Source organism: Octopus sinensis, linkage group LG4 (assembly GCF_006345805.1).
Source record: "Octopus sinensis linkage group LG4, ASM634580v1, whole genome shotgun sequence".
NCBI lineage: Eukaryota > Metazoa > Mollusca > Cephalopoda > Octopoda > Octopodidae > Octopus > Octopus sinensis.
Window position 1 is genome coordinate 22910664 of NC_043000.1, and position 273320 is coordinate 23183983.

At 38.3% G+C, this 273320-nt stretch overlaps 5 protein-coding genes across 7 annotated transcripts; 3 read left to right on the plus strand and 2 right to left on the minus strand.

Annotated features, from left to right (window-relative positions):
- Positions 1-8071: 8071 nt before the first annotated feature.
- Positions 8072-60887, minus strand: LOC115210893 (exportin-T). Its single transcript, XM_029779664.2, has 26 exons — positions 59917-60887; positions 51591-51676; positions 48028-48081; positions 46052-46121; positions 43378-43596; positions 40997-41080; positions 36738-37007; positions 35317-35396; positions 33529-33721; positions 32180-32242; positions 31548-31619; positions 29988-30116; positions 28872-28937; positions 27027-27146; positions 25957-26051; positions 24452-24620; positions 23233-23375; positions 20555-20840; positions 18537-18726; positions 17375-17442; positions 16253-16301; positions 14913-15028; positions 12677-12724; positions 11319-11390; positions 10675-10728; positions 8072-8409 (listed from the first exon to the last, which is right to left on the minus strand). Exons 1-26 carry the CDS (start codon positions 60010-60012, stop codon positions 8383-8385), a joined length of 2919 nt encoding a protein of 972 aa, XP_029635524.1. The 5' UTR covers positions 60013-60887; the 3' UTR covers positions 8072-8382.
- A 197-nt stretch (positions 60888-61084) lies between these two features.
- On the plus strand, positions 61085-67052 carry LOC115210687 (60S ribosomal protein L18a). Its single transcript, XM_029779368.2, has 5 exons — positions 61085-61132; positions 61717-61896; positions 64071-64200; positions 66619-66728; positions 66908-67052. Exons 1-5 carry the CDS (start codon positions 61115-61117, stop codon positions 66998-67000), a joined length of 531 nt encoding a protein of 176 aa, XP_029635228.1. The 5' UTR covers positions 61085-61114; the 3' UTR covers positions 67001-67052.
- Positions 67053-67789: 737 nt separating this feature from the next.
- LOC115210417 (complex I assembly factor ACAD9, mitochondrial) lies at positions 67790-108899 on the minus strand. Of its 2 annotated transcripts, XM_029779018.2 has the most exons (18): positions 108578-108899; positions 96150-96243; positions 94868-94969; positions 93383-93489; positions 90789-90889; positions 89649-89799; positions 87446-87548; positions 82383-82456; positions 81406-81481; positions 80129-80199; positions 77830-77949; positions 76312-76440; positions 74181-74260; positions 71812-71938; positions 70740-70817; positions 69405-69533; positions 68058-68130; positions 67790-67964 (listed from the first exon to the last, which is right to left on the minus strand). In XM_029779018.2, exons 1-18 carry the CDS (start codon positions 108833-108835, stop codon positions 67864-67866), a joined length of 1974 nt encoding a protein of 657 aa, XP_029634878.1. In that variant the 5' UTR covers positions 108836-108899; the 3' UTR covers positions 67790-67863. The 2 variants fall into 2 exon arrangements, with proteins under 2 accessions (XP_029634878.1, XP_036357799.1); XM_036501906.1 differs by lacking the exons at positions 67790-67964; positions 68058-68130 and having other exon boundaries at positions 69408-69533; positions 70736-70817.
- A 14970-nt stretch (positions 108900-123869) lies between these two features.
- LOC115210690 (N,N'-diacetylchitobiase) lies at positions 123870-147422 on the plus strand. Of its 2 annotated transcripts, none has more exons than XM_029779371.2 (8): positions 123870-124009; positions 131045-131777; positions 132439-132869; positions 134668-135408; positions 137182-137419; positions 139654-139906; positions 143183-143329; positions 147206-147422. In XM_029779371.2, exons 2-8 carry the CDS (start codon positions 131066-131068, stop codon positions 147264-147266), a joined length of 2583 nt encoding a protein of 860 aa, XP_029635231.1. In that variant the 5' UTR covers positions 123870-124009; positions 131045-131065; the 3' UTR covers positions 147267-147422. The 2 variants fall into 2 exon arrangements, with proteins under 2 accessions (XP_029635231.1, XP_036357798.1); XM_036501905.1 differs by having other exon boundaries at positions 123883-124002.
- A 5436-nt stretch (positions 147423-152858) lies between these two features.
- Positions 152859-243395, plus strand: LOC115210407 (inhibitor of nuclear factor kappa-B kinase subunit epsilon). Its single transcript, XM_036501907.1, has 22 exons — positions 152859-153004; positions 179024-179293; positions 182332-182472; positions 185156-185285; positions 189144-189231; positions 190688-190778; positions 192156-192310; positions 193810-193920; positions 195061-195240; positions 198042-198247; positions 201510-201654; positions 203869-204067; positions 206036-206157; positions 208065-208187; positions 211300-211401; positions 216444-216543; positions 220771-220803; positions 224550-224593; positions 232159-232221; positions 238401-238472; positions 242403-242553; positions 242595-243395. Exons 2-21 carry the CDS (start codon positions 179192-179194, stop codon positions 242473-242475), a joined length of 2280 nt encoding a protein of 759 aa, XP_036357800.1. The 5' UTR covers positions 152859-153004; positions 179024-179191; the 3' UTR covers positions 242476-242553; positions 242595-243395.
- The last annotated feature ends 29925 nt before the right edge of the window (positions 243396-273320 follow it).

The following is a 273320-nucleotide window of genomic DNA, read 5'->3' on the forward strand; positions in this document are numbered from 1 at the left end:
TTCAATGGGAAAAATTGATTTGTAAAACGAGTAAATCGTAAGACGAGATCGGTCATGGAATGAATTAAACTCATACTGCGAGATATCACTGTATATTACTGGAGTATATTTTACTGACACCCTCTACTTCCTATTCATTGAAAGATGAATTTTCTGACAGAATTTCAACTTACTTAGACTTAGCGGCTCACGCGTCTTGAGATGCATGAATCAGTCAAAGTATACCAGAGATTGCAGTTCCCCGCAATGCATTAGTCACTGTTTGGTCGATCAATATCATGTCCCTGTTGATCGTTTGGTACCAATTCTTCTGTGGTAGTTAACCCTGTCTCTTTCCATAGGTTTTCCAATGAATGGCTTGTTTGGCGAGTTTTTCATGTAGGAATCGTATTTCGTGACCAGGTCAACTCAGACGGCATTTTCACAGAAAGTTAGACAAAGTTTGTTGGTTGGCTCTTTTCGGCACTTCATGGTTGGTGACAAAGTCACTCCATTTGATACCAAGAATTTTACATATACATCTGTTGTTAAAGGTATCCGATCTCTTTTCTTAATTGATTTCCATCTGCCACATTTCGCACCCACAAAATAGAGTCGTCAGTACATTACTGTTGTAGAATCTCGTCTTTGTCCTTGGGGATAATTTTTGCTCCTCAAGATCTTTCCAAGCTGGTTGAATGCAGCTGATGTTTTGCCTATTCTGTAGTCCATTCCTGTTGATGGGGCTTCCAAGGTAGGTGAAATCATCGACCACTTCTACCACATTCAGCTTGATGCAGATGTTTGTTGACGTTGATTTGAAGCCCTGGTCTGGTTACTGATGAGCCAATCTTATCTATGAGGAACAGCAGTTTATGAGTGTTTTCAGCAAGGGTAGCAATGTCATCGGTAAAAATCAAGGTCTGTGGGTTTTTACTCTCTTGTCTTGAGTTGCACTTTTGAGCACCCAGTCCTTGACCAAGGCAAAAAATATCGGAGAGAGCAAGCAACCCTGGAGGACTCTTGTAGCAGACTAAAGCCAATCACTGAAATGATCCTCTGTTCTTATGCAGCACTTGGATCCACTTTATAGAATTTGAACTCTCGACGTAAACTGTTATTGCTAAATTTCACAAGGTATTTGCTAGGATTCTAGTGTAGTGGGAGGCGGGTAATACCTTTCAAAACTTAAGAGTGGATTTGGTAGACGGAAACTGAAAGAAGCCCGTCGTATATATATATATATATATATTATATATATATATATATATATATATATATATATATATATAGTGTGTGTGTGTGTGTGTGTGAGTATGTATGTGTGTGTGTGTTTGTCCCACCCACCCAACATCGTTTGACAACCGATGCTGGTGTGTTTACGTCCCCGTAAGTTAGCGGTTCGTCAAAAGAGACTGATAGAATAAGTACTAGGCTTACAAAGAATAAGTTCTGGGATCGATGTGCTCGACTAAAGGTGGTGCTCCAGCATGGCTACAGTCAAATGACTGAAACAAGTAAAAGAGGAGCACTGGTCTCCGACCACTATTCATCCCTCAATTATGGCTCCCAGAAGTCGATGGTACACACTGATGCCCACATCACGCTACCCAATTTCGGCTGGTGAACAAAAAAAACTAAGTTGAAGATATCCACAATCTCGGAAGGATGGTCGTACAGAGGATGTCACACCTTAAGTGTACGAAGACTGAAACAGCAGAACCTAAACCAGGTCAATAGCTTAGAGGGCATGACAGTAACATGTGTGGCGCATCCAGGGAACTTTCTTGACGGAATACAGACTTGTGGCCAGCCTCTGTGGAAGAGACTGGGACCCCACCATGTACATAAATTGACCCGTAGTAAACTATGGGGCTAAGATTACCTCATTAGAAACCCTTGATATTTAACTGCAGGGAAGAGAATCACCTAAAGATAGGTATAACCGTAACGTGAAAGCGAGTTTCTTGGTAGCTTGTAGCATGCTTCCGCTAATTGTTTAGGTGAGGATGTAGCCGCGAGAATACCCAGACTCTTGGCCATCCTGGTTATGATCCAATGGAACATTGTCAGTTCGGTAGACTGAAGCAACGGGAAACGATTCCCCCTGCCTAAAATATTACATGCCACCTGGTCCAGGAGGCGAACCCAAGACTTCATAATTATGAACCCAACACGCTAATCACTTGCCTACAGAGAGAGGTGACCACATATTTGCAAGGTAACAAGTATTCGGAGTATTACTGAAACAGGTGGAGCACTTGACTGGTACTCATTTATGGTGGTCATATTTGAACTCAGGATACGAAGTACTGTAGAGTACTAGCTTTGGTAGTGAAAGGTAAACCTTGGATTATATTATACTGTCTCAAGTCCTAGGACCCATGGAGCCATGTTAGGATAGCGAAGCAATTGAACGGACTTGCAAAGCGCACCTTCCACGATCGAAATAATCGGTCGAGCTAAATCCAGCAGAACTTACGGATCGTGCATGGCATGCTGTACAATTCCGTCCTAATACTGCAGTTTCTGAGTATAGAACTTGAATTTCTATATTCATTCAATCATATTTTTCACAAGATTCTTTTATGTGTTTCAGTCATTTGACTGCGGCCATGCTGGAGTAGCGCCTTTCGTCGAACAAATTGACCCCCAAGGGGTAGAGAAAAAGGAGGCGTTGAGAGGAAGGCAGTGGATTGGGGGACGCTAGGAATTTATTATATTGTTATAGCATTGTATACAAATTATAAAATATATTAAACTAGCAGTATCGCCCGGCGTTGCTCGGGTTTGTAAGGGAAATAACTATATAAGCATTTTTAGAGTTATAGCCAAAAAATAGCAAAAAATGCATTAAAATGGAAAAAAAAATGATGGTAATTTTTTTTTTAAATCGTTGACTCATCGTAGACATTTTTAGAGAGTTACTTCCCTTATATAATAGAGAAAAATGCATTAAAATGGAAAAAAATTATGGTAAATTTTTTTTTTTTAATCGTAGACTCATCGTAGACGCGCGCTAATACCTAGAAGGGCTCGATATGAATCACGACTATAAGATACCCGGTTTTGGTTAAACTGCACCGCAAAATGTGGGAGTAGTTAGGAATCTAAATCGTAGGAGACAGACACTCACACAACTTCACTTTTATATATATAGATTTCAAATGATTCGTAGTATATATGAATTAGTAAAATATCAATATTTATTTATACATAAAAATGGGAATGGGGGCGCTGAAGGCATTATGTGGCCCAAAACGTTTGAGAATCCCTGCACTAAAGTGAGTGTATTTGTGCATAAAAAATAAATGCGCCTTTTTAAAGCCTAGCCAGGCTCATGGGCCCGCTTTCCCGGTTTCTATGGCGTATGTGTTCCACAGTGTTTCCATGCGTGTGTGTGTGTGTGTGTGTGTGCGTGCGCGCTTTCCCCCACCACCATTTGACAACCTGTGTTGGTATGTTTATGTCCCTGTAACTCAGTGGTTTGGCAAAAAGACCAACTGAATAAATACAAGGCTTTAAAAAATAAGTCCTGAGGTCAATTCATTCAACTAAAACGTTCAAGGTGATGCCCCAGCATGGCCACAGTCCATCGCAGCGTTCCTCATTTTGCCAGCTGAGTGGACTGGAGCAACGTGAAATGAAGTGCTTTGCTCAGGAACACAACGCGTCGCTCGGTCCAGAAATCAAAACCACAATCTTACGATCATGATACTGACACCCTAACCACTAAGCCACGTGACTCCACTTATTTGTACATACCTTTAATTTCTTTAAAACTTTTCAGCTTACTCGAAGTTCTAGTAACCATCGTTATCTGACTTTATGTCAAAGGTTAATTGATAAAATAAATGTCAGATTGAAATACGTGATCAACACGAGGGAATAGAGTCCTTGCATGATCGCAGTCAAAAGGATATAACTGGTAAAATAAAAAGATAAAACTATACTTGCGCAAGTTATTCAGGGGGGACTATTATTCAGAGTTATTTCCCTTACATAAGACTCTAAACCGTCGAAGGAAGACAAATGATTTTTATGAACTTCGTTACATAAAAGCAAAAGAACAGCAAGATCTTGCATATAATTTTATATTTAGGTCTAGAGGATGGGATATAACCCATAGCCTTTGACGGTCCTCCGAGATCAGAGATGGACGTCGTTAATTTCTCCCCTTAAACCAGTCGGTTTCAAACGGTGCCCATATATTTTTTTGGCTCATACAGCGATCTCTTTATGCAATTGCTAACATTTAATTCTTTACAAAAATGAGATCTTTTTATAAGATTGGAATCAGAGATGTCCATACATTAAAAAATGATTGACAAACACTTGTCATAAATTGCTACAAGTTAATGATGGAATGAAAAGATGAGACAATTCAAAAAGAATACTAAGACCAACAGAAGTTGATCCAGAGAGGAGGAAAGATGAGGAGAAAGAAAACACATCGCTGGAAGTGATAGGACACCAGTCAGCCCCAAAGAAGAAAGATCTTTGAAAAGGCAGGGCCAAAAACAGCACGTCTGTCAAACAATAAACAGCATAGGCGCAGCTGTGTGGAAAAAACCTTGCTTCCCAACCACATGATTCTGGGTTCAGTCTCACTGCATGGCACCTTGGGCAAGTGTCCTCTATAGCTTCAGGATGAACAAGGCCTTGTGAGTGGATTTGGTAGACAGAAACTGAAAGAAGCCCATTCTGTGTGTGTGTGAGTATATATTTATATGTCTGTGTGTCCCCCCATCATCACCTGACAACTGATGTTGGTGTGTTTATATTCTCAAAACCTAACATTTCAGCAAAAAAAAAAAAAAAAGATAAAATATGTATTAGGCTTACAAAGAATAAGACCTGGGTTGACTTCTTCAAATAAAGGTGGTGCTCCAGCATGGCTGCAGTGAAATGACTGAAATGTGTAAAAGACTATAAAAACAATATCATCTGCAACCAATTGACTATGATAGAAGAAACAAGATCAGTTTTCAACTGCAGCTCCCAGGAACTGCCAAGACCTTCAAGCATCCTTGCAGTGGCCCTCAACAGTTTTCATCATCATCATCGTTTAATGTCCATTTTCCATGCGTGTGTGTGTGCGCGCGTGCTTTCCCCCACCACCATTTGACAGCCTGTGTTGGTATGTTTATGTCCCTGTAACTCAGTGGTTTGGCAAAAAGACCAACTGAATAAATACAAGGCTTTAAAAAATAAGTCCTGAGGTCAATTCATTCAACTAAAACGTTCAAGGTGATGCCCCAGCATGGCCACAGTCAAATTGCTGAAACAAGTAAAAGATGAAAGCTACCCAAAGATAACAAATCCTCACCACTCAGAGAATAACTCCCTGGCGTTAAAACAATAAACACACAAAAAGAATATGAATGTTTGAATTTTTAACTTTTTATTTTTGCTCAGAAAATTGCAAGACTTGGTAAATTCCATTTTAGTTTGTAGCTGTTGACAGACCATTCAATCATTGGTCCAAAAAACAATTTGACGTGCAACATTTAAAACTGTTGAATATCTTTAACAGCCAAACACCAAACCTTAAAATAGAATTAATTACTCAAAACTCTCTGTAAACAAAAAAAAAATTGTAAAGAATCACAAAGTCTCAAAAAATGTGCAACAACTGGACATCGTCCAGAAATCTCAGCACTGCTTTAACAGCAAGCTCTCATTCGGTCCAAGCCCTAATATAGAGGTCAGTAAAATTAACTAAAACATTAATTAATGAACATTAATTAATAAACATCCTTCTAGAATGAAGGTGAGAAGAATTGTCTCAATGACAAAAAGAATCCGCCAGAGCTGATGATGTTGGTGGGAAGGCTTAACCAACAGATGAAAGAATGCTTTGGTTCCATTTTTAACATTTATTGGTAGAACATGCAAGAATGCTTCCTGCTGCATTTCAATGTTTTGATAAACATTCACTCCACGGCAAGTAGTAGGCAACTGGGTGGAAATATTAACACATTAAAAACAGCAACAGACTTAAATCGGTTTATAACTTTAGATAGACATTCATCTTGCTTGGATAAAGAGGATAAACAGATAGAACTGAAGATCATTCATATAAAATTGATGAAGAAACAACTGGTATTAGAGTTAACACTAAATAAATGGCAACTGACTCAAACTTGAAGAAATTGTGAGATTTTATACTAATATATATCCTCATCATCATCAGCGTTTAACATCCGCTTTCCCTGCTAGTATGGGTTTGGACAATATATATATATATATATATATATATATATATATATATATATATATTTCTTTACTACCCGCAAGGGGCCAAAGACAGACAAACGGATTAAGTCTATCACATCGACCCCAGTGCATAACTGGTACTTAATTATCGACCCCGAAAGGATGAAAGGCAAAGTCGACCTCAGCGGAATTTGAACTCAGAACGTAACGGCAGACGAAATACAGCTAAGCACTTCGCCCGGCGTGCTAACGTTTCTACCAGCTTATCACCATATATATATATATATAATCATTTAACCCATGCTGGCTTGGGTTGAACAGTTCGACCAGGTCTGGTCAAACCGTCCAACCCATGCCAGCATGGACAACGGGCATTAAATGATGATATATGCATGTAACTGTATGTAAATGCATATATATGTATGCATGTATATACTATTTGCATGTATGTAAATGTGCGTATATATGTACACGTATGTATATATCTACACACACACATGTATGTATGTGTGTGTCTATGTGTATGTATATGTGTGTGTGCGTATGTATATGTGTGTGTGTGTGTATGTAAATGTGAATTCATACATATGTATATCACTCTAACCAAGTAATTATCAGACAAAGGAAAAAAAAACTTAACTTTCCCAGAAACATGATATAATGGCCCTTCCAGTCACAAAGGACTAAAAGCTTAACAAGAACTTAGAAGCCTAACCTATTTTATCAACTCACAAGAAAATCCAAGTTGATACTGGCAGAATGTAAACTCAAAAGTGAAAACCATAAACCTTAAGCCCCACCCACCCCACTTCTGATGAGATAAACTTTCACATATTGAAAGTCTGTATTCAAAATAATTATCACCAAAGAATCTTTTTCCAATAAAACCAAAAAGAAATCTAAATCTTTCTTTTATGTAAAAGACTTTTAGAATAGCCAAAATAAGTAGCATACCTAAAACAGTACAGTTAAGGGATTCTTTTATTTTATTACTTTTTGGAGGAATCTTTCCATTTCACATCTAAAAATTGTAATTTAAGAAAAAAATTTCTTTTATCTAATTACAAAATAAAAGAGAAGTCTGGGAAGTTAGCAGAAACACTTATTTTCACTTTTTAATGAAAGAAAAATGTCAGGTTTAGCTTTTTAAAACTTTCATCATTCTAAAAACTGTCTGGCTTTTAGAAGGAAAAAATGAATTTTTAAACTAAAAAAAAATTGTATGAATTAAAATAACATTGGTTTCAAATTTTGGCACAAAACCAGCAATTTTAGTGGGGGGAGAACAAGTGAATTACATCACCCCCCCCCCCAGTGGTTAACTGGTACTTATTTTATCAACCTAAAAAGGATGACAATTTGAACTTAGAACATAAAGATGGGCGAAATACTGCCAAATATTTTGCCAGCTCACCATCTTGGAATAACATTGATAATGAGAAAAAAAAACTATTTTTGATTTGCATTTACCATTCTGAAATAAAAGAGTGATTCTCTGCTAATTGTAGGTCCCTCATCATTTGAGGCCCTATATTCCTCTAAAACAGATTCCCACCCAACCTACCTAAAAAGAACAAAGTAAAAAGTACTGAAAGGTCTCTTCAGTTTGATTTCTTTTCATTAAAATTTACGTCTTATTAAATTGACGAGTTTGTTTCTTAAGTAACAAAGGACTAGTAATGTACTTCTATTTCCTATTAAAAAGGAAGTTTTTTTTTTAAAGTGGTTTAATGTTTTCTCAACCGACCCTTCTGGTTTTTAATAAATCTTTTCAAATCTCATAAAAGATTTCCTTAAAACTTAAAAATCTCTCACAATTTTGCAAGAAGCAAAAAAAAAAAAATATATAAATAAAAACAAATAAATAAAGCTAAAAAAAAATATTAAAAATACAATAAATAAAACAAATAAATAATATAAAAGAAGCAGTATGTAACAAGAGTAGTGATTGATGCTAGTCAACTTGTAGACGTCACTGTAGCTTGCACTAGCATGGAGGAGCAGGGCTCAGGAAGCCTGTTGGTTAACCAACCATCTAACAGCACAGGATACAGGGCACGCTACCAAGCATTGAGGACACCTCTACCAGGTTCGCAAACTTGCCTAGCCTGCAGCTGAAGTTTCAAACTGCCACATCAGCTTGTGCCGAACAGAATACCGCTGACTGTTACAGTGCCACTGTTGTCAAGACTTTAGAGATGAGAAGAAAGTCTGAAAGTGAAAAGAAAATAGAAAAAAAAATAAGAGAAACACTGCAATACATATGAGAGAAAGAATTTAAGCAAATCATTAATATAACAATAACTAAAGAATTTATAACCCATGCTAGAACTTTGTTATTAACTTGTAGTGTTGTTATAATTATTTCCAAAGTTATCCCTCATATGACTCCAGTTTTACTGTAATTGTAGAAAGATTATCACCATTTATCATTTAACATCCGTTTTCCATGAGTTATGGGTTGCATGGTTTGAAAGGAGCTGGCAAGTTGGAGAGTTACTCTAAGCTCAGTTTTCTGTTTTGGCATGGCTTCTGTGCACTCCTCCTAATGCCAACCACTTTACAGAGTGTATTGTGTGATTTTTACATGGCACCAACATTGGATGCCCTTCCTAAATCCAACCACTTTACAGTGTACTGAGCCACTAGTCTTGTAGGTTGTCAAGTACTTACAAGAGAAAACTCTACTTCCTTGATTTAGTAGGAATATATCTTAGAGAGGTGTAGGTGGTGTTATTACAGATGTTGAAAGATTAAAGTGTAAGGAATATTTAGAGGGGATAGATAGCCTACATTATATAAACACAAAACCAATGAGGAGTGGGGTAGGGGGGATTACTGAGGCATCATTCTCTTAGGGATTTCTAATCCTCCAAATATTGCAGTTCTGTACTTCTAAGATGAGGAATATATCCTGTATGGGTTGAACTGGTGTCCTCATCTTGATTGTTATTTTTCATTGCATTTCGGCTGTTGTATGCTCCAGCCTTCTTCAGGTGTCATGTGATTCACCTTAGTGTCTTGCCTGGAATTGAACTCAGAACTCTACAAATTTCTCAAAAATGGCCAGATTATAAATTGTTCATTTTGATTTAGCTGTGAGCATATTGCCAGTGTCAGGTCAATGGCACCCATGCCGGTGGCACATAAAAAGCAATCACCAACTCTCAGAATGGTTGGCATTAGGAAGAGCATCTAGCTGCAGAAACCTTGCCAAATCAGATCGGAACCTGGTGCAGTGCTCCGGCTTACTAGTTTTCAGTCAAACCGTCCAACCCATGCTAGAATGGAAAACGAATGTTAAATGATGATGATTGAATACCTTGAGAGTTCACTGTCATCTCATCATCACCACTTTACCTTCTTTAATTATTTCCACCCACCTTTATATAATGTAGGCTATCTATCCCCTCTAAATATTCCTTACACTTTAATCTTTCAACACCTGTAATAACACCACCTACACCTCTCTAAGATATATTCCTACTAAATCAAGGAAGTGGAGTTTTCTCTTGTAAGTACTTGACAACCTACAAGACCAGTGGCTCAGTACACTGTAAAGTGGTTGGATTTAGGAAGGGCATCCAATGTTGGTGCCATGTAAAAATCACACAATACACTCTGTAAAGTGGTTGGCATTAGGAGGGGTGCACAGAAGCCATGCCAAAACAGAAAACTGAGCTTAGAGTAACTCTCCAACTTGCCAGCTCCTTTCAAACCATGCAACCCATAACTCATGGAAAACGGATGATAAATGGTGATAATCTTTCTACAATTACAGTAAAACTGGAGTCATATGAGGGATAACTTTGGAAATAATTATAACACTACAAGTTAATAACAAAGTAACAGGAAGTCCATACATTAAATACATATTCATACTTGAACAGTTATGTAATTAACCCAGTTATTAGGTTTTTATAAAAGCTACCCCCCTAATAAGGCTATAAAAATACAGATGAGGAATTACGTACACAAATTACATTATTTACATTTGATAGATATTTGTCCTCATCTTGTTTGTTAACACAACGTTTTGGCTGATATATCCTCCAGCCTTCATCAGGTGTCTTGGGGAAATTTTGAACCTGGGTTCTCATTCCTAAGGTATTTTTCGATATTATTATTATTGTTCAGGTCACTACTTGGAATCGCACTCGGAATCTTGGGGTCAGTAGCCCACGTTCTTAACCACTACGCCATATGCCAACAGGGATATGGCTTCTAACCCCAAGACTCCAAGCAGTGACCTGAACAATAATAATAATAATAACATCAAAAAATACCTTAGGAATGAGAACCGAGGTTTGAAATTTCCCCAAGACACCTGATGAAGGCTGGAGGGTATATCAGCTGAAACGTTGTGTTAACAACAAACAAGATAAGGATAAATATCCATCAAATGTAAATAATGTAAGGCTATAAAGAGTTAACATAATGAACAGAATACTGTGGAGATCTGATGAGAGTACTGACCTTTAAAAAATGTTTAAAAGATTTTATGTCCATCACATAGGCCTGGCAGAATTGCTGAAAGAAGAAAATGAAGTCAGTCAATTTGCAACCTTCAGATCACAAACTTCAAAATCATGGAAACAAAATAAAAACTCATCGATTAGCAATGTATAAAACTGAAAGACTCTATTCCTTAGAGAGTAGGCAAGAAAGATATGCCATAATATACAGCTGGAAGATCCTGGAAGGACTTGTCCCAAACTTTGGCATCGAGAGTTACACAAATACCAGAACTGGGCGCCACTGCATAGTGCCAAGGACGCCAAATTTGCCATCAAGATGTAGGACAAGATACAGAAATAGCCTGGGTTTCAGAGGTCCACAGCTCTTCAATATCCTCCCGAAGGACCTGAGAGACCTGCATGGGGTGGATGTAGGCATCTTCAAAATAAAGCTGGACCTCTTCCTGTCAGGTGTCCCAGATGAACCAACTTTGCAGCAGGAGGTGCAGATGAGGGCAGCTGCATTAAATTCTCTCATGCACCAAATGCCAATTGCTAAAAAGCATTCGTGAAGTAAAAACATGTAGCAACACCAAATGGCATCACCCCAGCATGGCCACAGCTCATGAGCTGAAACTAGATGGAAAAAAAAAAAATACTTACTTGTGTCAGATCTGGGGAAAGTTGAAGTTTTGGAAAATATTCATTCTGTAAATAGTTAATGACTTCATCACCCTGAGGATGGTAAAAAAAAATTTAAATAGTAAAATAACAAAAATATCAGCTTTCATCATCATCATCATTTAACATTCATTATCCATGCTGGCTTGGGTCGGACAGTTTGACCTGGGCTGACAAGCTAAGACTCCAGTCTGATTTGACATGGTTTCTACAGCTGGAAGCCCTTCCTAACACTAACCACTCAGAGACTGTAATGGGTGCTTTACGTGCCAGTTGCATGACACCAGTATCCACCACGATTGTGATTTCACTTGGTTTGATGGACCTTCTTCTCAAGGACGACAGCATATTGCCAAAGGTCTCAGTCATATGTCATTGCCTCCATGAGGCCCAATGCTCAAAAGGTGCCTTTTACGTGGCACCAGCACAGATGCCAGTTATGTGACACTGGCATCAGACACATTGCTTCCATGAGGCTCGACACTCAACAGGTGCTTTTTATGTGCTACCAGCATGGGTGCCAGATACCTCTGCAAGGCCCAATGCTCAAACGGTGCTCTTTACATGACAGGTATGCAACACCAGTGTCAGCCACATTGCCTCCAATAAAAAATAACATTATAACTGAAATAACACGTTAATTTATATTTGAATAAAATATAACAATCCTCGTCTAATGTCAGAAAAAACCCCAGACCACATGGTTGCCAAGTGAACTTAACCACAAAGCTATGGCTGGATCTATGTAGCTTTGTTAATTTAATAACTATATTTCCACAAAGTTACAGGATGGATAAAAGACAACCAGGAGAATTGACAGTGAATAAAGTCAGTCTGTAATTATATCTCAGGGATTTATTATCATAATCAACATTTAACGTCCGTTTTCCATGCTGGTATGGGTTGGACGGCTTGACAGGAATTGGCATGGCCAAGGGCCCACACCAGGTTCTATAGTCTGTTTTCGCTTGGACTCTACAGATGGATGCCCTTCCTAACTCCAACCACTCCATAGAATGTACTAAGTGCTTTTTACATGGCACCAACCATTTTGTTACCATATTCCTCTTGATATACACTGCCTTTGTTGCAATCAATTTCATAAATAATGAAGAATTTAGTACATAGCTGTTATTAAGCTGGTGTTTGGAACATAATTGATATGAAATCTCAATGGAGGATTTTAATTTAGTTCATCTTAAAACAGGCAAGTTGGCATCATACAACAAGGGGTGACTCAAGCAGTTTGGTATCAAAAGGGTTAAGTCAATATTTTAACAGACATGTCTAAAAACAGGATCTCATTTTTCTTTGTAAACATTACTATTTGTAAAACTTACCCTTTTATCAAGAATACATTTCAAACACTGTGCACTCTCTCCCAAAGCCTGGAACAAAGAATATATCAAATATATACGTTCTGAAACCAAATGGGAAGTTAAATATATAAAATACAAAAAAACGTATTTATCAACAATAAAGAGATCGATAGATTCAACACTTTATATAAATTCATTTCTCAAATTACTAAAACAACCATGTCTTCATTAATAACCATTTTCTTCAGAAAGGATACCAGCTAGTTTTGAAAATTTAAAACCGATTTTAAAAAAATTTTTACCTGCTTTCTAATCCCTAAAAATCTTAAAGCAAGCCTATATAGAAATTTTTATTTTTATTTTTATATTAACTGGATTGATCCAGTTAATGCAGGGAACATTAAAATCTTCATTTAGAATAATTATGCAAGGAGGATAAAAAAAAAATTAGTCAACCAGTAATGTTTTAATTATTTCAACAAGTAGGGAAGACAACTCCAGAGAGGTTTCCATTGTATGCTAATATTAAGGAAGCAGACACTCAGGATTCTTGCCAAAATCCTGTTGAAATACCCTACTCAAAGGAGGGGAGGAACAGTAGAAAATTTTATATGGGTACTGCAGGACAAAGGAAGCAGGGGAGGGGGGCAATAGATTGCCCTAATTTACGAAAATGTTTTCAATCATTATTCTAGTGTTGGTGCTACATAAAAAGCACCCACTACACTTAAGTAGTTGGCATTAGGAATAGCATCCAGCTGCAGAAACCATGCCAAAGCAGACCTAGACCCTGGCAGAGCCTTCTGCCTCGTCTGTTCTTGTCAAACCATCCAACCCATGCCAGCATGGAAAAAGGGACGTTAAATGATGATTCTGTGTGGGAATCATATTAGTGGTCAAAATGTTTTGACATTCCATCTTGTATATTTCTTTACTGCCCACAAGGGGCTAAACATAGAGGGGACAAACAAGGACAGACAAACGGATTAAGTCAATTACATCAACCCCAGTGCGTAACTGGCACTTAATTTATCGACCCCAAAAGGATGAAAGGCAAAGTCGGCCTTGGTGGAATTTGAACTCAGAACGTAATGACAGATGAAATACCACTAAGCATTTCGCTCAGCATGCCAACGTTTCTGCCAGCTCGCTGCCTTTGACATTCCATCTTATATTGAAGAAATGGTTTAAGCATAAGTAGTCTTAAAAGTAATGAATTTGATGGCAATGTCTTTGAGGTGTATTTAGTTGAATCACCATAAAAAGGCGGCATTGAAAGTTATTAATTAGAAAAAGGAAAGGTGCAATAGTCGGAAAAAGTTTCACAAGCATTGATATACATGAATAAAACTATATTAGCTTATAAAACTAAAATTTTTTTTTTTTTTAAATATTACTCAAAGACACCATACACATGAGAAAAAAACAAAAGCTAAATCAGTGTTAACACATTTAATGCCAGAAGCATTAAATGGATAGTTTTAGGTAGATTTTTTTTCTTCAAATGAATACATTTTATTTTTCTCTAATAATCTGCATTTCATGCCCGCTTTCTGTGCTGGTACAGACTGGACAGGTCATTAGTCACCGCCCACCTAAACAAGTTCAAGAACCATGTCATGGTCATCGATTTCCTTTTTCGCTGGATTTCTACAGCTGGATGCCTTTCCTGTCACCAACTACTTTATAGAGGGAACTGGATGCATTGTATTGTGGCAGCCAGCACTAGAGATGTCTTTTGTTTGACAAAACTAAAAGGACTCCCATTGACCCCTCATTATTTCTGCCACTCATTTGTCAACCACCTTAATGATTAATGATCACTGTGGCACTAGTGAAGTTGCTTTGCATCTCATAAGACTAAAAAGTCCCTACTATTCTATAATGTCGTCCAGGAGAGAACCCAAAAAGACACAGAGAGAGCAACAACACAAGACCCAGGATGGGTGAGTGAAGGAAGATGAATAAAATACATTTAACCCTTTAGTGTTTGCATTATTCTGCCAAAATTAATCCTTTTTTTATCCACATTGTTTTGAACTAATCAGGCATTATCTTGTAGCTATGAGATTGTGATGAGGTAGCTGTTAATTTTTAAAATGATATTGTAGGGTTGGTGTGAGAGACCAGATCTGGCCAGTTTGAACATAAAACAGGCAGAATACTTTTGGCCGGATATGGCCAGTTTAAATGCTAAAGGGTTAAAAATATAAAAAAAAAAAAAAGATAAACAAAAATCAATCAAATTGCAACTTACAATAACAGTTTGAGCATCATTCAAATCAAAGGCTGGTTTCATAGGAGTTAAGATACAAGCAGGTACAACACTTTGATAAACAAATTCCTCAAATCCAACCAGTCCGTTCTCACCACCTGCAAAACAAAGAATAAAATCTATTAATGAAGTCCTCTTCAAAACAATTTTTTGAAAACTACTTTACAAATCCTTAAACACATTTTTATGATTTCCAAATTTCTTTTCTACAGCAACCCGTCAATTTTCAACATTTCACTGACTAACTTCTTTAGTACAAACTTGCAATCACCTGGATTATCTACCAAGCATTTTAAACGGACTCATGTAAAAAGCACCTGTGTTGGTGCCACATAAAAAGCACCCAGTACACAGAAAAGTGGTTGGTGTTAGGAAGAGCATCCAAGCTGTAGAAACCATACCAAAGCAGAAAACTGAAGCTGGTGGAACTCCTCAGCTTGCCTGGCTACTACCAAACCACCCAACCCATTGCCAGCTTGGAAGTCAGACATGATGATTTACATCATTTAACACCCTGTTTCTTTATTAGCCACAAGGGCCCAAACATAGAGGGGGACAATACAGCCTGATTGGGGTCAGGCACACAAGGATTATACGACTTAAAATTTTACAAAATATAATGAAATCGAATGAGATACAACAAGGACAAAATACAAACATGAAATGAAGCAGAGAGATGGGTTATGCTCCGACCCCACGAGCCCCATTCTCCTACTGGAACCTTTATATGCAGACTTATGACATGTTCACGAGGAATCTTTCATTCCCAGCACCCTCGCAACATGCAACCATCTTTCTTTGAACATTTTCTTTGACAGGCATCTCTCCAACCGTTGTCCATGCTGACATGGGTTGGACAGTTTGACCAGGGCTAGTAAGCTGGGAGGCTGCACCAGACTCCAGTCTGATTTGGCATGGTTTTCTACAGCTGGATGCCCTTCCTAACGCCAATAACCCTTTACGAAAAAAAGGCTTAAATTGTAATATTTTCGTGATCATATCCAGAGCAGCTAACTGGTTTCCATGCCGGTGGCATGTAAAAGCACACCATTCGAGTGTGATCGTTACCAGCATTGCCATACTGGCACCTCTGCCAGTGGCATGTGTAAAAAGATTCAAGCGAGATCATTGCTAGTACCGCCTTAACTTAGCAGTTCAGTAAAAGAGACTGATAGAATAAGTGCCAGGCTTAAATAAAAAATAAATACTGGGGTCAATTCATTTGACTAAAAATTCAAGGTAGTGCCCCAGCATGGCCACAATCTAATGAGTGAAACAAGTGAAAGATAACATATGTAACATTGAAAATGTCTAATACTTACACCATACTTCAATCAGCCGTTTTAAAATTCCAAAACAGATTTTTTGAATCTAGAAAATATAAATAACAAAAAAATGAATAACAGAAAGAAAAAAACGTTTTAAAAACATATAGGTGTTATTTAATATGATCACACACACACACACATACATACATACATATACATATATATATATATATATAATATATATATTATATATATATAGAGAGAGAGAGAGAGAGAGAGAGAGAGAGAGAGATCTCATCCTCATTTAACATCCGCTTTCCATGCTAGCATGGGTTGGACGGTTTGACTGAGGACTGGCAAGCCAGAAGGCTGCACCAGGCTCCAATCTGATCTGGTAAGGTTTCTACAGCTGGATGCCCTTCCTAACGCCAACCACTCCGAGAGTGTAGTGGGTGCTTTTTACGTGCCACCAACACAAGGGCCAGTCTGGCAGCACTGGCATCAACCATGCTCGAATGGTGCATTTTATATGCCACTGGCACGGATCCAGTAAGGCGACACTAGCAACAACCACACTCAAATGGTACTTTTTACATGCCAGTGGCACAGAAGCCAGTCAAGCCATACCTGTGCTTATTAATTTAATGCTAAGTAATTTTGTATTCAGTCCCACTGCTTGGTATCTTAAGCAAGTGCCTAATATTACAGCGTTGGACTGACCAATGCCTTGTGTGTAAATCTAAAAGACAAACTGTGGAAGCCTGTCCTATGTGTGAGTGTGTATCTTTCACAGTTGGCAACCAGTGTTGGTTTGTTTGCATCACCATCACTTTGCAGTTAAGCAAAGACAGTGTGAGAGAATAAGTATCAGACTCCTTTCATTACCGTATTTATTTTGAGAAGCACTGTGTTTCTTTCAATTGATTTTAAATATAAAAAAGAATTTAGTTAAGCTGGTGTTTGGAACATAAATTGTGACTAAGGTTTGGTAGAAGATTTTAATTCAGAACTTATGAAAACAAGACATTTGTACTACAGAGCCAGTTTCAGCCCAGTTGGTAATGAAAGGGTTAAAATAGTACTGGAGATGAAGGGAAAGACCCTTTCAAGGCATTGACATCCAATGACTGAAACAAGTGAAGGAAGTTACGTTTGAGATTAACAAACAGTACTTACCTGGGGATCAGGATTATTGCAAGCCCCTTCAACAATGGTCATTAAAACCTGATGGAAGTTTGCAGCTTCTGTATGAATAACCAAAGTTTCAGAATCAATTCAACAATCAAAGATTAACAACAGATTCAGCAATCTTTCGTTTGCACATAAATCATAATGAATAAAGTGGTTTGAGCAAAGAGTGGGGAATCGTAGTTTTTATATTCCTAGATGCATATATAAACACTATTATTATTATTATTATTAGGGTGGTGAGCAGGCATTGACCACATTCGGATGGTGCTTTCTATGTGCCACCAACACAGGAGCCAGCCACACAGCATTGGCATTGACCATGTTAGGATGGTGCTCTTTATGTGCCACCGGCATGGGAAGCCAGTCAGGAGGCAATGGCATCAACCACGTTCGGATGGTGCTTGCCAGTCAGGTGATACTGGCATCGGCCACAACTACAATTTCCATTATGATTTCGATCTTGTTTTGATTTTTCACATCATCATCGTTTAGCGTCCGTTTTCCGTGCTAGCACGGGTTGGACAGTTCAACCGGGGTCTGGTAAGACATGGAGGCTACACCAGGCTCCAGTCTGATCTGGAAATGTTTCTACAGCTGGATGCCCTTCCTAACGCCAACCACTCCGTGAGTGTAGAGGGGTGCTTTTTACATTCCACCGTCACAGGTGCCAGGGGAGGCTAGCAGCTTCCACGATCGGTTGGTGCTTTTTACATATATATATATATACACACACACACACACACACACACACACACACACATATGCGCATGCACAACAGATTTCTTTCAATTTGTCTACCAGGTACGCTCACAAGGAAGTGGTCCGCCTGTGGCTATTGTAGAAGATACTTGCCCAAGGTGCCACAGAGTAGGACTGAACCCAAGACCATGTGGTTGGGAAGTAAACTTCTTGTCACATCTGCACCTATGTAAGAAACTATTATGATCTATATTAAAATCCCACAAAATCAACCACTTGGTTGCTAGATCCACCAAAGGCCAAATTTCCTTCAAATCTTACCCATTTAAAACAGGAAGTGTGCATTGGAACCATCACATAGACGGGATGCTCATAATTAACTATAGATGTGTTTGACCAACACTGACCTGGGGCTAAATAACAACAACAACGATAACAAAATGGTTACCTTGATCTTGTATGACTTCATGAACATTGTTGCTGACAATACAGGCCAGAAACTGGAAATAACTCTTCTGAAGTAATCTCTTCTCATTAGCTGTCACCTGATCATACTCATCTTGGGGAATTGATAAAACTCTGTATATGGTTTGTACAAAAGGGCAGAACATCTCCCTGAGGAATGGACTAATTGTTTTCTGAAATAATCAAAAATACTAAGTAAATAACAATCATATTATTAATATTACTAGCAAGAAGAGAGGATTATTTAACACTTTTTCATACCAACCCACCTAAGAAAGCCACTGGGGCTGGGATATAAATTTAGTTTTGAAGTGATCTAAAAACTTTCCATTGTAATTTTATGTTAATTTATGCACCAAATACCAACATAATGATAACTGTTGTTTTACTAAACTCTTCGTTATTGTTCAAAATTAATTGAAATAAAGGCAATATATTTCAATAGAAATATGGCAGAAAAGTGTTAATCTGCATTAAACAAGTTCAAAATGCCGATACTTTTATTCCTCACCTACAAATTAACTAATCCCAACTTATTTTAGCATCCCTTCATATTAACTACACCAATCTTTATCTGATCCTTAACAGCAAGGTTAACCCTTTGGTATTATACTGGCTATATGCAGCCCAAATAGTGTTTTATGTCCAAACTATCCACATCCAGCCTCTCACACCTAGTCTATACTGTCGTTCTAAAAAATAGTCACATCAAAATCTCAAAGCAACATCATCATCATCGTTTAACGTCCGCTTTCCATGCTAGCATGGGTTGGACGATTTGACTGAGGTCTGGCGAACCAGATAGCTGCACCAGGCTACAATCTTAATCTGGCAGAGTTTCTACAGCTGGATGCCCTTCCTAATGCCAACCACTCCAAGAGTGTAGTGGGTGCTAAGATGATGAATGATTAATTGAATAAATAAGCATTACATTTGTTAGAGTAATCTCAAGTTAAAGGGTTAATCAAAAGGCAGAAGTAATCACCATCATTTAAATGTCCACTTTTCCATGGGTCATATTCACTACCAAATACCCTTCCTGTCATCAACCTCACTTGGTTCCAAACCAAGTGATATTTCCATGACCAGACAGGTTTTCATGAAAGATTGGAAACGAATAACACTGCTTATATGACAGTGGCACCTGTTTACAACAGTGACACAATCTCAAAACGAGGACGCACAAACACAACAGGTTTCCTTCCGTTTCCATCTACTCAACCCACTCACAAGGTTTCGGTCAACCTTGGACTACAGTACAAGACACCTGCCCAAGATGCCATGCAGTGGGACTAAAGCCAAAGATCACATGGTTGAGAAGAAAACTTCTTAAACACACAGACAGCACCCAGAAGTCATGAGAAAGATTAAATATCTAATTACCCGTTGCTGGGTCATAGTGCTAGTGCATGCATGCGCACATACACGCGAGTACTGTCCAAATCTCCGACCAATCACAAACAGCTAGCTGGCATTCAATTGGCGTATCAAGTTTCAGGCATTTTGATTGAGTTTTGGATAGAAAATTCACAAAAACGTCACTTCTATTGATTTTTTAATGGCTTTGCAGGGTGACTGGGGAAATGTAAAGATGTGCACGACCACCCTTGGACGGTTTTGAATGACCATAGAAAGTGCAAGCCCTCTAACTGAAAAATTGTGGATTTGTATAAAGGATACACACACACACACACATTTTGCCATTTATATATAGAGAGATTCTCAGGACAAATATGTAATTAACTAGTCATTAGGTTTTAATTAACCCTTTAGTATTTAAACCGGCCATATCCGGCCAAAATATTTAATCTGTTTTATGTTCAAACTGACCAGATCCAGGCTCTCACACTTACCCTACAATGTTATTCTACATTAGGTAATTACACCATCAAGATCTTGAAGATATGAGATAATGCATGATTAATTGAAATCAAAGTGAATCAATAAGTATTATGTTTGATAGAATAATCAGAACACTAAAGGGTTAAAGATGCCACTTACTTTGAACTTCATGATGAGTTGTGTCATTAGTGGAATGAAATCATGGAGTTCTTTGGCATCAGGCTGTTGCAGCAGATTTTCAAGAATAACAGGAATAAAAGGGAAAATTTCTTCCTCCAAACAAACCACCATTCGATGTAGGTATTGCCTTACACCAGACCGTATAAGTTGTCTCTGTACAGGACATTTGAAACCTTGTAGAAAGATTTTCAAAGCTTCAGTGAAAGAATCCACACAACCACACTGTTTCATAGTTTGCTGGTTAGAAAAGCCTTTGCTTATTCGACTGAAAAATAAAAATAAAACAAGGTGAAAGTGAAGCAGTGACAAAGTTTCTTCCCCCATACACCTATATCCCTGAACACATCTTCATTGTTTTAACGGCTACTTTTTTTTTTAATGCTTGTATAGCTCAGACAAGACTTTGTTGGATCAGTGTTTTCATGGACAGATGCCCTTCCTTTTGCCACCCTTTCTCGTTTCCAAATGAGGCAATAATCTCCCAACCTATCAAACAACCAGCCCAGACATGCTTTTATATTGGGCTGTAAAGTAAATGACAGTCAGGAAGTCATTGTTTTACAAACCAATGAAAACAAGAAAAATACAAATTCACACACATACAAGCTTCTTTCAGTTTCTACCAACCAAATCCATTCACAAGGCTATGGTTGGTCCAATGCTATAGTAGAAGACACTTGCCCATGGTTCCACAATTGAAACCAAAACCACATGGTTGTGAAATAAACTTTTTAACCACAAAACCAATAATTTTCAACAGTTTGACATGTATATGAAATGAACCCAATTATCATAAATTTAGTGTGTTGGAGTCTGTAAAATTTACAGGCACTGTCCGACTGAAGAATATGTGTGATGGAGGGGAATCCTGAAGTGGTGTAAACAGGCTTCTGGGCCTCATCAATAAAAACAGTCGATCTGTTAATAAATAAACCATTAAAGTCTCTAGTAATAAAAAGGTAATTATCAAGACGAACTTAAAACAAGCCAACCGCAATATAATATTAAAGGTGGCGAGCTGGCAGAAACGTTAGCACGCCGGACGAAATGCGTAGCCGTATTTCATCTGCCGCTACATTCTGAGTTCAAATTCCACCGAGGTCGACTTTGCCTTTCATCCTTTCGGGGTCGATTAAGTACCAGTTACACACTGGGGTCGATATAATCGACTTAATCTGTTTGTCTGTCCTCTCTTGTGTTTAGCCCCTTGTGGGTAGTAAAGAAACAGGTATTTCGTCTACCATTACATTCTGAGTTCAAATTCCGCCAAGATCGATTCTCCCTTTCATCATTTCGGAGTCAATTAAATAAGTACAAGTTACTGGGGATTGATGTCATCAACTTAATCCCTTTGTTTCTCCTCTCTATGTTTAGCCCCTTGTGAGCAATAAAGAAATAAATATAACTTTAACTACGTAACCTACTATTTTACGTTTCACAAATCTTATCTGATCTTGATTTAGACCCCTAAATGACTTAACTGTATGGTATTTTATTTTTGACTACCTTCAGGTTGGTCCTAGGCTAAATACAAACCCAACTCATATAGTGTTCTTATAAGTATCCATCACTTCCCTACTGTTTTCTAGCAAAATTGTTCAATAGTCAACACTGCAATGTACTTTATTTTTTGAAACGAGTAACAATAGTGGAAACACAGCATTCATTAACAATGACACAGCCTGGAGATAACTTCGTTTGCTTAATTCATTGGTTAACTTTGAGGCATTTAAATATGGCTTCTATGACGAACTTCAGACACAAATACAGATAACTTCCATTTCCATACTTATGTTCATTGTCGAATAGTTCATCATAGAACAGTTCTAATAGTCACCTAATTATAAGGTACTCTATGTCATTCCTGATTAATTATTTGGGCTACTTAACACACCATGTTACTAGCTTTTGTTCTTTCCCTGTACAAGTTCATTGTTGTGTTGAATTCTGATTGTAGCATTGTTCTGTTTCACTTCTTAGACGTAACATGCTGCCTATGGCTGTGTGGTTTCCCAACCAAACGGTTCCAGGTTCAGTCCCACTGCATGGCACCATGGGCAATTATTTTCCTCTATAGCCTCAGTTTGACCAACGTCTTGTGAATGGATTTGATAGATGGAAACTGAAAGAAGCCCATCGTATATGCATCCTTGTAACCTAGTGGTTCAGCAAAAGGGACCAACAGAATAAGCACCAGGGTCAATTCCTTAAACTAAAATTTCTTCAAGGCAGTGCCCCAGCATGGCCAGTCTGATGACTGAAACAAGATAACATCTGTGCTATCTTACTCCTGCTATTATTCATTCATCATGTTAACTTACTAGATGAGATGTTATTCTCAAAGACAAAGAAATATTCTTGCAGTTTTAAATCACTTAACCATAAGAACCCCAGCGGCTGCAATTCTGGCCACCAGCCACAGATACAAATACCCCAGCAGCTGCTATTCCGGCCACCAGCTGCAGATACAGATACAAATACAAATACTCCAGTGGCTGCTGTCCCGGCCAGTATTTTCTGCATTGGAAAACTAGACAGTAACTGCTGGTTCGACTGGCACCACAAGCGCCAGTATTCTCAAATATTCTAAACCAATAAAGTCAGAGATAGCTAATAAGTGACGTTTTGATTTTTTTTAATTATGTTCAATGCCTTACCTAGCAAAACTGATGGCATTATTAATGCAACAAGCATAATTTTCTTGGTTTTCTTCATTCATTTCTGTGCAAAGTTTGCCCAGCATCGTCTCAAACTTTGACACTATCGGAGCTAACAGCTTTTGTATTAGAATCCGCTTTCGCTAGAAAAAGAAAAATAATTTATTAGATAATAATTTTTTTGTTTTGTTTTTTTTAAATAAAATATAACCAGGTACAAAGGAAGGACAATGTATGATCTTTTTCTCATTAACCACTGTTTTGTTTCATTATTTAACATCTGTATCCCACAAGCTGGAAGAATCTGACAAACCAGAGGTCTGCAACCTGCTCTAATTGTCTGCTTTGACGGTTCCTATGCTCAGATGCCCTTCCAAACTCCAACCACTTTATCATCGCACCAGCATGAGTGATGTCACCATGTAATTCCCCAGATTAAAGATGCTTCTCAATTGAATGAAAGCATAGAGGGAGGCAGACAGTTTTATGTTAGGAGTTGAGAGGTTAATGCATGAAAGAAGGGACAGAAATAGCTTGCTGCAGAAGATATAAATGGCTATTTCCATAATACAAGAGTAGTAAGAGGGAGTAATCTAGATGGAGCTGGAAAGAAATAAAAAAATCTCATTCATCATAATTTAACATCCATTTTCCATGCTGGAATGGTTTAGACAGTTTAACAGGAGCTGGTAAGTAGGAGAGCTGCACCAGGCTCCAATTGTCTCTTTTGGCATGGTTTCTATGGCTAGATGCCCTTCCTAATGCCAACCACTTTATATGCATTATATGCGACACCAGCAGAGGCTTTATATATGGCACTGTTGGTGTTCTATATTTAATCATTTCTCTGTTCACTTATTACAAACTGAATAAAATGGAAAGGTTACGACAACATGATAATACAGGGTGTTCAAAAAGTCTCTCCGCAGTAAGTATTTTATTGCAAAATATATAGTTATAAGATGGTATAAGACTACAACAGAGTATATAAGACTTTAAAAAACGTCATAAGAGGTGTTGAAAGTGTTGTCCATTTTCAATACATAAGTTGACTCTTCTAAACATGTTTTGAAATATATCTTGAAGAAGAACATTCACAGCAGAGGAACTTTTTGAACACCCTGTAGTTGACAAAACTTCGTTCTCTCATACATTTATCTTTTAAGATGGGGGTTCGAGATAAAAGGCAAAGAAAACAAAAAAATATAGGTGAATCTACCTCTGGTGGGAAATTACTTGCAACAATGAGTATACCAACTGTTTCATAAATAAAGAGTTGGTCATCACAACTCAACAGTTGCTGAATGCAGCCATTCTCTGGGGAATGCAACACAAGCATGTCGGTAATTTGCTTTAAAATGTGTTCCAAATAATCCTGCAGATGAGCTCTAAAAAAGAAAAAAAAAAAAAAAAAAAGAAACAATAGATGTAAAAATATATTTGGGGAAAAAAAAAAAGAAAAAGAAATCACTTCTGAAATTTATCAGGATTTTGTTTTCACAGAAATTACTTTACTGAAACTATTTAACCCTTTCGTTACCAACCCGGCTGAAACCAGCTCTAATGTCTTGTTTTCATAAGTTTTGAATTAAAATCTTCCACCAAACCTAAGTCACAATTTATGTTACTAACACGAGCTGAATGATAACCAAGTTATTTTACTAAATTCTTTGTTATATTTAAAGTAATTCAAAGAAACACAGAGCATCTCAAAATAAATACGATAACAAAAGGCTTAACATAATAATTTAGAAACTTCAAGTGATGTAAAATAATTAGTTTTTGATGACAAGAACTCAAAGAAGATAAAGTTATAAATGATAGGGTGTAAATATAACTTTCGACAGACAAAGCCTTTCACTTTTTCTATCCAAAGAGGGCTTGTTTAACCCTTTTGTTACCATATTTATTTTGAGATGCTCTGTGTTTCTTTCCATTATTTTAAATATAACAAATAATTTAGTAAAATAACTTTGTTATCATTAAGCTAGTGTTAAGAACATAAATTGTAACTAAGGTTTGGTGGAAGATTTTAATTCAAAACTTATAGAAACAAAACATTTGTACTACAAAACCAGAGCCGGTTTCAGCCGGTTGGTAACGAAAGGGTTAACCCAGCCTAGCTTTATCTATTTCACATTCCAGTTCGATGAAGTTTGCAATGCTGCACACCACATCAACAAACAAGTGAGCTGAAAAAGTTACTGGTAACAGATAGGTCCAATGTTTACAGATCCATTGACTATCTGATTCCAAGTTTCTCTATGTCCCTCAACTTTCAACTTCCAGCACTCTTTTTTCACTCAGCATATCTTTACTCACTCATTTACAAAACCAATGCATCAAAAGACTGCATCTATTCATGATTTTGCTTTCTTTTAAAGTATCTGAAATCCAGCTAATACAAAATACCTTTTTTGCTACCTTATTTACATTTAACAGATATTTGTCCTCATCTTGTTTTTTGCTAACGCAACATTTCGGCCGATATACCTTTATCAAGTGTCTTGGGGAAATTTCGAACCTGGGTTCTCATTCCTATGGTATTTTTCGATATTATTATTATTATTATTCAGGTCACTGCCTCGAATCAAACTCGGAATCTTGGGGTTAGTAGCCCACGCTCTTAACCACTACGCCATATGCCTACGGGCATAAGGCGTAGTAATGAAATAACACATTCTTACTAAAATTAATACAAATTGTCTAAAATATGAAACTTACTTTAAAACTTTTACAAAACGAGAAAATAGATAGGCTGCTCTGCTGCGGACTTGTGGTGATTTATTTCGAAGTCCTCGCTCATCTAGAAAAGCCATCTGAATAAAGAGAGAAAAACAAATAAAGAACTAATCTTAAATCCAGTTAAAAAGTGACTGTTTTACAAATCCATTTCTAAATCAAGTAAAATCAGATCTAAAATACACTATAGACCTTATAACAAAGTTTACATTTCAATGTAAAAAAAAAAAATGCAGTCCCCCAAATATATTTAGAATTTTACTCTACCAGACCTCCATAGCTGTTTGATGGATATAAAAAAAAAAATCCTATTGTATTTTAAGATTAAATATTATTAAGAATTGTATCAAAATTGTTAAAATATTTTGTATAGGGTAGAAGTAGAACCAATTTATTACACAATTTTTAACAGGCATAGGAGTGGCTGCATGGTAAGTAGCTTGCTTACCAACCACATGGTTCCAGGTTCAGTCCCACTGCATGGCACCTTGGGCAAGTGTCTGCTACTATAGCCTCGCGCCAACCAAAGCCTTGTGAGTGGATTTGGTAGATGGAAACTGAAAGAAGCCCGTCGTCTCTCTCAACTTATGTGTGTGCATGTGTATATGTGTGTGTGTGTGTGTGTGTATGTATATGTTTGCTTGACAACCGATGCTGGTGTGTTTACTTAGTGGTTCGGCAAGAGAGACCGATAGAATAAGTACTAGGCTTACAAAGAATAAGTCCTGGGGTCGATTTGTTCGACTAAAGGCAGCGCTCCAGCATGGCCACAATCAAATGACAAACAAATAAAAGAGTATAAAACTGAAGTAAATCTTAGGTGGATCCCCAAGGGTCACATGGGACCCCAAGCTGAGAACCACTGATTTACAGTAAACGCTTTAAATGAATATAAAGTTATACATTTCAAATGTGACTTTAAATCATCATCATCATCATCGTTTAATGTCCGCTTTCCACGCTGGCATGGGTTGGACAGTTTGAATTTACAAATGAATTAGTTTTGCAAGATTACAAAAGATATTTTTTACATAATTTAAAACATTACAAACCAAAACATCTGGAATATATTCTGGTTCTGTATTAAAAAACTTTTCATAGCGCACCACTGTCTCCAGAACCTGAAGTTGAACACAGCTGTGTTTATGACAGCTAACACCTGAAGACACGAGCTGAAAATGGATAAGATAAAAAAAAGAAAAAACATTTTGAGCACAAATTTTAAACAAAACGGGAAAAAAAAACAATAAAAGAAAAGGCATTCGATTTTAAATTGCTGACTAGAGCTAAAACTGAGGAGAATAAAAGAAAGAAACACTGCTGCCTAAATATAAAACATCATTATGATGAAAAATAATTTATGGTCCAAACACTAGCTTAATGAAGGATAATTAATATGAAATTTTGATGGAAGGCTTGCTTTTTATGACTGACCATTTTGTTACCATATTTCTGTTGAAATAAATTGGATTTCTTTCAATTCCTTTTAAAAATAATGGAGAATTTGCTAATATAACAGTAATTATTGAGCTGGTATTTGGAATGCAAATTAACATTAAATTTTGACAATAAGTTTTAACGCTGAGGAATTTCAATCACAGATTTAGGAGTGGTCACATGTAGGTTGGCATCAAAAACGTTAATTGCAAGAAATAAGTTTAATACATTTATCCAGGTAATTAAACCATTTCAAAACTTCTATTTTTGTCTTTTTCCTCTGTATGTACCAAATCCATCAAGACTGCCCAGGACACAAACTACCAATCTGTAAAAATTCTCTTTAAGCTAACTATGAAATATCAGTTCATTCTAATCATCATCATCGCTGTCATCATTTAACATCCGCTTTCCATGCTGACATGGGTTGGATGGTTTGACTGAGGACTAGCAAGACAGGAGGCTGCACCAGGCTCCAATCTGATCTGGCAAGGTTTCTACAGTTGGATGCCCTTCCTAACACCAACCACTCCAAGTGTGTAGTAGGTGCCACCAGCATGAGGGCCAGTCAGGCAGCACTGGCATCAACCACACTTGGATGGTGCTTTTTACATGTAACCAGCACAGGAGCCAGTCAGGCGGTACTGACATCTGCCACAACTAGGATTTCACTTGACTCAACAGGTCTTCTCAAGCACAGCATATTGCCCAACAATTGAAGGGTACTTTTAAACAGGCCAGTTATGCAACACTGGCATCAGCTACGATCTTACTTGGTTGGCTGGGTTTTCTCAAGCACAGTAGATCTCCAAAGGTCTCGGGTCACTTGTCATTGCCTTTGTGAGGTCCAACGTTCAATGGTCGTGCTTCACCTCCTCATCCCAGGTCTTCCTGGGTCCTCTTCCACAGGTTCCCTCCGCTGTTAGGGTGTGACACTTCTTCACACAGCTGCCCTCATCCACATGCAACTCATGACTACACCAGCTTCTTACGTCCATCTTTTCTCTCAGGTCACTTACATTCTAATATCAAAAACTTTTGGATATTTTATATTGGATCCCATTATAATCTTGATTGATGTGAAAATTAGACGGAATCAGCAGACTATTGTTCTTCAAAATATAGTTTCTGGGATTCTAAATTGTCTTCCAAATATAAAGTTCATTTCTACCAACAAAGAAAAGAAAGTTTCAGGTATTTTACCAAATTCTACCATGATCTTGCTTGACTTTAAATGGATGTCATGAGCAGTCTACAATAACCAGAAATAATGGAAAATACAAATTATATCCTTACTGCAGAAATTCCAAAATAATTAAGCTGCAGGTTCTTGATGTGACTAATCAAGACAACATGGGGAAATTTCTTCACAGAGTGAAACTCCTTTAATCTACAGTGAAAAGGGGTTAGCAGTAAACAAATAGATTGTATAACGAGGATATTGAAAAATAAACACTTACCAATCGCATCATTTCTTGCAAAGGGGAAGGCTTCTCCTTGCAACTAGTAAAACTTTGATTGGAAGACTAAAATAGATAAAAAAAAAAAAGTTTTTTTTTTACAGATTCAAATTATCAAATAAAAGTACTTATATATCACTGACTGCTCCTATATGCACACATGAATGCAATACAAATGGACAGCTTTTGCACAAAACACTTCAAGAAATACAAAATGCAGGCTAGCAAACTACATTTAGGCCTAACGACTGTTTTATGTGATTGACATCTCAAGAGTTTCTGAACATTTCTCTCTTCTACATCAACCAGTGTACTTTCTTGAATATTTACTTCACAATTCTCTCATTAAATACAGGTAAATCTATTTTTCACAGATGAGGTCTAATAAGGAGGGAACCTATCCTCAATTGTCCCCTGTACTTGCTCAAATTAAAATATTGGTCAAGAATTAACTTAGCATTTTCTCTTTGACTTTCTGATGTTTGGCTTATGTTACAGCTACAAAAGTACTTAAGCTGGTGTGGCCCAACTCCTAATCACACAGACACATGTGGAATTGAACTCAAAATTACAAGGCCAATCAAGTCACTTGTCAGTTTTACATTGCTACAACTGCTTAAGGTAGTGAGCTTTATCTGTTTACAGTTAAATCAATTGGGCTGTTGAGAGCTAAGTCTCTTAGCCATGACAGCTCCTCAAAGCCCATACAAAATACAAACCACGATTGTAAGGTATCTTATTAACTCGTTTCCAGTGGTTCCAGCAACATTCATATACACTGGTCAAAAATCCAGCCTCTATGTGGTTGCTTGACTTTCAAGAAAAAGCAACTAAAATCTCCAAATCAAACTTTATCATCTTAGAAATATTGAACAATATAGTCAGTCCTAAGATATAAACTGGCTACAAAAAGCCATGCGCCTTCACTGAAGGGTTAAGAGTAAAATAATACAAAATTAAAACTTAAAATGAAAGGGCTGAACTATGTCATGCCATACAGGAAGTAGATTAATATAATTATATTTTTAAATATATGTTGCTAAACATTATCAAAAGTAATAAAACAGAAAAGAGATTAATTTTAGAATATCAAAACCAAAGAAATGGTTAACTTACAGGAAGGGCCTCTCCAAGCATATACATTAACATAATTGGCATCTCAACATCCCAAAACTCCAAAGTTTTCCACTGAGAGACCATATTTGACAAAACTGAATGCACAGTCATTAAAACCATATTTGAATCCTGAAATTAAAGAATATGCATAAATTATATATTCGTTTGTTTTTACATCTGTTTTTCCATGCTGGATTGGATTGGACGAAATATATTGAGGCATTGCTTTACAAGATACTTTATCTGTTTCTTGAAAGTGCAGAGCCACAAGATTGCAAATAGGCAGAGGAAATAAAAACATCACTGCTTACACAAGTGCAAGTTTTGTAGAAGTACAAATGTAAACACCTCTGGTGCCGATGGGACATAAAAAAGCACCATCCAAACATGGCCGATACCAGTACCCTCTGACTGACTCCCGTGCCGGTGGCACATAAAAAGCACTATCTGAACGTGATCAATGCCAGGTTGCCTGACTGGCCCTGCCAGTGGCACGCAAAAAGTATCCACTACACTCCTGGAGTGGTTACCAGATTAGATTGGAGCCTGGTGTAGCTGCTCCAGACCACAGTCAAACCATCCAGCCCATGCCAGCATGGAAAATGGATGTTAAGCAATGATGATGACATACAGACTATTGCCACATAAAAAGCATCCAATACTCTCTGTAAAGTGGTTGGCATTAAAAGAGCATCCAGCTAAAGAAACCATGCCCAAAATAAATAAATATAGCCTGGTATAGCTATCAGGCTGTCCAGAACCTGTCAAACCATCTAACCCTTGCCAGTATGGAAAATGGATATTAAATGATGATGAGGATGATTGACAGCAGTCTACTTTCAGTTTCCATCGACCAAATTCAGTCACAAGGGTTTGGTCAGCCTGGGGCTAAAGAAGACATTTGCCCAAGATTCCAAGTGGGACTGAACCCAAATCCATGGAGTTGGGAAGCAGACTTCTTAGCTACACCACAATGCTTGTGCCCATATACACAGGCTTTCCCTCGGATACACATCTGTGGCTTAGAGGGGAAACTTGCAAGCATGGGAAACTGTTAGTCTTACTAAAGAAAAGGATAAATTCTTGCCCAGGCTTGCATATATATATATATATATATATATGTGTGTGTGTGTGTGCAGATATGACAATAAAGGCCATATATCTTCAGGAAAAACAATTTATAAGTATGCATGCATTGTGTGTATATGTATGTGCATGCTTGTTTGCATGTGTGCATGCATTTACATCTGTCATCTTCAAATGAAACCATTTGAACAAATATAATATTAAGTTGACTGTCCACCTGACTGGCTCCTATGCTGGTGGCATGTAAAAAACATTGATTCCTTTTAGCAGATCATTCTGCAGCTCTACACTTTCCAATGATAAACAAAAATATAAATTCTTTGTTTGAAAATCATAAGGGTTAGCAAACAAGAATTGGCATTAGGTTGTAAATTAATGCTGCAACAAGAACTACTCATTGAACCCATGCTAGCATGGAAAAAGAGACATAAAAATGAATGAACAAATGAAGACTGTTAAAGGATAAACACTTACCAGCTGAGCAAGGTTATTGAATATGATCTTCACCTGCTTTCTGTAATCTTGGAACATAGCTTCTTCCTCTCCCTGAAAGAGTTAAAAATAACACCTTAAAACTGCATATTAGCATAAAGCAGGAGGTTTATGCTATGTAAAAGAAGCCCCATGTCACACCCCCCCCCAAGCCCATGTGCCAGGACCCCCACGCGGAAAGCCCACGTGCCGGGCCCCCCATGCGGAAAGCACACGTGCCAGACCCCATGTGAGAAGCACACATGCCAGCTACATGTTGAAAGTATCCATGCAGGTGCCACATTAAAATCACCTGTGCTGGTGCCACAATAAAGGCACTAGTGCTGGCATCGAGTCAAAAAGGCCCCCAAACACTTTGTAAAATGTTTGGCATTAGGAAGGGCATCAAGCCATAGAAACCATGTCAAAACAGATGACTCCACCTTGACAGCCCCTGCCAAACCTTCCAGCCTACACCAACAGTGATGATAATGTTACATAGTTTCTTTTTTTTAACCCTTTTGATACCAAACCCTTCTGGAGGGTCTCTAGTTCTGGATTTCCTGCACCAATGGACATTTTATGGAATAACATCATCAAATATCAATATTAATGTGTAAATAGCCAGGACTTACCTCAATGTCAAAGTTATATGTTTCATCATACTTCAGTTTGTTGATTATGATAATTAACATTTGCTGAAAATTAAAAAAAAAAAAAAATAGGAAGATATTCATAAATCATTAAAAGCTCCCAAATATTGAAACAAATTTTATAATATGAATCAGTGGTTTTCAACCTTCTTAATACCCAGGACAGGTCCAAAACATGGATTTTTTTAGGGGGACCACACCAAAAAATGTAAAACATAAGTCAAAGAAAAATTCATATTTATAAAGGGAACTCCATCCAGAGCTATCAGAAGGAAGCTTCAGGGCAGCTTGCAGTCCTGGGAGCCACAGTTGAGAACCACTGATATAAATTCAATCCATAAGTACTGGCTGAAATATTGGAAAAGAAAACATTTGGCTTCTATCACCTACACCAAATAAAATCACCCTTGTTTTCTTAATGCTTTAGTCAAAGGAGAAAAGGAAGGACTCCTGACCATTTGATGAGAAAAAGACAGTTTGTGTCCAACCTCAAAGAACCATGTGACACAATATCATGTGGCTTCACAGTTTTCCTAATTTAGCCCCCTGAACTGCTACATCTGGGCCTCACTGTAAATGCAGTGGTGGTGGGGAACATGCAATTACTTCTATGGTCACATAGCGAGTTAAGACTGATTTAATTGAATGGCTTGTTTCTTTGTTCTATCACTCTTTCTGGGAGTGAGTTATTTTGATGTGTTGTTTATTTTCTCGCTCGCTCGCATGCCGGTGGCATGTAAAAGGCACAATCTGAACATGATCGATGCCAGGGCCGCCTGACTGGCTCCTGTGCCAGTGACACGTAAAAAGCACCCACTACACTCTCAGAGTGGCTGGCAGTAGGAAGGGCATCCAGCTGTAGAAACATTGCCAGATCAGATTGGAGCCTGGCGCAGCCACAAGATTTCCACACTTCACACAAACCATCCAAATTCATGCCAGCATGGAAAACAGATGTTAAGCGATGACGATGATGGATTTCTTTTAGCAGATCATTCTGCAGCTCTGCACTTTCCAATAGAAAATGATGAAACTGTAGTCAATCTGAATCAAATATTGAATTCCAAGGCAGTGAACTGGCAGAATTGCTAGTGCGTCAAACAAAAATGTTCAGTGGCATTTCTTGTGGTTCTTTCCAGCTTGATCTCAACTCCCACCAAGATCAAATCTGCCTTTCATTCTTTCGGGGGTAGATAAAATTAAGTACCAGTTGAGCCCTGGGGTTGATGTAACGGACTTCACCCACCCCTTAATACTGCTAATCGTGTGCCAAAATTCTAAAAAAAAAATTACTGAATTCAATGGTGAAGAGATTCATTTATTTCACTTACCTGAATATGTTCTCTCTGTCTTGGAGTCAAGTTTGGAGACTGTTTCAGGAGTCCAATATAATCTTGTGCAAAACCAATCACAGCCTCTGAGATGTCGTCATCTTCATGACTAAGGAAACGGAGTACAAGAGGCAGCTTCCTCTCGATGGCTTGTAAACAGTTCAATGCTGAATTTATGTCAGTTTTTAACATTCTGAAGAAGAAAAATGAATTTTATAATTTTTTTCTTTTATTTATTTCAATGATTGGACTGCAGTGATGCTTGGATATATCATCATTATTGTTAACATCCGCTTTCTATGCTGGCACGGGCTGGATGGTTTGACTGAGGACTGACAAGCCAGTAGGTTGCACCAGGCTCCAGTCTGATCTGGCAAGGTTTCTACAGCTGGATGCCCTTCCTAATGCCAACCACGCCAAGAGTGTAGTGGATGCTTTTTACATGCTATTGGCACAAGAGCCAGTCAGGTGGCACTGGCATCAACCATACTTGAATGGTGCTTTTTACATGCCACCAGCACGGGTGCCAGTCAGGTAGCATTGGCATCAGCCAAAAAAGAAAATACTAAACTGAAGAATATGGGAATTAGTTAAAAAATAATTTCCCTTTAGCATTCAGATTATTCTGTTAAATCTAATGCTTATTAATTCGCATTGTTTTGAATTAATCACAGCTTATCTCATAGCTTTGAGATTTCAATGACGTGATTATTTAATTTTAGAATGTCATTGTGAGGTAAGTGTAAGAGGCTGGATCTGGCTGGTTTGAACATAAAACAATATTTTGGACTGATTCGACTGACTTAAATGCTGAAGAATTACACATTTAATGCCAGCGTGGACTAAATAATTTTATATATTCATATTTCAATATGGAAGTCCAATCCGTGCTAGCATGGAAAATGGACGTTAAATGATGATGATGAATGTTAAAACAGTTTTTACAGCTGCATGTACTTCCTAAACAGGAACCATTTAAGAAAAAAAATGACAGAATCAAAAGAATGACAGCACCAACAGCATCAAGTTACCAAAGTAGTCAAAACCATGAACCTTCCAGATATCAAACTACTTGAGATCATCTCTGATTCTCTGATACAAAAACCTAATTGTTTTCAAGTTTCCATCATCATTTAATGACCACTTTTTCCATGCTTGCATGGGTCTGACAGAATTTGTTGAAGCAGATTTCCTATGGCCAGATACCTTTTCCCCATCACCAACCCTCACAAGTTTCCAAATAAGGAAATACTACCCCCTGACTAGACATGTCTTCGTAGAAGATTGCAAAGGGCACCACTTGCTTGATGGCAACATTCACTTATAACTATCATGGGAACACAAAGTAAAGGGACAGTAACAGACACATATGCATACAAATACACACACACATACGCATGCAACAGACTTTTTCAGTTTCTGTCAATCAAATCCACTCACAAGGGATAGAGTAGAAGACACTTCAAGGTGCCATACAGTGGGACTGAACCCAAAACCATGTGGTTTGAAAGCAAACTTCTTACCAGACTGCCAGGCCTGCTGTTAACAATAGCCCCGTTATTTACATCCATGTTTTATTTTGCAGTAATTTTACAATTAGAAAATCAGTAAATAAACTTGGTAAAATTTATTTTATACGAAGAGTAAGCAGAGAAAAGAAAAAAAGATTTTTATACAGAGAGTATATTAAGAACATCCATGCTGCTCTTTGCAGGAAGCAGTGACTTCCATTTTAAAAGGTCACGGGACATTTTTGAAATTACTCAAACACAAAATTATCATACTTACTTTTGATAACAGGAAAACAGATTCTGACCCATTCCATTAACGAGCTTTGCTAATTTCGCCATGTAGTCACCCTCTTCATCCTACAAGGCAACATAAAAGATTAATTCAACTTTATTTTCCCTTCACAAACATGAAATTATTTAGGACAACAGAGTCTGACATTTAGACACATTATTTAACAATGAACAGTTTGGTTAGAGTAATAAAGTGAACAGTGAGTATTGGGGACATGGAGACGGTGACGGAATAGAAGAGTTAATGTTCTAATGTTGACAACAGTAGTGACAACGGAGACAGCAGAAATGGGTCGTGGGGTGGGAGAACAATGGCAGTGAAAATGATACCACTGCAACAATGACAACACCACCACCAATAAATATGATATAAAGTTTCTATATATATATATATATATAAATAAGGATAAGATCGATATTTAAATGTTGACCTTATCAAGTGGCCAGCATGGGAATAAAAACCTTTCAAAGGTAATAATTACTTAAACTTATAATTTAGGGTATCGGAGAGACTGCTATTTTCAGCATGGTCATATCTCTCAGATACCCTAAACTATAATTTTATTTTTATATATATATATATATATTGATAAAAATGGTAAGACAACAAAAAGAAAGAGACCTCGATATTATGTAAATCGAGGAATTTATCTGTAAATGTACATTTACAGATGTATATATATATATATATACACATACATATAGAGGCACAGGCATGGCTGTTTGGTAAGACGCTTTCTTTCCAACCACATTGTTCCAGGTTCAATCCCACTGTGGCACCTTAGGCCAACCAAAGCCTTGTGAGTGGATTTGGTAGGCAGAAACTGAAAGAAGCCTGTCGTATACACACACACACACACACACATATATATATAACCATCATTAAACGACGATGGGGAATGTGTGTATATATGCATGTGTGTCTTCTGTGTCTGTATTTGTACCCACCACCATTACTTGACAACCGATGTCTGTGAGTTTACATCCCCGTAAGCTAGCGGCTCGACAAAAGAGACCGATAGAATAAGTACTAGGCTTACAAAGAGCAAGTCCTCAGGTCAGTTTCATCATCATCATCGTTTAACATCCGTTTTCCATGCTAGCATGGGTTGGACGGTTCAACCGGGGTCTGGGAAGCCAGGAGGCTGCACCAAGCCCAGTCTGATCTGGCAGTGTTTCTACAGCTGGATGCCCTTCCTAACACCAACCACTCAGTGAGTGCAGCGGGTATTTTTTACGTGCCACCGGCACAGGTGCCAGGCGAGGCTGGCAACGGCCATGAGCGGTTGGTGCTTTTTACGTGCCACCAGCACCTTTGACTAAATAGTCCTTTAAGGCAGTGCTTCAGCATGGTCACAGTCAAATGATTGGAACAAGTAAAAGAATAACAGAACACATAAACAATACCTCATTGGGACACATCACTCCAGCACTGTTCAGTACAGTAGCAAATGATTCTATTAACTTGGTTTTCGCTACAGGCTCCATGCCCTTTGATATGATTTCATAGATGCAATCACAGGTACATTCTCTCAGTTGGGGGGAATTTAAAAAAGTCAGCAGTGCAGTAACAAACTGGTCATTGGCCACAAGGTTTATATCTATCCAAGATATAAACTTTCCAACAACCTCTAAACACAGACAGGCAATATCTGGTTGGCTCGACTGGTATGTCGTCTGGAAGGAAAGAAAAACAAAAATGAAAACAATGTTAAGTTGATCAAAAGACTAGAAAATAACTAACCATAAAAAAGTGACACTGCAGATGTGTCTGTGTGTGTGCATATGTATCTCAAACATAATACCGGTGGTCCAACCCACTCAGCATGAAAAACAGACAATGATGATGAACATACTCATATTAGAGACAAAATATGGGATATATTTATTACTATCTTTACAATAAATACTATTACAGAATTTTACAATCGGAATTCTGCATAAACAAATACAGATATACATTATTTACATTCGACAGATATTTGTCCTCATTTTGTTTGTTGTTAACACAAAGTTTCAGCTGATATACTCTCCAGCCTTCATCAAGTGTCTTGCAGAAATTTCAAACCTGGGTTCTCATTCCTAGGTACTTTTCATCATTATTATTATTGTTATTGTTCAGGTCACTGCTTGGAATCAAACTCGAAATCTTGGGGTTAGTAGCCCACACTCTTAACCATTACATCATATGCAGAGAAGCAGGCATAGTCAGCTGTAAACATTAACTTATCTGTGTTGGCTATCCTTCAACATAAAAATAACAATCATGGACCAACAAAGGAGCCACTTTGTGACTCCACTGATTTGTGATTGCTGTTTTTAAAAGAAAGGATAATCAACTGTAAACATTAAAAATCTCGGCCAAATCTCTCTCAAATAACATCCAACCATCTGGAAAAAAAGGCACATCTGGTGATGTCTAGGGACAAAGAATGCCTAAAGGGGAGACAGGATGATCACTGTTGAAGACTTTTCATCACAAATCTGCTGAATCAGGATTAGCTGTGGATCAAACAACCTCAATGGCCAACCTTACATTGATAGCTATCATGAAGTAACACGTGTGTGTGTGTGTGTGTGTGTTTAAGGCTGCTCCCTCTCATGAAGGGGACTAGCCTACAAGAGTCTTGTGTCAGTGCCACTTAAAAGCACCCAGCACACACTGTAAAGTATAGAAATGATGGCAAATCAGACTAGAGCCTCGTGCAGCTCCCCAACTTGCCAGTTCTGGTAAAACCATCCAGCCCTTGCCAGCATGGATAACGAACATTAAATGATGATACACACATGCTGGTTTGAGGACTCTGGTTTGCAGGGTTTTGAGGAGTATGAACTACCTCTTAGCCATGTCTACTCTGACCCAGAGTAGTAGTAGCAGCTGTCAGGACAATCCATCTGAGCATGGTGATGTGGAAATACCCTTGCTTGGTACCATGATACATAGTGAAACCACCAGGACAAAAGGATGCCAAGCTATTGTCACAGCATCCTCCTATGAGAGTGACACCCTGATGTAAAACCCATAGTTTCACATATTTATTGGTCAACTTGCTTCAGCCTGTCACTAAATACTAATCACAAAGAATACTATAATAATCCAATGGTAGACAGATGTCTCTTTATGGCGACCTCATATATCATTCCATCTACTGAAAGTCAGATGAGCATAGAAAACTAGTGAAGTGTGAAGCCCTAAGAAGGAAGCATGCAACAAGATACATCTTTTGTCCATTATCTACCAAGCAGATCTGCAATGGGACTAAATAGTCATGAGAGGTCATGCATGGAAAGATAGGAAGCACAGAGACAGCAATCATCTGTGAAGGATTAATCACCATATACACCTTTTATTATTTACTTGTTTCAGTCATTAGACTAAGGTTATGCTGGGGCACCACCTACAATGATTTCATTCATTACCTAAGGCCAATTGTGTGTAAGGGAATGGTACAGACAATTCCACAGATTCCCATTGTATTCATAAAACAGGAAAATAGAGGTCAGCCAATAGGATTTCAACTCAGAATATAAAATTTCAGTAATAACAATGATTTCTAACAAACAGAAAGAGAACAGCTGATTAAATCAATCCTAACATTTAGCTTATTTTATCAACACAAAAAGGAAGTAAAAATTCAAACATCAAAGCCATGTTTAGTGCAGTCAGCCCCTCACTTGTGAGCAAGTATGGCCTGGTATCAACCATACTGTCGCTGATAGTTTTAGGTGCCTAATGTAGTCACAAACAGACTCTCTTTGCTCCCTTCCTTTTGACCAGGAGTCAGAGTCAGAAACAATTAAGGGGTAGCTGGAGTCAGAGTCAGTAAAACTATACCAACTAATTCCAACTCACAATATCTTTATTCTTTAATATAAACCAGTTATAATATATAGGCCTACTCAGAGTACATGCGTATGCATATGCTTTATGACATATGTAGACCACAATCACTTAATTACATAAAGAGGAGTCAAAGTTGGAGTTGCAGTTTTTGTTTCAACTCCACAGCTCTGTTTTTGACCCAATGGGAAATCCAGTGACAGCTAGAGGGATAGAGGGCTGCACCTGCTCTTGGCTGGCACTTAATACAGCAGGAGACTAGTACAACAGGAAATGAAATGCCTTACTCAAAAGCACAACTCACAACACCCATTCAAGGAATTGAACCACAAACACTATGATCACAAATCAAACACCTTAACCACTAACCTATACATCTCCACATCCACATGTTTATTCTGATGACAATTTCTTTTGATAGAAAGCCTTTTTTAAGAGGTAAAGTAGTTTAGTGATTTGATTCAATATATCACAGATGGTAACCCCACCAAAACAATAAAGATTACTGACTGAGATATTTATTTTCATTGACACATTATGGTCCCAGACAGGAATCATATTGAAATACTGAACTCTTCTGTGAGTTTTAATCACAATTGTGGCAACAATGATACAGTCACACAAAATCTCGTTTTTGACATCAGAAATGTTTCAATCATCTCTCGCATAACTCGTCATCTTTCAACTCTGAGATGGCCAGCTCTTTTAGTATCAATCTGCCTGAGACCATTCCTAGTCCTATGACACAAAACCTCCTGTCTATTCTTCATCAGATTCTTATGTTATAGTTATCATCATCATCATCAGTATCATCAATGTCTGCTTCCCAAACTGGGATTGATTGGAAGAATTGTTGTTACCCAAATTAGTGTATTTATTTGAACTTACTGACCTTTGTAGATTGATGGGCAACCATATTTTAAATTTAGTATTTTTTAAATTAATTTAAGAACGTAGTGTATTCATAGGAAATGTGAAAATGTTTTTCTCAAACAATGTCATGTCATATCACACAGAATGTAAATATTCTGATGAAGCAAGACAAAACTTCAAAGTAACTTAACCTTTGACTTGTAAAACTTTTATAAACAAGCACTCCATAAAAAAGTATTGAGTAAGCCTAAACAAACAATATTACACAAACACAGAACTGGTTTCCATTCTCAAAGCATGTTAAACTCAATGTTATAAGTGACAACTGCCCATGGTGCCACACAATGAGACAAAGTTCCAAACATGTGATTGCAAAGTAAACACAAGTTATAAAAGGGTTAACCCTTTCATTACTGTATTTATTTTGAGATGCTCTGTGTTTCTTTCAATTAATTTTAGATATAACAAAGAATTTAGTAAATTAACTTAGTTATTATTAAGCTAGTGTTAGGAACATAAATTGTGACTCAGGTTTGGTGGAAGATTTTAATTCAAAATTTATGAAAGCAAGACATTTGTACTACAGAGCCAGAACTAGTTTCAGCCAGGTTGGTAACAAAAGGGTTAAATTAATGATTTGTTAACCCTTTTGTTATCATATTTATTTTGCGATGCTCTGTTTCTTTCAATCAATTTTAAATATGACAAAGAATTTAGTAAAATAACTTAGTTATAATTAAGCTTGTGTTAGGAACATAAATTATGACTGGTGGAAGATTTTAATTCAAAACTAATGAAAACAAGACATTTGTACTACAGAGCCAGTTTCAGTCAAGTTAGTATTGAAAGAGTTAAGAGCTCATCTAAAGAACTACAAATTTAGCCACTTACATTCAGGCACAAAACAAGGGTAGAAAAATAAGACAAAAAAAGTGTAGAAATGTCAATTTACCATGATCTGTAACCAGGAATCTACTAACTGGTGTATACAGTGCTCCCTCATAGCATCCTTTAAGTTTGAATTACGATCAGCTTCCTGGAAATAAAGATGGTGTGTCAATCATAACTGTCAGACAACAATGGAATGATTTAAAGCAAAGAGGAAATTGGAATGATTTGAAGTCTGGAAATATAGATAACTGTCATGCCAGATCCAACAACAGAAACATTAACTCAATCTAGGGTTTGTAACAAATCACTACTTCCTACCTTAAGGGGCCACCTGGATACCTCATCATCACTATATCTTTGTAGTTCCTATGATATTTCTCACCCTCTCTTCTAAATGTGATTAGCCATGCAACTCCTCTACAAGAACCTGCTCTGCCTCCTCTCTCTCTAATACCTTAACTCCCCACCTCGTACACAGCCTCCTCCTCCTTCTCCCTCGGGATTCATAGTTTCGCAACCTACACAGTGGTGTGATGATAATGTTTCTAGTATAGACACATGGCTTGAAGTGTGGGAGAAGGGGATGGTTGAATATATCGGCCCCCAGGACTTGACTGATTCTTTATTTTATTGATGCCGGAGAGCTGAAGGTAAAGCTGCAACGTTGACCTCAGCACGACTTAGAATCAGAACTAACCAAGTCAGAAGAAAACCCAAAAAGCACTTTTTCCAATGTTCTAAGGAGTCTGCTAATCTACTGCTGAATTTTGCATCCCATTCTAGGTAATGACCGGTGCTTTTGTTGTTGTTTTTCATACTTTCTGTTTACACTTAATCTAAGTCCATAATTCCATTCATCTTTCAACATTCGATCCCATGCTGGCATGGTTGGACAGTTTGACAGGATCCAAAGATTGAATCAGTATCATCATCACAAATTATATAATAAGCCAGCATTAAATGCAGCTCAGGTAATTTTTGCTCCTGGCATATTAGTGTAACAGTTGTTTAACCCAATAGTTCTCAAAGCCATCATCATCGTTTAACATCTTTCCATGCTGGCATGGGTTAGATGGCTTGACTGGAACTGGTAAGCCGGAGAGCTACACCAGGTTCCAGTATGAATTTGGTTTGGTTTCTACAGCTGGATGCCCTTCCTAACACCAACCATTCAGTGTAGTGGGTGCCTTTTACAGGTTACCACACCGTAAATTTTTGCTTACCCTTTTTTATGAAAGAGAGAACAAAGTTTATATCCACATCATTTTTCCTCCTCTGCCATAGTGTCAGACAAATTAAAAACCATCTTAATTAAACACTGCAATCTGTTTACCAACACAGCCCCTTCTTTCAGAGAAAGACTATTTAAACCTATCTTCAATTTGGACATGGTTAAAGGGCAATAACTGTAACTTAAATGACAAACATCACTGAGTTGATCACGAATCAGTCTCTGGGATGTTGACTGTATACGGACCAAGGTTTACTAATGCTCTCAAACGTTCAGGGGAAGGGGGGGCAAGTCGACTACATCGACGACAAACATCACTGAGTTGATCAATCAGTCTCTGGGATGTTGACTGTATACGGACCAAGGTTTACTAATGCTCTCAAACGTTCAGGGGAAGGGGGCAAGTTGACTACATCGACTTTACTGCTCAACCGGAACCTATTTTATCAACCTTCAAAGAATAAAAGCAGAGTCAGACTCAGAGGAATTTGTACTCAAAACGTAAAAACAGAGAAAATGCTGCTAAGCATTATGCCCAGTATGCTAACAATTCTTATTTCTTTACTGCCCAGAAGGGACAAACAAGGACAGACAAACGGATTAAGTCGATTACATCGACCCCAGTGCATAACTGGAACTTAATTTATTGACCCCGAAAGAATGAAAGGCAAAGTCGACCTCGGCGGAATTTGAACTCAGAACGTAACGGCAGACGAAATACCTGTTTCTCTACTACCCACAAGGGGGCTAAACACAGAGAGGACAAACAAGGACAGACAAACGGATTAAGTCGATTATATCGACCCCAGTGCGTAACTGGTACTTAATTTATCGACCCCGAAAGGATGAAAGGCAAAGTCGACCTCGGCGGAATTTGAACTCACAACGTAACGGCAGACGAAATACCACTAAGCATTTCGCCTGGCATGCTAACAATTCTGCTAGCTCCCTCACCACTTTAAACAAAGGTTTGACAATGCCTATCTTTCTGAGGTGAATTAAAAAAAAAAAAAGGAATGGAGGTTCTTAACAGTACAATTTAATACAATTGGCAACGTTTGAACCCTGAATTTTCAGTTATGTATATGGAGACAATTTATCTATTAAAGAACAAATCATTATTAATCAATCTGCAAACAGACCAATAATGACTAACAATATTTTTCAGAACATTTCACAAATTAAATGTAGAGGAAGAATACACAACTTACATGATCTGAATGAATTATTTCTCGATCAACAACATCGTAATCAATAGCAGTTAGAATTCGCAAATACATTTCAATAGCCACATGGCCATAGGAGGAAGCCTGGAGGAGGTCAGAAAAATATGTTGGCCAACGATGGGGAAAGTCATTGAGGAATGCCAAAGAGAAAAGCTGCGCAATTTTGTTTTTCAAAAAAGACTTGTCTTTTGTAACACTCGATGCCTGAAAAAGACAAAAACAGAAAAACACATTTCAGGGCCCCATTGAATACAAGAAAAGTGTAAAGTAAGACAAACTACATCTTTCTAATAAATGATTCTCCACCTTTTGCTAGCTTGAATAAAAGTGACTCATTTCTTGACCAATGTTCTTGTTTAATCCTTTCACCAACCATCCTCAGACCAACCTTGGTCCTATGATACAAACAGCATGGTGTAAAGTGATCTAAAAGACCTTCCATCAAAATGTCATGCTAATTAATGTACTGAACATCAGTTTAATAATTACAGCTATTTAATTACATTATTATTTTCAAAATTAATTGAAATGAAAGGCAGTGAATTTCAACAGAAATACAGTAAAAAAAAAAAAAAAAAAAGGATTAAGAACCACAATCTCTGACAATTTCTCAGATTCCACCCCAGCAATATAACCCACTGGAATTCCCTGACTTCCTACTAAAGTTCAGATTGAACATCTATTGTTTTAAAGACATATTGGAGAGAGCCACAAAGTCTATTGGTGCTGCCCCTGATCTGATTACCAAAATTAATTATCCATTGTGCTTAGTTTAGACACCTGTTCCTATTGCTCCATCACCCAGCATAAAGCTACCTCCCCTCAATACTTCACCCCACCCTCACTTGACAGGTCTTGTCTTGCAAAAGAAAACACAGTACATTCTAAAGTGGTTGGCATTAGGAAGGGCTTCCAGCCATAGAAACTATACCAAAGCAGACACTGGAGGTTCATGCAGTCCTTTGGTTCACCGGCTCCAGTTCAACTATCCAACCCATACCAGCATGGAAAACAAACATTAAATGATGAGGATATATTGGCTGGTGGAGATATAAAATCTTTAGACTACTGGATAAAATGCCTCGCAGTAGTTCTTGGGGCACTTTACATTCTAAGTTCAAATCCTACCTTTTTCTTCAGAGATCAATAAAATAAAAAAACTAGTAGAGGAATCAATGTAACCAACAAACCCCTTCCCTCAAAAACTATTGAACTTGAATCTAAATTAAAAACAATACTATTCCAATGTTAACACTATCTCCATAACTACAAAACTCTTGAGGAGGAGAGCAACTATCACTGCTTGGCCATTCCCTCCCGTTGTGAATCCCCGCTTCTTCAGGTTTCAACCTTATCCATTCAGCCCACATCTACATATTTGCTCTTTGGCACAAATAAGTTAAAGAAAGACCAAACACACCAAACTAAATAAAAATCTATTGGATTAGTGTCTGAATTACATTCTCAATACACAAGAATGAATGAAGAGTGTAGTTGAACAAACAACACTAAGAGCTAGGAGACATTTTCTGACAATTCATACTGAATTCCTAAAGCTGTCTGAGCCAAAAATAATACAACAGATGTTGGGACAATAAAATGGTTATGCAGTTATTGTCAATTTTCATAATGGCTACCACATTAATTATTGTTAACGAGAAAAATAGAATTAACCTTTCTGATACCAACCCACCTGAAACTGCCTCTGGTCCTATGATATAAACTTATTGTTTTAAACTGATCTAAATTAAAACTGTCCCTCAAAATTTCATATTAATTTATGTTCCAAGTACCAGGTTAATAATGACAAAATTATTTAACTAAGTTACTCGTTATTTTCAAAATTAAATGACACTAAAGTAATGTATTTTAACCCTTTCATTAACTGTATTTATTTTGAGATGCTCTGTTTCTTTTAATTACTTTAAATATAACAAAGAATTTAGTAAAATAACTTAGTTATCATTAAGCTGGTGTTAGGAACATAACCTGTGACTAAGATTTTAATTCAGTAGATTTTAATTCAGAACTTATGACAAGACATTTGTACTACAGAGCCAGTTTTAGTCGGGATGGTATCGAAAGGGTTAAATTAATCATTTGTTAACCCTTTTGTTACCATATTTCTGGTGAGATGCTCTGTGTTTCTTTCAATTACTTTAAATATAACAAAGAATTTAGTAAAATAACTTAGTTATCATTAAGCTAGTGTTAGGAACATAAATTATGACTAAGGTTTGGTGGAAGATTCTAATTCAAAACTTATGAAAACAAGACATTTGTACTACAGAGCCAGTTACAGCCAGGTTGATAACAAAAGGATTAACAAAAATATGGTAACAAAAGGATTAAGTTATAAAAAGAAACAAAAGAAATCAAGAAGAAAGCTGCTTTCAAATGATTTTGTTGTGTAACCAGGAAATTTAACTATTGCTAACTAACCCGAATATTAAATCATTCAGATATGATGAGTTTCTTCCAGTTTCCATCCACCAAATCCACTCCCAAGCTTTTGAGTCAATGCAAGCAAAACCTTGTGAGTGTACATTAACAAAACTAAGCTTGATCCATAAAATAAGTACAATGGGGGGGGGTGATCAATAAAAGTTAATGGTCATAGTCAAATGAGTGAAAGAAAAAAACGGTAAAGAATACTGACCTGCATTTGGAGACATGTCATCAAGAACTCTCTCACAATCTGCTGATCCTCAGACCCTGCAGTTTGGTACCTAAAAATCAAAGGAGAAATATTTATTTAGATGAGGTATAAATTTGATTTTTAAAAATATCCAAATTACATTACTTGAAAATTTGGTAATCAAAATAAAATTATTGTCAGTCATGTTTTATTTCCCCATTTTGTTGATTAAACTTTAAGCAGAAGCATATAGGACAGCTTCTATAAAGATAGATATTGTTTTATGAATCAACATTCCAACCAGACTATTTTCATTCAAGAACTAAAAAGAGTTTAAAGTAGGTCGCTAAAATGCACTTTAGACCTGGCACAGCAAAAATAAATTAAACTAAATTAACCACTTAATGTTTAATCCAGCCTAAATATTTTATCAGTTTTATGTCAAAACTGACTAGATCCAACCACCTTACACCTACTCTACAATGTCATTCTAAAAATATACAAACACATCATAGAAATCTTGAAACTACAAGGTAATGGGTGATTAATTCAAAACAATGTGAATAAATAAATGATACATTTGACAAAGAAATTTGAATGCTGAAGGCTTAAATACACAAAACAATGGCAAACAACTGTCAGTACCTAAGCTTGCTTCGCAACTGTATGGCCTCAGGTTCAATCCCACTGTATGGCAACACGGGCAAGTGCCTTCAACTAAAGTCCCAGATCAACCAAATTCTTTGTGAGTGGAATTTGCGTGTAGCCTTGTCTTGACATCACATGCTGGTTGTAAATAAGCATCACCATCAAACAAGCAATATTGTTCATTTCCAACCTTTTATAAAAGCATGTCTGGCCATGGAGAAATATTACCTTAATTGGGAACAGGTGAGTACTGGAGACTGGAAGGACATCCAGCAATGGAAAATCTGCCTCAACAATTTCCATCTAACCCATGCAAGCATTCACTGACCAACAGCCTTCAACCATTAACTCACAGACATTCAAGTTTCTTCTCTCTGCCTTTTCTCTCAATACCATGGCAATCTCTGCTGGTTGTGTGAACCTTCCACTCAGGCCTATATGTCTCTTCAAATCCTGCAACCCTTGCTATATATCCCACACTCTTACTGAACACATCACCTGGTCATTTATCCTGGGAGCTACAGTCCCCCAGAGTCCATCAACCTATTCATGCTCAATATGATCAAATGGCATCAAATCCAGTTTCATTAGGGATGGAAGTCATGGGCACGACATTTCCTTCTTGTATTTTCTTATCTTCCACTTATTTCTGCTACTTTGCTGGGGCACTGCCTTGAAGAGTTTACATGAACACATCAACACCAGCACTTAGATTTTTTTTTAAATTTAGTACTTATTCTGTCAGTCACTTTTGCCAAAACCCTGAAGTTATGGGGGATGTAAATAAATAACAGTTGTCAAGCAGGGAGGGGTACATACACAAACACGTGTGTGTGTGTGTGTGTGTGTGTGTGTGCGTATGAGGGAGGGAATAACTAGGATGTATAATGGTCAGTAATTAATATGAATAAAAACCGTGTTTCTTGGAAAGAATTAAAATAGAGAAAGAATAATCTATAATAATACTCTTGTATTTTTCTGTTACAACATATGAGAAAGGAAGGAGTGATAGATGAATAAGGAAGGAAAGGGTAATGGCAAACTGGTAGTGGGAGTGTTTCAACTGTGTGTATGTGTATGTAAAAAGGAAGTGAGTGTAATTGAAGTGGGATAGTGAACAATGCTGAAAAGAAAAATCAAAGAGCGTTTCAACTGTGTGTGTATACAAGGGTAGTATGTGAATGTGTGAACCAGTGTTCTTTCAATAATAAACGATGATTGATGTCACATCTCAAAAGAGAACCATGAGATAACACTGACAAGTGTATTAATTTGATTTACCATCCATAGTTATATATATAAAATACTACAATTAGCCATCATTTTTGAGAAAAAAATATATTAAATACCTTTGCTTAAGATATGACTCCAAAACTTGAAGGAAGAAAAATCTGGCATTATCACTGAAACAAATACATAATCGTTATCACAAATGATTATTGTTAAACAGACAATGTAATTACATGTCTGAAATGAAGCAATGCATGTAAACATTATGTACAAGCAGGAAGAAAAAAACAGCCAACAATAAATGACAGTTACCAGTGCACCATACTGCAAATGCTACAATGGCCTAGTCTATTCAGGTATGTGAAACAAGGTCATTGTATGTCTGAGATGGGGGTTTATTAGCTTGCAGTGTTGAACTGAACACTTCTTGTGAGACACTCATAATATTTATTATTATTATTATTGAGTGAGAGAGCAGTGCATGCCATCAAAGTGACACTGGGGTAAAATATGCGAAGCCCAGTATACCCATCATGACTACCCATCTGATAAGGGTACACTAGGCACAAGCATCACAACTATGTGCACGACATGGTGATCTCATATCAAGATAAACAGCACAGGGCCTTGCAGGTGGGGCCCAGTTAGAATTTTCTTCTGGTCAAGTAACCAATCCTGCTCAAAAGACCCCTGAATAAGAGTTGTTTAAGGATGTTGAACGAAATACCCATGTTTCCAGAAGTGAATTATTCAAACCCCAAAGAATCCCTCTCAACACATGGCTATGATGCTCCCCCACTACTTCTGCTCGTGATCAGAGATGCACATATCGTCAACCACTAAGGGACATAGTCAACTGACAAGCAAATCTGAATATTGAGCAGAATATTTGCTGTAGCCCAGCTTTCATAACCAAGACAAAACAATGTACATGATAACACTTCCAATCAGTTAAGATCAGAAGCCATGAGAGCCACTGCCTGGTACTGCATTATTATCATTATTATTATGGTGGCAAGCTGGCAGAATTGTTACCATGCCTGATAAAATGCTTAGCAGCATTTTGTCCGTCTCTATGGTCTCAGTTCAAATTCCGCCAACGTCAACTTTGCCTATTATCTTTTCAGGGTCAATGAAATAAGAGCCAGTTGAAAACTGGGGTCAATGTAATCAACTTATACCCTCCCCCAAACATACAGGCTTTGTACCAACATTTGAAATCATTACTATTATCATTATTATCCAAGAAACTAAAAAAAAAAAACAGAACTTTACTGATCAATTCCTTTTGGATACAAGATCGACCAATCAAAGATGTTCTACAACTGATACATAAATGGACAACCACTCTTCAGTGACATTAACATCTACTTCATTTCATACCAAAACACCTGTGCTTGTCCCTCTATCATACTTTAGCCTATCAACACCAGGCATAAAGCCACCCCTTTTCTCAGATACTCCCTCACTTAGTCAAAGAGCTTTTTCTGTCTTGTGAGTTACCTGAAAATCCCACTGGTGCTGGTATCATGAAAAATCCACCCAGTACACACAATAAAATGGTTGGTATTAGGAAGGATATCCAGCCTTAGAAATTATGCTCAATCCAGCCCTGCAGCTTGCCAGATCCTATCAAACTGCCCAACCCATACCAGCATGGAAAATGATGAGTAATGTGAAGTGACTGAAGACAAACCATTGTTCAAAGTGAATTTGGTTGCTCACTTGAGACTAATGTTCAAAGTTTATCATAACTCTACACCAAAATGCGTTCAGGATAAATTTATAAAGAATATTCACTAACATCCAACAAAGTATTCTAGGGTAACATTCTAATGTAATAGTTATGCAATAACAAAATTTAATAAATTCAGCTATCCTTATCGTGGAAGAATAGTCTGGAATCATTTTGTATGCAAAGATGCAAATCTCCCAGACTTAAAAGATATGAAAAAATGTTAAAAAGATGCTGTTGTGTAATCAACAAACCTGTTTGTGATAAAACCCTACCATTTTTAGTAACATTAAAAACATATTTTTAAATTTGCAAGAAAAATAAAAACATGACTTTGCATACAGGGCCAGCTCAAGGTACTGGCAACTCAAGCAGTCGTCCAGGGCGCCAAAGACAAGGAAACTTCCACAACCATCAGTTTGTACAAGCTTAAGGTCCCAGTAACCCTAGAGCCAGTCCTGTTTACAGACAGTGCTCCCCTCACAATGATAGCTTTTTTTTTTATTATAATCCTTTTCAATGACCTCACTAGCCTGACCAGTGAAATTCTCAATAATGAACTACTACATTCCATTCCTAAGAACATTTTATTCTCTTCTTTGTAAATAGTGTATCATGCTTTTTTATATCTTGATTTTATACACAGCTAGTGAAATGTAAAGAACAAAAGAAAATGAGTCACTGTCTTGAAATAGTTAAAAATACCAAGTAAACCAGCATAAGTTTGTACTGACAGTAAATAATCCAGTGTGGTAGTTCAAATAAATTACTGACAAAATGAAGAGATCCAATATTTGCAGACCCTTCATCAAGGAAGAGAGAAAAAGTTCAGCATTTTGTGGTTGAAATATATCTGGTGGCACATAAAAAGCACCAACTGATTGTGGCCGTTGCCAGCCTACCCTGGCACCTGTGCCGGTGGCACGTAAAAAGCACCAACCGATCGTGGCCGTTGCCAGCCTACCCTGGCACCTGTGCCAGTGGCACGTAAAAAGCACCAACCGATCGTGGCTTTTGCCAGCCTACCCTGGCACCTGTGCCAGTGGCACATAAAAAGTACCAACCGATCATGGCCGTTGCCAGCCTCCCCTGGCACCTGTGCTAGTGGCACGTAAAAAGCATCCACTACACTCACGGAGTGGTTGGCGTTAGGAAGGGCATCCAGCTGTAGAAACACTGCCAGATCAGACTGGAGCCTGGTGCAGCCTCCTGGCTTCCCAGACCCCAGTCAAACCGTCCAACCCATGCTAGCATGGAAAACGGACATTAAACGATGATAGTGATGATATAACTTATGGACACACAGAATTTTTGTTTCTCTTTTTTGATAAAGAAGACAAAGCCTAAAATGTCAGACCCAACCCTTCATTTTCTCATCAAGTAACGACAGATACTTAAATTCGCACACTATTCTGCTCAAACTTCTTTATTCTTGTCTCTAGAATTATAAATTTATTAACAAGCACAAGTTTAATTTCAAGTTTCATTGTCCTAATCTTTTAGGTTCCTTATCTGGCAGAATAATCCTCAAAAATATATATTTCTTTACTGCCCACAAGGGGCTAAACATAGAGGGGACAAACAAGGACAGACAAAGGGATTAAGTCGATTACATCGACCCCAGAGCGTAACTGGCACTTAATTTATCGACCCCAAAAGGATGAAAGGCAAAGTCGACCTCGAACTCAGAATGTAAAGACAGACGAAATACTGCTAAGAATTTCGCCCGGCGCACTAGCGTTTCTGCCAGCTCGCCGTCTTTCTCAAAAATATATTTAAAGACATTTTTTAAGACATTCACAAAATTCCAATCTCTAGAAGCAACAATCATTCTAACATAACACCCATCTTATAGTTATGTAAAGCTTTCATAAGCAAACTAATTTTGCACTGAAACACACACACAGGAATTCAAACAAGTCAATACAATGTTATTTACAGACTGACCTGTTGTATTTGCCACAAGTAAAGGCAGTAATACAGAGTTTCCAACCATCGTCTGATCTCTTCAGCAGTTCAAAATAAGTCAATATCTGAAATAGATAAGAAAACAGAAATAACAAAAAAGGAAGGCAAGGATTAGTTTTAGCAAGTAGTGAACTGGAAGTTAGGGTGTTGCCCTCATAATCACAAGGTCATTGTTTCAATTCCCAGACTGGGTGATGCATTGTGTTCTTGAGCAAAACACTTTATTTCCCCTTGCTCCAGTTAGTGTCTTGAGACAGCATTCACCTGGGGTGGGTTGAGCTGGCTTCATTCATCCTCAAAATGAGTAAACCTGTGATGGACTGATGTCCTGTTCAAGAGAAATGTTGTGATCTTGGTCACGTACATGCCATGGAAACCAGGTAACCAGCCCCCTGAGTCCTACAATTGAAGTCAGAATATCCAGGGGTTGATGATGAAAATAATCAGGGTCCCCTGCTGCTTCCCAGGGAATGCATAAAAAAAAAATAGAATAGGTTTAAATTCTATATGTATTCATTGTTAACTATGGATGCACAAAGAAAAAAATTAACTAAACACCCGCTATAAGAGGTGTACTGTTAATGTGTATGAATGGGGAAGGACAAATAAGCCGAAAGAAAAGCTGTGCGTGGGAAATTAGATGTAATAAACGAGAAGAAAAACAATGCTGGTTCAGCGATGTGATGTATATAGAGGATGACAGCTGTATTAAAAAGTGCCAAGAGCTCAAAGTAGTTAGAAGAAGGGCACTTTGGCAAGCATGGGATGAAGCTGTGAAAACTGATCTCAAACTGCTGCTGGAAATGACAAGGGAGTAATAATTAACAAACAGTGCTACAAAAAACTTGCTCAAGCATGACAGAATGAATGTTAAAATGGTGGTAGTAATGGAGAGACTAGGACGTATAATACATCGACACCAGCTCTCAAACTAGTTATGCTCCTGTAAAGCAATGTCTCTCAACCATGGTTCCACAAAAGGTTCCTAGGGGTTCCATGAGAAAGAGTGAGATAAGTTAATGCTAATTTCATGAGTGTAATATTACTATACCTGCACAACATATTATTGGTTATTGTAATATAGACATCATCCTATCTAACCTATTATGTTATCATAAAATTAAAACCATATAACGATATTTATCATGTGAACTACAGTGAAAAAAATATGAGAAAGAAAGATATAGTATATAATTGTTTGTGTGCAGGGGTTCCGTGAGACATGTAATATATTTTAAGGGTTACGCAAGGGTAAAAAGGTTAAGAAACACCTGTAAAGTTTCCATTTGCTGCAAAACCTCCCCACACCCCTTCTTTCCTATTCAATGTACAAAGCCACCAATTACAAGGTATGCTCCTGTCAATATGAAATCCTTATTGTTCCACATCTCTCTCCAGTCACAATACCTGGGTAGAGAGTGATTACATTAAATCTATCCTTCCCCAATACACCCTACCATTACCCTCCTCTATTGTTAACCAACCACGCCCTCTCCCTCAGCTCACTTCATCATCATTTAACATCCGTTTTCCATGCTGGCATGGGTTGAACGATTCAACAGGAGATGACCAGCTGAAGATCTGCCATAGCTCTATGTCAGTTTTGGCATGGTTTCTATGGCTGGATGTCTTTCCTAATACCAGCAACTTTACAGAGTGTACTGGGTGCTTTTTACATGCCACCATCACCCACAAAATTATTAACACTCAGCTGAAGAGGAGTGCAGGGCACATACCTATATGTAAAGACAACCACATGTGTAACACATGCCTCACTGCACAGTATTTTCAGCTATACAGTTACACATGCCTCACTACACAATGTGAGTGACCTAGATACCTTACTGGATAGCATTTCATCATATGGTCAGTATATATTGCACATTAGTTATATAGTCTCACTATACTTTGTTTAATCTTTTCGCATTCAGTACTATCAAATGTAATGCTTATATCTATATATATGAAAAAAACAGGATGTGTCTGTCTGTGCGTTTGTCATGTCATTAAAACTGGAGATCCACCAACCGATTTTAATGAAATTCCACACATGCATTATATAGAGTCGATGAAGTGTCTGTCACGGGCCAAAAAAATTTTCAACTTCTTGCCTTATGAAGGCCCAGGGGCAGATAAACTGCATTTTTAAGCATTTTCGCAGCATCCAGTTGCTTTCCTTCAAATCTGCAACAAACATTTACCAGGCTCCTCAAATAGCTGTTGACTAAAAAAAATTCCAGACGCCAACTATGCCCCCCCCCCAAAAAAAATGCAGATTAATCAGATTTGAGTATACTGCACTGGGCTTTATCTTTGTTTTAGGTCATTTTCTGGCAATAAAATATTGATACTACTTCTGGATTATAAGAAGCTTCATGTTACCATCCGGCCATGTGCAGGTGTGCGCAGCTGGGCAAAGGAACAACAAACTCATTCATCCATTCTTCAGAAGTGCCCTGTTGGTGTTTCACGTTTCCAATCCTATGCAACACACCATGGCCCAGCAACATGTCTGCTTTCTATGTCATCCATGTCTGAACTATATAATGCAAAATGCTTCATATAAAAAACAAGCTGCTAACTGTTGTGACTCACAGTTTGACCATGTGACCGTTTCTGGAAGCTACACTCGCCACTTGCAATTAGTCCCCCACCCCATTTTTAGTCAGACGAGTAAATACAGGATGTCCCAGAATTAATGATGATTCGAGTGAAATCAGATGCATTATTTTTAAAAATCTCTTTTATTTATGTTTATCTTGTTTAATGTATTAAAAGTGTATAAATTTTGAATTTTTGCTTATAATTGTACTTTCATTCCTGTTGGACTGCTCTTATTTGTCCATGACGGCTTTTTTTCAATTTGATAGCAATCATTTTCTTTATTTCCATCATCAAGATGGAGCAATCATTTAGCTGAGCTTAAAGAACACATTCAGTTAGCAGTGCAGGAGCTAACTACTGAAATGCTTCAAAATGTGTTTCACAACGCTAAGGAGAGATTTGAAGTATGTAGGGATACAGGACATGATGAAAATTTTCAATAAAAGTTTGACACAAGATTTAAAAATCTCAAATTTGATGACTGGCATCTGTGCTAGTGGAGCGCTAAGAGCACCAGCCAAGCATGATTGTTGCCAGAGCAGCTAACTGGCTTCCGTGCCAGTGGCATGTAAAAAGCACCATTCGAGTGTGATCGTTACCAACGTCGCCTTACCGGCACATGAAACAACATTTGAGCATGGCCGTTGCCAGTACCGGTGGCATGTAAAAGCACCCACTACACTGTCGGAGTGGTTGGCGTTAGGAAGGGCATCCATCTGTAGAAACTCTGCCAGATCAGACTGGAGCCTGGTGCAGCCATCTGGTTAGCCAGTCCTCAGTCAAATCGTCCAACCCACGCTAGCTTGGAAAGCGGACGTTAAACGCTGATGATGACTTCTGTTGGTAATAAACAAAATTGTCAGTTTTTTTTTTCTTTTAAATTTGCTCAGTTTCATTGAAACAGATAATTAATTCTGGAAAACCCTCTTGAGTAAATATGAAAATCAAAGGTCTTCTCTCCATAAACATCCCATCTTTTTGTTGAGCATATTGAATCAAGGAGTATATTATCCAAAATGTACCTCTCCTTTATAGGCGTGGTTGAGAAGCTTGCTTTCCAACCAGGTCACCTTGGGTTCCATCCCACTGTGCAGTACATGTTCTTTTAGTTCACATCTACCAAATTCCACTCACAAGGATTTGGGCGACTTGAGGCTACAGTAGAGAACACTTGACCAAGGTGCAACGCAGTGGGACTGAACCTGAAATCATGTGGTTGGGAAGTAAGCTTTTTACCACCAGCTATTTTGATATAGATCCCAGTAGTAGGTCTCTCCCAGTGTGTACAAATTGTTTTTATTCTTCATTCAAAGATCAACACAGAATAAACCTTCTGTTAATTGCTTGCATGTGCGTTTTTAATAATTTTACATGCAGCCCTAGAAAGACATTTTCATTCTCCACAAACATCAATGAAAATCCACAACATTGGAGGCGCAATGGCCCAGTGGTCAGGGCAGCGGACTTGCGGTCGGAGGATCGCGGTTTCGATTCCCAGACCGGGCGTTGTGTGTGTTTATTGAGCGAAAACACCGAAAAAGACTCCACGAGGCTCCGGCAGGGGATGGTGGTGATCCCTGCTGTACTCTTTCACCACTCTAAAGGCGGTGCTCCAGCATGGCCGCAGTCAAATGACTGAAACAAGTACAAAAAAAAAAAAAAAACAGAAAACATCTCACAGCATTCCCTTTCGAACAACCACCCATTAGTGTGGCTCTTGAGACCCTTAGTTCTGACTCAATACATTGTACAATCAGTAACCATGAAGGAAACTTCTCATTCAGTAGGCTCAATAATTACATCAACAAAAATTGGGAGCAAATGATGGAGCTTAGTTTCCAAGAGGGCTTGCTAGAGAGACTATATAATTGATGCAGTGCAGTGCCTTATATCCCTTTGGTCGACACAGTGTATAAGGTACCTAAATGATTACAAATTCTGGTGGAATCGCAATTAAAACCTATCAAAACACCTTAATTTCCCAAACAAATCTTCCTCTTCGACCAATTTTCATGTCACACGCCAATGGCCACAAACGTCGGTCAAAAGATTTGCACATAAAACCCGTCACTTACACCATTCCAAATGTAAGTATTGATTACACCCGCTAACAAACAACTTCAACCTCCCCTCCACACACGCGTGTCATCGTCACGTAACCTCGACACATTTGCGAACATGTTAAAACTTCTATAAATAGAAAATGCAAACATCATAATACACGTCTCATTCAATGTGTTTACTAAATGAGCAGAGACTGGGTCATTCGCTGCACATACTTCACACATTCACGACTATTCGACTTTCTTCATACTCATGAATTATTTGCAACTAAAACCTTCCAAAGTTTAACCCTGAACAATACTTCAGACCAACCACACACTTATAACCCTAACATTCTAAAAGCTTCCATTTCAGGGGGTCAGGAAAATATTTCTAAATAATAGGTGACTATGTGCAATCCACAAAACATCCTTGTGTCTGTACACAAACATTCTATATCGTTTCATGCAGTTCATATTTATCACAACTAAGATCTCCAACCTGCACCCAACCAATGCACCAGTTTAGCTTCTCCATTTCACACAAATCTTTACCTCCAGGACTGCAACCCCTAAAACTTACTACCCGCTCACATTTTCAATACTTTCTTCAATTTCACCTTTCCTTAAGACAGTGCAGTATACAGTACAGTGATTTTAGGGAAATTCGGTTGCTATTTCTAGCAGGTTAAACGACCACATAGGAACTTCCTTAGGTTGTTTAGTCCACGTCAACAGATTGTGCCAGACTGTGGCTCCAACGCATTCCAGTCATTACCACTTCATCTTATTCCCTAGAATCTGGATTACATGTAGTTAGAACGGTAGGGTGTAATATGAGATTTGGTTCTGTTTCTAAGAGGGAGAAGTGACGATTTAAGAGACTCCTCGAGCAGTGTGTGGCTGAGTGGGAGGGTGTGCTACATTTGCAAGTTTTTGACAGTGTCTACATACTTAAAGATATCAGGGAAAATAATCAAGTGGTGCCAAGTAGCATACAAGGAGGTGGGGAGAATCGGGTATTATTCTGTAATTTATCACTCGATTAACAACAGCCACACTCGACTGTATTTCTCGCCTTGGTGTTATAGGGACACCCCGTGACTTTAACGAACTCATCCCTCCCCTGACCGGACCATAACTGATTTCTAAGAAGAAAAAAAAAGAGAGGGTATAGAATTAATCTCGGTGCTTTATTCATTGACTCCAAATTAATGAATGGCAAAGTCAACCACGGCAGAATTTCAACGGTCAACATAGAATAATGTAAGCATAAGTACATGAAGTCCATGTATACAGGTTTGAAAAAGTGCCTCGAGGTCAGGAGTTCGTTGCAAAATGACATTGCAAAAGACAAAAAAAAAATTTCAGACGTTTTTCTTTCTTCTTTCTTAGTGTCTATTCTTTTATGGACGCCTGCAGGTTTCAGTTGGAAAACTGGTTTAATTCTCGAACATTACAGCTGATAGCGTTGGTGGATGTAATATTTCTTTGGTATAGAATTAGATTTTTTTTTTCTTCCTGAAATTCGATATACCGAAGAATATCGGATAGAAAAACGAAACGCAAGGTGTGGAGAGGTCCAAGGGTCATGTTGTCAAGTGTTTAATATCTCCCATAAAAAAAATTGCTTTATATTATTTCCAAAATGAATACTTAGTCAAAATAGAAACAATGGACTTGATTTTTTTTTTTATTAAGCACCCAACAGTGAGTCTGACTGTCCCCTTAGGTATTCTTAGCTGTCGCCGTTGTGGCTGTATATATCCAAGTTCCTTGACATTCAACAACAAATAAAAATGATACTAATTCGGCCCATGATTTAAGGAGGTACGTGCCAACAGAGACGTACACATAAACTCGTAAGACAGCTCTACACAGCTTATAATGGTCTTTTTTATTACAATAATACAAAGAGACCATGATTTAAAGTCCCACTCACGACTAATGATGACATCTGCTAATGAAATGGCGCAAATCAACCTGTTTAATGCGGAAATGCTACGTTTCCCTCTATTTTTCCAATGATGTCTTTTACAAAACACGACTTGAATGCTAATTCGTGCAACAATTTTTATTTTAGAAAAATCTGCCATGTAATAACATAGTATTTTGTAAAATACTAAATAATCCTTGTCTTGCAAAGTAAATAAACAAACGTTGATAAATGCCACACACACACACACATATATATATATATATATATAGGGCAAGACTTAAAAATCAATTACCATAAAGTCAGAATATACAAATATTAGAATTTAAAGTAAACTTGGGGCTCAGTTTGCTTATGAAGTCATCTTTTATAATTGCTTTTCCATTTCGGATGGTTTTATTAGGAATAAAACTAGATCGACTCGTAGGTGTTCACTAATTAGTGTTTAATCTCAATTAAAAACACATGAAAACAAATAATTACAAGTTCTAAAAATAGGACCGATTTACTCCATTCTGACCAAAGATCTTTGATTCATAGACTATTTCTGCAATCATGTGTAATCCAGTCGGCACCCCGCAAACACAGAATATTAATAAGTCAGGAATGGATTATAATACTTATTCAGTAGCATGTTTTTGTTATCTACTCATCGTACTGGTGGCATTGTTAGAGTAAATAGAATTTTTTCATAATAGCAGACAATTATTGCATCAGTTTTATGAGAATCGGTGCAATATTATGAAATAGTTCTGTTTTAACGGTCAGAAAAACTTACATGCAAACTTCTCCAGATAGATCTCGATAAAACAAACCGGTTATTTGTTAAATCTTCATTAAATATTAAGTGCGTGCGTGTTAGTATATGATCTATAATGAAAACTTTAGTATAACCAAAGCATGTAAATTTGATGGGCTTTTTTTAATGATGTGCGAATTAGTAAATACACATCGTAATTTACAAAATGTTGAATTCTACAAAGGAGCATAAAACAATATAGAAAAGCTTACAGCATGGTGTGGTTAAAATAGTGATGGTGTCAGAGGGCAAAATGCAACGGTATGTGATATGTATACGTGTTTGCGCACATATGCATCCACATGTGTGTGTACATATAAATATATAGAACACACACGCGTTATATATATATATATATATATAAATATAAGGATGGTATTATTAAAATACCATCACAAATGGTAAGCGAATTATCAGCCGTACAGACAAATTAATAAAATATATACATATATGTGTACATATATACACAAGGGTACTACATGAGTACCTATATACAGATATATATTTAAAAGGAGGGTGAGAAATTAGATATTAATTTAATTAACATCGATTTCACACCAGTGGTCTAGCATATAAAAAAACTGAAGGTTCAGTAAAATTGTATTATATACATATTAGAGAGAAACCACTATGTGGATAACCATATGCTAGAAATAGATCCGCTATGGTCTTACCATTAAGAAATGTTCTCAAGAAAAATTTAACAAAACAATACATATATATGTTGTTTTGCTAAATTTATATACTTTGCTCTATATATATATATATATATAATGTCAGTAAAGATGGGTGTGAATGCAAAAAGTTTCGCGAGAAATTTGGAATATTATGAGGAAAAACTGCATTGATCAGCATGAATAAGTTTTTAAAAGCAATTTCCTATTTGTTGTTGTTATTATTGTTACGGTTGAAATATGAACTTACCTTCTCTTGAGCTCTCCCGTCTCCCAAGTGGGGTCCATCAAGAAAACTAAGAGCTTGTTCATCCATGCCGAGCATTGGAACAGAAACCGTTCCCATCTGTTTTGAACTTCACCAACTCTGCCACACACACTCTTTGCCAAATTACTTGTCCTCCTTTTAAACTTTGTACAACGAGAACAAATGAAGTGTTTGAGGTTCTAAGTATATATCAAGAAAGAATTGTGTTTGCCGTTGTCGATATGGGAGGACAAGATGTTGGGTTGGCAGAGCATTTGGTAACTATTTTATTTAAAGGACTGGTTTTATTAACCAGCAAAAAAAATATAGAGATATATATATTTATATATATAACGGTTGATAGATGTTTCAACAAATTAACAATTAAAATTTAGTGCCCATATTTGTATTAACAATTACTTTTCTGAATGTTCCTGCGTAAACATAATTTGAATATTTTTCATATCACATTTAACAGTTAATTGTTAAAACGGTTTTTTTTCCTCTCTTCTCTGTGTAATAATAAATGGTAAAAATGTGAATAATTTTTCTTTTAAATCTATTTCAGAATTTAGAGCAGGTAGATAAAAATGCTATATAAATGATGTAATAATTGTGATTTTCTTTTATATTTGGGGCTGCTGTTGTTATATTTTCAAATCCAGTCGGTAAAAATCTGGGGAGTCTCTCTTCGTCTCTTTAGACACGTGGAACACAAACTTAATGGATTAAAAGCAAAAAAAAACTAATAACTACACAATTATGTGGCTACACAGGCTGTTACTGTGGCTTCATAATAATGGGTAATTGTTGATAGGGTAGCTAAAGTATTATAGAGCTTATTGTGTCATAGTTTGTAATCTGGTAAATTCAAATTGTTGTCTTTTTTTCCCATCTTCAATTGTTTGCATTGAGACATGAAGACAACCGTATCACAAAGTCTCGTTTCGGTCGCTCCACAAGCGTGCTTTAATATATCGAGTGTGCGAGATCTCGAGCAGAAAACATGGAGTTCATTTTTAAATAGTTCTTTTTTTAGTTTTATACCTTTTTAAATTATACATAATTCATCATCGATGTGTTAAGCATGTTTTGAATAAAATTCGACGTAAAATTAAATATCGATGTTAATCCAAGTAGTTCCGTCCCTGTAAAGTCTCGTTTTCGTCACGTGATCTACCTTTCTACATCACCCGTCAAGATGAGAGCCCGTGGTCAGGTAACCTCCTCGAAAAATATTTCTTTCCTTCATTATTTCCTACGTTTCCCACTTTAAATATACTTTTAATGGAACAATCGCAGATTAATTAACCGCTTCAGCCCATCTATTGTACAGTAAATATTGTGAAGATGACCTATTAGCGATAAATTCCTTGGTTTTCTCGCGGTTCCTTCATCAAAATGGCGCTGTAGCCACATGGCAGAATGGTTCCAAATATTCAGAAGCAAAAATGTATATTTGTGAGAAATGCTGTGGGGTATTCGTTCCCAAACCTATTCATTAGTCTTACGTGTTTTATTTTTTATTTAACTATAGCCTTGCTGTTGTTAATGTACAATTAACTATATTTTCTATCGGTCGTTTTCCCTACGCACATGTCCCTTTACTCAGCAGTTTAAAAATATTGTTGATGTCAGAAAAATTGTGCTACAATAAATTCAACCTGGTCGTTTCACTCTTAAGTTAACAAATTTACGGGATTGAATTAGGTTGATACACCCACGAAGAAAATTGGTTTTGTTTTATGCCCTATTTGTGAAGATTGTAATTTACGGTTCTTTATTTTTTTTTCCTTATTACAGTTGAACGAATATAAAATAATCGGGCGAGAATTACCGACAGAGAAATGTCCGATTCCACCCCTGTTTCAGATGAGAATATTTGCATCTGAACCATGCAGTGCTAAGTCAAGATTTTGGTATTTTGCCAGTCAACTTAGGAAATTAAAGAAGAGCAGAGGAGAAATTGTTTGTTGCCACAAGGTAAGTCTGCAAAAGAAGCAGAAATGTCAATCGCTTTAAATTCGTTGCACATGGGGAGATGAAGTAAAAGAAAATTTATTGGTGCTCTTCCGTTTGGAAAGTTTTGACAAAATCTGCTTAACGCTCGTCACTACCTCGAGGGGAAGGAAAGGGACAAGAAACTGAGTGGTTGTTTCTTTATATAGTCATTTCTGTCCCAAAACTTTTACATTGTTTTTTCCTCTACCTCTTCAATTCTATGCTTCCCACACACCTCACCCCAATAAATTTTGTTACTATTTACACCCGTCTCACTAGGCGGGTATAACAGAATAACATGCTAAATATTGAAAATGTTTCTTACTGATTAAACTTGTGTATACAAATTGTAAGTTTACGACATTTTAAGATGCACTATACTGTGTATAATGACTACTACACGCCTTCCAATTTTTTTTTTATCCTCTAATCTTTCGACCACTATTTATAGCTGTATTTTTTAATAGATTTAATATTGGTGCTGCTGAGATACGTTTTTGTCGTTTCCTTAATACCAGCAGTTCATAAAGCAAAGTTATTTTCTCGCGGGGGATTCTTCATGGACAAAGGCTTAACACAGTGTTAAGGTTTTTAGGGACCTCTGTATTTGAGTAATACCCAAAGAAAGATAGCGTGTTGATCATTTTAATTCAGTGATAAATGGAAGTGGTGTAATTTCGAAAAGATGGAGTGTGATAACATGAAATCCTGAGACAACGAAATGTACAATTGACTATATTTTCTATCGGTCGTTTTCCCTACGCACATGTCCCTTTACTCAACAGTTAAAATATATTGTTGATGTCAGAAAAATTGTGCTACAATAACTTCAACCTGGTCGTTTCATTCTTAAGTTAACGTATTTCGGGATTGAATTAAGTTGATACACCCACGAAGAAAAGTGGTTTTGTTTTATGCCCTGAACATTTGGGTGACTCAAGCTTTTTACACCATCATGAGTAAAAACGTGATGTATTAAATTATGGGCTCCCTTAGGTTTGCAGTTTCACTGTTTTTCATACTGACGGCTTTCCATTGTAGCATATGCACATACCCTTAAACTCGGCAATTTATTGTTTTTGAAGTGTTCCAGGATTATGGGGTTGAATACAATTGTCTAGTACTTTTCCCTTCCATCAGTCTTCGTAGTCACACACCCTGCTAGAAATAGCAGCGCAAATCACTTTTCCCCATATAATATCACATGAATTTGTAGAGATGTGATTGAGATAATTGTATTGAAACTGGATAAAGTTAAAACATTCAGGTAATAATGGTGTTTATGTGTTATGTACTTAAGAGACTTGTGAGATCCCTTACTTGAAAGACAGTGGTTAGTGTCAGGAAGGACATCTGACTGTAAAGCAAAGCCAGAATAACAATCATCTAATCCATGCTGGTGTAGTGAAGTGGATATAGGATGAGCAAAAACAGGCGATTCAGATGTTGGACTAAAGTTATCTCAATGTCAGTGTTCAATTAACACTTAACTAAGCTGGTTAATTCATTTGCTTAAATATATCTTTCTACATTTACACACATGAATAGTCATGCCTATTAGCCTTAATCAATGACCCTGTCCATTGCCTATTGGGTGGGAAACCAGCATTCTGAAAGTGTTCAAAAACTTTAGTTTTGTGGTCGTTGTCCAGTTTTGAATTTAATTTTCTCTGAATTCTAATTTGATATTGGTAAATACTCTGGTTCTGAACATGCTAGTCACTAATCTTATCAAAGTCCAGTGACATGATGCGTGTTCAATGTTATTGTAAGAAATGGTAGGTCTGATAGCAAGGGTGGGGAATTTGTAGTCATTTGAGCTTTAGAAGAACTGTCTGACAGTATTTGTTTTTGCTCTTTACATTCTGAAGTCGACTTTGCCTTTCATCTCTCTTGTTTAAGTACTAGTGGTGATATAGTTGACCGGCGCCCTCCCCTCAAAATTCCTGGCCTTGAGCCTGATTGAAACAAGTATTAGAAAGGGTATATGGACTTCCACTAACTTTTTGGTTCCATAGGAATATCTGACTCACTATACGTTTGTAGCTCTCAGTAGGTAAGATGATATTTTGGTGATTGATGTCTGTTAGATGACAATTTGATTATTAAATGTCTTAATATTTTGTATTAAAATTTATTTTCTAATTTATTGTTAGATTTTTGAAAGAAAACCTGGGACCATAAAGAATTATGGCATCTGGCTTCGTTATCAATCTCGAAGTGGAATCCACAACATGTACAAAGAATACCGTGATCTCACTGCTGCTGGAGCTGTGACTCAGTGCTGTAAGTATATATATATATAGATATTCCAGAAAGTTTAGAAGTAACTAATAAAAGAAGGCCTGAAGCCAACACCCACACCAGCTTGAATTCAATATCTTCGAAAAATAATTCACTATGTCACTGGATAAGCCAAATAAATTTTTTAAAAATGCTGTAACTAGAAAAATGAATTTCTCAGTGAGCAACAACTGCAAAATATTAAAGTCACCTTCAATCTTGTGGATGGGATTCATGCACTCTAACCGTTTACATGGGGATTTCTTTATATTTCCCTATGTCAGAAATGTGTGCAATAGTAATATAGCTGTTCTATTTTGGTCACTGGTGTAGACCAAGAGGGTTAATGGCTATGACATAGTTTTTCTATTATCTGTGAATGTTTCAATGGCAAGCTGGCAGAAACGTTGGCACGTCGGGCGAAATGTGTAGCTGTATTTCGTCTGTCGATACGTTCCGGGGTCAACTTTGCCTTTCATCCTTTCGGGGTCGATGTAGTAGACTTAGTCCCTTTGTTTGTCCCCTCTGTGTTTAGCTCCTTGTGGGCAATAAAGAAATATATATGTGTGTGTGTGTGTGTTTTTAGTTGGTTTGTGCTCTGGAGAAATATCAGTGACTTTGCAGTTTTGTGCACTATTCAATATTTGTTTTCGATAAATTTTGTACTTATCCATATCTTGATCAGAGTGTGAAGAGTGAAAAATGGCTATAAGTTTTGGCTTGTCTACCTAGGAGCAGGGTAGGATTGTACCATCCTGGTCTAAGGATCTAGTCAGTTAATTTACCCTTTGCCTAGCCTATTTCCTTTAATAACACATTGCTTTTCTTCATAGCTATTCTGAAGTTTGTCTTGAATGTAATGCAAATATTTTCTTTGCTAATTGTTTCTGTCCTGATGGTGTTCGAGAATTGTTTTCAATTGGTCAGTGAACACCAGTCCATTTTGTGTGTACCTTACATACAAGCTCTTTCTTCCTTGTGTTTGATACTGTTGTTATGGCTTAAATATTCCTCAACTCCGTCTTTTCCTGGTCATTTTAAGTAGTATTTCTTGATAGCAACTTGGTTGGTGCTCTCTCTTTCTGTAGTAAATATTTTCTATTTAAAGTTACCTGAATAACTTTGCATCAAAATTCAAACAAGGGCAGTGCAGTTCAACAGAAATATAGTTACAGCTTGATATTCAGTTAATTACCTCTTAGTTATATCTGTTAAGAAACAGCTGTAGTGAAGAGTAGTTGCTGTTGTAGTATTCTTTAGTATAATAAGCATGTTTTCTGTGCTGGTATGTTGAAAGTGGTTTGGTCTTTCTTGCTTTTCAAAGGTGACTTCAATATTTTGCAGTTGTTGCTCACTTAGGAATTCATTTTTCTAGTTACAGCAATTTTTAATTTATTTAGCTTATCCAATGACTAATGAGGTTGAAGATAGCGAATTATTTTTCGAAGATATTGAATTCAAGCTGGTGTGGGTGTTGGCTTCAGGCCTTCCTTTATTAGTTACTTCTAAACTTTCTGGAATGTGTATTCTACAATAAATTTAATATTGACTACCTTTGTACATATATTTACATACATATACACACACACACACGCCTGTTATGACCCCATTTTGAAGAATTGTTTTAGTGTTAGTTTTTGCAAATGTTTCAACAGGATAATTCTTGCTATTAGTGTTGTCTCTGTCCTGTCACTAAATTTGTGAATTACTGCATGAAAGTTTTTCTCCAGCATTGCAAGTACTTTGGTTGATGTTCTTTTTTTTTTAATTTAGGATCTTGTGGATGGGATTCATGCACTCTAACCGTTTACATGGGGATTTCTTTATATTTCCTTGTGTCAGAAATGTGTGCAATAGTAATATAGCTGTTCTATTTTGGTCACTGGTGTAGACCAAGAGGGTTAATGGCTATGACATTGTTTTTCTATTATCTGTGAATGTCTCAACTGGAGGTGCGGCACCTTCCAGTGACTGGTTACTTGTGTTTCATTCAGTTTATCACTATGCTTCTGTTCCTTACTCTGGGGTCTAGTCACCACCATTTTTGCTTCTATAACAAAACACCTGACATAAGACTACCTTTCTTCCTCTCAAACACTTTCCTGTTCAGTTGAGGAAATTTTTTGTCGTGCATGTTAGTGACCTTGCCAGTGTCACAAAACGAAAAAGAGCACAGCATGGTTGGCAATGTGAAAGACATCCAGCCATAAAATCCATCCTAGCTTGCAAAGTGGATATCAAAAAGCTGATTTTCTGAAACAGTTGTAGAATTCATGATACTTAGTCTGAAAAGTGTTAAATGCATTGATTTCCCAATGTTAGTCAAACAAAGAGGGATTTTGGTTGATCTGTTTTGAAGATTACAGCTCGTATATTTCTTCTATTTATTGAAATTAAATCATGATTTATTTCTGCCTTTAGACCGTGATATGGGAGCTAGGCATCGTGCCAGGCCTTCAGCTATCCAAATCATTAGAGTGGAAACTGTGCCAGCCAAGAAATGCAGAAGAGCTTACATTAAGCAGTTCCATGTAAGTGAAATTCGATTATTTATTTTGGTGGTGGGATGCATTCTAATCATTTGTTGGATGTGATATTTCTGTCTCAGAAGTGTGTGTGTGTAATCTACTTCAGCCTTTTGTGAGGATCTAGAGAATGAATAAATGGTTGTGGCAGCGCTTGACTTTTATGTTTGTCTTTTCTTTTGCAGAATGCCAAAATCCGCTTCCCATTGCCTCATCGCGTGGAAAGGAACTTACAAAATCCTAAATTCACTACTAGGAGACCATACACCAATTTCTAATCTGTTCAGAAATTGAGCCGATTGTGTACAATAAACAAAATTATAAGTGGTTTGCTTGTGTTTGTTTTTAATTATTTGAAGCCCTGCTAGAGGTGACCAAACAAGAGATCTTGTTGCATGCTTCCCACTGTACAGGTACACTAGACACTTTTTGCTTGGTAAATATTTCAGTCCCCAACCAACAAACTGGTGTAGTGTCTTTCTCACTGCTACCTAGACTCTTACCTTCACAACTAAGGCACTCCAGCTCAGTTGTATCTCTGATTTATTGCATGCATTCCCAAATAGTCTGTTCAGTGCTTTCTCCCTAGAACCCATATCTTCTGGGATTCTCATGCTTTCCTGCTGGTTTTCACCTGTTAACTGAGTAGTAATGGCATCAATCTAATTTGTCCTCAGGAGACCTGCAACAATTGCAGGCTCTGTTCCTCCCAATTCAGCAAGTATAACTAAAAACATGGTTATTTGTGTAAACTCAATTTGTAAGGGAGGCAATTTTTTACAGATTATTTTTTAATTTCTCTGATTACAAGTTAAGTTTCGTGGATGTACATTGTTATTCTGCTGATATTTAATAGTCTAGTAGCTTCCATCCATTTGTTGCTATCTGAGCATGGCCCTTGGTTTATTTCTAGGGGTTATTGTGTGATAGGTTAACCCAGCTGTATTTTTCTACCAAGAAAAAAGAAGCCAAATTATGTCTTAGCTTGCACTTCTTTTTTCTGGTTAAGTTGGAGAGCATTTGACCTACATTGCAAACCAATGGTGTATAGAATAACAAAAATTTTATAGAAGATAAGCCTTTATTATATATACACATACAGACAACTCTGATTAACGATGAATAGAACTTCATGCCATTGTTACCAGTTGCGAGTCAAGGGATGTTCAGCAGCATATCCATGTGCACTGATTATTCGGTCTGATATCTGTCTCAGGTTTTCGTCATAATTCAGAACGCTTCCTATACAAGATAAGAGAAGGTTAAAACCATCAAAATGAATTTATTTTGTTTTTTTCCTTATGGAATTTTTTTGGGGAAAAATAGTATACTCACCCACACTTAATTCTTGCACTTTGTTAGCGATTCTTTGGCTGGCATGAGCACAGAATGTTTTTGTTATTGTTATCTGCAATAAGGAAAATTTCAACAATGATTACCTAAAAAATTGTTGTTTAGCTAATGAAATAAATGTTTTAGGTTCTTCGTCAATATGTTTAGGCAATTTCTGTGTACCAACCTAAAATTTTGTTTTATTGTAAGTTATCTCCACAAGGCACAATCCTTATTCTCTAAGCTGGATTAACAGACCACTTGAGATATTTCCCCTGCCCAGGCAAATTACTAGCTTTTTTTTCCTGACCACTTTGATATCAAGGCAATTTTGGATAAACTACTATGCCAGTGGGTTCCACAGAAGGCAAAAATATTTAAACCTACCTCCTTTGCCTGCAGATTTTTCTCTTAAGCTTATAAATTAGTTTTGTGGGATTAATTTGTAATTTCATAGTTACTTACACCCTTCTACATGAGAACTGCTAAAAATTTCCACTGGGGGTTATGCTTCTCAGAAAGGAAATTTAAATTGGTTGAGAATTGATTTTTTTTTTTGACTACATCATTCAGTACATAACTTTAATCAATTACCCCAAATATATATTTAACGCCGACATTACCCCCTTGATTTGAAAGGAAGATAATCAGATTCTTTGAATTCAAAAGGCTTATTGAATCTATTTGCATGTCTATTACATTGGACAAATGCAGTATTGCCAGAAGAAAATTTCCTGTTGTAACAAGGAACACGTTTTTATGTAATTTTACTTATGTCTAATGAGTCCTCATTATCTCCTAAAATATCATTTTTAACCCTGGTTCACCAACACCTGCATTAGACCAACTGAGGAGACCAGAGAATGGTGAGTGACTTCATACCAATCAGTCAAAGAGCCTTTTTATAGCCTCAACCAATAAATTACTTGTAAGTTTACACAAGCATAAAGTTCACCCACAATTTCATTTAATATCTGAACAGACACTGGCTAGTTTTAACTGCATTTAGCTCAGAGCGTACTTTACAGTTCTGATTTCAGAACCCACCAAAACCAGCTTTCATCTTCTAGGAACACAAGGTAGCATTTCTGTGTTGATAGAGCGGGGATTCATTCAGTTAATTATACCCTTCCTCTATTGCTTAATCCAAGAAAAAGACCGATGTTTTTCATTCAATTTATATTGAACTCCTCATTGGATTTTAGAAACCATTTATTTATGCATTAATACCAAAAAAATTCTTTAACCAAGAACACATTAATAATGTGAAAAAAAATATTAGAAATTTTGTGGCATTAACTAAATTTTTGTCATCTTAAATATTGAAAAAAGAAAAATGTCCTACTATACCTCATGGTCAGCATTACGCAAGCCAATGGAATAAGAACGAGATGCACGGGCAATACATGATGTCATAGCATACAAATCTATAGCAATGTCTGCAATACGTTGGACATCCAACTGTTGATCAACAATTTTCTGCAAGAAAATAAAAAAATACAGAACATTTTACATCAGTGTAAAAAAGAAAAATAAACAGTGAGGTTGGTAAACATCCAGCAAGACAAGACACCTGGCATTATTACTTATGTTGGGTCTCACAGAGGCAATGACCGAGTCCTCTGGAGATGTGCTGTGACTGCGAAGACCCAACAAATGGAGTGAATTCATGGCTCGCAGGCTGGCCTGCTGTGCTTAAGGAGACCTATTGAGTCAAGTACATCAACATCAAACTAAAAATCAAATGGAAATTGTAGTTCTGATACCCATGCCGGTAGCACGTAAAGAGCACCATCCAAACGTGGCCAATACCAGCGCCGCCTTGACTGGCATGTGCTTGTGGCACGTAAAATGCACCAACTGAACATGGCTGTTGCCAGCCTCCTGTGGCACGTAAAAGGCACCTACTACACTCACAGTGGTTGGCGTTAGGAAGGGCATCCAGCTGTAGAAACACTGCCAGATCAGACTGGAGCAGCTTCCCAGACCCCGGTTGAACCGTCCAAACCATGCTAGCATGGAAAACGGACGTTAAACGATGATGATCTGTATAGCCCTCATCTAATCTTCTGTTGCTCACTTCACAACCTCGCAAATTGATCTGTTGTCTCTATACCCATCACCTGTCCCCATCTTCCTCACTTCCACCCTCTTGTTCCTTGGGAGTTCATCATGACACCCACACCACCATCTCTCCTTTTCCAGCTGTGGTAGCCACATATCTCCTCTACTGCAAGACACCTGTTCCTCTTCTATCATACCCTCCTCAATCAAGGCATTGAGTTTTGCAAGCTACTTCATGACCACAGGTGACATGAAATATACCCAATACACTCTGTGAAGCAGTTAGCATTAGGAAAGGTATCCGGCCACACACAGCCAACTCTGTAAAGTGGTTGGCATTAGGAAAAGCATCAAAATGTAAAGACCATGCCAAAACACTGAAGCTTGGGACAGTCCTCAGGCTTGCCAGCTCCTGTCAAACCGTCTCACCTATACCAGTATGGAAGACATATGTCACGTGATGGTGATTAAACCAAACAAAGATAGGTCTGCTGGATCTGAGCTGATTAGGGGCTTAAACAACAGTGAAAAGTAGAGCTCAATAAAATAAATTATTAAGTAATATTAATCATAGTAGCAACAACAAACGAATTAATAATGAAATTAATAGAAGAGACTTACTTTTCCATGTCTTGCTAAAATAATTTCTACAATTTTTTTGAACTGAGCAGTACATTTCTCCAACATGTCTGCTTCCCTCTGAAATAAACAATTACAGAATTATTTGAAAACAAAGATTCATGGTTTTCAAGATAATATATTCTTTTACTCGTTTCAGTCATTTGACTGCAGCCATACTGGAGCACCAACTTTAGTCAAACTAATCGACCCCAGAACTTATTCTTTGTAAGCCTAGTACTTATTCTATCAGTCTCTTTTTCCAAACTGCTAAGTTAAGGGGGCGTAAACACACCAACATCGGATGTCAAGTGATAGGGGGGGGGCAAACATGTACATATATATATATATATATATATATATATATATAGGGAGAATTCACAAAAAAATACAAAAGACGAAGACAGGTGGTGTAGACAACAAACAAATGTATTAGTATAATGCTCAAGAAGTAAAAAAGTCTTTAACATTTCGAGCCCACGCTTTTCCACAGAAAGGAACAAGGAGAGAAAATAAAGAATGTGTAGTGGCTAGCAATCTATCATGGTGAATATATATATATATATATCAAAATAAGCAACAAGTATATCCGAGGTAATGTGGTACAATCGTTTCATGCTACTTCATTTTATTAAACACTGTAAGTATTACATCAGTTTTAAAATGTCAAGCAATCTTCAGCCACTTATAGAAATTTTCCAATCAAACGAACAATGCACATTCTTATCTCTATTTCATTTGCCAACATTATAAAGAGGTTGAAATTTCAAAGTTGCTATCATGCTTTTTATACGAATATATGTGTGTGTTTCTTTTAGTTACCATCAACCAAATACACTCACAAGGCTTTGGTTGCCCCAAGGCTACAGCAGAAGACCTTTGGCTAAGGTCCCATACAGTGGGACAAAATCCAAGGCTACATGACTGAAGTAAAAATTACAGTTTTATCTTAATTAAAATTCATTTTAAAGAATAAAATGCATATGCTACTTGGAGAATTGTTAATAGAAAGTTTTAGGTCGGATGAGGTATATATGTATATAAAGCAGAGAACTGATAAATAAAAGATGATAACCTTCAAAGATGGATGTACAGCCTCAGCAAGTTCATGAGTTATTTTAGGCTCAGTCACTTGGTTCCTCATGTTGGAGTAAATGGTACGGAAAAGAAGACCGGGATTATTCAGAGGGTTTCTTAATTTCCTGCAATTTAAAACAATCAGTCATTAGAATTATATAATCCAAATAGCACACACATATATAATATTATTTATAGGAAGGGCATCCAGCCGTAGAAACACTGCCAGATCAGACTGGGCCTGATGCAGCCTTCTGGCTTCACAGACCCCAGTTGAACCGTCCAACCCATGCTAGCATGGAAAGCGGACGCTAAATGATGATATAATATATATCATTTTTAATACCAGATATACATCATCATCATTGTTTAACGGTCGCTTTCCTTGCTGGCACCCATATCCCACCCATGTCAGCATGGAAGGCAGATGTTAAACGACGATGATGTATGTCTGGTATTAAATGATATACAATATATATAAATATATATTTATTTATGTATATTATATATCATTTAACATCCGCCTTCCTTGCTAATTATGAATAACATGCCCGTTTCTTTAAACCAGATCTAATTAAGTTGCATCTTTCTCTCTCTCCCCCTCTACAATTATATGAACACAATTCTTTACTATGAAAAAAAGGCTATCCAGAATGTTGGATACTCCACTCTCCACAACAATTTTACTGTATTGTCATTTTTACCAGATAATGGGCATTAGACTTATCTGTTCCCATTAAAGCAATTAAATTAATTTCAAGGAGTGGTGTTTGCTCTAATTCTTAACTGAAACAGTTCATAATAGTGCTACAGTGTAGCTTTGCTCTAAAACCATTACAGCTGACAGCAGAGAAACAGTCATTGTTCACACCTCTATCAGCCAAATAACTCCATGTTATTTAACTTCAGTAAATGGTAAATCTAAAGTAAGAAACTTGGTTTAGATTTCCAACAGTAAATACAAAGATACTCTCTTTTACTTGTTTCAGTCATTTGACTGCGGCCATGCTGGAGCACCGCCTTTAGTCGAGCAAATCGACCACGGGACTTATTCTATCGATCTCTTTTGCCGAACTGCTAAGTGACGGGGACGTAAACACACCAGCATCGGTTGTCAAGCAATGCTAGGGGGACAAACACAAACACATACACATATATATATATATATATACATATATATGACAGGCTTCTTTCAGTTTCCGTCTACCAAATCCACTCACAAGGCATTGGTCGGCCCGGGGCTATAGCAGAAGACACTTGCCCAAGATGCCACGCAGTGGAACTGAACCCGGAACCATGTGGTTGGTTAGCAAGCTACTTACCACACAGCCACTCCTGTGCCTATAGTGTATATAATGTTTTACTTCACCAAGATATTTGATATTAGTTTCAGTATGTTTTCATGATTCTAAATAGTAATATAATTGGTGCAGGCTACACAGAATCACATTGCATACTTTATTACCTCTGACTTAGCAAAGGCAGAGGTATTGTTTTCAGTAGTGTTTGCTTGTCCATGAACAAGATATTTCAAGAACCGCAGCATGGATTCAGATGAAACTTTCAAGGATGTTTGGTCTCATGACTGGCACGGACTGATTAGATTTTGGGATTGATCCGGGACCGGACAAAGATTCCGGATTATTTGTTATATTTACTTTACATGAAGTTTTTCTCTGATTATCTCCCTTATATTACATAACACTTTACAGTATACTTCCATACATACATAATCTTATACATCGATCTAAACCAACAGGAATACGAAAGGAAGGCAAGAATTTAAGAGAAGAGAAAACCAAAAGGCCTCATGCTATTCATTTAAAAATTCTTGAGAAGACAGCAATCGAGTTTATTTCAGATATTCTCATTTTAAAAATCATCTCTTATTTCTTTATTGCCTACAAGGGGCTAAACACAGAGGGGACAAACAAAGTGATTAAGTTGATTATATCGACCCTAGTGCGTAACTGGTACTTGATTTATCGACCCCGAAAGGATGAAAGGCAAAGTCGACCTTGGCAGAATTTAACAGCAGATGAAATACTGCTAAGCACTTTGCCCAGCGTGCTAACGTTTCTGCCAGCTCGCTTTTAAAAATCATCTCTGGTTAATCATTGAAAGGATGTTGGTGCTGCCTTGTAATTAGTTCAACATCTCTCATTTGCTAACTCAGTAAATGAATTGAATAGTCTTCACTTTACATTACCACAGAGGGAATAATATGTATCGGTCCTAGTAATATACAACATCTTAAAAATAGAAAACATTTACTAATGAAGTTCTAGATAGAGTTTTTTCTAAAAATAAGATGAGATGGTTACAGATTCCACAAACTCATGGTAAATTAAAATAAATTCTACTCACTTGATAAGTTCCTTCAAAGATACACCAGCATGTTTTAAACCAGTGAGTCCAACAAACAGCCTCAAAATTTCATTGGTTCCCTAGAAAATAAAAAAAGATTAAATTAAATTAGAATTATCAAACTGCTCCAACAAAAATATAGTTAATTAAATCAAAAATCTGCATAACAATTTCAAAATCTATTGGTTATGACGCTATGACAACATATTTAGTATTAAGGCATACAATCAGATTTCTTGGGGAAAAAAGATATCTCCAACAAGTCTAGAACATCAACATCATCATTGTTTAATATCCATCTTCCATGCACTGGCATGGCTTGGACAGTTTGATAGGAACCAACAAGTTACATAAGTTCATAAGCAAAAAAAAAAATCAAAGTGAGCTAATTTACCTTGAGAAGTGAAAGAAAATCTACCATTTCAGATGCATGCTCTTCTTCAGAGCAGAAAAAATATTTTAGGCCAATGCACATTCTAAACATAAAAACATTTTCTCTTTAATTTGTCTTACACTAAAAGTTCTACAAGATATCCAAGTCATAAAAGGAATTGTTAATGAGGTCCTATAAAGTTGAAATATATTCACTATGAACATCAAGCTTACCACACCGTATTCTATTTTTCATCAATTTAAATTCAAAAGTTACCTCCCCTACCTTTTTTATCGGAATTGACCATTACATTTATGGTGATTTCTCCTCACTAAGCAGGTTATTTTTAATTCAAATTTTTTCGCTCACTATAATAAGCATGATAACATCCACTTTACTATTAGTTTTTCATACAGCACATGCCTCTGGGTATTTTCTTCCTAGCCATTCCATTTAATTCCATTGACCAAATTCCTATATTCTCTCAAGCCATTTTAAGATATGGGAGCAATAGTTGGATTAAACTTCATTGATGACATCGAAAAAGACTGAAACATGTCCGATGTTGTCATTGCACTGACAATGACGAGACCCATTCCTTACTACATTTTATTTTCAATTCATTTAAATTCCAGGGTTGTCTCCCTTACCTTACTTGAGTAGAATTAATTATGGGAAAGATTTTTTTTTTCTCTCCAGAGTACAGGCATAATTTTTAATAATTCAAATTTCACTATATTAAACATAGCATCCATTTTACTATTTGTTAACATTTTCATGATCATATTTCCATTGAAATACACTGCCCTTCTTTCAGTTTCTGTTTAAAATAACCAAAAAATTAGTAAAATCATTTTGTCCTTATTTATCTGCTGTTTGGAACTTTTTGATAGGTTTTTAAATCAGAGCCTTTAAAACAGTAAGTTTGTGTCATAGAATCAAGGACAGTCTTGGGCAGGTTGATATCAAAGGGGTTACTGCATTGTTATTGATGAGAATACATCAATCCCAATGGACATATCTAATGTGGATTGCAATCAATCCACGGTAGATGTAATTCTTTCTCCATAAGTCAGTGGTTCTTAACCAGAGTCCATATAAGATTTGGTTAGTGCACATTACCCTGTAAGGAGCATAGAGCTGGTTTCCTGGTATCTCTATTCTATATATTCTTTCCTGGATAGACGCCAATCCATTGCAGGACTACCTTAATGAGTGGACTAGGGCATTGTGAAATTAAGTGTTTTGCTCAAGAACACAACACACTGCCCAGTCCAAGAATGGAAACTACAATCTTACAACCATGAGTCCAACAGCCTAACCACTAAGCTATACACCTCAACCCATATAAAATTTAGTTGTTAAATATGAGTAACAAACTGGCCATACTTCTACATTGTACAAAATATTTTAACAATTTTCTTTTATACAATTCCTAATAATATTTGATTATAAAAATATAATGGGATTTTTTAAACTTCAAATGTCTATGGGAGTCCAGTAGGAAAAAAAGGGGGTCCATAAATTTAAAAAAAAAAACAGTTGAGAAACACTGCTGTAAGTCATCAAGAGTATGCATGGCAAAAACCAATGTTTGTCATGTTCAACAGAATCGCTACAATCTGTTACAGTTTTGAGACTCTTCTGAACATTCTCAGAGTAAAGAATGACAATAGATACCATTCAAATTATGGTTCAGTTTAAGAAAGTTATGGTTTCAGTTAGAATAATAGAAAACCCTTATAACTGAGGACTTACTTCAAATATCATACATATACGGCAATCACGTAGAGACCTTTGATATGGATATTCTTTCATGTAACCCAATCCTCCAAGAATCTGTAAACATTCACTTGTGGAATCCCATGCCTTTTCTGAACTGAATATCTGAAAACAAAAATAGTTATATATACATATGTATATATTAGGTAATGAGCAAAAAAAAAAAAAAAGACAAAATGAGAGGGAAATGTTTTTACAAATGTTGTATTAGTTTCATGCTGTAAAGTCTTGACATTTCAGACAATAATCCTTCATCAGAAAATAGGAAAGGAAAGAATGGGAAAACATGAAGAAGGAAAAGTAATGAGAAAGAAAGAAAGGGCTTAGGGGCTACTTGGGAATGCAGTGCTGGTGGGAGGAGATAGGAAGAGAGGTGGAGCTGGAGTGGTCACAGCCAAAGTTTTTATGATCTGAAATGGATCGACGATAATCATCATCATCTAACATTTGTCTTAGGATTAAATGGCATGGATTGAATGGTTTAACAGAATTTAAAGGGTCAGAGGACTTTGTTATGCTCCAATGGCTGGATACCCTTCCTAATAGAGTACTGGGTGCTTTTTTCATGGCGCCAATACTAGTGAGCTCACCATAGAGTCCACACAACTAAGATCCCTTTCAAATGAATTACAGTAGAGAGAGAGAAAGAGAGAATGATAATTTTTATAACTTAATTATTAAATTTAAACAAAAAGCTTAATATTTTAATAACTTTCACTCACTGTCTCTCTCTGAACATTCCCTAAAGTATCTCAATAACACAGGCAACAAATAATTATTCCTTGAACATGAATATGAGGAAACTGTGAGTTGGAATCACTAGCGTTGCTGGAGTGTATGCTGCCGAGGGTGACCTTTCCATCTGCTACTCCCAGACCCCACAAAAAACATACATATTTTCCCAGTGAAACACAAAGAATTCATCATCATCATTGTTTAACATCCGCTTTCCATGCTGGCATGGGTTGGACGATTTGACTGAGGACTGGCGAACCAGATGGCTGCACCAGGCTCCAATCTGATCTGGCAGAGTTTCTACAGCTGGATACCCTTCCTAACTCCAACCACTACAAGAGTGTAGTGGGTGCTTTTACATTCCACTGGCAGGAGGGCCATGCTCAAATGGTGTTTTTTACATGCCACCTGCACAGGAGCCAGTCCAGTGGCACTGGCAATGACCTTGCTCGAATGTTTTTTCATGTGCCAGTAAGGTGACGCTGGTAACGATCACACTTGAATGGTGCTTTTTACATGCCACTGGCACGGAGGTCAGTTAGCTGCTCTAGCAACGATCATGCTCGGGTGGTGCTCTTAGCGCTCCACTAGCATGGATGCCAGTCATCGAATTTGATTTCAATTTCACTTGCCTCAACAGGTCTTCGCAAGCAGAGTTTAGTGTCCAATGAAGGAAAGGTATGCATAAGTGGGCTGGTTACACCCAGCCCACTTATTAAGAAATCTATTTATTTATACACTACACATGTCTATCCTTACCTTGACAATAGCTGCCTCTAAAGAAACATCCACATCAGGATAGCTGTCTATAATCCCAGATGTCATGTAAGCCATACTTTCCATCACATAGATATTCACAGTAATATTTGCCAACTTCTCCTGAAAATAGAAAATACAAACATTAACAGCTTTTTCACATCAGTGTTTTTCTGAAGACACCAATGCTTTTAGACCAAAGATAGCATTATTCCAAAGGATATCATATCTATATATTATTCTTAAACAAGATTATTCTTGACAGTGATTTCAGAGTTTCAGCCAATAAGGGATTAACTGGCTGAAACTTTGCAGTCATTGTGAATAATATTCTTGTTTAAGAATAATAAATTTGTACTCTTTTAATACTCTTTTATTCGTTTCAGTCATTTGACTGTGGCCATGCTGGAGCACCACTTTTAGTTGAGCAAATCAACCCCAGGACTTATTCTTTGTAAGCCTAGTACTTATTCTATCAGTCTCTTTTTGCCTAACCGCTAAGTTACAGGGATGTAAATACACAAACATCAGTTGTCAAGCAATGTTGTGGGGACAAACACAAACACACATTTATACATACATATATACAACGGGCTTCTTTCAGTTTCCATCTACCAAATCCACTCACAAGGCTTTGGTCGACCCTTGGCTCCAGTAGAAGACACTTGCCCAAGGTGCCACGCAGTGGGACTGAACCCAGAATCATGTGGTTGGGAAGCAAGCTACTTACCACACAGCCACTCTTATGCCTAACGTAAAGACAGAAGAAATACAGTTAATCATTTAATCAGGCGCGCTAATGCTTCTGCCAGCTCGCTATAGATTGTCAAGTGGTAGTAGATTTTGTAACCCATCAGATTAATGTAAAATTGTTTTTATCATAACTGAACATAATAAAACAAACACACACACACATACATACATATCTTCTCCAAAAGGTTATTGGACTTGCTGGATAATGTTTTAATTTGTTACGAAAAGTGTTTCCAGAGAAGTCATACCTATCCTCTAAGTATTGATTCTTTCACAGAAAACAAAGAAGTCTGCAACATGTCTTTCTAGGAACTAAAAGTCCTTTACTCTTCTGTAAAGTTTGTTTTTTAGTTCAGGCATTGAAATTATGACTCCCATCACATCAACATTACAATTTAAGAGTATGATTGAAGAAGAAATCATCATCATCGTTTAATGTCTGTTTTCCATGCTGGCATGGGTTGAACGGTTTGACTGGGGAATGGCAAGCCAGTAGGCTGCACCAGGCTCCAATCTGATCTGGCAATGATTCTACAGCTGGATGCCTTTCCTAACGCCAACCATTCCAAGAGTGTAGAGGGTGATTTTTACGTGCCACTAGCACGGGAGCCAGTCAGGCAGCACTGGCATCAACCACATTCAGATGGTGCTTTTTATGTGCCACTGGCACAGGAGCCAGTCATCCCTGACAATTCAGACATGTTTTTCTTCTCCAAAGCACTCCCTATCACTTAAGTATTTCACCAATAAGTGTCAAGAGAGAAACATCTGGGATATTGAAATGGCTGAACACTTTGAACCCAATATTTTTAATATGAAATTCCAGTTTTCCTGTGCAAATCAACAGGAACATTCTTGAAAATTAAGATAATTTTCAATACTGTTCCTTTGGACCATTTCAAATTGATAAACACTTGTGCTATCCATGAGTACCAAATACAAATGTGAAGAAAAAGGCCTAGTGATGAAGATGTTGCACTCACAATATGATGATTATGGGTTTGATTCCCAGGCTTGGTGGCATGTGTTCCTGAGCAAAATCTTCATTTCATATTGTTATAGTGCTATGTGGGGACAAGTATGTCAAAGAGTAGACCTAACGTTTCCTCTGTATGTTGTAAAAGGCAACTAAAAGAGGTTGAAAGAGGATTTTCACTCCAACCTCGTGAAACCCTTCCCAGCATTTATTACCCAAAATAGACCCACAGCCTGGAGGGTTGTCATCTGTGTGATGCAAAGATGTCATCTAATAGCAGCGGGAAATCACCAACAAATGGTGGATGCAGCAACATGCTATTACAGTGCAAGCCCCAACATTACTACTATTGAATACAAAATCTCACAATTACAATAAACAGTACTCATAACAATGTTATAGGGAAGTTTAATAAATTAATTTGACATGCTCAAAAATTGAGTTAGCATAGTTAAATGTGGAAACTTCCATAAAATTTTTTTAAACCTAAACCACCAAAATTAAATAAAGTAAAACAAAGGAAAATTAAAACTGCAACAAATACAAGAACAACAAATGCAAAAAAGGAAATACCTTGATGATTCCAAACTCATAGAGTTTTTTCCCAAACTGAGATCGGGTGATTGTATGTTCAGTGGTGCTTGCTGCAATAAATATACAATTAATTTACATTAATAAAATATGCATTCTAATGAACTAAATATTCTTAACCCTTTCGTTACCATCCCGGCTGAAACCAGTTGTCCCTCTTTGGCTTTTAGTTCATGCAATTGAAAAACCACATTATTTATGAGATTACCCAATATATACACACATATATACAAACACACACATTATATACAAACACAGACACACAACAGGTTTTTTTTTTGTTTCCATCCACCAAATAGCTGCGTAAGTCATTGGTCAGCCTAGGGCAACAAAAAAGACATTTGCCAAGGTGTCACACAATAGGACTGAACCCAAAGCCACATAGTTTGGAAACAAAATTGTTAACCACCTGAACAGTTATGAAACATGGCTTTGTGGCCCTCAAGACAAATATTGCCACATGTATTATACTACATCCTTAAATAAATACATATGCATACACACACACACATGTAAGTTGTCTAAGAGTCCATAAGTCAGAAACAATGCATTCATATATCTATCAATATACTTCAATACGGGAATTCAGCAGCGCCATCTAGCCAAGCAGCTACTCTGTGCTGAGAAAGAGCAAATAACCCAGAAACCAGTCCACAAATGTTGCTTTATGCTGGATGGGGGTGCTAAGCTCCCCTGTTTGAAAATATAAGAACATAGATATTGTGTCATATACCCAGCTGGAAATGATGTCTCCTGGGGCTAAACAACAGTAACATTCGCCCCATCCAAGACTGCCACATTATGTTGGCAAATAGATTTTACTTTAAAGTACTGTTAGTGAATATCTCTCTTTGAGTGATTTAGTAATAATAATGTTTATATATATATGTATATATATGCAATAATAAAACAATATAAAGAAATAAACAAATACTATTTTCATCATCACTTCTGTAATTATTTTCTTTTTTTCTTTTTTTTTTCTACTCTAGGCACAAGGCCTGACATTTTGGGAGAGGGAGCCAGTCAATTAAATCGACACCAATATGCAGTTGGTACTTAATTTATTGACCCCGAAAGGATGAAATGCAACGTCAACCTCAGCGGAATTTGAACTCAGAACATTAAGGCAGACGAAATACGCCTAAGTATTTCGCCATGTGTACTAACATTTCTGTCAGCTCGCCACCTTATTACTTCTGTAATTATAACACAGTAATGAGAAATAACAGAGAAGAAAAATATATTTAAAGATTTACCCAGAAGCTTCTTGAGGGCGCCAGAGTTGGAACTCCCCATACTGAACCGACCACTGTTAAGAATATTGACTGCAATCTAAAAAGCAAAAGAGTTCTTAGTAATAGAGGGGAAAATAGTAGTATTAATCAAAATTAAGCTAATACTCAAATGCCAAGAGTTAGTTTTACTGCTCTGCCCTGAAAATTAATGAAAACATATGCATTATTAAATACATAGTCTACAGTAAGTCATTAATACAAAGTAAATCTATATAAACATATGTATATCATCAGCATCATCATTTAGCATCTATATATATACCAGGTTGAACCAAAAGTTTTTTGGTATATATATATATATATATATATATATATATATACACACACACATACATATATATTCTCATTTGGTGATACACACAGGAAAATAGAACTCAAAACATAAGTACATATATATTTTTATATCATTAATAATTGGTAAAAGTTATAGAGTGGTAAAGATGACTAAGACTATGGAACGTTGACCTTGTGACTATTTCATTACTTTACTACTCAGAGTTTAAATCTTACATGAATCAAAAATGGAAAAGTACAACTAATATACTATCAACCAGCTCTTCCATTAAAGATTAGCTTTGTACCTTATCTCATCATCATCATTTAATGTTCATTTTCCAAGCTGGCATGGGTTGGACAGTTCAATAAGAGCTGAAAAACCAGAAAGCTACACTAGGTTCCAGTCATTTGGTTTGGTATGGTTTCTACAGATGGCTACCCTTCCTAATGCCAACCAGTTGCTGGAGTGTACTGGGTGCTTTCTATGTGGGTGGCACCAGCAGGGTTGCCAAGTAGCTTGCAAGACAAAGAACTCTCAGCTGAGAGAGGGGTAGGAACAGAGGATTTTGGCTGTGAACCAGGTAAGATAAAAAAAAAATCAATATTTTTAAAGGATTATTTAAAAAATATAAGTTGCAAAAACTTATACCAAAAATACACACCTTAAATCCTTCACCCACTTGACCAATAACATTTTCTACAGGAACTGGAGTGTTTTCAAAATGGACTTCACAAGCTGGAAAAATTTAAATGGTTGTTTAAATTTGAATCAGAGTAACATTTTATATCAACCAACATATGATAAATATATTTATAAATTAAATTAAGCTGAAAGATTTTTTTAATACTTAAAACTGCAAATACTATTATAATATGTGTAATATTTTCAATAATGTTCAGACATTTAAAACCTTACTCAAAGTAGTTTCCAAGACTCTGGCTTGGATTTTTCGTTTTAAATACACACGAATAATTTATACATCGCTATTAAACAGAGTAAGGTTTGCCATTTAACAGATGGCATAAATCAACTCCATATTAGTACAAGTGAAAAATTATTACAAAAAAATCTAAATTTAAAAGGGATTGGCTGTTGATAAATGAGATCTCCCTGTCATCATTATCAACATTGTTTTACACCCATTTTTCCAAGTTTGTATGGAACAAAACAAAATTATTCCTTGAAAAGTTAGTTAAATGGTTAACCATTTGACAAATAAGTAGTGAAATGAAAGCAGTGCATGTGTCTATTATTGGCATAATGACCCTCCCAAGACATAACAAAGAATCACATCAAGAATCTTGCAAACCAAATACAAAAATGTATAAGGATTCCAAGTTTGGGAACCACTGAGCTAGAGTAATAAGCATTTTATACAAGATAATCTTGTAGCTGCAGGTTGCCAGGAAAGAGGGGGGTAAAAAATTGAAAACAATGTTTGCAAAGAAGAAAAAACCAACAAGGAAATTATAAAATATGATGAGAATTATGTAGGTGTTCATTAATAAAATATAATGGCTGTTTAAGAGTGAAATTTTATTGACAATCAAATAACTGATAAGGTTCATTTAAGGTTAGTATTAGACATGTAAATGTTTTCTAAACGTAAAAACAATGTTGAGAACAAACTGGAAAAGTATGACATGAAAATAGTTTATCAAAGACCACCCAATGAAACATCATCACCTTCCCATGAGTGACAGCCACTTGTTGAGATGTCATTCTAGATCAGCATTTCTCAACTGGGGTTCCCTGGAACCCTAGGGTTCTGCAAAAGATTTCTAGGGGTTCCATGAGAAAGAGTGAGATAAGCTAATGCTAATTTCATGATTGTAATATTACTATACATGCACAACATATTATTGGTTATTGTAATACAGACATCATCCTGTCTAACTTATTATGTTATCAAAAAAATACAACCATATATATATGTGTATATATTTACCATGTGAAATACGATGAAAAAATATGAGAAAGATATGGTATATGATTTTTTTTGTGCAGGGGTTCCTTGAGATATGTAGTTTATCTTAAGGGTTATGCAAGGGTAAAAAAGTTGACAAACACTGTTCTAGATACTCCAATAGTCAGCAACTGCCATTGATCCCTTCTCACTTGTCACATGTAGCAGGGTCACAGTAGTGAAACCTACCCAATCATTGATGTTATCAGATCAGGATTTACTTTACATTTTCTTTATCCTCCTGTTCCCCGAAGAATGGGTTTGGAAAGGGACTCATAGCACAATACGTGCATGTACCAAGTGAACTTTGGGTGTTTCACTGAAGCAAAGAGTGGTTTCTACCCATCAGCATATTTAGTCACTTGTCTGAGGAGACCATCTGTTCTATGCTCTGTATACATGATGCCCAATAACCTTCTGAAGCACCTGTGCACAAATGCTAGATATTTTTCAAATCAGTTATAAGTTACCAACTTTTACTTAACAATTCAAAAAAAATCAAATTCACCAGAGACTTGTACCGTTTGAGCTTCATGGGAAAAAAACTGATGCAACTACTTTTTCATAAGACAAGTTTTATTTCTTTCTTCTTTATTGAGCTTCCAACTTGGCTCAAAGGGAATCTACTTCTTTCAGTGTTTGCCCTTTCAGCATGATGTTGCTTACTGTACTCATGTTGTGGTTACTGGTTAGAGCCTTGCTCTTTCTTGCACTATACACAATTCTGTATACTCCTAATGACCATTCAAGAGTGGTGGTGAATTCCTGAGTTCTGCTTTGCTGCCGCTCATTAAGTCAACAACATCAGAAAAATACAGGCTTCAAAAGAACTTCCTTTAATGGAAATGTACATGTGGACGTAATGTAGCATCTTTGCATGATGTATTCCAGAAAGACACTAAAACGTACAGGGCAGATGAAACAGCATTGATGAACTCCAACTATTGTCCTGAGAAAGACACCAGGACTGTTGCTATTCGAACTGCCATAGAATGCCTGAACCACCTGGAAGAGGTGGTATTCAAAGTTGAAGTTCCTTATTGTTTACCACAAACCATCATAATAATAATGGCATGAGCATTCGTGACAATGGAATGCAAGGAGTGTTATAAACCAAAGAACCAAGACACAGAAAAGGAGGTGCAATATCATCATCAATAGCATAAAATTATATTCATTAGCCAAAACAACAAAAATATTACCATGAATTAGCAAAATATTTGCAAGTATTATTAGACAAAAAGTTTCCAATGTTTAAGGAAACCTTCTGTAAGTATTTAAAATATGAGTGTGGAAGAAATAATTCAAATAATGCTAGATGTTCTATTGTAACTAGTTTAGTTCTACATTGGTTAAAGTTCAAATGCCATCAAAATTAACTCCAAATTTCAGTTCCCTGTAGATCAATAAAATATTAATTAATAGAAATCAACCAGTTCTTCTTGTACAAAACTTGGTTTTATGCCTTGTCAAAAATATCCACGAATAAACCTTAAAGATGGACATGAATTTTTTTGTATTTCTCCAGTTACATCAATACCTGTTGTTTTAGCCTCAAATAAGTAATACTTTACCTAGGTGAAACATAAGTATATATGTTTAGAAAGAGTTCAGTAAAAGAAGGTAAAATAATATTGAAATGAAGGAAACATTTAATAGACCAAAATACATATTAGTTTTTAACATCACCTACTATCATTGCCATAATCTGATGTGTCGTGTCTCTAAAGAGTCAATTTAGTTACTGAAACAGCTGAGAAATATAAAACACATTGTAAGAAAATATTTATTCAGCTATTTTCTGAAACAACTGAATGAAGGAAACTGAGGAGGACAGTGCATATGAGTTGTCTAGGTTACTTGTGTATTGGATGAGAGCTCAAGTTAAAAACAGTGATAGATAGAAAGATAGGCCTTTTAAAAGAAGTAGCTTAAAACAACATTGAAAGTAAAAATATGAATCTATCTCTCTCTTTGTCTTTCTCTATATGACACACACTGATACATTCTTTAGAATATGACAACAGTATCATCTATCTCTCTCTCTCCCAGAATGCATGAATGTATGTACACAGATAAATATGTAAATTTCTAAACATGATCATTGAAAATATTAGTTAAGTTATAAAGCTAACAAGAAATTTCTTATTTTCAATAGTTGTATCATGTTAACTAATATTGAAATGATTCTTAATGATCCTGTTGACAGACAAACAAACAAGCAAGCATATATATATACAAATATGACAACAGTATTAACTGTCTGTTTGACTGATTGATGGATGGATGGATGGATGGATGGATATAAAATACAAAATGGGACAAGAACACAAAACATCCGGACAGCTAGGTGATACAAAAAGGGACAAAACATCCAGCGAGACAATACAAAAAAACACAAGGACAGGTCATTCGAAGCCCTCCAGCCTCAGTCATGCACCAGATTATCGTCGCAATTTATGCATGTATGCATATGTGTGTGTGTGTGTGTGCATACATGCATACATACATACATAAAATAAATAAATAAATCAAACAGATAATACTGTTATCATATTCATACATGTATGTCTATACAGATGTCATTTTACAGATAGAGAAATATGGACAGAATAGAGGTTCATGTTTTTGTTCTAATGTCTTTAATGATAGTGTCAAGAAATACATGTGTCTGTGTACATACATACACTCATACAGAGGGATGGAGAGAGGGTAAGTTGCAAAGCAAACTGGAAGCTAAGATAAAGATGGACAGATTTCACAAAAATTATAATAATGATTGGAATGAAAACCGAAGTACTTTCTGGTTACTTATAAACAAATTCAATATTGAAATTAATACAATCAAAAATTGTAATTTGGCAATAGTCTCCAATATTTTAACCCTTTTGTTACCATATTTATTTTGAGATGCTCAGTGTTTCTATCAATTAATTTTTAAATATAACGAAGAATTTAGTAAAATAACTTAGTTATCATTAAGCTAATGTTAAGAACATAAATTGTGACTAAGGTTTGGTGGAAGATCTTAATTCAAAACTTATGAAAATAAGACATTTGTACTATAGAGCCAGATGGTGGTTTCAGTTGGTATGGAAAGGGTTAAAAACACTTCTTTGCCATGTAATAGGCATATTGTCAGAAAAGAGAAAGTGAGCTTATACAAAACTTTTCTTTCACTATTAACAGATTCTCACCTTTAGATCATTCTGACCATCCTAAACCTTACCAAATCTAATCAACGAACCTGCTACTTCAATTCTTATTCCCCATACTGATTTTTCTGTTCCTAGATTCACAACAAACACTACATGTAGTGATTTAGCTTGACCTGTTTACTGTGGAAATCTGATATATCCACTCAAAATTTCATTACTCTGAACTGTGAAAAAGCAGTTTTATAAACCAATCTATATTTTGTTGAGGAATGTCATGTTTGGAACTATTCCTTGTTAAGATATGTAAAGGTTATTGAACCAACGTTGTAGAAAATACCAATTCTATCTTTTGGTAGATATTTAACATCAATACTGGAATAACCATGAAATTTAATTTCACAGTTAAAGGATTAATGACAATACAACAAACAAATTCCATATTAATGACATTGATCTCATTTAACTGTTCCATTCTACAAACTCAAACACTTCTCCAAAAGAAACAAGAAATTCTCTTCTCCATTGAATTCTTAGAATTTTGGGTTACACCATTATGGTCCTGGTCATGTTGATAAACATACAAACATTAAGAATACTTACTATTAGAGCCTCGAATACCAAGTTTGTCTTCAGGTTTACCATTTGTAATACCACCAAAATTCCTCTCTACAATGAATGCAGTAACTTTATCTACTTTTTCTCCCTGTAATTAAAAAGTAAGTAATAAAGCCATAATTGATACTTCAGATGTATTGCTGAAACAACAAAAAATAGGGAAAAAAATTAAAACAAAATTTTAATCTAAAAACTTTGAACTATGTTTCATCAGTAAACAAGATGAAATTCAACTTGTCCTATTACAAGAAGTATGTTATACTAAAAAACTACCAATATTAGTGTAGTAACCTAAACCGTGAAGTAATTTGAGTTAAAATATTTGAAACCTGTCAGCAAGTTGACAACCAAAGACCCTGATCTATATCCATATCGTCCTGCACATTCCACTTATACATAGTATTGTAATATAACACTTGTTCTGTTTTGTCTGGTTGACAAACTACATGTTATACTCTAATTTCATCCCTGAGTTGTTATCAATCATCTTAATCATCATTTCAGGTCTATTTTCCATGTTGGCATAGCTTTGATGGTTTGACAGGATCCAGAGAGCCACAGAGCTGCACCAAGCACCTACGTGATACGAAAGGCAATGACTACAAGCTATTTGGCTCAACATTCTTACAGTTCCATCGATTCCCCACCTTGCACCGCTACTTTTTTTTTTATCAACCTCAAAAGGACAAAATGCAAAGTTCATTGTGGAAAGAACTTTTCTACTAACAAGTTTCAATTCTATATTTTCATATTTAGTCACGTTAGATGATTTTTAATAGAACAATGGTTTTTAAGCTGGCAGAAACATTAGCACGCCACGCGAAATGCTTAGCGGTATTTCGTCTGCCGCTACATTCTGAGTTCAAATTCTGCCGAGGTTGACTTTGCCTTTCATCCTTTTGGGGTCAATTAAATAAGTACCAGTTACGCACTGGGGTCGATATAATTGACTTAATCCGTTTGTCTGTCCTTGTTTGTCCTCTCTGTGTTTAGCCCCTTGTGGGTAGTAAAGAAATAGGTTTTTACAGCTTTTTGCATTTCCTATTACCAACCAGTAGTATAATCTGTTTTTGTTGATTAGACAAACTAGAAAAAGAAGAAGAGGCTCACTCAGCAACACAATAATGACTGTGTGGCCAGCAGTCAGTAGTAACATAGTTCCTAACCTTGTAGCCATTATACCTCACAGGAATCCCCATCATCATTTTAACATCCACTTACATCCATACTTGCATGGGTCAGAGGAATTCACTGAAACAGATTCTCTACAGCTGGATGTCCTTCCTGTTGCCAACTCTCACCTGTTTCCAGATAAGGTAATATTTTACCTTGGCAGGGCATACTTTCATGGCAGACTGGAAATGGATGATACTGCTTGTATGACATCATCACTTGCTAACTACCACGAGATGTCAAGACAAGGAGATACATACACACAGAATTATATATATATATATATATATATATATATATAAATTAGAAAAAAAACACCTTTTATCAATTCAATAATGAAAAATTATATTATACCATTTAGAAAAATTACATATTATAGAAAGGATTAAATACAAGATAAAACATATAACAATGATTAAGTAATGAGCAAAATAATAAATAAAATGTATATATACCAAATATATACATTTTATTTATTATTTTGTACATTACTTAATCATTGTTATATGTTTTATCTTGTATTTAATCTTATATTTAATTTATATTTAATCTTTCTATAATATGTAATTTTTCTAAATGGTATAATTTAATTTTTCATTATTGAATTGATAAAAGGTGGGTTTTTTCTAATTTATAAATATATATATTTTTTTGTGAAATTTGATTTAGTATTTCTAAATTGAATTTTTCCGTGTAATTTTGGAATATTCCCTCAAATAATTATTATATATATATATATATGCATGGACACACGCACACACAGCAAGCGTCTTTCAGTTTCTGTCAACCAAATCTACTCAAAAGGCTTTGGCTGGCCAGTCTTTTATAATAGAAGACTCATGCCCAAGGTGCCAAGCAATGAGACTGAACTTGAAATCATGTCATTGAGAAGCAAATGTCATAACCATACAGCCATACCTTTCACATATACACTTGATTACTTTATTTTCCTTTTTAAACGAGATGGTATATAAATTTAAGGAAGTTTGAGCTTTAACTTCACAGAATATCATACCTTATCATTTATCAATTCTGTTCTAGCAAAAACTGTGAAGACATCAGCAATGCCTCCATTAGAGATCCATATTTTGCCACCATTAAGTAAATATGTTTTGCCATCTTCAGAGAGAGTTGCTCGAGTTTGGATAGATGCTGCGTCACTTCCACTAAAAGAAGCAATGAATCAGAAATTAGTAGAAAATACAAACAAAAGAATTCTGTAAACATTTCGATACCAGCCTACATGAGACCACCTCTAGTCTTGTGATATAAACTCTTCATTTTAATGTGTTCGTATTTAAACTGAAATCTTCCATCATATCTTCAATCTTTGCTGAGCTCCAAATAACTACTTAATGAAAAACTTGATTATTTCTGTAAAAGATTCGAGCAAGGTCATTGCCAGTACCGCCTGACTGGCCCCATGCCAGTGGCACATAAAAAGCACCCACTACACTCTTTGAGTGGTTGGCATTAGGAAGGGCATCCAGCTGTAGAAACTCTGCCAGATCAAGATTGAAGCCTGGTGCAGCCATCTGGTTCGCCAGCCCTCAGTCATTCGTCCAACCCATGCTAGCATGGAAAGCGGATGTTAAACGATGATGATGATGATGACAGTATTTCCTTTATCACTTATAAAATTATGGTTTTAGACAAGATTAATTGAAAAATATTTCGTGAATACAACAGATTTCAAGACCAACAATATTACAGTTGTCCTGGTCAGCCAAGTAAGTTCATTGTTTTGTTCTAAGATTTAAGTAGATCTTTAATATAACTGGCTCTCTGTCAGTTATGACAATGAGGGGTCCAGTTGATCTGCTCACGAGATTAATGTGTAAGAGGTTGAACACTCCACAGATACGCGTACCCTTAACATAGTTCTCAGAGAGATTCAACATGACACAGAATGTGACACGGCTGGCCCTTTAAAATACAGCTACTACTCATTTTTGCCAGCTAAGTGGACTGGAGCAAAGTGAAAATAAAGTGTGTTGGTCAAGGACACGATGCCTCACTGGGAATCAAACTCACAGCCTTACGATTGTGAGTCAAATACCCTAACCACTAAGCCACGCACCTCCATAGATCTTTAATTCACAATAACTTATGACATCTAGTTTGAACAACAGTATTTTTTAAAGTAATTTCTTACCTGGAAGGCTCTGTCAAACAAAAAGCAGCAATTTCTTCCCCAGCAGCAAGTTTGGGTAAATATTTCATCTTTTGTTCTTCATTTCCAAACAAAAGAATTCCCTATAAAATTGGAGAAATTCAATATTAAAAATAAAACTTTCATTTCACATTGCAAAATGTACATTATAATATAATAATAATGAAATTATTGTATACAGTGCTCAGGTGCACCACAACTTGTCAGGAAATGCGTATAAAGTATAGGCCAGTAATGTACAAATGTCTGGAAAGCGAACAATGTATGAGTCAGATACATGCTTGTGTGTGTATGGAGGGGAGAAAATCAGGTGTAGTGTTGGTGAATCTCAGAAAGCATGGAAGTTTAAATGGAATAACTGTATCTTTTATTATTAGTTCATTGCTTCTGATGAATTACGTTGATTTCATTTGTGAAGTAAATTAAGAATTAAAATAAGAAAAATAATAGAAGAGGATAAATAAATAATACAGGGTAAAAATAAAAGATTGATGATTATAAGTAATTAATAAAACAATTTCAATATCAAAAATTAGGAAGATTAATTGCTAACAGAAAAAAAAAATCACTTAGAAGATACGGATTGAGTATTTCAAGATGGATCAAATACATTTTCAAAAAGAGAATTTTTTTACGATTTTTGCAGGATCTAATTATTATTAGAGAACTAAAAATTAATGAAATTAAATAATATTTAAAAAAAAGTGGGGTGGAGTATGAATATGATTATAATATGGGATCATATCAGAATGCTTTGACTATAAACCTCCCCACAGCTATAGGCATATTGAGAAAGCTACTGAATCTGTCAAACATGATGTAATTGATTTCGGTATCCAAGGAAATTATCAGTCTACAAGCATTTGCTCACAACTCATCCAAAGACTTGACTGTATTCCTTCAATAATCATTCACGACTTTGACCAGCCAAGGTTCAAACTCAGACTAGTTACATTGAATTTTGAGCTCTACTGGCACACGTCCATGTTGATCAGTCTCTGATAAGGCTAGGCATTAAAATAGAAATTCCTTATCAAACTCATCCTGGTTTACTTTCTGATATATGCCCAAGACTACGCAGTGAAGCTCCCTTGAATCATAATTCAGTTTTAGCTTATGTGATGATGAACAGATATGGAAATTTGTCTTAGCTAATAACATGTAAAAAGGCAATGCAAGCTGGTCTGATGACAACACAAAGCAACAATGAGCTGTAATGAAACAGCCATGGAAAACTAACGAAGTCATCTATGAATCATAATAGTATTAAATTCAGGTACAAACTACTGTTTTAAAATGCCTGCAGTTTATGAAATAAGGCTCATCTTAGCATGTAAACCGGCAATATCCGGCCAAAATATTCTACCTGTTTTATGTTCAGAGTGGCCAGATCTGGTCTCTCACACCAACCCTACAATATCGTTTTAAAATTTAACAGCTACCTCATCAAATAATGCATGATTAGTTCAAGACAAAGTGGATAAAAAAGCATTCATTTTGGCAGAATAATGCGAACACTAAAGGGTTAAAAGTAGTGATCCCAATTTCATTACAGTCATAGAAATCTGGTCACATCTTTTACAATAGTGTTTTTAGCATGGCTGATAACAACTTGTTTCGCAACAGCAACTTTAACGCCATACTTTAGCCAGCCACATTATCAATGTTTGTAACAAAACCCTCTTCCAATTTGTTTTTACACTCATCAATATTTTTATTATTTTTGGCATTAACTGATTGGCTCTGAAAGTGGGAACGATTACATGAAATGCTGAAGCAAAAAATTTTAGCGAGTCGGGTTTTCTAAAATCAATCATTAAACAATAACTGATATCAAAAATACCAGAAAATTTCCAAATTTGAATTAATTTATAAACAATATCACAATTGGATTTTTTTTTTAAATAGTATTTTCCTACTTTGGACACGTAGGCATGATGATAGGTGCCGGCATGGTTGTGCAGTAAGAAGTTTGCTTCCCAACCATATGGTTCTGGGTTCAGTCCCACTGCTTGGAACATTGGGAAAGTGACTTCTATAACCTGAGGCTATAGTAGATCTGTGAGTAGATTTGGTACATGGAAACTGAAAGAAGCCCATCATGAATATGTGTATGTGTGTGTTGGTGTCTGTCCCCACCACCACACTGTTTGATAACTGATGTTAGTTTGTTTACATCATAACTTAGCAGTTCAGCAAAAGAGACTGATAGAATAAATACCAGGCTTAAAAAAAAAGTACCGGTGTTGATTCATTCAACAAAAAGTTCTTTAATCCTTTCGTTACTGTATTTATCTTGAGAAGCTCTCTGTTTCTTTCAGTTACTTTAAATATAACAAAGAATTTAGTAAAATAACTTTGTTATCATTAAGCTAGTGTTAGGAATATAAATTGTGACTAAGGTTTGGTGGAAGATTTTAATTCAGAACTTATGAAAACAAGACACTTGTACTACAGAGCCAGAGCCGGTTTCAGTCAGGTTGGTAATGAAAGGGTTAAGGTGGTGCCCCAGCATGACTGCAGGCCAATGGAACAAGGGAAAGATGAAAAAAAGATGAAATGAAATTTTTGTTTACCTTCAAACCTATAGATTGGTGTGCTGCTAACGTGACAGCAATTGATGAATCTAAAGCTGTTGCTTCTGCAAGTCTTGCATATTTGGTAGCATTTAATCCAAGTCCACCTGAAACGAATGAAAATAATTTATTAGTTCTTCTTGCTTAAGCTACCAAACTAGTATATTTACGGTCCTATACTGAACTGGAGAAATGACATTCTTGAGAATATAGTTCAGAATGGCGTAGGCATAGGAGTGGCTGTGTGGTAAGTAGCTTGCTTATCAACCACATGGTTCCGGGTTCAGTCCCACTGCGTGGCACCTTGGGCAAGTATCTTCTACTCTAGCCTCAAGGCAGCCGAGTGACTTTAAATACTAACAATAATAAACATATCCTTATCATTGTACATCCATTCTTCTCCATGCTTGTATGGGTTGGATAGATCTTTTTCAGTACTGTCTCACCACTTGTGGTTATTTGTCATCTTCCTCATGACATCAATCTTCACCATTTATTCCTGTCTTTCTTTTCCATGGATTCCTTCAGTTCGGTTGTCAAGCATTTCTTTACACAATTGTCATCCACCATACAAATCACAAGTCTGTACCAATTCAATTGTCTCTCGTGCACTGATGCAATTACATTATACACCCAGTGGAGCTAATTAGTATAATTTCTTTCCAACTTTCACACAACCTCTATGTTCAATGTTCATGTTTGCTGCTATGCAGCATCACACATTGAATACAAGTTTTATACACTCGGCCCTTCATTCAGAGAGATAACATCTTTGTTGTTGTCAGTAGAGATAATAGCTCTCTTAACCATCTCCACCCATTCATTCTCTGGCCGTAATGTCCATGGAGCACCAAACTTCACTGCTAATTAGGACATCTAGGAAATAGAAACTGTCAACAACTTCTATGGAACTTTCCAAGTTGGCAAAATTTATTTTATTCTCTTAGTTAATTTCTCCTGCACATCTACTTTAGATGAATTCCTGTTTGGGCATCCTTAGTTTATATTTAGTACAATGTATGGAGTTCTTATCGAACAATTTTCTGCATATCATGCCTGCACAATCACTACCCTAATGGTTGTAGAATTTCATCTACCTTACTTGCTCCCTAAAACCTTGTCTTTGCTAAGTTTACTATAAGATCGCTTGAGTCTAGATTTACCTTCTACATTTGGAAATACTTGACTAAATTTTCAACAGACCCAGGTAGGAAAACTGAGCCATCAGCACACACAGGAGATTCCAACAGTTAGTCTTAAATTTCTCTGTTATGACTTGGAGAATTGTAATAAACAAGAGGAGGCTAAAAACCAAGAATTTACCTGCATGCTAAATTCCTACCTGAACTCACAGCATCTCAATACATAACTTGCATGACTCTATCAGACCACAGAACATGGTACTCTGTCAAAGAGTTTCATCAAATGAAGAAAATATCAAACAAACTTTTCTAAATTTTAAAAAATTTCAGTAATCATATTTACCATATTTTGTAGGTACTTGTTGGCCAAAAAGTCCCATTTCTGCTATCATTTTCAATGTGTCTTCAGGAATGTGTGCATCACTGTCAATCTTCTGAGAATCAACTAAAATACATATTAAATTACCGTTAATAATTAACAACAAATAGTTTTGAAAAGTTATTTTTATAAAAATTGACTTGAAATCCTCCAAATAAACTTACAATAAAAAAAAAGCCAATGATTCTAAATTAGTAACAAACACAAAACCTGTCACCCATATGATAGTCTTATCTATTTGGTTATTTCGCCTTTACTTTTATAAGTCAATAGCATGTTCTACTGTGTTAGCAGTGCTTTTACATCACTCATTAAGGTTATCTCTGCAGATTTTCTATAGAAAATATAGCCAGCACTGACTTTTGTTATGACTTTTTGTATCCGAGATGCCAGATGTCAACAAACAATGAGATCATTCAAACTTCCAAGAATATGTTCAATTAGTATATCCAATAATGTTAAACTGCTATATTTAAACAATGAGTTTGTGTATGATTGAACTAAATAACATAAAATTGCTTTGCCCACCACTCCACTAAATTTTACTAATTTGATGCAAGAATACAGTATTTTCTTTATATTGAACATCATATTTTGTTGCTTTCATTGTGGTCGATGCCAATGCAGCGTGAATGGCGCCATGCCGGTAGCACATTAAAAACACCATTCAAGCGTGATCATTGCCAGTGGCACGTAAGAAGCACCATTCAAGTGTGGTCAATGCCAGTACTGCCTGACTGGCTCCATGCCGGTGGCACGTAAAAAGCACCATTTGAGTGTGGTCAATGCCAGTACTGCATAACTGGCTCCATGCCGGTGGCACATAAAAAGCACCATTCAAGTGTGGTTAATGCCAGTACCATGTGACTGCCCTCATGCCGGTGAGCACATAAAATGCACTCACTACACTCTCAGAGTAGTTGGTGTTAGGAAGGGCATCCAGCTGTAGAAACTTTGCCCAATCAGATTGGAACCTGGTGCAGCCTTCTGGCTTGCCAGCCCTCAGTCAAACCGTCCAACCCATGCCAGCATGAAAAGCAGACGTTAAACGATGATGATGATTGTGTTACTTTTACATTTCATTATTTCTGCTTTGTTGATTTCAAATTTAGTCATTCATCAAACTACATTTTCAAATGATAACAATGTTGCTCTCCCCACAAATACACACTAACACAGCTGCTGGCCACAGAATTTGTAAAATAATGTACATAATTTCTGAATATACTAATAAGGTGGAATTTACCTTCTTCCAAAAAGAAACGCTCCACTTGTTCATGCATTTGGTTAAGTTCATCAAGTTCTTCATTGTTTGATATTTCAGGGTAAATAAGATTTGACTAGAATAAAAAAAAAAGAAAAATATAAATATAATACAAGATTACATTGAAAAACAAAGTACATCATTAGTTGGGTTTTCTTATGCCATAAAAATAACACCAGACCACTAGAGAAGCTGCAAGCATCATTTAACGTCCGTTTTCCGTGCTAGCATAGGTTGGACGGTTCAAACGGGGTTTGGGAAGCCAGGAGGCTACACCAGGCTCCAGTCTGATCTGGTAGTGTTTCTACAGTTGGATGCTTCCTAACGCCAACCACTCCATGAGTGTAGTGGGTGTTTTTTACATGCCACCGATACAGGTGCCAAGGGAGGCTGGCAGCGATCATGATCGGTTGGTGCTTTTTACGTGCCACCGGCACAGGTATCACAACTACAATTTCCATTTGATATTTATTTTGATGTTGATGTACTTGACTTGTGCTGAGTAATTATGTAAATTTGTATAGAGGGTTTTTTTTTCAAATATAAAACTATATCAAGGTTTATCATCCCGCACTGAGGAAATAACAAAGGACCAGGAAATGTGGTGATTTGCTGTACTTAATAAGACACCTCAAAGTAAGTAAAATTGTTGTCTTCCACATGTACAGGGTTGTCCTTTCAGGTGTCAGTGCCACTTAAAAAGCACCCATGGTCAATACTAGCGTCACGTAACAGGCATCTATGCCAGTGGCACATAAAAAGCACCATTCGAGCACTTGGCCTGACAGAGGCAATGTGACCAATGCTGGTGTCATATAACTGGCACCTGTGCTGGTGGCACGTAAAAGTACCCATTACACTCTCAGAGTGGTGGGCATTAGGAAGGTCATCCAGCTGTAGAAACCATGTATTAATGTACCTATGACAATGCTGCATAAATGCATCCATGCTGGTTGCATATAAAAAATACTCAGCATGCTCTGTTAAGTGGTTGGCATTAGCAAGGGCATCCAACTATAGAAACCATGTCACAGCAGACAGTTGGAGTGTGGCCAGCTCCCTGCTAGCCAGCTCCATATCAAACCGTCCAACCCATGCCAGCATGGAAAGTGGACCGCAGGAGTGGCTGTGTGGTAAGTAGATTGCTTACCAATCACATGGTTCCGGGTTCAGTTCCACTGCGTGACACCTTGTGCAAGTGTCTTCTACTATAGCCTTGGTAGACAGAAACTGAAAGAAGACCGTCATATATATATATATATATATATATATATATATATGTATGTATGTGTGTGTATATGTTTGTGTGTCTGTGTTTGTCCCCCCAACATCGCTTGACAACCGACGCTGTTGTGTTTATGTCCCCATAATTTAGCGGTTTGGCAGAAATGACCGATAGAATAAGTACCAGGCTTACAAAGAATAAGTCCTGGGATCAATTTTCTCAACTAAAGGCAGTGCTCCAGTATGGCTGCAGTCAAATGACTGAAACAAGTAGAAAAAAAAAAATTAAATGATGATGATACCCAATCTTTCTGCTGTTCTTGCAGCTATACTGCATTCAAAATATTACTTTTTTGTCTGTAAAATACTAAAGAATATATAAAAATAAGAAAGAGTATTCATTGAGACCAATTTTCCAGGGTCTGTATGGTCCTTGAGGGTGCATATAAGATTTTGTTGTTAAAATTTGTGAGCAATAAATTGGTTATACTTCTACAATACACAAAATATTTTAATTATTTTTATATAATTCTAAATAATATTTAATGATAAAAATATTCTTTTTCTTTTTATTCTTTTAACTTGTTTCAGTCATTTGACTGTGGCCATGCTGGAGCACCGCCTTTAGTCATGCAAATTGACTCCAGGACTTATTCTTTGCAAGCCTAGTACTTATACTCCTTTGTTGAACTGCTAAGTTTCAGGGATGTAAACACACCAGCATCAGTTGTCAAGCAATGGTGGGGAGGGGACACAAACACAGACACACAAACAAATACACATACAAACATATTTATATTTGATGGGCTTCTTTCAGTTTCTGTCTACCAAATCCACTCACATGATTTTGTGTCGACCGAGGCTATAATAGAAAACACTTGCCCAAGGTGCCATGCAATGGGACTGAACCTGAAACCATGTGGTTGGTAAGCAAGCTACTTACCACACAACCACTCCTTGACCTATAAGATATCTTAAATATGGAATGGCCATGAGGAGCCATGTGAGTGAGTAAACTAGGAATCAAATGGGTTCATAGGCAAAGAATGGTTGGGAACCACTGCTCTAGACAAATGAACACAATTTCAAAACATTCTCTGAAAATCTGTGATGGATAATTATCTTGAAGGAATGCAGCAGCTTAATCTACAGAAGAAGATAAAAAAGCACACATTTTTTTTTCCGCGTCTTGGACCAAGACACAAGGTTGAAAATGAATGAAAAATACATTTTTAACATAGATATGAATAAAAATGGCACTCGTGCCGATGGCACATAAAAAGCACCATTTGATCGTTGGGCCTCACAAAGGCAATGTAGCTGATACTGGTTTCATGTAACAGGCATCAGTTCCAGTGGCACATAAAAAACACCATTCGAGTGCTGGGCCCCATGGAGGCAATGTGACCAATGCTGGTGTCATATAACTGGAACCCGTGCTGGTGGCACATAAAAGCACCCATTACACTCTTGGAGTGGTTGGCATTAGGAAGGGCAACCAGCCGTAGAAACCATGCCAAATAAGACTGAAGTCTGGTGCTGCTCCTCAGCTTACCAGCCCTAGTCAAACCATCCAACCCATGCCAGTATGGACAACAGACATTAAATGATGATGATTATGGAGTTGTAGCTGTGATTTGAAACCTCAACCACAAGCAAGCCACCATAGTTTCACCTGATTGAATCAACCAATCAGTGTGTTGGCATAGCACGGTTTTTGGCTTCTGGACCCCTCTAAAAAAATCATTTGGCACACAGCTTAGAGCACAGATGTCCAGGTGCAGACAGCCAAAGATCTCTGCTGCACAGTAGACTTCAAATATTTGGGAGTCAACTACATGTTGTCACATAGTTTTTAATAATTCAGAGCGGTCTGTCTCTCTCTCCAAGTCAGTGAACATTTATGCAGGTCATTGTAAATAGCTAACACCTGATATTTTTATGTCACACTGAACAAAATATGTTTTCATACACCATTTCCTCATTATAGCAACAAAAGCCACCATTGTGATAAAGTTGTGACTCAGCCTAAAATCAAGAAAACTATAAGAAACATTATCAATACTATAAGTGGGTGAAAGACAGACTTGTTTTCTGAACTCTTTATAACAAATGACTTAGTGCATTTTTTTCACTATGAGGAATTGAGTTATGTTAGAGTTTCCTTCAAGGCCAGCCATAACCAAACAGGCATGATTAAAAGGCATTCAAGCCATAAACATCCATCCTTCTCTTAAGAAGGTAAGGAACAAAATATCAGTACAACTACCACCACCTAGCAAACTCAGGCTTAATCTCACATTTTCCGCTAATAGACTTGGCAACAAAATAATCTATGTAGTGTTATACTTGGTTTTATCTATATAATCTATATCTCCATCTTAGTTTATTAATACAAATGCTTTGACATTTAAACATGGCTTGTCAAAACAGTTTACAAGTTTCTCTTATCAAATCAAAGAGCTTTTGCTCCTTTGAAGAATATGAATAATGTTGCTATTATTAACTTGACATCTCTAAGTCCTTTATCAAAGGTCTCTATTTTATCTCCCATTTCCCACAAAGTCCTACTATTAATGTTATCAATGTCCTACATTGAGTCACCTTTTTAATCACATTCATTGTGCCCATATTCATAAACAAGCCATTATCATCATTTTCGTTTTAACATCCATGTTCACAAGTGTCATATGAAATTCATTGAGTTGGATTTTCTAGTCAGATGCTCTTCCTGTTGACAATCCTCACCACTTTTCCAAGTAATGTTTCCCCTAGTATTTTGAACAAGAATAGCACAATGGCCAGACATGCTTACACTCAAGATTACAAATAAAGAACACCACTTGAATGATAGTGATGAGTTTAAAATTAGTCTGTGATGTCAAGGGGAGACACACACACACATAAGTATATAGCAAAACAGGAGATTGGGAACATTTTTTGGTATTATTTATTCACCATTACACATGCTTCATGTAGGTAGTGGGTAGCGATTTTCTTCACTGCTTCAGGGAGTGACGACCCTGCCTGACACGAGTCTCGGGCTCAGCTGACAGTACCCGGTATGAGCCCCTATCCAGGATTACAGAAAGGAGACAACCTTCAAAGAAATCCGGAGTGGAGCCCCGTAGGCGGTTTAGTGTTTGACTCAACACTCTTCCAGCAGCTCCTGCAACCAAGCTGGTGCTAAATGTAATGCTCTGCACTCCTTTGGATTATATCAACAAGGTCGAGAGAGGAATCCTGATGATTGGGCTACCCAGGATTTTCTTACATCCAGCCCAGGCCTGCACAAGACTGGAGAGGACATGAAATATAAAAAACCAGACTGGATTAGTTTAAGTGCAACTCCATTGTCTCCTGAGACAAAAGGATGCCAACAATAGGTTTCATTTGCTAATCGGAGTTACAAAATTGTACGTGCAGGAGAAACATAAGATATCTCCAATTAGAAATTCTTCAAAGAGAGAATCAAATAACACTTTGAAGTACTGGAATAAGCAGATGCATTTCAAGAGGTCACAGCTTGAATTATAGCCATATCTGCATTGTATATGTATATCATCACCATCATTTAAAGTCTGCTTTCCATGCTGGCATGGGTTGGACAGTTTGACATGAGCTGGCTAGGCAGAAGACTATCTATCTTGACATAGGGAGCGCACCCAGCTGTAAAAACTAACATCACCTAACCCAAAGAGTGGACTGAGTGCACAGGCAAGGTTAGTTTTGGTATGGTTTTTACAGCTGGATACCCTTCCAAATGCTGACCACTTTACAGTGTGGACTGGATGCTTTTTATGTGGCACCAGTATTGGCAGGGTCACCAAGTAATTAGCAAAACAAAGATCCTTTCAGAGAGGAGAGGACATTGGATGAGGTGATCTTGTGTCAGATGAAGAAAGGTTAGAGTGTGAAGAGAGACAGAAACAGGTGTCTTGCTGTAGAGGAGATACATGGTTATCTGGTCACAGAGAGAGAGTGCAAGAATACAAGAGAAAGCAGGAGAGGGATGGTGGCAAAGTGCCAAAGCATGGAACAGGGATCAGAATATAAATGGGATGGTAGAGTAGAGCAAGGGAGAGATGGATGGTGGCAAAGTGCCAGGGCATACCCTCAAGGTACAGGGGTCAAAATATAAATGATAGGGTATTGCATCAAAGCGACGAAAATATTTTGACAAATTAAATTTAAATGTTGAAGTGAATCTAATGGTTTTTGTGTGTTTCTAAATGGCTTATAAACACCTTCCACGCTGCAATTGATTTCATTCCAGCACTCGATCTCAGATCAGGTCACTTGCTATGCAAGTACATCTCCGTAAATGTAGAGAGAGTTTCTCATTTTTCAATGAAGATGGAGCAATGTAATTCTCTTCAACATCATAAAGACTGATTTGCTGAACATATCAAGCATCTTTCTATTTGAGAATACACAACTAAAGCACTCAATAACAAAAATTTAAATTGTTATGTGCAACAGAAACAGTATTAGTTTAAAATACCAATTTATATATAATATTTAATGCAGATACATCACAGAAAGTCAAATTAACTGTGGTATTCATCTTGAGATCATCATCATCATCGGTTAACGTCCGTTTTCCATGCTAGCATGGGTTGGACGGTTCGACCACGGTCTGGGAAGCCAGGAGGCTGCACCAGGCTCCAGTCTGATCTGGCAGTGTTTCTACAGCTGGATGCCCTTCCTAACGCCAACCACTCCATGGGTGTAGTAGGTGCTTTTTACGTGCCACTGGCATAGGTGCCAGGGGAGGCTGGCAACGGCCACGATCGATTGGTGCTTTTTATGTACCACCGGCACGGAAGCCAGTCAAGGTGGCACTGGCATCGACCATGTACGGATGGTGCTTTTTACGTGCCACCGGCGCAGGTGCCAGGGGAGGCTGTGCAGTTTTAAACAGCAACATTGTATATCTATAAGAGATATTATTTCTATACTACAGTTAGTTTGGCTTTCTGTGATGTTTCTGCATTAAGTATGATACACATATTGCTATATTAAAAATGAAATAAAAAATCTCTGCAAATGCTAAACTTGATAATCTCTAGTGATCTCTCACAGCAACCTTACAGCTGCATCTCAGAAACTAGGGTTGTTCCTCAGAGACAAGAAATACTTTACTCCAGATCAATATTCAGTTGTTGGCCTTCTTACAAAGTTAAACCATGATCCATTTTAGTGTATGGCTTACATAATTAGGACATAGCTGCTGTTATATAAAACATCCTAAAGACGGCTATTTGACAGATTAACAGAGATTTACTAAGCAACAAGATTCATTCACTTGTTCACAGACATTTTTTCTAATCCTCCCATAGTTACAAAAACTTGTATAGGCCTATTCCATTTGCCTACTTCTGCCCCACCCTCTATCTCTCTCTCTCTCTCACACACACACACATTATGTCTTGTAAAGGGCATGAGTGAATCAATGCAAGAAAATCTAAGTTTTAATTCTTTCGAATTCTCTCCATGTTCACATTTTTATTGCATATGCCAACCAACAAAAGTTCAAACTACCCATTAATTACAATTATTTTGGAGGGCATTACCCCCAACTATTCTCTTACTCCTTTTACTCTTTTACTTGTTTCAGTCATTTGACTGTGGCTATGCTGGAGCACCGCCTTTAGTCGAGCAAATCGACACCAGAACTTATTCTTTGTAAGCCTAGTACTTATTCTATCGCTCTCTATTGCCGAACCGCTAGGTTACATGAATGTAAACACACCAGCATCGGTTGTCAAGCGATGTTGGGGGGATAAACACAGACACACAAACATATACACACACATATATATATATATATATATATATATATATGTACATATATACGACGGGCTTCTTTTAGTTTCCGTCTGCCAAATCCACTCACAAGGCTTTGGTCGGCCCAAGGCTATATAGTAGAAGATACTTGCCTAAGGTGCCACGCAGTGGGACTGAACCTGGAACCATGTGGTTGGTAAGCAAGCTACTTACCACACAGCCACTCCTACGCCTATTCTGATAAATAATAAAAACAAAAACAAAATCATTTGCATCCAAATTCTGATTCTTAATTGTAATTGTTTCATTGACCAACTTCCTTAATAACTCTGAGGCATAATAATCAATCTCGATTAACGTCTATAAATTTGGAGATTTCTGCCTCTTTATCAATGACATGCTTGAAACAATAACTGAATGGATTTCTTTAAAAGTTATTTTACGTTCGCAAATCAGCCTGATTTAAAAAAATCTATGATCGAAGGCGGCAATCTTTCGTCTCTAGTAGACCTTTCCGTCAATTTCCGTAAAATTTTTTTTTTTTACATATGGGCTTGCGGGAACTTTTGAAGTAATGAGAGCGAAAGAGACTAAGAGTAAGCCATTTTATGACGAGGGAAGTTCTTTTGAAGTTACCGTGCATGGCAAGCATTGATGTACATGTGTGTGTGTGTGTTTGATGGGGTGTGGGAGACAGACAGTATGTTGTGTAAGTGAAGTGCTTCTCTTAGTGTGTGTGAAGAGACAGAGTAATGTGTGAAAGAAAGAGATAACTGAAATTTTTTACTCGGTGTATGTGTATATGTATGTATATTACTTCAAAAGTTCCCGCAAGCCCATATGTAAAAAACAAAAATTTTTTTACGGAAATCGACGGAAAGGTCTACTAGAGACGAAAGATCGCCTCGAAGGCGCGTCAACCGTAACCATCCGATCTTTTTTTTTTTGTATAGAACTTTATAATTAACGTGTCCTTTTAAAAAGAAATACATTACAATTTGAGGAATATTGTTATTTCTAGCAAGCTACATGACCGTATTGAAGTTCCTTTTATAGCAAAAAATTATTGTATGGCAATTAGTAAAAAAATAAAATAAAATAAAACGTGACATAAACAAGTGATGTAAAAATTCTTTAAATATTTTATTCAAGTCAAAGAATGATATCTATTATATCAAATAACTGTTTACATATATTGTGTATAGAAACTGATTTGACATTTGTATTTTAAGTATACTTTTCTGACATTTCTTACACAAATCGTATCTTTTCTACTTTTATTTATATATTTTTTTAGACTAAAAGTTACAACTGCATTCTTTTAAAGGAACTAATTGAAATAACATTTCAGTAATAAAGCCAAAATTTATACATACTAAGAATTTATTATCAATATTTCTTTTTTCTACTCTAGGCACAAGGCCCGAAATTTTGGGGGAGGGGGCCAGTCGAGTAGATCGACCCCTGTACACAACTGGTACTCAATTCATCGACCCCCAAAAGGATGAAAAACAAAGTCGATCTGGGCAGAATTCGAACTTAAAGTAAAGACAGACGAAATACCTATTTCTTTACTACCCACAAGGGGCTAAACACAGAGAGGACAAACAAGGACAGACAAACGGATTAAGTCGATTATGTCGACCTCAGTGCGTAACTGGTACTTATTTAATCGACCCCGAAAGGATGAAAGGCAAAGTCGACCTCAGCGGTATTTGAACTCAGAACGTAACGGCAGACGAAATACTGCTAAGCATTTCGCCGCCTTATCAATAACTTTTATTGAAATAAAACTTGCCCTGTGGTCCTCTGAATTAATATATTAAACTATCGTCCACCTGCTCTTGTAAGCCAATAAAATTACTCTAAATGTGATTTTACTGAATATTAAAGCAATGAGAAAAAGTTTGCGCTAAATTCCCAAATAAATAATAACAAAAGAACTTCGCTGCTATATTTCTTTTATCATAATTCCATTCGCATCCAGGATTTATTTTCTTTTTACAGAACACATTTTTTATTTACTAGTCACAGTCACCTTTCTAATTAGTGGTTGCCGAGGTGGAGAGAGAGTCGTACTTAGTAGTAAACCAAATGTAAATAGAGTGTTTTTAACTATATTGCGCCATTAGAGATTGAGAATGAAGTTGATTTGGCTGCTAGCATCATTATCAATTTTGAAATGCTCAAGGCCAAACCAACTAGATCCTCAAACTATCAACGTGTCCTTCCTTTAAGAAGAGTGCCATCTGCAAAAAATTTGGCTGCTATTCTTGTATTTTCCGTGGGCCGAGAGTACACGCCTATGTTGTTAAGCATGCGATTAAATCGGGTTTTTCGGTTTGCGTCATGTTTACCGTGGCTCTTAAATGACAGTGTTGTATGTAACTATACATATAACAGTCCTAGTTTTTGACCGACCTTTTAGTTGAGATTAGTTTTGTAAATTGCTTCCTATTCGAAGAGTCCTAAATATTTTGGTTTAGCTTTGAGTTATGCAATAAAAGGTCGTCGACTGCAGAAGTTCTACTTTCTGACCGAGTTCCATTTGAGATGAGTTGTTTTGTAAATATACGCAGTTTACAATTATGGTTAAATAGACAAAGGCAATAAAAATAAAAACCAAAAGAAAAAGAAATTAAATAGGGAAGGATGGAAAATGAAGTGCAAATATTTTCATCAATTTGAATTTACATAAAACAGAATTGTATCCTACATTTTGCAGATCCACCAGGCCTGTATTCAGAGGTCCCACGTATGTAGCCCAAAGTCGTAGTTTTCATATTAATAAATAAATACTGCAGACCCTGTTGCATTGCCTTGCCCCAGGACCTATAAAGGTGTTAAGACGACCCTGTTTATATCAGCTAATAACTTATCAGTCGCTTCACCTAGAAATTATATCCTTATATCTTAAGGACAAAACATTAAACTATGTGGTTCTGGACGCAAAATAGTTAGAAAAAAGAAACGAGAGCAATGACCTGAAAGTCATCGATCTCAGGTTTGATCAATCAGCAATGACCTAGGTCAACGCAACAAGGACACAGGTTGGTCGTAGAGAAAAATGGGGTTTTCTAAGAAGGGCCTAAGCGAAATAGCATTAACTAAAAACTATCAACCAAGAATTTACTACTATCCCGAGTACTGGAATTCCAAGAGACTACGAGGAAAATAGTATGTCGAAAGTTGATGTCTTTATACAACTGCGACTTTGAAAGACTTCTATGTTTTTTTAAGTTGTTTAGTCATTTTGAGAACTATATTGTATTTTATAACTAATATTAGAATATTCGTCTTTGTTCACTATTAATAGTATTGTTCGGTTTTTTATTAAGAATCGAAAAAGAGAAACAGAACTAAAAGTATGATAAAATTAAATTGAACTAAAAGCGTCTGGCAGTTTGTATTGATTTTGGAAATATAGAAAAGTAAAAATTAGCTTAATCTATTTATTTATAATTCCATTCCCATATCCAAGATGAATTATAGGAATATATATATATATATATATATATATATATATATTATATATATATATATATATTGACGTTCGGACTTGACTCGTATTATTGTTTTATCAACGTCGGGTAGATGAAAAATAAAGCTGACTTCGGCGGGATTTGAACTTAAAAGGTAACAAAATGCTAAAAAGCATGATTATACAAAGCTCTGTTAAGAAGCTAGTACCATATGGGAATTTTGGTAATATAAATACATTGTTACACAAGCAAAAAAAAACAGCGAAAAACAGATAGACAGATATAGAAGCAGAAAGACAGACAGATAGAAGAGCAGACAGAAAGAAAGAAAGACAGACAGATAGATAGATAGAAAGACAGGCAGACATGCGGATAGATGGGAAAATAGACAGACAGATAGATGGATAGACAGACAGAAAGATAGATGGATAGACAGACAGACAGATAGATGGATAGACAGACAGACAGATAGATGGATAGACAGACAGACACATAAATGGATAAATAGACAGACAGACAGATAGATAGTCAGTATTTTGACTACTGTACATAACAAAAGCGACACTATTTTGTGAATGAAATCTGGTAGTGACAAACTATGTAGAATCCAGACTTTTGATAATCATTAACTGCGTTTCATGGTTCTATGCAAAAAGCGAAAACAGTCCGATACATTTTGGTACCAAGAAATCAGTTTATTCGGCGGTCGAAGGAAGATTTCGTTGGTTTATTATTATTTTATTAAACACTTATTTTTTTTTTTCAGGAAATTTGGCAAGGTGGATTCACGATTTTCAATATTAGTTAATCTTTTACTGTGTCTGGGGAGAGTCATTTCCTTTTTGTGCCTTATTATGTAACACACTCACCGGTAAAATTTCCACGTTTTTCTTAATTTTATTGTCCTAAAATTTTCGTTGCGTCTTGCAACCTTTTCAATAGTTTACGTTTTACCTTTTAAAAGTAAAAGGGGCGTACTTCGACCCTAAAGATATCGCAAACAGCTTCAGATTTTTTTTTTTTTCGGAGTTTCAACCCATACAAGAAGGTATTTGTGTATTGTCATGACATGCCATTGCAACAATCTCAAAAGTATCTTGGAGTTATTTGGAGATGCTCAAAATTAAAGTAGTCTCTAAGATGCGTTTACGTTGCCCCTTAAACACAACTGTCTATAAAGGAATTGTGAATCCCCTAACCTTAGTTTAAGCTGCTGTGTTTGTAAACATTATTTCGACGATTATACATCCAGCTACGACAGAGCCAAATAGGTAACTGGCTGATCCCTAACTTCCACAAGTTGGATCCCATGCTTCCCTGGTTCCCTCGCTTAGAATGGACGTTTATCTAAACACCACTGTCTAGAAAAAAACGGTAAATCCCTTAATACTAATCAGTTTCTGACTAAAACGAAAATTCCCCATTTTATCTTGAATAATCTGTCTTGATTTTACTAAAGAAAATTAACCGAAAAATTTAAACACAGCTATGTTAAGAAGTTCAGTACATCTGGTTAGACTTTTGGTATCAGTAGAACATTTGGGTTTAAAGAACACAAAAGTTGGACTGAAACAGAAAGTCGATCACACATGTTCACACACACTGACGGCTTTAAACAAAACAGCGCCAAAACAAAACAAAAAACATTTTACTGGCCACCAAACAGACTATTTAGATATCTTGCATGGTTTTTGCATCTCACTAGAAACTGTTCCACTTCTAAATATTCTAATGAGTTCAATAAATTAAATTAATATAGTGATGCTAATTACCGGTAAAAATTGACCTTAAGTGTTTTAAGAAACACATGGATCCGAGACAAGACCTTTTGATTTCAAATTTCATAGCTGTTAGAAACAAACTACAGATAGATAGATAAATAAATACGTTAACAAGAAAAGGTATATTACTAACTTTGTCGAATTTGCCAAGGAAAAGGTTTTTCACGAAGGGTTCCGGAGAAGGGACCTGTTCTCCTGAGGTCGGAGAGACTTGGGAGTTTTCATAATTCTGCTTTAGAAGTGTTGACGACGAAGCTGAAGATGATGTTGCTGAAAGGAGTCGTTGTAAATTAGGAATTTGAAAGATCTTCTGAGTACTGCTTTTCTGTAAGAATTGAGTACCTATTCGATACGTAAGAGGTCGAACACCGCCGTAAGCAATTAAGGACATGGCTTTTGCAGAAGCGGACTCAGTCGTGTGTAGCAGACAACAAGCGAATGAACTGTTACAAAACATGGACACAGTTTCGTATATAATTAGTTCGCAACAAGCACAGTTTGTAACAAGCACAAATCACAAAAGAAAGAAGCTAAATATATTTTATTTATCGCATTATTTTAAATAAGATTTATTTTAAAGGCTATCTTTCACTATTATATTAATTTTCAAATGAAATATTCTTGAGTTTTTGCTTCTTTGTTCGTGGATCTATTTTCTTTAGTTCATTATAGATTACTGCGCAGAAACTTCGATTTATTCCAATAACTTTTAGTGATTTATGACGAGAAGGCTATGCTTGGTAGAATCAGTAGAATGCGAGACAACACATCTTGCTCTCTTTAGTTATATCCCTCTAAGGCTCTGCATACAAATTTCACTGGGGTCGATTTGTCTTTGACCCCCTCCACTGTAGGTGAAATAATTGCGGTTATATGCTAGATTGATTAGTCTCTCTCTCTCGCTCTCTCTCTCTCTCTCTCTCTCTCTCTCTCTTTCTATCTATCTATCGATCTTTCTTTCTTTCTTTCTTTCTCCTGTTTCTTTGAACTGAAGTTAAAAATTCCTTGGATGCAGTTATATAAAATAAATATATATATATCATTTTATAAAAACATTTAAAACTTTTCTTCAACTTTCTATCTCTTTGATTTCGTTTGATCACTCAAATTAGATGATGATGATAATAATAATAATAATAATAATAATAATAATTAATTCTTTTTATTGGCCACAAGGGCTGACACACATGATTAGTAAACATAAAGGGACAAAACAAGACGAAAGGTTACAAAGGGTTTTTATAATAATAATAATAGTAATTAATTCTTTTATTATAATAATAATAATAAGAAGAAGAAGAATAACGATGCTATACCAGACAGTGGGTCTCATGGCTTCTATGTACTACTTAAGAAGTACTCGCGCATCCGCGCTAGCTAGTCGTGACTAGTCGATCCTTACTTTGTGTTTTTGTGTTTTATTTACTTTGTTTTAAAAAATTATTTACTTTGTGTAAAAAAATTATTTTGTCTTTTCTTTACTTTGCTAGGTTGTCGTTTTAGGATTGACTAGTCACGACTAGCTAGCGCGGATGCGCGAGTACGCGAGTGCGTGCACCGGGACCACTCTTCTTAAGTAGTACCGGCTTCTGATCTTAACTGATTGGAAGTGTTATCATGTACATTGTTTTGTTTTGATATTGTGGTGTGTGCAAGAGATTCGATATAAAGGCGTGGTTGGAGACCTCAGATGGAGACCCTTCGACACAGCCCGACCCGAACGCTAGAGATAGCAGCTGCTTCACCCAACCTTAACAACGTGACTCACCCGTCTTAACCCCTCGACGACCTGACTTGAAAAAAAGGCAGAAATCCCCGCTCGCTGCGCGCGCGTCCCGGCTGCCCCTTCCGGTCAGCTCCCCAGCTGCTGACGTCATCCCACACGCCACCCTGATCTTAAAGATCACAATCTCTCTACTCCATGTCGTAGTCCACCATCCAACCGGGAGGGCGCCTTACGCGTCGAGATCTTCTCAAGCTGGGCACCTCGTTCTCCCCCTCTCCACAATCGTCGTCCGTCGAAGCGACAATCCTGCGAAGGTCCAAGACGTGTCGCGGCATTCCATCCACGGAGACATTGTTTCTGGAATTGACCGCCGTCACCGTTCCTCTGCGCCATTGAGACGTACAGCGCGCCTTTGGTGGCTTAACCCAGACTTCCTCCCCTATTTTCACGCAAACGGGTCCCTTCTCTTCCTCGTGGCCCTCCGGCGCTTTGCTCGGGTGCCTCCATTCATATTTAAATACAGCTCTCTGCGGCACAGATTCCTCAGCTTGTCCGGATCGGGGAGACAAGTTGTACCAAAAAACTGCTTCAAGCGGCGAAATGTGCCCTCTTTCCGCTATGGCCTTGACTGTCCGATGGTGCCTCTCGACGATCCCGTTACCGCTCGGCCTATACGCTGCTCTGAACAAGCGACGCACCTTCCACCGATCAAGCATAACCCTCAATGCTTCCGAACGAAACGCCGCCCCATTGTCCATCAGCAGTTCTTCCACGGGACCTCTCTCTAAAAAATCCCGTTCAAGATATGCGCGATCTCGTCAGCAGTGCCCGTTCTCAACTCCATCCAAATGGCCCGCAATCGACCATGGAGAGATACATTCCCTGATGGTAGTGCGTCACATCCACAGCTAGCCTTTTCCAGTTGTGCCCCACCGAAAGGCTTCCCTGTTCATGCCCACACGGAGCAGGGTCGATGGACTGACACCTGTTGCAGCTCCCGACCACTTTCCGGATGCTTCTCCTAGTGACGTCAGCATCAATTTTCTTCGCCAGATACAGGGTCCTGTCCACACCCAGGTGATGCATAGCATGCAGTCTCTTCAGTTCAGAGTCATCCAACCGACACGCCGCAGCTATCCCTTTCCGGGCCTCCTCCGGTTCTTCCAACCACGCTCTTTTCACCCTGGTCAGTGCGTCCGCCCTGTTTTTCTCCGAAGGCACGAAAACCACATTCAGCTTCAGTCCGAACTCGGCGATCAATTCACCTAGAACTCCTAGACGGCGCTTCACTAACATCTCCGAGGCACCTTTCGTCCGTACTCTCCTTTCACCGGTGATCGCCGATCCTACCCAGCCAAGCACAATGGCCGAATCCGTCCGGATTTCAATTGTGCGCAGCCCCCATTTCAGGGCCAAGTTCACCCCTTTCAGCACCGCGTCTAATTCGGCGACATTGATGTGGTTGAAGTCATCTGCTTTCCGAAGCCAGGCCGCGTCCTCCACCGCAGCGCCTTCGATTGCCAACACAACCCCTATCGCTATACTGTTAGCATCACACCAGACAGTCCCGTATTCCATCTTGGGCACGTACCAGTTCCCCCTGACCGGATCTTCCGCTCTCGTCCTCTCTAGGATTTCCTGCATCATCGCCACCGTCCCTTCTCCCACCTTGTCGCCCCAACTCTCCCCCCTCCGTTCGTCTCTTGGTGTAACTGCACGCTGTGCGTAGCCATCCAGCGATCGGGTAGTGACCGACTAACTTCCCACACACCGAGAACAGCTCTCCCTGCTGACGCTGGAACTCAGCTCTGGGATTTCATTCCCTCTCCGGAACACCAATTCACCCGATCTATCTCTTCGCAGCTTCAGCCCCAGCGCGGCTCCCCCTTCCATCGACTCCGGTGGCTTTGCAATCAGTCCGAACTTCTCCAGATGTCTAACTACCTCGTTGGCTGGCACTACAGTTTCGTCCACCAAAATGTCGTCAGTGTAGGAGCTGGTGGCCTTTCTAATCTTGCCGTCTTTCCCTAGGACGAACTTAAGCACTGCCGCCATGATCTTCGGAGCGGAATTCAGCCCGAAACCCAGCCTGGTTAAACAGTACGTCCAGCCTTTGTACCGCACCAGCTGATATCGCCACAGTTTGTCGCTCACATGGAGCTGCATGTATGCCGATTTCAAGTCGACAATTGTCGCTGCCTCGGTCGACTGTCTCCACGCACGTAACGTCTCGCCACAAACCTCTGTCGCCTCACCTCCCGTGTGACACGATATATGCTGGTTTGGCTCTCTGAAGTCCAGCACCGGTCTGACTTTTCCCTTCGTAGGCTGCACCACCGCCATCAGGGGCAGCACTCCGCCCGCTACCTCCTCCTTCTAAGGGACAAGGACCCCTTCCTCGACCCACCTTTCCACCTCGTCTTCAGACTCAACCCTGGCGTGGCCTTTCAGAGTATGCTGGTAACAGCTCACTCTGTTTTTCACAGCATCGGGGGATCGTCCTTCCATCGCCACTCTATCGTCCACCGCTGACCATCGAACGCCGCCTGGAAGTCTTTGTTCTCGATGGTGTAAGCGGCGCAGTCCCTCGCGGGGCTCTGCTCTCTCTGGCGATCCTGACTCGCAGTGCACGACGCCCCCACGCTTCCGAACGTGACCTCATTTCCCACAACACTGACGCCACCGAGACGGTTGATGGCGTCCATCCCCATCACCACATCAACCCCATCTATCACGCGTTCAGCCACAATTACCTGCAGCCTTAGCGCCGCGCACCACTATCTCTACCTTGCTGCTGCCTCTGCAACGGACTTCGCTGCCGTCGACCGCCCGGACGCTACTTGCCCCGTTCCATTTCTTCGTCACCCTTGAAGTCACAAGGGTGGTCGTACAGCCCGTATCCACGAGGGCCTTGAACGTCTTCCCCTCGGCCTCCACGTCAATTAATGGCAGCATCTCCAATAGCGCCTCTACTCGTTTGCGGGGAAAGTTCGAGAGGCAGCAACTTCCCCGCGGTCGTTTCCCTGGTCGCAAACGGGCCCCGGTTGCGTACAGTCCCGCGCCATGTGCGACCCCTGACATTTAAAACACCGACCTGAGAACGGCCGCTGTCGTTGCATGGTAGGCTTCTGTACGTCTTTCTCCGGTCGTCGTCCGTCTTTACGCACCTCCGTCACCGCCATCGCTATCGCCTTCCGCCCAAAGTATCGCGTCAACACGCGGGCTTGTGTCACAAGTTCGCTCAGCGCCATCTTTTTAATCCCGGGCAATCGTTGTAGGTGAATCCCTACATCGTCGGGGAACCCATTTACAAACGCCAGGCGCGCTGCTCTCTCCAGCCCTTCTCCTGTAAACCCAGCCAACGTCGCTAACCTTCTAACTTCTGCCGCGTACTCGTCCACCTGTCCTCCTGTCCATCTGATCGTACCCAGCTTAGCAAAAGCTGTGTATTCACACTCTGTGTAGGCATCCCGCAAACGTTGCTCAATCTTTTCCTCGCTCAGGCGTTCCTCCTCCTCCATCTCAAGATATAGCGTCAACGCACTCCCTTCTAAATACAGCGCCATAAGACTTGCCACATCGCTTATACCTTGCAGTCTTGCCACCAGCCTGATTTTACGAATCCAGGACATTACATCGCCTTCACCATTAAAGGGTCTGATGATGTCGCTGGCGATCCTGATTTTCGCTGCCATCGTGGCGACGACTTATACGGAGCGCCGAAATAGCTTGTGGTGTGTGCGAGAGATTCGAAATAAAGGCACCTACCTTCTCTTCGCTCTGATGGAGACCCTTCAACGGTAACGGAGCCTTCGACACAGCCCGACCCGAACGCTAGAGATAGCAGCTGCTTCACCCAACCTTAACAACGTGAATCACCCGTCTTAGCCCCTCGACGACCTGACTTGAAAAAAAGGCAGAAATCCCCGCTCGCTGCGCGCGCGTCCGGCTGCCTCTTCCGGTCAGCTCCCCAGCTGCTGACATCATCCCACAGATATAAAAGATGGGCTACAGTAAATATTCTGCTCAATACCACAGATTTGCTTATCAATTGTTTGACCATAACCAGTTGAGCATGTACCTTGGTGGTTGACGATATGCGCATCTCTGATCACGAGCAGAAATAGTGGAGGAGTATCGTAGTCATGTGTTGAGAGGAATTCTTTGGGGTTTGAATAATTCGAGTGTAGGACAAAGGCCCCCTTGGACAAAAGCCCCACAGACAAAAGTTCCTCGAACAAAAGCCCCACGGTTATATTTTTCGGTTATTTTTTGTTTTGTTTTGTTTTGTTTTGTTTTGTTTTTTCACCTTTTACTTGTTTCTGTCATTAGACTGTGGCCAAGCTGTGGCATCGCCTTGAAGAATTTTTAGTTGAACGTATCGACGCTAGATTTTTTTGTTTGTTTTAACTTGTTGCAGTTATTAGACTGCGGCCGTGCTGAGGCACCGCCTTGAAGAATTTTTAGTCGCAGAAAAATCAGCATTTTAAAATTTCAATTTAGTGCTTTTTGTTTTCTTCTCTCAACACTTGCAGATTAACGAGAATGAGCTGACCTTTTGAACTTCCTTCGGCCGCTGAAGGTCTAACAGAATTATAGCGCCGAAGGCTAGTCATTGAAACGAACTTCTTATCGTTTTTATGTTTCTACACACTCCTTAAAGTAAATGCTTTCCCTTTTGTTAGAATTCAGACAATATGTACATTGAATAGTAAGGAGTCTTGTGTTCTGTTATTCTATTCTACTTATCTATTTTCGATTGAATATATTTTGTTTACTTGAAAATTGGAATTTTGGAAAATAAAAATTTCTTTTTACAACCGCGATGTCCGTTTTTGTTTACGTGAAATTATAAAAACAAATTTTTAAGATTTTGTTGTTATTTCTAGTATGTGGAGAGACCTTCTAGGCTTAACTTCATGTGCTGGTTGAAAATCATGAAAAAAATTCTGGGGTCGATACATTCGACTAAAAATTCCCCAAGGTGGTGCCCCAGCATGGCCACAGTCTAATGACTGCAACAAATAAAAAGAAGGGAAAAAAACGAAAAAGTAACCGAAAAATATAACTGTGGGGCTTTTGTCCGGGGCGCTTTGGTCCACTTACACACTTTGATCATGGGGCTTTTGTCCTAGGAGGCTTTTGTCCGGATCCCGAATAATTCACCTCTGGAAATATGGGTGTTTCGTTCATCATCCTTAAACAAACTTTATTCAGGGACCTTTTGAGCGGGATGGGCTACTCAACATGAAGAAAATTCTAACTAGATACCACCTGCAAGGTCATGTACTGTTCATTTTGATATAAGATCACCATGTTGCGCACATGTGGTTGTAATGCATGTGCCTGGTGTATCCTTATCAGAAGGCTAGTCATGATGCGTATATTGGGCTTTGTATAATTGTACCCCAGTGTCACTTTGATGGCATGTACTGCTCTCTCACTCAATAATAATAATAATAATAATAATAATAATGATAGGTGGGTAAAGAAAAGAATACATAGACAATTTCATAGGGATGTTGAAGATAAGACAGACAGAGAAAAATGATGGCTATGGATGGCTAAAAGTGATTTAAAACCGGAAACGAAGGTTCTAATCTGTGCTGCGCAAGAGCAAGCATTAAGAACCAATTACATCAAATACAGAATAGACAACACATCAGAAAGTGGTAAGTGCAGAATTTGTGAACAAAATGATGAAACTGTATGGCATATTACCAGCCAATGTACGCCACTAGCCCAGAAAGAATATAAAGACACCACGACAATATAGCAAGGCTTGTCCATTGTACACTTTGCAACAAGCATGGACTTGACAGAGCAAAAAACTGGTACGACCACAAACCCGAAAGCATCATCGAAAATAATAATGCAAAGATCCTGTGGGATTTTATGATTCAGTGCGACCATGAGATAGAGAATAGGAAGCCAGACATAGTCTTAATTGAGAAAGAAAGCAAACTATGCTGGATCATAGATGTAGCATGCCGAGCTGACAACAAGGTATGCGATAAGGAAGAAAGAAAAGTCGAGAGATATAACAGATTAGCTTGGGAGGTTAAGCAGTTATGGTCGATGAAAAAGGTGATAGTAGTACCAATAATTGTCGGAGCCCTGGGAATAGTGAGTAAAAATCTTGAGAAGTACATGGAACAAACAGGGGCTGCAATAAGGGTGGAGCACTTGCAGAAAACAGCACTGCTTGGAACCGCTCGAATACTCCGGAAGGTGCTCGAAAAATAAGAGGAGTTACCTTAGTTCACTGGTAGTGAACAGCTGACACTGTAGTACATCTCCAGTGTTAGAAGCTGTACAAAGGCAATATTGTGGAGGCGCAATGGCCCAGTGGTTAGGGCAGCGGACTCGCGGTCATAGGATCGCGGTTTCGATTCCCAGACCGGGCGTTGTGAGTGTTTATTGAGCGAAAACACCTTAAAGCTCCACGAGGCTCCGGCAGGGGATGGTGGTGATCCCTGCTGTACTCTTTCACCACAACTTTCTCTCACTCTTACTTCCTGTTTCTGTTGTACCTGTATTTCAAGGGGCCGGCCTTGTCACTCTCTGTGTCACGCTGAATATCCCCGAGAACTACGTTAAGGGTGCACGTGTCTGTGGAGTGCTCAGCCACTTACACGTTAATTTCACGAGCAGGCTGTTCCGTTGATTCGGATCAACCGGAACCCTCATCGTCGTAACCGACGGAGTGCTTCCATCCATAAAGGCAATAATAATAATGATGATGATTTAATTTATTTGCCACCAGGGCGAAGGGTGAGGGGGACAATACAAATACATAAAGTGTGGGGGGTTACATATAATAGAATGATATGAAAAAAAGGAGGAAAAAGAAGTATACACAGTATACATTAAAAGAAGTGAAGTATACATAGTATACGGCAATAAGGAAAAAATTTTCTTTCTAAATTGTGAAGGGCGAGGACCTGTTTTATTCCTTAAATTGGCCATAAAGGCATTACAAAGAAAGGAAGCTGCGGGCTGGACAAGGATATAATGAGATGAAATGATAGACGATATGATAATAATGAGGGCAACAGCAACGCCCACCGATTGCTGTTTACCCGAGCACATTGTTTTTTATAAGTACCATATTTGAGGCAACAAACCTCTTACATAGTTCAAAGTAAAACATCAAGAAAACAATAAACCTCTTACATTTACAACACAAAAAGCCATTCTGAGGCGTTGTGAGGAGGAGGACCACTCGGGATGATCGAGGAACCCCACCATCCAAGATGACCCTGAATACCATGGATAAATACCTTTTCTAACTCCTTTCCACCGACTCACAGGTTTCCACTCTTGCCACCTTTTCATAAATTCGCTCGAGGACAACACCCCCATCTCCACCCTCACTTTCCTTTTCTTAGAGAAATTTGAAAAAGTCCATGAGGGGCTTACCAAAGAGGAATGTCTCTGTAGTGGATCTTGCAGGCATGAAGTAGATTTATCTACCATAGCCAAATTTAAATTAACACTTCAATAGAACTTTTCTCAAAGTGGAACAATGGGTTTTTTTTTCTGTGACAGCAGTTTTACATTTCCCAGGTGCCTTAGCTAGGCCGAAATAATGTCTTCACTACTTGACCCTTCTAACCTCTCCTAGACTACCAAAAGCTAGAATTAAGATAACAAGACCACCAACTAAATCCATTGTTCTCAACAATATGCCTATCCTTCTGGGTAGCTATAAAAGCAAAAAAAAAAAAAAAAGCAAAAATCAGTTTAATCACTTGGTGATAACTCAGTTAGTCGGTTCGTGACAACTCAATCAGTTAGTTAATGAATGATAACTCAAGTCAGAGACAGCTACCATCAGTTAGGGAGCGGAATGCTAGAATCATGATCACAAGCAAGGCAGCTACAAAAGACAATGGTCAAATGGAGAATTGAAATTTACTGTCAGCAGCTATGAGACCCAACTTCCCACTCTCGCTCACTTTCACTAACTTACTTTGTCTTCTCTGCACATTACCATATCTCTCTCTCTATGCTTTACTACTGCAATACGAACACACAGGCTGAAATTAACTTTTTTATTTCGCACGCTCTAGGATTTTATCATCTGCCCATCGAGGCAAGGTATATTCGATGTAACGGTAAATAAATATTTTCATCACAACTTCAATCACTGTTATTTCATCTTTACATAGTGGCAATCAACGAAGAACCAATCCTTACAAACTGATTACAACTCCGACATTCTATCCTACTGTGCATCAACTATCATTTACCACACAATCATTTACCATATTATTGTTTACAAATAATGTTAAACCGTTATAAAAGTAATCCTTATCCATTACATCTCTGTCTTCATTTCTTTCAGCCTCGTCCACCAGACAACCTATTTCGTCGCAGCAACCAGGCAAAGAAAAACTGCCATGCCTGCCCGATTAAAGGAGAGCGGCGGAGCAATCATCACTATGGACTCGGTCGACAGCAACTGTGCGACATAACTCCACAAGTCAGCAATTACCTAACACTAAACGAGTGCATGCAGAACGGTTTCATCGCTCTGCGTGCACCTCGGATAAGCCCGTCTGACAGCACATCCGTGCCTGTAGAGTTTATCTCGAACCGATAGCACCCCCCCCCCCGGTAGTACTGCCAAGCCAAAGACATCTGGAAATTATCCATAATAGTCCCCAACCGGAAAGTCCTCCGGAACAGACTAGTTACTTCATCTTCGTCAACGCCCAGGGTTTCCCCTAGAACGTCGTCGTACTTTCCCGCCACTAATCCTCTATAAATAGCTAAAGTGGAACATCCACCGATCTCATAGAGGACAGTGAGCGCCTGACGACATTCCATGTGCCAGGCGCCCAGTCTTGGTCTGTCCTTCACCCAGGACTGCAGATCCATCAAAGAGAAGAGTTGCGGAAATACGTGCCTCACAAACGGAGCCCACACACGTTCACCTTCTAGAAATCGTTGCAGGTGACTCAACCTGAGCGCATGTCTGCGCATCGAAAGCCACATCATACCTAAGCCGCCACTCAGAGGAGCTGACAGCAGACTGACCACCCGACCATTGGAACGCGCCCCTTCCACAAGAATATGAACAAGAGACGCTCCAGCTTGATCAAGCAATAAAACAGGGGCAAGGCACGATGGCCAGACGATAAATGATAATGGAGGCGATGTAGGTATTCGCCATCTCTGCCCGGCCTTTCAAGGACAGCTTCCTCTCAGCCCATTTCTAGGTAAGACTGGGCACCCTCTTCGTCACCTTGTCCCACTTCTTATCCACTTGGAGGTTGGGACCAAACCAGACCCCGAGTAGTTTAACTGGTCCGTCAGTCCAACGTCTGATGGCATTGATCTGCCTCTCCAGGTGCCCAGTCACAAACCCACCGACTTCTCGGCATTGATTTTAGCCCTTGCAACCGACTCATATTCTTCTTGAATGTAGCCGACCGTCTCCACTTCAGAGACGTCCGACACCATGACGGTGACGTCGTCCGCGTATGCACACACTGCTTTTCCGAATTCCAGTTCGAAAGACATGCCCCTCAACTGTTCCAACTTCTGCAGCAGTGACTCGAGGCCCAGCACATACAGAAGAAGTGACGGTAGGCAGCCCTGACGGACCGAACGTGCAATGCTAAACGGTTTCGATAGATGGCCATTTACTTTGATCACCGAGCAGGTACCGCTGTGCATTGCAACGATCCAGCCCCTGAAAGCGGGTCCGAAACCGGCCGCTTTAAGGACAGCTTCCAGGTAGCTTTAAGCCCTCTCTATGATATATCACATAAGGTGGAGATTGTTGTGGATAGACTTGTTCGGGATTACTCATGTTTGTGCTTCCCTTACTAGACTACCAACGACAAGCGCCAACCTTTTCGCTAACACCTTGGTAAAAATCTTAGTCTCTGTATTTAGCAGAGTTATGGGCTGAAAATTTCCTAGTATGCCCCCACTGTTGGCGTCCTTCTTCAGCAGTGTCACCACACCCCAACTAACAGCACTGGGAATTCTCTCGTTCTGTTGCCAGTTGCGGTAAACGTCTGCCAAGAGGTCGCCAAACAAATCTGGCATAAATACATAGAACTTATAGGGAAGACCATCTAAATCTGGTGCTTTGCGACTTGTGCAGTCGCTCATCGCCTATCATATTTCAGTGTCCGTTATCAGATTTCGCAGAACCTCGCGTCCGCTGCCGAGAGCCGTGGCAGGCCATCCAGGTACGAACTAAAGTCCGCTACCGTTGTTGACCCATCGCCCCCTCCGAACAGTTGCACGAAGTGCAGCTGAAAAGCCGCACACACCTGCTCAGAACCATGTAGCACGCACCCATCCCGATCCGTCAGAGACCCGATCGATCATGCTTTTGTTGCGACGTCGTATTTCCACCGTTCGAGCCCATCGGGCACCTTTAGTTCCCTCATATTTTAGCGCACGAGCCTTAGCTCTGATAACGCAACCTTCATTTTGCCTCAAAGAAATGGCCAAGAGCCATTCTCGCTGCTAACACGTCAGTTGCGATGCCTTTACCAGTCGCCCCTTCTAGTTTGCTAACTAGTTCTCCCTCTAATCTGTTTCTTTCTATTGCTAACTCTTTGCTAAGCTCTATTGATTCTGGTCTGTTTCGATGCGTAGGCAACAATATTTCATCGCTATAAAAACTGAGCTTTAGCATGCTGTGGATGATTCTAAGTTATGTTTAATTCAAAAGACATGTCATTTAAATTGTTTTAATTAAACGACAACTCGTATCTAATTTTTTTTTTTTTTCAAGCATCAGTCTTTTACTTTTCCTTACAGAACAAACTATGGCGCTACATGGAACTACTGTCACTCAATGCTACGATAGATGTTTGTCCCTTTTCTTCTTATTCTGCTTAGAATGACGACAGATGCTACTCGAAACTAATGTCAGTCAGTTTTTAAACATTTCTTCTATCTAATTTATTCTCAGTAATTATGAACTGAATTCATATTACTATTTAGCATATGCAGTGAAAACTTGTAATTATTCCTTTAGAAATCTCTTAAATGAGGTCTTACTTATTCAATTGTTGTATGTAACACCATCAAGTTCCCTTCAGAGATGCAACCAGTTGCTGGGGTGCCACTCTCGATACTTTTGCAGTCAACCGTTGCCAATGGTTTTTATTTTCTGTCATATGTAGCAATGGTATGGTGACCTGTCCAGTCCTTGATGTCATCAACCAATATTTTCTTTGTCTGCCTCTCTTTAACCCTCCCTTAACTATGCTCTAAAGGCCTGTTTTGGACAGGAGGTTGTGGCGGAATACGTGACCATACCAGGCAAGCTTTCGTCTTTTTACCAGTGAAAGAAGCGGTTCCTGTTTGTCAGCGTATATGTTGACTTGCTGCATGACGAAGCTGTTCGTTTTGTGTTTTGTGTACGAGATGCGTAGCACCCTTCTGAAGCAATTGTGCTCAAATGCCTGGATTCTTCGCTTCATGTCAGCTGTAAGAGTCCAGCTCTCACATCGATGCAAAAGGATCAAAGTCATCAGAGACTTGTACACTTTAAGTCCCATTGCAAAACTAATGGAGTTACTTTTCTATATGGTGTTGAATTTCATTATGGCAGCAGAGGTGAAACTGAGTCTTGCTATCACCATTTGAAATCTGCCGTTTTTAGTCAAAGTAGATCCTAGATTCTTGAAGGTGCCCACTTCGTCAAGTGTGCCTCCATTCAGTATGATATTGGTTGCTATGTTCTGGTTGTTACTATTAACCACCAAGACCTTATTCTTTTCTAGGATGATTTCCATCCTGTTTGCTCCAGATACCTTTTCCATTTTGTGGTGAGCTCCTGAAGTTCTGCTTCACTGATTCCTATCAGGTCAACATCATCAGCAAATCACAAGTAGAAAATGGACAAAACTCCAATGGAAACAAAAGGGTGGAAGTCCTGAAGTGTCTCCTGTATGATGTTTTCTAGGAAGATATTGAAAAGCACTGGAGAGAGGATACATTCTTGTCGAACACCCATTGTTGTCTTGAAAATTTCTCCAACATTGTTGTTCAGGAGAGCTGCACTGTTTGACTTTTCATACAGTGCTTAGATATTAATTCGATAAGGCTGTTGTCGAGGGTGTTATTCTTCATCACCTGTCACAACTCGTAGTGCTAAACACAGTCAAATACCGTTTTGAAGTCGATAAAGTTGTGATAGAGGTCAGATTGGTGTGGAATTTTTTCTCGCAACCTGATGTTAAATATCTGCTCCACAGCACTCCTGTATACACAGGTAAATGCAAATGTTTCAAGTTAATAAAAAATCGTGTGAGAACTAATATCAATATTAGTATGGTCATTGGCGGCGAGCTGGCAGAATCGTTAGCACGCCGGGCAAATTGCTTAGCAGCATTTCAGCCATCTATACGGCTGAGTTCAAATTCCACCGAGGTCAACTTTGCTTTTCATCCTTTCGGGGTAGATAAAATAAGTACTAGCTGAACACTGGGATCGATGTAATCGACTTACCCCTCTCCAGAAATTGCTGGCCTTGTGCCAAAACTTGAAACCAATATTAGTGTAGTCATTGTGAGCTGGTAGAATCGTTTATATACGTTCTGCGTTCAAATCCTGCCGAGATCAACTTTGCCTTTCATCCTCTCGGTGATAAAATAATGTACCAGTCAAATACTGGAGTCAATGTAATCGACTTGCACCCTTCCCTCAAAACTTGCTGGCCTTGGGCCAAAATTAGAAAGAATTTCAAATGTAACACACAGCTTACAAAATGTTGTCATTCATCCGTGACTATTTAACGACCCCAACACCACACTGAGGTATATTAGGAAAATGTTGCTGAGATAAAAACAGGGAAACGAACATATGCGAATTGGCAGACGAGCGATTCAGCAAATCGATATTGCATTGAAATGAGTATTGTACTGATACTAAGTAAACGAAAGTAGATCAACCGATTGCTCTCCGATTAAGTGCTGGAGGAAGAGAGAGAAACAACAGCTTGCCCACGGGTGAGTGCTGCGCCGAGAAAAGAGAGAAAGATAGAATTGAACATCCTGCTTTGGCTGTGCTCTAGAGAGAGCGAGAGAGGGCCGGATTTTAAAAAGTATTGCAAAATATTTCTCGTTCTATTTTATATTGATTTCTTAGATAAATCTCACACTTTTCAAGTGAATTTAATTCCTTGAATTGATTCTTTTATATCGATTACAAAAAGTTGAAACCAAAGTTTATCACAGCAAAATTTGAACTCGAATCCTGTCAGAATAAAAATATTATGATTCATTTAGTACGGCGCATTACTGCTTTAACATAGTTTTATAGAGAGATTTCTGATATAGGTACAAAGCTTCGAATTTGACCAGAAGTTTATATAAAAGAATCTATCAGGAAAGATGAAAGGTAAAGTTGACCGTAGTAATAGGATGTGAATTCAGAACGCAAAGAACCGGAACAACCACCGCAAAAACATTTCGTCCGACGCTCTAACGATTCCATCAATCTAGCGATCTTGCTGCCATACTCTATCCGCGTTAGTTCTTTCGTTCTTTCTGTTTTGTTGCGGGTAGCTTACGAGAAGAAACTAACCCGTTATCACAGACAACATAAAGAGAAACTACGCCTGATGGCGGTGGTGCCTGGTGTTACACCCAAATTAGAAGGGAGATAACTCTAATATCAGCACTAATTTCTAAACCTCCTGTCACCACTTAATATACATCTCAGTTCCTCGCTCTTTCTTTCTTTCTTTCTCTATCACTCACTCCCTCTCTCCCTCTGGTTTTCTCTGTCTTTCTCCCCTTCCTCCCTATTTCTCTGTATTAAACCAAATGCCGTCAACGTTTGTCTCGATTGTCTTTTGTAAGTCCCAACTGATCTTTGTTTTATTGCTCGTTCTTAACAATTAATTAGACTCCTTATAATTAACTGTTTGTGTATCAATACACATCTGTACGCATCGTATTCTTAATTAGAAACTGAAAACTTCATAAATATATCGATGCATCTTTATGTATATCTTCGCTTATATATATACATTTATGTTGTATTTGTTGTGTGTGAATATATATATATATATATGGCAAACGAAACATTGCCATATATATGTATGTATATGTGTGTGTATAGTGTTGAAAGTAAGGTTCGTTAAACTAATTTTATTCTTATTTGTATTTCATAATACACCCGCATGTCATTGTGTATTCCAAACAATTTCGGTCGTAGTTTTTAAAGATCATGCTTAATGTCAATGCTCTCATCTGTCAAATGTATTTTATCTCATAAGTAACTTGTGTTTTGTTGTAATTAAACTTAAAATTATAAATAGTTCAGCTTCTTTTATTTCATTGCTGCTCCCTTGGCATTAACAAAGTTTAAAAGACGACCGATGATTCTAAGTTATGTTTAATTCAAAAGACATGTCATTTAAATTGTTTTAATTAAACGACAACTCGTATCTAATTTTTTTTTTTTTTCAAGCATCAGTATTAACAACGTTCTCTACCAGTCTGCATCATTATTAAATATTAAAACTATACTTTATTATTTCTTCTATTCAAGTTTAGGCAATCTTAAGTTTAATATATGTTCTTTACATTAAATGCAAAACTAATTTTTTTTGTATCAAACGGACAATGTATGAAGTCGATTTTATTACCCCTTTATATAACTGGTACTTGATTTTATCAACTATTGAAGGATAAACGGCAAAGTCGACCTAGTTTGCCAAGAATTAGAAGGGCCGTAACAAAATACCGCAGGTATTTTATCCGACACTAACGGATATATCCTGCCGCCCAAGTTTCTTATTTCATATAAAATATATTTAGTATCTGAGATAGTACTGCATTAATCATAAACTACTTGCATTATATATTAATGTCTACATACATCAAAGACCTGGTTTATTTTGAGTGAAGATAGTATTTTTTTTTTAACAATCTAATATATATTTTTCTATTAGATGCTTAATCTTCGATAGTTCCTAACAGACATGTCATGTTACTTTTCTCCCAAAACTTACAAACAGTGCTAAAACACAGTGCTGACTAAGATGTCAATATCTCCATTTTATTCTTCTCTTCACGAATTAATCAATAATATTTTGTATGCTTCGAAACAATATAGGACGGTGTGAAATTATTCGATAGTTTTTTTTTTTTTGGTTATCCTTTTTTTTTCTTTGTGTGAGGGACGATAAGTAAATGAACAGTTTACGCAGTATGATGCAGGCTGATTCTTGCTTCATTAAAGATGAGAGATACTCTCATCTATAATGATGCTAGAGTCATCTTGCACACACACACACACACATACACATGTAGTCCTAATCTTTTACCATGCTGGAGCACCGCCTTGAAGGGATTTCGTCGAACAGATCGACCCCCAGTAATTAATGTAGTCTGATTCTTCTATCGGGCATTTTGCCAAACAGCTAAGTTATGGAATCATAAACCAATACCGGTTGTCAGTGGTGGTGAAGGCACAAAGACACGTGCATATGCTAGTGTATGTAATGTGTGTGTGTGTGTGTGTGGTGTTCTTTGTATGTTGTACTATCAGGCACAATCCGTAAGTGAACAAAAGATCTTATCATTTGGGGAAGATATATAGAAATATTTTGGCAACAAAAATATTTACTTGTACCTCCATGCATAGACTATTAATCCCTGGTCGGAATTCTTTTGTTAACTATGCTGTTTGTAACGAAAGAATACCGACTTTTCTTTCTTTTACTCGTTTCAATCATTTTGACTGCGGCCATGCTGGAGCACCGCCTTTCGTCAGTCGAACAAATCGACCCCCAGGACTTATTCTTTGCAAGCCTAGTACTTATTCTATCGGTTTCTTTTGCCGAACTGCTAAGTTACGAGAGCGTAAAAACACCAGCATCGGTTGTCAAGCGATGGTGGGACAAACACACTCACGCACAGATATATTCATATATATCTATATATACGACGGGCTTCTTTCAGTTTCCGTCTGCCAAATGCACTCACAAGGCTTTGGTCGGCCCGAAGCCATAGTAGAAGACACTTACCCAAAGTGCCACGCAGTGGGATTGAACCCAGAACCATGAGGTTGGGAAGCAAGCTTCTTACACACACAGCAACTTCTGTCGACTTTTGATATAATATATCACCTCTACCCAGCGGATTGAGATAATGTTTGCACTATATAAAAATATATTTTACAACTCTTACATAACTATAAAATTTATATGAACTTAAATATGTATCAGCCAAAAACTGGCTCATTCATGTAAGAAGTTGTTGACTGAGGTGTATCCAGAGGTAGGTGGCTTGTGTACTATTCCTTGAAGCAATTTGTCCAGCTATCATTTGAAGGTGATGGGATCTTCTTTGATTTGTTTTGGAATAATGTTAAATAGAGCAGGGCCTATTGAGGAATGGTAATTATGTGAAGGCGGCGAGCTGGTAGAAACGTTAGCATGCCGGGCGAAATGCTTAGCAGTATTTCGTCTGCCGTTACATTCTGAGTTCAGATTCCGCCGAGGTCGACTTTGCCTTTCGATTAAATAAGTACCAGTTACGCACTGGGGTTGATGTAATCGACTTAATCCGTTTGTCCTTGTTTGTCCTCTCTGTGTTTAGCTCCTTGTGAGTAGTAAAGAAATAGGTAATTATGTAATTTCAATGTGTTTGTGTGTAGGGGGCATATGGTAGAAGCTGCCAGACTTGGATGAATTCTGAATTTGGTGATAGGGTCATTTGGACAAATGTAGTGCTCACAGCAGTGTTGGCGAGAATAAAGTTTTAGTTTTAAGGCGGTCACAATAATCAAGATCAGACATACTTTTATTTTGTTTAATGATTACTTCAGTGGGTGGGGAATTCAATTCTCATAATGTTTTGTTTGATGGGTGCGGAGAGACACAGAGGGCAGCAGTATTCTGGGTTTGACCATACAAAGGAGGAGAAGAGGGTTATGACATCTGGTCCTCTGAGCCAGAAAGTTCTGATGATCCAGGAGCTCATTCTGTGAACCATATTGACTTTATAGTTAATGTGAGTGCTCCAGCCAAGGTTGTTGTCAACAATTCTATATCTCTGATATTATTTGTTGCCATGAGTAATTCTTGTAAAAACAGAGAATATGGTTGTTTGAGTGCAGTCTCTTTTCCTTATTTAACAGTATGTTGTTTTTGTTCAACAATTTGACTCTGAGTATGCAAATCAAACTGGAGTTTCATTAGCTCTTCCTCTCCATTGATATGTTTTTCAAGCTTGGAGTCATCTGTGAATATTTTTATTTTGTATGTTTAATGACCCTTTATATAGACTATAAAGAGATGTGAGTCCAAAACACAGACAGCTTTTGCTGGACTTCAGTGTCTCCATCAGTCACAACTTCCTGGGTTCTGTTCATCAGCAAATACCATAATCAGTGCAGCAGTTTACAATTTTAACAGGAGGATATTGTGATTGACTTTGTCAAAGGCTTTGCTAAATTCAAGATATATAACTATTTCTTTATTGCTCACAAGGGGCTAAACATAGAGGGGACAAACAAGTACAGACAAACGGATTAAGTCGATTACATCAACCCCAATGCATCACTGGTACTTAATTTATTGACCCCGAAAGGATCTAAGGCAAAGTCGACCTCGGTGGAATTTGAACTCAGAACGCAGCAGCGGACGAAATGCTACAGAGCATTTCGGCCGGCGTGCTAACGTTTCTGCCAGGGTTTGAACCCATCTTAAAACTTTAAGGGTGTCATCAATGCGATGTAAAAAACATGTTAGGTTGTCTCTGTTGCAACAAAAGCCATGCTGGCTGGAATTTAGGAGATTGTTTTATATATGTGTATGTGATGGACTCGACCTGCACAAAATGATTCTTTTATAGTGGTCAAATGTTCATGCAGTACTTTAGCTTACTCCCTCCATTTGATGTTGGATTTTCCACTGACCATGGCAAGTTCATTGCACTCCTTTTATCTAAGAGTAAAGAAACTTTCAACAGAAAAAGTTCTAATTGAAAATCAGTCTTCTGCTTTCAGTTGGTCGTCAGTTGTATGCTGTGTTCTCTCAGAGACAGCTTTCAAGACTATCGGTAGACTGAGAATGTAGACATTGTTCTCTGAGGTCAGTCACATCTCAATCAGATCGATTGAAGACTTTGTCATCAAGCTGATTTTTTTCAGAATTTATATTTACCACTTACCAGTCAAAAGAAGCAATATGGCTGGAACAGATGTTGTTCATAGTAGACTTGGCTCGTCCACCATGTATTATGTCATCCAGATAAAAGGGTAAAAAACCTTCGGTCATGACTGACCATGGGATTGCACCTAGAAAGTTCCCCTCTGAGGCACAAGTCTGGGCAAGGTTGTTTACAGAAGACCAGCAGTTGTACATGCAAACCAGCCTCAGCTCTTCATGCCACTGATGTTATCCGAGGGAAAGGCAAAGGCTGATACAGCTTGGTGCCAGTGACACCCCAATATCATTTCTACAGCTGAATGAACTGGAGCAACGTGAAGTAAAGTGTCTTTTTTGAACTCACTACCTCATGATTGTGAGCTCGACACTTTAACCATTGAGACATGTGTCATCCAGATACAAGACATCAAATGGTGATTTTTAAACAATAGAAAAGATCAAAGAAAATTTGCTGCATGAACTTCACTCTACCTCTGAAAATGCATTCCAGGACACATTCCAGAACTGAAAAAATGTTAGGAGTGGTTTATCAACAGAGAATAGAACTATTCTGAAAGAGACAAGCCTAATTAAATTGTAAATAAAGCAATAACTTTGCCTCTCAAAAGGTTTGGGGTTTTGTTTTTTTTCCTACAAACCTCATTTATATATCATCATCATCATCATACATTTGCTTTCTATTTTGGCAAGAGTTTAACAGGTCACAGTATTTAGAAGCACTGCTAACCTAGAGGGGTCTCTTGCTTATTTTATATTTTTTACTTGATTCTGTAGCTTAGATGCCCTTCCTAATGCCAACCACTTTACAAACTGCACTTATTGGGGTTTTTTTTCATGGTACTTGAGCACTAGAGTTGTCATGTCCTCAATAAAACTAAAGGGTTATCACAACATAACACTTTACAAAGTGTACTGGGTGTATTCTCAAGGCACCAGCACTAGAGAAGTAGCTGTGTCCTCAACACAACTAAAGGGGATCTTATGATCCATGACTCTGCTCTCTCACCAATCACTTTTACAGAGTGAAAGGTATGACAGATTCAGGTATGAAGGTTTATGATGTAAGGCACGTGTGATATGAGGGTAAATGATAGATGTACCCTGTATACTGAGTAAGGTACCTGTATGACCAAAAGGATAGAATAATGGCAGTAGGTAATATGACCCAGGATGTGTGTGTGTGTTCATTCATTCATTTTACATCTGTTTTTCTTACACACCTCAATATCAACTCCATTATGAAATGGAGAGGCAAAGTGATGTTCCTCCTATAGTCTGGATGCTATAATAATAATAATGAAATTATTGTATACAGTGCTCAGATGCACCACAACTTGTCAAAAGTGCGTATAAAGCATATGCAGTAATGTACAAATGTCTGGGAAGTGAACAGTGTATGAGTCAGATACATGCTTGCATGTGTATGGAGGGGAGAAAATCAGGTGTAGTGTTGGCGAATCTCAGGAAGCATGAAAGTTTTGAAAGATGCAGTGCTCCGACAACTGACAACTGATGCCTGCAGTCTGTTCCATGCTTCAGCAACTCTTAGCATGAAAAAATGTTTCTGAAAGTCATGGGAGCTGTGCTGTTTTCTGACTTTGTAAGCATGTCCACAGGTGTTAGACAGGTGGAATTTGAAAAGGTGCTCAGAGTTATTGTTAGTAAGATGGCTAATAATTTTATGGGTGTCTACCAAGTCAGCTGCCAGACATCGGAGTTTCAATGTATCCATACTCAGGGAAGTAAGGCATTCAGAATAGGGCAAATGCCTGATGGAGGGTATTCTCTTGGTTGCGAATGTCTTTGCTGTAAACTGTATAAACACTCGGCCCAGGGGCCACTTAAGAAGTTCTTACATTCTAAAATAAAGCAAAGAAAATATCCACTGCAGTTATTAATGTTGCATTTCTGTGCAGAATTGCAGTTGCATTAATTTATTTCAAGACTAATTACCAAAAGTAATAGGAAAGTTTATCTTAGATTGGTATCTGATTAATGGTAGGGTTTATCTCTCATCTCTTTAATGACACATGAACAAGAGTGAAGCAGTGGTATTATGTATTCAAAGACGGCGAGCTGGCAGAAACGTTAGCACACCGGGCGAAATGCGAATCCGTATTTCGTCTGCCGTTACGTTCTGAGTTCAAATCCCGCCGAGGTCGACTTTGCCTTTCATCCTTTCGGAGTCGATAAATTAAGTACCAGTTACGCACTGGGATCGATATAATCGACTTAATCCGCTTGTCTGTCCTTGTTTGTCCTCTCTGTGTTTAGCCCCTTGTGGGTAGTAAAGAAATAGGTATTATGTATTCACGAAGGCAGCGAGCTGGCAGAAAAGTTAGCATGCCGGGCAAAATGCTTAGCGGTATTTCATCTGCCGTTATGTTCTGAGTTCAAATTCTGCTGAGGTGGACTTTGCCATTCATCCTTTCGGGGGTCAATAAATTAAGTACCAGTTACGTACTGGGTTGATATAATCAACTTAATCCGTTTGTCTGTCCTTGTTTGTCCTCTCTGTGTTTAGCCCCTTGCGGGCAGTAAAAAAATAGGTATTATGTATTCACATGAAAGGATTAATGTTTTATTCCAAAACATCTAAATAAGATTTTGTTTTATATCTCAAATTTAAATCTCAAATTGCTCCTTTAAATCAACCCATAACATACCTATACATAATCTGTTTTTATTTTTTTCTATTATAATTCTAGTGATTGGTATTGTTGTTGAACATGGATCAGAAATCATTTGATCTACTAACAGACACTTTGGATATACATTATGAAGTTCTTGACAATATCCACCAAGGCCGAAAAATATTTAAAGCAGCAATAACTTTGACCAATCATTGCTCAGTTCCTCTTGAGCCAGGTCCATGGGCAATCTATTTATGCCACATCCGCTTGATTGAGCCAAAATACTTGTCAAAAAATTCTTTTGCCGAACTAACTGAATATGGTGTGAAGTTTTCACATGTTAATGGAAGCCTTTTCAAATTGGAACCCCTTGAGTCTTTCAAAACACTGACTAATAATGATTCTGTTAAAATAATATTCCTTGCTCAGTATTATTCCGTTGCTAAAACTGATGTTCTGCCTAATTGGTATATGACTTATCCTGATTTGATTCCTCGCATCATCAAGTGCACAGCTGATGAAGATCTTAATTTCGTGGGTCAATTTAACAAACCATCTCAATGGAAACGTTACGATTATGAATTAGCTGATGGCAAACGACGTTATGACATTTATGATCCTTTTACACCAAAGGTTCGCTTTGAAAGGAACTTGTCTGCTTACAGCTCTAATGAAGAAATTAAACCAGTTATACCTACGCCACTCCAAATGGTTTGCAGTAAAACCAAATGTATCTATTTGAGAGAAGGAAACTGGGTAATATATACTAAAGATCTAACTCTGTCCAAAGATGCTGAGTATCTCTCAGGTAAGCTGCTTTTAACCTAACAACCATTATGTATGTATACTCTTTACTCTTTTACTTGTTTCAGTCATTTGACTGTGGCCATGCTGGAGCACCCCTTTAGTCGAGCAAATCGACCCCAGGACTTATTCTTTGTCAGCCTAGTACTTATTCTATCGGTCTCTTTTTGCTGGACCGCTAAGTTACGGGGACGGAAACACACCAGCATCGGTTGTCAAGCGATGTTGGGGGGACAAACACAGATACAAAAACACACACACACATATATATATATACATATACATATATCCAACGGGCTTCTTTCAGTTTCCGTCTACCAAATCCACTCACAAGGCTTTGGTCGGCCCAAGGCTATAGTAGAAGACACTTGTCCAAGGTGCCACACAGTGGGACTGAACTCAGAACCATGTGGTTGGTAAGCTTCTTTTGTTAACTTCTTGAATGTTCTCTTCAGATGTTACTACATTGACAATATGATCATCAAGGGGACAAATCTAACCCCTTATTGTCAAATTTTATGTATCCAGTAAGTCCTACTCTTGAATTCATTCAGGTACACCAAGTCCTTTAATTTTATTACAATTTTAAAAATTACTTTGGAAACTGAAATTTATGTTACCATATATATATTTTTTTTTTTATTTTTTATTTTTTTTTTTTATAGGAAAGCTACAGCTAAAAATTGTTTCTCAGCTCCCTGAAACTAAGTACATTTATCTTAAATTAGTTCCATCTGTGCAACTTCCACCTCAAAAGCATTCACTTATTTCTAAGGAGGCTTATACACTTACTGTTGATTGCCTAGAAGATGTGATTGAAATAACTGCCAGCACTTCTCAAGGTCTATTCTGGGGGATCCAGTCTTTATTAAGTCTTTATAAGGATGAACGTATTCCAGAAGTGAAAATCGTTGATGCTCCAAGATACGAATATCGTGGTCTTCATGTCGATGTCGTAAGAAACTTCCATGGAAAACAAGAAATGTTCAAACTCATCGACAGCATGATTATGTACAAGATGAACAAATTACATTTGCATTTAACAGATGATGAAGGATGGCGGATTGAAATCCCTGGTCTTGAGGAGATGACATCTGTAAGGTCTATTTTTTTTCATTTTTGTCATTTTGATAAATTTCTGCTAAAATTTAAATACCTTTCTTTAGTTTACTCTTTTACTATTTTACTTGTTTCAGTCATTTGACTGTAGCCATGCTGGTGCACTGCCTTTAGTCAAGCAAATCGACCCCAGGACTTATTCTTTGTAAGCCTTGTACTTATTCTATCGGTCTCTTTTGCTGAACCGCTAAGTTACGGGGACATAAACACACCAGCATCAGTTGTCAAGCGATGTTGGGGCGACAAACACAGACACACAAACATATATACGACGGGCTTCTTTCAATTTCCATCTACCAAATCCACACACAAGGCTTTGGTCGGTCCGAGGCTATAGTAAAAGACACTTGTCCAAGGTGCCACGCAGTGGGACTGAACCCGGAACCTTATTAGTTGATTAAACTAACTTTTTTTATAGACTTACAATCCGTATAAGTGTTTATAAAATACTAAATATTGGCTGGTGGCTTAAAGCCTTTGATATCAAGTCATGAGAATGCACTTACATTGCATTTATTTGCATGATAACTTTTTTTTTAATGGCATAGTCAAAGAAAGAAGGGTTTTTAAGACTCAAGAAGGAAGACTTGTGACCTGTCCCAAACACTTGACACACAGCACACTCCACTAAAAGCACAAAAAGTCCAAGTAATGGTGTTAAACCAGATGACAAGTTAGGCCTACCACCCAAGAACAGGAAAAGTTCCTCTGATGGGATTCCTCACAGTTTCCATTTACTAAATTTCACCCACAAGGCTTTTGGTCAGTCTGAGGCTGTAATATAGAACACTCAAGGTGCTGTGCAATGAGATTGACATCAAAACCACTTCTAAATCACTCAGCTATACTTGCTCCAAGTTTAATCACAGTATTGACCAGGCTATCAGATGTCGTTTACATCACTAGTCACAATGCACTTTGCATTGTTTTGGTCTTCGAATGATACCACCCCACTGATTAGGTGAGCAGGCCAACATTCCCCATGGTAGGGTTACCTGTTTACAGCCAAGTGGACTGGAGCAATGTGAAATAAAGTGTTTTACTCAGGAACACAATGCACTGCCCAGTCCAGGAATTGATCCCACATGAGTAATCATGAGTGTAACACCCTAACCACTAGGTCACACACTTTCACTCCAGTTTAATAAAGCAATCAAAACAATGAAGGAAGGATTTTTTCTGTCCCCCTCTCTGAACTACTGGCTATAAAGTTATCCCTCCTCTTCTAGCACAACATAAAGCTGCTTTATGTGGCTCGTAAAAACACCATTCGAGCGTAATCGTTACCTGCGTCGCCTTACTGGCACTTGTGCTGGTGGCACATGAAAAAACATTCGAGCAATGTCGTCGCCAGTGCCACAGGACTGACTCCTGTGCAGGTGGCACATAAAAAGCACCATTTGAGCGTGGCCATTGTGAATACCGCCTGACTGTTTCCAGTCAGACTGACATTTGGTATTGTTCTGTGATAATATAATGCACCCAGTACACTCTCAGAGTGGTTGGCATTAGGAAGGGCATCCAGCTGTAGAAACTCTGCCAGATCAGATTGGAGTCGGGTGCAGCCACCTGGTTCACCAGTCCTCAGTCAAATTGTCCAACCCATGCTAGCATGGAAAGCGGACATTAAACAATGATGATGATGATGAAGTCATTATCTTTACTTTTTTTTTTCTTTTATTCTGTCCAAATTTTTTTTCAACTTTTGAATGTTTTGATTTTTAAAACCTGCATTTTAGTTATTTTTCAAAATATAAACCACTTCTTTTCTGCAGGTTGGCGGATATCGCGGTCATAACGCCTCTGGAGACTGTCACATTTTACCATTATTGGGTTCTGGCCCAAATTCTGATACATCAGGTTCTGGTTACTATTCAGTCAAAGACTATAGAGAAATTCTACTTTATGCTACTGAACGCCATGTTGAGATTATCCCCGAGGTGGACATGCCAGGACATTGCAATGCTGCTATTCAAGCTGTCAAATCCCATTACGAAAAACTCTGTTCTGCTGGTAAAATGGAAGAAGCTGCAAAATATATGTTGCATGAATCAAGCGAAGTCCAGAGTTCGGTAACAACTCAATCCTGCCAGTTATTTCATGAAAACCTACTGAATCCAGGCCTTGAATCAACTTTTAATTTTGTTGAAATGGTGGTGTTAGCTTTGAAGGAGATGCACGAAGACATAGCTCCCTTGAGGGTGTTCCACTTTGGTGGAGACGAAGTCCCGATTGATATGTGGGAAGAATCACCAGCTTGTCGAAAGCTCTTCAATTCTTCTGAAGACATAGTGACTTTGGATGATCTTTTAGAACATTTTGTGCGTAGAGTAGCTGCCATTGTTTATAAACATGGTTTAAGCCTGGGAGCTTGGCAAGATGGTATGGTGTCTATCGATGGACCGTTCGAACGTTCTAGTATACCCCAGGAAGATGTTCTTGTGTATGCTTGGCAGAATGTTTGGGAATCAGGAAAAGCTAATATTGCCTATATGCTGGCTAATGCTGGATATAAAGTAAGTTTAAAAATTGAATTTTTAAATTTATACAAATGTTCTTATGTGTTGTTTGTGTGTGTGTGTAGTTTTTTATTATATCATTTATCATTTACTTGATTTAGTATTAGACTGCGGCCATGCTGGAGCCCACCTTGAAGAATTTTTATTTGAACAAATCGACCCCTGTACTTTATTTTTATAAGCCTAGTACTGTTCTATCAGTCTCTTTTGCTGAACTGCTTTGTTGCAGGGACATAAACAAACCAATACCAGTTGTCAAGTGTTGATGGGGGACAAACATGGATACAAAAACACACATATCTGTTATCTTTTACTGGTTTCAAACCAGGGCTGAGGATATACATTATATATACAACAGACTCCTTTCAGTTTCCGCCTACCTAATCCACTCCCAAGGCTTTGGTCAGCCTGAGGCCATAGTAGAAAACACTTTCTTAACGTGCCACACCATGGGACTGAACCCAGAGCCATGTGGTTGAGAAGCAAACTTCTTAGTACACAGCTATGCTTGCACCTGTATTTTTTTTTTCTGGGTTTCAGTTAAGAAAATCACAACAAAAATTAATTGTTTTAAGATTTTCCTGTTTTACAGAATAAATTTTTTTTCAAATTTGGTGTGATTGAAGGATCTGTGATCATCGCCTTCACAGCCCCTTTGAGACTAATGAGACTGAAACCGTTCATGTTCTGCTTAACCCTTTTGTTACCAACCCGGCTGAAGCCGGTTCTTGAGTACAAATGTCTTGTTTTCATAAATCTCTACATATATAAAGCTGAAGTTGTTTGTGTATGGCAGGCTTGGTAGCCTTCAATTAACAATATCTCCTCCGAGTCCCTGTGGCGCAAGTTGACCAAAATTGAGAGTATGATAGAAGGCTTGCTCTTCCTTCCATAGAAGAAAAAATTCAAATCAGACCATGTTAACTAGGTAAAAAAATAAATAAATAAATAATCTTTTCTACTCTAGGCACAAGGCCTGAAATTTTTAGGGAGGGGGCCAGTCAATTAGATCTACCCCAGTACGCAATTGGTACTTAATTTATCAACCCCCAAAAGGATGAAAGGCAAAGTCAACCTCAGCGGAATTTAAACTCATAATGTAAAGACAGACGAAATACCACTAAGCATTTCACCCAGTGTGCTAACATTTCTGCCAGCTCACTGCTTTAAATAAATAAATAATACCACAAGTTGTTTGTGTATATCAACATGTATTTACTGTAATATTTGTTGACAGTAATTGGCATTAGGAAGGGCATCCAGCCATAGCCAAATAAGACTGGAGTCTGGTGCGGCCTTCCAGTTTACCAGCCCTGGTCAAACCATAATGATGATGATGATTTCAGAAAAAGTTATGAATGAAGTTTTCATGGCTGTGTGGTAAGATGCTTGCTTCTCAACCACATGGTTCCGGGCTCAGTCCCACTGTGTGACACCTTGGGCAAGTGTCTTCTACTATAGCTTTGGGCCGACCAAAGCCTTGTGAGTGGATTTGGTAGACGGAAACTGAAAGCCCGTCACGTGTGTGTGTTTGTTTGTCTGTATTTGTCCCTCCACCTTCACCTGACAACTGCTGTTGGTGTGTTTACGTCCCCATATCTTAGCGGTCCAGCAAAAGAGACCGATAGAATAAGTTCTAGGCTTACAAAAGAATAAGTCCTGGGGTTGATTTGCTTGACTAAAGGCAGTGCTCCAGCATGGCCACAGTCAAATGACTGAAACAAGTAAAAGAGTAAAAGAGAGAGTAACTGTTTTGAACTTTACTTCTAGGTTGTCATGTCTCAGGCTACACACCTTTATTTTGACCACCCTTATGAACCAGATCCTGAAGAGAGAGGTCTTTATTGGGCAGCCCGGTTTATAGACACTGAAAAAGTGTTTAAGTTCATTCCAGATGACCTCTATGCTAACGCTGATTATAAACTGACGGGTGAACCTCTTTCTATTGATGATATTAAAACTTATGAGAAGAAAATAGTGAACCTAAAAGTTCCTGAAAACATTATTGGTAAGTAAAACAGTATTTTCTTAATGACTTTCAGAAGCTGTTTCGTTTGGTCACAATAATTGTTCTAGAACATTTGTTATTTTGCAGAGCCGTACTTGTTTGGCAAATGACTTAGTTTACATTATTATCTTTATAATAATATTGGGTCATCCCATAAATAATGCAGTTTTTCTCAATGGCATGAACTAAAAGTCGGCGGGGTTAACTATTTAACCAACTAACTAATTGATTGTTTCAGTAATTTTTCAGTTAATCAATCAATCAGATTTGTCTAAGTCCTTTTGTTGTCATTCACAACCTCGTGAATGACATACCTTCTCTACTCAATCTTTTACTAACTGATAGATTAGCTGAAAAATTGATCAAATAATTGTTTAGCTAATTGGTTAAATACTTAACCAATTAACAAATAATTAATAAAGAAGTGAAATAGAACTAATGCATGTGTTTATTATTGTCATAATGGCCCTCCAAAGATAACATATCAGTTTCATGATCACATCTCAAATGAAAGGAATTTGAAGGTTGTGACCCTCAAATGATACAACAAAATATGTTTCAACACATGAGTTCACATCAAGAATCTTGCAAACCAAATACAAAACTTAAATATAAACCTAAAATGTTTTAGTTCTATATTTAAGAGATGAGGAAATATGTGCGTTATTTACATTTGACGGATATTTGTCCTCATCTTGTTTGGGCATATGGCGTAGTGGTTAAGAGCACAGGCTACTAACCCCAAGATTCCGAGTTCAATTCCAGACAGTGACCCAAATATAATAATAATAATAATAATAATAATAACATCAAAAAATACCTTAGGAATGAGAACTCGGGTTCGAAATTTCCCCAAGACACCTGATGAAGGCTGAAGGGTATATCAGCCAAAAGGTTGTGTTAGCAACAAACAAGATGAGAACAAATATCTATCAAATGTAAATCTCTATATATATAAACGGCAAAATGTCTGTCTTTGTGTGTGTCCTTTATGCAAATCCACAATTTTTCAGTTAGAGGGCTCGCACATTCTTTGGTCATTCAAAACCGTCCAAGGGTGGTCGTGCACATCTTTACATTTCCCCAGTCACCCCGCAAAGCCATTAAAAAATCAATAGAAGTGACTTTTTTGTGAATTTTCTATCCAAAACCCAATCAAAATGCCCGAAACTTGATACGCTAGCTGTATGTGATTGGTCGGAGATTTGGACAGTACTCGCGTGTATGTGTGCACGCACGCAGCTGTATATGCATGCACTAGCACTATGACCCAGCGTTGCTGGGTCATAGTGCTAGTAATGTATAAAATGTTTTAGTTGAAAATAAGATATTTCTTTCTGCTATAGGCACACAGTCTGAAGTTTGAAGTGAAAGGGGTAGATGATTATATTGACCTCTTTTATACCCCTTGTTGCGGATATATGACTTTAACAAAGCGGGGTGTAAAGCAATGTATTACCAACTTAACCTTCCAACTATCAACATGTGAGACATCAACTCCTTCTTCTACCATCTCAAATTACTCTTTATAAGAGTTTGATGATTCCACCTTTTAATCACGCAGGAGTGTTAATGTCTATCACCACAACAACCTCAGCACTCAACTGATAGTTATTTTATCAACCTCAAAAGGGTGACAGTCAACCATGACAGAATTTGAACTCAGAATGGAAAGACAGATAAAATACCACTAAGCATTTTGTCCGGTGTGCTAACAATTCTGCCAGCCTGCCATTTTAGTTGAAAATAAGATATTAATATGACCTTGGCTGCTAACCTGTTGAATATGCTAAAGAATTTTCTGAGTGGCTGTGTGGTAAGTAGCTTGCTTACCAACCACATGGTTCCAAGTTCAGTCCCACTGCGTGGCACCTTGGGCAAGTGTCTTCTACTATAGCCTCAGGCCGACCAAAGTCTTGTGAGTGGATTTGGTAAACAGAAACTGAAGGAAGCCCGTTGTATATATGTATACATATATATGTGTGTGTGTATGTTTGTGTGTCTGTGTTTGTCCCCCCAACATCGCTTGACAACCGATGCTGGTGTGTTTACGTCCCCGTAACTTAGCGGTTCGGCAAAAGAGCCCCATAGAATAAGTACTAGGCTAACAAAGAATAAGTCCTGGGGTCGATTTGCTCGACTAAAGGCGGTGCTCCAGCATGGCCACAGTCAAATGACTGAAACAAGTAAAAGAGTAAATGAGTAACCTTTTAAATTTCTGTTTCTCCTTGTAGGGATCCAAGGTCAACTGTGGTCAGAACTAGTCCGTACATCTGAACAACTGGAGTGTATGGTATTTCCTCGTCTTATAGCTATGGCTGAAAGGGCATGGCACAAAGCAAGCTGGGAAGATGAAACAGACAAATGCAAAAGAGATGCTGAATCAACAAAAGATTGGGCCAGCCTTGCTAAAACACTTGGTACAAAAGAATTATCTCGATTGGAACAGGCACATATAGCTTATCATTTAGTGCCACCTGGTGCCAGGTAAGAAACCACTTTTAAAATTATTACATGGTATCTAATTAGCACTGGAAGTCATTTCTGAAATAATATTTGCAGCACTGGAATTTTGTAGATAGAACTGTACAAAAGCCTGCCATATGTTTAACTGATAACCCTCACAGTTTTATACAAAAGAAATTGTTCTAACCCTTTGTTTGTCCTATGTATCACATGTAATACACAAGGCACATAACCCTGGCAGCCATCATCATCATCATATGTCTGCCTTCCATGCTAGCATGGGTGGGATGGTTTCACAAGAGCAATCCAGGCAGAAGCCTGCACCAGAATTCTGTGACTGTTTTTGGCAGGATTTTTATAGCTAGATACCCTTCCTAAAACCAACCACTCAGCAGGATGGACTTATTACTTTTTACATGGCACAAGCACAGGCATGGTCAGTTTTGGCAAGGTTTTTACAGCTGGATGCTCTTCCAAACACCAACCACTTTACAGTGTGGACCAGGTGGTTTTAGGTGGTACCTACTCTGACAGGGTCACCAAGTATTTTGCAAGACAAAAATTTTTTAAATACATCATATATGATACACATCCTCAATTCATAACAACATTTTACATTACTCAGAACACATGAAAAAAGGGTTGACTAAAATTCTGAAAATGAGCATGGACATTTGGGACAAACTTATGAAAATTTGGACAGGTAAAGGGTTAGAAATCTGAAACTAAGCAAGTCATTTGGCGTTATTCTGTGATAATATAATGGATAACTATATTTCTTTTGTCCTTTACTTGTTTCAGACATTGTTCTGTGGCCATGCTGGGGCACCACCTTAAAGCAAATTTATCCTAGTACTTATATTTTTCAAGCTTGGTACTTATTATATCAGTTTTTTTTTTCCTGAGCTACTAAGTTATGGGGGTGTAAACACACACACATGCAGACCCATACATACATACAACAGACTTCTTTCAGTGTCTGCCTACCGAATCTACTCACAAGGCTTTGGTTGGCTCACGGCTATAGCAAAAGACACTTCAGTGAGACTGAACCTGGAACCATGTGACTGGGAAACAAACTTCTTACCACATTTTCTTAATTTAGATGTTGAGGTCGCCCTGTGGAAAATCTGACACTTTTTCTAATGACTTGCTACAAGATTACAAGGGAATTAACTCACTGGTCTCTGATCTAAATGGAACAAAACAAGGCATTATTTCAGCCCAAAACAACTCTTTACTCTTTTACTTGTTTCAGTCATTTGACTGCGGCCATGCTGGAGCACCGCCTTTAGTCGAGCAACTCGACCCCGGGACTTATTCTTTTTGTAAGCCCAGTACTTATTCTATCGGTCTCTTTTGACGAACCGCTAAGTAACGGGGACATAAACACACCAGCATCGGTTGTCAAGCAATGCTAGGGGGACAAACACAGACACACAAACAAACACACATACATATACATATATACGACAGGCTTCTTTCAGTTTCCGTCTACCAAATCCACTCACAAGGCATTGGTCGGCCCGGGGCTATAGCAGGAGACACTTGCCCAAGATGCCACACAGTGGGACTGAACCCAGAACCATGTGGTTGGTTAGCAAGCTACTTACCACACAGCCACTCCTCACAAATGTTTGCAAGCAATTGAGAATGAACCCATCATACAAATACACCTTCTGCTCTGCCAACCAGCATTTGTTCACACTTCTTTATTCTATCACTATTAGAATGGTCTCTGCTGAGCTGACTTCTATAACAGCATACCATCCAAACTGTTGCTGTACCTGCCTCTCCACTTCCCGTAACCGATTCCAAATCTTGTCATGTCATCATCATCTTCATCATCATCGTTTGACTCCGTTTTCCATGCTGGCATGGGTTGGACTGAGGGCTGGCAAGCCAGGAGGCTGCACCAGGCTCCAGTCTGATCTGGCAATGTTTCCACGCCTGGATGCCCTTCCTAACGCCAGCCACTCCAAGAGTGTAGTGGGTGCTTTTTATGCTCCACTGACACGGGAGCCAGTCAGGCGGCACAGCTTGATATTAAACAGACCGCTTGTTACTTTTAAGAATGCAGCTTCTGGATTTTGCCTGACATCATGACAAGTATCCATATCATGCATACATACGCATGTGCATTACAACCACGCATATGTGTAAGTATACATGCTTGCATTGATCGTCATATCTGAATTCTTTGCTACCAGATGTACTTTGTAGAATTTTCCAAAATACAAAGTCCAAAGTTATATGTAGTCATCATCATCATAACCACTTTTTCATGATTACATGAGTCAGATGGAATTCATTGAGGCAGATTTTCGACATACCCTTCATGTTGCCAACTTTCACCAGTTATTCTGGTTGAAGTTGGCAACAATATTCTGTTCGTACAGAATACTGGAAATGAATGACATTGCTTGCTTGCCTGTGACAAACACTTACATCTATCAAACAATGTCAAAGACAACACAGACACACATCACATATTCACACATACCTCGACCCTGACTCCATCAGTCACAAGTGACCATGGATGCACCTAAAGGTTCCTCCAGGGTACAAGTCTGGGCAGAAAGTCGCCTCACCAGTGGACGCACAACCTAGGGTTGTTTTTATGGAAGACCAGCAGTCGCCCATACATACCAGCCTTCCCTCTCCATGCCACCAATGTTATCCAAGGGAAAGGCAAAAGCTGATACAGCTTGGCACCTGTGATGTTGCAACTCATTTCTACAGCTGAGTGAACTGGAGCAACGTGAAATAAAGTGTCTTGTTCAAGAACACAATACACAGCTCGGCCTGGGAATCGAACTCACAACCTCATGATCATAACCTCGATGCTCTAACCACTGAGCCATGTGTCTTCACACACACATACATATAAATGTGTGTATATATTGATATATAGATGTATACAACAGGCTTATAATCTGTTTCCGTTTACCAATCTGCTCACAATGCTTTGGTGAGCTTGAGGCTATAGTAGAAGAAACTTGCCTAAGGTGCCACACAGTGAGATTGAACCTGAAACCATCTAGTTGGGAAGCAAACTTCTTACCACACAACCACACCTGTGCCTTCTTTGATAATAGAAATATATATTTTTTTTTGTGTCATCAAGACAGCACTTTTCTTTAAATATATTTTTTTTTGTCATCAAGACAGCAATTTTCTTCTTTCCTTGATTGTCAACTGACACTATTCTACCACACTATACTTTATTCCACTTTAAACCTTGACCAAGCTTTGAAAAACCTAATATTTGATAATTGATCTCTTTTATTTGTTCAGGTTCCTTGAAGATGGAAGATTAGAGGTGAATTGTACTTATCCTGGCCTTCCAATTCAGTACAGTATTGATAATGGAGAAACTTGGACCACTCAGTCTAATGAGCCGATTCACATTCCCAGCAACACTAAAGTTTTATTGCAAACCAGGTAATCTATTGGGTTCTTTATTACCTCCACCTTCGTTAAGGTAGAGGTATTGTTTTCAGTCCTGTTTGTTTGTTTGTGAACAAGATATCTCAAGAACCACTGGATGGATTCGGATGAAAATTTCAGGGCTGTTTGACCTCATGACTGGCACGAACTGATTAGATTTTGGGATTGATCCAGTGTCAGACAAGGATTCTGGATTAATTTTCCAATTTTGTTTTACTTAATTTGTTAGAGCAATTGGGTTTATATTAGATATTCTCATTTTAAAAATCATCTCCAACTTATCATTGAGAAGACGTTGGTGTTGCTTTGGTAGAGGTTTGTGCTCTCTGAGTACTCCTCCTCCTCTTCTTCTTCTTCGTCCTCGTAGTAGTAGTAGTACTAGTAGTAGTAGTAGTAGCAGCAGCAGCAGCAAACTAGCTAGCTAGCTTGCAGAATCATTAGCATGTCAGACAAAATGGTTAGTGGCATTTCTTTAAACTCCTTACATTCTAGGTTCAAATACCACTGAGGTTAGCTTTGCCTTTCATCCTTCTGGGATCAATAAAATAAGTACCAGGTGAGCGCAAGTGCTAGTATAATAGCCTATCTCCTTCCCCTAAAGATGCCGGCTTTGTGCCAAAATTTGAAGCCATCATTATGATTTGGGATATGAAGATATGTAGCCATTTGGAATTGGTGACTTGTTCATGTGCTATGCCTACAGGCATCAGTGATCATGGATCAAAGTTTAAAGGTTTATAAATTTTCTTGGGATAGATACAGTAGTGGTATATTTACTGTTTACTCTGCTAGTTTCCTGCTTCTCCAAACTTATCCTTGAGGTACAGGGCCTGTTTAAGCCTTAAGCAGGGATAATGGTCCACATGACATCTGAGTATGGTCTGCACACAAGTGGGTCTGTGATATATCTAGGAGCCAGACATCCTTCAAATCCTTACTAAAACGTAATTCACATAGGCACAGGAATGGCTGTGTGGTAAGTAGCTTGCTTATCAACCACATGGTTCCAGGTTCATTCCCACAGTGTGGCACCTTGGGCAAGTGTCTTCTACTATAGCCTTGGGCTGACCAAAGCCTTGTGAGTGGATTTGGTAGACGGAAACTGAAAGAAGCCCATCGTATATATGTAATATATATATATATATATATATGTGTGTGTGTATATGTTTGTGTGTCTGTGTTTGTCCTCCCAACATCACTTGACAACCAATGCTGGTGTGTTTATGTCCCCGTAACTTAGCGGTTCGGCAAAAGAGACTGATAGAATAAGTACCAGGCTTCCAAAAAAATAAGTCCTGGGGTCGATTTGCTCGACTAAAGCTGGTGCTCCAGCATGGCCGCAGTCAAATGACTGCAACAAGTAAAAGAGAATATTCATATTATACATGAAAACACTTGCCCACATATGTTTGCTATCCATACCATACTCATAGTCCCCTCTCTCTCTCTCCATGGATACATCCTTGTATATAAACATAAAATGACACACACTCTTAAATAATTGATATAGTCACTGGGATTTGATGTAGCTAGTGTTGCGCTATATTGGTAAAAAATTTTTACTGTATGAGATGAACACTGAAATATCATAATGTCCTTTAAAAATGGGAGATACCTATGCTCCAAACTGAGCCCTTTATGAGGTATTCTTTGCCATGACACAGTAATTTTTTTCATTGAGTCAGACAGTTTCATAAAAGCTGAATGTTTCCTTGGTTTTGTTTCATTGTGCTGTGATTCGTTCTCCAGTCAGAAATATCTTCCCTTTGACTCCGTTTCATAATGTGCATTTTAAATGACGTTATTATGTTAACACTAGTAGTATTCTTTTGAAACTTGTAACATGTAAATTCAATTCTGTCATATTTATATATAACGACATGACAACATATAAGTGTTAATTAGTATTTTTGTTTCACGGTTGAGTGCTTTTCCTACTGCTAAATGTTCTGCTCTGTTTAATATAACACTACTTAAGCCAGGTTATCATAATGCAAAATGATTCATTAACAGTGTAAAGTTTGTGTAGAAGCATAATAGCTTGCTTCCTCTCTAGTTTAAGTAACCTCCTGTCTTTAGTGTTGGAAAATTGCTTTGAAATTTTGGATTTAAAGCACATAGCCCCATTTTAAGGACATGAGGCTATTTGTGGGAGAAGATTTGGTGACTGTGTTAAGTTGTAGGGTCTTCTTTAGCATAGTTATACACTGGGTTTTAGCAGTAGCTGTTTTGATGATGATGATAGCTATGTTGGTTGACAGTTTTTTTTTTTTGTTTTGTTTTCTCTGTGAGTACATGAGACAATCAGCATCTTTTTCCTCTCATGCAAATAGGGCAGTTAAATTTGCTTAACTTTTTATAATATCAGAATATCTCTTAATAATTATTGGTATTTGGTGAGAAAAGAGACAGGAGTTGCAACTTTTTTTTTTTTTTTTTTTGGTAGTATTAGTGACAGAATGAACTTATTGTATATAGTGCTCAGGTTAGAAAAAGTAACCAAAAATGTATGAACAGTGCTGAGAATAATGCACAGGAAATGAACAGTGAATGAGTTGATTAAAAAAAAAGTAGGTGGTGACATCAGGTGTACTGTTGGCAAATTTCAGGAACATAGAGGTTTTGAAGGCTGTAGCATCCTGACAGCTAACAACTGATGCAGGTAGTTTATTCCATGCTTCAGCAATTCCAAATGTGAAAAAATGTTTCCAAAATTTGTGGATGCTGTTTTGTTTTTGATTTTTGTAAGCATGTCCATGGGTGTTAGACATATAGAATTCAAAAAGGTACCTAAGGTTATTGTTTGTTTGTGTATTGAGTGAAGCGGTCTTCGTCCCAGATTTTTGTAGTGGGAGAAGTCCGAAACGAGGTCCTTTGCTATTCGTAAGACCCACAGAAGAGAAAGCAGGTCAACCCCTGACATCAAGAGCATCGACAGATGGATGAATGCGCATCCAGAATTAGCGGTTGCGTAGGAAGTCGAGGACAAGAAACACGAAGAAAGAATGAGAGAAAGTTGGAGCGAAAGAGTACAACAGGGGTCACCACCACCCCCTGCTGAAGCCTCGTGGAGCTTTAGGTGTTTTCGCTCAATAAACACACACAATGCCCGGTCTGGGAATCGAAACCGCGAGTCCGCTGCCCTAACCACTGGGCCATTGCGCCTCCACTAAGGTAGTTGTTGGAAAGATGGTGGATAATCTTGTGAATAACAAATCAAAACTGACTTGGAAACTCAACAGAAACTCACCTTCTGTTCTGTGGTACATGCTAAGAAAGGACCCACAGCTGTCTCAGAAGAGCATGAAATTGACTGGGAAGTTTGGTAACTGTTAAAATTTAATTTGAAAGCAATTTTTACACTCATTTACCAAACTGATACAAACTGCAGAAAACTAACTCCAAGATGAGGAAAGGAGAGCACCTTTTCAAACTCCACCTGTCTAACACCTGTGGACATATTTACAAAGTCAGAAAACAGCACAGCTCCCATGACTTTCAGAAACATCTTTTCACGCTAAGAGTTGCTGAAGCATGGAACTAACTGCCGGCATCAGTTGTTAGTTGTCGGAGCACTGCATCCTTCAAAACTTCCATGCTTCCTGAGATTCGCCAACACTACACCTGATTTTCTCCCCTCCATACACACGCAAGCATGTATCTGACTCATACTCTGTTCACTTCCCAGACATTTGTACATTACTGCATATGCTTTATATGCACTTTTGACAAGTTGTGGTGCACCTGAGCACTGTATACAATAATTTCATTATCATTATTATTATTATTTTTAAAATTAGGAAACGTTTATTATGATGACTCATATAACATCTTTTGTTGTTGATTTAAATATTCTAACTTCTTTTTCAGCTCTACTGACAGGCACCGGTCCAGCAGACAGATTGAATTGCTAAGTCCAAATATAAGTTAATAAGTCTTTAAACTTTTCTCTCAGCTTTCTCCTGCCACTCACTGCAATGACTGTATTTTTTATAGCTCAATTTCTGCCAATGCATTCTTGAAATATTCTTGTATTTGGATATCTTTATAAAAATAAAGAACTGACATTATCATGTCTTTAAACGTATTTAATTGTTTACTTTGTTATTTGAGAGCAAAAGGGTGATGGAATGATAGAAATAATAATGCATTACACAGTATTAGAATCTTGAAATTCTGAGACCCCCTTCGGTCACGACACTGACCATGGGATTGCACCTAGAAAGTTACCCTCCCAGGCACAAGTCTGGGCAAGGTTGTTTATGGAAGACCAGCAGTCGCCCATGCATACCAACCTCCCCTCTCCACACCACCAATATTATCCAAGGGAAAGGCAAAGGCGGATACAGCTTGGCACCTGTGACGTCGCAACTCATTTCTACAGTTTGAAAAAGTAGTTAAGTGAGAATTGCATACAAATGGGTGGCAAAAGGAGTGACAAGTTTGTTGGATGAGCTAGAGATCAACTAGGGCCATGAAATGGAGACCACTGTAATAGCAGAGGAAGAACTGGAGCAACGTGAAATAAAGTGTCTTGCTCAAGAACACAACACAGCCCGGTCCGGGATTCGAGCTCACAACCTCACGATCATCAGCTCAACACTCTAACCACTGAGCCATGCAAAGACTGGTAACTGCTCAAAGAGCCATGGAAAGGTCAATGCTTGGTATCTCGTTGAGAGAGCACATAAGTAGCAAGATCATCAGAAAGAAGTCCGGCGTGAGAGATGTCATTGCACAGTATACACGCAGCAAGTATAGATGGGCTGGACACGTCACCCGGCTCACCGATAATCGGTGGACGCACGCAGTTGTCGAGTGGTACCCGTGTGAGCGGAAAAGACCTCCACGGTGGAATTACGATTTCAGGAGGACGATTGGGATCACGTGGATGAGAAAGGCGCGATCCAGAGAGGAGTGGACAGCGGTGTCAAATGGACATCTGACGGACTGGTCGGTCAAAGTGATGAAAGTGATATATATCTCTATATATATATATATGGCATTAGGAAGGGCATCCAGCTGTAGAAACACTGCCAGATTAGACTGGGCCTTGTGCAGCCTCCTGGCTTCCCAGACCTCAGTCGAACCATCCAACCCATGCTAGCATGGAAAGCGGACGTTAAACGATGATGATGATGAATGATATATATATATATATACCAAGGGAAAAGGAATACAGACAAAGTAACTAAATATTTCAAGAACCTTGAAATATTTAGTTACGTTTAAGCAGAATATTTTAGTTTCAAATCTCAGGGTTCAACACTGTCTTTCATCTTTCTGATGAGGTGAGAAGAGAGGTAAATGGAATAAGTACCAATCATATATTGATCCAAAGACCCACCTGCTTCCTGCCTTTGCACATTTTTGGTCTTATCATCAGCATTATCATCATCATCACTTTAATGTCTATCTTTCCATGCTTGTATGGGCAAGATGGAATTCATTTAGGCATGTTTTTTCTATGGCCTGATGCCCTTCCTGTTGCCATCCCAGATATAGATACAAGACTGCTTTTTTTACAAAGAACATGCAACATATGAAGACATGTCAAGAAGTCTGGATTTGCTTTCATGGTTGACTGCAAGCATACAACAGCGCCTGTTTTCAATAGTGAGGCTGTTGTAGTTTTTGTTTACAGTCAACACATGTAAGACAAGGAGAAAATATGAATCACAAACATGCACACATACATACATACACACAGGAGTGGCTGTGTAGTAAGTAGCTTGTCTACCAACCACATGGTTCCGGGTTCAGTCCCACTGCGTGGCACCTTGGGCAAGTGTCTTCTACTATAGCCTCGGGTCGACCAAAGCCTTGTGAGTGGATTTGGTAGACGGAAACTGAAAGAAGCCCGTCGTATATATGTATATATATATATGCGTTTGTGTGTCTGTGTTTGTCCCCTAGCATTGCTTGACAACCGATGCTGGTGTGTTTATGTCCCCGTTACCTAGCGGTTCGGCAAAAGAGACCGATAGAATAAGTACTGGGCTTACAAAAGAATAAGTCCTGCGGTCGAGTTGCTTGATTAAAGGTGGTGCTCCAGCATGGCCGCAGTCTGAAACAAGTAAATGAGTATATATTCTTTGAATATTTTTTATATAATAGCATGGAAAACGGACGCTAAATGATGATGATGATGATGATCTATTTGCCTCTTTCTCTTTCTTCGCCTCTCTTTTGCCTTACTCCCACTCTCTTTCTCCCCACCCCCCACCCAATACTTCTTCCTTCGTGCTGTCTTTCTGTCTGTCCTTCTCTAGTCTCCACTCCTACAGGACATTTCCATTTTCCTTTGCATTGCCCCTTGTCTGTCTGCCTTGCAGCTGCATGGCTTTTTAGTTGTATATGTGTGTTTTATTTTGTCATGTTTCTTTTCATCATTGTCCTCTACATTCATTAGTTATTCCCAGTGGCTTTTCGCCACTGGCGCCACCAAAAGTGAAACAATATCAACGTTTGAGGCACGAAATTGTAATGATCTTTTGGACTGTGACTGATGAGAAATAAGCTACGAATTTTCCGTTTGTTGTATTTTTGTTAAATTTGTGATATATATCCACACACATTTATAGATGGATTGATTGATTGATTGGTTGGTTGGTTGGTTGGTTGGTTGGTTGGTTGGTTGGTTGGTTGGTTGGTTGGTTGGTTGGTTGGTTGGTTGGTTGGTTGGGTGGGTGGGTGGGTGGGTGTCAGCATCATTATCAACATCTGTTTTATTTTATATGTATGTGTGTGTATATATATATATATGTGTGTGTGTGTGTATATATACACAACAGGTTTCTCCAGTTTCTGTCTACCAATTTCATTCACAAGGTACTGATTGACTTGCAGCTGCTGTATAGAATGTTAGCCTACAATGTTCACACAGTGGGGAACTGAACCTTGAACCTCGTGGTTGGGAAGCAATGTCTGAAAAATCATTCTTCCAACAGAATCTTTTTGTTCATTTTAACTGGATGGCTATTCATTTATTGTTTAGCTCTAGATCAGCCCTGATCAATCAACTCCATGATTTAAAGACATTTCTCTGTCCAATATGTTTGTTTAACGTCCGTTTTCCATGCTGGCATGGGTTGGACGGTTTGACTTGGGACTGGCAAGCCAGGAGAGCACGCCAGGCTCCAATCTGATCTGGCAGTGTTTCTATAGCTTGATGCCCTTCCTAACACCAACCACTCCGAGAGTGTAGTGGGTGCTTTTTACGTGCCACCAACATGGGAGCCAGTCAAGTGGCACTGGCAACAACCACGCTCGAATGGTGCTTTTTACATGGTACTGGCACAAGAGCCAGCCAGTGCAGGGAGGCTGGCATCAACCATGTTCAGATGGTGCTTTTTATGTGCCACTGGCACGGGGAACCAGTCAGGTGGTACTGGCAATGATCCACCCATCCTTTCCTTTCTTAAAATGGCAAGATATGATTTGAGGGAAATTTAACTGTTGTTTTCTAGTAATTTGAGAGACCATGGTGTCTCCCTAATTGGCATATAAATTATGCAGTGAAATTGCTTAATATTTTATTAGCAAGATCGATGTGGCTGATGTACTTCTTGAACAAATGTAAGTTGATGACTGTAGAGAAAACAGAGGCAGGAAAGGATTTCCAGAGGGATGGTACTCTGTGGAGGATGGACTTGAAAAAGTGGTTAAGTGAGAATTGCATACAAATGGGTGGCAAAAGGAGTGACAAGTTTGTTGGATGAGCTAGAGATCAACTAGGGCCATGAAATGGAGACCACTGTAATAGCAGAGGAAGAATGAAGTGACAATCCAACTGTACTTATTCTATCGGTCTCTTTTGTCGAACTGCTAAGTTACGGGGACGTAAACACACCATCGGTTGTCAAGCGATGCTGGGGGGACAAACACAGACACACAGACATATATATACGACAGGCTTCTTTCAGCTTCCGTCTACCAAACCCACTCACAAGGCTTTGGTTGTCCTGAGGCTATAGTAGAAGACACTTGCCCAAGGTGTCACGCACTGGGACTGAACCCGGAACCATGTGGTTGGCAAGCAAGCTACTTACCACACAGCCACTCTTGTGCATATATATATATATATATATATATATATATATATATATACGGAGGATAGTCAAAAATTATACACACTCTTGTTCTTTCAATGTATTTACACAAAAGCACAGGATAAACAAGTACGTCATTGTTCTATATAGTCTCCTTCCTTTTCAATGCACTTGGTCCAGCAGTCCACAAGTTGGCATATTCCCTCTAAGAAGAAAGTTTTCAGCTGGTCATGCAACCATTTATGCACTGCTTCCTTCACATCTTCATTCATAGGAAATCGACGACCGCATTAGACATCTTTGAGCAGTTCAAAGATATGATAGTTGGAAGGAGTGAGATCTGGGCTATAGGCAGGGTATTCCAGCACCTCAAAACCCAATTGGTTAATGGTTCCAACGGTCTGGGCATGCATTGTCATGCAACATCAAAACTTTCTTTGATAACAGGCTTTGGTGTTTGGTGCAACACAGTAGCAGTCACAGGACATAAACAGACATGACCGAATGACTAACAAACACACATACACAAAACATGCCTGGTTCTACCTCATCACATCGACACAATATTTCCCCTGTTTATTTTCTTCTTCGTCAACTCAAATGTCATGTAATGAATTTTTTGGTGTATACAACAAGTAAATGTTGATTAAATAAATTATTTAAACCACAATCCGATGTGTTCCCATTGTTTTACTTTGATGTCGTCCACATGCCTATCTCATCTGCTACCTCAACGACATCTTTTGCTACACCTTTCCCACTATATATATATATATATATATATATATATATATATATATATGTATATATATGTATATATATTCAAATATGAGTTAAATTGTTATATTGTTCAAGGTGCAGGAGTGACTGTGTGGTTCGGCAAAAAGAGACTGATAGAATAAGTACTAGGCTTACAAAGAATAAGTCCTGGGGTCGATTGGCTCGACTAAAGGCGGTGCTCCAGCACGGCCACAGTCAAACGACTGAAACAAGTAAAAGAGAGTAAAGAGAGAGAGAGAGAGAGAGTATATATGTATTTTTCTATAATAATACTCTTGTATCTTTCTCCGTCACAACATATGAATGAGGAAGGAAGGGGTGATGGCAAACTTGGTAGTGGGATGATGGAATTTCTACGGTGAAAAAGAAATGAAACAACGTTTCAACTCTGCGTGAATTTATGTGTGTGTATGTAAAAAGAAATCATGTGAATGATTGTGTGTGTGTGGGCAATGGAAGTGAGGTGGTGAACATTCAACGCTGAAAAGAAAAATCAAACAGCATTTCAACTCTGTGTGAGTATATGTGTATACGTGTACAAAGGAAGTATGTGAATGTTTGTATCTGTGATTATAATGTACCTTATTCATATATATATATATAATACTACAATTAGCCGTCATTTTGACGGCACGGGGTCAGCTAATATATTTATCATCCTCTTTGTCATCCAAGTTAATGAACTTTTTTAACCTCTACAATCCGTACGCCGCCTGCATTACACGATCCTATTTTTACATACAACCTACTTAATGTCATCGAAAAATCTCTTTCGCTTTATGAATATTGGAAGTTTACTTTTACTATTCATGTCTTATAAAATGGGATCTCTCATATGGTGAGTTGAGTTACTTTTGTATATTATTTGTTGTCATGTGAGTGTTATTTGAAGTATTTATACATGTAATGCAACAATGTCTGTGGTTTGTTTATCAACGCCGGTGACACGAGTCGCCTAGGAAGCCACTACGTGGTCACCCCACTTTCTAGAAATAGCTTTCAAATCTCCCTCAAATTGTATCCCCTACCGTCTTCAGTCAGGAAATGATACATTAGATGATGCAGTTGTAAAACACCCCTAAAAGGACGAGTAATTAATGACTGGAACGTCTTTGATTATAGGCCTGCTGTAATTGACAATCACTGTTCCCTAGGTGTTAAATAACAACTTTTTTCCTTTTTGCGATAAACTATTTTAGTCTCGAGTAGTTTACAATTTTCTAATTGTGTATTTATTCACAATTCATTTTATAACCAAGATCACAATCTCAATTATGACCTCTATGGTGATTACAAGCTGTTAGAAACGGAACTCACCTTATTAGCAACAACCACAAACAACTCTTGAATAAACAACACCTTGATTTAAAGTTATCTTCTATTATCGTTCCATTCACATCTACGATGTTATAGGAGTATTCTAGTCTTTATTGTGCTCCTTTTTACTTGAAATTTTCTTCAAATATGCTTCAGATTATGTAGATTCTCAATTTATCGTAATTTATTGTCAAAAAAATGTTTCCGAGCGTGAGGTGAGGAGTTTCGGGAAATTCACACGAGACGGCTCTCTTTACACATAACTTTCAGGAAAATGGATAATTTTTTTACGAACTTTTGGTAAATTTCTACAAGTACCACCCTCACAGGCATCACTCAACAACTCGGAAATGACTAAAAATCCGCTGTCTCAAACGGCACAGGCCAGAAGTGGTTCGCTGACAAATTCCAACTTTTAAAGATTTTGTTCCGTTCGGCTACGGGAGCAATGACCCTCCCATTTACCGAAACATCCAGAATGTGGTTGGGAGCAAAGGAGTTACAGACTAACGTCCCAGATGAAGCACATACCTCTTACCTAGACACAAAGGGCAAGACCATCTTGTTTCTTCCTATTACTTCCTGATTATCCCACTGACTCCAGAACTGGGGAGATATTTACCAGGGCCTGCTTAATGATCAGGCTTAGCTCGGTGTAAAGAGCGAAACCACCAGCATTTAGGCAGCAAGACAAAACACTTATAAATCAAAACGGCAGTTTCACGGAAGGGGCTGTGGTGACGGGTCACTATGTCCGCCTTGCTGTCTCTTCACATTTATTGCTTTCTGTCTTCTCTTTTACCCTTTCCCAACAATTTGTAGTTCATCAGAGTACTGTATATGTCATAAAAGTCTTACGAGTGGTTCTTTTTCATAATTGCCCACATGCCATTCTATATTTCTTCCTTAACCTACAAAGAATCAGACTTAAATATAGCAACGGTAAATTTAACTTCCTTATTATTATAACCATCCTGTAAAACAAAATTATTAAATAAAAAGCTGTTAATATTCCCTAGTTTAAAACAACTAAAATGACCATGGGCACTGTCTTTCCATGTCTACTTAATCAATGAAAATACAATTTTTTATTTTACAAAAACAATAGAATCACAGTAAATTCCGTAATAATCATTTTGATTTTACTTTTCTAAGACTCACCAGCATGGAAATATGTAGCAGTTTCGTTTGTAAGAAGTTAATCTTTGCACCTCCGGTGGGTGAGGTCACATACTAAATACAAATACGGGAAAGATTGGCCGCGAGGACGAAGTATTCGTCATTGCGGATGTTCTGTCTCACAGAAATGTCATGATATATCTGACGGCGTATTGCTTGTTGTAATCACCCTAATATTAGGGTTTGGAGTGACCTCAAAACTTTTAGAAGAGAACCCCAGTATTTCCTGGTACATTGTATAACTGAGGGAGTTTGCGTGCCTTTTTCTTTTTCATTATTTTATTCCCTACCACCACCAGTTTTTTTCAACAAAAAAGTTAATAACAAAAAATTTGGGAGGTGGATTAGGGAATTAAAAGTATCTTTTTTTGTTTTTTTGAAAAACAAACGAATCTGAAGAAATATGAAAAAGGGTGAGTATTTATTCTCTACATCTGCCAAATAATGTAAATATTCCTGCTTTCATTTTTTAATCACAACCCGAAAAATAAGCTTAACTTGGAGTGACAGTGGGATATGAGACCCAGTGAAAAATAATCTTGTCTTATGTTTCTTAGAGTGTACCTGCGTGGTTGTGTAGTTACAAAGCTCGCTTTTCAACCACATGGTTTCTTCGAGTGTATCTGCGTGGTTGTGTAGTTACAAAGCTCGCTTTTCAACCACATGGTTTCGCATTCAATGCGTGGCACCTGGGGTAAGTGCCTTCCACTATAGTTCCGGGCTGACCAATGCCTTGTGAGTGAATATGGTAGATGCGGAAGGCTGTCATATATAACTGTGCGTGTGTATTGTTGTGCTTGCCCTACACACACCGATATTGGTTTGATTACGTTCCCATAAACCGGACTTTAAAAACAAGTATCAGGGTGAATTTCTTCAACTAAACCCTTCCAGGCTGTGCCTTAGTATGGTCGCAGTTGTATGATGTATATAACACCTCCAAACTTTTCCAGTTGAGCATGTCTGGCGATTTACCAAACACATCGGCTCACTGCACCACACTAATTTATTAATCTCAGAGATGGTAGAAACTTGTTACTTTCATTATCGAATATCACATTGCAAATAACACTCAGGAAGTACCGTATTTTAAAGTGTATAAGGCAGTGCTTTTCAACTTTTTTGCTGGGGCGGAACCCCAAGGAAACATTTCACTGGCTCGAGGAACCCCTGTGCAATAATTTAATAGTCTTATGCACACATATCTGCATAGGAGAATTAAAAATTACCACCGATTTTAGCAGTTTTGTAACTTCTTGCGGAACCCCTGAACTGTACTGGCGGAACCCTGGTTGAAAACCACTGGTATAAGGAATACTCGTGTATAAGGAACCCCCTAATTTTGGGGGCTTAAAATTTGGAAAAAGTGTTTTGTAAAGGATTATAATACTATCCATGTATATTTTTTAAACCTAATTTTTTGACAAACAAGTGTTCCTTATACATGTAATACGGTATACGGTAATTCTTTTCAGTTAGATCAACAGTGTTAATCACGTCCTCTTGTACGATTCTCACGAAGTATGCGATCCGAAAGGTCCAGCATTTCTTCAATACATAAACATTTTCGAAATAGGCTTTCAGTTTGAAAATTTCTTTCAGCCTCATTTTATTATCAAGTCGTTGTCAAATTCGATTCCTAACTTTCTCGATACTTTAAACAAAAGATTACCCGCAGTTTTTATTTTAAGAATTCTGTTACGCATTTCTTTTTGTAAGTTGTATTCCCTCGTACTTTACTCTCAAAAAAAATAATAAAGCATTAAAATCACCGGCAATCTTACTTGAAAAAATACAATAGGGGCTACCTTATGTAATTATAGTGAGTTGAAACACGTCAATCAACTGAGATTATCCCAGCAATTAAGTAATAAATTCGTATGGTCGTTAGAGTGTCGGAGAGAGAGAGCAACCTCAAGATATTTGTTACCATTCTCTGTACTCTGTGTTCAAATCCTTTGTGACCAACTTTCAGGGTCGATAGTAAAAGTACCAGTCTAAGGCAGTGGATTGGCAGAACAGTAAGATTGTTAGACTAGATAATATATTTTGAGTTCAGATCCTGCCATGGTCGACTTGGTTGAACATCAGTATCCAGGTCTCAGGAATGCCTTCAGTTCCATCAGTCGGGATCCTCCATGCAGTAAGAGAGAATGCCCCACAGCTCTACCACTTTACTTGGCAAGCTAATCAGGAGCCCTCTTACCTCTACTTTGGTGGCCACGTCTCATCTACCTCAGGGGTCCAATAAGACGACCCGCTCGTAAAATCATTTCCCTACGATAGTTCCGGACCCCAGTGATGAACTTATTTGCATACAGCCAATCAGAGCTCAACTATCAATAAGATAAGGTCACTTGGGTAAGGAATGGCCATGCTTCTTTTCTCTTTTAATAATGCTTGTTGTTCTCGTTCTTACCATGGCTACCCCTGCGTAGTTATTTGTGTTGTTGTTTACTTTGTAAAACAGTAAGGGGAGAGGGTTGCTAACACATCACCCTCTACCCACATCTTTACCATATGAAGCCCTAACAAAACCCGATAATAGGTATAAATGCAAATTTATCTTATTACTTGTCTCCTAAAGTCAGATATAACCTTGACGACAAGGTCAAGGTGAGCTCTGATTGGTTATATGCAAATGAGTTCTTTAACTGGGATCCGGAACTCTCGTGGGAAAAAAATTCGCGGCTTGCTCGGACCTACATTATTTGCACTGACATTTGTTGACGTTACGAAGATGGGAGCTGACCTGAACTTGAATATCTGATATCTTGATGCTTGCTTGGAGGGCCCTCCTAATGAGGTCCTTGCAACTGCGAGGACGATAAATGAGGAACTTAGTCGTAAGTACTCAGCGTCAACAGTTCCAAATGCGAGCTCTGGCTCCTCAACCAGCCAGCTTCACATCAGCAAACTGTAAACCTGTTTGCAGATTCCTTCCCCTCATCATTCTAACCGCGCTTTCGAGCCCATCTTTCAATTCAACATGGCTACCCTTGAGCAACTATTAAAAAATCTTGATGCAATTGATCCCCCCACCTAGGTTCTTTTTTATATTTAGGAATTACTTTTCAATCCTAAGTTATTGTATTTTCTCAGAGTTATTCCCTTATAAATTCTCGTCGTCTCTCCAATGCTTTGACGACCTAATCTTCAGGGAACCCTAATGCTTGGTCAGTGTCAGTTTCTCTCCAGAGTCCCGCAACCAGGCAGCTTTGTTCAAACGGTTTGGGGGCCTAGGTTTGCGTAAATGCCGGTCTCTATCTCTTTCCTGTTTTCTTTCTTCCATCCACGCTTGCTCCCCTTCGATAGGCAACATCTTCTCCTTTTCAACATGGACTACTTCCAACAGAGAGATGGACGAAGCTCTGCTACAGTAGAGAGAACTGGGTTTGTCAGTTCCTGAGACAGCTGAGGATAGACGGAAGCAGAGAGTATGGGACACTCTACGCTCAGGTGCCACCTTCAACTCTCTCTTTTATAAGTTTGATCAATTTTCAAGGTATCGCCTACTTTCTGTAAGTGAAATTCTTGGGAGACTGGGCTGATGCTCTACCTGTGGCCAATATTGGTGGTCTACCCAGTCTGGCTGAGCTCTGCAGCTCCATATTACTTAGTCCCCTACATCTGTGGGGCACTGAGATGTTGCTGTGGTAGACCCATCGATTCTACAAGTCTTCGTGGTTTGTCTTGCTGCTTAAATGCTGGTCGTTTCGCTCGTCATACCGAACTAAACTTAATCATTAAGCAGGCACTGGCTCGGGTAAATATCTCCTCAATTCTGGAGCCGGCGGGATTATCCAGAAGTGATGGGAAGAGACCAGATGATCTTACTCTTTGTCTCTGGGTAAGAGGTAGGTGCCTCATCTGGGGCACCATAGTCTGTGTCTTCTTTGCTTCCATCTCCATCCTGGATGCTGTGGTAAATGAGAAGGTCACTGCTTCCGTACCTGAACGGAACTAAATCTTTAAGCATCGGGGTTTATGAATGAACCATTTCTTCCAGCCTGCGGCGTTTGAGACGTTGGAAGGGCTGGGCTACTAACAGCTAATTTCTTGTCATCGTTGCTGGTCGCCTTACCGAGGTGTCAGGTGATACCCGGGAAGTGTTTGGCTGTGCCAAAGCCTTAGCCTCGCCATCGCACTTGGTAATACCGTGAGCGTGGTGGCTTGCTTTCGTAGGTTCCGTTGGTCCTTTGTGTTGTGCGACCCATTGAGGCACTTGGTGTTGAATTGATGTTTTTTCTCATTTTTTTTTTCTTCGCTCATATTTGTGTTTACTTTGGTTTGGGACCTCGATTTAATGCGGGTTTTGTATTATATATGTATTATAGGCGAAGGTAACGACGCATACCCGGTATTTAGGGTTAGAGTTACGCCGAAAACAGGTGGTGTGCGTATTCTTTACCTCCGCCTGTATTATACATACCTCATCCATCCATCCATCCATCCATCCATCCATCAATCAATCAAGATGAGAATGTTTGTCTGTCTGTGTGAATCCCTAAAACTCGAAAACTACACAACCGATTTCATTCAAATTTTACACATGCCTTACTTAGGGTCCATGCAGTGTCATGAACCCCCCAAAATTTTTAACTTCTTGCCTAATGCAAGCCCAGAACAGTCTCTTATCTCTTACACTATTTCAGTATTACGTCCCTATTGTAATGTGAGATAATACTTTCAGTTTGAAAGAAGTCTGTCCTCTCTCTCTCTCTCTCTCTCTCTCTATATATATATATAATATATATATATATATATATATATATATATATATATATATTATATATATATATATATATATGTAACTAACAGCCAAAAATCCCCCTGTAAATGTTTTTAAAATCTATCTAAAAAAAGGAAAGTAAGAGAGGTATTTCCAATGAGATAAGCTTATCGAATTTTGAGGGGGACAACATAGATAACACAGTAGATAATGGTTCGGGTGAAAAACGTGAAGTTAAATGAAAATAAAAGGGCAGCTGGAAATGACAACGATAATATAGAAAAGCAATGAAAGTAACAGAAAAACTAAAAGACTGAAACATAATATCTGCGTGTGGTATGAAAAATATATACCTAAAAATTAAAATATAATTTTTAGTTTAGTTATAGAATAAATTAGATTGACAAATATATAATCACAATTGCTGAGCCCAGTCTCCCAAATGTTCATGCAGTAGAAGATTACATCAGCCTGCATGTTATTTCTTTCAACACCCGCTTTGTTTCTAGCAAATACTTGAAAATGAAAGTAATTTCCTTGTACGTGTTGAAGAAAGCGTTTACGAATGCGAAAGTGAATTTTTAGCGTGGGTTTTTTTAACTTTCGTAAATGCTGTGAGTGTATGCCAAAGAATTAATAGTTTTTCATGGGAAAATATGCGCATCGACAATTTCTTGTGGCAAACTCTTCGGGTACACCTTAAGTATCTTTATATATGAAACTGGTCTTTATTCAGTTTTAAATCTTCACCATTAACAAGTTAACACCGATAAAAGGTCATAATTCTTCCAGGTATGTAATTGTATCTCGTGTATTTGCTGTTAACATTCGATACACGTGAGTAGTTAATTGCCATTTTTTACCTGTTTGCACATGTTAATTAAGAATCTAATCAAAACATTTGTTGGGCCTGCCTTCATATATGACAGCACCACACTGGGTGCTTTATGGTATCTACCGTCATTATTCACGCTGAGAGTTGCTGAAGCATGGAACAAACTGCCGGCATCGGTTGTTAGTTGTCGGAGCACTGCATCCTTCAAAACTTCCATGCTTCCAGAGATTCGCCAACACTACACTTGATTTTCTCCCCTCCATACACACACAAGCATGTATCTGACTCATACACTGTTCACTTTCCAGACATTTCTACATTACTGCATGTACTTTATATGCACTTTCTGACAAGTTGTGGTGCACCTGAGCACTGTATACAATAATTTCATTATTATTATTATTATTATTATTATTATTATTATTATCATTATTATTATTATTATTTACTTTTGTTCCTTAATGGTTTCTTTTCATTGGAAAACACTTCCAGTTTTTGCCTGCACATCAACTGCTTTTTCCATGGTAAATACTTTTTCACATGGAATCCTGGAAACGAAGACGCACGCAATAATTTTCAGTTGGCTAATCTGGCTTCTTTCAAAGAACGAACCAGTTCGTATATTGCAAGTAAAAAATATGCTGCAACAGCGTCCACTTCTTTCCATCAATGGCTTGTTCACACTTCATCAGCCTGGAAAGAATATAGAAATCACATGTAACTCTATTTGCAAGCATATATCAAGTTACAAGTCATGGAATAGCCGGCGTGACTACAGATGTGTACCCCTCTGATTTTGTTGCCTCATAACTTTAAAAAAATGGATATATTTTAACGAAATTTTTAGCAAATACCGTTTCGATGCTGTAGATTCAGGGAATATAGGAATTTATGGGAAAGAACTTTTCCGAGGGGAATGGGAGAAAAGTTTCGGAAAATTCACACGACCCGATTTTCCCCTCATAACTTTCAGGAAAATGGGTATCTTTTCATGAAAGTTTACACAACTACTTTTCAAACGGCATTGATTACGATTATAAATAAATTTGTGGTGAAATTTTTTCCGGGGGTGTGGGGAGAGGAATTTCGGATCAAGAAGACCATGTAAGTTGGAATTTCTCCGTTTTGAAGAATTGGAAAAATCTCCGTCGAAACTGAGAAATTCCAACATATGTGGTTTTCCTGATCCGAAACTCCTCTCCCAACACCTTCAGAAAAAATCCCCCCCCCCCAATTTTCTTTTAATCGTAATCTATGCCGTTTGAAAGGTATTTGTATAAATTTTCATTAAATGATACTCTTTTTCCTGAAAGTTATGAGGAAAGTCAGGCAACTAAGTCGGTGGGGCACGTATCTGTAGTTATGCCAAATAGCCTTCGCTGTGGTATTTATTTATTGCTGCAAATATTATTTTGAAGTGATGTACTTCTGCAACATTTAATATATCACTTGTGATTACAATAAGTGTGATTGCCTGTGGACACGGCATCATTTGGTGTGTGTTAAGGAAACTAGTATTTCCAACATAAATGTGATTTGTAAAACCATTTATAAGAAAGGTTTTCTTGTTAAATGATTTATCTGGATACAAATATTCCCTATGTTGACTCCTAGGAATGTTTAGAATATATTTTGATGAGTTCCAGCAGTCTGTGGATTTTGTCAGGATGATTCCTTATGGAGTAGAAAAAAGGGTAAGGACTCAGGTGGTTGTTTTCTTTTATGAAAGGATATTTTGTCCAAAAAAAAAGTCTATCCCCTCCCCACGAAGTCTTTGCCATTTTCTCATTAAATTTTTACAACTATGCTCACATCACGTGAGACAGGTAATAGTAAGAATTTACCAAATATTTTGAGTTTGGAGAAGACACAGCAAAACTAATGAGCGGATGAGAGACAAGTGGTATTTGGGGGAGATGAAATGTAATATGCAAGTTCAGATTACCGAAACCATTATAGTAATGGTAGAAGAGACAGACAGAAGAAACAGCTTGCCTGTGTTCTTATTATGGTTTGTTATGTGTTGTAGAGTGGATTTTTGTCTGCTGGAAGGCCATTTTTATATGTAGTCTAAGATGTTCCTATATGTAGCTGCAGCAGTATTATCCCAAATTTAGTAAAAAGTCAACAGTTGATGAAAATTGAGCTATTTTATGTTTCATGAAAGATATTAGAAAAAAAAATAGTGATTTAATTTGCTGTGATTTTTTGCATTTGATAACCTTATCATTGTAGCAAAAATGTTTTTCTCTCCCAAGTACAAGTGTTTGAAATGTTGGGTTCTTTTACTCCTCATGGTAAATTAAATCACTTTACCCAACCCTCTTTTCTTTTTGTTGTTTTTTTTATATTTACAAACCTTTATATATTTGGAAGAATGGTACTCAGTGCCTTGTGAGTGCATTTGGTAAATAGAGACTGAAAGAAGGCCACAATGTGCAGATATATACATATATATATATATATATATATATATATATATTAAATAAAATGAGACAACAAAACCAAGGCTGTGTGGAACTTATAGGATGTTTATAAAGAGAAAGGCAATCTTACAGCGGTTTCTAGGATATTAGGAATATCCCTTCAGAAGAGACGATATGAGAAAGTTAACTAGAGGGAAATAGTTGAGTTCAATATAAGGAGTTATTTTGGAAAAGGATGGATATAGAAAGTATAGATGGAAATAAGAAAATAAAATTAAAGATAAAAGTAAAAATGTGTAGGATGTTACTGTTGCAGTTCCATTATCCAAGGAAAGTGCTGTGTAGAATAGGTAGAAATGCTTCTTGTCCATGGTATGTAGATTCCAATAGGAGTTCATGTTTTATTATCACAAGTGGATAGTGTGGAGACATAAATTTCATGTGCTATTCATTCAAAGGGGTCTTATAAGTCACAGTGAGGATATTTAAACCTCTTATAGGGATATTTTCATCCAAGGTACACTGGTTTAATATATTGTATTTTGAAGAGATATTTCTTCAATGAATGTATTATATAAAATACCATAAAATATCAAATATTATTAACGAGTTAGAAAACAGAGATCTAATGGATACAAATTAATTTATAAATTATACATATATATATATATACTAGCAGTATCGCTCGGGTTTGTTTCGACCCGCTGGAATTGGAATTTTTGAAAAGTAAAAATTTTGCATTATGTAGCTTGTTATTCTCTTCAAGTGAACATTTTTCTGGTTGAAATACACCAAAAAGTGGCAACACAGCAGTGAAAAAATCGTAAAAAATAGGGATTTTCATAGAAAAAAGCACCTTTTTGATGTAAATAATTTTTGGTGTTAGCATGGTCCGATTTGAATTTTATCTTCTACGGAAGGAAGAGCAACCCTTCTATCATACTCTCAATTTTGGTCAACTTGCGCCGCAGGGTCTCGGAGGAGATAGTGTTAGTTGAAGGCTACCAAACCTGGCACACACAGACATCTTCAGCTTTATATAGAGAGAGATAACACACACACATTAATACACATACATACACACACACACACACATGTATGTATGGATGTATGTATATATGTACATCTGTCCACTTCTTGCCATATTTTTATCCTTCACTTCCTACATACACACACAGACACACACGCACACACACACACACCTTAGCTTACAATTTTCTTTCAACAATTGACACTGTCATATATGTATATGTTTGCGTGTCTATGTGTGTAAAGAAAAAGTGGGAGTAAGTGTGGTAATAGGCGGAGTAAAGCCTTTGAAGTAAGAGAGGGAAATCGTAAAATATTGAGTTTTCTCGAATTTTTGCTTAATTGGGGGTGAAATTGAAAGAAATTTATATGCCATGACCGAATGGAATGTACTTGGAAAAATCATAGGTAAACTCCAATTGAAGAAATTGTGTGAGGAGTAAATCGTTATGTATTTATTTGTTTCTGTTTGCTCTGTATTTTTTTTGAGTAGTGGTTTAAGGTACACTTGCAAAGAGAAAGTAGGAGAAATTATGGTAATAGCATGAGTGAAGCAGTTGAAATTAGAGAGGCAAATCGTAAAATATTTACTTTTCTCGAATTTTTGCTTAATTGGAGGTCAAATTGAAAAAACTTTATATGCCATGACCCAATCGAATCTACTTGTAAAATCGTAGGTAAATTCCAATTGAAGAAATTCTATATTGTAGAATTGTATTAAAAAGGAACAAGGGAACAGGCAGAGAAAATCTGCCTTTTATCAAAAGAGAGAAGAGATATATATAATTTATAAATTATATATATATATATATATATATGTGTGTGTGTGTGTGTATCTATACTAGACTATCCGTGCTCCCTTTGGGCCCCCGAGAAAGTCTGGGTTTCCCAGCAATGGAATTTTGTTTTGTGGGTTTTTTTTTCTTTTCCAGGTTATTTCACATGCTTTCAATGAATGTGACATCGAAATCATGCATAAACGGCTCCTTTCCCCGAAAAAAGGAAGATTTGGCTGCTACTTTTTGCATGCCCTACTAACATGTAGCAAGTATTTCTGGTCCTTTATTGCAAATAGCTGTTACGTGCTAGCAGGGCATGCTAGAAATAGCAGCCAAATCTTTGGAGCTGAGATATGTTGAATGCACTCGAAAAAATTTTTGCAATGGTATTCCCTTGGGGTTATCTTTCGCTCTGACTCTCAGAACTGTCATCCAGATCAGCTGGTTTTGTTCGTTAATTTCTGTAAAAAAAATTTATTTATTTACTTTATTTTTTAAAGTGAAAGAGAGGGGGAAGTGAAACATGTATGTACGTATATATATGAAATGGACGTGTGTGTGTGTGAGAGAGAGAGAGATTGCCACTTTCACACACATGAGAACACACGTTCACTCACTCTCTATCTCTTTCTCTCTCTCTTTCTTTCTCTTTCTCACACACACACACATGTACATACAAAAAAGATATACACATATATATTGTGTATGTACGTAAACATGACTACACACCCCTTGCTGTACAAACAACTTACATTTTAGAAATCGCATTCAGTTAAAAATATTTCTAAATTATTAAAATATTGTGTATGTCAAAAAGTCGACATTTTTTTCCTTAGAGTGTGCAAAGAATGTGTGTGTATATGTCACAGATAGTGGACATGTGTTTGTGTTGATTGGCACTATGACATTCATTGTGTATGTGTGTATTCCGTATGTGTGTATATGTATTGACGTTGCAGAAGCCATGTTTTTTTTTCATTGAGAAATAACAAACAAAAATTGTGCTTAATCGTTTTCATTAATAAATAGAGGTCCAAATATCACAAAAATTTGTACTGCACTTCCGAAAGTAAGTATGAAAACAAATATGCAAACAATTAGGATAAAATATACTATTTCTGAGATATTTCGAGTACATATAAACATCTCCAGAGTTTTAGTATTATTAAGATACACACACACACACACACACACACATGCAGTGGACTCTCCTGTTATAAACAACAAATGAGGATTCCACAACTTCTTGTTGGACAACCTGCACAGATGATTTGGATATAGTGATCGAATGTTTATGCTGTACATTAACAGACTCCATCCATCAAATTGACATTACCTGTACAGGTGCATAAGTGTGTTACACATTAGATGTCAGAGTGATCGCAGAGCAACATGAAATAAGGTGTTTTGTTCAAGAACACAATGCACTGCCTGATCCAGGAATTGAAACCGTGGTCTTGTGATCATGAATGGAACACCCTAACCACTAGGTCACAAATCTTGACATATACATATATATGTATGTATTTACATACATGTGTGTACGTGCGTGTGTGTGTTTACATTCATTTCCCATCAACAAATTGTTTACTGGTTTTGATGTGGAATAACAATTCCCTTACTTGATAAACTGGTAAGAGTTAATAACATGAAGGGCATCTGGCTGCAAAACGATGTCTCAATAATATATTTGTCTAATACATATATTAGCATGGAACAAACAAACAAAAACAGGTAGAAATAAATAAATACATAGGAAGATGTCTTTAATGAGCCAATTTAAATGATCCCTTGAGAAAATTGCATTTCCTATTCAAGAGAAAAAGTTTTCGTGTAAAATAAATTTTTATGATCATTGAGAGTGGCATTGATAATTATAAAAGATCTCTGCAGATAACATATCATTTCTTAGCCAAGATTTAGTAATTTCCTAGTAAATTCCTAGTTTGATATAGTTTGGGAAAAGACATCGTTGTGCACAGCTGTTTGATGCAGGCCATTTCTGTGATAAATTAATATATTCCATATCAAAATAAACAAATATTTCAGCACAACACCCACTTCAGTTTTCACTGGTTCAGAGCAGAATATTCAAGTAACGCTGAATCATAATTTCTGTAAATTTGTTTACGAATTTCACACAACTAACCGTGCACAAGTCTTGCACGGTTAGTTGAAAAACAAGTTGTTTGAACTTGTTGGAGCAGGTCACAATCTTATTAAAATTTAACTAAAGTTGTATACATTGTCTTTTCTCTCGTTTATTATGAATACGCCTCCAATTTCGATTAACTATAAGTCTCTCTTATTTGCTTTCCCCACCAAATAAATCTGGAAAATTTGACTGATGATGAATAAGAAAGTTTAGAAGAGTATTCGGAAAAAATTTCATTGACTGTATAGTGCAACCTTCGGTGGTTATGACATAAGTAGGTCATAGAAACCCAACCACATAAAAATTACGTTTCACTCTCATACAATAGAATCTTAGATACTTTTTGTTGTTGTTTTTTCCATATAACTAAAAATACATTTCCTATAAAACTGTGATTTTCTGTCTTTTTCTCTCTCTCTGTCTGTCTCGTTCTCTCTATGTATGTAAATTGCTACAGTTTCACCTGAACATTGTGAATGTATCAAACGATTGGAAAACTCTTATTTCAACTTCATGTTCAAGAGATCTACTGTTATTTCATCAGGTATATTTTTAAATATATTCATGAATTACATTATTTTTAGTTGCCAGACGATAATTTGTTTACAGTTTTTTGCTCTTGTTGTTGTTGGCTTTTTCCTAGATTTGTAAGTTAATAATCATATAAGTAGTGTACTTATCTGAAGAGTGCTTTATTTATTTATTTATTTGTTGTTTGTTTGTTTGTTTGTCTCTACATTAAACAGGATAGAAGTAATGTTTGGCTATTTCTGTAATGATTACAATATTGGTATCATTCTTTGATACTTATGTGTCAACATAATAAACAACCGTGGCCTTGACAGACACCAACGTGTTAATTGTGCTAATTACAACAGTACAGTTAATAATACTCATTATAGTAATTGGTTATTGAGACAGGATATCTCTAAGTTAAACACATGATTCCTTTCTTTCTATTTACAATTATATATCTCTATAAATTATGAAAATGATGATATATAATTTCAAGTGTTTTCTCCAGTTCAAAAAGTTCAACTCTATAATTAATATTCTTTTCTACTCAAGGCACAAGGCCCGAAATTTTTTTTTTTTGGGGGGGGGGCAATCGATTTGATCGACCCCAGTACGCAACTGGTACTTAATTTATCGACCCCGAAAGGATGAAAGGCAAAATCGACCTCGGCAGAATTTGAACTCAGAACGTAAAGACAGACACACGGATTAAGTCGATTGTATCGACCCCAGTGCGTAACTGGTACTTATTTAATCGACCCCGAAAGGATGAAAAGCAAAGTCGACCTCGGCAGAATTTGAACTCAGAGCGTAAAGACAGACGAAATACCACTAAGCATTTCGCCTGGCGTGACTCTATAATTAATGATTTTGACGACCAAGTGAACCCTAGTTGACCAGACTTATGATAAAGTTGTCTTTGTAGTTTTATCTTAAGTTCTTTTAGATGGCAGGTGTATTATTTGGTGCAAATTTTAGCAGGTCATTCAACCATGTACATGTTACCTCGTTAGTTCTGTAGATACGAGGCCAGATATCTTACAGAACCAATATATATATTTAATTGGCTAAATATCAATATGTTGCTGGTGTTTATTTTACCATCTGCAGAATAATAATAAATGGAAATAAACCTTGAGTTCGAAATAGGAAGATAAGGAGATGGTGGGACGTAAACACTGTCAGACATTGTTGTTAACCTGCCTCGTTATATATTGATAGTGATTTTTTTACAGTCACAAGCCATGAATTATAAAGAAGGGACTACAGTTCATTGCATCAACCCCTATGCATTACTGGTATTTAGAGGGATAAATGGTAGGTTTAGAATGTAGGATATGAAAAGGTGTGATTGAACACGACAAAACATTTTGTATGGAATTCCACCATCTTGATTTCATACTTTGGCTCAATACCACCAATCTGTGTGGGTGTGTTTTCATTTTCTGTTAAATGCTTTAGAATCACTCACTTGGTAGGAAGGCGAAAAGAAAAAAAAAGCGTCTTGATCTCTGCATAATCTTTTACACGATCATTCACCCTTTAGATTTATTTTTAAAAGCTCTTGTACATTTTTATTGTCCCAAATATCAGGATCTGCTATCTCTTTAGCATATGATTAATGAAGCTGTATTCTTTCTCCAAGAGTCCCTGTTTAACCATACTTTGTTCTAGATGGGTTGATACTTCTTACCCTGAGGTGAAAATGTTTTTGTGTGTGCATGTGCAACATACGTATGAATATAAACTAATTAAACTAACTCAGTATATTATAGCATAATATTGTTTATCGACCCTAGAAAAATTAAAGGAAGTTGAGCTTCGGTTGGATTTTAAACCATTATTTAATAGACCATAAATAAATGTGACCACCAACCTTAATTATTGATTAAATCATAGTAATATCAACTCATTTTAACATATATATTGTTTTATAGGCGATATTTATGTATATACACATGAACTATATTTGATTCAGTATTAAAACTTTTGTTATTTGTATCATTTCCTTTTTCTTTATAAACCTTCTCTAGACTTGTTACAAGAGATATTCCCCTTATGTGTGTGTGTATATATATATATATTATGTATCATCATAATCATCATCGTTTAACGTCCTCTTTCCCTGTTTTTACAGTAAACAGGATAGAAGTAATGTTTTGCTATTTGTGTACTGATTACAATATTGGTATCATTCTTTGATACTTATGTGTCAACATAATAAACAACTGTGGCCTTGACAGACACCAACGTGTTAATCTGATCTAGCAATGTTCCTACAGCTGGATGCCCTTCCTAATGCTAACCACTTTCCATGTTAGATGGTTTGACTGAGAACTGGCGAACTAGATGGCTGCACCAGGCTCCAGTCTGATCTGGCAGTGTTTCTACAGCTGGATGCCCTGCCTAAGGCCAACCACTCCGAGGGTGTAGTGAGTGCTTTTACGTGGACTGTGTGTGGTAAGTAGCTTGCTTCTCCCAACCACATGGTTCTGGGTTCAGTCCCACTGTGTGACACCTTGGGGAAGTGTCTTCTGCTATAACCTTGGGCCAACCAAAGCCTTGTGAGTGGATATGGTAGACGGAAACTGAAAGAAGTTTATTTTATATATGTGTGTATGTATGTATTTGTGTGTCTGTGTTTGTCCCCCCACCCCATCGCTTGAGAACTGATATTGGCATGTTTATGTCTCCATAACTTAGCGGTTCAGCAAAAAGAGACTGATAGAATAAGTACTAGGCTTACAAAGAGTAAGTCTTGGGGTCAGTTTGCTCGACTAAAGGCGATGCTCCAGCATGGCTGCAATCAGATGACTGAAACAGATAACAGAATAAAAGAAAAGAGTATATGTGTGTATGTACAATTCTTTTATTCTTTTACTTGTTTCAGTCATTTGACTGCGGCCATGCTGGAGCACCACCTTCAAACAAAAAAAAAAAACTCCACTGCCCCGGGTGAGGCAGTGATCTTTAAAATATGATAATTTATTACATCTAATTCAGTATAGTGATTGAGTGGTATTTTAAATGATAATCATTGAACCAAATGCAATTATAGCAAGTTTAAAACTCTTTTCATACAAATCCACCTGAGTCTACATTGTTTAATGTGTTCATCTTTAGATCATATCATTCAGAATTGTTGTAGCATCAGACAAATAGCTGCCCCTATATACCGTATTTTAACATGTATAAGGAACCCTATTTTATCAAAACTTAGGTTAAAAAAATATGGGAGTTTCTTATACATGGATAGTATTATAATCCCTTACAACACCATTTTTCCAAATTTTAAGCCCCCCAAAATTAGGGGTTTCCTTATATACAAGGGTTCCTTATACATGTTAAAATACAGTAATTCTGCCTCTTTACATTCAGTGTTCAAACCCTACCTAGGTCAACTTTGTTTTTTGTGTTTTCATGGTCAATGAAGTACCTATTGAGTACAGGAATCCATAGTGTTGACTAAGGCCATCATCATCATTGTTTAACGTCTGTTTTCCATGCTGACATGTGTTGGATGGTTTGACTGAGGTCTGGAGAGCCAGGAGGCTGCACCAGGTTCCAATCTGATATAGCAATGTTCCTACAGCTGGATGCCCTTCCTAATGCTAACCACTTCGAAAGTGTAGTGGGTGCTTTTTATGTGCCACCAGCGCAGGAGCCAGCCAGGCGGGCCTGGCATCGATCACATTTGGATGCTGCTTTTTAAGTGCCACTGGCACATGAGCCAGTTGGGGAGGGAGTACTGGCATCAGCCATGATTGGATGGTGCTACTTACGTACCACAAGCATGAGAGCCAGTCAGGCAGACCTGGCATTGACCACATTTGGATGATGATTTTTACATGCCACCGGCATGGGAGCCAGTCTGGGGCTACTGGTATTGACTACATTCGGTTGGTGCTTTTTACGTCCCACCAGCACAGGGGCCAGTTTGGTGGACCTGGCATCGACCACATTCCTCTCTTTAAATTGCTAGCCTTGTGCTGAAATCATAAAATATTAAATCACAACCTTTTGTTGTAAGAATCTTTGAATCTTTTGCACAGATATAGCTGTGTAGGTAAGAAGCTTGCTTTGCAACCACATGGTTTTGGGTTCAGGCCTACCACGTGGCACCTTGGGAAAGTTACCCCAAGTCAACCAATGCATTGAGTAAATTTGGTGGACAGAAACCATGTGGAAGCCCATGGCATATATGTATGTGTGTGTGTCCTCACTCCAAACACTTAACTGAGTGGGATGTTGGTTTATTGCAGGTTTCAAGTTAGTTTTGAGGGAAGGGGCAAGGTCATCACATCAACCACCAGTGCTAGACTGGTACTGTATTTTATTGACCTCAAAAGAGATGAAAAGCAAAGTTGACCATGGTCAGATTTGAACTCATAATGTAAAGAGCCAGTAGAAATACTGCTTAGCATTTTGTCCACCATACCATTCTGCCAGCTCACTGCCCTGCATATCTATTCTGTTCCTTTTTTTTTAATAGACAAAAGTTATTTGAAGGAGATTTGGCTGCTACTTCTAGTAAGCCAGGCAACTATGTGGAAGTGCTCTCATTGTCTTAACAGCCAGTGTGGTGTTGTTTTTGTTGCTTAACCCTTGATCAGCCCTGACTGAAGAGAACTAGAAGACATTCAAGTCATGACCAACTTGTTTACGCGTATAAAGAGGCAGAATTACCATATTTTAACGTGTATAAGGAACCTCCTAATTTGGGGGGGGGGGTTAAAATTTGGAAAAATGGTTTCATAAGGGATTATAATACTATCCATGTAGGAAATAGGTAGAAAATTCGAGCTGGATATGGCTGGTTTAAATGCTACAGGGTTCATATATGTGTGTGTGTGTATATATATCAATATGTAAGGGTAAGATCCAGGGATCCAAGTGTTGGAAGCTTGTCTAATGTATTTGTTTTTATTTGAGATGATATAGTGTGATTCGAGAGAGATTTGGCTGTTATTTATAACAGACATTGATAAAGCATTTTTTTTACTTGCCTGTATCTAGATTTATCTCTGGAAAATAACGTAGCACTCCTGTTTCATTGTTGCTTAATTAAATGCAGGAAGGATGACAAAGTTGTTAGTGATATGCTTCAACAAACCCCCATAACAATATCTAAATCTTTTCAAATATCTCCTGTATAATAGCATAGACTGTGAATAAAAACTGAAGCAAAATAAATATCTGAGGTTAAGGTGAGGCTAAAACCCAATGTTCTACATATGTGCTCGCTCACACACTCATTAACTTCTACAAGGAAAAGATTTTTCCTTATAAAATTTAATAGATTGTACTCCACTAAAAAGTATTGAGTAATTCTTCAGTCTAATGTTGAATTGTTTTTATATGTAACTTGACATAAAAGCACACTTTAGCCCTTTAGTGCTCAGATTGCTCTGTGAAATGTAAAGCTTATTTATTCATATCATTTGGAATTAACCATGTATGATCTTATAGTCTTGCGATTTGAATGGTCTGAATATTATTTATAAAATGTTATCGTGGGATGGGTGTGAGAGGCTGGACCTGGCCTGTTTGAACTTAAAATAGGTAGAAAATTCTGGCTGGATATGGCTGGTTTGAATGCTACAGGGTTCATATATGTGTGTTGTGTGCATGTGTAACTGGCATCCATGCTAGTGGAGCACTAAGAGCACTATCCAAGCATGATCATTGCCAGAGCAGCTAACTGGCTTCTGTGCCAGTGGCACATAAAAAGCACCATTCGAGCATGATTGTTACCAGCGTGGCATTACTGGCACTTATGTTGGTGGCACGTGAAAAAAAAAATTGAGCAAGGTCATTGCCAGTGCCGCTGGACTGGCTCCTGTGCAGCTGGCACATAAAAAACACCATTTGAGCATGGCCATTCCCAGTACCACCCGACTGGCCCTTGTACCAGTGACACATAAAAGCACCCACTACACTCTCGGAGTGGTTAGCATTAGGAAGGGCATGCAGCTGTAGAAATTCTGCCAGATCAAGATTGGAGCCTGGTGCAGCCATCTGGTTCGCTAGTCGTCAGTCAAATTGTCCAACCCATGCTAGCATGGAAAGCGGACGTTAAAAAATGATGATGTAAGGGTAAGATCCAGGGATCCAAGTGTAGGAAGCTTTTAAACTTCAAGCAGTCCATGACAGGTATATGATGAAGAACAATAACAATTCATTGGCATCAATTCCTTGCCCCACAAGGAAATTTGATAAGCTGAAAGTTTGTGTATAGCTCACAGTTAGCAACCACTGTTACTACAGATGCGAATAAAACACCAAATTGAGGGAGAGGAATGGGCATAATTCAGGCATATGTTTCTTAGCTAGATGATCCTCGGATGTAATAATTACTCGGTAAAGGGTACACAGCTTAGCTCATCATCAAGCTGAGAATACCTTAATTAGATATAGGTTACATTGTCACTTAGAAATTTTAAGTGCAACAATATAACCTTCATTTAATTAAGGTATTCTCAGCCTGATGATTAGCTCAGTTGTGTACCCCTTGCTGAGTAATTATCAGCTAAGGGACATATGCCTGAATTAAGCCCATTCCACTCCCTCAATTTGGATAATCCTTATAATCTTTCTATGTTTCTGACGAAGAGCTCTGCTCGAAACGTTAAATCCTCCTTTTTTCTTTCCTTTTCTGAGTGTCCAATAGCACTGTACTCCGTCTTCCCTTCCTTGGACCTTTCCTTTTTCTATGTTTCTGACAAAGAGCTCTGCTCGAAACGTTAAATCCTCCTTCTTTCTTTCCTTTCCTGAGCGTCCAATAACACAATACTTGTTCCACGTCCTCGCGTTGTTGACATTTTGTTAGGGAGAGTGTTGAGTAAAACAGCTTATGGTACTTGACCCAACTTCCTGTACTCTGAGTTCAAATCCAAATATCAATCAAAGCTGTGGATGTGTAGAACTGTTAAACCGCCAGACAGGATGTCTTGCAGTTTGTGTTCTGATGGCAATGATGCCAAGCTTTTACAGCCTTGCTTTATTCCTGTACATCACCAATGCCATGGACAGAAGAAACATGCATGTACAGACAACTGCTAGTCTTCCATACACACCACACACACACACAAAAATCTTATTTGGGCCAGCAGCTTAGAGAGGAATCTGTCAAGTGCAGAAACCCATGGTCAGCTATGACTGAAGGAGGCCTTTGTATATCTAACTGGAAAAAATATATAGAATAGAGATATTGTCCACATTATGTTACAACCGTTTCCATATAATGATTATTTATTTACATCATTATGTATTACATGATCTTGTTACATAAACAGACCATTTCATCAGGCATATTTCTACTATTGACAAATGTACTGATCTGTGAATAATCAAATAGCACATTGCAAGAAGAGTGTTTAGAAAACATTAGGTGTCCCTCTGCATACTAATTGAGGGGAGAGATTAATTTAAATTTAACCAATCAACTGGCATTATCAGTTGAGATCTAACAGTAAGAGGGCAGCCTTTCAAAAAGACTAAAGAAGGGCTAGTTTAAGTCTACTAATTAACCAATAAATGCTTTTTCTGATCAAGCAAAATCAATATTAATTTGAAACTAAGGGGACCTGTGAATATTTCACAGAATTAATGGTAAACCTATTAGTTTGTTAGAGACAGTATAAAGCTGGTGACAAGAGATGGGCATTCAGTCCAGTTGGCTGTCTCTCCATCTATTTTGGTATCATTGCTTTTCCTCTACATTTCAAGAATACTCATTTACAGCTAATGGGCTGGAGCAACATGAAATGAACGCATTGCATTACCTGATCTGGGAATTGAAACCATGATCTGGCTATTGTGAGTGCAACACCCTTACCACTAGGCCATGTGACTTTGTGTTGGTCCCCCAAATTCATATTCCATTTGATATATTCATCAAACCCATGCAAGCTGGAACAAAATGGGTATAAATATGAATGAATCTTTTAGAAACTTGTAAGGGCTTATATTTTCGGCATTTCTATTTCATTCAGAACCCTACAGATGCTACTCTTCAGATACCTTATTGAGATAAACTGACACTAGGTGGGAATGGTGAAAAATGAAATGAATCATCATCATTTGATGTCCATTTTCCATGCTGGCATGGGTTGGACAGTTCAACAGGAGCTGCACCAGGTTCCATTGTCTGTTTTGGAATGGTTTTCCTAACACTTTACAGTGTTCTAGGTGTTTTTTTCTGTGGCACCAGTACCAGTGCTTCTATGTTTTCACCACAGCCTCTGAAATGACGCGCTGTGGAGAGCATCTTTTTAGGAAGAAAAATTATGAAATTTCCTTTTTTTTTTTTTTCTTTCTTTTTATTATTATTTTTTTTTTTTTACACTTCACCACCTCGCTCCGGACCAATTTGCAATTTTGCTCAATTTTTTTGGCACTGCTCACTTAAAAACCATGGGAGAAGCCCTTTTGGTTAAAAAAAAGTAAATATTTTCAGATGAAAAGGTGTGTAATTTAAGGGAGATTTGGCTGTTGTTTCTAGCACATCCCACGACCACCTTCCTCGTTTCTTCGTTACTCTCACATATATTTATGCTTTTCAATATTTTCTCTCCAGAAGTAACACATGCGCGGTCCATTGCTAAAATATAAGCAACAAAAACAAGTTGTAATTTAGATTTTTAAGCCTCCGCCCGCACGCACACCGAACCAAGCGAGGCCGTGTGTATGTGTAAGAAAAGTGGAGGTGCAATGGCCCAGTGGTTAGGGCAGCGGACTCGCAGTCGTAGGATCGCGGTTTCGATTCCCAGACCGGGCGTTGTGAGTGTTTATTGAGCAAAAACACCTAAAGTTCCACGAGGCTTCGGCAGGGATGGTGGTGATCCCTGCTGTACTCTTTCACCACAACTTTCTCTCTCACTCTTACTTCCTGTTTCTGTTGTACCTGTATTTCAAAGGGCCGGCCTTGTCACTCTCTGTGTCACGCTGAATATCCCCGAGAACTACGTTAAGGGTACACGTGTCTGTGGAGTGCTCGGCCACTTACACGTTAATTTCACGAGCAGGCTGTTCCGTTGATCGGATCAACCGGAACCCTCGTCGTCATAACCGACGGAGTGCTTCCATGTGTAAGAAAAACAGCGTTATTTCTCACTTCCTAAGAGCCTATCAACGAGGTCATGCGGTGCTGTGCAAGGGAAATAACCCCCATCGATTTAAGTGCTAAGGGACATAACCTAACAACTATTTATACTGAACTGCTTTCAGACAGTTTTTCTAAATATTTATACTGAATTTGCATTAAAATTCGCGAGACGAAACGAAACACTGTGCGCCACCACCATCGCCATCATTCCGCCCCATTTGGCTCTGTTTTCAAATAAGAAATCAAGGATTTAAACTCGTTTCTGAGTTAAAATACAACTTGAGCCAATATTGTATTTAGGCGCAGTTGTGCCTATGCGTTAAGAAGTTTACCTCCCAACTACATGGTTCTGGGTTCCGTCCCACTCCGCAGCACATTGGGCAAGAATTTTCTTCTGTGTTCATATATATATATATATATAGGGGTGGTCGTTATGCCCCCGTAGCTTAGCGGTTCAGCAAAAGACACAGGTGGGGGTGGTGTTGTAATTTGTCTGACTAAAATTCCTCAAAGTGGTGCACCAGTATGACTACAGTCTAACGACTGAAACACATATAGATAGAGAATTCAATGGGAGTCAACAACATAATAATCAGCTATATAAATGCTTGGTTATATTCGACCTGGTGGTAGCCCAACTTGCAAGAAATAGCTGGCAAATCTCCTTTGAGTCACACCCTACAATTTTAAGGAAATGGAGAGAATATTCATTTATACCCTAGATTTGATTTTAAGTCTACAGGATGAAGGTTGATCTGGGCTAAATAACGACTAAGATAAAATAATCATAAATGCCCTGATGCAGCACCAGGCAGTAGCTCTCACAGCTCCTTATCTTAACTGATTGGAAGTGTTAACATGTGCATGTAAAATATTTTTTATTGCCCACAGGGAACTAAACATAGGGGGGACAGACAAAGGGATTAAGTCGATTATATCGACCCCAGTGCGTAACTGGTACTTATTTAATCGACCCTGAAAGGATGAAAAGTAAATTTGAACTCAGAACGTCACAGCAGACAAAATACTGCTAAGCATTTCACCCGGCGTGCTAACAATTCTGCCACCCTGTAAAATATTGCAGATTTGCTTGTCAGTTTCCTAACCTTAACCACTTATGCATGTCCCTTAGTGGCTGATAATATGTGCATCTCTGGTGGGGGAGCATCATAGCCATGTGTTGAGAGGGATTCTTGGGTGTTTGAATTATTCATCTTGGGAACATGGATATTTCATTCATCAAACTTAACCCTTATTCAAGGACCTTTTGAATGGGATGGGATACTTGACCTGAAGAAAATTCTAACTGGGCCCCACCTGCAAAGTCATGCACTGTTCATCTTGATATTAGGCCACCATTTCGTGCACATATGGTTGTGATACATATACCTGGTGTACCCTTATTAGATGCGTAGTCACGATGGGTACATTGGGATTTGTACTCCAGCACACTTTGATAGCATGCACTGCTCTCTAAATCAATAATAATAATCCTTTCTACTTAGACATAAGGCCTGAAATTCTGGGTGAAGAGAATAGCTGATTACATTGACCTCAATGTTTAACTGGTACTTACTTTATCAACTTTGAAATTATGAAAGGCAGAATTCAAACTCAAAACATAAAGCCAGAAGAAATGTTGCAAGGCATTTCACCCTGCATGCTAATGATTCTAGCACCTTATTGTATACAGTGCTCAGGTACTCATTAGAAAACATTATATTTATAAGATGGAGCAGAAAGCAGACAAAATGTCAAGTAAAGAAAGAACCTAGGGGAAAATAGAAGTACATGCACAGAATGAAACACAAGAACATCGAAAAGTGAGCATTACAAGAGTCATGAGAGCACAGATGCATCAGGAGTAGTGTTGGTGAATTTCAGGAAGCATGGAACTTTTGAAGATGCTATGTGGTCTGGTTGCTGGGGTCATGCACTCTCTGCAGAAGCCCCTTGGTGCCACTATTCTATCTCCCAGAAGGTGAAGTTCTGCATCTGCAGCACATTGGGCTGCTCCTTTCTTCTCTCTGGAGAATGTGGCCCATCATGAAAACTTTTGTAAAGAGGATCAATGACTTCAATAGCAAAGCCCTGTGAACCATCAAGAGCATTAGATGGTACTGTCACATTTCCAACAAAAAACTGTGCATGCATCAGCTCACAGCTTTCTGCCTCATAGCTATTTGTTGTATGTGCCGATATGGACATGTCCTCTACCTCCTTCAAATCTAATGATCCTCCCATGGCCTTAAATAAATATCTGTTCCACTACGTGCATAAAGAAACACCACTAAGAAATAACAGCTTAAAACAAATGTCTACACCACAAAGAATGCATCATAAAATGGCTTGTGAAGTTGTACGTTCTATGATGAAAAGAAAAAAGAACACATTCCATGAATTTCCTCCAGACTGTAATTATTTCCATTTTTAATGAAATGTCTCACTTCAGAAAATGTTTATACTATGCTGATGGTTTCTAAAAGGAATGAAATAGTGCTAGACATGATTACCAACATCTAGAAATTTTAAGTACTTTGTATTAAGTGAACAAAATTAAGTATGTGAATTTTATGCATCTTTTTCTTTATAATTCCTTAATTTCAAATTTATAATCCCGCTTCATTGTATGATGAAATGGTTATCTCCCTGGAACTGTTAGGGGGAACCACATGTACTTTTTGCTCATTTAAGGTAAAGATTATAACAAAACAACTGTCAAGACCACTGTCTTAAAAAGTTTAATTTCCATTTATTTTTTCTTCTCTTTTTTTTCATTCCAGGGGTCCCAAACCCAAGCATCCCCAGATCAAACCAGTACCAGGAGAACAGTAACATTACCAAGTGTTTGACTATGATACAGAAGTCTATATGTGAGCCCCATGCTGAGTAAAAAGATAATTAAGAAACTGTAGAATTTAGTACTGGCTTCATAGTATATTTTATATAAAATGGCTCAAAAGCAGATGCTGAAAACTACACATCATATTTACTTTAAGGAGGACTTGGTGGCACATGGTTCAACTTGTGAAGTTTACAAAGGTTATAATAAGGTAAGACATTAGGTCTTCTGTTTTTATGTCTGTGTACATGTGTGAAGATGTGTGGCTTAGTGGTAAGGGTGTGGTTTATTTTCTTTGCAGTAGCAGTTGGCACATTTCCTTCAACCTGATCAATCTGGTAGGTATCTAAGAGATCAGTAGCGAATTTTTTGCTCTCTTTCAGAATAGAGTGAAGTTTTTTTTTGGTCTTACATGTTTTTCAACAAGTTTTAGCATCCAATCATTGGTTGTTTCAAGGTATTTGGCCAGTCTGATTGTGGTAGTTTTGTACGTAAGTTCAAGCTGGATCAAGCCTCGACCTCCTTGAGCTCTGGGAAAGTAAAGACGATCCACATCTACCTTTGGATGGTGCATCTTATTACAAGTCAGTAGCTTGCGGATTTTTCTATCAATTTTCATTATTTTACTGGTATTCCAGTTAAGCACATTGAAGCTATAAAGAATAACTGGGACTGCTAAGGAATTTATGGCTAACACATTATTATATGTACTCAGCTCAGACTTCAAGACTGCTCAAACTCTTCTATAACATTCCTTCCTAACCTTCTCTTTCATGTTTGCATGCTGGATACCAGAGCCTTCATTTATTCCTGGTTGTTTATAGGTTTGTTCCTGCTCAAGTTTGTTTCAACATCTAGTTTGATTGAACTTGACTTTACCAATTTCCCTTTCTTAAAAGTGGCTTTGGCACACTTTTCAAGGCCAAACTCCATCCCGATATCATCACTCAATCCTTTCACAGTATGTAGTAGTCCTTCAAGCTGTTCATCATCTTTGCCATATAGTTTTAAATCATCCAGATAAAATAGATGGCTTATTTTCCTGTTGTCAATTTTGTAGCCATACCCTGTTCTATTCAGTTCACTTGAGAGTGGTATTAGTGCTATGCAGAAAATTAGTGGTGAAAGTAAGTCACCTTGGAAAATGCCACAGTTTATGCTAATATTATTTGAGTGCAATACTCCATTAGAATGATATAATTGGAGCTTCATGTTCCATAATGACATATTGTACTTTAAAAAATCTGAAATCACAGGAGAAATTTTGAAAATGTCCAGCGATTTCAGAATTCACGAATGTGGTATGCTGTCAAAGGCTTTTATTATTATCATCATCATCATCATTATTATTATTATTATTATTATTACTTTTTTTTTTCTTCTTTCAAATTTGCTTCCATTTCTTGCCGAGTGTCTTCCCGACTCCTAGGGCAAAGAAACTCATAGTATACATTGGTAGGCCATTAAACCAAACTCAATAGTTCGTTCATTTTTTTTTTTTTTTTAAGTTAAATTAAAATACATGAGCAGCAACAGTTCTCACATCGACAATGCTCTTCTCAATACGTGTGATGTACCAGTTAAGACAATCTTTTGCACTTCTTGCAGGGATGGTAAGCCAGGGATCATTCTCATATAATTTTCGGTTCCCTTCTTGATCATTCCTAGTGCTCCTACGATCACTGGTATTGTAACTGCCTTGAGATGCCACATTTTCTCAATTTCAATGAGTAGGTCTTTATATTTTCTGAGCTTGTCAAACTCTTTCGCTGAGATATTATGATCACAGGGGATGCTCATGTCGATCAATAAGCAAACTTTATTGTTTTGGTCTTTCACAACAATATCTGGTTTATTAGCCTTAATGGTTCGGTCTGTATGTACTGGAAAGTCCCACAGAATGGTTACATTTTCTCCTTCAGTTACAGCCTCAGGGTGGTGATTATACCACTTGTCGGCAGTTTTGATATTGTAATGCCGACTTATTAGCCAGTGTAGATATTGGCCAACTCTGTCATGTCTTAATTTATACTCCACTGGAGCTAAGACTTTACATCCAGAGATTAGGTGGTCCACTGTTTCAATCATGTCGTTGCAGAATCGGCATTTTGGGTCTGCTCCATTTTTCATCACATTGGCCTGGTAGTTCCAGGTTAATAGGCTTTGATCTTGAGCAGCCAGGATGAAACCTTCGCTCTCTGCTTTTAGCCCTGAGCTCCGTAGCCACTGATGGGTTTGCTTCTGGTCAACATCAGCTTGTTTGCTGCAGGTCACATATTTGCCGTGCAGAGGTTTCTCCTCCCACCTATCAGCCAATTGCTCGTGCGCTTTTTTCGTTGCCATTATTTTCACCTTCTTTGCAACAATAATTGCCGTACTTCCCTCAGGTTGTTCTGTTTGGGTATCCTGTACGAGATCAATAGCAAATTTTTTGCTTTCCTTTATGATAGAATGAAGCTTCTTTCGTCTCGTGATTTTCCACGAGCTTTAGCATCCAGTCATTCGATATTTCGAGATATTTGGCCAGTCAAATTGTGGTTGTTTTGTAAGCTAGTTCAAATTGGATCAGGCCTTGACCTCCTTGGGCTCTGGGAAGGTAAAGGCGATCTACGTCTGCCTTTGGGTGGTGCATCCTATTACAACTCAGCAGCTTGCGTATTTTCCTATCTATATTCTTTACTTCACTCATATTCCAGTTCAACACATTGTAGCTATAAGTAACAACTGGAACTGCTAAGGAATTTATAGCTAACACCTTGTTACGTGCATTTAGTTCAGATTTCAGGACTGCACGAACTCTCCTATAACATTCCTTCCTGATCTTCTCTTTCATGCTTGCATGCTAAATACCAGAGCCTTCATTTATCCCTAAATATTTGTTTGTTTGTTCTTGCTCAAGCTCTCTTATGACTGTGTCAACATCTAACACGACTGAATTTGTGGTCTTCACTTTCCCTTTCTGGAAAGTGGCCTTGGCACACTTCTCAAGTCCAAACTCCATCCCGATGTCATCGCTGAATGCTTTCACAGTGCGCAATAGGCCTTCAAGTTCATTATTGTCTTTACCATAAAGTTTTAAGTCATCCATATAAAATAGATGGCTTATTTTTTTATTGGCAATTTTTTTATTATTATTATTATTATTATTATTATTATTATTATTATTATTATTATTATTGTTGTTGTTATTACTATTAATTTTGATTTGATAACACCTATATTTCTTATTGTTTCTTCTCTTTTTTCCAGTTGACTGGAGAAGTACGTGCACTAAAAATACTCAACGTCCAATACCACAAAAATATGTCTGTTTCTTTCCAAAGAGAAACAGAAGCTCTTCTCCGACTTCAACATCCCAACATAGTCACATTTTACTCTGTGGAAAGTGAGGTAATGTATCTGTTGCATCACATAGCATTATTGTTATTATCATTATTTACCAGTTTCAACCATTGGACTACCCCCATGCTGGAGCACAGCCTTCAAAGGTTTTCAGTTAATCATATAGACTTCAGTGTATTTTTTCAATCTTCTATTGTAGCATCAGGCCAACCAAAGTCTTGTGAATAAATTTAGTAGACAGAAACTCAAAGATGCTTAATCTGTGTACATTTACTATAACTTCTGCTGTCCATCTTTTCTGCACAGCCACTTATCACCTCCTCCCTCTTTAACTGATATTTACTTCTGACCACACCCCCACCTTTGTTCATCATTCGCTACAATCATTCCTACCTCCATCTCTGACTGGAGTCACATAGCCTAGTGGTTAGAGCAGCGGACTCGTGGTCGAGGGATTGTGGGTTCGAATCTCAGACCGGGTGATGTGTGTGTTTATGAGCGAAACACCTAAGCTCCACGCAGCTTTGGCAGAAGGTAATGGCGAACTTCTGCTGACTCTTTCGTCACAGCTTCCTCTCACTCTTTCCTCCTGCATCTTGCAGCTCACCTGTGACGAACCGGAGTCCCGTCCAGTTGGGGAACCTATACGCCAAGGAAACCGGAAAACCAGCCCTTGTGAGCTAGGCATGGCTCGAAAAGGAACAAAAACAAACCTCTATCTCTAACCATCTGTCACTTTCCTCTCATTCTCTTATGAACTTACCCACCCCATTCTTCCCAATCCTCTCTCCTTATTCTCTCTAATACTCGCCTTTCTTTTGTCTCCCTTCCAGCAATTTCTACCAACCCTCATACAGTGTTCCTCTATAGCAGAACACCTGTGCCTGTCCCTCTATCATACATTAGTCTTTCAGCAGTTGGCATGAAGCTTCCTTCCTCAACACTACGACCTCACTGGTGCCAGTGCTGTGAAAAGGCACCTAGTGTACTCTGTAGAGTGGTTGGTATTAGGAAGGACATCCACCTGTAGAAACTATGTAAGCAGAGACTGGGACACAGTGCAGTCCTCCAGCTCATTAGATCCTACCAAACCATCCAACTCCTGCCAGCATGGCAGACAGCCGTTAAGTGATGATGGTGGTGGTAGTGGTGGTGTTGGTGGCAGTGGTGGTGACAGCGGCAGCAGTGGTGGTGGTGCTGTTGCTGATGATGACAATGTTGTTATCATTTCTACTCACCCTTACAAAGTTTTAAGAGCTTGTTCAGCCAGTGATGTGTTACTATTATTTCAGACCTACAAATGAGCTTGAAATAGCAACCAAATCTCCTACAAATAGTACCACAACAGTCTTAAATAAAGGGCAGATAACAGGGTGTGATGGGTAAATTGTTGCCATTTTTTTTTTATTTTGCACTTGCACATTGTTTCTTTTTGATTTTGTTGACTACACAGTATAGTAGGGTCAGTTGGACACTGTCTGTGAGAAAAACAGCACCATGACACTATTCACTCTGCCAGAAATTTTGGAAATGACATGCTATACTGGTTGGCATTTGTGCCAGAATCTCCAATACAAACATTTCAGAGTGTTTGGGTGTCAATCTGAGGACATGTACCAAGAGTGATAAAAATCAAACATCCAGTCAACATCATGGTGTTTGGAGTGATCACTGGTGATAGTGACCTTATGCTTCCATTCATCTTCCCACACAGTCTCAGACTCAACATGGAGACTTACATCAAGTGCCTGGAGGAGGTAGTACTGCCCTGAGTCAAGAGGGTGGCTACTGGAAGACCTTATGTCTATCAACAGGATTCTGCATCATGCCACACAAGCAGGAGAATCCAGTCATGGCTGTCAGATAATTTCTGCAATCACATCACCCCTAACATCTGGCCACCTAACTCCCCCTTGATTATTATGTGTAGAGAGCACTTGAGTGAGAGACCAACAAAACTCCTTATAACACCAAAGACCAACTGAAGGCAGGGATTATGGCAGCATTCACCAACTTAAACAAGGAAACTGTCCAGAAGAGTTGCAAGAGATTCTGAAGTCGTCTGGAGGCCGTGGTTGGAGCCAATGGCAATTTTATTGAATAAACTTTCTCTTTATTATTTCAAGATATTTTTATCCAATATTGGTAAATATATCTGTTAAAATGAGATGTCAGTGTTATTTTCATTTTTGCGTAATTTAGACAACAGTTTATTCACCACACCCTGTATATACTGTCGTTAGCAATGTTTACTCATTGTTGAGAATATTCCCAAGATTTTGGAGACTAGGTCCACAGTTTACTAGTGAATTTACACAATGTGGAATAGGAGTCACTAGTTCACTCCCTATAGTGATTGATTTTCAAAGCCCCTTGTTTCCTTAGCATGATTGTGCTGAGAGGATAAGTGGCTTGGTTGAGTAGTACAGAGAGATGGTAGCACCACAGTCAGTCAGGGGTTACTTTGGCACTAACGTTTAATATCTGAGGAATTAATGACATGATCTGTATAGAATTAGTTCTAGGTGCTTGCCACTCTCCAAAATATGGGATGGTCACAACTGGAGTGCCTTCAATCATAGATCTGTTTGCTCAGAGTTGACTCAGAAGCTTACTAACAACCATAACAGCAACTATAATTTCTCTAGCCATTTTTAACTGCTATAGTATATAAATATATATGTTTTAATAAATACATACTATAATAAACAAATATATATGTTTATTACAGAACCTTAGAGGAAATCAAGTTTTGGTCACAGAATTCTGTAGTGGTGGAACATTATCAAGCTTCTTAAGGGAACCAGAAAATTACAATGGTTTGAGTGATGAGGAATTTTTAATATTTTTTCATGATATTGGTAAGTACTTCTTTGTCAAAGCCTATTTGCTATGTAAGATTTTACCCTTTTGATACCAACCCATCTGGACTACAGCTGGTTCTATAATATAAAATTCATTATAAAATAAATGAAATTGAAATCTTCCTTCAAAATTTTGTATTAGGTGCAGGAGTGGCTGTGTGGTAAGTAGCTTGCTTACCAACCATATGGTTCCGGGTTCAGTCCCACTGCGTGGAACCTTGATCAAGTGTCTTCTACTATAGCCTCGGGCCGACCAAAGCCTTGTGAGTAGATTTGGTAGACAGAAACTGAAAGAAGCCCGTTGTATATATATGTGTGTGTGTGTGTATATATATATGTGTGTGTGTGTGTGTATGTTTGTGTGTCTGTGTTTGTCCTCCCAACATCGCTTGACAACCAATGGTGGTGTGTGTTTACGTCCCCGTAACTTAACGGTTCAGCATAAGAGACCGACAGAATAAGTACTAGGCTTACAAAGAATAAGTCCTGGGGTCGATTTGCTCAACTAAAGGTGGTGCTCAAGCATGGCTGCAGTCAAATGACTGAAACAAATAAAAGAGTAAAGAGTTTATGTTCCAAACACCAGCTTACCATGTTTCATCATCATCATCATTATTTATTGTCTGACAGAAGTTTGACAGGAGCTAACAAGCCAGAGAGCTACACCAGATTCTAATTGTCTGTTTTAGCATGGTTTCTATGGCTGGATGCCCTTCCTAACACCAACTACTTTACAGAGTGTACTGGGTGATTTTTACATGGCACCAGCATGGGTGCTTTATGTGTCACCAACACAGGTGCTTTTTACATGGCACCAGCATGGGTGCTTTATATGTAGCACCAGTACAGGCGCTTTTTACATGGCACCAGCATGGGTGCTTTATATGTGGCACCAGCACAGGTGCTTTTTACGTGGCATGAGCACAGGTGCTTTTTACATGGCACAAGCACAGGTGCTTGTTATGTGGCACCAGCATGGGTATTTGATAGCATAAAAGATACCTCAATTTCAGCTACACATACTCTTTTACTTGTTTCAGTTATTTGACTGTGGCCATGCTGGAGTACCACCTTTTAGTTGAGCAAATCAACGCCAGGACTTATTCTTTATAAGCCTAGTACTTATTCTATCAGCCTCTTTTGCCGAACCGCTAAATTATGGGGACATAAACACACACGCACACACACACACACACATATATATATATACATATATATGATGGGCTTCTTTCAGTTTCCGTCTACCAAACCCACTCAAGGCAAGTAGAAGATACTTGCCCAAGGGGCCACGCAGTGGGATTGAACCCAGAACCATGTGGTTCGTAAACAAGCTACCTACCACACAGCCACTCCTATGCCTATAACATATTCAGAAAAAAATGGTTTTAGTACATCGAAGCATGTAATATGGACTCAGCTTTATATACAGACCCAGGGGACAATTTTAAAAAAGTTTGTCTTATATACCATCAAAGACTGTAATTTTGACAAGGTTATTTTCCTAAATTTTTCACTATTCTCAAAATTGATTAAATCAAAGATGGTGTATTTCAACCAAAATGTGTTAATGAAAGGGTTACGAAACAGTTGTTTTTTTCTTTTTTATTTATGCGCCCTTTTCAAGCCTATCCTGGCTCATGGGCCTGGTTTCCCAGTTTCTGTGGCATATGTGTTCTCCCCAGCTGGACGGGATGCCAGTCCATCGCAGCATTACTCAAGAAACAGAAGAAAGACTGAGAGAAAGTTGAGGCGAAAGAGTACAACAGAGGTCGCCACCACCCCCTAGCAGAGCCTCATAGAGCTTTTAGATGTTTTCGCTCAATAAACACACACAACGCTCGGTCTGGGAATCGAAACCGCGATCCTCCAACCGCGAGTCCGCTGCCCTAACCACTGGGTCATTGCACCTCCACACGAAACAGATATAATAAAGATTATGTGCTAAAAGATATTGAACATAACTACTGGCAAGCTTTTGTGATATTTGTGTCGACTTATTGTTCATTATTTTAGTTCCTGATAAACGTAGTGTCTGTTTGTATATTTGCTCTTGTGAATATTAAATTACTGTACATGATAGCATAAAAAATGCATAGGCATGTTTGACACTCCCTGATTTTAGCAGTATGTATTCAAGGAAAAGTTTTTTAGTTCATTAAAGCATGTAATATCGGCCAAACTGCGCATGTAGGACATGGTGTGATTTTCAAGACATTTTTATAGAAAAAATGCATTTTATATGCTATCAAATACTGTGGTTTTGGTGTATGTTTACACATTTAAGCATGTTTTAGTTTTGTTGGGAAAGAAAGGGTGAAGAGTTAATGCTCAAAATTATGAGCAAATATGGATCATAGTTTGTCTATTTTTTCATTTTTATTACTGTCTCATCAGCTTGAACTTATAACAACTAGTTATAAATGCAGATTTTTAAAAATCCAGTTACCACAGCCATATAATATTTATAGTTCAAGGCAATTAAATGATGTTGGCTCATTTTGCTTAAGTAGAAATAGGGCAACAGGTAGGTACAGTTCACTGCAGCAAGTTGTATGAGACCACAACCTATCAAAATACTCAATGTTTTGATAGTGTGCATTAGATAGATTGATGTTTCTATGTGTGTTTGTGTTAGTGTCCCCCTGCCTTGACATCATGTAATAGTTGTAAATGAATGCAAAAAACAACTAGGCTTCTCTCTCTAACATTTTACGTAATTCAGCTTCCATAATTGAATGAGTGAAACACAAAATAAGAATTTTAAAAGAAGCATCTACAAGATTGACTGTCATCAGCCAGGTTTTTCGTTGTCCAGGCTGATCTGGAACCCAACCTAGGCCCCCATATCTACGGCGTTTGCCGCTGGAATAAGGAGTGGTTGGAGATCATGCGGTCGTTAGCCTCAAATCGCCCGGCCTGGTCGGCGTTTGTGAGAGATGCAGCATTGAGGATGAATGAAGCCAGCTCAACCCACCCCGGGTGAATGCTGTAAGAAGAAGATCTACAAGATTAGTTTTTAAACATCAAATGGCATTAGGGATCCACCAGATTAGAATAGTCAAAGGACCCCAAAAGTAAAAAAATGGTTGAGATCACTGGTTTCAAGGCTCATAACCTCCCATATTTTATACAGCCATTGGTGTGATACCAGTGAAGTTAAGTAGGTGATTGTGCTGCCTTCGTGTAGCTGATGTTTTACTGGTTTTTGGGAAAGTATTTTTCAGTTGCCATCATGGTTTGGACTGATACACATCATATGTTTGCTGTTGAAATGTTTGTCAACATATAAAATGTGGGTTTTTTTTTTTTTTATGGAACTGGGATGGATGCATATTTTTACTTGTATGGTTATGGAGTGCCAGTTCAGACTGACCATGTTGCTCAGTTTTCCAAGTTAGACCCTGCCATATCCTCTTCACTGAGGATCCAGCTGGGTTTACAGCTCATGTTGGTCCACCATATGCCACATGGTTATGACAGATGAGGAGATGACTCATGGAGAAGGGGACTGACTGGGATGCTGCTTGAAGGGTTGCCTAGGAGAACCTGAGAATATACCAACAAATGGTGACTGCATCAATGGACTGCAATGGCACATCATCCCCACACCTGATCTGACGTGTACATCTCAAGATTTGGCCTGGTTTCTAAGACTGGATGCCCTTCCTATCACCAATCACTTTGCGGAATGTACCGGTTACATTTAAGCTGAAGGCACACTGGCATAAATAATAGGGTGTAGACTGGGTGCATTCATTGTAGCAATCCATGTTTAACATATTGATTTTTTGTTGTTGTTGTTGTTGTTTGTTTTTAGTTTACTTTTTTTATTATTTGTTTCCGTTATATTACCAGTTTGTGGTATGAAGCATTTACGTAAAAATGGATTTGCACATAGAGATATCAAACCACCGAATATATTGCGATGCCAAAATGAAAGAAAGTAAGTTACATACATGCACACATATACATATATGTATGCATATATACATGCATACATACATACATATATACATATATCTATATATATATATATATATATATATATATATATATATATATATATATGTATATATGTATATATATATATTTATATATGTATATATATATATATTTATATATGTATATATATATGTATATATCATCATCATCATCGTTTAACGTCCGTTTTCCGCGCTAGCACGGGTTGGACAGTTCGACCAGGGTCTAGGAAGCCAGGGGCTGCTCCAGGCTCCAGTCTGATCTGGCAGAGTTTCTATGGCTGGATGCCCTTCCTAACGCCAACCACTCCGCGAGTGTAGTGGGTGCTTTTTACGTGCCACCTGCACAGGTGCCAGGGAGGGGGGTCCGGCATCGGCCACGATCGGTTGGAGCTTTTATATTGTCTCTATAGATTGTATTGTTTTATCTTTGTATGTTAATTTTTTTGTCCTACTTATGTTAATTTATTCAAATGTTAATATAATGTTTATTTACTTGTTTTAATTTAGCCAATATTATGTTACACATTCAGAATTCCCTTAAGCTTGTCTGTACCTATAGAAAGCAGCCTATTTAGCTGTAAAACAGATACCACCTCGTTCTTTAGTAAATTACACAGAGACAGTAACGAGCTTGTAATATATTTCTTCAACAGTTATTAAATACAAGTTTATGAATTTTTAAAACTTCTTAATATGGTCTGGGGACTGCATGACTATTCCAAGTTGCAGTAGTGGTAGTAATCCATTCAGCTATAGGTACACAGCCTAAAATTTGGGGTCAGGGGGTGAATCAATTACATTGACCCCTGTGCTCAATTGGTACTTATTTCAGCAGTCCCTAAAGGCTGAAAGGCAAAGTTGATCTCAGCAGAATTTGAACTCAGAACATAAAAATGGATGAAATGCTGCTAAGCATTTTGTCTGGGGTGCTAACAGTTCTGCCAGCTCACCGCCTTAATAATAATAATAATAATAATAATAATGATAATAATAATAATAATAATAATAATAATAATAATGATGATAATGACAAGAAGTGCATCCAGTCGTAAAATCCTGCCTCAAGATGCTTCCCTGTCTGAACATCTGCTCACACAGAAAGACAGACATTAGATGAATTAATGAATGCAAGACTACAAAGTCAGTGGACGAGCACAGTCAGTTAGATAAACCCAGGTACTTCACTGGTACTTACTTTACCAACCCTAGATCAATAAAAGGTAAAGTGGCTTTATTGAGATTTGAACTCAGAATCTGGAGACCCATGGCCAAATACTACAAAAGTTGAACTGTGATGTAAATTTTAGCTTGTAGAAGTACAAAGGTGTAAAGTTGAGGAGTAGTGGGAGGTAAGAGAATATGAATGAGGAAACCATTCTGATCACTATGCTCTCTAAATCCTGTTCTTCTTTCTAGAACTGTATATAAACTTACTGACTTTGGTTGTGCAAAACCACTTCAAGACGAAGAAGAATTCATGTCATTGGTTGGAACTGAAGAATATCTGGTTTGTTCTTTTTTATTTCTCATCTTTCCTATTTATTTATCTTAAAGATTTTTTTCCCACACGGTTTTAGTTTAGTTATTAGGCACAGATGTGGCTGTGTAGTTAAGAAACTTGCTTCACAACTGCATGGTTTTCGGTTCAGATTATTTTAAACAGGGAATTCGTGTCATTGAACCAGGGGTGCTTTCAGATGGGCTGGTGTAAAAAGAATTATATAGGTGCGGGAGTGGCTGTGTGGTAAGAAGCTTGCTTCCCAACCACATGGTTCTGGGTTCAGTCCCACTGCATAGTACCTTGGGCAAGTGTCTTCTACTATAGCACTATACACAATAATTTCATTTTGCTCAGCGTGCTAACGATTCTGCCAGCCCGCCACCTTAATCACTCAATATTCAGATGGTGCTTTTTGTGTGTGTTAGTATCTTCTTGTTTTCCATCATGGGACAGTTGTAAACAAGTGCCACTGTAATACAAGCAGTGTCCTTCATTTCCAGTTTTCCATAAAAATGTGTCCAACCATAAGGAAAATATTACCTTGGTGGGGGAAACAGTGAGGGTTTGCAACAGGAAGGGTGTCCATCCATAGAAATTCTGTTTCAGTGAATCCCATCTGTTCCATGCAAGTATGGAAAAGTGAAGACATTAAAATGGTGGTGGTGGTGATGGCGGCGGCGATGGCGAGGAGGAGGAAAAGAAAAATAGGAGATAAATAGCTTCATTTGGATGTGAAGTGGTGGGGGTCTAAATTTGTAGAACATCCAGGACTATGAAAAACATGGATACTTACTGAGAAATAAAACCACATCAGTTGTATTTACACAGCATAAATAATGGCTATAGCAGAACTTTCATTTATCAAATCTGAAACACACTATAATGTTATTTATTCTTGTAGTCTTGTATTTGTTCCAGTCATTTGACTGCGGCCATGCTGGAGCACCGCCTTTAGTCGAACAGATTGGCTCCAGGACTTCTTCTTTGTAAGCCTAGTATTATTCTATTGGTCTCTTTTGCCAAACCACTAAGTTACAGGGATGTAAACACACCAACATCGGTTGTCAAGCAATGGTGGCGGTGGTGACAATCACGGACACACAAACATATTCATACATGCATACATACATATATATATATATATATATACAGCTGGCTTCTTTCAGTTTCCGTCTACCAAATCCACTCACAAGGCTTTGGTTGGCCCGAGGCTATAGTAGAAGACACTTGTCCAAGGTGCCATGCAGTAGGACTGAACCCAGAACCATGTGGTTGGGAAGCACGCTACTTACCACACAGCCACTCCTGCAACATTTGTAAATTTTCTGGAGTTTTTTTCTTCTTTTCATTTACTTTCTTCTGATCTTTTCCATTCTTTTTTAGCATCCAGACATCTACCAGTCTGTATTTTTTGAAAGATCAAAGCAGCCATTTACTGTTTCTGCTGATCTTTGGAGTCTTGGTGCCACACTATACCATTCAGCAACTGGAATACCTCCCTTCATACCATATGGAGGTCGTGAAAATCGGGTTGATATGTAAGTATTCCTTTTTTTTTTTGAAAGCATCCTACTTCAAATTGTTCCTGGTTCTTTGATACAAAAAACCTTCCATCAAAATTTCATGTTGATTCAAGTTCCAAACACCAGATTAATAATGGTAGAGTTATTTTGATTAAATTCTTCATGAGGCAGCAGATGTGGTGTGCAAGAGAGACGACTGTGCTTGTATGGTCATGTGATGCCCTTCCTCACACTTTACAACATATAATGGGTGTTTTTTTTCATAGCCCTAGCACTAGTAAGGTCACCATGTAGCTAGCAAGACTACAAACCCTGAGGAAGGTGATTTTATGCTTCCAGATAAAGGGTTAAAGTATGAGAGATGGGATCACAGCAGTATGGGTTTTTTGTAGTAGAGGAGATACATGGCAACTCACATTTTAGAAGAGAGGCTGGAGGTGACTTAGGCAGAAAGATATAAAAATACTATCTTTGCTAATGAGACAGAAGTATTTTCTTTACTAATTAATAAACTCTTTCTCTTTTTGATTGTACTGCTTTTGCAGATTTCTGTGACTCTTTGTCGCCATCCAATTCCATTTTTATGAATTTGAACTGGGAGCTTGAGTCATAATGAATCTTTCAGTAGCTGTGGACACAACCATGGATGCCCCACCCTGCTGGTATTGCAGTTCTTCCCTTGATAGAGCTTGGTGATCCTGACCATTGATCTTCTAGGATTCCTCTGCTCAGCATTAAAGTAAAAACCAATGTTGACTCAGTCGAGCTCTTCTGCTACCTCTTCACAATCCACATGACTTCTTCACTGTAACCCTGGAAGGGTGGCTGAAAGGGTGCTATACCTTGCCAAAGAGCAATCCATAACTATGCAGGGTATGGTCATCACTTCAAAATACCCACATACCCTAATTAATAAAGTAGTTTTCATTTAATGGCTCTAATTTGGTAATTAGTAAACTGCCAGCTGTAAAAATATTTTAGTTTTTGTTACACAGATTCTGACACAACTATCATACTGTTGAGGTCCAAGCTGCCCCCTCACATGCAGATTTGGGCTAACAAGGATCTTCTATATTGTTGCTTGTCTTAAAAGAAATAACAGCCAAATCTCTTTCAAATAACCCCACCCTTTCCTCTTAGGAAATAAAGACGTATTTGATATGATGTTGTCATAAGTACCCTGTACCTGGGAAAATAAGATGGTCATGCAGCTGGAATGCCTTTGATTGTAGATTTCTTCAATCAGGACTAAACAACAACTCATAGAGGTTCAATTCTTGGTCATTTCTTTCATATGTCTTGCACCTTTCCTCGAAATTTTCAGCTGGAAACTACTTTAATGATTCTTCTTCCATGCTTTAACCTTTCCACACCTGACATAAAAACAGTTCTTTCTGCTATAATCACTCTCAGTTACTAAGACCCTTTGGTCTTGCAGATTACATGGCAGCCTCACCAATGCTGGTGCCATGAAAAATAGCACCCAGTACATCCTATGATTCTCTACCTTTCAGGTTTCAAATGTTAACAAATAAACAGTCTGGTGTAGTGTCAGGAATTCAGAAACATCCAGGAGGAGATATTGAATGGAGCAATGATTTACCAGAATCAGCGTCATTGTCTCTGTAAGTAGAATGATTGGAATTCTGGTTTTGCTGCCAATGCTTCTTTTATGATTGTTGTTGTTGTTGTTGTTGTTGCTGTTGCTGTTGCTGTTGTTGTTGTTGTTGTTGTTGTTTTATGTAAGGTGGCAAGTTGGCAGAATTGTTAACACACCAGGTGAAATGCTTAGCAGTATTTCACCTGTCTTTACGTTCTGAGTTCAAATTCCACTGAAGTTGACTTTGCCTTTTGTCCTTTCAGGATTGATAAATTAAGTACCAGTTGCGTACTGGGTCAGTGTAACCAACTAGTCGCCTACCCACAAAGGTCAGACCTTGTGGCTATAGTAGAAAGGATTTATTATTGTTTTATGTCATGATGGGAGTCCAACTCATGCAAGCATGGAAAGCAGACATTAAATGATGATTTTATATTTTGATGGGAATGGTCATTGTTTTGTCTCTTTTGAGTATTTTCAAGCAATGTAACATTTCTTTGTGGCTGGATGCATTTTCTGGAATCATCATCGTCGTCGTCATCATTTAACGTCCACTTAGCATGGGTTGGGCAATTTGACTGAGGACTGGCGAACCAGATAGCTGCACTAAGCTCCAATCTTGATCTGGCAGAGTTTCTACAGCTGGATGCCCTTCCTAATGCCAATCACTCCGTTGTGGACTGTGTGCTTTTAAGTGGCACCTGCACTGATGGGGTCACCAAGTACTTGCAAGACAAAAAAAACTCTTTTGAGAGGGGAGGAGGCATTGGAGGAGGTGATCTTGTGTTGAATAACGAAAGGTTATAGTGAGACAGAGAGACAGAAACAGGTGTCTTGCTGTAGAGGAGGTACAAGGTTACCTGGCCAGAGAGAGAGAGAAAGAAGGAATAAAGAGAGAAACAGGTGCGCTGCTGCAGAGGAAGTACATGGTTACCCAGCCTGAGGGAAGTACGGGAGAAGGGGAGAGAGAGAGTGGGAGACGGCAGGATAAAAATGGTGTATGAGATTGTTATTTTATCTGCCACTTTCTTCATTACTATTTTATTCTTGTAATGGTTTTCAATACTTGGTTTTGGCCATGCTGCAGCACAGCTGTAACAGCAATAATGATATATGAATACATCTGTAGGAGATTTCTTTATATACTTTTTCTTTTTGCTTTCAGTGAACTCAAATTTTTGATCCTTCCTGTAATAGCTGGATTACTAGAAAAAGCCTCTCAGAAAATATGGACATTTGAGAAATTCTTCAGACATGCTGATGAAATCAACAGCATGATTCTTATAAAAGTTGTGGACACCATCAAAGTAGAAATTTTGCATTTGTACTTGAAGCCAACTGATTGGTTTGTGGAAATCTTTAAACATTTTACTTTATTTGCTTAATTAACTCGTTTTTAATATCTTTACCTTTTGACCTACAGATTTCAAAAATAATTTTTTGTAACTAAAGACTTTCAAACTTTGGACACTGGTAGAATGTGTCATATAAAACATGTTTTACTCTTAGCATTTTTGAGAAAAACTTATATTTACGAAGTTATTTCACCTTAAAGTTCTCGTATTTCGGAAATTTCAACCAATCAATGACGTGTATTCAGCTGAATAAAATTACTGCCATTGATTGTCAACAACAAATATCAGTGGTGTATTTTTCGTTTGTCACTGTGATTTATGACATCATTTGTGCATTTGTACTGGTTTTAAGGTTTTAGGGTTAGGGTTAAGGTTTTAGGGTTAGGGTTTTAGGTTTATCGGGTTAGGGTTAAGGTTTTAGGGTTAGGGTTGTCTTTAGTTAAGTTGAAACTCAGAAGGAATAGTGTCAGTTGTTCAGCACCTTAAGTTTAAGAGGGGATTAAAATTATTTTCAAAAATTGCATCGTTGTTTAATGTCCACTTTCCATGCTGGCATAGGTTGGAAGGTTTGACATGGAGCTAGCTAGCAGGAAGCTGTCCTGACTCCAACTGTCAGTTGTAACATGATTTCTATGGCTTGATGCCCTTCCTAACACCAATCACTTAACAGAGAGTGCTAGGTGCTTTTTACTTGCCACTGGCATGGGTGCTTATGCACAACACCGGCATGAGTGCTTTCTAAGTGGCACCAGCACCTGAAAGGATAAACTTGTATGTATGGAAGGCAGTAATTTTATTTAGCTTGATGTGTCTTATCAAGTATAGCAAATCACCACATCTCCCAGTCCCTTATCATTTCTTCAGTGAGGCCCAGTGTCTTCCTGGGTCCACCCCTTCCACAAGTGCCCTCCACAATTAGAGCTCAGCATTTCTTTATGCAGCTGTCCTCATCCATCTCAGTAATTGCTGAAGAGCTGAGGGTATAAAAACCCCTTTTTATACCCCTCAAGGCAGCGAGCTGGCAGATACGTTAGCACACCGGGCGAAATGCTTAGTGGTATTTCGTCTGCCGTTACGATCTGAGTTCAAATTCCGCCGAGGTCGAATTTGCCTTTCATCCTTTCGGGGTCGATTAAATAAGTACCAAGGAGGACCTCTCCGTGTTCACGGGACCGCAGGTAGTCGGCCTGCGCCGATGGAACCGTGACTGGCTCGCTATCTCAAGTGAACTGGCACAGGACCGTCGTGCATGGGCTGCCATGGTTCGAGATGCCTCGAGGGTGGTAGAAGAAACCGACTCAACCCGCCCAGGGTGAATGTCGCCACAAGTACAAGTAAGTAGTAAATAAGTACCAGTTACGCACTGGGATCGATATAATCGACTTAATCCGTTTGTCTGTCCTTGTTTGTCCTCTCTGTGTTTAGCACCTTGTGGGTAGTAAAGAAATGGGTATAAAAACCCCTTTGGTAATTTGGTGGTATGTTCTTCCATAACCTACTTGAGTGTAGAATGATTTAACTAACCTCCAATCTCAGAAACAAAAGTGGCATTTCATTTTATATGTATTGATGCTTTATTTAATTTCACAATCTAGATGAGTTAGGATAATCTGAACAAATAAGAAACAACTTAATGGGTTTGATAATCTACTCAGTCCTCAAACCACATGAGATCATCCATACTAAGCTATTCAGATTTAAATTAAATGATATTATGAGATATGATGAATACATCATCGTCATTTTAACCTTCACTTCTTCATGCTTGCATGGGTTAGATGGAGTTCTTTGAGGCAAATTTTCTGTGGCTGGATACTCTCACTGTTGCCAACCCTCACCTATTTTCAGGCAGTGTAATATTTCCCTATAGTCAAACATGTTTTCGCAGAAGATTTGTCTAATAATGACACTCGTTAACAACTATCACATACTATCAAGACATACACACACACACAGATGCAGATACACACACACAGGCACATACACATACATACATATATGTGTGTGTGTTTCTGTGTACAGTATATATATATAGGTATATAGACAGACACAATGAGCTTCTTTCAGTTTCTCTCTTCCATATATATTAACAAAGCTTTGGTTAGCCCTTGACTATAATAGAAGACATTTGCCCAGAATGTCATGCAGTGGAACTGAACCCGAAACAGCATGGTTGGGGAGCACCTGTATATACCAACATATAAAGTTTTTCTTAGTAAACCCTGCCTCTGAAATTTTTATCATATTTAATATCAATTGAAGCACATAAGCAGTCTCCTCAATAGAAACACAATCAAGAAAGGCTTAAGTTGTATCAGCTGCAAATAACGAAATTTATTGTAGGCGTAGAGAGTGGCTGTGTGGTAAGTAGCTTGCTTACCAACCACATGGTTCCAGGTTCAGTCCCACTGCATGGCACCTTGGGAAAGTGTCTTCTACTATAGCCTCGAGCCGACCAAAGCTTTGTGAGTGGATTTGGTAGACGGAAACTCAAAGCCCGTCGTATATATGTGTATATATATATGTGTGTGTGTGTTTGTGTGTCTGCATTTGTCCCCCCAACATCGCTTGACAAACGATGCTGGTGTGTTTACATTCCTGTAACTTAGCGGTTCGGCAAAAGAGACCGATAGAATAAGTACTGGGCTTACAAAGAATAAGTCCTGGGGTCGATTTGTTCGACTAAAGGCGGTGCTCCAGCATAGCCACAGTCAAATGACTGAAACAAGTTAAAGAGAAACATTGGAAGTGAAGTTTACTGTTATTCTATTTCCTTACTTTTTGGTTTTAGCTTCAGTGAGGTACAGAAGAAACTGGAAACACATTCTGCTGTTGAGTTAAAAGATCAAAGATTATTATATGAAGGGCAATTATTATCAGAATCTCTAAAACCAAATGATCCAATTACAAAGTCTTCAACAGTTCCATTTCCTAAACCCATCATCCTTATTTCTAATCAACCTACCAACACAACCACTACACTTCACGAAGAAGCTGGTAAGTCAACATTTTCCAAAGAACCACTCTAGTCTTTCTGAGACTCTGTGTGTTAACTAATTTAGGTTACGGAAGCATAATTAGACTCATATTTGTTTTTACGTTTGTTTTTCTATGCTAGCATGGGTTAGACAAATACATATCATTGAAGTATTATTTCACAGTTGGATGCCCTTCCTGTCATTAATCCTAGGAATTTTTTTATTCCTTCGTCATCATCATCATCATCATTTAATGTCTGCCTTCCATGCTGGCAAGGGGTGAGTGGTTTGACTATCATCATCATGGTTCGACCATGGTCGAGACAATGGAACTTACTATGTTATGCCAGACTTCACGGTCCATCATAGCATTATGGAGGTCCTGTTGCTGGATGCCTATATCCCTGGAGATTACATCAGGCTAGGAGAGTGTGCGCCCTCTGGTATCGCAAGCAGATGGCTTCCAGAGGAGAAGAGTAGAAATTACCTCGTTTTCAGCTCTACAACAATGTCCAGCAGACTGGACTCTTCTACCTTTCACAAGAGATGATACAGGTGGTAACTTCCCATATATTTGTACTTTGGTCGGATGATGCTTCCACGAGATATTTTGAGCTCTCATAAGGAGGCGAGTGTAAGTTCTAGCCAACCGCCTCTCAAGCTTCTTTGATAGCGTTTGACTATAGCTGGCCAGGCAGAAGCCTACACCAGACTTCTGTGTCTGTTTTGGCAGGGTTGTTATGGCTGGATGCCCTTCCTAACACCAAACATCCAGCAGAGTGGACTGAGTGCTTTTTACGTGGCAGGTTTGGGGAAGGTTGTTACATCTGGATGCTCTTCCAAGCACCAACCACTTTCCAATGCAGACTGGATGCTTTTTATGTGACATCAGCACTGGCAGGATCACCAAGTAATCTGCAAGACAAACGTCCTTTTTAGAGTGGAGATGATCTTGTGTCAGATGATGGAAGGTTATAGTGAGACAGAGAGACAGAAACAGCTGTCTTATGTCTTTAAAAACACAGAGCTATCAGTCAATTTGGTCAGCAAATTTTTGTAGGGCAGCACTTTTGTTTCCATGCAAAAGCACAGAATGTTAATATTCTTAAAGATCATACATGTATGTGTGTGTGTGTGACATGTATATGAAGATTTGAATAACACAAGTTCTATTTTTTAAATAGGTTGCCAGAACAGCTAACTGGATTCCATGCCGGTGGCACGTAAAAAGCACCATTCGAGCGTGGCCATTACTAGCATCACCTTACTGGCACTTGTGCCAGTGGCATGTGAACAAAACACTCGAGCAAGGTCATTGCCAGTGCCGCTGGACTGGCTCCTGTGCAGGTGGCACGTAAAAGATACCATTTGAGCGTGGTTGTTGCCAGTACCGCCTGACTGGCCCTCATGCCAGTTGCACGTAAAAGCACCCACTACCCTCGGAGTGGTTGGCGTTAAGAAAGGCATCCAGCTGTAGAACTCTGCCAGATCAGATTGGAGCCTGGTACAGCCCTCTGGTTCACCAGACCTCAGTCAAATCGTCCAACCCATGCTAGCATGGAAAACGGACGTTAAACGATGATGATGATGATGTCAATATTTCTATTATGTATCTATCTATTTGTATATATCAAAGTAAAAATACACAATTATGATTTAACGTATCATGATTTCATATGGAATTTCACTATAAAACTGTCTGTTAGTGTAGGTTTTTACAAGGTGGGTTTTACATACACAACAAAAAAGAGAAAGAATTTCGCATTACTGAAATGTTTGTGCATAAAAAGAAAGTTTTTTTTTAAAGAACAACTTTGGATAAATTTTAGTGTATGTTGTAGCCAAAAGAGGTTTTGCAGTAGAAGAAAAATCACATTTTACCAACCAGTTTTTGCTGACATTCAGCTTATCAAAGTCTAAATTTTGATTTTTCAATGCATTTTCAGACAATATGGAATTAATTTTAGATATGTACTAGCAGTATAGCCCAGCGTTGCTTGGGCTTGTTTTCTTTTTGACCCTTTAGAACTGGAATTTTTGAAAAGTAAAAATTTTGCATTATGTAGCTTGTTATTCTCTTTAGGTGAACATTTTCCTGGGTTGAAATACACCAAATAATGGCGACACAGCAGTAAAAAAAATCATAAAAAATAGGGTTTTCATAGAAAAAAAAGCACCGTTTTGATGTAAATAATTTTTGGTGTTAACATGGTCCAATTTGAATTTTTTTTTTCTACGGAAGGAAGAGCAAGCCTTCTTCTATCATAGTCTCAATTTTGGTCAACTTGCACCACAGAGTCTCGGAGGAGATAGTGCTACCAAACCTGCCATACACAGACAACTTCAGCTTTATATATAGATTGGTACAATAGTTTTATAATAACAAGTCACTAAATCTGGAGTTCAATAAGCTATGCCTTAATATAATGCTAGAAAAATAGGACCTTACAGTCATCAACTTCAAATAAGCTAAAAGGCTTTAGTGCAGCCTTCAGGCCCAGCAGGACACCAGTGCCTTACCTGTGGCAGAGCCTTCCAAGCATGCTCTCACTGATCAGGCACAGCCAAACACACTGCGTCCTGTCTTCTCCCATCTGATGTCCTTGGTCATCATTGACAACAGGGGATCATCATCATCATCATCGTTTAACATCCACTTTCCATGCTAGCATGGGTTGGACGGTTCGACCAGGGTCTGGGAAGCCAGGAGACTGCACCGGGCTCCACTCTGATCTGGCAGTGTTTCTACAGCTGGATGCATTTCCTAATGCCAACCACTCCGTGAGTGTAGTGGGTGCTTTTTACGTGCCAGGTGAGGCTGGCAACGGCCACGATCAGTTGGTGCTTTTTACGTGCCACTGGCACAGGGATCACAACTACAACACATGGATCACAACTACAACACATGGATCACAACTACATGCACAGGGATCATAACTACATGCACAGGGATCACAACTTCAGCACAGGGATCGCAGCTACAGCACAGGGATCACAACTACATGTAGAGGGATCACAACTACAGCACAGGGATAACAACTATAGCACAGGGATCATAACTACATGCACAGGGATCACAACTTCAGCACAGGGATCACAGCTATAGCACAGGGATCACAACTACAGCACAGGGATCACAACTACATGTAGAGGGATCACAACTACAGCACAGGGATCACAACTACATGCACAGGGATCAGGGGTACTTCCTTTCTGTCTTCATTAAATTTTTTTTTAAAAATAAATACATAACTTGCTTTCCATTTTTGTTTCTCTTTCAGAGGATATTCCAGAGTTTGGGCCCTCAAGCAATGATGATTTGAAGATTGCTTCATCACTATGTGAACTTGCTTGTAATTATATAAGAGAAGCGAAAATAACGAATCAGATAATGAAGCATATATGTAAATCAACCAAACACTTAAGGTATGGGCATTTCTTTCTATCTTTTGTCTTGTACTTGTTTCAAGATTCAAGCGAGGTCATTGCCAGTACTGCCTGACTGGCCCCCGTGCCGTGGCACGTAAAAGGGCACCATTCGAGCGTGATCGTTACCAACATCGCCTTACTGGCACCTGTACCGGTGGCAAGTGTAAAAAAATTCGAACAAGGTCATTGCCAGTATCGCCTGACTGGCCCCCGTGCCAGTGGTACATAAAAAGCACCCACTACACTCTCGGAGTGGTTGGCATTAGGAAGATCATCCAGCTGTAGAAACTCTGCCAGATCAAGATTGGAGCCTGGTGCAGCCATCTGGTTCGCCAGCCCTCAGTCAAAATCGTCCAACCCATGCTAGCATGGAAAGCGGACGTTAAACGATGATGATGATGATGGACTTGGTCAAGCTAGGTGACCTTCTTGAAGGGTTTAATAAATGAACACCAGTTGTCAAGTGATGACAACACCAGTTGTCAAGGATAATCACAAAGACATACATACATATAATGGGCTTCCACACAGTTTTCATCTACCAAATTCACTCACAAGGTCAGCCTGGGGCTAGAATATAAGACATTTGCCCTACATGGTGCACAGTGGGACTGAGCCCAAAACCACATGATTGCAAAATGAGCAGGATCTCAAAGCACATGAAGCTATAACTAATAGCATGTAAATACAGGTTGATAAATGGCCATTGCCAGCTTCCCCTGGCACGTAAAAAGCACCCACTACACTCATGGAGTGGTTGGCATTATGAAGGGCCTGTAGAAACACTGCCTGATCAGACTGGAGCCTGGGGCAGCCTCCTGGCTTCCCAGACCCCGGTCGAACCGTCCAACCCGTGCTAGTATGGAAAACGGACATTAAACGATGTTTATGATGATGATTATGACTGGTTGATAAAATCCCTTTGGGATAAAAAAAGTCAAAGTCTACCTGTGAGACATGAACCTGCATCATCTATAGACATGACAAGCCAAGGGCAGCCTTCAGTTTTTTTCTATTCAAAAGGATTTCTCCACCTAGTATTTACTATTTTACTTGTTTCAGTCGTTTTGACTGCTGCCATGCTGGAGCACCACCTTTTTTTTTTTTAGTCGAGCAAATCGACCCCAGGACTTATTCTTTGTAAACCTAGTACTTATTCTATCGGTCTCTTTTGCCAAACCACTAAGTTACAGGGACGTAAACACACAAGCATCGGTTGTCAAGAGATGTTGGGGGGACAAGCACAGACACACAAACATATACACACACATACACATACACACATATATATATATATACATACATATATATGGCGGGCTTCTTTCAGTTTCCGTCTACTAAATCCACTCACAAGGCTTTGGTCGGCCCGAAGCTATAGTAGAAGAAACTTGCCCAAGGTGCCACACAGTGGGACTGAACCCGGAAGCATGTGGTTGGTAAGCAAGCTACTTACCACACAGCCACTCCTACACCTATTTAAACCCTGTTATTTATTTACTCGAAGATCTCCTGCTTCCCCAAAAGAATTTTTTCATGCTCTCTTGAAAGCCTTTATTCTTTTATTCTTTCACTAGTTTCAGTCATTTTGACTGCAGCCATGCTGGAGCACCACCCTAAAGGGTTTTAGTCGAGGAAATCAACTCCAGGACTTATTTTTTGTAAGCCTAGTATTTATTCTAGCAGTTTCTTTTGCTGAACTGCTAAGTTACAGGAATGTAAACACACTAACATTGGTTGTTAAATGATGGTGAGGGGACAAGCACAGACACAAACTCATACACACATAAATAATATACATATAGAGTTATATGATGGGCTTCTTTCAGTTTCCATCTACCAAATCCACTCACAGAGCTTTGGTCAATCTGAGACTATAGTAGAAGACACTTGCCCAAGATGCCACACAGCTTATAAATGCTTATGATGACATACAGCAGGATTCCATACAGTTTCTATCAGCCAGATTTATTCACAAGACATCGGTCAACCCGGGGCTGTGTACAGTAAAAGGCACTTGCCAAAGTGCTGAGCAGTGGAATTGAACCCAAAACCATATGCTTACAAGAACGAGCTTCTTTACTGCACAGCCACATCTACACCTCTCTTCATTTTTATATTATTTGTCATTGTCTTCTTTTATCTTTTAACTCCTCTCTCACTTTTTTTTACTCTGTTCCTCTGGCATCTTTACAAAAACTCTTGTTTTTCCAGGCTTCATCAAAACACAGTACTTGATCAACGCACAACTCTTTTAACGGGTAAGAAAGAATGGTTCTTCGGTATTTTAACAGCAACAGGTCTGGATGAACTCTCTGGACGTGTCATAGAAGAGGAAGAACTGGACTCCTTCATCAATATCAAAATTAAAACAGACCGAGATATGGAAAAAGCATCTCAATTAGTCCATAAGGTGAGAGTTTTGAATTTATTTATTATCTGTAAAACAATACGGTTATTTTAGATAATCTGAGAACAGAGTGGAGTGAATGATACATCATCATCATCGTTTAACGTTCACTTTCCATACTAGCATCGGTTGGACGATTTTGACTGAGGGCTGGCAAACCAGACGGCCGCACCAGGCTCCAATCTTGATCTGGCAGAGTTTCTTCAGCTGGATGCCCTTCCTAACGCCAACCACTCCGAGAGTGTAGTGTGTGCTTTTTGCATGTCACCAGCACGGGGCCAGTCAGGCAATACTGGCAATGACCTCGCTTGAATCTTTTTACACATGCCACCAGTACAGGTGCCAGTAAGGCGATGTTGGTAACGATCATGCTCGAATGGTGCCCTTTTACATGCCACCAGCACAGAGCCAGTTGGCTGCTCTGGCAACGATCATGCTCAGATGGTGCTCTTGGCACCCTACTAGCATAGGCACAAGTGCCAGTAAGGCAACGCTGGTAATGATCACACTCGAATGAATCCCTTTTATGTGCCAGGAATACCAAAAGCACAAGTTCCACTGGGCCAGACATATTGCAAGGTTCACAGACAACAGGCAGACCTGTGCAGTTACTGAGTGGTATCCAAGAGATTGGAAAAGACCCCTTGGAAGGCTTCCATGATGATGAGAAGACAGTCTAGTTAAGTAAATTGGGTCAAGATGGAAAAGAATGACGCAATCAGGACATTTGGAAGCGCATTGTGACCAGTGATGTATAACAGCATCTGATGGTCTGGCCGATACTGTAATATAGGTTTTATGTTTATTTTATAATTGTCTTTTCATGTGTCTGTTTTATGTCCATTTTTGCATGTTAGCATCGGTTCGAGGGATACTTATTTGAGGCAGTATTGTATGGCAACATCTTTCTGTCTCCAACCCTTTCTTGATTTTCAAATAAAAGTTTCTTCTTTTCCTTCTTTATATTGCCCTAAATTTCAAAACCACAGAGCTACATGTTATAATGTTCACTAGGAAGGTAAAATATGACAGAACTATTTTTAACTCTGGCAATTTTATACAAAGAAATGGAAATTTCCCCCCACCTTTTACTCTGCCGTACACTCTTGCAACCTCCATCCATCTTCATTCTTGACTCCTCTGTCCCCTCTCATTTCTACTCACCTCATACTTTGAGGGATCACCCAGATACCTCATCACTACTATTTTATCTCTTCCCAGCTCCTTTGAATCACTCTTACCCTCTTGTTTAAATGTGAAGAGCCATGTAGCTCCTCTACAGCAAAAAAAAAACCTACTCTACTCTTCCCCCTTCTCTCTATATATATACAGGCTGTTCAGAAAGTCTCTCCACAGTGAATTCTTTTCATCCTGCGCATGCAGTGAATGGATTATTTTAAAGGGTCGATAAGCTAAAAGACACAATTATAATCTTCATACGGTTCATACCGCGTCAGACTCTCCGAGATGTATTTTGAAACATGTTTAGAAGAGTCAATTCATGTATTGAAAATGAAGGACGACACTTTCAACATCTCTTATAAAGTTTTTTAAAGTCTTTTAAAGTCTAATATATTCTTTTGTATTCTTATACCATCTTATAAATATATATTTTGCCATAAAATACTTACTATGGAGTGACACCCTGTATGTATATATATAGTGACCGCGTATGTATCGTTGGCAATTTTTTTCCCTCCGTCTTCCCTTCCTTGGATCTTTCCTTTTCCTATGTTTCTGACGAAGAGCTCCATTCGAAACGTGAAATCCTCTTTCATTTCTTTCCTTTCCTGAGCGTCCAATAGCATAGTACTTGTTGCACATCCTCACATTGTTGTGTTTTCTCTTTGTGTTTTCATGCTTGGATTAACTTTCTTATCTATATATATGTATATATATATATATATATATATATATATACAGTTAAGAATATTTACAATAATGGTTCGTATTCAATTTGTTTATTGTCAGATAAAGAAGAAGATTGAAGTCTGTGATAACCATGCAAATGATCTCCAGAAAATGTGTATTGTCCCCACGGAATTCCAAGAATTTCTCTACTCTAGTGATCACTGTTTTTATGAAAATAGATGGTATGTTTCTTGAGAATTATCTTGAATAGTAGTTAAGTAGAAAATATTATCTAATGTACTTGAGTTTCAATTTCCACTGTTAACCCTTTTATTACTATCTTTCTATTGAAATACTACCTGTGCATTGTTGTTTTAATTAATTTTGAAAATAATCTGGAATTTTAATAATATAATGGGTAGAGATCTGGAATAGGTTGCTCACATAAGTTGGATTTTCCCTTTTTTGAAGGGGATTCCAAATGATGTTGGGGAAGCTTTTTATGCAAATAAATTCTTGAAAACTTATGAATTTAAGAATTCTATGTAATAGCTTTAGTTTCACTATATGATATCAGATCAAGTAACTTACTTGCCAGAGAGCTACATCTCTGAAACTTTATAAGTCTCACCTCATCATTGTTACCATCATCATCATTGGACATTCATCTTCTATGCTGGCATGGGCTGGATGGTTTGATAGGAGCTGGCAAGCCAGAGAGCTACACCAGGCTCCAACTGCCTGTTTTGGCATGGTTTTTACGACTGGATGCCCTTCCTCACACCAACCTTTTTAAAGTGTACTGGATGCTTTTTTGTGGCACCAACACCAGTGGGGGTCACCCAGTAACTTGTGAATCAAAGACCTCTCAGCTGGGAGTAGTGGAACTGAAGGAAGTGGCTTTGTGCGAGGTGAGAAGTAAAATATAGAGATAGAGACCAGTGTCTTACTATAGATGAGATACTTGGCTACCTCAGTAGGAAAAGAAAGGAGAGGAAGGAGAGATAAGGTTAGAGAGAGAGAATTAGATAATGCTGGAAATGCATCAGGGCCTATCCACAGGAATTGTGGAGGGGAGTATGAGTGGTACTGAGGTGATTGAGGGGTATGTTCCCTAAGAGTGTGAGGGGAGTTGTTTAGTGATGGGGAAAAGTTTACTGTAGTGAGTGAGAGTGAGAGAATTTGGAGTACGGACAGATATGGTAGACATGTGAGGGTATGGAGAGTGTGTAGATAGGCACGTTAGGAAGTGTGTAGGGGTCTGCAGTGGGTGGTGGAATGGTGAGGAGATCTGACAGAGGACAGAGGTTGGGTGGGCATGCCTGTATGTATGGATGGCCATGGTTTTACTTAGCTTGACACATTTTCTGAAACAGCAAATCACTAGTAGCCTCAGCCTATTGTTATCGCCTCTGGTGAATTTCAACATTTGAAGATCATTTCTCACCACTTTGTCCCATGTCTTCCACGTCTTAGAAACCAATGCATTGACATGTGTCGCATTAAATATTACAACTGAGATAAGGATCTCAGCATAGGGGGCATATGATATAAACAAAGATAATCGTAGTTTCCGCTGTTGTTAAATCGCCAGCTCAGCTTTGATTGTGTAGAAATATGAACAAAATACATTCTAGCCATGGCCATCCCATATTTTTAGGAATGTATAGGACTACATTATCTAATACTAGCAGTAGTATTCAACCATGCCTGAGTGTCAGAAAAAGTCATAAAGCTCAAAATTTTCTTTAAAAATGTGTCCTTATGTAAAATTTCAGTTACTTTGTTGAAAAACTGAAACCTTCAAATTGTTATATATACTGACTTTTTTTTGGAAGATTTTATATTAAGATTACTTAAAAAAACGGTTTGTATCAATGGACCAAGGGTACTCTCAATCCAGTTGGTAGCAAAATCGTTAAATAACAAAAATAGTAGCTTTTCTGGGTTATATGATAAGCCTAAATCATATCATTAATATTAATTAGTCTTATAATTAACACTGCAACAGTGAACTTTTTAAAGTTATATACCGTATTCTGTAATCTGTATTATATTTTGGAAAATTGTCTGCTAATTTTGTAATTACCTGAAACTGAAGTTTTTATCTATTTTTATTTAATAATTTTCTTCTATTTTCTTTTTACAGTTGTAATATTTTATCAGATTTGATGGATATTGCCAAAGAAGTGATGATTTCTTTAATCTCATCCAAACAGCGAGGTGGTTATACTTCTGTGTATTCCAAATCACAATTCAATGACATACAGAAGTGAGTCAGATTTCCTTTGTAACAGTGTGTTCTTTTGTGTGTATGCAAGCTCGTGTGTATGTTGTCTAGGGCGGCAAGCTGGCAGAATTGTTAGCACACTGGGCAAAATGCTTAGCAGTATTTTATCTGCCGTTACGTTCTGAGTTCAAATTCTGCCGAGGTCGACTTTGCCTTTGATCCTTTCGGGGTCGATTAAATAAGTACCAGTTACGCACTGGGGTCGATATAATTGACTTAATCCATTTGTCTGTCCTTGTTTGTCCTCTCTATGTTTAACCCCTTGTGGGTAGTAAAGAAATAGCAAGCTCATGTGTATGTGTGTATGTATGCTCATCATCATCATCATCATCGTTTAACATCCGTTTTTTATGCTGGCATAGGTTGAACAGTTAGCCTGGGGGCTAGCAAGTCAGTAGGCTGCTCCAGGCTCCAATCTGATCTAGCATATGTCAGTATTTTGAATCTAGTTGTTGAACAGGATCTATTTGACTGATATTGTATGACACTCAAAGGATGTTTAGATCAACCACTAACCTACTTGAGCTCTTTGTTTTTCATCATCATCATGACGGGGCTAGTCAGGCAGTACTGGCAATGACCTCACTCGAATCTTTTACACAGGCCTCCAGCACAGGTGCCAGTAAGGCAATGCTCAGAAATAAAGTCTGCCAATCATCGTAGTTATTGTCATCATGTTTAACATCCACTTTCCCATGCTGGCATGGATCAAACAATTCACTGAAGTAGATTTTCTAATGCCCAATGCCCTTCTTGTTTATTACCTCCACCTTAGCATAGGTGGAAGTATTGTTTTCAGTAGCATTTGTTTGTTTGTTTGTCTGTGGACAAGATATCTCAAGAACCACTGGATGGATTTGGATGAAACTTTCAGGGATGTTTGTCCTCATAACTGGCATGAACTGATTAGATTTTGGGATTGATCCAGAGTCTGCATTATTTTTCTGTTTTTTTTTAAATTTTTGTTTCACTTAATTTTTGAGAGCAGTTGGGTTCATTTTCTAGTATTCTCATTTGTGAAAGCAGTCAAGTTTATTTCAGATATTCTCCTTTTAAAAATCATCTCCAACTTATCATTCAGAGGAGGTTGGTGTGGCCTTGGCAGAGGTTTGCGCTCTCTGAGAGCTCCTGTAGTGCATAATTCTGAATATGTTACTCTTGTTACTTTCATTTCATTCCCTCCCTCTGCTGGATATATTCTTTTATATAATTATCGCAGAAAGATATTTGTGTTCTAGAAAGAAAAAAATAATTAACTTATTACATCATATGTAAATAAACAAGTTTGTTTTTGAAGCATTGACATGTATTGTAGAACAAGTAGAAAGATAAGTTTTTTTCAACACGTAAATACTGAACTGTATAATATGAACATCATCATCATCATCATCGTTTAACATCCGCTTTTCATGCTAGCATGGACTGGACGATTTGACTGAGGGCTGGCGAACCAGATGGCTGCACCAGGCTTCAATCTTGATCTGGCAGAGTTTCTACAGCTGGATGCCCTTCCTAACACCAACCACTCCGAGAGTGTAGTGGGTGCTTTTACGTGCCACTGGCACGGGGCCAGTCAGGTGGTACTAGCAACGACCTTGCTCAAATATTTTTACAGGTGCCAGTAAGATGACACTGGTAACGATCACGCTTGAATGGTGCCTTTTACGTGCTACCGACACAGAAGCCAGTTAACCACTCTGCCAATGATGATGCTCAGATGGTGCTCTTGGCACCCTACTAGCACGGGCACAAGTGCCAGTAAGGTAACGCTGGTAATGATCACACTCGAATGGTGCCTTTTATGTGCCACTGGAACGAAAGCCGGTTAGCTGCTCTGTCAACGATCACACTTGTATGGTGCTCTTTGCACCCCGCTAGTACGGATGCCAGTCATTGAATTTGATTTTGATTTCACTTATCTCAACAGGTCTTCGCAAGCAGAGTTTAGTGTCCAAAGAAGGAAAAGGTATGCATATGTGGGCTGGTTACACTCCTGGCATAGGCCACAAGGTTATGGTCTCATTTGGCTTGCTGGGTCTTCTCACGCACTATAAATACTGAACAGTATATATAAAGGATAAAAATCCTTTTAAGAGCAGAAAAATTTGCCAGCAACCAGGTTGAAAAAAATTTCTCTTTCTACTTGTTCTATAAATTAAATCAGATGCACTACAACTCATCAGAAAAGGTAGTCAAAAGTGCATAAACAGTGCAGAGAATAATGCACGGGAAATGAACAGTGAATGAGTCATTGAAACAAAAGTAGTGGGGGGTGTCAGGGGTACTGTTGGTTGAATTTCAGGAAGCACAGAAGTTTTGAAGGATGAAGCATCCTGACACCTAACAACTGATGTGGGTAGTTTATTCCATTCTTCAGTCATTCTGAGTATGAAACAATATTTCCGGAAGTCATGAGTGCTGTGTTGTTTTCTGATTTTGTGAGCATATCCATGAGTGTTTGACAGATGGAAATCAAAAAGATGCCCAAAGTTGTTGTAGGAAAGATGGTTGATAATTTTGTGGGTGGGGGTCTACCAAGTCACTTACCAGATGTCGGAGATCTAATGTATCCGTGCCCAGTGAAACAAGGCATTCAGAATATAGCAGATGCATTAACATTATTCTGCTGATCAACCATAACCTGCAAATCTCTCTCTATATAAAGCTGAAGTTGTCTGTGTATGGCAGGTTTGGTAGCCTTCAACTAACACTGTCTCCTCTGAAACCCTGCAGCGCAAGTTGACCAAAATTGAGAATATAATAGAAGGCTTGCTCTTCCTTCCGTAGAAGAAAAAATTCAAATTGGACCATGTTAACACCAAAAATTATTTACATCAAAAAGATGCTTTTTTTCTATGAAAATCCCTATTTTTTATGATTTTTTTACTGTTGTGTCGCCATTTTTCGGTGTATTTCAACCAGAAAAATGTTCACTTAAAGAGAATAACAAGCTACATAATGCAAATTTTTTACTTTTTAAAAATTCCAATTCTAAAGGGTCGAAAAAAACCTGAGCAACGCCGGTTTATACTGCTGGTTATATATAAAACACAATACAATTGTCACTACCTTTTTTTCCTTTCTCTCTATTTAGAAAACGGTTATCCAAATGTGTACAAGACATTATTAATCACACGACAAGGCACTGTTTCCCTATTAATGAGAAAATATTTAAATTATTCAATGAATATCACACGTAAGTACATTCTAAATTATCAAATTATGCTTTTTAAGACTTTATGTAATACTCTTTTACTCTTTTACTTGTTTCAGTCATTTGACTGCGACCATGCTGGAGCACCACCTTTAGTCGAGCAAATCAATCCCAGGACTTATTCTTTGTAAGCCTAGTACTTATTCTATATGTCTCTTTTGCCGAACCGGTAAGTTACAGGGACGTAAACACACCAGCATCAGTTGTCAAGCGATGTTGTGGGGGACAAACACAGACACACAAACAGACACACACATATACATATATACGACGGGCTTCTTTCAGTTTCCGTCTAGCAGATCCACTCACAAGGCTTTGGTCGGCCCAAGGCTATAGTAGAAGACACTTGCCCAAGGTTCCACGCAGTGGGACTGAACCCGGAACCATGTGGTTGGTAAGCCAGCTACTTACCACACAGCCACTCCTTCAACTTCTTACCCCTAATGGGTTTTTTTTTACCCCTTATTGCAAGGAACCAAGTATACTTAGTTCTATGCATGAACACTTGAGGCAAAGGAACCAAGTTCACTCATTTTTTATAATGTTGTACTTTCTGGAATTCTTCAGATTTCATGTTTCATAGTGCACATATTTTATTGTCTTGAAGCCAATAGAAAGCAGTTGTAAGAGCAGATCTGCGTATGATTAGTGAGTTAAATCACACAAATTTTTTTTTATTGCAGTGAGACTAAAACCACAATCACTGAGAATGAAGTTTTATGTGAATTGTAGTATAAAGCACGCACACGCATGTGCATGCAACATTGGTTTCAGTATTCTTATCTGTTCAATGCAGAAGTATTTTATTTTATTAGTTCCTTTAGGTTTTAGCTTCTAATCTACATATTGATGAAATGTCATCATTTTAAAATCCTGTCGGAGGCGCAGTGGCTCAGTGGTTTGGCCAGTAAACTCACGGTTGTAGGATCGCAGTTTCGATTCCCAGACCAGGCATTAAGAGAGTTTATTGAGCGGAAACACCTAAAGCTCCATGAAGTTGGCGGTGAACCCTGCTGTACTATTTCACCAAAACTTTCTCTCACTCTTTCTTCCTGTTTCTGTTGTACTTGAATTTCAAAGGGCCAGCCTTTTCACACTCTGTATCATGCTGAATCTCCCCGTGAACTATGTTAAGGGTACCCGTGTCTGTAGAGTGCTCAGCCACTTGCACGTTAATAAATGAGCTGCGACATCACTGGTGCCAAGCTGTATCAGCCTTTGCTTTTCCCTTGGATAACATCATTGGCATGGAGAGGGGAGGCTGGTATGCATGGGTGACTGCTGGTCTTCCATAAACAACCTTGCCCAGACTTTTGCCTCAGAGGGTAACTTTCTAGGTGCAATCCCATGGTCATTCATGACCGAAGTAGGGTTAAACAACGCAACAAAATCCTGTCAGAGATATTTTAGACGTCAAGGGACGTTACTCTGCATATTCCGTCAATTGAAAATAAGTACCACTCTTGTTTCATGGTTCTTCAGTTGCTCCATCCAACGTGTAAAAGTGTTATTCAGTAATTCAGGCAAATGTCACAAGTTGAAGAAACATTCAGCATATGGCTCAAGGTTCAGTCCCACTGTGTGGCACCTTGGGCAAGTGTCATCTACTATAGCCTCAGGCCAACCAAAACCTTGTGAGTGGATTTGGCAGAAAGAAACTGAAAGAAGCCTGTTGTGTGTGTATCTTTGTGTCTGTATTTGTCCCCGCCTCTACTTCACACCTGCTGTTGGTGTGTTTATGTCCCTGTAACTTAGCTGTTCAGCAAAAGAGATTGATAGAATAAGTACCAGGTTTTAAAAAATTAGGATTGAGGTTGATACATTCGACTAAAAATTCTTCAAGACAGGGCCCCAGCATGGCCATACTCTAATGACTGAAACAAGTAAAAAAAAAAAAAAAGGAGTTAACAAATTAACTTCTGAATCATTTACTTTAATTACTATAAAGCTGAAAGCATGCTTTCATGCAATGTTTCCCTCCCAATGAAAGTTAATTAATTTCTTATATATTAATTAGCCCCGATGTTATTTCTCTGTTTACTGTTTATGATTACAAGATGTCAAAACATTATTTTCCCAGTGAGTAGAAGTTTTACTAATGCTTTAAGACAATAAAAGTGGAGAGTTTTTTAAATGATGAGAATGTGAGTCAGGATTAATCACAGCAAGCCTGGTTCAAATGACATCAGTGGACTTGTCTCTGTGGTGAAGAAATAAAACAAAGAAATGTGGAGCCTTCATGAAAGATTGTTAAATGATCCTCTGTATTATGGGTGCAATGCTTGAAATTTGGGGGAGAGGATGGTTGATTATAGCAACCCCAGTACTTAACTGATATTTAATTTATCGACCCCAAAATTATGAAAAGTAAAGTCGACCTTAGCAGAATCTGAACTCAGAAAGTAGTGACAAGAAAAATACCTATTTCTTTACTGCCCACAGGGGGCTACACACAGAGGAGACAAACAAGGACAGACAAACGGATTAAGTCGATTACGTCGACCCCTGTGTGTAACTGGTACTTAATTTATCTACCCCGAAAGGATGAAAGGTAAATTCAACCTCGGCGGAATTTGAACTCAGAACATAACGGCAGACGAAATACCGCTAAGCATTTCACCCAGCGTGCTAATGTTTCTGCCAGCTCGCCACCCTCAGACTGCTAATAATAGCCGTGGATGTAATATGGATAATTTGTATTGACTAGACTATCGGATGTTGTTATACACCGCTGATCACAATGCACTTCCAAATAATTCATTTCACTAAATCCTCTTTCCATCACCATGGAGGTCTTCCAAATGACCTTTTCCAATCTCAGCAACTGCACAGGTCTACCTATTGTCTGTGAACCTTGCAACATGTCTGCCTAGCAGAACTTGTACTCTTGTATTTTGTGATCACATTGTTCACACCACTGTTCTCAAATGTCCTCATTTTGGATATGCTCTTGCAATGATATTGCTAGCATGAACCTTCCCTTTGGGTTGTAGCCAATTGATGTTCTTCCAATTTTGTAGATCACATCTCACTTGTGTGTAAAAGCACAGGTAGGACTGTGCGGCAAGCTGGCAGAAACGTTAGCATGCCGGGCGAAATGCATAGCCGTATTTCATCTGCTGATACATTCAGAGTTCAAATTCCGCCGAGTTCAACTTTGCCTTTCATCTTTTCGGGGTCGATAAATTAAGTACCAGTTATTCACTGGGGTTGATGTAATCAACTTAATCCATTTGTCTGTCCTTGTTTGTCCTCTCTATGTTTAGCCCCTTGTGGGTAGTAAAGATACATGTCGGACTGTGCTATTAACACAAGATTGAATAGACGTGGGAAACGATGAAATTGAGGAGACAAAGGAATATTATCTCCTTGGGACACTTTGTGAATATGTGCCAACCAAGATGCTGAAATCTGGAGGAGAATAAGGGGAAGATGGAAGATGTTTTCATCAGTAAAAGATGTACACAAAGGAAAAATGACCTACTCTTTATAAATTTTAAGCAAAAATCAGCTGTAGGAATTTTTAGTGATTTAGTATATTAAAACCACAAAGCTGAAGGAACTTCAGTGTGGTGAGATGTTGATAACATTTACATGAGTTAGTGTGCGGTAGATACTTAGTTAACCCTTATGTTATTGTATTTATTTTGAGATGCTCTGTGTTTATTTCAATTACTTTAAATATAACAAAGAATTTAGTAAAATGACTTCGTTATCATTAAACTAGTGTTAGGAATATAGATTGTGACTAAGGTTTGGTGGAAGATTTTTATTCAAAACTTATGAAAACAAAACATTTGTATTACAGAACCAAAGCTGGTTTCAGCCGGGTTAGTATTGAAAGGGTTAATATTGTTTTCTTACTTAGGCGCAGGACTTCAAATTTGGGATAAGGGAGCAATCACTGATATCAACCTCACTACATGACAGATATTTTATTTTATCAACCCTGACAGAATGTCAGGTGATGTTGACTTTTGTAGGATTTGAACTCAGAGCATAAATATAAAGTTTTAGATGCTTGACCTTATCTGTCACCCAGTTTAGCACCACCATCTGGCTCTGGTTCTCTGGTGGGAGTGCACTTATTTGCAAGCATTGAGACCAGGTCTGTAGTCTGAGGCTAACTGCCTCCCACTGTTTGTGGTGTTTTTAGATACTAGCTTTATTCCTCTGACTGAGTTCATAGCAAAAATAAAACTGCTAAAAATGTAATTATGAAATAAAGAGGGAATTTACCGGAATCTGAAGCAAGTGGACTAAGTACAAAAGTGAAAGAGGGAAAGAGAGCTATAGCAAAGTTTATTCAAGACAACAAAGTCAAATTCGATAGATACAGTTTCGATTTAAGAGGAATCAGATTAGTATACAAGAAGGAATACTGCACAGGTATGAACCTGTGATGCATATGAAGGATGAGAGGTTGGTAAGGAACTGCCAGGTGATCCATGTGGATGGAGAATGCAAAAGCGGAAGGTAAGAGATACCGAGCTCTGATACTAGAATATTGGACTTTACAAAGGAGATAATAAGGTACTGCAACATGTGGCAGAAAGGTGTGTTGTAGTTGGCCAACTCTGGCTTTTAAAGTCAATTGTTGAACAGTTCTTGTAGGCTATGGTGTTTTTATCATGTTTTTATTTAACTTTTATTTCTCATTTTCCCCTTCCCCTATTTTCTTCTAATCTCATATTTTTTTCTTTCTGATACTCACTCACTCACACACACAAAACACACACACCACACACACACACTCTCACTCATCACTCTCTCTCTCTCTCTCTCTCTCTCTCTCTCCTCTCTCTCCTCTCTCCTCTCTCTCTCTCTCTCTATTCTCTCTCTCTCTCTCTCTCTCTCTCTCTCTCTCTCTCTCTCTCTCTCTCTCTCCTCTCTCTCTCTCTCTCTCTCTCTCTTCTTCTCTCCTCTCTCTCTCTCTCTCTCTCTCTCTCATACCTTGATAAACCAATGTGTGGCATTATCTTTCTTTTATGACAAATTTCAAAAATATGTTGTTTTCTAATCAGAGATTATCTGGAAACCGACCGACAGCTAAGTGAGATGCATGAAGAAACCAAAAGCCTTACTGAAAATATCCAGGAATTAAATAGCTGCTTAACAAACCCTGTAAGTATATTTCTCAATTAATCCATACATTATACCTGAAAAATTAATCCACACTATAGGCACAGACATGGCTGTGTTGTTAAGAGGCTTGCTTCCTAACCATATGGTCTCAGGTTCAGTCCTACAGTGTGGCACCTTGTGAATGTGTCTTCCATTACAGCCCCAAGTTAATCAAACTCTTGTGACTGAATTTGGTTGACTGCGACTGGAACAAGCTTGTGTGAGTGTGTCTGTACCCTGTTCATTTGAGGGGTCTTAACTTGCAAGTACTTAGCGATCTCACTGGTGCTGGTACCATGTAAAAAGCACTCAGTACACTCTGATTGTGTCAGGAAGGACATCCAGCTGCAGGAACCATACTACAGCAGATATAGAATCTGGCATGGGTTGGACAGTTTGACAGGAGCTGGCCAGGTAGAAGACTACACCAAGCTACTGTGTCTGTTTTGGCATGGGTTTTACCATTGGATGCCCTTCCTAATACAAACCACCCCATAGCGTGGACTATATATACATATATATATATAGATAGATAGATACTCACACACACACATATATATGTGACCGCGTGTGTATCATTGGCAATTTTTTTTTCTCCGTCTTCCCTTCCTTGGATCTTTCCTTTTCCTATGTTTCTGACGTAGAGCTCCGCTCAAAACATTAAATCCTCCTTCTTTCTTTCCTTTCCTGAGCGTCCAATAACACTATACTTGTTCCACGTCCCCTGTGTTATATATATATATATATATACACATATATATATATATATAAAACACACATATATATATACATATAGATACACCCAGTTTCCATCTACCAAATTCAATCACAAGACATTGATTGATCCAGGGGTTTGACAGAAGACACTTGCCCAAGATGTTGCAGAGTAGGATTGAACCTGAAACCACATAGCTGCAAAGCAAGCTAAATCTACAATGTCAGCGATCATAGTGATGTATCTTCATGGATTTGTAATATTTCAGTTCATGTCTCTTAGGTTTGTTTTCCTTTTCTCTTACAGAAACCAGTTAAAAACTAAACGAGGTGATGTATCATCTGTTAAATTAGATTAGACTTGTCGCTTGTCTGTCTTAAATATTATTATTTATTATGTAAAGCATCCACAGCTGAATTTATTTGTCAAAGATATTTTGTCTGCTTCATTTTGTTGACACAGTTATTCACTTTCTAACAATGTGTAACAGCTTTCTATATAAAATATCAAAATTATAGAATTGCATCTGTGTGGTAAGTAGCTTGCTTACCAACCACATGGTTCCAGGTTCAGTCCCACTGCATGGCTCCTTGGGCAAGTGTCTTCTACTATAGCCTCAGGCTGACCAAAGCCTTGTGAGTGGATTTGGTAGATGGAAACTGAAAGAAACCCCTCATGTATATATGTATATATATGTGTGTGTGCGGGTGTGTGTGTGCGGATGTGTGTGTGCTTGTCCCCCCACTCACAAGGCTGTGGTCAGCCTGGGACTGCAGTAGAAGATACTTGCTCAAGGTGCCATGCAGTGGGACTGAACTCCAAATCATGTGGCTAGGAAGCTGACTGCTCTACCACACAGCTACGCCTGTGATTGCTAAAAATAGGCTTAGAATTAGAAGTGAATTAAGTGAGAAATAATAACAGTGAACTAATTGCATACAGTGCTCAGGTGCACTGGAACTCCTCAGAAAAAGTAGGCAAAAGTGCATGACCAGTACATAGAATAATACACTGGAAGTGGACAGTGAAAAAGAAAAGGTGGAGGGCATCAGGTACACTGTTGGTGAATTTCAGGAAACATGAAAGATTTGAAGGATGTAGTGTCTTGACAGCTAACAACTGATGCAGGTAGTTTATTCCATGCTTCAGCAGTTCTGAGCATGGAAAAATGTTTCAGAAAGTCATGGGTGCTGTGTTGTTTTCTGATTTTGTAAGCATGTCCACAGGTACATTATTTACATTTGACGGATATTTGTCCTCATCTTGTTTGTTGTTAACACAACATTTCGGCTGATATACTTTCCAGCCTTCATCAGGTGTCTTGGGGAAATTTTGAACCTGGGTTCTCATTCCTAAGATATTTTTTGATGATGATGATGTTGTTGTTGTTGTTGTTGTTGCTGCTGCTGCTGCTGTTGTTGTTGTTGTTGTTGTTGTTATTATTCCAGTCACTGCCTGGAATCGAACTTGGAACTTTGAGGTTAGTAGCCCATGCTCATAACCACTACTCCATATGCCCATGGGTAGTGGTTAAGAGCATGGGCTACTAACCGAATTCGATTCCAGGCAGTGACCTAAATAATAACAACAACAACGAAAAATACCTAAGAATGAGAACCCGGGTTCAAAATTTCCCCAAGGCACCTGATGACGGCTGGAGGGTATATCAGCTGAAATGTTGTGTTAACAACAATCAAGATGAAGGCAAATATTCGTCAAATGTAAATGATGTACATAATTCCTCATCTCTTAAATATAGAACTGTATGTCCACAGGTGTTAGACATATGGAATTAAAAAAGGTGCCCAAGGTTGTTGTTGGAAACATGGTGGATAATCTTGTGGGTATACACCAGAGTTCTGTTCAGCACCCGCTTCTCTTCGTAGTCATACTAGTTCAGCCACAAGAGAATTCAGAACTGTGTGTCCTTGGAAATGTTTGTATACTGATAAGCTAATAGCAGAAATAGTTGAAATTTCATAGATTAAAGTTTGCTTCTTGAAATAATTAGCTTTAGTCCAGAAACCTAAATGTTAGCTAAAAGTAGTGCTAGACATGAAGGTCTGGTTGTATCACTGAAGTAGTCTGTTGTATGTGTACGAATGGCTGTGCAGTGGGTAGTGGGAAAACTGACAAGAAACTGAAATTTTATATACATTAACCCTTTAGCATTCAGATTTCTCTCTCTAATGTAATGTTTATTTATTCACAAGTACATCAACATCAAAATAAATATCAAATGGAAATTGTAGTTGTGATACATGTGCCGGTGGCATGTAAAAAGCACCATCCGAACATGGCCGATGCCAGCGCCACCGTGACTGGCTTCTGTGCTGGTGGCACATGACCAGCACGGGTACCAGTCAGGGGGTACTGGCATCAGTCACATTCGAATGGTGCTTTTTACATGTCACTGGCATGGGTGCCAGTCGGGTGGCACTGGCATCGGCCATGACTACCATTTCACAACAGGTCTTTACAAGCACGGCATATTACCTGACGATTGACAGGTGCTTTTAAATGGGCCAGTTATACGACACTGGCATTGGCCGCAGCTACAATCTCACTTGACTTGCCAGGTCTTCTCAAGCACAGCATATCTCCGATGATGATGATATATATATATATATATATATATATATATATATATATAACGGGAAGCTTTATGAAAATAGACAAAAGACGAAGGCAGGTTTACGGAAATAAACAAAGACGAAGGCAGGTGGAATACAAACAAACAATTGTATTAGTATGGCGCTCAGGAAATATAAATAAAACAAGTCTTTAACGTTTCGAGCCTACGCTCTTCAACAGAAAGATACACAGAGAAAAAACACAGAAAGAAGGAGAGAAAAAAAATATGCGTGCAGAGGCTAGCGAATCAACATGGCGATCTGATTTCGGCCAGAAGTCAAAGATCAAACGTGAGATGCAAGAGCGAAATTAGGGGAGATAATAGGTTTAAATGACCTCACTCCAACATAAGAGTGTGTGTGTGTATGAGAAGAGTGTGTGTGTGTGTATGAGAGAGTATTAGTGCGTATGAGAGGTCTGGACGTGTGTATGTATATATGATGTGATGTGTAAAGTCGTTATGGTGTAGTGTAGAGAGAGGAGATGAGGGAAGAGGGGGGGTAAGGTGGGGGAGGAGGGAGAAGGAAAGGGGAGAAGAGGAGGGGAAGGGGAGAAGAAGGAGAGGAGAAGAGAAGGGAGAGAAGGAAGGAGGAGGGAGGATAGAGGGAGAGGGGGATATGTATATGTATATGAGTGGACAAACAAAAAGTGGCACTCAACACATTTGGTAGGTTCAAATAATGTCAAGATTGGCTTTGCCTGTCATCCTTTCAGGGTCAATAAAATAAGTACCAGTTGAGTACTGGGGTCAATGTAATAGACTTACACTCTCTACCAAAATTGCTGGCCTTGTGTCAGAATTTGAAACCAAGATTATAGTTCTCATAACATTTTAGATAACCATTGTAATATTCCTTTGTTGTTTTTCCTTCCAACAGTTCATGCGGGGCTACACAAATACGGAGTCCCAGGTAAGATATAAACTGATGTACTAGATTGTCTTTTATTAAAAATATTTCTCTCAGTTTCAATACTTACTGGAAATGTATGATTTTGAGGAATGCTAATTTATTATCTAACACCTCTTTTGGACAATGGTCACCACTACGTTCTGCAACTAATATATGTCAAAGTGCAATTAATGTGTAGAGTATAATCAGAACAAGTTCTTGGTTTTAGTCCCTGTTTGTATCTCTTAGAGTTTCATTGGTAAGGTGTGTGTTGTGATTATTGAAGACCTGTAACAACTACTGCAGATCATTCTACAGTGAACTGAGTTTTGGTTTATATTAATTATCATCTTCATTCTAATGTTCACTTGTCCATGCTCACATAGGTTGGATGGAATTCATTGAAGAGACTTTCTATGGCCTGATGCCCTTCGTGTCATCAACTCTCACTTCTTTCCAAGCAATGTAATATTTCCCCATGGCCGGACATATTTTTCACAGAAGACTGGAAACTAATAATATCGTTTGTATGATGATGATGCTTGTTTACAACCATCATATGATGTCAAGAGAAATGTACACACTCACACACACACACCATCATCATCATCATCAAACATTCACTTTCCATGCTGGCATAGGCTGGACGGTTTGACTGGGGACTGACAAGCCAGGCTCCAATCTTATCTGGCAATATTTCTTTGGTCAAACATATTTTTACAGAAGACTAGAAATGAGGACTACTGCTTGCGTAATGGTGATGCTCATTTGCAATTATCACATGATCTCAAGACAAGGAAACTGACACATATACACACGACTGGCTTCTTTCAGTTTCCATCTACCAAATCCACTCACATGGCTCTGGCCAGCCTAGGGCTATAGCAGAAGACACTTGCCCATGGTGCCCAATTGCTATGTAGCTATGTGCCAGTACAACAATACTAGTATAACTCTACAGCTACACTGCAAAAGTTGTTTGATTATTTGATTACTCAATTTTATCAGGGCAATAATTTTATCCCTTTTCTTTGCCCATTGTCCCTGAGAGAGTCATGGGAGGAGAGTGCCTGAGTGCCATCTCCATAGGATCCCATCAGAAGCAACCATCATTACACCTTCTGGTTGGCTTGCCAAGTGTGACCAATTGAGGCTATGGATGTTAACTTAACCATCTCGTTCTTGGTCTACCCCTACAGCTCCTACTCATAAGCTCAGCTTGAAAAATATGTCTTGTGATTCATTCCTGCAACATTCTAATCACATGTCCAGAATACCAGAGCTGTGACATCTCAATGCAGAGAAGCAGTAGCTCAACCTGGAGAGTGGAGAGACTCGTTGATCTCCAAGCTATGCATCCTGTCAAATAATGTTACTTCAGAAATTGCATTCATACTCTTTTAGTCATTCATGACCACCGGTGAGGATAGGCATAAAAGCCAAATTGGAAAATAGCGCTGTTTGGGTTTTTTACCAACCTTTTCTCTTCTAAGGATCAAATGCTTTACAACTTAATGGTTATAGAATTATATATGATAACATATGACTAGACTCCATCAGTCACAAATGATCATGGGTGCACCTAAGAGGTTCCCTTCCGGGTTACAAGTCTAGGCAAAAAGACACATCACTGGCGAACACACAACCTAGGGTTGTTTTTATGGAAGACCAGTTGTCGCCCATGCATACCAACCTCCCCTCTCTATGCTACAAATGTTATCCAAGGGAAAGGCAAAGGTCGATACAGCTTGGCACCTGTGACATCGCAACTCATTTCTACAGCTGAGTGAACTGGAGCAACGTGAAATAAAGTGTCTTACTTAAGAACACAACACTCAGCCCGGTCTGGGAATTGAATTCACAACCTTACAATCATAAGCCCGACGCTCTAACCACTGAGTCATGTGCCTTCACTTGTGATAGCATAACTATGTAACTATTATTAGATCATAACTGTTTGCTGACATAGATATTACAGTTACATAACATTTTGTGTCTAGGGAGAGTCATGACAATTATCTCTCTCTATATAAAGCTGAAGTTGTCTGTGTATGGCAGGCTTGCTAGCCTTCAACTAACACTATCTCCTCCGAGACCCTGCGGTGCAAGTTGACCAAAATTGAGAGTATGATAGAAGAATGCTTGCTCTTCCTTCCGTAGAAGAAAAAATTCTAATCGGACCATGTTAACACCAGAAATTATTTACATCAAAATGGTGCTTTTTTTCTATAAAAATCCCTATTTTTTACGATTTTTTGACTGCTGTGTTGCCATTTTTCAGTGTATTTCAACCAGAAAAATGTTCACTTAAAGAGAATAACAAGCTACATAATGCAAAATTTTTACTTTTAAAAAATTCCAATTCTAAAGGGTTGAAACAAACCCGAGCAATGCCGGGCGATACTGCTAGTTTGAGATAAATATATTACTTTTGTTGTTCTGCTTTATCTTTTTCTTATGTTAAGCTTGTTATTATAGTTTTTGATGTTATGCTTTTCTGAAATTGTTCTTTCCCAACTGAACTTCCTCTGTAGTAAGCTGGTATTTTGTCTACAAATGAGTACCAAGTCTGTTTTGGTTCCATTTTTGAAACAGGATCTTATGGCTCCAAATATGAAATCTTCCCTTTCCTTCTTTGGTTTGTCACTGATATTTCACAACTAATTAGTTATAGCAACCTTATTGAGTAACTATTAAACTAAAACAATATACATGAAAGGGTACTAACAATATGTAAATAATTTAATCAATAAATGATAAAATATAGGTGTAGGTGTGGCTGTGTGGTTGAGAAGTTTGCTTCCCCCTCTCTTTCTCTCTTTCTCTCTCTCTCTCTCTGTGAGTATATTTCTCTTTGTGGAGGTGCGTGGCTTAGTGGTTAGGGTGTCAGCACCATGATCGTAAGATTGTGGTTTCAAATCCTGGACCAGACAACACATGTTCTTGAGCAAAACACTTCATTTCACGTTGCTCCAGTCCACTCAGCTGGCAAAAATGAGTAACACTGCAATAGACTGGCATTCCGTCCAGCTGGAGAACACATCTGCCATAGAAACCGGGCCCATGAGCCTGGCTAGGCTTTAAAAGGTCACATTTATTTATTTATTTATTTATATTTCTCTTTATGTGTATGAAGAGAGGGGAAGTGTTTTTGTCAATCATTTTCAATTAATAAATTGTAATCTTTTTCTCTCCCTCTCTCTCCTTCCCTCTTTCTTTCTCTCCATTCCTCTTTCTCCCTCTCTCTCTTTTTATATGTGAACAGCTAGTTTGTGTACTTAATATCTATCTATCTATCTTTCTCAGTATCTGTGTGTGTGTGTGTGTTTGCCCACAGTGCCAAAAAATACTTCTATCAAAACAAGCTGAATGTCCGGTCAGTCAGACCAGATCAGCAGAATCCAAACAGCTCCCTCCAGTCATCACATTCTAACTAGTTGCAGTCACTGTATTGAATTCTTTACTTGTCCAGCAACAGGTTCCACACGGTCTTTAAAGTTGTACAGTAAATGGTAAAAAAACACATTTTTATTACTTCAAACATATGCAAATGTCCTCATTTTCAAAGACCATTCCATATATGTTAGCTTGGAGAAATGGTTTAGAAATAATGAAATCAAAAGTATAAAAAACACTAGACTAAGGCCTTGGTACAAATTAGTTGTAAAAATGAAAACTAAAAACAAAAAACTATATATCAATGTCTATAAACAGCCATTCTCTTTTTGCTTTATTTAATTTATTCTCTCTTCTTTTTTTCTCTTCAGAAACATGCGAAAAAGGAGGAAAAAAGAAAAAAAATCTTGAAAGCGTAATTAATCTTTATTTATTTCTTGCATGTTTCATTGATAGTAAATTACAACTGTGATGGTAGTGGTGGTATCAGTGGTGGCAGCGGTGACAGTAGTGATAGTAGTAGTAGTGGTGGTGGTAGTAGTAGTAGTAGTAGTAGTAGTGGTAGTGGTAGTGGTGGTGGTGGTGGTGGTAGTAGTAGTAGTAGTAGTAGTAGTAGCAGCAGCAGCAGTAGCAGTAGTAGTAGCAGCAGTAGTAGCAGCAGCAGTAGTAGTAGTATGGTGGGGATAATTGTCATATACAAATGAGCTCTGAACAAGGGTGTAGTTAAACCGACGTTGAATCACAATCGGTAAGCGCAATATATTCCACTTGGGCCCAGCGACCCATTAAATCAACCCTGGAAATCATGACAGAATTTTTCAACCACTATGCAAGCTGTGGTTGTGTATATAGTGACCCCATGGCATTGTTCTACCCAGGGGACTATGATAATGTTGTCAAAAAAACCCTGATAATTGTGTGTCATGAGTTTTTGTAGCAAATCAAAAGAATGTCAGAATATTTAGAAAACTTGAATGCATTTGATGCACTACAACAACAATGTACGTGTGTTCCTTCGTGACAAAGGATAATACATCTGCTCATCTCTGTTTTAGAAGAATAAAAATAGCCCGCGTAGACTTTAGTAAGACTGTAGAAGGATAAGGTAAAAAATAACGATGCTCTTACGTCAAGACAAACTCAAAGCAGAGTACATTACCCCAACCTCTAGCCAAAAACTATTTTCCCTCACAGATCCCTTCCACACGTTTATTCCCATTGATGTGCTGATGAAGAAAGAGGCTGTTCAAATGTCCAACTTTTTGACATGACAATTTCTCCACTTCCAGTCTTGAGAGCTCTCTTCACTTCTCCACAAAGATTTCAGTTTAGAATTCAGTAAGCTACCATATAAACCAAACCAAAAAGTGATTAGTTTACTCTATATATCTCTTCTACTTGTAATATTCCAAATATATAAGTTATGTAAAATTTGTTCGTGAAGAGCCATAGGCAAAACAAATTATAGTTTGTCAGGCTGACAATAATGGTTTAAAATGATATTATAAAGGGAGATAATTTCTTCGTCAGGTTCGATAATTTGTAATTTGGTGCATTAGAGCAGAGTTAACATAAACGGTTCTTTTGTTTATTTTTTCTTTAGTGAAACTGGTTGGTTTCTATATACAGGTGAGGGTATATATATATATATATATATATATATATATATATATATATGAGAAAGAAAGAGACAGAGAGAAATTTGATATGAAGTGACAAAAGGTTTTAAGGTGTTATAGTTGAGTGTTGTGGGAAATATTGTAGAATTTTTAATAAAGTTATAATGTAGTATTTCTGTGAAGTTACTAAGAGAAATGAAATGTAATACAGACGACAATGTATAGTGTTAGCATTTGCACATGTTATGCAGAAACAATCTTTTGGTGAAGTTTGCATCCTTACAAAGTAACCAAAAATTTAAAATGCTGAATTTTACCTCCTTCAAGCTTAATCTATTGGGAATAGCTTCTGACATTTTATATAACAAATATTGTTCGTGATAATATATTATTCTCACAGCTTAAATGACGTGACCACCATACTTCATAAGGGAGCCTCAATGAACTATCAAGGAAGCTGTTATATAGTCAGTCTACCAAAAATAGCAGCCAAATCTCCTTTATTTCACAATCAACAATTTTAAATAAAAAAAACACAGATTATGTAATTTTACATGCTCCTACAGAGATGAGGTAGCCATGCTTGGACTACCTTTGATCACAGGTCTGTTCAGTTAGGCTTGGCTTAGAGCTAAACATCAATAACTTATTAGATAGAGAGCCAGTGAGGCTGATAGACTTTATCACTGAAGTAGTCTTGTGGGGATTTGAATTAAGGATGCAAAATCTGAAACAGACATTGCAAGACATCCAGTCTGGTATTATTACAGTTTTAACCATACTCTGAGTTCAAATCCTACCAAAATTGATCTTGCTTTTCACCCTTTTGGAGTCAATACAAGAATAGGGAGATCATTATCATCATCATCACGGACGCTAAACGATGATGATGATGAAGATGATGATGATGATCTCCCTATTCTTGTATTGACTCCAAAAGGGTGAAAAGCAAGATCAATTTTGGTAGGATTTGAACTCAGAGTACAAAAAGTTAGAACAAATACCACAAGGCATTTTAGCTAACACTTTAATGTTTGCCAATTTGCTATCTCAAATCCCTCCCTAACATCTTAAAAAAGGAAAGACACATTAGATAATGTAGTTGCTGTGTGGTAAGTAGCTTGTTTACCAACCACATGGTTCCGGGTTCAATCCCATTGCGTGGCACTTTGGGCAAGTGTCTTCTACTATAGCCTCGGGTTGACCAAAGCTGTGAGTGGATTTGGTAGAAACTGAAAGAAGCCCATCATATATACATGTATGTATACATATATATATATATATATATATATATATATATATATATGCGTGTGTGTGTATGTTTGTGTGTCTGTGTTTGACCCTCCAACATCGCTTGACAACCGATGATGATGTGTTTACATCACCATAACTTAGCGGTTCAGTAAAAGAGACCGATAGAATAAGTACTAAGCTTACAAAGAATAAGTCCTAGGGTCGATTTGCTCAATTAAAGGTGGTGCTCCAGCATGGCCACAGTCAAATGACTGAAACAAGTAAAAGAGTAATGGTTGAAATGCTTTTGATCATAGGTTTCATGGATCAAGTTTGACCTGGGGTTAAACAATGACTAAAAAAATATTTTAGGAAGATGGACTTTTTTTTTACTTTTATTTCCAAGAATTAATAACTTCTGTGAGGAACGTATAACTGTAGATGAGTAGAGACAGATGGAGGTTTGTGGCTTGTTGGAAGATAATCAGATCAGATTAATTAGTGGCTTTGGTGATGTCAAGGGCAACAACTTTGATTTTGCTCTCGTAGTATAGATATAAGGGGTGAGGTTGTGGAAGTCAAAGTGAAGGAAGTAGTATGTAAGTGAAGTACCATAGAAGTCACTGCTGAATAGTTTCAGCTGTGCTTGAGCAAACAGATGGTTTTGTGAAGTCACACGGTGAATTTATAAGACTAATGCACAGATTTAACACATTGATTTTATTGTACTTTAGTTTCTTCTCCCAAGGCACATTACTCTTTTACTTGTTTCAGTCATTTGACTGTGGCCATGCTGGAGCACCACCTTTAGTCGAGCAAATCGACCCCAGGACTTATTCTTTGTAAGCTTAGTACTTATTCTATTGGTCTCTTTTGCCGAACAGCTAAGTTACGGTCACGTAAACACACTAGTATTGGTTGTCAAGTGATGTTGGGGGGGGACAAACATATAGGCACAAGGCTTAATGATAACTAAGTTATTTTACTAAATTCTTTGTTATGTTGAAAATTAATTGAAAGAAACACAGAGCATCTCAAAAAAAAAGATACAGTAATGAAAGGGTTAAACTGTTGCAAATAAACAACTGCAGTGTTGTATTATTGATGGAGGTAATAATGCTTTCTGTTATAGGCTCAAGGCCTGGAATTTGGGGAAAGGGACAGTCGATTACATCAACCCCAGCACTTATCTGGTACTTGATTTATTGATCCTGAAATGATGAAAAGCAAAGTTGACTTCAGTGGAATTTGAACTCAGAATGAAAAGACAGACAAAATACCACTAAGCATTTTGTTCGGCATGCTAACAATTCTGCCAGCTCACCGCCTTAATCATAATAATAGTAATAATGGTTTCAAATTTTGCCACAAGGGCAGCAGTTTTAGGGGAGGGGATGAGTCAATTACATCAACCCCTGCATTCACCTGGTACTTATTTTATCGACCCTGAAAAGATGAAAGGCAAATTCAACCTTGGCAGAATTTGAATTCAGAATGTAGTGGCACATGAAATACCACCAAGCATTTTGCCCAGTGTGCTAACAATTCTGCCAGTTTGCCACCTAATAATAATAATAATAATAATAATAATAATAATGATAATATGATAATAATAATAATAATGATAATATGATAATAATAATAATAATGATAATATGATAATAATAATAATAATAATAATATGATGATGATAATAATAATAATAATAATAATAATCATTTCTGCTACAGGTACAAGGCCTAAAGTTTGGGGGGAAGGGTTATATACATCAACCCCAGTACTATACATCATCATCATCATCATTATTTAACGTCTGCTTTCCATGCTGGCATGGGTTGGACGGTTAAATTGAAAACTGGTAAGCCGGGATCTGCACCAGGTTCCGATCTGATTTGGCAAGGTTTTTACAGCTGGATGCTTTTCCTAATGCCAACCACTCCAAGAGTGCAGTGGGTACTTTCTATGTGCCACCAGCACAGGTGCCAATAACCTGACACTGGCATCAGCCATGACTACAGTCTTATGTTATTTTATCAACCGCCAGGAGGATGAAAGGCAAAGTTTACCTCAACAGCATTTGAATTCAAAACATAAAGAAAGGCAAAATGCCACTGAGCATTTTGCCCGGCATGCTAATGATTCTGCCAGCTCAATGCCTCCACAGTTTCAACATAATAGAGTATCTCAGTACATTCTTAACCCTTTCGTTACCAACCTGGCTGCAACCACTTCTGGCTCTTTAGTATAAATGTCTTGTTTTCATAAGTTTTGAATTAAAATCTTCCACCAAACCTTAGTCACAATTTATATTCCTAACACTAGCTTAATGATAACTAACTTACTTTACTCTTTTACTTGTTTCAGTCATTTGACTGTGGCCATGCTGGAGCACCACCTTTAGTCATGCAAATCGACCCCAGGACTTATTCTTTGTAAGCCTAGTACTTATTCTATTGGTCTCTTTTGCAGAATCGCTGAGTTACGGAGACGTAAACACACCCCCATCAGTTGTCAAACGATGTTAGGGGGACAAACACAGGCACACAAACATATACACACACATACATACATATATATATATAATATATATATATATATATATATATATATATATATATATATATATATATATATACACACATATATACAATGAGCTTCTTTCACTTTCTGTATCTTAGCAATTCAGCAATACGCACCAATGAAATAAGTCCTGGGGTTGATTTATTCGACTAAAAATTCTTCAAGGTGGTGCCCCAGCATGGCTGCAGTTTAATGACTGAAACAAGAAACAGATAAAAGATAATGAAAAGCAAAATGCTGCCAGTCAAAATCATGTATGACCTAGCAGCTTGTATCATTCTTTCACTTGTCTGTTTAGATGCCTTTGTAGTTGTGAGTAGACATAGATAGACTCTTGGCATGCCACCCTTGATTCAGCTGAACATCAAGGATGTGATGCCTGGAAGAAGAGAGAGACAGCTGCAGTTGAGTTCTGGTGAATAATGTGGAAAGAAGTTCCTTGCTCAATGGTACAATGGTGATGGTGGCAAGCTGGCAGAAACATTAGCACGCCAGGCAAAATATGTAGTGGTATTTCATCTGTCTTTATGTTCTGAGTTCAAATTCCACCGAGGTCGACTTTGCCTTTCATCCTTTTGGGAGTCAATTAAATAAGTACCAGTTACGCACTGGGGTCAATGTAATCGACTTAATCCCTTTGTCCTTGTTTGTCCCCTCTTTGTTTAATCTCCTTTGGGCAATAAAGAAATAAATGTGAATGAATGAATAAATAAATAAATGGTACAATTTGCTGCTCAGGAATTGAACCAATAACCTTATAATCATGAGGCTAATATCCTAACCATTTGGTCATGTACCTAGTGGTTAGGTTAAGTATATTCTTACTCCTCTTACTAAGAGTATTCCCACCAATGCTATTTAGATCACCTTGGGTAACAGAAGTTGTGCACTCCTTTTTCAAAGTTATTTGGGCATTTAAGAGAATCTATTTCACATATAATTGGTCATACTGCTTACTGCATTGTGTATCTGCTACTTTAGAGACTATGTTTTCTGTCACCCTTTCTTTGATTCCACTACACCTTTGATGTGCCCACAGTTTACACTGGCCATGCCATATACAATTCCTAACTATATTTTTTCATCATCATCATCATTTTAAAATCTACTTTTCCATGCTTGCATGAGCCAGATAGAATTTGTTCAGGCAGATTTTCTACAGTTGGATGCCCTTCCTGTCATCAACACTCATCTGTTTCCAAGCAAGGTAATATTTCCCCATGGCCAGACATATTTTTCACAGAAGACTGGAAACTAATAATATCGTTTGCATGACGATGATGCTCGTTTACAACCATCACACGATGTCAAGAGAAATGTACACACTGACACACACACACACATATCATCATCATCATCATTTAACATCCACTTTCCATGCTGGCATGGATTGGATGGTTTGACTGGAGACTGGCAAGCCAGGAGACTGCACCAGGCTCCAATCTGATCAGGCCAAGTTTCTACAGCTGGAAGCCCTTCCTAATGCCAACCACTCCAAGAGTGTAGTGTGTGCTTTTTATATGTCACTGGCATGAGAGCCAGCCAGGGGGCACTGCCATCAATCACGTTCGGATGATACTTTTTACGTGCCACCAGCATGGGAGCCATTCAGGAGGCACTGGCATCGACAACATTCGGATGGTGCCTTTTATGTACCACCGGCATGGGAGCTAGTAAGGGGGCACCGGCATCAACCACTTTCAGATGATACTTTTTACATGCCACTGGCATGGGGGCTTCATTCAGTTTCCATTTACCAGATTCACTCATAAGGCTTTGGACAGTCTGGAGCTATAGTAGAAGTAACTTGCCCAAGGTGCCATGCAGTGGAACTGAACCTAAGAATACATGGTTGGAAAGCCAGCTTCATACCCACACATCTGTGCCAGCACCTCATTATTTAGCATGTTAAGCAGATGACAGGGCATAATAAAAGTTGCAAAGTCCTTTTTTCCTTCTTAATCAATCTCATGTCAATGTTCTGCACAATAATACTCCATAATATTGGATATGGATAATAATTTACTGCATATTGGCTGTGGCTGTGTGGTAAGAGGTTTGCATCCCAACCACATGGTTTTAGGTTCAATCCCACCTTGGGCAAATGTATTCTACTGCAGCCCTGGGTTGAACAAAGCCTTGTGAGTAGATTTGGTAGATGGATACTGAAAGAAGCCTATAGTGTGTGTGTGTTACTGTCTCATTATCCTGATATTATGTGGTAATTATAAATTAGTGTAATCAGCATACAAATGGTGTCCTTCATTTCTAGTGTTCTGAGAAAATACGTCTGGTCTCTGGTCATGGGGAAAATATTTCCTTACTTGGAAACAAGTTGGGGTTAGCAACAGGAATGATATCCACCCATAGAAAATCTGCCTTAACAAATTGTGTTTGAACCATGCGAATATGGGAAAATAAAAATATACATTAAACAACGATGATGATGGTGGTGGCGGTGGCGACAGCAGTGATGATGATGATGATGATGATATTATTATTATTATTACCCACAATTGACTAATTTGTGAAAGGAATTATTTTGTAGGTTACCAAAAGTCAAAAGCAAGAAAATCCATAAACATTTAAAAGCTAAATTCTATGAAGACAGGTTTGAATATTATCATACACGTTCATGCTCACTGACCTCTCTCTATTATATGGAGACATCTTTTAATTAATGCTGTTATGTATGGTCAATTATCGTCATTCAGTAATTCTTTGGTATGTCTAAAGAGTCATTGAATACAGATGATGCCATACATAGTCGTGGGCAATGCCTAATACAGCTCCAAACGGTTTTGTTAATACTGTCAATAACTAATATGCTGATCGGTTTGTTGCTAACACTGATGTGAATATCACAGTTGGTTATTAAAGTTACTATGTGTGTGTGTGTGTGTGTGGTCACTGTTAGTGTTATTGGTATAATGTAACCCAGAAGGGCGGCGAGCTGGCAGAATCGTTAGCACGTCAGGCGAAATGCTTACCAGTATTTCATCTGCCGCTACGTTCTGAGTTCAAATTACCTTTCAGCCTTTCGGGGTTGATTAAATAAGTACCAGTTACGCACTGGGGTCGATATAATCAGCTTAATCCGTTTGTCTGTCCTTGTTTTTCCTCTCTGTGTTTAGCCCCTTGTGGGTAATAAAGAAATAGGTATAATGTAACCCAGTACAAACTTTTGCATGATTGGGCTGTCAAAGACTAAACCAATCCTCCTTGATAAGGAGGAAGATTTTCATTGGATATGCTGCAGGATGAAAGGAAAAATCTGTCAAAGGACAGGTGAACTCAGTAAAGAATGCAGCTATCCAACAGCTGAGAGTGAGAGGCCCCTAGTCTTTGTTTAGACTTCTCTCTAGGAGAAAGGATTTCTGAGATAAACCTTCCTCCTGCCTCATTTTGAAACCAGAGATCTTGCTCTGGCTTGTTTCTGGATGATTTGGTTTTGAATGTGAGTCTTATCAATATTATGCAAGCTGTTATTGGTTTTGTGGAGGTGCATGGCTTAGTGGTTAGGGTGTCAGAGTCATGATCGTAAGATTGTGGTTTCGATTCCTGGACCGGGCGACGCATTGTGTGCTTGAGCAAAACACTTCATTTCACATTGCTCCAGTCCACTCAGCTGGCAAAAATGAGTAACACTGCGATGGACTGGCATCCCGTCCAGCTGGGGAACACATACGCCATTGAAACTGGGGAAACCAGGCCCATAAGCCTGGCTAGGCTTTAAAAGCGAGCATTTATTTTTTTTTTTGTTATTGGTTTTAAATTTCAGCATAAGCATTGCTGACAGCCATTGTCTTTAACATCTACGAAAAGATAATATGTCAGTGATGATCATACTTGTCTACAAGTTGACAACCAATATGTGTGTGTGTATGATTCATTGCTCAAGTTTCCTATATAAGATATAACTAACAGCCACTGGCATAAATGGTCAACGTCAACAGGCTTTCAATGTTACGCTTAAAGTTTCCAGATGTTTCAGAAACTATAAATGCAGCGTAATCAAATTTACATAATAACATTTGAGAATCTAATCTCAATATTATTCTACAGCAGAACTAAATGTGGCTCAATAATACATTATTTTTTTTTTTTTCAAGAAGCATTGGAGGCAACTCTGAACATATTTCTGCCTTATTAAGACCTTATCAGTAAAGGATAGTCTTTTCTGTATTTGTCAGACTAATGAGGAAGGAATCTGCCAGTGGCATGTAAAAAGCACCTACCAATCATGGCTGTTGCCAGCCTCCTCTGGCTCCTGTGCCAGTGGCACATAAAAAGCACCCACTACACTCATGAAGTGGTTGGCGTTAGGAAGTGCATCCAGATGTAGAAACACTGCCAGATCAGACTGGAGCCGGGTGCAGCCTCCTGGCTTCCCAGACACGGTTGAACCATCCAACCCATGCTAGCATGGAAAACAGAAGTTTAAACAATGATGATGATGACAAGGTGTGTGTGTGTGTATTCTATATATATATCATCATCATCATCATCATCGTTTAACGTCCGCTTTCCATGCTAGCATGGGTTGGACGGTTCAACTGGGGTCTGGGGAGCCCAAAGGCTGCACCAGGCCAGTCAGATCTGGCAGTGTTTCTACAGCTGGATGCACTTCCTAACGCCAACCACTTCATGAGTGTAGTGGGTGCTTTTTATGTGCCACTGGCACAGGAGCCAGAGGAGGCTGGCAACACTCCGAGAGTGTGTATATATATATATATATATATATACAAATAAGACCAATACCTTGTACATACACTTAGTGATTTTTTGATCATCAGCAAGTATGGTGAAATCTGTTCTTTGATGATGAGGCCATAATAAGATCAAAATATGTCTGTAGTTGTCTCTTTTATTGTGGCTAATATAAAAATATTTTTGTCATTTGCTAATATATTTTTACCCTCTCTTTATAAATAATTCTGTTTTGCTTTGCAATGCTTTCTACATTAAATAATGTAACACTAATTCAAATATAGGTTTAAACGTATCGATATATTTTAAATACGTACAGCCCTTCCCCTCTGTTGTTGCAAGGCACCTGCTTCTATCCTTCTGTCTCTTTGTCACACTCTAACCTTTCTTCCTCTGACACAAGTTCCCCCTCCTCAGATGCCCTGCCCCTCTCATAATTCCTTGTCTTGTGAATTACTTGGTTACCCTGCCAGTGCTGGTGCCACGTTAAAAGTATCCAATCCACACTGTAATGTGGCTGGTGTTTTGAAGGGCATCCAGCTGTAAAAATCATGTCAAAACTAACTTCACGTGTGCTGGTGCCACCTTAGAAGCACTGAGTTAATCATGCATTATCTCGTATCTTCAAGAGCTTGATGGTGTAATTTCTTAATGTAGAATAACATTGTAGGGTAGGTGTGAGAGCCTGGATCTGGTCAGTTTGAACATAAAACAGATTAACTATTTTGGCTGGATATGGCTGGTTTAAATACTAAAGGGTTAAAGCAAAAAGGGAGGATAAATTATATGAGTGATTTTTAGGTACGAAATGTGAAGATCCCAATGTACTGGACATTCATTGAATAAATACAATATTTATTTCTGGGGTGAGGGTCTTCATGATGTATCTCTGTTAAAAGTTGCCCTCAAACACTTGACTAAGACTACCACAAACCATATTATGCTTCATATCAGTGATTAGCACCTTAGGTATTTCACTTTTCTTGTTGCTTTTATTTTACTGTGGCCATGCTGGAGCACTGCTTTTAGTCGTGCAAGTCAACCCCAGGACTTATTCTTTGTAAGCCCAGTACTTATTCTATCGGTCTCTTTTGCTGAACCCCTAAGTTATGGGGATGTAAACACACCACCATCGGTTGTCAAGCGATGTTGGGGGGACAAACACAGACACACATACATATATATACGACGGCTTCTCTCAGTTTCTGTCTACCAAATCCAATCACAAGGCTTTGGTCAGCCCAAGGTGCCACGCAGTGGGACTGAACCCAGAACCATGTGGTTGGTAAGCAGGCTACTTACCACACAGCCACTCCTACTTTTCTTGTTGCTTTTATATTGTATTACTTTTTTAGTTCATGAAGGCACATGGCTCAGTGGGCTGACAATCATGAGGTTGTGAGTTCAATTCTTAGATCAGGCTGTGTGTTGTATTCTTGAACAAGACACTTTATTTCATGTTGCACCAGTTCACTCATCTGTAGAAATGAGTTGCGAAATCACTGGTGCCAAGCTGTATCGGCCTTTGAGTTTCCCTTCGTTAACATCAGAGGCATGGAGTGGGGAAGATGGTATGCATGGGCAACTTTGCCCAGACTTGTGCCTCAGAGGGGAACTTTCTAGGTGCAATCCCATGGTCATTCACAACCAAAGGGAGCCTTTACCCATTACTCATTTTTTTTTACCTATGGACTCCTTTGATTAGCATTTTATTCTAATGAACTCCCATAGCTCTTCAATGATTTAAAACTAGTTTGATAGATACTTCTTTCAAAATTCTTATTTCATTTTTCATCCATTCACTTGTAATGGTTTGCAATAGTATTCTCTGAGAAAACATGTTTCAGTTGCCAGAAACCTGTTAAACTATGACAAACATTAGAGAAAGAAACCTGACTGTTTCTTGCAATAAATACATCAAAAGCAAAATTCCCTTTTCATGGACCCTTAAAATACTCCTGTCAATCCTCAATTTACTATTTTGCTTGTGCAGACCCCCAAAAGTTTTATATAGACCCCAGTTGAGCACTACTAGTCTAACCTGTGCCATCATTGATGACATATGTTAACTGTTGGAGATAATCAGTGGCGGACTGGGTCTAAAAATATTGGTTGCCTGGAGACTAAGGGGGTTCGCCTGCAACTACAAAGGGGCCCACCCGCAATTACAAGAGGGCCCGCCTGTAACCACAAGGGGGCTCACCCGCAACTACAAGGGGGCCCACCCGCAACTACAAGGGGGCCCGCCCACAACTACAAGGGGGGCCCTCCCACAACTACGAGGGGACCTACCCGCAACTACAATGCTATCGTTTAATTTTTAATTTTTTTTTGTTAAAAGTATTTCCAACTATCTACAAGCACAGCTACACTGAAATAATGCATTCTTCCTGGAGTGAATAAAAAATTCCCAAACTTGAGGAGATGGGCCCCTTAGATACTAACACGGGCCCCTGTATATGGATTCTAATGGTGCAGGGGCCCACTTACCATCAGGCAAGCTGGCAACCTGGCCAGTCCACCACTGGTGATAATGATGATATTTTTGCTGTCTTTAAATATATTTTAACCTCCCAAAAAATAATAATAATACATTTATGCTGCTTTCATCTGCTTCGATGTTTTACTAAGTCTCTTTGTTGTTACTAATAAGGTATTGGGAAAAAAATGCTTTTAACATTGTGGCTCTGTATTTGCTGTTGTTGTATTTGATAATTTCAGAATGAGCTGATTGGACACAGCTGTTCAGATGCTGGTGGTTTGGCATGACTTACTGGACATTCAGTCTCTTTATGCACAGGAACCAAATACACACACACACATGCATATAAACAGAAAGAGAGTGTGAGATAGGGAGATAACAAGAGGAACATTAAAACCAAACACACACACACGAGAAGCAAAACAAGAGAAGCATTAAAACATTTGATGTCAAATGGGTCAGTGTCAAATCAGCGACTCCAGATAGGCAGCGCCAAAGAGGCAATGCCGAAATGTATTAAACCCTGAAATTTTACCCATAGGAGATGCAACATTGTGGATCAACATCATCATCCTTGTCATCATTTTAGCGTCCACTTTTCCATACTTTCAGAGGTTAAGCAGAATTTATTGAAGCAGATTTTCTATGGACAGATGCCCTTCCTGTCAACTTTCACCTGTTTCGAAGTAAAGTTAATATATTTCTGCTTGTATGAAGGTGATACTCACAACCATCACAAGATATCAAGACAAGAAGACACAAATACACACACATAGACATATACATATGTTTTGATGAATTAATTCTCATATGCAGTGAGAAAGATCACTTGCACTGTGCATAGAACTAAATCAATAATTGCTGACATGTTAATGAGCATGATGCAAGATTGGTTAAAATGTGATTTGGCGAAACAATTGTAAATAATGCATTAAAAGAATATTGCTAACTCCATTCTGTGGCTAATTTGTGGATTTTCTGTTTATTGAAGATGTAGCTTCATGAAACTTCCACCTTTCTAATAGTTGCTACCTATAGAAGTGTTTCATGCGGTAAATGCTTGGATTATATGTCCCAACTTACCTGCAACAGATATATTTAAACACACACACACACACATTCTTTCAGTTTCCACCTATCAGATCCGCTCACAAGGCTTTAGTTGGTCCTTGACTATAGTAGAAGACAGTTGTCCAGGGTCCCTTACAGTAGGATTGAACCTGAGACCATGACGTTCTGAAGCAAATGACACAGCCACTTCTGCACCTTTGTAATATGCAATAAATTCTGATTCCATTTCTAGTGGAGCTACTTTCATTTTTTCTTATTCCATGCACTTCTGACTATGTCCACTTTGGGTTAACAGCCTTGAAAGAATTGACTTTTTCTTGATATACTACAATGAGATGAAACCTTTAAAAATGACCCATTGACCCGCTAATGGTTAGGTGGACCATTTCCAATATACGGTTATATTTGTATGTGTAAATATAGATATTGCGTGTTTTTTTATAGATTTCCTGATGTGTGTTGTTGTCGTTGTTCTATACTTTTTCTGTTTTTTTCAAAAATTGTTTAATTTTTCATACATATTTCAGCTTAGAAGAAATTCAACATGATGAGGTTGATTCAGAACAGCTAAAAGAGGAAGCTGATGAAATTAGTGAAAGGTTTGTTGTAATTTTTTTGTCTTAAAAAATGGTTATAATTAACTGACACACACTTACAATGATGGGAATTCCAGTTGATCCGATCAATAAGAACAGCCTGCTCCTGAAATTAACATGCAAATAGCTAAGCATTCCACAGATATGTGTACCTTTAGCATAGTCCTCAGAGAGATTCAGCATGACATAGAATATAACAAGGCTGGCCCTTTGAATTATGGGCATAACCCATTTTTGCCAGCTGAGTAGGCTGGAGCAACATGAAATAAAGTGTCTTGCTCAAGCACACAATGTGTCAGGAGAATTCATCTACGAAGCGATTGCCCCAGCTCCCCTTTAGGGTTGGCGAAAGCGATGTGGTGGACAACGAAAGACCTGACTGATGACAGTCAAGGCTGATCTGGAACCCAACCTAGGCCCCCATATCTACGGCGTTCGCCGCTGGAATAAGAAGCGGTTGGAGATCACGTGGTCATTAGACTCAAATCACCAGGTCTGATCGGCGTTTGTGAGAGATGCAGCATTGAGGATGAATGAAACCAGCTCAACCCACCCCGGGTGAATGCTGTCTCAAGACAAGACAAAACACAATGTGTCACTGGATATCAAACTCACAACCTTATGATTATGGTCCAAATACCCCAACCCCTAAGCCATATGCTCTCACTGATGTTATTGACACCATAAATCTGATAGACGAGCCTTCAGCCACCAACACTTTACAACTCTTGGCTCACTGTATTTTCTCTTTACATCTTCTAACACTGTCACAACAGTCTCTATATTTCCTCCTGACATCACTCAGTTCATTAATTTCTCTCTTCCTCACCCTCAGATGAGTCCGGGTATGGCTGTCTGCTTAAGAAGCTCACTTCACAACAACATAAATTTCATTGGTCCAGTGCAATCCTTGAGTTTTTATCCAGTCTTTTTCTTCTAGAATCACACCTCCATGAAATTTCACTCTCTACCCATGTTTTTCCTAGTGACTGGAAACTGATTGGCTTGGCTTCTTTGTCATGTCCTGCCACTCCAGACCTGTCAACTTCATCATCGTATCCTGTTTTATCAAATTTACAGTCATCATGTCCTATCACTCTGGCTCCGTTAACTTTGTCATTGTGTCCTGTTTTGTCGAATTTACAGTCATCACACCAAGCTACACAAGGCTCCACCACCTCACCAGTTGTTTCTTCCAGTCTGGATGATGACTCAGAGAGTGAGTATTTTCCTAGTTCAGACTCAGCGATGATGATATTCCAGTTAATCAAAGGTACAGGCAGGCAGCAGTGAATGGTCCTGGACAACAGAATACCATGCGGTGACTGAGAGATAATTTTGTCGGATGGCATGGGTTTACTGGTATGCTTGGCATAAAGGCAAACCTTGAACATGGAAGCTCACCATTGGAAATCTTCCATGAGTTTTTAATGGATGAAATATTCCAGTATATAGCGGACGAAACAAATGACTATGTTGGAAACCATCCCCAGCATGTCATACCTGGGCATGGTGGTGATTAGTTTCCAACCACAAGGGACGAAATCAAAGTTGTGCTTGCCCTGCTGATTCTGATGGGCATTGTGAAGAAACTGACCCTGGTATCATATTGGAATTAGGATCCAGCCACATTGACACCTTTATTTCCAGAAACAATGCCACATGATCAATTTTTGGCACTTCTTTGAAATCTATATTTCAACTCAAGCAAACCAGGATGACACACTGCACAAAATAATCTTATCATTGACAAAGTGGCTGAAAATTTCAGAACAGTGTATGTCCCCACACAGGACATTTGCATGGATGAGAATTTGTGGAAATTCAAGGAAAAGCTCCGATTCAAACAATACAACATGACTAAGCATGCCCACTTTGAAGTCAAGATTTATAGAGTATGCCAATCAACTGGCAGAGCCTGTGGGTACACATGGAATTACAAATTCTACACTGGTCAGGACAGACTGGAGCTTCCAGCATCTACTCTAGCATCAACTGATGTATTGTCGCTGAATGAAAACTGGTTTGACAAAGGCTACAATATTTATACGGACAACTGGTTTTCCAGTCCAGACCTCTTCTTGCAACTGCAGGCGAGGAGGAATAATGCCTGTGGGACTGTGAGGACACAGGAAAAACATGCTACCCAATCATCTCAAAATAAAACTTTGAAAGGAGGAAACAGTATACTGATGCACGATAGTAGCATTCTCACTCTAGTGTGGCATGACAAGAAAAACATCTGCATATTATCCACAATGCATTGTCAGTCTCTCTCCTTACTGCATGTTGAAGGGATATGGACATTTCCCATAACTGTTTCCCACCACCACCAAGAAGACAAATGCTTCAAAGAGATGCACAGTATGTAAAGTAAAGGAAAATGTAAGAAACCAGATACCATTGTTCACGATGTGATATGCCACTGAGTGTTGTACCTTCTTTTGATCTCTACCACACTGAAGTCAATTTTTGAATTCACATGATTGTAAATGCATGAAGTTGATCTGACTTGTGCTGTCAAGTGATCTTATTCAGGAATGATATTGCATGAGTGTCCTGCATGGGGATACAGTTTAGGTAAATAAACAGTACTTGCACCAAAGCGGTTGACATAAATATGTGCCAAACATTATCTCACATTGAGTGCTGACCTTAATCAGCGCGATTGCCGTTGTCATGTGCAGGCAACTGAATGAATCACTGCCATAAACTGGTTAATAAAGCGTTCCATCAACAATCTGAATTCACAACTTCCTGTAGACCTAGATTTTGATAAAAACATCCATTGCCACACCCATCTTTATTTTGATTAATTCTATTATACCTAGAGAGCTTTATAGTGTTAACATATCAATACAATTATCTATTTTGCAATTATTATTTTATTTTTGCTTCTTGCTCCATAAACCACTCCTATTTCTCCTTACATTTTCCAAACCAAACCAAGTCTCACTATTTCTCCTTACATTCTCTGAACCAAACTAAGTCCCACCATTTCCCACACTTCTATCCTCAACTCTACTGTCTGCACTCTTTCACACTCCCATGAGCCTACATTACCCACCCTGCCACCCTTGGTTCTCTTGCTCTACCCCCACCCACATCATCATCATCATCATCATCATCATTCAACATCCATTTTCCATGCTGACACAAGTTGGACAGTTTGACAGGAGCTGGGAAGCCAGAGAGCTGCACCAGGCTTCAGTTGTTAGTTTTGGCATGTTTTCTACAGTTGGATGCCCTTCCTAGCACTAACCACTTTCCAGAGTATATTGGGTGCTTTTTACGTGGCACCAGCACAGGTGCTTTTTATATGACACCGACACAGGTGATTTTTACATAGCACTGGTACGCACTAAAACAACTGACAAATCCCAGATAATCCCTTTTTACTCATTATCATGTTATTTTGTTATATTAGATGTGCTATAACATATTTTATTATATTATGTTATTATATTGGAGGCACAATGGCCCAGTGGTTAGGGCAGCGGACTCGCGGTCGGAGGATCGCGGTTTCGATTCTGAGACCGGGCATTGTATGTGTTATTGTGCGAAAACACATAAAGCTCCACAAGGCTCCAGCAGGGGGTGGTGGCGACACCTGTTGTACTCTTTCACACCAACTTTTTCTCACTCTTTCTTCCTGTTTCTTGAGTAACGCTGCGATGGACTGGCGTTCTGTCCAGCTGGGGGGAACACATACGCCACAGAAACCAGGAAACTGGGCCCATGAGCCTGGCTAGAATTGAAAAGGGCACATAAAAAAATAATGTTATTATATTATTATTATTATATTATATCATGTTATTATATTATTATATCATGTTATTTTGTTATATTAGATGTGTTATACTATATACTCTCTTCCCCACTGAAGAAAGTGGTCTTTGAATTTTACATCAAGTATCCAATTTTATATTTCAGATTTGCTACACTGAAATTTCCAGCACCATACATTCCTGAAGCAGTTGTTTCCGATTCTGAAATAATTAATTAGCTGGGAAACCTTTATTCTGTCCAAATCTTAGTTTCAAAAAATATATCATTTAAGTGCAACTCTCATTTTGGAACTGATTGTCTGCCAAAATATTAAGATTGTGGTTATTCCTACTAAACTGTCATCTTCACAATGTTTCATTATTACTAATTCCATTATTATCTTGTGAAATAGACTGGCTGTTTATAATTATATGCTATGGTACCCTATACATTGGACCACAATAATTAACCATGATATTAGATCTGGTTCTTTCTCAAATTATGCCTTTGCAATGATATGGATTTTTCCACCATGACTGGGATTTCCGTTATGAGCAAATGTGCCTTAATGTAAATTTTGTCAACTGTATCACAATTATCAAAAATAACGGAATAGAAGTCTCTGAATTTAATCAGAGACTTTCTATTACTGCAGCGACAGAACCAAGCATCTGTTACACACCTGAAGAAATAGCTCTGAAGAGAAGGTAACTTAATGGATTATGATAAATTATTTAAAGCAGGAACCAGGTAATACCCTTCCAGTTTTAACATCACAATCATCTTAGAAAAGTGACTGATGATCTTGAAATTTCTTTGGGTACAAGTTATAAAACAGATAGCATGACCTTCATAAATTGCAAAATAAACATCCTCACTCTTACCCTTTCTCTGAAAATATTCTGTAATGCAAGATGTCAAAGTAGTATTTAGTATTTTATTGTCACACTTCATCTTAGGATCATTGCTGGTTTCGTTTGTATCCGAGAGATTTGGTGAGATGTTTCAAACTGGCTCATCTATGCAGTTAATGATAACAGGAACCCAAGTACAAGGTGCTTAGCTATCAAAGTATGGCTTAGGAATGGCCAGCCAGTAAAATTACTATGAATAAAACAGTATAAGCAAATAAAGTTGCTCCTATTTTGTAAAAAAAAAGTCTTCTTTCTCCTTTCAATTTTTTCTTATAATTTATGTGTCTCTGCAGACGTGGCTGTGTGGTTAAGAAGTTTTCTTTTGAATCACATGATTTGGGGTTCAGTCCTACTGTGTGTCTCTTTAGGTAAGCATCTTTCTCTAGCCCCAGAATGGACATGGCAAGCAGAAACTGAAAGAAGCCCATTGTATATGTGTATGTGTGTCCTTGTCTTGATATCATGACATTTGTAAATGAGTGTCACTGTCAAACAAGCAGTGTCATTCATTTCCAGTATTCTGTGGAAGCATGTCTGGCCATGGGAAAATATTGCCTTGCTTGAAAAAAGATGGACATTGAAACAGGAAGGGCATCCAGCCACAGACAATCTACCTCAGTAAATTCTATTCAACCCATACAAAAATAGAAGACATTAAAATGATGATGATGCTGGTGGTGATGGTGCTGATGATGATCATCATCATCCTCAGTACTTAACAGGTACTTTATTTTATCAACTGCCAAAGTGACACAGTTGACCGTGACAGTATTTGAACTCAGAACAGAAAGAGTTAAAAGAAATGCCAGTAAGCATTTTCTGCCTCATGCTAACAATTTTGCCAGCTTGACAGCTTATTATTAATAATAATAATAATAAAAAATAATAATTTCTTACTGAGGCACAGCAACAAATGTTAAGAGAGGAGAGCTGTTGATTTAATGAAACTCAGGACTTGACTGATATTTTGTTTTAATGGTATATATCATCATCATCATCATCATCGTTTAATGTCCGCTTTCCATGCTGGCATGAGTTGGACAATTTGACTGAGGACTGGTGAAACAGAAGGCTGCTCCAGGCTCCAATCTCATCTGGCAGAGTTTCTACAGCTGGATGCCCTTCCTAATGCCAACCACTCCCAAGAGTGTAGTGGGTGCTTTTATGTTCCACCAGCGGTACTGGCAATGGCCACACTCAAATGGTGTTTTTTACATGCCTCCTGCACAGGAGCCAGTCCAGCGGGCAACGACCTCACTCAAATGGTTTTTTCACATGCCACCGGCACAAGTGCCAGTAAGGCAACGCTGGTAATGATCACGCTCGAATGGTGCTTTTTATGTGCCACCGGCACAGAAGCCAGTTTGCTGCTCTGGCAATGCTCACGCTCGAATGGTGCTTTTTGCGTGCCACCAGCAGTTTGCTGCTCTGGCAATGATCATGCTTGGATGGTGCCCTTAGCACTCCACTAGCACGGATCCAGTCATCGAATTTGATTTTGATTTCACTTGCCTCAACAGGTCTTCACAAGCAGAGCTTAGTGTCCAATGAAGGAAAGATATGCATAAGTGGGCTGGTTACACCCCTGGCATAGGCCACGAGGATGTATAAGGGTTTGTGTCAGAGTGTCTGTATTTCCCCTCATGTTCATATGTGTTCACTGGATGTAAATAAAAACCCGTTCATGCAGATAGTGTCATATTCCTGTTTATGTGTCTGGACATATTTTTTGTGATCTTTGTAAACAAAAAGCTCATTCAGATACTGTAAGTTGTTTCCAGCTCTCTATGTAACCGTGTCTGAGTTGTTCATTGTTCAGTACATTAGGAGGTATTATTTGAAGGCGATGAGCTGGCAGAATCATTAGCATGCTGGGAAAAATGCTTAGTGGTATTTCGTCTTCCCTTACGTTCTGAGTTCAAATTCCGCCAAGGTCGACTTTGCCTTTCATCTTTCCGGGGTCAATTAAATGAGTACCAGTTACACACTGGGCTTGATATAATCGACTTAATCCGTTTATCTGTCCTTGTTTGTCCTCTCTGTGTTTAGCCCCTTGTGGGTAGTAAAGAAATAGGTATTATTTGAAAACAATTGAATGTTGGTGTCTGGAAGGGCATCCAGCTGTAGAAAACTCAGCCCCTTATGTAGTATTATCTGACTAAGGCAAACATGGAAGAATAGACATTGAAATGGTCATTTCAAAAGGGTGAAAGACAAAGTCGACTTAGCAGGATTTCAACTCAGAATATAAAGTGACCGGGTATCACAATTACAATTCCATTTGATTTTTATCAACTCACAACAGATGACTCACAACAGAGGACTAACAACAACAGGGGACTCACAACAGATGACTCACAACAGAAGACTTCCAACAGATGACTATTCACAAAAGATGACTACTCACAACAGTTGACTCACAACAGATGACTACTCACAACAGATGATTACTTACAACAGATGACTACTCACAACAGAACTACTCACAACAGATGACTCACAACAGATGACTACTCACAACAGATGACTCACAACAGATGACTCACAGCAGATGACTCACAACAAGTAAGCACTGCAGATCGTGGGATGACCTGCTGTGCTTGAGGAGACCTATTGAGTCAAGTACATCAACATCAAATAAATATCAAATGGAAATTGTAGTTGTGATACCTGTGCCAGTGGCACGTAAAAAGCACCATCTGAATGTGGCCGATGCCAGCGCTGCCTTGTCTGGCTTCTGTGCTGGTGGCACGTAAATAGCACCAACCAATCGTGACCGCTGCCAGCCTCTCCTGGCATGTAAAAAGCACCCACTACACTCACGGAGTGGTTGGCGTTGGGAAGTGCATCCAGCTGTAGAAACACTGCCATATCAGACTGGAGTCTGGTGCAGTCTCCTGGCTTCCCAGACCCCAGTTGAACCATCCAACCCGTGCCAGCATGGAAAACGTACGTTAAACGATAATGATGATGATGATTAAGATACTTATTTTGACTATTTGCCCTCCCTATTCCCCCATCCCATCCACCACCATCCAGCCAATCATAACATCAACAATGATTTCTAATATGACCAAGCTGTCACATATTTGGGTAGAGTATATAAACTCCAATACTTTACTGGTATTTCATTTTGAATGATCTCCAAAATGGATGCAAAGTAAAGGCTGGTGAGATTTGAACTCAGAACCCAAAATGACATTATGACATACCAGAAGGTATAATGCAGTATTCTGTGTTCTATCACAACCTCCACTTTAACCCTTTAGTGTTTAAACCGGCCATATCTGGCCCAGATATTCTGCGTGTTTTACATTCAAACGGGTGATATCTAGCCTCTCACACCTAACCTACATTGATATTCTAAAAACAAACAATCACATCATTGAAACCTCAAAGCTATAAGATAATGTATGATTAATTCAAAACAATTTGAGTGAAAAATTATTACATTTAACAGAGTAATCTGAACACTAAAGGGTTAAGTTGGCAATCAAGATTATCTTTTTGGCATTAATATTGCTTCTCTTGCTATTAATTATCTTTTAATATGCCCACTGGCTATTTGCAACACCAGTGCCTGAATAGAAACTGAGATTTTATAAATCACTGATAGAAGATTCAGCTGTTATGACGCTGCTGGACATCTGCCACTGAGGAACCCATAGCAGGTTGAAATCATATGATCGTCAGTTCTGGCAGCCATAGCAGATTATTATTATCTGTCAACTACATAAGATTGCCTTTATGTACCACAAGTCCTTAGAAGAGATTTTCTCAAGCTAAATGATGCAGTATTCTGTGTTTTAACACAACTTCAACATTCAGTTGGAGATCAAGGTTACGTTTTAGTATTAGGAGGAAGCACTCCGTCGGTTACGACGACGAGGGTTCCGGTTGATCCGAATCAACGGAACAGCCTGCTCGTGAAATTAACGTGTAAGTGGCTGAGCACTCCACAGACACGTGTACCCTTAACGTAGTTCTCGGGGATATTCAGCGTGACACAGAGAGTGACAAGGCCGGCCCTTTGAAATACAGGTACAACAGAAACAGGAAGTAAGAGTGAGAGAAAGTTGTGGTGAAAGAGTACAGCAGGGATCACCACCATCCCCTGCCGGAGCCTTGTAGAGCTTAGGTGTTTTCGCCCAATAAACACTCACAACGCCCAGTCTGGGAATCGAAACCGCGATCCTATGACCGCGAGTCCGCTGCCCTAACCACTAGGCCATTGCGCCTCCTACGTTTTGGTATTAATACTGCTTTTGTCTCTATTAGTTATACCAGGAGGTATTTTGTCTACCAGTCTCCCAATTCTCCACCATCAATGAACAATTGGTGCAGGAGTGGCTGTGTGGTAGGTAGCTTGCTTACCAACCACATGGTTCCAGGTTCAGTCCCACTACATGGCACCTTGGGCAAGTGTCTTCTACTATAGCCCCAGGCCGACCAAAGCCTTGTGAGTGGATTTGGTAGACGGAAACTGAAAGAAGTCCATCATATATATATATATATTTGTGTGTCTGTGTTTGTCCCCCCAACATCGCTTGACAACCGATGGTGGTGTGTTTACGTCCCCATAACTTAGCGGTTCGGCAAAAGAGACCAATAGAATAAGTACTAGGCTTACCAAGAATAAGTCCTGGGGTCGATTTGCTCGACTAAAGGCGGTGCTCCAGCATGGCCACAGTCAAATGACTGAAACAAGTAAAAGAGTATATATATGTCTGTGTGTCTGTGTTTACGTCCCTGTAACTTAGCGGTTCAGCAAAAGAGATCATTCATCATCATCATTTTCATTTAGCGTCCGCTTTCCATGCTAGCATGGGTTGATAGAATAAATACTAGGCTTACAAAGAATGAGTCCTGGGGTTGATTTGCTCGACTAAAGGTGATGCTCCAGTATGGCCGCAGTCAAATGACTGAAACAAGTAAAAGAGTAAAGAGATATGTGAGATTCCACCAGTTGTTGCAAGTTTTACATTGAGAGTTCAACATTAAACACAAAGTAACCACACAGCTTTCTAATATTTTTTTCTCATGCACAAGAATATTTTATTATTAGAAGGTCAAACAGCCTATTAATGGAAACAATATATTACTGTGACTAATACTAAATTATACTACTCTAGTTTCACTGATAAAAAATAAGGTTGATATCAGAAGAATTTAAACTCAAATCATAAAGGAATGAAACTTACTTAGAATAATGATGATTAGAACAAAGTCACAAATAATGAGAAAAATTTAATCAGGCTAATTAAATTTTATTGACTCCAGGTGGATGAAAGAGAAAAATCAACCTCAGTAGAATTTGAAATCATACTCTAAATATCTAGATATGGCAAGATTTTTGCCTAGTGCCCTACAGATTTTGCCTATCCCCTTAGCTTGTTTTCACTTTTTACACAGCACAAATACAATTTTAGAAAGTTAATTCTTCAAGCTTTTCTAAAGAATTTGCAATTTGATACATCTGTATATAATTAAATCTAACTTAATGTAGCCAGTGCAGAAAACTTTTTCAATTAATTGAAATTTCACTCGTGATGATGAGGAGAAAAGATATTACCGTTAATGACAATTCTTGATAATGAATGCAAGGGAGAGGACTTCATATTAAATAGAGTATGCAGTGTAAAGTGATTATGATCTTTGGTAGTTATGGAAACAACTCTAGCCACCGTAACTACCAAAGAATATTGGTCTTAGATCTTCTTAGTAAAACTGTCTAACGCATAACTGCTAGGCTGTAGATCGACTTTTAGCTTTTTCGTAAAAATGATTCACTGATGATGCAATTTAGCGTCTATAACCGGTTATCTCGAAACTAGAGTCACGAGAACAAAAATAGATTTTTAGATCAAATGAATTCTTTATATTCGATATCTAATTTGGGTCTGAGGGAAACGCTATAGGCAAGGGATATGTTTTAATATAAGCAGATGTTGTATTGCTGGATCGGCTCTTTGTTCTGAAGATACCTTCGAGAAGGGTATAGGCGCCATAGTTTCGCATTTTCTCAAACTAATTTTTTGTCTTTTCTCGATAAACATCAGTATATCTAAATTGAACTTGAGTATCAACCACAATTGACTAAAGTAAACAATGTTTAATACTTCAACAATACTGAAGTATTTGATAACAAAAAGTGGAGCTTCTCTTTTTATGTTATAAAAGGGGGTACAAGCGATATCTCAAACGCTGCTACATCCCCCACTCCTCGCCCCTATACTTTTAACTAGTTCTACTTTTTAACCTTGTTTTCATGTCAGATAGACGCATTCCTGCATAACAAAGTAGTGAGTCATAATGACAGTTAGTACAATGAATATAACATAGGGGATTTATATTCCTTTCATTTAATCAACTCGTTCCCTGCTCTACTTATACGTGTATTTAACTATAATCTTGTATATCCAAGAAAATGGATAAAAAGAAAGAAAATTATCGTTAGTATTTGTTTAACCTCACTCCACAACTCACTCGCAGGCATTATACGAGATTTGTTATTTACTGCTACTCAGATTTTGCTTTCGTTTTTGATATTCTTTATAATTTGATAGAGCTTATGAAATAAACATGGCTGCCAAGACATTGTTACAAAGTAATTCCATTTTTTGCCTTCTTTGACCTTGTTGGTCTTAATGTCACAACATCCCGTTTGATTTCCCATACAAATATGAAACATTGTACCTGAGTAAGAAATCAATATAACGACGAACACCATGAAGCAGAGGCAAGCTTCCAACAAACCAAATCTGTAATCTCGTTCTTATTGCCAATTGTAGCAATTTAACTTCTCTTTCATCTATAATATCTTTGAGAAAAGTATGAATGCCAAACCATCTCATTTACCTTTTCCTTGTAAAGCTTCATTCACATGTAATAAATCAATATTATAGAGTCAGCGCTTTACAAGCCCACGACCTACTTTCTACTCCGCGTACGGCCATTTCGTATCACTACATCGTTTATATCATGACATGCATAAATATCCAAATTGTTCTTTTCCTTCCCTATGAAATCGTCAGTTTCATACCGTTCCAGGAAACAAATATTAAAAACATCTCTTAGAAAAATATTTGCTATGTTCAAATATGCTGAGGTAGCCATTAAAAAAAAAGGGGGGGTAGCTAGGTTCAAGAATATGATTCCGAACTGAGTTCTTGTCTTTAAAAGAAAATAAGCTTCTAGCAAAATCAAACAATAGACACGAAATATTACTCTTTCTTTCCCTGTAACTAATGCAAAATTACATGTTTTGGGTTGTAATAAAACATTCAAATGGCAATCTATTTTGTTATTAAAAATTTATCTTCAACACTTCCTTTCATACATTTTCGTTTATTCTCTGTGTATTTCAGAAAATGCCAAAGACGATAACCATTTGGCATTTAAAATAATGGTGAATGTTACTAATGTAAATACAGAAAAAATAATTGATGGTATCTGACTATTGAAAAGAATCTGTAGATGGTGTGTTCCAAAGATGGAACGAAGAGATAAATAGAAAGATGGAATGAAAAAGAAATAGTATTTGATAACGATATAGTGCGGAAGAAGAGAAGAAGTGGGAGGGAATTGAAAACTATGGTAGGCATGCGCTCACTGCCATACTATTAGCATTGTTAACGTTGCCATGGTTACAGTAAATTAGATAGCAATAGCTTGCAAATATTATGGCGGCAATGGTAGTAGTGATAGAGTGAATAGAGAATCAATAGATTAGTACGTGTTTCTAGAAACGGTATATTGTTTCTGGCATAGACAAGCACTTAGAATCGGCTATGCTGAAGGGGGAGTAATAGGAGGCAAAACAGAGTATAAATAGAAACCAAGCAGTAAATAAATAAATATAATAGTACTGCTCTTAAGTGAAAACGACTGAGTGTAGCATGAGATGAAAGACGAGGAAGAGAAAGCAAAGACAATATAAAACAAGTGGTAAAAAAAGAAGGGAAATGATCTTTCGTACCGACTAAAGAGAGACGATTAGTATAGGAAGTTGAATGCGTTTAAGTGAAACAGTTCTGAAGTAGATAGTATAGAATAGTATATGAAATCGTTTCTATTGATTTCCTTTGAAACCACGAACAATATTTAAATATTTATTTACTTGCTCAGGGAATTAATTCAAAGACCAATATTTCAGATGAATGTCAGACAATTTAGAGCGTTGACATGACAACCTTAAAGACCGCGTATTTTCGTTTGATCGAGAGCATTTATAATTTAATGGAACCAAGTGTAAGAAAATTTTGAAGCATTGCTATTGTCTAACTCTTTATCATCATCCAGCAAGTTTAGATTCCAAAATCTTTTCACCATACGATATCAAGAGATGATCTATAAATCTTGTGTATGCAAATTAGATATATCGTCTGTTCCGCTTTAATGGCGCTGCACAAATTTTCTAGTTAATACTCAATATAAAGCTTCTCGTGTTTACTTGATTTATTATCTCGAATTAAATATAATCGAGATATTTATTGGTAATGTAATGCTTTCTTGGTTATAAGCCAAACGTAATGAATCTTTTCTGGACTAGATCTCATCCCTATTTAAGAAATATTCACTAGAGTATTAGCGCGTCTGTTATGAATGAATGAATAAATAAAAATACGGATTCATAGATACAAATTTACTGATAGGCAATCCTCCACTTCATCAGCACACCACAACTAATAGACAATCAACGTTATACCCTACTTCTATGTCTTTTAACACTAAGCTTTATTATAATGGTCTGTTCGCTTCTGAACTAGCCAACTGTGAACCACATTCGTCCATGACCGTTCGATACCAAAATCATTGCTTGTCCACAGTGCCCCTGCGATCGATCAGCAGCTGTTCAAACTGCTTATTAACCATATCGACCATGCGAACCGGAGTGCCTACAGGCGATTTCTCTCTTCCATTGATAAAAATAAGTCATTGACCCATTCTATACCAGACAAGTTTGGACTCAGAAAACATCAAAGTACTCCGATTATCTGATCAACCAAAATCGCAGCAAAAGGAAATGCAGTATTATTCGTATATTAAATTTAATCGATACTTTTACCCTTAAAAAAAAAAAAAGACGGTGGACTAATTCAATATTTCGTTCTAATTATTTTCGCAAATACAATTTACATGCTTGTAATAATTTATAATGATATAAAATAAATACCCGTCTAGTACTGAATCGATCGACTAAAATTCTTCCCACCAAAACTGCGACCTTGTGTTTTAGTTAGAAATATTACAGTAATATAGAACTACGACAGCAATGCAATGATTTAAAAGAAAGCAAAAACATAATAAAAGAACGTTGAGTTCGAATATTTAACATTCATAGTTCTTAGTTGCAAAATTCAAGTACTATCTCTGTTAAAACATGTATCTCTATGTTGTACCAATCTTTCGTTGAATTACATTAGTTAGACTAACCTTGAAAGGAAATAGAATAAAAATAAAATTAACTGAAACATTGACAAGAAAAGATGGAAAAAACATTTTTTTAAAAAGAACATTTTAAAAATAATTATTTCCTGCAAATGATTGCAGCAGGAACAAATGCAAAAATAACATGATTTGTTTAATTTTACATATTTTCGTTCCATAAATCTTGGGTTACAGCTCTCAGAAAAAAAAATTGATTAGATGAACAATTTATGCAACTCTTTTTAGAGCCATTTCCCTGTGAATGTTTATATTTTGTGGGTTTTGTGTGTGGATTTTTTTCTAGCCGGACAAATACATAAATTAATCTTCGCATTTTATTTTCAACGGCCATTGCTTGCTTTGGCGGTTAGAGAACAAATGAGGTCAATGCTATTTTATCGGAATCTCCTGCTGTCACAATCCTTCACAGTATCACAATTCCAATTTTACTCCCTGCAAACCTATTATAAATGTATTTCTGCAACATATTTAATACGGTTGGTAAGAATTATGTTAGCCAGATCAAGTAATATTATCACTAAGTCAAAACCATTTATTTGTCAGATCCATCACATTACCAAATTTAGTTATTAATAAATTCTCCATATTGTATTATACTCTACTTGATATTTCTTGTATAAAATGATTTGATTATTTGTTGTCAATCTCCAAATTGTTGAGAACATCTAAGAATAAATATTTTAACCATATTCTAAATTAAAATTTTTTTCTAGTGAGGTTCATGGTGATAGCTGGAATCGTATAATTGTCAGAGCGCCAGACATTGTTATCTGTACCCAACAGTATTTAGTTACGTCTTTTTGTGTACTCAGTTTAAAATCCTACCGAAATCAATGTTTTTTCATCTAGGTTTGATAAAGTAAAATTCTGGGGTTGATTTATATTTCTATTGTGCATCTATGTGCATTCTATGTGAATAGAAGAGCTTTCCATGACGTCTGCATTAAGCTAACTTAATTATCATATTTTGAATACGTAAGACAGACAATTTATGAATGAAAGGGAGGGGTAACTATAGCACAGTCCTAACTATGAATACTATATATGGAGATAGCGGTATAGATAACATTACATAACCAAATAGATTGATATACCTGGATGTTCGTACAGATAACAATGAAAACCGCTTATTATAATCACAATTTTATCAACCCGTTATTAGTGTGAAGTTTCTAATATATATTAGAAGCAAAACAATTGATGTGTCTCAAATTCAAACTCTTTATTTGATTAATGTTATCAGTTGGATATTGTTATTGAAAAAAGCTTAATCCCGACTGAACACAATAAGTGGCCGCCAATATGTGTAAGTGTGCCAACACACACAAATACACGCACCTCCCATACATACACATTAAATATATATATACAGAGAGACAGACAGATAGAGACCTAAATTTAATCGCACACTGTATTTCTATATTCTTTATGCAATCTTTAACCTAAAAATTAAGCCATTTGCTGCAATATCCCCTTTCCGGTAATGTCGTAATATTAGGAGCCTAAAATCAGGGGGAGGTAATAACAATACTCGAAATTAAGAAATTAGAACAGGTAATAATGAAACGTAATAATTAATTTCAAGTTAGTTACTTGCCAAACAAATACATGTCTGTGAATTACTTTCAGTACGATGAATTTGAATTTAGTTTTAAAATACGAATATTGTTAGTGATTGTATGAAGGTTATTGACCCATTCACGGATGTTCGCACCAATGTGATTTGAAAACGCTTGGAGAAACTGCGTGGCATTCAATTTTACAAAAATGATGCTTGGATCAATATTTATTCATGCAAAACCGTCACTCGCAAGCTAATCTGACTCGATTGCGTGTACTATGCTTTCGCTAATTGTAGTCAGATCAAATAGTTGTGAGAACTATACTGCACATCTGCTCTCTAAGATCCTACAGTCTTTTGGGGACTGTTAGTAACCACTTGAATACCTGTTTGATTTAATTTCACTGCACAAATTGTGTGTGTGTGACCATCACTTTTACACTTGCTTTCCATACTCGTCATGGTTGGACAAGTAAGTCGTTCTTGCTCTTATTCATGGGTAAAAGTTTGCATTTAGCGTGTGTTTCGAGGGAAAAAAATCAAATTTTACACAGCCATTGAAAAGTAGTTACTGCAAATAATAATGGTGGTGGTGATGTTCCCTGTGCTACTGAACTGAACGTACTACTCCGACATAAAATACTCTAAAAATATGACTTAATCGTCACACTTGTATACTATGAGTCAGACTGAATATTTGGTGGGAAAAAACACCTGACCAAACTGACTGTATCACAGTCTTCTTAAAATCATTGACATCATTAGAGAGTGATAGAGAGATGCATGTATTTTGCTGGATATTACTGGAAAATTGAACAAGAATTCATTACGAATACATTTCTATGGATTGGTCGTCCTGGGCATGAAATGTTGCCCCACACTTAATCTTTCAAATGTTACACAGTATCGTGATGGGGTTGGACAAATCTGTATAAACTTGACTGGATAAATCATTGCTTTTAAATGTGCATTATTAGATTTGAAAGCAAATTACAAATTATATCATGATACTGCAAGACTAGAATTGCTTGCTCATCCTCCTTTCCTAATTATCGTCCTTCATTCTTCTGCCTCAGATCATCACATACCCTCTCTTTTATTTCTCCACCCCACTTCTAGGGGCAACTTAAGATCCTTGGCTTTGCGATTTACGAGGTCATTATCAGAAGTGCTGCTGATACAGAAAAATCATAGAAAAATCATCCAATACACTGTAAAGTAATTGGCGTTAGGAAGGGCATCCAGACATTCAAACAATGTCACGGAAGACATTGGTATTATGACGCAGTTCTTTAAATCGTTAGACCCTGTCAAATCGTCCAACCCACGCCAGCACGGAAGCCCAACGTTAAATGATGATGATGATGATAGGGAGGAGGGGGGTTATTCGTCAAAGAGAATAAGTAGTGTCGTTTGGTGGCCATTTCTCAGTTTCCCTTATACTCAGAATGCCTAGATGAGTCAATAAAGGAACCTTTGCTAGAAATAAGAACCAAATCCCTCTCTCAAATCACATCCTACTCTCATAGAAACGAAAAAGACATGTTACTCCTATATAATCTTTAAAAAAAAATTGGTATGGAGCCTTGAAATCATTAATCTCTTGAGACAGGCATGCAATATTTTTTTTTCCCACCGCCTGTTTCCTATTATATTCTCAAGCAAATTCTGTCCATGACCCAGTCTTAGTTTCCACTAGAAACCAATTCACTTCAAGCATACAGCTAATGATCTTGAGAATAACCTTAAGCGTCACAATTTCCTACTTGCCCCTCTGATAAATTTGAGGTTTTCATCCTCTGTGAGAAATCACTACATTAGAAAGAAAAAGAAAAAAAAAACGAAAATAAAAAAGAATGAGCAAAAGAACTAAAAGACTGCATTAAATAAGTGATAATAAGAACATGTAAACTAAGTAGTGTTGGTGAGTTGCCAACAAGTTGAATAAGTGAATGGTTAGTAACAATGGCGAGAGAAAGAGAGGTGTGGGGGGACGGGGGTAAGATAGCAACAGGCAAGAAACAAGCAGACGAAAACCTGATAAATCAGCAATAAGCTAGTGACTGACTATTGATTGTGCTAGTCAGACACACAGCAAATAAGCGCTCCAACAAAACAGTTAACAACAGATTGTCAACGGACAAGAAAGAAAGGCAGTTAGCAATAGGCATTAATGGAAATAAGTGGAACAATACAAGCTTAATTACTTGTAAACAATTCCTGCAGTTAGTAATAATAATAATAATAATAATAATAATAATATAATAATAATAATAATAATGGTGATGTTTTCTTTATTTTATTTAAATATTTTTTAAAAGAATTTGAAGAACAGAAAACAATAAAATATGTTGCTAGCTTGTAAGTCACAAGTAAACAGCTTTTTTTTTTTAAAAAAAAGTAATAATTTAAAATTAAACAGTGTAAAACAAAGAATTGTCCTGGAAATATGGATTGGCATGAGTGTAAACAAAGAGAAGTATTAGGAGATAATGTCAATGACCTGAGAGAAAGCTGTTTGCCAGTCGGTTTATGAAATGTGATGGTGATAATACAAGATGACTTTTAACAGGATCGTCGGCATCATCATAACCAACATTATCACCACCATAATCATCATCGCTATCACCTTCATCATCATTTGTTATCAGTAACAGCAGCAATTAGTTTTTGATTGTTGTGTAATATTTGATATTCTCTTGTTTTTGTTTTGCTTTTTTTTCCTTCCGGCGGGAGCAAGGTTTACTGACGAGATTGAGAGAAGAGAATGGAAAGAAGGTAGATGCGAGAAGTAATGAGTAAAACAGGAATGTAGAAAGAAAATGGTGAAAAAGAGTGAATATTTGGATAATGAAATCAATGGCTATGAAACAGGATTTATCAGAGAAATTAGTGCAAAGAACTACGAAACTGTAAAAGTTATATCTGAGAAGGAAAACGTCTAATGGAGTGGCGTGTATGTGTATGTGAAAGATGAAAGGAAAAGTGAAGTAAGGAGAAAGCAAATATATTTTAGAGGACGTTTATTTTGTCTTTGGGAAACAAAAATGTCAATAAGTATTAAGTTTAAAGTTGATATTAGATTACAAGGGATGAAAAAAGAATATTGTATTGTTTTTCATTTGGGTATAAAATCTTTTGAAGGGAAACTGATAAGTGTGTCGCTGGTGCCATAATTTGATAGGGCACAGGGTGGATGGAAGGATAACAGGAAGACAACAGAAGTTAGAATTGATTCATAAGCAGCATTCTACTAACACACATCATGTGTGCAATTAATGAGATTCATTGAAAATTCATCAAGTGGAATTGATTTTCTTCATAATAAATCTGTTTTTGTCTGGTCTTGTCTATTCTCATTCTCAATCCTGAGAATCATGAACCATGGACACATGTATCATTTCTATTTCGATTCCTGGCTTTAGACATGATTGTGCATTAAGCCAGAAGTCTTTTGGTCCATTCTCTGATGTCGTCCAGCCAACATCTTCTCAGTCATCCTCTTCTTCATTTTTCCATTGAACTCTTCCCTCTAGGATGTGGGTGCTGAGTTTCTGGGCTCTGATGACACCTCCCAAAACTCCAACTTTCTCTTCCTGACAGTTGTCAAAAATTCTCTTTATGCTCCCATTTCCTCCAGTACTCTTGGATAGCATGCTATTTCAAAGGCTTTGAGTTTGGTAGCATCATTTGCTCTTTGGGTCCTGCTTTCACAATCCATATCGTACAATAGTGTCTTCAGGAGTTTTAATCTGATATTCTTGATTAGGATTCTGTCTTTCCAAATTATATTGCTGCTCAAACTCACACTCATATTTCATGGTCCCTACTTCTGATTGTTCTATGATAGCATCCATTCTGACCTTTTCTAAGATAACTCTTTACCATTAGATGTTGAGTTATTCATGTGCTGTTGCTACTGTTATAATGTTTGTCGTTTTTGCATTGATTTCCAGCTTGTATTCACTCAATGCTCTTTGTACCTTGTCCAGTAATCTCTGTAACACTTCTGGTGATGTTGCAGTTGGGACTATATCAGGTTGATAGTTTATATTTTTTCTACTGATGGTGATTCTTATCTAAGTTTGTCATAATTTGTTTTCAAATTAAAAAGCATAAATAGAGTGAACTAGTTTCAACTTGGAATATGTCTAGTCTCAGGATTAATGGAGCTGTTGGTGCTGGTGCCACATAAAAAAAAGCATCAATGCTGGTGCCATGTAAAAAGTACTGGTGCCAGTGCCACATAAAAAGTCCCCAGTACACTCTGTAAAGTAGCTGGTATTAGGAAGGGCATCCAAATGTAGAAACCATGCTAAAACAAATAATGGAACCTGATATGGTTCCTCCATGACAGCTATGTCAAACCATCCAACCTATGCCTGCATAGAAAATAGATGTTAAATGATGACGATGATGATGATGATGACAAGGATGACAGTGATATACTCTATGGTTCTTGCCCAAACTGACTTGATTAGCATCTACACCATATTGACGTTGTTCCATCTATTCTAGATAGGGCATGCAGTATGCTCATGAGATTATTAGCTGGGTTATGTAGAAGTAGTCTTGTAGCAGCCAGAAGATATTTAAAGATACACTTAAAAAAACACCCTTAAAATTTTTCGCCATAGTTCCAGTTGACATGGTTAAGTCAAACGATGCATTCAAAGTCTCCAAGCTTTGTAAGGCCAACAGGATTATTGTAGCAGAGCAAAGAAGTATTTAAATTCAGAAACCTATGGTACTGTTCAGAGTTGTTACAGTGATGCCTAAGATCAAATTAATTTCCCCTCATCCCAAGGGAGTGGGGAAATAAATAATGTTTTCAATTATTTGAGATTTGGAGTTGTTTTCCCTCTCTATCTTGGGCAGATTTAAGCCTTGCTTTAATGTTAACCATTCTTCAACTTAAGTTACTACAAGAGACCTAGGTTAGCTTAGGAGACTGATAAAGATAATCAAAGCTAACCTAACTAAGACCAAAGTTGTTTGTAAGAAAGAAGATAAAACTCTCTTTCCATCAGGTAAATGGCCCTCCTTAGTATGTAGGAAAGGAGTTGGAAGAAATTCCATTCACTGCAATCAGTGTAAACTATGGACACGTAAGAGGTGCAGTGGAATCACAGGTAGCTGAACAAATAAAGTAGTCTTTGTATGCGGCAGATGTGCAGGAACAAGAAGCACTAAGAGCACGTAGGATATAGATTCTCCCAAATGCCCAGGAGGCTCTCTTGAGGTTGTTGATAGTTTCTGTTAACTAGGCGACCAAATTAATAATGATGGAGGATGCTCTGAAAGTATTATTTCTAGAATAAGAATTGGGTGGAGGAAATTCAGAGAGCTATTACCTCTGTTGGCAGCAAAAGGACTCTCTCTCTCAGAGTGAAAGGTAGACTATATGATGCTTGTGTGCAAACAGCTATACTCCATGGTAGTGAGACATGGGCTCTGAATGCAGAAGACTTGTGTAGACTGGAGAGAAATGAAGGTAGTATGCTCCATTGGATGTGTAACATCAGTGTGCACTTACAATAAAGTGCAAATGTATTGAGAGAAAAGTTGGTTATAAGAGGAATCAAATGCAGCATGCAAGAGAGAAGACTATGTTTTGGACATGTGATGTGTATGAATGAGGACAGCTGCATAAAGAAGTACCGATCACTGAAAGTGGATGGTACCCACAGAAGAGGGAGACCCAGGAAAATGTGAACTAAGTGGTAAGGACTGATCTCCGGATGTTGCGCCTCACGGAGTAAATGACAATAGATCAAGATGTCTGGCAATACGAAGTTCTAGAGATGATCCACCCACATCAGCGAAACTGAGTTCTAGAAGTGCTGTGTGTCTCACCCACAAGAAAACTTCTCACACACTACCACAACAAACCAAACTACCCTTCTACATCTCTTCCTCACATTTCTGCTTCATGCATTATGCTTACCTCCCACTCCCCAATCTTGTCATCATTGCTCTCTGCTAACCCCCAATCTATGTGTTCCACCCACACACTCTGCCTCACTGTATTATTGCTACCTGCTAACCTCCAACCTGTGTGCTCTGCCCACACATGACAAGAAAACTTTGCACTCACCCTACCCCAACAGACCAATCTGCATCTCCACATCTCTTCTCTTCTTTACATTTCCTCTTTCATACACTATGCTTTGCTCTCACGGCCCTGTTCCTCTGTATCATTGCTATTCGGTAGCCCCCCACCCCGATTCTATATATACCCAGGTTTTTACCACTTGCTCCCCGCTCTACACTCTTCCATCTCACTTCCTTTGCAATATCTTGCCACTTTGGCATTTGACCCTTAGGGATATGCCCTGGCACTTGCCACCATCTATATCTCTCTCTTCTTTTGCTCAACCATCCCATTTATATCCTTATCCCTGTCCCTTGTGAGTATGCCCAGCACTTTGCTACCATCTCTATCCTGCTGTCTCCCACTCTCTCTCTCCCCTTCTCCTGCATTTCTCTCAGGTTGGATAACCATGTATTTCCTTTGTGGTAGCGCACCTGTTTCTGTCTTCATTCCTGATCTCTCTCTCTCTTCCTACCACACCCCGGTCGGGTAACCTTGTACTTCCTCTACAGCAAGACACCAGTTTCTGTCTCTTTGTCTCATCATCCGACACAAGATTGCTTCCTCCAATGCCCCCTCCCCCTCTTGAAAGTAGTTTTTTTTTGTTTGTTTTGCAAGTACTTGGTGACCCTGCCAGTGCAGGTGTCAGTTAAAAGCACCCAGTCCACATTGTAAAGTGGTTGGTGTTCGGAAGGACACCCAGCAGTAAAAACCTTGCGAAAACCGACTTCGCCCGTGCTTGTGCAACGTAATAAGCACTAAGTCCACTCTGTTGGGTGGTTGGTGTTAGGAAGGGCATCTAGCTGTAAAAATCCTGACAAAACAGTCGCAGAAGTCTGGTGCAGGCTTCTGCCTGGCTGGCTCTTGTGAAACTGTCCCACCCATGCTAGCATGGAAGGCGGACGTTAAACGACGACAATGATGATCATGAGAGGAATTGAAGAATTATAAAAAATGTGTTGAGACGAGGATAAAAAAAAAACCTCTATGTGATCGTTTAACCTGTTAGAAATAGCTTTAAATCTTCAAATTAAACTTTACCGTCCAACACTATACATTGTATAATGTACACCTTAGGACGTGTTGAAAAAAATAAGACGAGACGACCGTAGTTGGTTAGAACGTCTCTGATCATAAGTCTCCATAATCAGAGCTGGCCGGGGGTTAAACTACTATTATTGATCACTGACTATTGATCACATGTTCTATGAGGTTATGCAATTTTTCTTGTACGCTAATTGTCGAATCTACACCATTAGGTAATTATATTCTGGAGTAAAGGGGAGAGCTGGTACAATGGTTATAGTGTGTCTGACAAAATGTTTAGTGCTGAAGCCAACTTAGCGTTACATCCCTTCGAGATCGATAAAATAAGTACCAGTTCGAGTACAGGAATCGATGTAACCAAGTTCCTTCTCCCCTTATAAAAATTGTTGGTTTTGTGCCAAAACTAAAGAAACATTGTATTCTAGCATCAAGATATTGAGGCGCGGGTCTAACTATGCCGCAGTAAATGAAACCTTATTAGGTCAAAACCACGTTCTTTCCATTCTCGTATCTTCTTTCTCGGTGTTTTAGAGTCATGCAATAAATAATATTCTTATATAGAATTAATTGATCCGCATACTTTAATGTTACGTAATCTCACTGGCTATCAATGTACATGTGAAACATTATTCCCAAGCATGCACGTAAAGAAAAATGTCTTTATATGTGTACAAAATAACCATCAAAGATGCATATAAAAGTTAGCCTTATACACACGTGTGCATGCAAAATAAATACGTATCCAAAACAATTTTCATCTGTTCACATAAAAGACTTTTTAAAGATGTGTCTCAAATAGCTTTCAACATATATTAAGTCAACTGGAGAACCTTTAGGTAGTCATCCGGCCTGTTAGAAACAGCACCCATATCTTCCTCATATCACTCCCTACCGCCTTAAATAAGAAAGGAACATATTAGGTAATGAGCCGTGTGTATATATTATTAAAAAGACGAGATGGTCACGAGTGGAAGGTCTTTGAAATAAGGTCTGTTCGATCAGAGTTGACTCGTGGTTAAACAACAACAAATCAATGTTCATATCTGTGTATCCAATAACACAATCAGACCCAGATTGCTTTTGATCAATTTGCTTTCATAAGTGAAAGGTGAAACATCAGTCTGTAAAAGTGTTTCGATGGATTTATTTATCCCCCTATCCTTCGGTTATCTTACACACAGACACTATTGCACGCACACAGAGCTATTCTTACGCACAGTAGACAGATCAATTACATCGTACATTACACAAACATATACCATCATACGTGTTCACATATCAGACACATACATAAAACCTCATCGTTTTAAATTGATCAGCGAAAATCCCCAAAGAGACAGAGATAAAAGAAAAGCCAGCGATATTGAGGTTGTGGTTCATAGACAGGGAATTTACATAAAGGAGCGGAGAGAGGGAGAGGAAATAGGGAAAGGAAGAGAAGACAAGACTGATGAGAGTGGAAAGAGCAGTAAAATCAAAGGAAAACGTACGAAAAAAGGAAGGGATGGAGAGAATTAAAAGGGGAAAGTGAGAGGAGAATAGAAAGAGGGAGTGGGAGCATAGTAAAATATATTAAAAGCCAGAGCTGAGTAGGGAAAAAGAAAAGAAAAGATTATAAGAGAAGAGGGAAAGAGACAAAAGATGTGGGGGCTGCTGAGTGAGGGAAGACAATGTACAGGCAAAGAATGAGAAAAGGTAGCAGGAAAGTAAAAGAGAAGATGAATAAATATGGCAGGAATGAGAGACTGAAGAAGAACGAAAGACAAGAAAAGTGATGAATTAAGAAAAGAAAGGATGAAGGAGAAATAGGGGCAGAATCGGTGGGGTGGGGAGAGAGAAAAAATCAAATATAGGGAGAGTAAGAGAGGAATATATAAAAGAAAAAAAGACAGTTAAGTGGGAATGTTAGAGTGCGTGTGTAGAGAGGGTGGAGTGGCATAGAAAAGGCGGCGGGGGGGGGGGGGTAGAATGATTGACAAAAGATGAAAGAGAGGAAAGAGGAGTATTAAGAGAAAGAAAGGAAACAGGAGAATAAAAGGAGGAGAAGAAAGAGATGCGATGAGGTGGGGGGGGAGAAGAAAGGGTAAAGGAAGTTAAGCGATGGAGGAAGATGCTACAGAAGGGGGAAAGGTGGGAAATAAGAGAAGCAGTAATGAAATAGAGACAGATTAAAAATAAAAGAAAATAAATAAACAATAATTGGTAGAGAAAGCGAAGCCGAAATAATAGAGAGTCACCATCAATAGATCGATGATCTTTTTGTTGCAAGCCGGTTGGGTGGTTCGTTTCCTATGGCTACATTGCATGTTTACGACATGTCTGCTACATGTCTGCACTGAAAAGGAATTGATCAACCCTGTGCTCCCCGAGCCAGTGTGTTTTTCTCTCTCATTCATTGAACAGCTGGCAACGAATGAATGAATGAATGAACGAAGCATCAACACGAATGAAAATTGCTCTACAGCTGTGTGCGTGTGTGCGTCTTTCCCTGTGAAGGAGTCTCGCAGTGCGTGGAGACGTGCGTGTGTGCAAAGAAAGAAGAAAAAAAAAAGAAAAAGAGGCAAACGATTGTGTATGTTGGCTGTATGAATGAATGCAAATACTTTGAGCCTGACTCTCTCTCTCTTGATCTTTCTCTCCCCCTCTCTCGCTCATGTGTTCTCTTGCCTCTCGCTTTATATATATATTCTCTGTTTATATGTTTTCATTTATGTAAAATACTTTCTAGTTATCTTATTATTTTGTTTCTAACAGTAGTAATAACACACATGCATCGTATGTATGTGTATGTATATATAAATGGATCTATCTTTTTCTCTCTCTCTACACACACACGCACGCACATGTATGTAATGCTCATCTATACTTTGACAACTCGGAAGATGAAACTTCGTTGTTTTCCTTTTTCACGTGCGTTCTCGTTGTCTTTCTCATCACATGCACGCGCGCATAACTGCTTCGCGGTACTACTAGCGAACAGTGGACCCCGTGCGCGCACACGCGTAGTCGCGCATCCGCGCTAGCTAGTCTCAAGTAGTCGATCCTACAACGACTGACTAGCAAAGTAAATAAAACACAAAATAAATAATTTTTTTTACACAAAGTAAATAATTTTTGTTAAACAAAGTAAATAACACAAAAACACAAAGTAAGGATCGACTAGTCATGACTAGCTTGCGCGGATGCGCGAGTACGCGAGAGCGCGCACCGGGACCACTGTTCTCAAGTAGTGCCCTGTTTACATAGGAGGAAGGCGTTTACACTCATGAAATTCGCATGCCTTCTAAAAACTGGTGAGTTTGATGCTGTCGTTGTTTATCTTGAACAGCTGTCCGTCTAAGATCGCAGATGGGGAATTGGAGGTATATAGGCGAGGAGGAAGTTCCAGTGGGACAACGGTTGGGGAAGTAAGAATTAGGTTAATTGTAGGCCTGGGGGGTAAGGACACACAGCATGGATGGCCGGAAAAGGAGAGAGAAGTATGTCAGGTGGGCTTAAGTGTTGAGTGGTATGCACCAAACCTTGCTTTAAGGAGTGGAAGCCATTACAGTAACAGTAGAAAAGTGACAAGACAGCATGTCGATGGGTTTGATGTTGACATTTTTAAGTACGGTGCAGGTGTGGCTGTGTGGGGGAGAAGCTTGCTTCCCAACCATGTGGTCTTGGGTTCACTCCCACTTCACAGCACACTGGTCATGTGTCTTTTCTTATAGGCCTGGATTACAGTACAGGATGTTTAAAAAGTCTCTCCGCAGTAAGTATTTAATGGGTTTTGGGTGATTCTTGTACACTGATCCTTTAGTTGCTCCCCAGAAGAAGAAAAAAAGTCTGGCGGTGTTAAATCAGGTGATCTTGGTGGCCAAAGCCCCTTTGAAATAATCCGTTCACTGAAAAACTCTTGAAGTAGCACCATGGTGATGCGCAGGATGAAAAAATTCACTGGGGAGAAACTTTTTGAACACCCTGTAGAAGATGCTTGCCAGAACTTTGTAAGTGGATTTGACAGAAATGGAAACAAGCTTGAGGATTACATACATGTGTGTGTATAAGTGTGTGTGTGTGTGAGAAAGAGAGTTTGAGTGTATGTGTGTGTGCATGTGCATGTATATGTACCCTTGAGCCAGTGGCACGTAAAAAGCACCATCCGAACGTGGCCGATACCAGTGCCACCTTGATGGGCGTCCATGCCGGTGGCATGTAAAAAGCACCAACCAATCGTGGCTGTTGCTAGCCTCCTCTGGCCCCTGTGCAGGTGGAACGTAAAAAGTACCCACTACACTCACAGAGTGGTTGGCGTTAGGAAGGGCATCCAGCTGTAGAAACATTGCCAGATCAGACGGAGCCTGATGCAGCCTCCTGGCTTCCCAGACCCCGGTCGAACCGTCCAACCCATGCTAGCATGGAAGATGCTTGCCAGAACACAGGGAAATATTACATTACTCTTTACTCTTTTTTACTCTTTTTCTTGTTTCAGTCATTTGACTGCGGCCATGCTGGAGCACCACCTTTAGTCGAGCAAATCGACCCCGGGACTTATTCTTTGTAAGCCCAGTACTTATTCCATCGGTCTCTTTTGCCGAACCGCTAAGTAACGGGGACGTAAACACAAAAGCATCGGTTGTCAAGCAATGCTAGGGGGACAAACACACACACATACACACACATATATATATATATATACATATATACGACAGGCTTCTTTCAGTTTCCGTCTACCAAATCCACTCACAAGGCATTGGTCGGCCCGGGACTATAGCAGAAGACACTTGCCCAAGATACCACGCAGTGGGACTGAACCTGGAACCATGTGGTTGGTTAGCAAGCTACTTACCACACAGCCACTCCTTACTTGGAAACAAGTAAGGGTTGGTGACGTGAAGGCCATCAGGCCTTAGAAAAATTGCTTCAACAGATTCCGACTGATCCATGCAAACATGGAAAAACAGAGGTTAAAAGATGTTAAATAACTCCATGTCAGTCAGTCTTCTGTTGCTAGTTTCAATCATTGAGCAACTGCAGTCATTCAAGGGTTTTGGTTAATCTTATCAACCCTAGTGGTTTCCTTAGTATTGAATGGCTTGATATAAATGGACATAACATTGGTTTCAGATCTTTTCGGTTTTAATGGCAGTTTTTAACATAATTTCTAGGTAACTAAAAAATTTTAAACTTCGTATACTGGTTGAATGTGTTTATAAAACAACTTTTTCTCTTGGCTTTATTGAGAAAATTCTATAGTTTGTAAGATATTTGTTGTGTTTTTTTCTTCAATTTCTGCAATTTCAACCAATGAATGACGCCTAATGAGTTAAAAAACATTCTGTGCCGTATGAATGTGCCCCTCGTTTAAGAAACAGATTGGGTTTATTTACATTTGTGAAGAAAAAAAGATACCCTTCCCTCCACCCCTAACCCTAAAACAGATTGAAATGCAACAGATCAATACTAGGGTCATAATTATGGGTGACAATTTCATATGACACCGCTAGAAAAAACTGCTGTTCAAACCGAAAAGATCCTTGGTTTGCACTGATAAATATAAACACAAACTTTCTCTCTCTCTCTCTCTCACATACACACACACACACATATACACGCACACACACATGCACACACACACATACATGCATGCATTCTAGTTGGTCCTAGCAAATACAAAAGTTTTTATCATCATCATCATCATCATCATTTAATGCCTGCTTTCCATACTAGCATGGGTTGGACGATTTGACTGAGGACTGGCGAACCAGATGGCTGCACCAGGCTCCAATCTTGATCTGGCAGAGTTTCTACAGCTTGATGTCCTTCCTAACACCAACCACTCCGAGGGTGTAGTGGGTGCTTTTACATGCCACCGGCACAGGGCCAGTCAGGCGGTACTGGCAACGACCTCACTCGAATCTTTTACACATGCCACCGGCACAGGTTTAGTCTGTAGAAAAGAAGATGAGATCTTGGTGCCACCATGAAAATGATTGATATGCAGAAAAGGAAGCTACAAGCAGTGATGTTTGTATCATTTTCCCTGTTAACATATCACCCGCAGGGTTTGTGCTTTCAAAGATGTGTGGAATAAGTATCCCTTACTTAAAGCACAAGTAAGGGTTAGTAACAGGAAGGGTATACTCCTGTAAAATGATGCATTAATACTATATTCATTTACCCCATGCTGAAAAGCATCATCATCGTTTAACATCCATTTTCCGTGCTAGCACGGGTTGGACAGTTCGACCGGGGTCTGAGAAGCCAGGAGGCTGCACCAGGCTCCAGTCTGATCTGGCAGTGTTTCTACAGCAGGATGCCCTTCCTAATGCCTAGGAACATCCTTGTTATAATGAAGCTAATGCAAGTATTTCTGAATATATATAACCAAAACTCTAAACAAATTTTGGGATAAATTTTAAATAATATTAAAATCTGTAAAAATTCCAATTTTAATATATTTTAATAAAAATTTGCTCTTATTGTCCATTTTCAGTCCATAAATACAATTTGTTGAAAACGTTTTTGGCTAATATGAGCAATTATATATAGACTCTGGTTATATGTGGCTGAGAAGCTGAACAAAAATTGTAAAAAGTGGAATTGTTTTAGTGAAAAGCAACACTACCACCTATGGTACATAGTAATTAGTGTTAATAAAAATTTTCAGTTTGAACACATCCAATAGTTTTGATTCAACAAAGCCTACTAAATTAATATTTCATATTTTTATGCTATATTGAATCAGAAAAACTGAAATTTAAATTTTAAATTCGAGATAAAAATCAATTCAAGTGTATGATATATAATTTGAGATTGTAGCTTTTGTATCTGGCATAGCTGTGTATCAATTGGATGTTATCGTTCACAAATTATATTTTTCTTCTTCTTCTTAATCCTTTTTGCCTCTTGTGGAGCATAGGGCCTCAACAGCTGTTTTCCACTTTTGTGGTCATTGGCGTGTTTCTTGGCTGCTTCCCATGTCAGGCCAGTGGTCCTGAGCTCATCCAAAATGCTCCACTTCCATGTCAGCTTCAGGTGTCCTCACTTCCTTTTCCCTTGCGGATTCCAGTCAAGTGCTTGTCACGTTGCATTTGAGGGTTCTTTCCGCAGTGTGCGTCTGATCCATCTCCATTTCCTTCATCTAATCTGAACATGTATGGGCTCCTGGTTGGCCCTTTTCCACAGGTCGGTGTTTGGCGCTCTGTCAAACCACTTCAGATGGAGGATCTGCCGGAAACATTTGTTGATGAAAGTTTGGATCTTCTTGTAGTTGCTGCAGGTGGCTCTCCATGTTTCAGATCCCCTCAAAAGAACAGATTTTATGTTTGAATTAAATAAGCGGATTTTAGTTCAAGTTGAGATGGCAGTGGACTCCCTATACTCATAAACCTGTTATAGTTCATTTAGTGAGTTTGTCTATCTTGGCATCAAGATCAACAAATTATATGGTAGTCTGTAAATGGATTCATCAGCTGAACTTTTTATATGATCTTCTGGGATGATGAACTCAAATCAGTTTGATGCTGCAATGGAAAAATAAGCTACATTCCCTGCTTGCCCACCACCAACTATTGCCAAATACTTTAACAATGCACAACCAAGGAACAGGTTCTTAGAAAGCATTTGAAGTAACAAACAATACTCCTGGGTATTCTAGATTTAATCCCACTTTAACCCTCTGGCATTCAAATTACTCTGTTAAATGTATTACTTATTTATTCACACTGATTTTAGTTAATCATACATTATCTCATAGCTCTGAGATTTCAATGATGTGATTGTTTGGAGTGCTAACAGCTCCATCCGAGTGGGATCACTGCCAGAGCAGCTGTCTGGCTTCCGTGCCGGTGGCACGTAAAAAGCACCGTTTGAGTGTGATCGTTACCAGCGTCGCCTTACTGGCACTTGTGCCGGTGACATGTGAACAAAACATTCGAGCGAGGTTGTTGCCAGTGCTGCCAGACTGACTCCTGTGCAGGCGGCACTTAAAAAACACCATCTTGAGTGTGGCCGTTGCATGGAAAGCGGACGTTAAATGATGATGATGATGATGATGATTGTAGGATAGGTGTGAGAGGCTGGATCTGGTCAGCTTGAACATAAAACGGGAAGAACATGTTGGTCTGATATGGCTGGTTTAACCCTTTAGTGTTCTGATTATTCTATCAAACATAATGCTTATTGATTCACATTGATTTGAATTAATCATGCCTTCAAGATCTTGATGGTGTAATTACTTAATGTAGAATAACATTGTAGGGTAGGTGTGAGGGCCTGGATCTGGTCAGTTTGAACATGAAACAGATTAAATATTTTGGCCGGTTTAAATACTAAAGGGTTAAAGATATAAAAGAAGTGACCAAACAGATTCATTGCTGTCAAGTGGAACTGGTCAAGAACCACATTTCAACAAATTCTACTTTTATGATACAAACCATGAATTGGCAAACTGGGTGTGTCAAATGGGCAAGCCTTTTTTTGTTTCTTTGATATTATTTTGTGCTAAACAAAGCTTGAGACTCATAAAGGGACCATTAAGAAGGAAGAGAAAGGTGTACAAATTCAAAAGATGTCAATTGACATAAAACTTCAAGGACTGAATACCATACATCCAAGGGAAAACAAGACAGTAGTAGTGAGTTCTTGAGAGTAGCTGTTTGAGCAAAGAAGCTATTAGAATAGGAAAAGGTGGCAAGCTGGCAGAAACGTTAGCAGGCCAGGCAAAATGCTTAGCGGTATTTCGTCTGCTGTTATGTTCTGAGTTCAAATTCCACCGAGGTCGAATTTGCCTTTCATCCTTTCGGGGTCGATAAATTAAGTACCAGTTACACACTGGGGTCGATGTAATCAACTTAATCCGTTTGTCTGTCCTTGTTTGTCCCCTCTATGTTTAGCACCTTGTGGGTAGTAAAGAAATAGGTATTTCGTCTGCTGTTACATTCTGAGTTCAAATTCTGCCGAGGTCGACTTTGCCTTTCATCCTTTCGGGTTGATAGATTAAGTACCAGTTACACACTGGGGTCGATGTAATCGACTTAATCCCTTTGTCTGTCCTTGTTTGTTCACTCTATATTTAGCGCCTTGTAGGCAATAAAGAAATAAGAAACTATTAGAATAGAAAGACTTTTGACTAATGGGAACTGGGAACTCGCTAGAAAAAGGATGTGTCTGGGAAGAGAAGTGGGTGACATGTTTAAAAGTCTTGGGAAGGGGTACTAGACTAGGAAGTTCATCAAAGCAATGACTATGGAAATACTTATAGAAAGGCACAGGAGTGGCTGTGTGGTAAGTAGCTTACTTACCAACCACATGGTTCTGGGTTCAGTCCCACTGCGTGGCACCTTGGTCAAGTGTCTTCTACTATAGCCTCGGGCCCACCAAAGCCTTGTGAGTGGATATGGTAGACAGAAATTGAAAGAAGCCCGTCGTTTATATGTATATATATGTGTATATATATATATATATATATATATATATATATATATATATATATATGTATGTGTATGTGTGTGTCTATGTTTGTGTGTCTGTGTTTGTCCCCCCAACATCGCTTGACAACCGATACTGTTGTGTTTACGTCCCCGTAACTTAGTGGTTCGGCAAAGGAGACTGATAGGATAAGTACTAGGCTTACAAAGAATAAGTACCGGTGTCGATTTGCTCGACTAAAGGTGGTACTCCAGCATGGCCACAGTCAAATGACGGAAACAAGTAAAAGAAAAGGATACAAAAAAGATACATTTCTATGGCAAGCCAAAACCTCCAATCTACTTACTGGGATACTCCAGGGCATGCATAAATCAGTAGGTGAGTACAACACCAACAGCAGGAAGCGCAATGGCTCAGTGGTTAGGGCAGAGGACTCACGGTCAGAGGATCGCGGTTTTAATTCCCAGACTGGGCATTGTGTGTGTTTATTGAGCGAAAACACCTAAAGCTCCACCAGGCTCCGGCAGGGGGTGGTGGCGACCCCTGTTGTACTTTTTCGCCCCAACTTTCTCTCACTCTTTCTTCCTGTTTCTTGTCCCTGACTTCCTATGCAACGACTGAGCCTGGATGCGCATTCAACCATCCATCGATGCTCTCGGTGTCGGGGGTTGACCTGCTTTCTCTTCTGTGGGTCTTACAAATAGCAAAGGACCACGTTTTGGACTTCTCCCACTGGGACGAAGACCGCTTCGCTGAACAAAACAAAACAAAAACAAAAACAAAACACCACAGCAATAGTTTCAAGGCAGCTATTGGGTTTGCTGCTACTCCAAACATAGATTCTACAAGCAGACAAGTAGTGCATAATGTCATCTACTGACTGCTGCAGAACATACAATTTGTCCATGGCCTCAGGGGTTGCAACAATCATGCAAGACTGTTGAAAACCTTGATGTTGTGGTCAGATGACATGATGGAGGGTTTCAGAGAAACTGCTAGGCCCACAGATCTTGTGACCCTCTCCATTAGGTCCTGCTTCTCCCACCCTGACTCTAATAGATCTCTATGGCTATTGGTTCCAGATGCTACAAGATAACTTCATCACAGCCATGAAGAGTCAGCCCATGATGCAGCAGTATACAGCCAATGTTCAGACCAGTAGAGCAGCCTTCTTTAAGTCTAGAACAACCAATTCACAAAGCAGGTAGACAAATATTAGGGCTTGTTTGATGCACAAGTTTGAAAGGGGTGGTGTAAATGTTGGTTAAAATATCACTTTGTCACTCGACAGCTTTGGCACTCTCTACTTCTCTCATGAGTATTTCTAAAACTCATTGACAGTTGTTAGGCACTATGGCTAGACTGAAAATTTCATCAAATGATTGTTAGGAAGGGTTTGGCATTAGGAAGGGCATCCAGTTGTAGAAACTCTGCCAAATCAAGACTGGAGCCTTGTGCAGCCATCTGGTTCACCAGCCCTCAGTCAAAATCGTCCAACCCATGCTAGCATGGAAAGCGGACGTTAAACGTTGATGATGATCATCATCTTTTCATTAGGAATTGCTTCAAATCCTGAAAGAGAGGCCAATCTGTGATGGTGAGTTTTTGAGATTAGATATAACGGTACAAGATATGGAGAACATCTGGAAGAGTTGTTGTGTGTCAATGCTGCTGAAGATAAGGCTACTTCGGGTTGCCGCTTTCTCTATTGCAACGTATGGCTGCGATTCGTGGACAATGTTGAAGGCAGATGAGAAAAGAGGGAGTGCTTTTGAAATGTAGTGTTACCGTGGAATCCTTAGCTTGTCGTGGACGGAGAGAAGGACGAACAACTGGGTACTAGAAAAGCTCGGTTGCGAGATGACGCTTCGGCGAAACATCATGAAGTGGAAGCTATGGTTCTTTGGCCACATCATGCGCCGGGATGGACTTGAGCGAACGATCATAACTGGCAAGGTGAACGGCAGATGTAAAAGAGGCAGACCAACCACTTCTTGGCTGAAAGACATCGCAGCCACAGGATTGTCTTTATTCTCAGCTGTCCATGGGGTAAAGGACAGGAGAAGGTGGTAAGACATCGTGATCACCACAGCATCGCATAGTGCAACACCTGACCAGGATGATGATGATAACAGTTTGTTGAATGATATTTGAGAGGTATTATTTGACAATGTGAATATATCCATTTTGCTACAGTTAATAGGGCAGACTAAGGGAAATATATGTGCATGCTTATACTATCCTGATTATGGAAGTAAATAATGAGCCAAAGACCAAAGGTGTCTGATCAGATCGATGAGGGAACAAATATGAAGCTAAATTTCATCACCATTACAAACAACATAGCTGGCTCTAGCTATCCATAGAGTCTCTTTATGGTGGATCATGATCAAAACTGATATGGCATCAAGAAATTCCCCCAAATTACTTAGAAACAACTTGATAGTAACTGAGAATTCATATCCAAAATACCAACAAAGATTTGCTAAGGCAAAGAAGCTCCACTGATTCAATCAAGTTAAAGGAAGTCCAGAAAATAGCATGATGCAAAAGGTGGGCTTTGTACCTTACAATTCACTCATCTCTTTGAAGTAAAACATCCA

Coding starts and splice junctions, on each gene's coding strand:
- LOC115210407 (XM_036501907.1), top strand. CDS start 179,192: ATGGCTCAAAAGCAGATGCTGAAAACTACACATCATATTTACTTTAAG. Junction 190,779..192,155: donor TTGGAACTGAAGAATATCTG/GTTTGTTCTTTT, acceptor ATTCTTTTTTAG/CATCCAGACATCTACCAGTC. Junction 201,655..203,868: donor AAATCAACCAAACACTTAAG/GTATGGGCATTT, acceptor TTGTTTTTCCAG/GCTTCATCAAAACACAGTAC.
- LOC115210687 (XM_029779368.2), top strand. Junction 61,897..64,070: donor AAATTGTTTGTTGCCACAAG/GTAAGTCTGCAA, acceptor ATTTATTGTTAG/ATTTTTGAAAGAAAACCTGG. Junction 64,201..66,618: donor TGGAGCTGTGACTCAGTGCT/GTAAGTATATAT, acceptor TTCTGCCTTTAG/ACCGTGATATGGGAGCTAGG.
- LOC115210690 (XM_029779371.2), top strand. CDS start 131,066: ATGGATCAGAAATCATTTGATCTACTAACAGACACTTTGGATATACAT. Junction 132,870..134,667: donor GTCTTGAGGAGATGACATCT/GTAAGGTCTATT, acceptor TCTTTTCTGCAG/GTTGGCGGATATCGCGGTCA. Junction 135,409..137,181: donor TGGCTAATGCTGGATATAAA/GTAAGTTTAAAA, acceptor CTTTACTTCTAG/GTTGTCATGTCTCAGGCTAC.
- LOC115210893 (XM_029779664.2), bottom strand. CDS start 60,012: ATGGGAACGGTTTCTGTTCCAATGCTCGGCATGGATGAACAAGCTCTT. Junction 46,122..48,027: donor GAGTCATATCTTAAGCAAAG/GTATTTAATATA, acceptor TTTGATTTTTAG/GTACCAAACTGCAGGGTCTG. Junction 41,081..43,377: donor AAATAATTCATTCAGATCAT/GTAAGTTGTGTA, acceptor CTTTATTTCCAG/GAAGCTGATCGTAATTCAAA.
- LOC115210417 (XM_029779018.2), bottom strand. CDS start 108,835: ATGTCCTTAATTGCTTACGGCGGTGTTCGACCTCTTACGTATCGAATA. Junction 69,534..70,739: donor TTTTAGCAAGACATGGAAAA/GTAAGTCTCTTC, acceptor ATTTTCTTGCAG/AAAATTGTTGATCAACAGTT. Junction 67,965..68,057: donor AGTGCAAGAATTAAGTGTGG/GTGAGTATACTA, acceptor TATCTTGTATAG/GAAGCGTTCTGAATTATGAC.